Below are 270,000 nucleotides of genomic sequence, written 5' to 3'. Positions count from 1 at the left end.
ACGAGCCTCTTGTAATTCCAGGACGAAACATGAGAGAACGTGAAGACGTTAAAATTGGGCGTTTTGAAAATAAACAACCATTAAATAATGTGATAAAAAAGCGAATAATTTCGAGTATATGTATAAATATTTAACTAAAGTTTAACGTGCTGGGAAATATTGAAATGGACCTTGAAAGTGACGTACAAGTGCTTTAATTCCACCTTGTTGGTGTATGAACCCTACAAACATGACTGTTCATTGCGCTGCGGCGCGCGCTAAGTTACAAAATTCTAGAGGTGCACGACCTCGCGAATTGACAGCGCGCGAGGCTACCGCGATTACATCATTTTCGCCGCGCGGACCCTCGCGCTGCTCGCGGCGCGTCAGGTATAAACCAGGCTTTAGCGCCCTTCGTTGAAATGTTCCGAAAGCACCAGCACCGCCTGCAAACTGGCTTGTTCATGTCCTTCGGTTTTCCATCTGTATCTGCTTCGAATCCAAAGTATTTCCACACAGCACTTCTGCTGCTTTCCTTGTTTAATTAAGACGAGCTGCGAACACACTGCGTTTGTTTTAGCTGCCATTTCAGCATTACCAACTGTTCTGTGCATTACGGCACCTTGGGTGGGTCAAACGAAAGCGCATTTTATGTAAAAAGAATCGATTGGCTCCTTTGGTTGGTACAGCTTTAAAGCACCGTTTGCAGACCGGTTTTGATGTGTCCACGGGGTTGCCATGACTGTCTGAAATGTATGCAAATAATTCCATATTTCGGTTCGTGTGTGTAGTTTTTCAACAAGCTGAGGACGGTCCGCAATATTGCTTGTATTATCAGCCATCGTACACGGTTTCTTCTTATTCTGCAGAGAGGAGGCAAGCGCTGCACTGCTGTATGCACACACTGCCCCCGTGTGGCACTCTTTGGAAATACTGCTCTTAAAAAGCACTTAGTCCTATAGCACCGATACTAAGCAAACTGGGTATAGTACCGTTTTTAATGACGAAGTATCGCGATACTACTCTAGTATCGGTATACCGTGCAACACTACGTGGCTGTGTTCGAAATAGCCTACTACATACTACTGGCATACTGATCGAGCCCCAAATCAGTATGCCGTATGCAGTATGTGACCAAAATGAAATTTTCCAGTATGCGAAACATACCCGGATGACCTACTACTTCCGCAAAATATTCCAGTACGCAAACAGAGCTATCTTCGTGGTGTACTGCATCCCATCATGCAACGCTACGATCACGTGACCCCGTAGTATGCTTTGCTTTTGTCACATACTGGAAACTGTACTGCATACTACTACGAGGACCAGTATACTAAATAAATAAAACTCTCAGACCTACCTTACATTAGCTCTAATATTAAGCGTCAGGACTGTTTTAAAAGCCTTAGTATAAATACTTCACTGACAGCCTGGTGGGAATTCCTTAAATTAACTCGGTCCCCACTCATCCCATGCAAACTAACACCCATTTGGAACAATCCAGACATCTGTCAGAACAAGAAAGTACTACATTTTTCATCATGGCATGACAGGGGAATAAAAAATTTAGAACATGTTATTAAAGATGGAAACTTTGTCACATTCCAGGAACTTGTATCAGAATATGGAATAAACAACAGTAGATTTCTGGAATATCAACAATTAAAATCCATCATTCAACAGAGATTCAACCGCAATCAACTGAATTTAGAAATATCAGCATGGATAACTGAATTTTTAAATCTATATACTCCTAAATTATTATCAAAACTGTATAAATTATTGTTAAAATTTGATGACTCAATCTCCCTTCCGATAGCCAAATGGGAACGAGATTTATTTATTAATCAAGATCAACATTTCTGGACCGACATATGTACAAATATCTTCAAAATATACAATACAAATACAATACTTATACAATACAAAGTCCTTCATAGAACACACTATACAGGACAAAGGATGTTCCAAATGGGCCTAGCACAATCAAACATATGCACCCACTGTACAGGCAATATAATTGATAACTATATGCATGCTATATGGGATTGTAGGCCTGTTAAGGAATTCTGGCAGAAGGTATGTGTAGAATTGTCCACGGGGCTGCATCCCAACTTCCCCCAGACTGTGCATCTTAGGAGACGTCAGTGAATTAGATACAGAGGCAAACATATCACACATAGTTCTCACTGCCCTATGCATCGCCAAGAAAACCATTCTTATCAATTGGAAAACGAAAAAGAACCTGCATATTACTCATTACAAAAATATATTACTTGATCACATCTGTCTGGAGAGAATGTCTGCTTCCTCTAAAGACCAGTTGGAGGAATTTAATTCTCTTTGGTTCCCACTGATCAGTTCCATTAGCTAGTCGGGGCGGTTGGCGGGGGCTTCAGCTCCCGGAGGGCCGGTTGGTGGCTGGGGGTCGACCCCGGGGAGACTGCTCGTGCCGGACATTTTTTGGGCGGGGGGGCCGGGGCTGCCGACCTGGGATGACATGTGCTTGCCCTGGAGGGCGGTGGTGGGGGGGGGCTTGGGTGGCGCTCCCTCTGGGCTCTGGGGTGTGGGGCCGGGGTGCGGGGGGAGCAGATGCTGGCCCTCGGCGGGGTGGCTGGCCTCCCCTGTGGGGCCAGGTGGCGGGACCCGGGGCCTGGTGCCCCCCGACCCCGAGCTGGGGCCCTGCCCGTGCGGGGGGACCTGCGCCGCTGCGGTTGCGCCGCTGGGTGGGGTGGGTCGGTCGGCCTGGGTCGGGGCGTTGGGTCTGGGCCTTGGGGCTCCGAGGTGCCTGGGTGGTGGGAGTGGGGCGGTGGATGATGGGGATGTCTGGGGTGGGCCGGGAGGTAGGGTTCCGGATTCCGACCGGCATGTCCTCAATACTGTTGATGTCTGTCATCGTTTGATCACTGTGCGATTGGTATGGTTGTGGGTGTATACACAGGGGTGTGGTGTATATGTATGTGTAGATATATATGTATGTATGTATGTGTATGTATATATTTATATATATGGATGTATGTATGTATGTATATGTGTATATATTTATGGGTTAAATGTGTGTGAGTGCATACGTGTATGAAGGAAATGTGTGTCTAGGTGTATGTGGATGTCCGGACTGGCTGCTCTCTGTGGTGGAGGTGGTGTGGATCCGGGCTTGGATGTGGTGGTGGGGAGGGTTGCCACCCTGGTCTCCCCGGGTCGACCGCTCCCTGCCTTGAGCTGGGGGGGCAGTGAAGTTCGGTGCTCAATGAGGCAGCTAGCAAGCTGGCTCTCCTCTTCCAGAGGACCCTTTCCTCTGGACCTAAGCATTCCCACCCACACACACACATCCTTGTTCATTTAGGATTCTGGGGGCAGGCATGTATCCAGAGGTTGACGAGGTGGGCCTGCTGCCATGGTTCACCCGTCTCCTCACCACTGTCTGTCCCTCAGTTTTTACTGCACTTTAGACATTGAGGGCCTTTGAGGGGACGGTGTGGACATACACCCACGTTTGTCCTAGCACCTGTCCCCTCAATTTTAACTGCACCATAGTATCACACACTACCACACATGCATATACACCAACACCTACACACAACACAGCACTGGGGGTGGAGGGGTGGGAAGGCCTTCCTTCACCCGCTTCCTGCTCCCTGCCGGGGCAGGGGAGGGGGGGTCGCTGGCGTGGGACTGGGCTGGTGGCTTCCTAGGACCACTGCCGGTCTTTGCTGGTCCAGCCATTTGCCCCCGCCGCAGAGGGTGTGCTAGTCTGGATAAGTGTGTGTCTTTGTCCTTGTTTTCTTCTTGTTTCTGAATAGGTGGATGAATGAGTACATGTTGGAGGGAGGGGATATATGGCCAGGTGTGGGTAAATTTGGAGGTGTGAGGGTGAATTTGAGTGTATGTATATGTGTATGGGGGTGGGTGTGTGCATGGTAGGGGTGTATAGGGGCGAATGTAATCTGAATTTGAGTGTATGGGTGAGGACAGCTGGTTCTGGGTCGGGGCTGGTCGTGCCCGGTTCACTCCCGGATGCTCCCCTGAGATTACTGCACCACTCCAGAGGGGGGGCGCCTTGGGGCTCCGGGGTCCGGCTTGGCCCCCCGGCGGGGGGGCGGTTGGCCCGCTCCCCTGGTCGGTGGTGGTTTGTGGTGGCCGGGTGCTCCTCGGCGGGAGGTGGGCCCTGCCGGGTGGTGGGTGGCTTTCCGGGCGCGTGGCGCCGTGGCTTTGCCGCTGGCCCACGATGGGGGGGGGGGGCATCCTGGGGGGGGGTGGGGGGGCTCTGTTCCCTCTGGACCTGCGCTCCTTGACTGGTGGGGCGGGCATGTGAGGGTTTCTGGGAAGTGCGGCTCTGGTACTCCACCACTCCTTGGGGGGCCGTGGGTGGGTGGGATTCCCGGGTCTCTCTCTGCCCGCCTCTGGCCTCAGGGGGAATGTTGTCGCAGCTACCCACCCTTGCTGGTAAGTACATTCCAAACATCTATCCTATGTTGCACTTTTAGGTTGCACATAAACACACACTCACACACACCCATACATCGCACTCATTTGTACTATATGTATTTGGTTTACTTTCTGTTCTTCTTTGCAGTGGTCATTTGAGCTGGTTGCGTGTTTTATTCTATTATTTTTTTTTCTTTTCTTTTTCTTCTTCTTTCTTTTCCTGCCTTTGTCTTTTCCCTTTTTATTACTTCTCTCCCCCTCTTTTCTTGGTCCACCTAACCCCAATAATTATCACTTTGCATATTATCACTATATATTATCACTATACTATATATTATACAGAATTGTTACAATTGCCATTTAATCTGTACATAAAAACAAAGTTGTCCTCCAAAGATGGGGGGGGTGGAGGTGGGCAAAAAAAAAAAAAAAAAAAAAAAAAAGATTTGTCTGGTAAACAACACCTGTTATATTCCAGTGCAATACCGCCCCACGCCAGTAGCTGGTGATCAAGATAATGCAGGACCTCCTCTCTAGAACCTCAATAGGCCCTTGTGTTAACGGGCCACCCAATAGAGGATGGGTTCCCTTTTGAGTCTTGGTCCTCCCAAGGTTTCTTCCTATTCCCCACCATCTAGGGAGTTTTTCCTTGCCACTGTCGCCTTTGGCTTGCACATTTGAGATTTGGACCCATAGTATTGTTAACCTTGTAAATCCTGTAAAGCGCTTTGTGACAACATATGTTGTGAAAAGCGCTATACAAATATATTTGATTTGATTTTCACAACAAAGCGGAAATACGTCACCTCCGTGTAAAACAAGTTCCTGTACTCGCAGAAGATAGTTCTTGTCAATTCACCTCAGCATGGAGCGTGTATATACTTCATCCCTGTCGTCTCTGCCAAGACGACATCTCACAAAGAGATTTTGCCATTAGACAATCTTTGGTTTAAGACCCGTGTGTGTCCATGTGTTGCAAACATGTAATCACTGTGACGTGACTGAACTATTACCTACAATAATCAAAACTATACATCAACATTGAAAAATAAATGTTTCACATTTTATTTTCAAACTACATAGAAACAACTCAAATTACATGACCAACATTTAATCCACAGTTCAAGCTGAAAAAATTGTTTTAGAAATGAACTTTTTAAATAAGGAGAAATGTGAAGTCATGCATCTTCATTTGACAGTAATCTCTGCCCATCATAGTAAGCATTAATTTTAAACATGTCATATCAGAATCTTCCATCTACAGTGAGAAGACTACTTTCCAAAAATGTTAACTATGTATTAAATTTAAATTAAACACACACCAAAGAGACAGGCTTCGTAGCAGCATTTAAGAGATCATGACCTAGACTGAATCTTTTATTAAACCACTCTATGACTAGCCAATCAAAATCCCCATTTTCATTCAACATCATCTTCAGCCAAGTTCTGGGCACTTGCTATCCGCTATGAAAGAAAAATGAGGGACACTTAGTGAGACAGTTGGTACAGACTGAATGGTCAAGAACCAGGAACTAATGTTAAATTAGATTAGTGTCCTAGAGGTGAAATAGTCACAGGTCACTGAACAAAGACCATTAACTTTGGATAATTCTAGGTATTGCTGTTGCATTCTTGCTTATCCCAAAAGTTAAAACAAACAATTGGGGGGTTTGAAGAATGCATAAAACAATTATCTTTTCAAGCATGTACTTGCCAATATTACCATTACGCCTGTTATAGTTCTCTAATTTAATGCATGCCCTCTATAAAACTGAAAAAAGAATGGATGTTTTGTGAAGTGAAAATGTGGTAAATGCACCTGGCTGATGGTGAGCACTTTGGTAATGAACACCTGGAAGACAGGAGGAGGTAAAGTCTGCTGGAGGACTTGTAGGAGCTGCTGGGGCTGTCCACACACAGCAATAGCATTAGTCAAATGGTCCACACTTTTCTCATAGTCTCCTGAGAGGGAAAAAAACATTCAAGCTTTCATCAGTATTCAATATATTAAACGTTTACATCTGAATAAGTAACATCAGTGTTCACTATTACTGCTGTTGCACTGATAGACCAGAGTTGCTAGATAATTCAGACTGTAAGTGATGTAAATGAATTCCATACACGGGAAAAGACATCTCACCCTGTGCCAACAGCTCCTCCCCAAGCTGAATCTCATCAAGAAAGAACTGTTGCACAGCTCCAGGATCTTTCAGATCTGGTAGCTTGACAGATAAAAAAAAAAGTAAACAATTGTATATTTAACAGATTGTGAATTTGGACATGATGTTTCAGCACAGCCTTGCATAAAAGAGAAAAATTACTGACATACCAGCTTAGACCATAAGCTCATAGTCATAAGCTCATTCGTGAAAATATTGAATTTCCATGAATGTCAAACAGATGTGTACATATATGTGCTGTAAGAGATGTACCATACCCTGGCTAATCCAGATTCTTCCTGAGAGATTTTCTGCTTCCTCCTACCTGGAAAGATAAATTAGACAATCTTTGGTTTAAGACCTGTGTGTGTCCATGTGTTGCAAACATGTAATCACTGTGACATGACTGAACTATTACCTACAATAATCAAAACTATACATCAACATTGAAAAAGAAACGTTTCACATTTTATTTTCAAACTACATAGAAACAACTCAAATGACATGACCAACATTTAATCCACAGTTCAAGCTGAAAAATTAGTTTTAGAAATACTCTTTAAATAAGGAGAAATGTGAAGTCATGCATTTTCCTTTGACAGTAGTGACAGCAATCTCTGCCCATCATAGTAAGCATTAATTTTAAACATGTCATATCAGAATCTTCCATCTACAGTGAGAAGGCCAACTACTCTCCTAAAATGTACAACTATGTATTAAATTTAAATTAAACACACACTAAAGAGACAGGCTTCGTAGCAGTATTTAAGAGATCATGACCTAGACTGAATCTTTTATTAAACCACTCTATGACTAATCAATCAAAATCCACATTCTCATTCAACATCATCTTCAGCCAAGTTCTGGGCATTTGCTATCCGCTACGAAAGAAAAATGAGAGACACTTAGTGAGAGTTGGTGCAAGCTGAATGGTCAAGAACCATGGACTAAAGTTAAATTAGATTAGTGTCCTAGAGGTGAAATAGTCACAGGTCACTGAACAAAGACCATTAACTTTGGATAATTCTAGGTATTGCTGTTGCATTCTTGCTTATCCCAAAAGTTAAAACAAACAATTGGGGTAGTTTGAAGAATGCATAAAACAATTATCTTTTCAAGCATGTACTTGCCAATATTACCATTACGCCTGTTATAGTTCTCTAATTTAATGCATGCCCTCTATAAAACTGAAAATAGAATGGATGTTTTGTGAAGTGAAAATGTGGTAAATGCACCTGGCTGATGGTGGGCACTTTGGTAATGAGCACCTGGAAGACAGGAGGAGGTAAAGTCTGCTGGAGGACTTGTAGGAGCTGCTGGGGCTGTCCACACACAGCAATAGCATTAGTCAAATGGTCCACACTTTTCTCATAATCTCCTGAGAGGGAAAAAAACATTCAAGCTTTCATCAGTATTCAATATATTAAACGTTTACATCTGAATAAGTAACATCAGTGTTCACTATTACTGCTGTTGCACTGATAGACCAGAGTTGCTAGATAATTCAGACTGTAAGTGATGTAAATGAATTCCATACATGGGAAAAGACATCTCACCCTGTGCCAACAGCTCCTCCCCAAGCTGAATCTCATCAAGAAAGAACTGTTGCACAGCTCCAGGATCTTTCAGATCTGGTAGCTTGACAGATAAAAAAGTAAACAATTGTATATTTAACAGATTGTGAATTTGGACATGATGTTTCAGCACAGCCTTGCATAAAACAGAAAAATTACTGACATACCAGTTTAGACCATGAGCTCATAGTCATAAGCTCATTCGTGAAAATATTGAATTTCCATGAATGTCAAACAGATGTGTACATATATATGCTGTAAGAGATGTACCATACCCTGGCTAATCCAGATTTTTCCTGAGATATTTTCTGCTTCCTCCTACCTGGAAAGATAAATGGTATGTAAAATGTAGACTGATCTAGTTACCAACTAGCCAGCAATGTTGGTAGGGTTAGTGTACGTCACGCTGTGTAAAAACACATCCGTCCTTTTCAAATAAGATCTGAGTCACTTTTTATGTGGTCAGAGCTTGGATTTGTAGCCATGTGACTTCAACGAGAACGGTCAGATCGGAATTACTGCGGATTTTGCCAATACAAATCAACCTATCATCAAAACAATTGAATAATAATAATTATGACAACAACAATTATAGAAAAACTTAAAGCATAAAAAAGGCTAAAATACACTAGTTAGTTTGCCAAAACTACTAAACGGACTAGCAAATCCTCTAAATGTTGGTATAAAGTAGCAAGCTAACCACAAACGTTTAGAGGTGGTGCATGCTGATGCAGGTTTGTCTAGCTGGCTAAACTCAAAAATAGGGGAGATCAGCTACTACCTAAAAGTAAAATAGCGAGGTAGGCCGCAACACGTGTTCTAAAGTGGCTAACAGTTTAGCTATTCTCGGCTCATTTACTGCAATCGTTTAATAACAATTTGGTCTTACTAGTACTACATATTAGGAAATAATATAATAATAATTTCCACAGTTGTAAGTTACTTTGCAGAGATTAACTCGTTTCCTATGATAGCTAAACTCAGCCATATGGTTTCGTAGCTACCTCACGTTATCTACCACTAGCTATCCGTAGTTACACGGTTTTCAGTACTCACGTTCACGCAGTATTTTTGAAGTTAGGGTCACTTCTTCGTTTGCTGTCCACGTAAACGCAATAACCGATGAACAAGGCCCCACCGATACCGGCTGCAATCGCGCCCATTTTACTGCCTATCATCTCTGCTGAGCAGAAGGTCGTTTGATCCGTTAGCCTCTTCGTTAACTAGAGGAAGGGCCTTCTCACACGTCACGGGCCAAATTCAGTATCTCTGAAAATTAGAATATTAATTAAAACCAATTAATTAATAATTAGAACTTTTAGAAATAATTTTAGTACAATATTTTAGTGCTAACAACACTTGTACATACCGGCAGGATGTGCTGCGTAGTCATGGTCCTTAGCGCAAATGCTCAAATCTTCCACAACCTCCGACTCTGGTGGACGAACGTCTAGCCGAGTTTGCTCTTTCAAACGCGGAAAGCATTTGAGCGGGAACATGGGAACTGTTCCACTGAAACCGGCTGGGAACAGTAACAGTACCGGGGACAGTAACAGGGAACAGCACCAACTTGTAGTGGCGAGCTTCCTGCTATGTAGTCTGCAGCAGTGAAATGCTGGCTACACACAAATGTACTTCCCCTCCGTATCACAAAGTTTTCCCCTTCATCTCTCCTAATTGCACAAACCCATTTTCTTTTCTGCTCGTCGTCAGTCGGAAAACCATGGAAACTGAGATACGGCTGTTTTTGCTTCAAGTTCGAACACCTTGGTACACTGCAAAAGCTCTTGTTCTTGGACCCCGTCATTGTTTAATGTGTAACGGAAGTAACTTTACTCAGTGACGAGAGCTTCCGGAGGAAAAAATGCGGACATGTGAAAAGGGCCTATAGGTCCCACAGATGAGCTAAGCGTCAGAGGTGAGATATACGGCCAGGTCAGAGACCGTATATATACCCTACTCCGTATATATACTCCGTATATAGACCCTACTCCGTTCACTGGTAACATTAGCACATTGGATGGACTGTGCCACGGCAACGGTACATCCATAGGAAAACCAAACCACCTTCTATGTGCTTTTAATATAGTTATCTGTATATAACCAGGATACACAATAGAGTTTGAGTATGTAAACATCAATTTAAATAGGCTACAGGAAAGTTTTTCATTTTTTGGGGGGGATCTGTTTCTTAACAGTGTATTCATAACCACACCACTAGGTGTCAGTAAAAAGCTTCAAGTGCTAAAAGTAGAGAAGTGAACAAGTAGATGTACGTGATGTGATGCTGCTGAATGCATTTATGAAATCTGTTCGACTTTACACCTGCTTCCTGTCCTTTATTATTTACAAATGGAACAAATTTAGTACAAGCACTAGTGCTAGTCCTGCTAGTTTAGTTTAGTCACACCTGTGTTTCCGTTCTTCACGTGTCTCTTTGTTTTGGTTTCAGTTGTCACACCTCCTTGTTTAGGTCTCTGCCCCTTGTTGTACTCGCCTGTTACTATTTCGTTTCTTTGTCAAAGCCTGCATACTTTGCCCCTCGTTTTCATTTCTATTTCACTGGTCATTGTTTTTACATCCTCCGTGTTGTGTTCATCATTCGTTTAATTCATATCGCTGTTGTTATCTTTAGCTTGTCGGCCTGTATTGTTATATTTTCTGTTCACTATGCCTCGGCCTGTTATACATATCGCTAAAGTGACTTTGGACCATTGTTATGGTGCTGATTATAATTGGCACTTAATAAATCCTGGGCATCTCAGCGAGTGAACTCCATCTCAGGAGCAAGTTTTAATTTACCTTATCCTTAACACAAAATACTAAACCTAGACTACATGGAACAAGAGTAACAAGTACCCAACTGAAAGAAACGTACACAAATCTGTAAGATCACAATAAGCAGATAAACAGCATATAACATACAGAGACAATGAACAATAACCGACAAGGTGAAACAGGACTAATCCAGACACAGGTGAAAGCATTATGTGAAGGTTATGTGGATGATGGCCAGCTTCTCTTAGCACTGTTATGTGGATGATGGCCAGCTCTACTTGTCTGTCCCTGCAGATGCTACATTAGTAGCAAGAACGTTAGTGTTTGCATGTTTTGTCTCCACTTGGACACAGCTGAAGAGACGCTGCTTCTTTTGCCCAGGCTGTGTACTGTGAACATGGAAGCCAGTACACTTAGCACATTGCCAATAATATCATGAATATATGACAAGATCATGAATAAAAAATAATGTTATATATAATGAAATAAAATAGAGGTGACAACTCTATTTCCAAACATAAAGACATTTTTAAATTGGATGTTTACATTCTACAGGCTCCCAAAGTCAACTCTAAATAATACATGTTTTGTCCTTTTGTTTCAAGACCTCCCCCTATCTGCATTTGGTCCAAATGTATTGCATGGATGGCACTGTCACAATTAGGAGGCTGTCCAACTTAAATTTCTGGTCCAATCATTTTCTCCTTCTACTGGGGAGGCGAAGCATTGGGTAAATGAAACAAAGAAAATCAAGTTCTAAAAATAGATATTTAAGACATTTATTTCTTATGCACAAGTTTATTCAATGAGCAGATAACATTCAAGCACTTAAATTCATGCAACACTTAATAGTGTGTAAATATAAGAGAAAGAGTAATAAAGAAAGGAATAGTTTAATCAAAGGCACTTTTACTTAATTATAGAATATGTTGGATGTACTGTATATGTTCGTTACCTGAATATAAAACAAATCATTCACTTTATTCAAAACACCTTCTTTGCATCTCAACTCACTGAGCACATTCTTAGATTGCCTACATTTATGTTACAGGTTCATTTATTTGGTAAAATTATAGACTATAGTCCAACAGTTACCATTCACTATTGTGAATTCACCCAGTTCCTCAGTATTTAGCTTCAGCCACAGAACCACTGCTGACCGAGTTGGCTTGGCAAACTTTTTTCAAAACAGCAGGGACCATGATATGGTGATGTTATATTGGTAGAGCAGTTTTGCTGGTATTTCCATGTGCACTGATATCACTGCTGAGTCACAAACTGACTATGGATAAAATTGTATAACTAAAACAGATTATGTATAACAATCTAAGCATTAACAAGCATTCTAAGCTTCAATTCAATAAATACTTTTAGCAATGTATGGTGAGTATGGTGAAAGTTTCAGTATTCCTATTGTGAATCATTGTACAACTATATTACATTCAGAGGTGGGTATTCCAGGTTCAGAAAGTAAAGGTCCTCACCAGGATTTTACTCAAGCTTGCTAGATTTTCTAATTAGTGCAATCCAGGTAAAATTAGTGGAATCCTGGTGAGGACTTTTACTTTCTGAACCTGGAAGGCCCACCTCTCATTATATTACATTACATTTTTGTAAAGGATAAGCCCTGATGAAGGTGTTTTATCAGCATGGTTTGCTGATTTTCTGATGGCTGATATTTACAACATGTCCTGTGAAACGCTTGTTTGTGGAAGCAATCTTCTTATCATGCCATCCTGCTTCATTCATGACAGAGGAGACCATCTCTGATTTGAAATTGACTTGTGATGATGAACAGACGTTTTCTCAGGTCTTGTAGAAACCCTTGCCCTGAGGACTAAGTCACATCAATATTGATCAATAATGAATACTGGGTTTTTGTAGTTATGGTCAGATTTGTGTTTCTGTGGCCGAGGAAGACACAAAACCTACTTCTTGCAACAGCAGAATCTTGTCTTTCGTTGTCTCCTTTTCATACACTGCCATAGAGGAGAGAGAAAGAACTGAATTAGACACTGAATTAGAAAGAACAAAAATAAAATTTATCTCTGGGTTAATTAGTCCACTGTGTGAAACTAAAAGCCACTTCAGTTGAGGTGGGTAGTTTTCTAAAACAAGTGTGTAGGAAAGCCCCTCTCACAGAGTGATTCTGTTTAAGGTTACAGAGCGATGTCTTCATATTCAGTTGGATACAGAGCACATTTGATCAGAGCTGGACAACTGGACAGTCATCACTTAATTCCTGGCACCTCCTTGTTTTATAGAGAGGTGGGGGCAGCTGTAACACCTTTGGTGTGATTATCTGAAAGAACAGTAAAATGCCCTTCTTTCCTGTCTGTGTCCACTGAGAATTATATATATGTGTATATATATATATATATATATATATATATATATATATATATATATATATATATATATATATATATATATATATATGTTCCCGAGTAGCTCAACAGTTTGTCCACTCAACGGAAGATTTTAGGTTCAATCCCTGATAATGTCACAGCAATCTACTGCCAGGAGCACCATTGGCTGGCCAGGTACTGAGGGGTAACATACTCTCTCCCCTGTCAATGATGGTAAACCAGGCCAATCATGGGGGTCTGTGAGCTCATGGATCAGAAGGGGCTGGATGATGCCCTGGTCCAGGGCCGGCGCCCTGGACCAGGGGGGGCGAATGGGGGCGTCGCCCCCTCAGGCGAGGTGTCCCGCCCCCTCAATGTAAAAAATAAGACCCATTTATTTTACAACAATCGCTACATGGTGCTCCCTCGGCCGCTCGACAATCGTTACACGCATTGTGTAACCCCCCCCGCTCAACAACTTACGTTCGCCCCCCCGAATTTTTCTGACGCCCCCTCACTGTATATGTTCTGGCGCCGGCCCTGCCCTGGTCTGAGTTTGTCATGAGCTTCAGCTCAAAAAGATGTAACGACTGGAGCCCTCTGGTGGTCAGCTAGGGAAATTACCTGATAGGTAGGAATTAGCTGTGACTAAAAAGAAAAAAAAAAAAGAAATAGACAACTGTGGACAACCTGAATATTTATTGAGATTACACAACCAATTGTTTGTCATCAGTATGTTTTTAATGAGATCATCTAATACTTTGGACCCATGTGAATACTAATATTGTATATTAAAGATGAATATAGTTAGAACTTTTATATTAAGAGAACAAAATGAACCTGTCTACGCCTACGAACAATGATGAAGGTGATGAGGGGGAGCAAGATGAAGATGAAAGCTGCACTGCTGAGGGCCACAATAAGCCAAGCATCCATGGGCCCTTTCTCTGCAAAATCAGAATACCACAGCAGCATTAGCAATGTGTTCATGACGCAGCTATCAGCAACTCTCTTTGAATATCTCAATTCTCACCAATTTTCAGAGCTATCACAGCAGAGGTAAGCAATGTCTGATTCTTCCTTAGTTCACATTTCCAGTCTCCACTGTCCTGGACTCTCACTGCAGGTATGGACAGAGGATTCTGATGGCCTTCAGGGAAGATCCGATGGGCATTTTGTGGGGCAATCCACTTCACTTCCAGATCAGAAGGCAGTGGGCTGCCCAAAGTACAGGTCAGGTTCACTGTGTTGCCCTCAGTCGTAGAGGAATTTGAGGAGAGAACTAAAGAAATGAAAGAAGCCCCAAATGAGAGGCATTTTGACACATTACTTTATACAGGTCTTTCAAGTTATGTGTCATTTGGTCTTGCTTGCATGACCTGCATTAGATCATGCCACAGCATTTCAATGGGATTGAGATGAGCACTCAGTGTCAGCCTTTCTAAAGTACAGCGTATTCCTGTGTTTCTGACTACAGGTTTATCCTGCTGTGCAAATGTGAAGATGATGAAAATACCTCTTTCATAGAGATCACATTCTCAGATGTGTACATGATTTTCTATCAATGACATCAACTATTAAATACATATTTTCAATAAAGATATGGCAGTTTTAAAGATATGACTGTCTTTATTATTGAGACTAGGAGAAAGATCAGCTCATGCAAAAAAGCAGGGAATTGAAAGAGATTACAAGTGTTTCTTGCATTTGTAACTGTAACTGGATAAACAGTACCCCATTATCTTATGAATCAGATGTGATCTATGGATCTGATGAATGATCTAACCCACCTTCCAGGACCTCCAGCTGCACTGTCCTGCTCAGCTTTTTGTCACCATTGAAATGCAAGCTGCATGTGTAGGTTCCCCTGTTTTTCACAGATGACTGTGAACTCTTCACAGACAGGTCACGATTATTTAGGGTCTTATGCTCAAGAAAACGGTCCTCATTCAAAACCTTCCAGGAAGGAGGCGTAAGGTTTAATATGAGGAGAGTATGAGGAGGGTCAGAGGAGTTGAACGGGGTGAACTTCCAGCTTCCTCCCTGCAAGCCACTGCCATTCAACACAGACCAGGAAATATCTGAGGACAAGGAACAAGGGATGGAGGGAGGAGAGGAGGTGATAGAGGTATAGATGGGGTCTGGTGGAGAGGTGGAGAGATCTGGACAAAGAGGAGATTAATTATATTAATGATTAATTCATTTGTATTATTAATATTATTATTGGTTTTAAATAGATTTAAATTTAGCAGTTGTCTATGTATAACCAAACTTACCTATGATAGTGACAACAGTTGTGGCATTCAGAGTATGGCCATCATGTCTTACTGAACATATCCAGAGTCCACTGTGCTTGTCAGAGACGTGGTTCGCCTTTACTGTATATTTGTTTTCATTTTCTTGACTGTCACAACTTATACCTTGGGGCACAATCCAATTTACAGTGGGGCGAAAGGTACTAGGTTTCACTTCACAGCTCAGAGAGAGAGAGTCACCCGCAATCAGAGTCAGCGTGTTGGGCATTATCACTGAGGGAGTGAGAGAGAGGAAGATTATCACTGAGGGAATGAGAGAGAAAGATTATCACTGAGGGAGTGAGAGAGAGGAAGATTATCACTGAGGGAGTGAGAGAGGAAGATTATCACTTAGGGAGTGAGAGAGGGGAAGATTATCACTGAGGGAGTGAGAGAGAGGAAGATTATCACTGAGGGAATGAGAGAGGAAGATTATCTCTGAAGGAGTGAGAGAGAGGAAGATTATCACTGAGGGAGTGAGAGAGGAAGATTATCACTGAACGAGTGAGAGAGAGGAAGATTATCACTGAAGGAGTGAGAGAGAGGAAGATTATCACTGAGGGAGTGAGAGAGGGGAAGATTATCACTGAGGGAGTGAGAGAGAGGAAGATTATCACTGAGGGAGTGAGAGAGGAAGATTATCACGAACGAGTGAGAGAGAGGAAGATTATCACTGAGGGAGTGAGAGAGGAAGATTATCACTGAACGAGTGAGAGAGAAAGATTATCACTGAAGGAGTGAGAGAGAGGAAGATCATCACTGAGGGAGTGAGAGAGGAAGAATATCACTGAGGGAGTGAGAGAGGGGAAGATTATCACTGAGGGAGTGAGAGAGGGGAAGATTATCACTGAGGGAGTGAGAGAGAGGAACAGCAGCAGTGTAGCAGTACTACACTGTCTCACAATGGTCATAACAGAAAACAAACACATGTAGTTTTTTTAGATGCAGCCCAAGATCAAAAACTCACATAAGTGAGGAGTCCCCAGTAGGCTGTTGTGTGTTCTAATGTGCTGTTATAGGGCACCAGGTGGCATGTACTGATCATTTCTGACTGTGCCTCCTTTTTCACACTCCTGAGAGTGCTTCAGACTTCCTCCTTGTCTTTGTTTCTCTATTACATGTCAATTTACTCTTTAACTTGGTTGGTATGTCTGTGTAACGTGTAATTGGTACTTTGTTGGTCTTTGTTGGTCTTTGTTGGCTAGTGTTAGACTTACCAGGGTACAACTTGTATATTGTCTCCTTCTTGTCTATGAAATTGTGTTGTTCACATCTGAAGATTTTAAAGTCATGTTCCAAAACAGGTGAAATAACAAGAGAAAGGTCTTTTGAAACAGACACTCTGTCTTTCCAATGTGGTTCTGTTCCTGAAAATAATAATAATAATTGTAGTAATAATAATGATGATAATGATAATAATAATAATAGTTATACTCATGTTACCTGTTTTGTGAGAAGCACCAGGGGTCTTCCATACTAATGGTTCAGTAACAGTACTGACGTACCAGTTGACATAAAGTTTGTCTGTTTCGGATTCCCAGACTTGTATCCTAGGAATCGTTACAGAGTTTCCTGGCTGTGCAAAAATCACCTTTTCCTGTTCTGCTTCTTTGAGAGTGAGAGAGACAGGAGTGAAAAGGAGTCATCAGAAGGAAAATAGGACTTAATTTGCTTCTTTAGTTTTAGCAACAAAATGAATATATATATATATATATATATATATATATATATATATATATATATATATATATATATATATAGAGAGAGAGAGAGAGAGAGAGAGAGAGAGATTCAGTTTGATTATATAAGCAGTTTCAAGGGAATTTGTGAAGTTTAAGTGTAGTACACAAAATTTGCAAAGAAATAGGCAGGACAGATTTTTGCTAGGCACTGCCCTGATATTGTCCAACTGCTGAACGAAAATCAGTTTTTGAAAACTATTTTTTAAATGACATTCCTATACTTTTTTGACTAATTTGTAGTCATATGTCCAGTCATGAATCTACAATTTTATATGGTACCTTTACTTGAGTGGGTTAGGCAGCATATGTGTGGTTGTGTAGAAACATACCAGTCATTGTGATGTTTTCCTTATTTCATAACCATGTCTATGATAAACTTATATGATCTATGATCTGCCTCACTAGTAATGGAGCTTTGACTTTATAAGTGCCCCTAACTCACAGATCTGTATCAGCAGACCAGTACTCTAACTGTTTCTGTTCTGGTTTTCAGACTCAGTTACAGTAGCTACTGCTGTTGAGAGGATAATTTTATTCTTTCTGAAGAAGTCCAATGGACAGACCCAGTTGTCCGTTTACACATACAGACAAGTGTGGACGTGGAGGGATTCTGATTCTCGTACCTGCGGGTGAGTATGGCAGAACTAGCAGAAGCAGCAGTGCTGATGAGAGGAGCATTCTTTCTCCCAACGAAAGCGAATCTTAAGAACAAACTGGGAAAAGATAAGTAAATCCATATAGTTATAAACACACAGACTGTTGCGTTTACATAATAAAGTGGGTCCAAAGGATGTGTACAGTGAGGTGGAAGGAAGGGGTTCGTGGAGGTTCTGATTTGCGTTGAGATTGAGGGGGGGGTGAAGCTGGGAGAGAAGAGACAGAAGAAGAGAGCGAATGTTGTGGTGGGCTATGGGGAACAGGCACAGAGGCCTGTCGTGGTGGGAACATCAAAGAGAAGCAGGAAGAGTGAGAAGGTAAGCAGTGTAGCGGTGCGGCGGTGGGGGGCTGAGATTGTGGCAGGAGTCAACACTCCTCCCTGACTTCTCAACCTCCCCACCTACTCCACCCTCCCACACAGCCCCCTCTTCCTCCCCTGTTCCACGAAAGACGGATCTCTCCACGCTTGTGAGCTGAGAAGAAAACCACCACACGGAGCTGTTAGCGGCAGGCTAAGCATGGAGTGTGGTATACGCGACAGTTGTGTGTCTGTAGAGAACCTTTTTATGTGTGTGTGAGATTTGAGCTAATCTCTGTTTTGTCTGTGTGGGAGCTCTCATTGTAAAATCTGTATTTGTATTAGGTTTATAAGATTGATATCTTATTTTGAAAGTGTTTTTTTTATTATGTTTGTTTTTAATACTGCCTATACAGTTTACCAGACCTATTTCTGATAATCTTGACCATAAGTCACCCTCTGCAAACACCCTCTTGATTTTCTTTTGTGTTCAGGACATTGTGCTGTTTGGAAATTAAGGCTCTTCGCTAACAAAGCTGTTGATGTTACATACGTGCTCATTCAATAAAAGTTGCAATTATGCATGCTTATTTTTTATTTTGAGTCTGATAGAAAAACATTCAGCAAATGTATAAATGTAAGCCTATTTGAAAAATAAAGTGGCATTCAAAGTTTATCAAATTCCAAAAATGAAGGTTCATGTTTTCTTGCTAACTTAAATGGTCATATCTATTGGGGCGCTAAAGAGTGATGTGTGTGGCACAGCGGGGTCTCACAGCCACACTTCTACATGAATCTGAATGTCTCCGATCATATTTATGGGTCCTAGCTACCCTTATGTTATCCCATGTATGAAATCCAGCAAAATAACCTTTGCTCTCTCTAGATCCTGCACATTCTGAGATCAGGGGTCTGGACCGATGTACTCTGCACTACAAATTATAGACTACACAGATGCTCCCACAAAAGAATAAATCATGAATATTGCAAGAGAAAATTTCTGTCATGGTTCTTTAACAAATATTTACATCAGTTGTCACTGCTTCTCATGTAGATTTTAGAAAATGTAAATGATCCAATACATTGAAGAGAAAAATGTGGTCCTTAAGGAAGAGTTCATGTTGTGTCAAATTCTTGATGTAATATGCTACCACAAATATCTTAAGCAATACTTTCAAATATAATCTTTAATATTATTTATTTTGCCAATTGTGATTTTTCACCGCAATCGAGTTAGAACACACACACACACACACACACACACACACACACACACACACACACGTGATTACTAGGGGGCTGTGGATCACTCGTGCCCAGAGCGGTGGGCAGCCCTAGCCCGGCGCCCGGGGAGCAATTGGGGTTAGGTGCCTTGCTCAAGGGCACCTCAGTCATGGCCTCAGGTCTGGGAATCGAACCCACAACCCTCCGGTCACAAGACCAGTTCCCTACCACCAGGCCATGACTGCCCACATAACAGGATTAATTTAAATACTTTATGAATGTTATTCATCATTTATCTATGCTTAGTATTTTCTCTTAATCTTTTGACTTGGCCGCAGTTGAACGCATACTTAACAACATGGGAAAGTTCTTCTCCATTTAATCATTATGCGTATGTCAATATTACTGCATTGTCAAGCAGCACTGAAAACTCTGGCTTCCCAAATTGTTCAACTCCATGCGGACCCACAGTAGTTCAAATATATGGGACATTCAGCTTCATGCGGACCCACAGTAGTTCAAATATATGGGACATTCTGCGTCATGTGCATCAGGATAACTTTCATCATCACAATTGTCTTGTGACATGCATACTGTATCATTAGGGGGAAAGAAATACACTGTTTTTAGAGAGAAATTCATTTGACATTATTTTCATTTCCTATTCTGAATATAAACATACAATATTTTCATAAAAAAGCATCAGCTAATTGGGTGTCAGCTGTTTGCCTTTATACTGCAAGAGAGGCACAGAACCAAAAGTGCGAAGAAAGAAGAAACAGCGGAGAAGAGGCGAGATGCAGAGATAGAGAACAGAGGCTGCACCTGAGGAGGCGACCCAGAAAGACAGATGATCAGGGCTGTGGTCAGAGTGGAGGTTCAACAGAAAACTAAGATGCAGGAGGAAAAGCAGGAAAAGTTGACAGAGGGTTTATACATTTCTAAATTACAAAATGTTTTTTCTTAAATGTTAACTTGCACTGACATATGATTCTTAGACATGATACTGAACAGGCAGGCAATGACAGATATTTTACTTATGTAATTGAATAATATAAGCAATAATATTCCACACTTTTAATATTGCAAACTTTTCTCGTGTCAAAGCCAAATTCCATTTAATATGTCAAAATGTTAAACATCTGTAAAAATTAAGATCAAATATTTCAATTAAATCTTTTTCTTAATTAAGTCTAAAATTAAGTCTAAAAAAGTAAATAATAAAAATATTTATAATTTAGTGGTGTGACTATTATTATAATGACCTACATTGACATTTTAGTGTTGTTATCCTGAAGGACACATATTTTTCACACAAAAAATGATTTTGCTTCAGATTCCGTGATGTTTACGTTTCAGTGTGTACCAAATTGCGATTTATCAAAATCAACTGCACAGATACATGTCTGCGTATTTCTGCCAACGGTGTCTTTCTGAGGCCATCTGTATAGGTTATAGGGCATTTTGTCTACCTTAAATCAATAAAACTTTAAAAAGTAAATGACATGTGGTTCACTTTGAACTTACAGACTCAACATTTTATAATGCATATGCAAGCTAATTACGTTTATTATGCATATGATGCATTACTATGGTAAATATAATACATGATTCAATTATACACTGAAGCTATTAAAAAAAGACTGTACCAGAGATTGGATACTCAGTACTTGATTGTCGGATGGTTGTTGCTTCTCTCAATCGTCCTCTCCGGATATACCGTCTTGCAGGGTGAAAGTTCTGATGTAAAGTCAATTGACCCCTCCCTTACAGCTCATTGGCCTAATAGGTAAAACAAAATGTCCAGTTATTGGTTTAGAGATTCAAGAATTATTAAAATCTGATATTTCTTTTTTGATTGGTTGAAGAAACAGAATGATGTTGATAATTATTGATGGCCATGCATAAAAAAATTACAGATTCTCCCATAAATGGGTCAATGTGTTGAATACAGTAATAATTAATGTATACATTCTCATAGGTTTTTATGATTATGCTGGTGTTCAAAACAATCAAAAGGATTTCTTAAAACTACAGACCATCAGGTCAGCACTGGATTTTAATGGGTTTTAATGAAACGTGTGTACAGCAATGACACCGATGGAACCTGGAAACATCTAAAGTTCAATTGCATATAAATAACTTGTATGCAACAATACACAACAATAAGAATGAGCACATGTCTGCATCTCCATGGCTTATAATTTTCTTTTCGATCACGTTTTTTTAAAATATATTTTTCTTTACAAATCATTAGAAGATTTTTTCCACACATTTTTTTCACACATTAACTGTAACCATCGCTGTAGCATAATAGTTACCTATAGTACATAATGATTACTTAATAGTCCTTTGACTGTTTTCTTTGTAACATAACACTGTAGGAATATATTTCACTAGTAGGTGAATATCTAAGAAGGACAGCGCCACTGTAGAGACTTTTTCCACATATAATGTTGAAATGGAATGATGTTAAAGTTACAGAAAGAGAACAATAAAATAAAAGTTACATTTTGTGTAAAGCCCGTCCCCAGCATATCACTGTACCGCATTGTAATTTAGATTACATTTACAGTAACAACCTGGATTTGAGCTATCATTTCTTTACATAAACGAATTCATAAGTGCAAATTAATCAAATTCTCCAAGGGAATTTCAAGCATGTCAATTACAAGGCTGTACATGATCATATATTAAAATATAGTATTTTCTATTTCTATATGTTGATACATTTGGATTTGTTTCATTGGTCATGATCATGTAACTATACTCCATTGAAACACACACGTACATACAGCATAGCGCATACATCACTGCCATGAAATTATCTTCGTACTGTCTGGGAGCCATAGTAAATAGAGTCTAAATAAATACAGATGTCAAAAAATCTGCTGTTGAATTGGTTATATCCTTTTAGTACACTTGCTTGCTTCTGGCATTTGTCTGCTTTTCCATTTTAGAATTGGTCAGAAAATGTACTTTTAAAATGCGCCTTCCTAAAATCCCCAATCAGGATTTTCCTGTACATAGAATAAACGATGCCATTGTAATCCATGTACATTCCATTGAAGATTGGATGAGACTAATGGATTAAAACTGTTTGGAATTAATAAGTTAAAATGGCCAATGCTGCCTGCACCAGGTCTCGGTAGATGACTGTGGAATGACCGGCCTGCAACTCGCAACATTTTGTATACTTTGAAGCTATGCCAGCTTCAAGACATTATAATCTAGAAAATATGCAGCATATAAAATAAAATAAATTAAAATCTCAATTCCAATTTTCTTTTCAGATGAGACTTTGGATTCTCCTCAAGTTTCAACAGATCATGTCAAACATCTATAATATCAATGAATTTTTAAGCACAGTATATCTGCAGACAAGCATTTTCAGACACTTTTAAGAACAAGGAATGAAAAGTTCCGGATCAGGCAAAGAATAAGGAACAGAAATTTCTCAATCAGTGAAGTTTTGCTGTTTCCAGTTCCACGTTCAAGTTTCATGTTTCCCATGAAATTGTGGAAAGTAAAGAAGAAATATTGATTTTAATGTACATTATGTAATGTTAATTGTTCAAATCTCATGATGTTTGTAATATATTGCAAATCATTTTGTCCCATAAGCAATGTCCATGTGAGACATGCCAAACATACAGCATGTGGTAAGCCACATACACACTTCACTGGTTAGCAAACAAATTCTTAATTAGTATAAATGAGTTTGTTTTGTCCATCTTTTTCAACAAATATGTCACTCCCAGTATAGACTTCCAGTATTACAAATGCAATCCTGGACCCCCTGTGTATAGATATACAGGAGTACAGACAAGTGGATAGAGTCAAAGAGAGCGAGAGAAAGAAAGAGAGAGACAATCTACAGTGGAAGAGCAGTGTGCTTCTGTAGGACATGGGTGGTTTACTAAGGGGAACCACATGAAGGTTGAAACAAACATGTCTGCTGCCTCACATCTGTCTCTGAGGTTTCACCCTTCTTTCATTCTCTCTTCCTGCCTCATGCAGTTCATCTTCAAGATGGTGAAATCTTCCTCACACTGCTCACACCTACTTCGACGTGCATATGTGAACGATTATACTGATGTGTATAATAAAATATAGATTATATGTGAAATGTTTCCAACCAGAAAGCAGTTCTCGGGGGAGCTACAGAATGAATGTCTGATTCATCATTGCAGGATATGTCACGGGGTTGTTTTGAGAGGACAGACCCATTTGTGAGGGATTCCTCATTAGTCATCTAGACTGAGAGGGCGAGAAAGCACAACCATTACTGAAAGACTAAAAGAGACAGAGGAATGGAGGAAGGAGTAGGCAATGATTTTTCGAGTCATTTTTGTTTCAAGATTTTTTTCTCTCACTCTCTTCCAGACCACATATGTAAAAATAACCTTCAACAATTGTATATGTTTAAGTAAAGCACACATTTTAGAATATTTGCTTTGTGGTCAGCCATTTTGTTTAATCCAGGTAGATTCTCTTAATACTAAAATTAGCTCAACAGGCATATGCAAGAGAGAACAGTCATCACCCACTCTTCACCACCTATGTAATGACTGTTTAACCTGTACTCTCTCTCAGTAAGGGGATCCCTCACAGATACAAGGATGTTTGTTTTCTTATCACAAACTCTCAAATATTCCCAGAGAATGCTTATTTAGGGCCTGCACATAACTGACAACTAGACCACAGAAGATCTAAAATAACCTAATAGATAGCCAGAGACTCAGCAAAACTGTTCTTAGGCCAGACACATTTACAGTCAGTGCTATGGCAGAAACTTTGGAGTGCAAATTCTGGTAAAATGCTTATTGTGTGTTATTTGTGGTTCTTTGATTTTAAATCACATCCACTCAGTGATGTAAACCTGTAGGCTTAAAACGTAAATACCATTAAATGTCAATGGAAATAAGAAAGCTGAGCTATGTGACACTTGTTTCCATGATTGTGTGTATCTTCCGCTACTGCTTTCAGTCTGAACTTAATAGCATTGGGGCATTGGGGGTTATTTCTAAGATAAGGATTATTATGCAAGATGTACACTCCTGAAAGAGACAAAATGCTGTAAACGCATCCTAGAAAGCTTTAAACAGGTGCCAAATCAAGACAAAAGCAGAAGAACAAAGAAAAGAAGAACACAATATTTAGGCTTCCACAGCTTGCAAGATACTTTCTCATTTAATTTTTTTTGTCTATCAGAACTCTCAAACATACGAATGTTTGAATTGTTGTGTCTGCTTGAGCTGTTAAACTGCTTTAAACTTTTGCAGGATGCCAGGGTGCATTTGCCTAATTTGATAACAGCGTTGTAAGTCAGAAACATTCAAACAATTTATGAACTACTGGCTGATGTTATGCTTTCCAGAAACATTGCAACATGTGATGTTTGCAAATTACTGACATAATATAATAATGTTCTGTAGTTTAGCAAGATCTTTTATAAATTAGATATTTTGCCATTATTAATGGAATCTGGTTTTATTTGATATCTATAAGAAGATACATTAGGATCCAGTTCGGTTCAATCACTGAAATGACCCAAATGTGTTTATCGCATCGCACCATATCACAGTTGTCCTCAACCCTTTAACTACACACTGTAAACTATTTTAAACATGATTCAGCTAAGGGCTGTTAGGAAGTTGATGGTGTTCTCAGGACTGGACATGACAGCTACTGCTATAAGAACTTGGCAGACATTCAGATTTCTCTCTTTCCATTCCAGGAACAGCCTTAAAGAGATTCAGATTTCTCTCTTTCCATTCCAGGAACAGCCTTAAAGAGATTCAGATTTCTCTCTTTCCATTCCAGGAACAGCCATAAAGCTTCTGCTTCTGTACTTCTCATTTCTAATGCCACACTAATGAGTCTTGGTTCCTCTCAAGGTTTCTTCCTCATGCCCTTAGGGAGTTTTTCCTTGCCACTGTCGTCCTTGGCTTGCTCACTGGGGGCTTGGACTCGGACACTTGTAAAGCTGCTTTGTGACAACAACTGTTGAAAAAAGCGCTATACAAATAAAGTTTGATTGATTGATAATGTAATCACTCAGGTATCCATGTTATCTGGAACTGTGGACTGGTCAGTCATGAATCATATAGTTGCCACTTTATTAGGTACACCTTGCTAGTACCGGGTTGGACCCCATTTTGCCTTCAGAACTGCCTTAATCCTTTGTGGCATAGATTCGATAAAGTACTGGAAACATTCCTCAGAGTGTCTGGTCCATATTGACATGTATCACACAGTTGCTGCAGATTTGTCGGCTGCACATCCATGATGTGAATCTCTCGTTCCATCACATCCCAAAGGTGTTCTATTGGATTGAGATCTGGTGAATGTGGAGGCCATTCAAGTACAGTGAACTCATTGTCGTGTTCAAGAAAACAGTCTGAGATGATTAGTGCTTTATGACATGGCGTTATCCTGCTGGAAGTAGCCATCAGAAGATGGGTACACTGTGGCCATAAAGGAATGGACATGGTCAGCAACAACACTCAGGTAGGCTGTGGCATGGACACGATGCTCAATTGGTACTAATGGGCCCAAAGTTTGCCTGGAAAATATCCCTGACACCATTGCACCACCACCACCAGCCTGAACCTTTGATACAAGGCAAGATGGATCCATGTTGTTGACAAAAAATTCCGAACCTACCATCCGAATGTTGCAGCAGAAATCGAGAAATTCCCAATCTTCTATTGTTCAATTTTGGTGAGCCTGTATGAATTGTACAGTTTCCTGTTCCTCAGTTTCCTGTTCTTAGATGACAGGAGTGGCACCCGGTGTGGTCTTCTGCTGCTGTAACCCCTCTGCCTCAAGGTTCGACATGTTGTGCGTTCAGAGATGCTCTTCTGCATGCCTTTATTGTAACTAGTTACTGTTATCATTCTATCAGTTCAAACCAGTCTGGCCATTCTCCTCTGACCTTTGGCATCAACAAGGCATTTGTGCTCACAGAACTGCCGCTCACTGGATATTTTCTCTTTTTTGGACCATTCTCTGTAAACCCTAGAGATGGTTGTGTGTGAAAAACTCAGCAGTTTCTGTCATACTCAGACCAGCCCGACTGGCACCAACAACCATGCCACGTTCAAAGTCACTTAAATCACCGTTCTTCCCCAGTCTGATGCTCGGTTTGAACTGCAGCAGATTGTCTTAGTCATGTCTACATGCCTAAATGCATTGAGTTGCTGCCATGTGATTGGCTGATTCAACATTTGCATTAATAAGCAGTTGGACAGGTGTACCTAATAAAGTGACCGATGAGTGTAGCACCAACACACAAATTTCATTCTACAAGAGACAAATCTTGTAGCATAAAGGAGTCCTAAAAATCCCCTAATAATTTTGCTTGGCACTTCATCAGAATTTCAGCATGTTTGTGAATTCCTCTTACTGTATGCCTGTGGAATTTACATATTTGGCCATCATGAAACGTACCTTAACCCTGCCAAATCAAAAGGAGACATCCTTGAAAAGTGTTTTGTTTAAAATAAGCTTGTGTAGGAGGACCATCATGTTCTGATGTTCCCTTCTGTGATGTTGCACGTCACTCTGAAGTTCTATTCACGTCTTTTTTCATTTCGTTCTGCAGGGGTTCGGACAGAAATGTTAAAAATGTTAGAATATTTATAGATTTCTCTTTGTGTAAATAAATGCAAATGGACCAACGACGTTCCATTTGGCCAGAGTGGAGCACAACTGTGAGCCCCAGAGACTGCATCAATACTGAGCATCGGCTGATGAGGAATCGCTTCTTTGCACTAGGCCGAACATTCTGACACTATTTTCTCTTCCAAGACTTCAAAGTTAGAAGCAGGTGTCACTTTTTTAGCATGCAGGGGAACTTTTAATGGGCATTCAGTCATCAGGAGTAATTTAATAAATGCTTTTGAAGCATGAGAAAAACACATTCAAGTTAGGCAGTTGATGTAGTTTAGTAAACACTCAAGTCTGATTCACAACAAAAAAATCTGGAAGGTCGAAAATCTTGGACATGCTCTTCTCCGATGCAAGGAGAACTCATACATGCTCTTCTCCGATGCAAGGAGAACTCATACATGCTCTTCTCCGATGCAAGGAGAACTCATACATGCTCTTCTCAGATGACTTTAAAGCTCAGGAGAACACTAATAGTTCACCTCTCTCACTATATCACAATGCCACGAATAAAGTCAAAATCAAAGTCAAAGTCAAATTTTATTTATATAGCACTTTTTACAACATATTGTCACAAAGCAGCTTTACAATAGTATGGGTCCAGATCCCTAATGAGCATGCCAGATGCGACTCCCTAAGATGGCAGGGAGTAGAAAGAATACAGAATATAGAACTTTCCAAGGTCAAAGAAACTAAAGATTCTGATTCTCCACCAAACTCTTCTAAGTTCAGATCTTAAGTTCAGTGAAAACCTAACAGATGAACAAAGATGTAACTGGAAGCACCAGGACTGTATTATATCTATACTGCGCGTAACAGCTAGTTCACAACATAAAATCAAGCAAGATAAATAGCTGGGACTGGTTAATACAGTCTGAGGTCATAATCATGTGAAACTTTACATGTAAAACTATTCATAGCTGTTCAAGAAAATTGTAGCCAAAACTGAGAACCACCATGATCAATTTTATCTTTACCTTATTATCAAGTTTATGCTCAGAACTCAACAAAATATTTATTCAGTGTCAAACAGATCAGGAATCAGGAACACATCAAGAATCATTTGTGAAGGTGAGTACATTAACCTTGGCACCGGTTAGTGACCAAAGCTTTCACTTATTTATATGACTATTGTTACTGGCTTTCTTCCTTCACCCTACATAGAACACATGGATGGTGAAACCTCTATATAGACCAAATACAAGACCTTCAAACTTTTTACGGCCTCTTCCTCTATTAACAGACACAAACACATTCAAACACATGGTGTGACTTTAATGCTTTTGTAAAGCTGCTTTGTGACAACATAATTTGTAAAAAGTGCTACAAAAATACAACTGTTGACTTGACATTCTAGTCTACCTTGACTGAAACAAATGCCCTTTTCTGAAAGAAAATGTGAAGGTGTAGGAACACATGTAAACAAAACGTGTGGTATATGTGTGGGATAGTGTTGGAGTGAAAAGGAAAGAAATATGTCTATGACACACTTTGTGAAAGAGGGAATCCTAGTCTCAGTATGAAAAGCATTTATACATGTATGTAAGACAGGTAAGGAAATGTCGGTTACACATGATGGTAAGGTTTTGACCCTGCGGTGTCTGTGAATGATTAGTGAACACTACTGCCAATTAAAGTTTCACCTTGTTACAAATGCTTTTTGTAACCATATCACTGAAATATTACCTTTATCACTGTTACACTAATTCCACCAGTTAGTTTACAAAAAGAAAAAGAAAATTACAAAGAATTACACACGCTTATATCATCTCGTTATTTCAGTATAAGTATGTATATATAATGTATGCTTATGGATGCTTTAAGCACAGTTGCTGTGACTTACAAATATATATCTGTACTCACTATAAATTATTTGATGTCTTACAAATAAATATATAAATGTGTGTGTGTGTGTGTGTGTGTAATCACTATAAAGTACTTGAGGCACGGACGTAATTTGGGGGGGGGGACGGGGGGGACATGTCACCCCCACTTTTTCAAAAGCCGGTTTTGGTCCCCCCCAGTTTTTACAGTTTAAACCAAATATTTAAATAGCGACGAATCCATGTCCCCCCCCCCCCCCCCCCCCCCACTTTTTATTACAAAATTACGTCCATGACTTGAGGTCTTTCATGTTTCCTAAATGCAGCAATAAAAATATGATGTGTGTTAGCCCGTCATTTATGTCATGCACACACACAATGCTGCCATGTCTTTTGCAAGTAGACATTACAGACAATTTGTTAGTTCCTCACTGAACTAAAGATGTGGCTCAATAAAAAATACAGGTAAACACTTACATGGTTACCATTTTAAAACTGTACTAGGTGGAGGCCAACATGCAGTCATTGATATTATAGGTGTAGTTTTAGGGGGAGTGCAGCGCACAAGTCCCCTCAATAACTGCTCACACTACTCATTTAATATGTTAGGTCAGTTGTTTGAACAGTGTCCCCTTCAAAGTTAAAATGAAACCTATGTCACTGTCAGCTTCCTTGGGTATTAATCTATGCAGGGTATTATTAATTGATTAGTTGACTGAGGACTCATAATTATATTTCATGATACAAAGCTATAGGCTATATTATGCATCTGGGAATCAAATAATCAAAACATCAGTTTTTAAAATTAGCTGACATATAAAAGTACTGCATAGTAGAGTAACTATTGTTATACCCTTTAAGAAAACATTCCAAATTATAATTTTTTTTTCTTTTTTGGCTATTTGATCAGTTAAGCAAACAAGTGCATATTACGGACATATTAGTACATTTTTCAAACGTATTCTAAATTTAATGTAATGTTCCCCACATTAGAACATTTCACTTTTTATGCTATAATTTCCTAAGAGCAAGGTCACATAATCAGGAGGAACTTTAGTCAAGTAAAACAGTAAAGAACAATTAAGCGTATCATCTTTCTCATTTATGTCAGTGACATAAATACGTGGACGCTGTCACCTCCCTGAGGCCCAGCATCCACGTTGGAGGGACTGCTCTGCCTATATATAGAACTATAAATATGGACTGCTACTACATGGGCTGTCCAGTGGAGGATGGGTTCCCTTTTAAGTTTTGGTCCTCCTGAGGTTTTTTCCTCATCCCTGCTTAGGGAGACGACACAATCTTTCCTAAACTGTTTCCCCAGAAGGACACTCTGGACTCCCTAACGTCAGTATACTGAGATATTCTATATTTTACAAGGTATATTAAAAGATTAATTTATCAGTAAAATGTCAAACTTTTTTCAAATCATGTGTGGGATACCGGTGAAACCTTTTAGTCAATCCAACTGCATTTTAGTACACCCTTCACACTCAACCATCATTGGCCACCGATGTACCTAGCATGCTGTAGGTGGTTTTTGGCCTGCACTTTTTATGGCACTGAGAGGTTTCTTTGTATTTCAACATAACGATATTCAACAGCAACGGCCTTACACAAAAGTACATATCTCAAGTTGCATGATGAGAATGTTATTTGTAGGTGTATGTTGCCACAGTACCTTCAAATAAACATATTAAAGGATGTGTGTTTCCCTTATGTAAATAGTCCATAATCCATGAATTATTCAGAACGTCTGTAACTACACATTTTGTTTTATGCATAAAAATGTAAACATATTAGTACATTTTGTATTATTTAGAATTACCTAATTAATAACAGAAAAGAAACGTAAGATTACAAATGACAGAGTAATTCAGGTGTCATCATGATGAAGCTGAAGTGGGGAATAATTATTTGATGCTTGAACCATGCAATGCCAAATGACTCCTTCAGTCTCAGCTCCCTTTGTGTGGAATGTACCCAATAAACTTTGAGATCGGGACATGTACAGGTATTTTTAAGGGTCACTGTGAACTATGTAAACATCAGTCTCAACTTACAGATACAACTACACTACTCGTTTACTACAGTATCAGCTTTCCATTGTATTTAGATGTACAACTGTATGTCAATAATATTTTCACGTCAATTCAATAAGCAATTCATTGACTTCCAGTGGTATGCTCCTAAAATATGGAATACCTAAAATAATTCTCATTTTGAAATATCATTGTCAACTAATAAATATACACACAACATTCCAGGACTGAATCAGGGTGGATTATTCATTCATACAAGAATCATTTTTGTATCAGAGTGGTACATGTTCATATTCTACTAACCATGTTCAGGCCTACACACATTAACAGTATGCAAAAATGATCATGTTGTGTGACATATGTTAAAATGTATACTACCTACATAATTACATGCAATTGTAATATTCATTGAATGATTAATCTTTATTCATCATTTATTCATTATTATTCATCTAATTATTTTTATTATCTCACTAATGAATATAGCCCTTCACAATTGCCAATACAAACATCAGAACCAAACAAGATTCTATATATGCTATCAAGTAGCTTTTTCTATAGTAATACAGGCAGCTTAACTATGCCTTATAGACAACAGCAACTTTAAAAAGTTAGTCTCTTAATCTAACTGATGGACATCGCTTCCTTTCAGCAGTTGTTTTGGATAACCAGCAACAAAATCATCAAAATTAATTAAAACCTTGACCCACACAATGTTGATATATATTATGAAGAGAAGCATGCTAAAATATTGTCTAGCATAAAACGTTGTACTTACAGTAGTGAGGACACAAGGTGTTTCCTCCAGTAGAAGCTCAGTGACCTACACTCACATTAACATCCTCCGATGTCACTGCAGCACACACAGGAAACAGTGTCATCTGCTTCTCTCTGCCTCACTGCCTCTGTCAATATTTTGTCTTTGCTGCTTTCTCTACACTTTTCTACCAAAGTCTCCACCCCGCCAGACCACCCCTAGCATTTTAACCTCTAACACTATAAAGACCTGCTCCTGGGTCCTGCTATAAAATACTCTCATTTACTCTCTCTGTATGTCTTTCAGTTTAGTTTGGGTAGTCACTAAATGACCCTTAATTGATACAAAATAATGTCACTTATTGGTAATAGCTACACAAGCCTAAACATTTTTAGAGGTTAACCTTACACTCTACGGGTGCACACCGTAGAACATCCATACAGTATTTTTACAGTGTCTTTACAATGTATTTCTCATTCTTAGCCTCCACCACACTCAGGTCACCTTCAGTATGCCCCTATACACCTAGTGTACGTGCAGTGGAACATGGCGTATACAGTAAGTTAGGCTGATCTGTTATTGATGTGACTTTTTCACCTCTACTCCATGCTGTCCTGTAGCCCATGTGTGCTCGATGCACTATGTACTGTGATAATCCACTTCACAGCTGTACATGTGAGTGCATGGACAGTAGTGTGGATCTATCAGTCCCCATACAGCTATGCAATGTGATATAAAATGGGCTAGTGAAAATGTGGAGAAACACACATGCACATTCACTCACAAATTATCTATTTTAGTGGTTTAATTGTAACAGAAGACATAAACTGTAACATGTTCATTAGATCAGTCAGTATCAAATTAAAATATGCATAGTCAAGATTAAACATTTCTTACACAACACAACAGTAGAATTCTAAAAATTCACATTTTTCTAATAATATGTAAATATATGCAAATCTATCATTATGTTACCTTTGGTTCATACAATTTCAGAAAAAAATATTATTTACATTGCAATGTTTGAAAGATTGAACAATTTTGGCAAAGCTCTCTAGCAATCTGTACTGTGATGTATGCTTTGTACTGTGATGTACGCTTTGTATTGTAAGCGCATAGATATGATTGCTGCTATCACACTAAGCTATCAAAGATTATTCACAGAAAGATGAATTGATAAATCTGCTCATCAACATGTTTTCCTAGTGACTATACAAACACAACCCCACTCTACATCTTACTGTTCCTCCATTCTCTGACCCTGTCTCACTAAAGTGATTAAGTGTCAACACGATAGTACTGTGTCCTTGGAAGAGGAGGTGGCTTCTCTCTCCTGCCTGCACAGGGTTGTCTCTCAGTCCTTTGGGGAGAAAGCAGTACATGGTTCAAGCTACCCAAATTAATTAATATTTATAGTAAGAAAAAATATATATATATATATATATATATATATATATATATATATATATATATATATATATATATATATATATAAATATAGGAATATTTAAAATAAAAAAAAATAGAGGAAAAATAAAAAAAAAAGGAAAAAGAGGAAACTGAAACTTACCTATTACACTGGCAGTAATTCCTGGGTGTAAGAGGCTCCCGCATAGATTTTAGTTTTCTTACCTTCCTCTGAAAAAGAAAAAAGATTTCATGAACCTCTGTCTTTTTTGTTCCCTCATTCTCTCTCTCTCACACACACACTCAATCTCTCTCTCTCTGTCGCTGTTTCACTCAGTCTCTCTCACTCACTCACTCTCACATTCAAGCTCCCTCTCTCTCTCTCTCTCTCTCTCTCTCTCTCTATCTCACTCTCTCACTCTCTCACTCTCTGTTTCTAATTTTCTTTGACCTTTTCTTACCTTCATTCGTTTATTCCTGCGGTGAATAATCACAATGATGACAATCAGCATGATCAGAAGGACAGAGGCTGTTACTATGCCAACCCAGACCTGTAAACTCACCCCCATTACAGACATCTCCCAAAATGTTTTGCCTTGTGGAATTACTTGTTGAATTGCCATGGGCAGAAAATTAATGGGAGATAAAGTCCATACACAAACACATACACACAAAAACACACAAACACAGATTATTGTTAGAATTTCATGTATTATGTTGGTGACTCTGAATATAATAAGTAATACTTTGCTTACTGCATACCAGAGACAGCCTTTCCCACAACCTTCAGTGTCAAGCTTACACTCAGAGTTTTTTTACCCTCAAACATCAGAGTGCACATATACACACCAGCATCAGCAGACTGCACCTGAGAGAAGCAGAGAGCAGACAGGTGGAACACACACAACTAGAGCACAGCTGGAAAACAAGAACCCAAAACACTCTGTAATAGCAAACCATGGATCTCACATTTGTCAGCCTCACACTGAAGTTGGTGCTGAGGGTCTGAGTTTGGAATTTGAACCTAGATGTTTTAGCCTGGGTGCTATTCCAGCGAAGGCCGGTCATTGTGTCTAAGGTGAGGAGGTAGTTAGTGGGGGGGTCTCGCGCCCAACCCCCTTCTACTACACGAAGGCTGCTTTGACTGGAGAGGCAACATGGTAGCTCTACATCGCCCCCTAGATTAACCGACAGTTCCTTTGACGACTCCAGAAAACCTGAAGATCAGAATAGCATTTTAAAATCATTTATTAAATTCAATATAAACTTTGCTTTTATTGTTGTCTTTGTTCAGTTATAACGAGGTAGATAGTGTAAATGTGGCTTTCTTAGAAAATGCAGGTAAAACTTAAAACTATATATATTGTTATATATTATTTATATATAAAACTATATATATATATATATATATATATATATATATATATATATATATATATATATATATATATATATATATATCATCTACATGTTTGAAAGAGCAATAGAAATGCATATCAATAAACAAACCAACAACGGTGATGTCCACTTCTATCTTTTTTTTCTCCTGCTCTTTATCTTTGATCTGACAGGTCCACTTTCCAGCATCATCCAGGGAGACAGATTTTATGTTAAGTTCTTTTCCAGGTGCAAATAGTTTAGAATCTGGTCGCAGCCACTGAACGACTGCTTGAGAGTCCCCAGCAATGTCACACGTCAGGGTTAACTCGGAGTGGACCACAGCTGCAGTGCCTCCCGTGACTGGGGGAAAGAACAGGCAGAAAGTTTAAATTGCCATACAGAGTAAAATGTAATTACAGTTGCAGGATGAAATTTACAGGATGAAAATTCATTTTCTATCATGACTCTCTAGCTGCCACATCCCTCTGTTTCTTTCTGTCCTCCAAAAAGATCTTTTTGTTTTCTCTCACCTGACACAATACTTAGTGAATATTGCTTTGTGATTTTGCTGTTCTTGTTGTCATATCCAGTACAGCTGTAGAGCCCACTGTTTTGGGGGTCCAATGAGGAAATCTGCAGGTTTGGTGCAATTAATTTTGCCTTTGAAGTAACAGCAGCACTACCTTTAAAATGAAAATCATGCAGGTAGGGTTACTACTTTTATACTGTGCCTTCACTTAAATTCATATGTTATTTGGCCGTTGTTACTCTGCATTAGTACCAAATGTTTCATGTCACAGCAAATAAGAAGTAATAAAGATAATGCCTGAAACCTTTGGAAATTCTTCCACTTTTGCTGTAATATTTTGTGATGACTTGATCATTGTGTTTCCAGTCTATATCCTTATTCGATAATGCATCGCCACAGTCCAAGGTCACAGCATTTCCACTTTTCTCATAGATGTTCTCAGATCCCCCTGTAGCTAGACAAAGAGCTGAAAAAAGAGAAACGTATAGCTAGTTGGAGTCACCATAAAGACTTTATATTTTGGAAGAATCGTCCAGCGATCATTGGCTCTATTCTGTTTGAAGCATCATTTTTGTACTCACCCAAACTTATCCAAAAATGTGTTTGAGTCACGGACATTTCTGTCCATTCAAGCTCTGTTACATTTTGTAGATAAGAAAAGAAGACTTTAAATTATAAAGCATTACAAAAGACATTTGATAATTGGTAAATAGATAAACTATTTAATTATTAATTATTTTGATTTACAAAAATAAACACAAATTGTGTTTTCTCTGTAAACACCACAAAACCCATTTTAAAATTTCAATATATAATTTTCATATTGCTCTAAAGGGAAATACAAAAGCAAAAAAAAAATGCTACAAAAGCATTTTCTATTCATATCTCTCATCTCTCTTATGGGAGCATGAGCAATTATATTTGACAGAATAGTACAACAAATCATGATTTGAAAAAAAGTAAACCATGCAGCATGTGATGCTCAAGCACTTTATTACTAAATAATTTCACAAGAGTACTAAATGATTCCAAACAATGAATTATAGGAGCATATCAGATTTTCAGATGTATTGGCATGTTCCTGTCTGAACAAACTGCCAAGTCAAAGTAATTTTTTATTCAGGATCCAAATATTCCATATACAATCATAACACATTAAACAATCGGATATCAAATGTATAGTTGTATCAATATGTACACTTTTCCATAGCCGGAGTGGCTAATCGGGAGATTCGGGAGGATTCCCGATGGGCCGGCTCATGTCAGTCTCTAGTTTGGGCCGATTGGAAGGGGAAAATAATTTTGGGCCGGATTTGGGCATGAAACTCCCGGGCTGAAAAAGTGTCCCACTCCGGCCCTGCACTTTTCTGTAGAAATAAATTACAAATCCAACCAAAAACTAGTTACTAACACCCTAATTTTTAAAAAGCCGTTACCTCCTCTTATCTTTTAACTTGATAAAAACTACTATTTGATAAAAAAAAAAAAAACTAACAATGTGCAAATGTCATAACTTTCTTTCAAACCGTTGAAATATGGAATACTTTACCTTTTCCGTATTAAAATGAGATCTTCGCTATTATTATTATTATTATTATTATTATAGGCAAATAGAGTTACACTTAATCTTTCTTCGACCATTTTTGTAGCATAGGTTGCGTTTAGGGAAACTAAGAGTAACCCAGAAGAAAAAATGCCAAAATGGCCCGCATGAACATTTAAGAGAAAAGGTTATGTATTTAAATAATTTAATTCAATATATATTCAATTTTGAATATTCAACATTATGTTTTTTTAATATTTAAATTAAGTCGTGGAATCAAAACTGAAGGGGATATATTTTGTTTCAATTTATTATAGGCTACCATTGTTGCAGTCGTTGAACATGCAACACAATATTAAATCTTAATATAACTTCCCGTAAAACGATTGTCATATTTTGATACTTACAAACGAGCTCAGCTGAACGGGTCGCGTTTACAAGCTCCTTCGCACTGGAGGAGAACTGTGACTCTCAGAGCCGATGTAGTTGTCTACAAAACTAGAGCGTATGAGAAAGAGAAAACTAAAGGCGGAAGTCAGAAAAAACTTCGACCCGTGAAGCGCAAGAACATTACGATAAACACGTTTTAATGAAAGATAAAAAAAATTACAGTAACGAACCATTAACACACGAAACAATCTGAACATTTATTGAACCTACAGACATCTAGCTTTCTGTTGAAGCCGGCATCCCTTGTGGATTCTCAATTTTTTAAAACATTTGCCCGCCTCCTCCCCGTTACGAGCTAGATGAACGAAAGAATTGGACAGCCCGTCGGCTTCCACAAACATAAAGAACATTTACCACACGTGTAGGACATTCATATTTGCTAAATTAAGCCATGCTTTGTTTGCATTGTGTGTCCTTTCAAATAAGCATGTAGACACATTGCCATGTCTTGCTATATATGTGGCAATAGCAGTTGTTTGCCTGTGCACTTAATATTGGATCCATTGTTATTAGTTACTCTAACATATAGATTATCTATTCTGATTTTCTCATATATATATATATAAAATGTAATGCCTTTAAATAATTGTATAATACAGTTGTTGAAAGCAGCTTTACTAGTGTCCGTGTCCAAGGCCCCAATGAGCAAGCCAAGGGTGACAGTGGCAAGGTAAAACTCCCTAAGAGCATGACAACAATAATACATAAACAAAGTGATGGAAATGATAAGTAATACTCATTGTTTTGTGTACTTATATACATGTGTTCTCTATGTAATTCTTAAGAGTCCTAGACTTCTTGATGGTCAGTAATAGTCCAGGGCCATGGAGATACAGTCATAGCAGGGGAGAATCTGGTGAGAGGGGCCAGGGCAGTGGATTGATCCTATATGCCTTTAAGTAGTAAAGTTGAAGATAATCTCTCTGATAAAAGGTGGAGTACCTGCAGTGGGTTTACTGAATCCACATGAATTACAGACAGAATCCAGATTATTTACAATGTATTCATCTCTTTGGCTTATAGTCCACAATACATGAGTAAACTGGAAAACACAGTTTTTGTGATTTGATTACACTAGAGTTTTCTGACCATTTTCGAGAAGCTGTCGACAAAAAAGCACAGAAATTATGGAAAAAGTAACCGGTGAGAATGTGCAGACATCTGAGCTGTGACTCCCACGTGGTCCTGCAGTGCCTTAGTGTCGTACTGTCATGCTGAATAGCACCAACAGAGAAAATGGTGAGGAAAAAAAAAAGAAAGGCAGCTTCTTTGCTTGAACAGGCAAGGAAGTCAAGCAGCTACAAAAGAATTAAAAGACCAGAATTAAAACGTCATCAGCGTTGTGATACAAGAGCAGAACAGTTGACAGTGTAGTGGGCTTTAGCGAGTGGAGTTTCTCAGACCTGCAAATTTAGAGAGGGTGAAGACGTCAACCGAGATGGATAAAACAGAGACAAGGCAATAATGGTGATTGGAGATCCTCAACTAGTTGAAGGAATAATTGTCTTCCAAGACATTTGGTAAGAATGACAGAAGTGTTAAGAATTTTTTAATTAAATAATTAAAAAAGAAATAACTACAGTGAAGTATTATGACTGATGTTCTGCAGACAGCATCCTTGTCTTGTGAAGAGGCAGGAAGTTAAGGAGCATCTGCTATGAAGTATGAATCAGAATCTAACCACATTACCATTATATCATATCAGGCAAGTTAGACAGAAATGTATTAATCACCACCTTAGTTAATTGCAGAACTTGGAAATAGTGCACTACAGATTTGGAAATCTATTCAAGTCTAACTGCACTGACATTTTGGGTTATACATTTTCAGAGCAGATGATCACCAAGATGAAAGTCGATCTCCAATTAGTATAGACAGTTGAGTCCGTCTCAAATGCACTCAGGACAAATCCATAAAACATATTGTAACGGGTTCACAGAAGTAGCAGACGGAATGAATATTCCCGTGTGTTCTTTAATGTCAGGTTCCGTAAAGACAACCAAGCACAGCTCACACTCACTAAAGGAGCGTAGCACGCCCGAGGTTTTTAGCAAAATATACGCAAAAGGCGTAAGAGTCACTTAGCCCTGGCGTACGAAGAGAAGGCAGCGGATGACGTCACACGCAGGTCTCACTCCCGAACCGCGCCGGTCGGACGCACAGCACGGACTGCCGTGACCTGCGGCCGTATAAGGTGTAAGTGAAATGAGGGACAGGTGCGTGATAATCAGTAAGTGGGTGATTGTGATCGAGGGAGTGAACCAGAGGCGGAGTGATGTAAGGTGGGCGGCTCCCCTGTGGAACGGACCCGGCCTACCGTGACACATATTACTACACTAGTACACTACACATTATCAGCAAACAGTGACGAGGTAACATATTTCCTTATTCAAAAATGCGGATGGATTTCTGGTGGAATATTGTGCCATATATGATGCTACTAAATGTTGTCCTTGGTTGCATGATGTTACGGATTCATAAAAGAACAACAAAAAAACAGCAGCAAGAATGTGATGTGAAGTCGATGCTCTCATACCCTCATGTCGGACACTCCCCGGTCCCAATCACCTTCGTATTGACACACCCACTCATTATCACTCACACCTGTTCTCTATTCCCTCTGCCATCTAGTGCTGTGCATTATTTGCTACTAAGACGGCCAGAGAGGAGACGCGCTGTTTGAGCAGCGACGCCTTCCTCACTATTTCATAGACTGCCTGCGCTTTTAGCGCTTGTCTGTACATTTCTGCTTGTGCACTGCGCTACCGGTTCTGTTTGTTTATCGCTACGTGCCTTTACTAGGCTCACTTCCTTCTCCTTCATTCATTCTGCGACAGTCATCTTTTATATAAAATCAGTCTCTTTGCTTATTATAGTGTGTCAGAGACATCGTACATTGATATATTTGTGAGGTTAAGTTTATATTTACAGCATAAGTGGTGACATAAGTATCTACATTTGTAGTAAGAAAGGGATTTAAAAAATAAACAATAGACAATCTAAGGGAGGAAAGATACGTGTTGTAACCTTTAAACAGAATAGCTCTTTGAACACCCTCATCTAGTGCAAAGACTTGGGAGTACAGTTAGGAGAGGCAAATCATCGCTGTTATACAACCAGAAAATTCAGAGAATTCATATTTTCCTAATAATATGTAGATTGGTTCAAATCAAATTTTTATTTTTGTCTATAAAATTTCAGAAAAATACATTAACAAAATCACGCTGTTGCTAATCTCGCAAAGATTCATCAAAGAAAGATGCTGAAAAATCTCATCAATGTGTTTTCCTAGTGACTCACTTTCTCTCACGTTTTATTTTTCTCTCTCATACATACACACACACACTCTCCCACTCACTCACTGTGTCTTTAGAATACACTTTACCCTTGCCCTTAGCCACATTTGCTTATTCCTGCGATGAACAATTATGATGATGACAAACAGCATGATCAGAAGGGCAGAGGATGCAATGGCAACACAGTTTTACCCCCATATAGGACATTCACCAAATGTTTAAATCTTTTGAATTGTCATGTGCAGAATTGTAATGGGAGATAAAGTCCATATACAAACACACAAGACACATACACAAACACATTACACTGTTAGACAGTTTCAGTATTTGGGGCTAGAGTCAGAGCCGGAGTGGCTGATCGGGAGATTCGGGAGGATTCCCGATGGGCCGGCTCATGTCAGTCTCTAGTTTGGGCCGATTGGGAGGGGAAAATAATTTTGGGCCGGATTTGGGCATGAAACTCCCGGGCTGAAAAAGTGTCCCACTCCGGCCCTGGCTAGAGTATATTGTTGATTACTCAGTGAGTTAGGGGCAAAGGTCATAAAGTACTAGTTACTACTCATTCAAACTAAAATGTAGTTTTCACCAATAAAGACTCATCTTCTCACATCCACTGTCCAAAATGCATCATATTGAGTGTTATAGTGAAAATAATGGAAAATGTAGACTTTAGAAAACATTGACAAATTCATGTGACCTCCACATTTCCAAAATGGCAGGAATCTGATAAAAGTATCTGTGTCATGGTACGGAGGCCGCCTTGCTGGCTGCCTCCGTGTTGTCTTGCTGTTGAATCATGTTTGTCCCCCAGGTGGCCGGGGCCCATTAGGATACCCGACACCAGACGATTGTTTGTCTGTCTGTATATGCTGTCTGTATATGTTGAGACAAAGGACACAAAAATGTTATTGGGAACCCCATGTTAGTATGATAATGTATTGGGTTTCAGTCTGCTATTCATTCTTTTTTACTGTTTTTCTCAGTTGATTTGGTTCATTTCTCAGATCAGAATTGAAATTCTCAAAACTGTTCATTCAATCTCCACATATCCTTGTCACTTGTGCACATCATAATTGTATTTCTCATTGTGTTTAACATTTTGCAAATGCTTTTGTACATTTTGCAAATGTACATGGACGATTGTCTGTTGTTTTTTACATTATCAATTGCCATCTGACTAAAAGAGTAAGAGTGTAAAATTCAGGCTTTTACTTACCTGGGTAGACACCTCAACAAGGAGGTTGTATGTGCTCAGGTTGTTGAATGTGTAGAGTAAGTTTTTAATTTTGCAGTTTTTCCAGTCAGCTGTCTGTCTTTTTCTGAATTTCAATCAGATTTGTTTTTGTCAACAAATTGCAGTGTGAACAATACAGTCACAAAATATTGCTGTACAAATTCGATTCCATTCCAATTTCTATCTATCAGTCACCCACATACAGTGATGTGTAACTTTGTGTTCTGTGTAAGTTTGTATTTCTCACATTAACCCATGACGTGAGAGATGTACCAAATCGACTGAGAAAAACTGTATTACAAGTTTTCTTTTAGTAGCCCTAGTAAGTCAAAGATAAAATCAAAGTTAAAGATGGTCACTAAATATAGGAAAAAGATATCTGGAACCCTCAATGGTACATGACAACATAAAGACTAAAGAAAAACTCAAGAAAAATACTTTATTTATATGCCAGATGCACACATCCCTATATCCCTTGCTATCTGGTCAAAAATCAACAATCCAAATATAGGGTAATCACAAAGACTGATAAATGACTTATTACACAGGTCAACAGCATTTTTGGGGCCAAAGATATTTCAACGAATTTAGGGTAACTTTGGGGTGCTGATTCTGAATATGTCATCAGTTTTGCCAGATTGGCTCAAGTTTTTGAGATTTTTCGTGAAATGTGTAAAAAAAAAAGACGTAATTTGCTACACGCGCATTAACTTTATTTTATTTTATTTTATTTAAAATAGGCCAAATACACTTTTTTTATGAAGTCTGTTATGTTTCTTCTATGTTTTTGCAGTGTATATTCACCACAAATGTAACAGAATGTGTCTGGATCGTTAAGACAACTTCTTCTTGATGAGTTCATGCTTTTCACTGGAAAACAGACAACAACATAAAGTTTGTGCAAAAATCAAGCTATGAACAAACTTTTAGAACACTAATTAACAAAAAACTATATTGAGAACTGCTCAGTTCAAGTACTAATCCCAAGAAATTAATGAGATGATGCGTCGCATTTACCAACAAGTGCTATAAATAAGATACCAAAAATCTCAAAAACTTGAGCCAATCTGGCAAAACTGATAGCATATTCAGAATCAGCACACCAAAAATACCCCAAATTCATTAAAATATTTTGGACACCAGTAATTTTTTTATTTTTTTTGTTGACCTGTGTTATTAATAAGACTTATTAGCATTAATATATAGCCAAAATATGAACTGATATCAAAACTAGAAGCTTTTAAATTTCATTGAGATTGTTACTCATGTTATTTTCTGTTTCACTTTTTCTTCTGTTATTTTCTAACCAGTTCCAACGAGCTGGGCCCGCCTAATCACAAGCTCAGAGTACAGTTTTCCGTATGAAAACTTGCTACATCAGTGTCTATCACACGGTGAACCTGAGGGGTTAAAGTAATTCAGTGACCAGCATCTCAGTAATAAGGCAAAACATCAGGACTTTCCAGACTACAAATCAAGAATAACAAGAATACAAAGCTACAGCAAATACATAAAACAAAATGCATTCCCTTTTCTCTTAGATCAAGACATGCAGTCATTTTAAAAAAGTTTAATTTTAACAGATCTTTTCCCTTTTGCACATTGGGTCCGTAACCAGAAGACCACAAGAACACTTAACAAAAGTGCTGGTGCTCTAACGTTAAACATGTTTTTAAAACTAAACTTACAGTGTACAGAAGGCATCGTTAACAAATGTTTTTGTGTTGTAAATATTTGTGATGTGTTCGCTTGTCTAGTTCTGAAAAAAGTGGAACTTTTTTTTACTTGCTGTTTTTTTTCCTTTTCAGTGTACAAATTTATGCTCTTCTTAACAATTATTAGTTCTCTGACCCTGTCTTACATTATGGTATTGTGTCCTGGGAGGAGGAGCTGGCCTCTGTCTTCGTCCTGGGCGTGGCTGCCTCTCAGTCTTTTAGGGAGAAAACATTTGGAAGAAAATGGTCAAAGTACATACTGGTACACAATGGGACCATTGTATAGGGCACTTGTTGAAGGCATAATGAAACAGTATGCTGCAAATGAAATGTAGTGTTTTACAGAAATTATTATGAAATCAAACAAAACACATTAGGGTTATTTTCCAGTTACATTACCATTAAGCGTAAATCACATACCATAGACTGGGAGGACATATATGATGTATATGTGGGTCTAACACCATTAAATATATATAATCGTTATAGTTAGAAAAACATTGTGATTAAAGATAAGAGAATGGTACCTCATGTATTCATGATAACAGATAAGAGAATGGTACCTCATGTATTCATAATAACAGATAAGAGAATGGTACCTCATGTATTCATAATAACAGATAAGAGAATGGTACCTCATGTATTCATGATAACAGATAAGAGAATGGTACCTCATGTATTCATGATAACAGATAAGAGAATGGTACCTCATGTATTCATGATAACAGATAAGAGAATGGTACCTCATGTATTCATAATAACAGATAAGAGAATGGTACCTCATGTATTCATGATAACAGATAAGAGAATGGTACCTCATGTATTCATGATAACAGATAAGAGAATGGTACCTCATGTATTCATGATAACAGATAAGAGAATGGTACCTCATGTATTCATGATAACAGATAAGAGAATGGTACCTCATGTATTCATAATAACAGATAAGAGAATGGTACCTCATGTATTCATGATAACAGATAAGAGAATGGTACCTCATGTATTCATGATAACAGATAAGAGAATGGTACCTCATGTATTCATGATAACAGATAAGAGAATGGTACCTCATGTATTCATGATAACAGATAAGAGAATGGTACCTCATGTATTCATGATAACAGATAAGAGAATGGTACCTCATGTATTCATGATAACAGATAAGAGAATGGTACCTCATGTATTCATAATAACAGATAAGAGAATGGTACCTCATGTATTCATGATAACAGATAAGAGAATGGTACCTCATGTATTCATGATAACAGATAAGAGAATGGTACCTCATGTATTCATGATAACAGATAAGAGAATGGTACCTCATGTATTCATGATAACAGATAAGAGAATGGTACCTCATGTATTCATGATAACAGATAAGAGAATGGTACCTCATGTATTCATAATAACAGATAAGAGAATGGTACCTCATGTATTCATGATAACAGATAAGAGAATGGTACCTCATGTATTCATGATAACAGATAAGAGAATGGTACCTCATGTATTCATGATAACAGATAAGAGAATGGTACCTCATGTATTCATGATAACAGATAAGAGAATGGTACCTCATGTATTCATGATAACAGATAAGAGAATGGTACCTCATGTATTCATGATAACAGATAAGAGAATGGTACCTCATGTATTCATGATAACAGATAAGAGAATGGTACCTCATGTATTCATGATAACAGATAAGAGAATGGTACCTCATGTATTCATGATAACAGATAAGAGAATGGTACCTCATGTATTCATGATAACAGATAAGAGAATGGTACCTCATGTATTCATGATAACAGATAAGAGAATGGTACCTCATGTATTCATGATAACAGATAAGAGAATGGTACCTCATGTATTCATAATAACAGATAAGAGAATGGTACCTCATGTATTCATAATAACAGATAAGAGAATGGTACCTCATGTATTCATAATAACAGATAAGAGAATGGTACCTCATGTATTGTGATAACAGATATGAAATGGTACCTCATGTTGCATCCGCAGTAATTGCTGGGTGTTGGTAGTTGTTGAATGGACTTTAGTTGTTTCCCTTTTTTGCTGAGGAAGAAAAGGCTCAATTACCTTTTATTTCACATGCAATCTTTAGCAAAAATGAAGACAGATACAAGAAAAAATGCACTATTTAGTCATTCTGATATTTAGGTGATGTTTATGCAATCACATTAATGTCACAAATAGAGGACACAAAAACACAGTGTGAAAACTGTAAATGTGTGTATAAATCCCTCTCACGAGAACCAAAAGCAGAACAAAAAGCAGAACTGTGCTGTATGTCATCATATGTACTCAAGCTATGTTTGGCATTCTTTGTATTTTTCTCTGGTGATGTGAGCTGTTCTCACTGGCCAACTGCAATACTTTGAGCTGCTCTGTGCTCTGTGTTAACAGTTTGAGGGCGGGCTCATGGCCATGTCTGTCAATGAATGCTATTGGCTGATGGCTCCTAGTTTTGTGATTGACTGTGATTGAAAAGCTTTCTCCAGAAGAGTAACATATCAGTAATTGTTGGTTTTATCTAACTTACAATAATTTAATAGTCAATTTTAACACTTTTATGAGCATGTATTCATTGATTCCCATTGCCCTCCTGATGAGCATAACTAACATTGTTAAAGGCTTTTGTAACGAGGTTTTTGGTGGTTATTTGAACACTGCAGTTTAGTAAGATAATCAAGTTAGCCTGTAGTCTCTGCTATATGGCTTAAACATGCAATGTAATGAGTTTTGATCAGGTATTATGTGGTTAGTGACAGGTAATATTTACACATTCAAGCTGCAGGCGTTAGTGTCATGTTGGAATATTGAAAAATAACAAATGATGTTTAAAATGCTGTGTTGAGAGTGGCCGGCTGCCTGCATGTTCAGTCAGCACTGGTCATTTGCATAGAAACTGAAGCCAGTGATGAGGGTGCACTACTATTAAGAAAGATGTGTCTAATATAGAGCTTCAGTGTGTGTGTGTGTGTGTGTGTGTGTGTGTGTGTGTGTACATTCACTCACCCTCATGAGTTTGTTCTTGCTCTTCTTCCTTTTCTTCTGAATCAGCACAATGACAATGACTACAGCACTCAGAAGGATGATGCCTCCAGCTGCTGCAGCCCACACCCACATTGATACACCCAGCAAAGGCCTCTGCCAAAATTCCATGAGGAATGAAGTTTGCCTTACATCTGATGAGTAGCATCAGCACACACACGCACACAGAGTACAAGGTTAAATGAAAATTAAACGACAACATATTCTTTATTAAACTGCGTGATATTGCTTAATATTCACTGGCAAGCAACTCAGAGCAATGTTTGAAGGACCTAGCTGCTTACCAGGAGCAACCTGAACATCCTCCTCAACCACGTTCAGATTCAGTTTAGTATTCAGAATCTTTCCATCCTCAAACATCAGACTGCACACATACACACCAGTGTCAGCAGATCCCACCTGAGAGAGACCCAGAGAGAGACCAAGCAGCTGACTCACAAACCTGGAAAGGAAGAATCCCATATGTTCTGAAGATATACACCACGCTGACAATGGACCAAGACTGATTCTCACGTTATGCAGGGTCACGTTAAAGTTGGTGTTAAGTTGCTTGTCGGTGAACGTGACTTTCGACATAAGGACGCCTGTGCCATTCCAGTGTAAACCTTTGGATTGTGTGCTCATTAAGACAGGGAACTGAAAACGATCCTGATGTTTGTGAGTCCACCTCCCTCCTACTACACGTGGATGACCAGCACCAGGGTGTGAACATGGAAGTTCTGCAGTGCCCCCAGAAGAAGCTGTAATCACCAGAGGATCTGAAGAGTAGAGCAGAAATATTACTTCATTATGTATGAAATAAATTGTTGGGGATTATTATTGTTATTAAGGGTGTTATTTGTGTTTAAAATGTGGTAGGTTGTGTGAATAAATCTAATTGAAGAGAAAATTGGGATAGCAATAAAAATGGTGTAGTATTTACAGACATAAACAGATAGGCACAACACAACAGGTGATGTTGTTTCCTGTGCTACATTCAACAATGCATTAAAAAAACATATCAAAAGGAAACGAGCAACAAGGTTTGAATCGGCATGGGAAATTTCAGTCACGATTTGGAGGCTGATGTTTTGAGGTTTTCATGTTTCCTGTTACAAAAATCACTACTGACATTTGCAAATTAATAAAATCCAAAACATACTTGGTAGTAGCAGATGGATGGCTTATGGAGTATGTAATCTTCCAAATCTGCCTAGAAGCCCAGCATTTGATATCAAGGTGATTCCTAGACCTCTGTCTTTGCTATCACCTTACAGCACAAGAGTAGGTTTTCCCTATTTGGTCACAGATTTGGTAACATCAACCACTGCTTAACAGGCATGTTGGAGTTGTAGATATTGTCTGCACTTTGCAGTCATTCTAGGTGGCTGCATACACTTCCTGCAACTTGAATCTCTTTCTGCAGCAACCTGGATGCCTGAGAGGTCTGCATTCAGCTATAGCACAGTATGGTGATAGGTCTGTCTGAAGAAACTCATTAACAAGCAATCAACCTTGAGAAGACAATGGATCTGCAAGGCTTTCTCAAATGTTTTCTGCTAGCATGAACGGCATTATTCTCTTGAAGAACCTCTTGTTATACATTTTTCTGGTACAGGTTGCTCCATCCATATTTTTCATGTCAAGTTTTGCCTACCTCTTCTCTCTGGTACCTCCCCACTAATCTTCAACACTTGTACTTTAATAAGGGCCGGTTCTGACCGTGAGAATATACCCCTTTCATTAACAATGGTGGTTCTAAAGTCTTGCTTTACTCACATTTCTAAGATGGTTTTCTTTAACCATAATCTATTTAAACTGCCAGTATTGACCACTCATATTAACTTGGATAATCCATATAAAAACTGCTTACTAGGAGAGGGAGCTCCAGTGCATGACATGGTGATACTGTTGTCAACAAAGGACCACAGAAGATTTAGGTACTCAAAGGTGAACTGTAAGTCTAGTGTGGGAACATAGTCTGAGAACATAGGAGGGTTGGCTGAATATGCTGTTGACTAGAAGGTATCCTTGTGTAACTTTGGCCCATATATATGATACTGATGAAGATTCATTGACAGTCAGCTGGTCTAAAAGTCACCAGCTATTGTGCTTACCAGGAACATCAGCATTGCTTTCATCCTCGACCTTCAGATTCAACCTTGCACTCAGATTATTTCCACCCTCAAACGTCAGAGTGCACATATACACACCAGCATCAGCAGACTGCACCTGAGAGAAGCAGACAGCAGGCAGGTGGAACACACACAACTGAAGCCCAAGGATGAAATTCATTTTACAGTGCAAAACCAAACAGACAGCAAATCAAATATGAACAAGCCTCACTGGTTCTCACATTTGTCAGCATCACACCAAAGTTTGTGCTGGGATGTTGTTCACTCAGCATGATTCTAGACATGTTGCTAATCCAGTGTAGGTTCTTTCCGTGTGTTCCTAAATTTAGAAGCTCAGTGCCATTAGGGGGATCACGAACCCAACCTCCTCCAATTATAGGTAGACGGCTTGCGTTAGGCAGGGAACATGGCAGCTGTGCTGTATCGCCTGGAAGAACTACAATGTCTTCAGACTTAAGAGGACCTGAAATGTGCAATGGAATGACCAAAACATTCATAGTTCAAAACAAAAGATATTAAAATATTAGTAATAGTAATATTAAGTACTATTATTACACAATGTCATTATTGTTGTCTTTGGTTATAAAGGAATAAATACCAAAAATACTTTTTACAAGAAGAAAAGAATCAGTGTCATAAAAGTAAGCATTAGTTGTACTACTATGGAAACAAACCGACAACAGTGATGTCCACTGATATCTTTAATTCCACCCCCATTTCATCTTTGATCTGACAGGCCCAGTGTCCAGCATCAGTCACGTTCACAGAATTCAGTGTCACAGTCTTGCCACGGTGTCTGAAAGGTTTAAGCTCTGGTGGCCTCAACCACTGAACTTCTACCGCTGAGTCTTCAGGAATGTCACATGTCAGGGTTACCTCAGTGGAATAGAGTACAACATCTGCAGGGCTAGTAATCACTAGTGAGGAGGGAGAGGAAGAGAGGGGGGGAGGAAGGGAGGGAGAGAGAGAGCGAGAGAAGACCATACATATACTACCTTGCCTTGTTCACAGATGATGACAAAATGGTAGCTTTCTATGTTTTCTATCTGGATGAAAATTAAACATTGGCTTAGACACAAGTCTAGTCTGTTGACATTAAAAAAGGAACGTTTAATGCAAAATAACTAGCACATTAGCACCACCCAATCGTTTCAAACTGTAACACATTCTGACACATTGCTCTCGGCCTTTCCTCCCATTTCGGGAACGTGTTTTTTTTTAGGTCCTATGAAATGACTCTTCGTTTCACCTGACACAATATGCAGTGTATGTTGCATCGTGGTTTTTTCCCCTTTTTTGTTGTATCCAGTACAGCTGTAGACACCAGCGTCCTCAGTGCCCAATGAGGGAATCTCCATGACGGTTCCTGTTATCTTTGCTTTCTTAGTAACACCAGACATCCCTTACCAATCAAAAGCAGATCACAAAAGTGAACTTTACAAATCTAAATAGAAAAGTTAGCACATTGTTTAATTAAGTCCCATCATGGAAACAAAGGTTGAGAAGTAATCGAACAGCACAGTTGATACCTTTTATCCTTCGTCCAGATTTGCCCAGAATACGTAAAATTAGCCTCTCGTTATGTTTCCACTCCACATCGTAGTTCTGGACTGCATCTCCACAGCTCATGATCACATTCTGTCCTCTTTTCTTGTAGAACACTTCACATCCACCTTTGGCTGCACAAAGAGCTAAATAGACAAAAGTTAGCTAGCCACACCCAGACCATGGAGGTATACAGATTTGCACTTTCCATTGATTTGCATTGCACACTTACATTTATTGGCTTTAAACTAAATTTCAAATATGGCAAAAAGCTGTTGCATGTTGTTCTACACAAATAAAATTAAAAACTCTTACTAAGGATTTACTTGATTTTAAGATGCGAAACAAAGCCAAAAAAAATCATTGTTGACTAGCCATGCATGGGCTGTTTCAAGACACATTATCCTGCAATTTCCCACTGACTCCCTTGCAAATGTTGCTGTTTTAGTCCCCGAAGGGCGTGGCTTTCCTTCCGATGAAGCAATCGCTCTATCAGTGTCATCAGTATTTACCATAGCATGTTTGTTTCTGCATGTTGAATGATGACATTTTGATAACTAATACATAGAGATATATAGAGGGAACAAGTTTAGCAAGGACAAGATGTGTATGCACTCTTTCAAAAAAGCAACACATCTTGAATGGAATTAAACCTCAGAAATAATAACAACAACAACATAATAATAATAATAGTATCTATAATAAAACTTTTTAATATCTAATAAAAGTTAGAGGCATAAATGCATTCACATTTGCACAATCGTATGTTTAAAAACAAATTTACTTTATAATCACTTTGTCATTTTACTCACCCAAAATAAGCCATATATAGATTTTTGATGTAGACATGTTTTGCCATTCAGGCTTTGGCCAACATCTGAAATAATAAAAACAATATTGTACTCATAGCATCAAATATGATGTGAAATTTTCCTGCTTTCTTATATTGAAAATGTCTTGTCTTTCCTTGTAGATTTTTTTTCATTACAGTTCTTTTCATGTTTATGCCTTTTATTTCATCTTGCACATTCTGATCACCACGGACGTAATTTTGGGGGGGGGACGGGGGGGGACATGTCCCCCCCACTTTTTCAAAAGCCGGCTTTGGTCCCCCCCAGTTTTTACGGTTAAAACCAAATATATTTAAATAACGACAAATCCATGTCCCCCCCACTTTTGAAATCAAAATTACGTCCATGCTGATCACATCACAGTGTATACACGGTTATATATACACTTTATATATAAGTTTATATAAGTTATACTTTTATATATATATATATATATATATATATATATATATATATATATATATATATATATATATATATATATATATATATATATATATATATAAGCCCTTAGGCCTTTCTGATACTTACAAATGAGTTAAGTTAAAGAGTCTGTGCGCCCACAAATCCTTCAGTACGGTAGCGCGTGATCCTCTTTCATAGCACAGCTGCGGTCTTCTGCAAAGCCATAAAGGATGAGATGGAGCACGAAACGAGAAAAATAAGGTCGAGAAAACGGAAGACAGCAAAATGACGCGCAAACTGGCAGTGTTAAACTTTTTTTTAACAATTAGCGACGGCGATTTTCATCAATAACGACGTGCTTCTGCGGAGTAAATCTGCAAAATACGACTTGCATGACACCAGTGAAAGAAATTCAAATCACATTTATTGTCCAACATTTCATTTTTGTAATCAAAATGAATCATGTTCATTTTGAAACCCTAATCACCAAGTATTCTAATGAGCATGAAGGAGTCACTTGCCAGCACAGGCTAAGCAGTTATGGTATGCTACCAACTGTGAAGATAACTATCTGACCATTTTGTGTGTTCAGATTATAATGCCATGTCAACAACATTTCTGATTTGTTTTCTTTATTTATGAGATAATTGCAGAAGTAACTAAATCCTGTAACTAACTAGAATTTCATAACTGAGGATAAAACTAGAGGTTCAAAAGTATGAAATCTCCAGTGTTGAACCCCCCATGGACAGTTATCTTGAGGTATATCAAAACATCCCACCTATCAACATTCCTTTTTTGAGTCTGCCTTGATAAAATACTACATCTAGTACAACTCATTGTGCTTCCTGTTTGATGTATGACTTGCATTCCAAAGTTTGTCAAAAGCACATCTAACTTGTGCAAAGCTTAAAGTTTGTTGACAAAGATAAGCAAAAGTGGCTTATATCTCCATTTACATCCACTCACCGGCCACTTTATTAGATGCACCCAGAGCCGGAGTGGCTAATCGGGAGATTCGGGAGGATTCCCGATGGGCCGGCTCATGTCAGTCTCTAGTTTGGGCCGATTGGGAGGGAAAAATAATTTTGGGCCGGATTTGGGCATGAAACTCCCGGGCTGAAAAAGTGTCCCACTCCGGCCCTGGATGCACCTATCCAACTGTTCATTGCCGCAAATGTCGAATCAGCCAATCACATGGCAGCAACTCAATGTATTTAGACATGTAGACATGGCCAAGAAAATCTGCTGCAGTTCAGAGTATCAGACTGAGGAAGAAAGGCGATTTAAGGGACTTTGAATGTGGCATGGTTGTTGGTGCCAGACAGGCTGGTCTGTGTATTTCAGAAACTGTTGATCTACTGGGATTTTCACGCACAACCATCTCTAGGGTTTACAGAGAATGGTCAGAAAATGAGAAAATATCCAGTGAGCGGCAGTTCTGTGAGCACAAATGTCGTGTTGATGCAAGAGGTCAGTGGCCAGACTGGTTCGAGCCGATAGAATGACAATAGTAACTCAAATAACCAGTTGTTACAACTGAGGCAGGCCAAAGAGCATCTCTGAACACGGGCTACAGCAGCTGAAGATTACACCGGGTGCCACTCCTGTCAGGTAAGAACAGGAAACTGAGGCTACAATTCACACAGGCTCAATATTGATCAATACAAGATTTGACATGTGTTGTGAATAGCACTATACAAATAAACTTTATTATTTTTATTTATAAAGTTTTATTATTAAACATTATTACCAATTGAGCATCGTGTTAACACCACAGCCTACCCGAGTATTGTTGCTGACCTTGTCCATCCTTTTATGACCAGTGTATCTTCGGATGTCTACTTCCAGCAGGATAACGTGCCATGTCATAAAGCGTGAATCATCTCAGACTGGTTTCTTGAACACAATGAGTTCACTGTACTCAAATGGACTCCAGTCACCAGATCTCAATTCATTAGAACACCTTTGGGATGTGGTGGAACGGGAGACTCACATCATGGATGTGCAGCCGACAAATCTGCAGCAACTGCATGATGCTATCATATCAACATGGACCGAACTCTCTGAGGAATGTTTCCTGTACCTTGTTGAATCTATGCCACGAAGGATAAAAGCAGTTCTGAAGGCAAAAGGGGGTCCAACCCGGAACTAGCAAGGAGTACCTAATAAAGTGGCCGATGAGTGTATATCTCCATTTAATGACAAACCAATAGACTCGAGGTTAAAGAGATGCATTTTTTTTATTTAAGCAGAAAGAACAAAATAAATTCCCCCAAAAAGGAGAAACCCCCCCCCTCCACTGACACTCTTGCAACACCTGACAGGGACGTCAGGCTCACGGTGCTTCGACTTCCTCTCACCCTCCTTGCAATATACAATGTTTGTTTATTTTTGTGACATAGTAATATCAATCGCCAACCCTAGTTTTGGAACACATGGGGGAGCCAGAGACTAGAGCGTGGCTCTAGAAGCGATGGCCTCACGGTAGCACCACAGAGCCAGGGAGGAGAGAGGGGTGGCGTGAGACCTGGGCCATCCACGGGCAGTTCAGCGGGGCTGATTCCACTCCTCCTGCATAACTTAACCTGCCATCCTCTCCTCTGCATGGTTGTGGGCATTACGCAAGGAAGAAGTGCCAAGACTCCTTAAACAAAATAAAAACCAAAAACAAACAACTTAAAAAAACAAACAAAAAAAAACCTTGTGTGTCAGTTGAGAGGCTTGATGGCCCCTCCCACACACCCCTCAGCAGCTAAGACAGGTGTGTGTGTGTGTATGTGCGCACACGTGCACACATGTGTATGGGTGTGAGATGTCTTCTACTCTGGCACTCTTCTGTAAAAGTACAGGTATCCCAGGTCCTTAGGTGGTTTCTCAGAGGCACAAACTTTCTGATCATTAAAGATTACCCACCTACAACAGAAAAAAGACAAACCGTCAGACTTCATTGCCTGAAATGAACACACTTTGATCACTGCTCATGAACAATGTGAAACTGAAGCAGACAGAGGGCCAGACTCACTGTTGGTCCTTTTTGATGTGGCAGACATAGTGACCACACATTGTGCTCGTGCCCATGTGACTGATGAAAGCAAACAGCTCGTACTCTGCGGGACACAGAACCAGAGGTTCAGAGGCGTCCAAGGCGAGAGGCCCAGGCAAAGCTCCTGTATCACCTCCATCCAGCCGCAGAAGCACAATAATGAAACACACTCACTCCCTGGTCCGTCCCGAACACGTGGGCCAGGCGGGGGCTCCCTGCTGCCTTCGCTGCCCGCCTCCGAGCGCCCGCCTTCCGACACCTCCATAGATTCCAGGTCGTCTAGATGAGAGAAGATCCAGTCCACTGCTCGCTCCAGAACATTATTCTGCACAGAAGAGGTCCGCTCCAAATGAAGAGGAAGTGGAACACGCAGACAGAAGACGGAGCTCACTGTGAGAGAAGAGCCTAAAGTGGAACAGTGGGTTTACATCCTTCAACACCAGAGCTTACAAACGCTTATGTGACAAGGAGCGCTGGCCCACCGTAGCTCTGAGAGCACGCGTAGCTTGATCTCGGCTGAATCCCATCGAAACTATGGTTGCCAGATGCTCCTCGGGCACGCTCTCTGTAGGAGTAGATCCAGGGGCGGAGCTCGAGCCGGGCAGCACCAGGGGGGCGGAGAAGTCTGCGGCCAATCACAGGCATGTCGTCGGCGAAATCTGACAGGGTCATCCAAACCAATCATGAGGCTGTGCTGGTTTCCACTGCGTAAGGCGCATGCTTACCTGCATCGTCCATGTGTCCCATCACCCAGTTCATGGCGGCGTCGATGCCCGTGTTGCCCGTGTAGTACACCGCCTTCCTGCAGGCCTCCAGGGGAAAGCCCATCTCACACAACTGAGACACGGTGGAGTCGTCCAGCACCGGCGCTGAGAGGCAGACAGGAAGATGTCTCTTAGATAGTCACTTCTAGACATGCTCAAAGAGAAACCAATTATACAGATCACGTCACTATGAGTCATAACCACAAGTTCAGTGACAAAATAATAATAATGTATAAATGATTAAATTATACGATTAAACTAAAAACTGAACTTATGGAGAAAATATAGAAGACTGCATTCTCAAAAGAGAAGATCACTTACTAATATCGTTAAGATTGTTATCCAGCTATTATCATATTAGTCACACACAATCATCAGGTGGAATATGTAACCACTCTACAACAGATATGAAAAGTATACAGCATGAAGCGGTGTATGCAAGTCTGCAACCACGTTCATCTTGGGGTTTTCTTAGAGCAACAGAAAGCGGAGTGCTGTGACGTGGGCATCAGCGAAGCTTCCTGGCTGACACGTGCAGCACCCGGAGGCTGTACAGTGAACTAGAGCCAGACACCACGCAGCCGCCTAAAGATCCGACGCTAATGCTGGAGCTTATTTTGTCAGGACTAGACGGACACCGTGATCCCTGACGAGAATTTCAGAACGATATTTTTTGGCCAGCACTAAATCAACCATAACCTTGCAAATCGGGCAACATAAAATAAGAGGAAAAGGAAAAGCAAGATGTGAAGGTGACAGACAGGTGGATGGCTGGATAAGGGAGTAAGAGAAAGACAGACAGACTGACACAGCAGTGGGGAGTAGAGAGAGTCGTCCTCCTCGTTGCCGTGGGAGCCCAGGATACCTTTGACCTCCACGTCAGGGGTCATGAGAGGGGGCGGTGCCACCTCTGGCAGAAGCTCCTCCCCTGGCTGCTGTCCTGTCCCCCGCAGTGCACTCAGATCCAGTGTATCAGGAACGTTGATGCTGACATCTGGTTGATAATTACACAGACAATAATCAATAACTATATAAACTATTTACTATATATAAAAACAATACACTTAATTGGACTACTCAACATGCCTTCATGTTCTCTCTCGACATTTACAAATACAAGTTCATTAAAAAAAAAACAATTAGAAACTAACAATGACAACTCAATCACAACATTTTTCTGAAATATACAAAATGGTAAAAGTTACAAAGCAATTTTCAAAGATTTAAAACACAGTGTAGAATTTACAAATATTTACCTAGTTTTTTAGGAACCCAGTCAAGGCCAAAAGTAAATTTCTTAATTTGGATTACAAGGTAGTCAGGGAACGAGGCGAAACGTGTGGTCCTGGAACAAAGGCAAAAATAAAAGAGGCGCTTGAGTTACTGCTCTTTATCCCCCCGGGATGTGAATGCCAGAGCAGCTCAGAGGGGCAAACGCCTGCTTACTTGGTGGCACTAGTCTTCCCCTGCACTGCAGAGCTCCAGAAGTCCGTGAGAGTCTCTGGTTCACTGAGAGCGTCCAAGCAGGCGGAGAATGGGATCCGAGCTCGGGGAGCAGCGGGGGGCGGGGTTCCGGATGACTCCGCCTCCTCACGGAGACGCTCTGCCTCCTGCAACTCCTCTGATATAGAAAGAACAGAGGGCAAAGGATGAGGTCCAAGAGACACCAGCAAAGAGCAGACACGTCGTCTATGAGAATTAAATAAAAATGTTAATAAAAATCACACGCGCACACAACTATAGTACTCATTGATTTTGATTCAAATTTGTCTTTAAATTGCTCAATTAGAAGCTAAAACTAAACAGCTCTGACCTTTAACCCTGCACCTCAGAAAAACATGAACATTCTCTCAGGACCTACATACTACATCTCCCCGGAGCACATTACCTGTGTTAGTGGTCTGGTCCATGGGAACAGGTAGCTGAACTATGTAGTCCACACGCTGGGTGTATTTGGCCTTCTGAGACTGCTGGCACACAATCCTTTCCTCCACCAGGAACCGGAAGGCTTCAGAGGGGTTGGTACCAGACCGGCAGTTGCGCTGTATGAGGGAGAGAGCAAGTAAGTCAGCAAGAGGCTAAGAAAGAAAGATGGGGTGGGGGGGTACAGTAAATGGAGGACATAATTACCTCCACCATGTTGATAAAGTGAAGAAGAAACTCTTGGGCATCTTGTTGCCGATTGGTGGAAAATTCAGGGTGGCCCCGCCCAACAAGGGCTTTGAACATGCGTGGAGCTATGCCAACCTGGTCCCCCTGCAAGTAAACATTAGAAACAACGAATTAACAGAAAACATGGCAACATGTCATGAGTTCTCGTCAGAATTCAGTAGCAACACATCACTGTAAATTAAATTCCTTATACCTCAAAGAATACTTTTTGCTAAAACACTGCAGTGGAGCACACAGCTGCACCCTACCCTAGGTTCAGAGGGTGCACTGGGGTCATCCCCTGGGTCCGGTGCAGGCTTTGAGTATTCACCCGAGAGTAAACCATGACCCAGCTTGGCTCTGCCAAAGAAAAAGCAGGAAACATGCTCTCAGAGAAAAGATTTTCATTCCCCCAATCATGAAGAAAAAATAGTTCATCATTGGCTTTAGTGTATAAGCCATAACAAGTAATTAGGACATTCAGTAGTTTTTAAATGTAGACCAAGGAGACAAATATTTGGCCTTCTGTTCACTCTGCTGGTGGTTTAACTAGTGCGGCAGAAACTCAATAGTATACTGCCCTCTGCTGGAGAATGAAAGTATCCCTGAAAACCCTCATTTGTTTTTTCTGTTATACTTAAAACATTATTTCACACAAGTATATAAAGTTTACCCGCAGCTGTGTTAATGTGGTTTCACACATGCAGCTATAAAGATACTCACACTTGCGTTTTGAAGTCCTGGGTAGGATCACTGGGAGCTTCATCAAGAATATTGTCAATGTTGGAAACATATCTATTCAGAAAAAAATACATTAACATACAGATATACAGAACAGAAATATTCAGAAGCCCAGTCTACCTTGAACACTCCAAATTCCACTTCACATAAAACATCCAAAACCATATATCCTGTGCTCACACAGGCACACTAAACATTTCATTCACAGTACAAATCGTAAGCCATCCTAAGTCCACAGTTGAGTTCACATCAGACATTCCATTAGTGAGTTCTGCCTTGCCCTCTTCTGGCATGAATGAAATTTAAACCATGAGTTTAAAGCTCAAAAATAAACAACCACAACTAAAAAACCCCCAACAAATGACAGTGCCCAAAGCTGATACATAAAACTACAATGGATCAGTCCTTGGTCAGAGGGGTTAGAGGAAAAGGGTGTACAGCTGAAATTGCTTAATGTGCTGGATTGAGTTATTTGCAGCTGTTACAGCGAAATAAAAGATGAACACGCACACAGAGACTGGAGAACACACACACACGCCCACACCCGCAGAGACACTCACTTTTCCTGGAAGTCCGGGATGGTGAAGAGCACTTGCATGACTGAGTTGAGGTAGCAGCTGTTGCCCAGGTTCTTCATGCCTGTGAGGCCGGGGCCCCACAAGGGCCTCAGAGTGGTGCCCGACTCCTGGATCACCTCCCACTCACCCACGCGCTGGTTCACCGCTATCTCCAACTCCGTCATGGTACGCTCCGTCTGACAGAGACCAAGCAGCACAGAGAAATCAGCAAGTGCCATGAAACTAAATTGCTCAACAAACTTCTCTCAACAAAGCGTCATGGATTGAGAGTCACAGGCCTCCACTAGAGAGAGCAGGCCGCTGAAACTGAACATCTGGCCCCGGCACCATCTCACCTTCTCCATGGTCATCATATCAATGCCGAAGTGGGAGAGATGATCCGCTAGCTTTAAGTCCAACACCATGTCATCTTCATCATATGAATAGACATCTGGAAGACATTTTTTACATCATCCTCAAAATGCAACACAATTATATTATATAATGCAGCATAAATTCTGTTTATAAATTGTTTATCCTTTATTTAGATTTTATAGATTTATCCGGAAGTTTTTTTGACTTTCATAACAGTTTCAAAACTCACCCTAAAAATGAAACTCAGTTTTAAAGTTTCTATTTTCTAATTGGAGTAGTGCATTCTTCAATTCAAATGTGCTTACAAATAATGTTACGAGAGATCAACAAGATTAATGGTTCGCAGGCTTGAACTGGGTGGTATTTTATGTGTTTATTTTGAAATGTTGACATATATAACATAAATTCAAACCAACCTTTACAAATAAGCAAGCGTTCACTAATGTGGTACTACTCCCAAGTTCTTCACTGGATGGCGTACAGCGATGACACACCCAAGTAGTGTGAATGCCTCTACTTATGTGAATGAATCTTGCAGTTCTTACCAGCTCCGTCTGGGGTAATGGTGCCCAGCTTGACGGCCAGTGGATAGCCAGTCTGCTGGAAGTGTTGAAGGGCATGGTTATTGCCCCCAGAGCCATCAAAATAGCGCCGCCCACACAGGACCTTGCCATCAGTCAAGTTCATCCACAAGTTCTCCTGGAGTTCGCAGACCTCACATTTCCATCCACTGACCGATCAGAGGGCATCCGGTAAAGAGTAACACACAGTCACAGCACTTTTACTCAAGACTTTCCAAACCGATTAATTGATATGAATTTTGGGATTAGCACCTGAAGAATTTTTTGTGAAAATGCATTTGATTAAATGAGCTAGGAGTGTGAGTGTCCTACTCCTATGCTTCGGTGGGTGTACCTGGGGGGTATTTTAAGTCCGTTGTCAAGCTGTTTGAGGTCAGCTGCATGTTTGGACTCCTGCCGTACTTCCCCATCCCACTGCTGCACCTGCAGAGTGTGAGACACCGAGTCTGCAGCCAGCAGCCCTGCCATCGAGAGCGACACCTACACACACACACACACACACACACACACACATATGGCACTTTTACTTATCTGCACAGAATAACAATTTTTTTTATAAAACTATTTAAAGAATCACTGCTGATACATAACATCATAATTATGCATATATTTAAGTAAAATTTCCATTGCATTTAAATTACAATTAAACATTGAAAATTCTGAATTAAGAACTATTACAATTTATATGTACAATCAAATAGCCCAATACTATGCAGCTTTTTACGGCATGTTTTTTTTTTATGGGACCTACTTGATATTGTATAAAATATATCTATGAGGCACCATCTTACTCGTTCTCTCACTACATCAGGCATAGTGGCCAAGTCCTCTGATGTCACTTCCTGTCTGTCTGGAAAAAGGACAACCTTGACTTCTTCCTCATACTGCTCCTGCTCAACATCGAACCCACCTTCGATCCCTGAGATATAACAGAATCCAGAATGTTAACACAGTACTGCTACAAAAAGTATCAAATTCCTAATTCAAAAAAATTATTAGAATGGAGTCAAATGTTTTTATAAAGCAAAAGTGACTTTTTTGTTATTTTGTTATCAGTTCGCCACACAGTGGTACAAGGTGTACATGTTCCCCTTCTGAGCCTAGATTAATCTTAAGATCTCTCTACATTTTGGATACTCAAACATATACCAGTAAACAAATAGAAAAAATTTTCAAAATGCTCTCCACAGACTTTTGGTATAGCCTTTACATAGCATCTATTTTGGTGGGTTCACATTGTTATTTGACAATAAATTACCAATTCTTATATTAAATTACATTTCTGCCAAACAGTATACCCCCGTACAATGGCAGCCTATGTAATTGTAAAATATAGTGCATGAGGGAAAGTAAACACACAATGTATTTCTTACAACGTCATGAAGCATTCATATTACATGGCTAAGACCAAAATTCAGACTTTGCAAAAATTATTAACTCATTTATAGACTGAGCCACAGAATTGGACAGAATATGCACATTTGATTTATAGACTGAGCCACAGAATTGTACAGGTTATGCACATGTCTTCATCTCTTTTTTGATAATTTCCAACGCATCTAATGGCATGTAGACACAGTTATTTTTCTATCACGTCATAATAAAAGGCTGAAAAAAGGTAATCAACTGACAACAAGTGATTTAACACATTAAAAAATGTTAACTCAATTAATAAGAGATAAGATAACACTTTATTGATTGATTGCAGTTAAATTGCAATAAATATAATATAAAAACACAGTGCTTTGGTCTTACCTATGGCCAGTCGAGTGGGTTTCTTCTTGGGTGGATCACCGGACCCAGAATTGCTGTCATCCTCTTTCTGAAAGAGAACGAATAATGTATTATCATATACAGTCACCGCATAAACCAACATAGATGTATGTACAGGTGACATATGTAAGGCTGCAGTAATAAACATGTAATATCTGTACCCTCTCAAAACAGTAAAAAGATCTGAACTAGCTATATACTGAATTAGGTTATATATATTTCCATGTATGACAATAATGATTCTTAATAAATCTTCAAAACTTCTAACAGTTGGACAGGCCTAGATAGCTGGGGGGGCACCTTAAAGATCATGACTGGAGGCTGGATCGTGGTTATTTCCAGAAGGTTTACCTGAGCCTTGCGTGTGCGGGTAATGTGCAGGTAGGCTCTCTGACCGGTTCGAGCGTGATGCCGCTCCACGAACTGACTTCCAAACCCAAGGAAACTGTTCATGCACACATACAAGCCACCCTCGCTCTCCTGAAACATCACACGCAACCACACAGGATAACATTCCGTTAATATTAGCCTCGCTTATACAAGTGCAGTCTACCGCGTATATTCATAAAACTAAATAGCTTGATAGTTACCCAGTATTAAAAACATATCTACGTGAGCTCTACCGTTACTATATAGTTAATGTTAGCAATACTTTGCCCAGTGGCGCCGACAGAACATTACTCAGCGAACTAGCTAGCTACACATGTAGCCGCTCGCTAGCTACCTAGCTAACGTCGACGGTACAGCAGTGGCGTTAGCTGTTTAGCTAGCTAGCCTAGTATTTCTGAAGCAGTATTTTCGGACATATATTCTCGCGGTGTGATAAGCAACGGGATAGATAGACAGGGTGAAATTAAATGCACACCAAGTATGTGACTAGCCACCTAGACAACATGGGTTAATTTTGTAGAAATCACCTCAAACTCCTGAATGAGACCAGCTAACGCTAGCTACAGAGATGCTAACTGTCGAAGCAGGGCATCATTAGCAAAAACGCGTCGCGTACGGGTTTAATTAACGTTGGGCGAATAACCGCTGTAACATATGTAGGTGGCTACTAGCTGATATTGTGGAGAACTGTTAGCTAGTTTACGTCGTTACCTTGCTAGATAGTATAGTATAGTATAGTGTAGTATAGTATAGTATAGCTAGTTAGCATAGCATAGCTATCAGAGCAAGGCGTGAAGTGCCACAGGACTCACCGGGGAGGCGAATGACAAGGCGCATTCGTCTTTATGGACACGATCCCCGGGCCTCGGAACCCTAATTGTGGACAGAACGGACATCAAAATCTCGCTAACCTCTGCCATTTTCCCCCCACTAAATAGATATTTCCCTTCGCACACTCGTCCGTCTCGCGTTTGCTCCCTAAGCACAATCCCCTGCCCAAAATGTCAGTTTGTCCGGGCCCGCGTCCGCTCGCCGTGCTCCAGTGAAGCGCTCAGCTGCTCCCACTGCGGCGCTCCGCCATTCCACGCGAGGCCGCAGCGGCGCTGCAGATCCGCCGCTCGGAGACCTGCAACGTAAAATACCACATATACGCGCAGGTACTTTTTTAGGTACTTGGAATGGCGGACAGTACATTTTAATATCGTAATATTTTAGATTGTACTTAATTTGAATTTGGTGTGTACGAATCCATCATTATTATACTAGAACAAAAAAAAAATTATTACATTCTGAAAAGTCATCGGGACGGGTGTGTTTTCATAAATCAACGTAATTTTTGCTTTAGTTTCATCCTGGCATAAACACAATTCGATAAAGAAATATATAGCACTCTTTTGTACTCCTGATATTAGCTTTAACATTTCCTCCGGATTTTCTTTTTATGTAATTGAACAACTATAGGAGCGTATTTTTGAAATATTACTGACGACGAGAACGCGGAAAACCTGACCACGCTTTATATATAAGACAGCAGAGCCCCCATGTGGGTAGGAGGACGTGTTGTACACGAATAACCGGGTTTGGGGTAGAGAAGCACGCAACACACCATTGGGCCCTGTAATGTGTGTTTTATTAAATTGTTGTTGCATCCACCCGAAATAATAACAGGTGGTGTGTTATTAGTAAGTGTATTGCATAGACATTACACTTGGGTGTGTCTTTCATTTCAGTGGTCTCTGTGTGATCTCTGAAACCCTTCCATCTCCACCCATCTCATTTCACTCCTCCCTTCTTACTGCTGAGGAACATTCTTGTTCTTCCTCAGACCCGTTTCTAACTGTGCTCCCTAAATCTCTGCGCTCTCTGTGGCGCTATGGCGATACACTCAAACATCGCTGCATACGTGGCGCTGAACGTCGCATTCTTATTCACTTTGGACTTTGTGGCCGTTACCGTGGGCAGCACAGGAGCGTCTCTGTCCAGTCTTCTGTCCCCATATGACGAGTTGTATTATTTGGGAGTTCGAGCGTATTTTACGGAGGAATGGGAGAAAGCTGCGGAGTACCTTGAAAAGTCGATCTCTACCAAGGAAACACTTCACAAGATTAGGCGAAAATGTCATGACGAGTGTTCAACAACGGGACACGAAATAGCTTCCAAACTAGGTATAAGATTTGTTAATAACGGGGATAAATGATGTTCTTTGCGTGACTACTTGCACGCCCCAAAACTATGTGCGTGTGTGTCTGTGCATGTTGACAAAATCTGCATTACTGTAGGCTATGTTATTCTTTTATTCCTTGTAAACTCATTTCAAATCAGCGACAGCAACAAATTACTGTCCAACTAAATATTTACTGCATTTTAAAGCGCTCATGCGTTTAATTTCACTGGGTCAGCCCACAGAACAGCATTAGTAGATAATTTCATTTACAGTATTTGGTACACCAACAAAACTATGGCGCATAAAAAAATCTTAGGACCAGAAATCAGGACCTGATTGTTGCTGTACTATCTTACAGTGTGTGCATGCAAACTTGTGTGTGTGTGTGTGTGTGTGTGTGTGTGTGTGTGTATGTGTCTAGACACAGAAAAAGGCAGTAGCTGGGATCTGTGGGCATTCGACTGGATCCAGCAGCAAGCCGAGTGCGTGAAGTTCTGCGTGGGCCGTGAGGTCACTCCTGCCGGTCAGCTCCCCGTGTCAACAGACATCGAGTATGAATTTGGCACTCGCAACCCTTACAACTTCCTGCAGCTCACCTACTATAAGGTAGAGTGATTCCCTGTGTTGCTAGTGTGGTCTGCATCCCAGATCATTACATGGACACCCTTTACTCACGCTCTCGTTTCGCACAGCTGGGCAAGCCACAGAAGGCCGCCTCGGCTGCGCACACCTTCTTCGTGGCCAACCCGAGTCACCTGGAGATGCGCAACAACATCGAGAAATACCGGCGCATGGATGGAGTTACTGAGGAGGCGTTTTGTGACAGGGAAGGAACTCTAGAGAAGCACTGGGTAAGATGGAAGAGGAGAGGTTTTGGTGAGGCAGGACATATACACATACAAACACACGTACATACACATACTTAAGGAATGAAGTAGAAGATAAATCATGGAGAGACGTGCTTCACTTCCCCGCTCTGTCATATGCATAATTATACGGTGTGTCTGAATTGTTTTTTTGTTTGTTTGTTTTCTTTGTAGTTTTATATTTTATTTCTGGTTATTTCTCTCATTCAGTCTCATTCATGTCCAATTCACGAGGGGCATTTGAATTTCTTTACAAACAGAAGAAAAAGTGACTGGACCAGTCCTTTACACCTTAGACAAAATAATAAGCCAATAATGTAATAATCAGCCATAATGTTTTCCTCTCTTAAATTCAATGAATCAGCCTTTTGTGTTTGATCCGCTTCCATCAGTTATTCTGTCATTCCTGATTCATCTGCCTCTATAGTTTCACATCTACAAACGTGATTCTTCTCAATTAAAAACAGGATAACTTATTTATATCCTTCACTCTCTCTCTAATTTTCTTTCATCTTGACCACTTTCCCATCTTCCGCCCACTCAGTTACTGTCAGGATACAGATACGCTGTTTTTCAGGAACATTACCCCCATCAGCAGGCCTAGTTCTCCATCCATAACCCCTCCATGTGCCTCAAGGAGGTGTACGATGCAGCTCTCCTGGCCGAAGGCTCCTCTGATTGGTCCAGGGCAGTGGAGAGGTGGCAGGAGTGCGTGAACGAGACGCTAAAGCAGACAGACGAGTGCAGGGCTCAGTGTGCGGTGGCGTCACAGCGCCTCCCAGAGGACAGGGAAAGCTTTCGTGGAATCTACGAAAACGCTGCAGGTGAGGGGAAAAGCAGTTAATATATAGGAGAGAGTAAATTAATATAAAACATAATGAACCCACACACATCACTGGTAAAATTTTGCTGTTTACATTTAATTTAAAAATCTCATTATACTACACACAAAGCTTCTATGTCTGTGGAGATTTGAAAGGAATCAGCACATTGATCAGTTCATATCTGGTGGTGATGGACAGAGGGACCTGACTTCTCTTTTCTTTTCCCAGCACTTTCTCTCTCACTATTGTCATGCAAACACATGTGTGTGTCTCTGGTGTCGACACGACCTGGAAGAATTTCTCCCCAGGAGGACTTCCTTCCAATGCAGCTGGAACATCTTCATATTGCCCAGTACAAAGGTCAGAGGTCATCGAGATATAACATACTCCAGTTGTCAAATGATGGACAAATGTGCACATATTACTCAATACTGGAGTACTAAAGTGGCTTTTTCACTAAAGATGTGATTAAGATCATGCTGTTTTTGTAACTTCAGTGATATAAACATACTTTCATAGCATAGAAATAGTCATTCGATCAGTCTGATAAAGATTATAAATTTTAGAATTGAATGTCTTTCTGTCCCAACTTTTGCAATGTCAGCGGGGGACCTGAAGGGGGCAGTACAGACTCTACGCTCCCTGTTGCTTTTCTATCCGAAGGATGCTGACTCACTCAATAACCTGCAGCTCTACTCCGAGTCTCTAGAGGGTGACGCTGAAGCTCAGGCCACAGGCCCGTCACAAGTAAGCTGACCTACTGTGCTGCACATACACATAACTCTGAGGTAGTTTTTACCCTGGCTGGGCACATGGTTGAGCGGATGGGGTGGCAGGATGACAGGTGGGGGTAGAAATGTTTTGATGTGCAGATGGTAAAGGCAGATCTACTATTGTGCCATAATGCTCATACTCTGACATTTTGGTGATGAGTGATTACTGGCAGTTTTACTAACTCTGCCAGTGTTCTGTGAGCAGGCAGCTTTGTAAAACCTTTCCACACAAAAAAGCAAATTAATTCACCAGAAAATGCATTAGACAAACACAACACCACGGTTCACTTAGCTGAATAAAATCTTGGCAGTCTGTAGAATGCGAGGCAGTTCAGCTCTTTGTAATGTCTGTCTCTGGGGCTGCACAATCATGAGTTTCAACAGATTTCAGGCTTGTCACGTCTGTCTTCTTAGGAGATTGTCAGCTATGTCACCAGAGCTCTAGCAGAGAAGAAATTGCTCTACTTTGGAATGGAAAATCTGGACTTCGAATTCAACGACCCGGTACAGCACTCCTCACAGCTTCACGTCTTTGCTGTTTGCTCTCTTTCCCCATGCTTAAACTAACCAATCAACATCTGCCACACTGTCTCTGACAGGATCTTTGGACGCCTGAGGAGGTTGTGCCCGACTCCTTAAGGGAGAACTGGAGGTGAGCGTATGTGTCTGGAGGTGCCTGACAGACAGCCAGACACGTACAGCTGCACTGAGGAAGAGCTGATCATGTGAGCTCTTCGCTTTCTCATTTTCAGAGAACAGAGAGAACAGCTCAATGAGAAACTGAAGGAAGGAGAGAAGGTGTTAGAGGTGGATGACAGTGGCTTCTATGCTGGTGAGTGCCTTCGAGGTGTCACCGAGAACACTGGTCAGATCATCCACTGCTTGTCTGCTTCAACTCTCTTCTCTTTTTTTATATCTCTCTATCTCTTCCTCTCCATTAGGAGGTCCAGTTCCCCAGGTCGGTGTTACAATAACAATGGATGACGAGGCCATGAACGGAACAAATCGCGTTGTGTTGGATGGCGTTTTGTTGCCGTCTGAATGTGACTCAATGATGCAGCTGGCCAGTGTAAGCGGATCAGTGTACAGTTACTCGCTGTAGCTACAGTGCCGTGGCTTATCAGCTGTGGCCACAGCGACACCCCACCAGTGACAGAAAGATCAACAGGGTCTTGCCTCACATCCTGCATCTACAGGTTGCTGCATCAGTTGGCGACGGCTACAAGGGAAGACGTTCTCCTCACACACCTCACGAGAAATTTGAAGGCCTGACTGTTCTAAAAGCTCTTAAGGTGAAGTACTACAACTTACGCCATAAAACCCATGACCATGAAATGATACCAGTTCAAATAATCAAGATGCTTTCAGCCATAATATTTGTAAATGCTTCTTAAAGTTTTTTTTTCTTCTTCCAGTTGGCCCAGGACGGAATGGTAAACCAATCAGATGCCAGGCTGTTGCATGAGATAGGAGAGAGAGTTAGAACATTAATGCACTCATATTTCAGGAGCCACTCCATTCTGTACTTCGCCTACACGCACCTAGTTTGTCGCTCAGCCATTCCAGGTACACACACACACACACACACACACACACACACACGTGTGCACTTGCCCACGTGGATACATTTCAGGAAAGTAATTCATGTATGCATGTACATGTGTGTGCAGGACATCAGGAGGGACGCTTGGACCTGTCTCACCCTGTTCATGTGGATAACTGCATCCTGGAGCCAGAGACTAGGCAGTGCTGGAGAGAGTTACCTGCATTCACCCACAGAGACTTAAGGTCTCACATACACATAAATACACATCCGTTACATAAGTACACCCCAAAGGAATGGCGTATATATGTGTACATCTTGCACGGTGACCTGAATGTGTGAGTGTGTTGTTGCAGTGCAGTGCTCTACCTGAATGATGGGTTTGAAGGAGGGGAGCTCTTCTTCACTGACAGAGATGCCAAAACACTCACAGTAAGACACTTTCTTTCATCTCTGTGTGGTGTCCAGAGATATGCAACTAACACCAATGAACGCTGTCAAACTTATATCCACATACTAAACATCCATAAATACTCCTGCTAAATGTATGTGTATACACTATATTGCCAAAAGTATTTGCTCACCCATCCAAATAATCGGAATCAGGTGTTCCAATCACTTCCATGGCCACAGCTGTATAAAATTAAGCACCTAGGCATGCAGACCGTTTTTACAAACATTTGTGAAAGAATGGGTCGCTCTCAGGAGCTCAGTGAATTCCAGTGTGGAACTGTGATAGGATGCCACCTGTGCAACAAATCCAGTCGTGAAATTTCCTCCCTCCTAAATATTCCAGTCAACTGTATTATAAGAAAATGGAAGTGTTTGGGAAGACAGCATCTCGGTCACGAAGTGGTGGGCCACGTAAACTGATTGAGCGGGGTCAGCGGATGCAGAAGCACATTGTGCGAAACGGTCGCCAATATTTGTGGTCAAAAATTCCAATAAACACACTCCTAAACCTTGTGGACAGTTGAAGCTGTTCTAGCTGCAAAGGGTGGACCAACGTTATATTGAACCCCATGGATTAGAAATGGGATGTCACTTAAGCTCATATGTGTGTCAAGGAAAGTGAGTGAATACTTTTGGCAATATAGTGTACATAAATATATGATGTCTGCTTACTGTCAATAGGCCAGCGTCAAGCCCACCTGTGGGCGACTTGTTGGTTTCACATCGGGACCCATCAACCCTCATGGTGTTACCGCAGTTACAGCTGGCCGCAGGTGCACGCTGGCACTTTGGTTTACAACGGAAAAGCATCACAGGGACATGGTGAGAGACTGTTCTGCATGTTAACGTGCGACCCATTCTAAAATCACAAATCCAAATTGGCAAGACAGCAAATTAGGGTTTAACTACCAGTGTCTGCTTTTGATGTAGGACTAAATGGTATAGGTCTAAGTGGCAATTTTACATTTAACCAGCGAAGATTATGATTCATTTGTTGTGTAAGTCTAAATGGTGATTTTACTCTGAAGCGGTGAGGTTTGATTTATTGCATTTCTTTCCCGCCCTATGATGGCTCACTCACAATGACATTTCTTTGGTCCTCATCATCTTTTTTAATTCTCTTGCACAAGAGCAATGAATAATTGATGCTATACAATGGAAGCATGGTGTATAAAGCATTGTATAATTCAAATTAAATGTTCTAGCCTACCAGCAAAAATAGCCAAACATGTGTCACTGTCCAATTTTGTACAGACTGAATTGCCAACAGATATCAGTATTAATCACCAATGATATTTATTTTAGAACAATGATACCAGTGGGGGTGCAAATGTAAGTGCTTATACGTTGTTCTTGGTTCCAGGAACGGGAGGAGGCAGAGGTCATGTGGGCAGCAGAAGGACTGGCCGTTGTAAAAGACGAAGCAGAAGATCCAGAGAGCAAACTTTCACCAGCACGGAGAGGGCGGAGCCAGGCCTCTAGGGGGAGGAGCAAAGAGAGGGAGAGAGTAACAAGTGGGAGGGATGAACTTTGAAAAAGATCAGAGACCCATTCCCATGCTGCAAGCACAAATTTGGATCTTCACTCTGTTTAGGAACATTGTGTATGCAGTCCTGACATACCTTGATGTCAATGTTTGTGTGTATATTTGTCTCATCCAGATTTGTGTCTGTGAAAGGCTGTTTAATACTGCTGTCTGGGGGTTTACTATGTGAAATCTCTTTCTCAGAATAAACAGACAATAATGGGATTAACTGATCAGCCCTTCAGTCAGCGCTTGAATATTTGTTGCTGTGGTTTAGTTTAAATGCACAAGAAGCCAGACAGCAATCTGTGTATTAGACGCATCAAAAGAAACAGAAAGAGAAAGAAGAGAGGGAGGGGAAGAGAGGGAGGGACCACATTCGTTAAGCTGATGGAAAGTGGCAGACAGAACGAGTGAGCAGAGAGATAGGGGTGCAGTGGGGAGGGCCTCGAGCGAGATTACAGATAATCCCTCACAAACGAGCGCATTTGTTTATGAAGCTCACAAAGCTCCCATTTAGAATATGGAATAATAATCCATGCAAGGATCATTTAATCATTCAGATCAATTCCTCCTCATAATAAACCACATTACGATTCCTTTGCCATTAAAACCAAGCCGTCTTAGGCCTTAGTCTAAAATCAGGATCGAGTGGTATGTGGCATTAACCCTTTCATAACTGCAGCGTATTAGAATCTAATGTATCTGTGAAGCAACAGCAGGAGCCCAAAGGAGGTTAACGGATGAGGACGTTCAACATTTCCTCCAGGCCATAAAGCAGTGTTAATCTGTGTTTAAGAGCATGGCAGATGCATGGAAACACCACTTAGATAAATGACAAAGATCCCCCTTGGCTGCCTTTACTGTATCGCTTCACACCAACCACAAACATAAACAGTCATCTCTGTTACTCCACCTGGCCTGTCATGAGAACAGAGCACGACAAAATGATGTAAGAGTCAGCGCAGAGCCGCAGAGTGGGCCCCTGTGGTACAGTGCCCGGGCTTTCACAGACGATACCAGTGAACAGGCCCGTTGACAGTCTTGCTGGGGCCCGGGACAAGAAAGTTTCATGTGTGTTGTCCCCTGGGGCCCGGGACAACAGACCCGGTTGTCCCCCCCTGTCGACGGGGCTGCCAGTGAATAATGAGTTACTATGCAGTGCAGCAATATGTAAGGCTCTTTTTAGGATATAATACAGTAGAAAATTCATAACTCAGACTTTATGAGCTTACTACAGCATAGAAAACAAGAAGAAAGGTTCACCTGATGCTCAAAAGGACAATCTTACTATGCTTTTGGACATAATATACCTTGGGCCATTCATATGTCTCCTCCATGTCTGTCATTCCATTGGGATTATTCCATCATTTTTTGTAGGAGACTAATAGCCAGGAGTGTATTTGTGTATATTTTGCCAAGTTAGTATGTATATGTGCAAGTGAAGACATACAACCATTGTATTCTTGGAACGACAAGTGTGTGCATAAGTAAACCAGGTGTAGTGTGTGTGTTAGGCCTGGATTGAACCCATTCTACTTGTTTTTGCTGTGTATGAACCTTCTTAAAGAGTTTGCAATAAAGAGTTCGTTCATCTAGCTGAAGTCCCTTTCAAACCTGACGGCGGTGGCAGGGACAGCACGCATCTTCAGTGAGACAACATCAAGGCCACCCAGCAAAACATTTTAGTAAAACCTCAATTGTTAAACCTCATTTTAGTTTAATGATCTACTAATTAGCCCCCTCTTCAAGGGATTCAGAATGACCGGTCTAGTCTTAATCATGATTAATCCTTAATCCAAAAAGATTCACTAACCAATCTCTTGGTAATTAGTATTCATTCGTGTTAAGATATTTTTAAAAATTATTATTAATAGGATAATTCTTACATAAGTTTAAAGTCTACAGCCAGCTGAAGTCAACTGTACTGTATGAAAACATTTACCAAATTAACAAATTTGTTAAACAGGTAGTTTCAAATGTCAAATGGACACATATTGAAGAGAATTGTCTTTTTGTTGTATTTTTAAGTGAATTAATCTGTTAAACATGTATTAAATTCCAATGCCCTAGCAAATGAACAAAACCCCCCCAAAGCCTCTTCTGACCCCATAGTTTCTGATCGTGACACCAAGACTCCATATTTCCTTCCCCCACTGCTCTCTCCTCTTCCAGTTCCCTCCCTCTCACTCCCTCCATCCTCTGTTTTATCCCTTCAACTCTCATCTCATTTCATGCCCTATCATTCTCATCTGTATTTCAGAGGCGCGTCACAGAGGTACATGGACAGAGGGAACCCCCGAGATCAGGAGGGTGAAGAGGAAGAGTTTGGTGTGAAGAGGAAGAGTTTGGGGAAAAGTGGAGCTCTGAGGTCAGCTGTGAAGGTGCCATCACATAAATAAAAACAACAAACAAATATACCAAGAGGACATAATCCAGGAGGACTGGGTAAGTGATAACTTTATAGGTCTATGCATTTTATGATTGTATTTTAAAAGCATCTACAAATACAATAAAACATCTATGGATATCTAGGGTTGTTTTCTATACTGTTATGTTCTTAGTTATCTCACTTACGTGCATGAATTAGTGCTTATTCTAGCACTGATTCTGACTGATATATAGTAATCAGTGCTATTTAGAATCAGTGCTAGCACTGATCATTGATTATAACTGATAATAACTGATATGCTCTAATAATAATGTAGTTATATGAGAAAAGATGGCATTTTGTTTTTATTCATAGTAAGGTAACTTTAATCTACATTTACTAAAATATGGTAAAGTGGTGTTATAATTACATTAGTGACCAGTTACCTCCCTGAATCTTTTTGTACAACACAAAAGCAAAAAAGAAAAAAGACAAAAGTGAAAGACAAAAGTGCAAAATCTGCACTTAAAACACTTCACTGTGCATCACTAGATTATTGATAGGATTCAAAATGATCATAATGCAGTTGTAATGCAATGAGAATAATGTAATCAAATTAAGATTTTAAAATACAGACTATAAGGGTTTGTATCATTTACAAGGGTGTAGCATTTGACCAGAATCCAGTAATATTCGATGGCTACAGTGATAAAACTCTCAAACAGTAACATTTTCATCAGTAAAGTCATCTGACGTGAGAACTGTGTCCAGCATTCAAAGGATGTCCAGGCCACACTCCCGCCACCCCCCCCAGGTGCCACCGCCTCTCTCCAGCCCCCGCCCTGCACCCCAGTGCTTATCCAGATGCAAAGAGCAGTCTGTAATCGGATAACAGCAGATTTGACTCCTTTAAAATGTTGGCAGCCTGGAATTAAGCTCACTCTCTCCTGCCTCTATCCATGTACCATTCCCGTTCTCTGATTGGTTCTGATTGGTCCAGCAACAATTTAGGGTCATTCTGTGTGCCTGTGGTACTCCGTGTATCTCCTAGACCTTTTCAAATCAGTGTTTTCCATCTCCCTAAAAAAGTCAACAAAGTGGCAGCATGAGGGAGTGCATTCCTGCTGAAAAATATAATATGAAAGCATTTCACTGGTTTCCATGACTCCCCCTCCCCCTCCCAGTTCTTTTTCAATTTCACCCTCCTTAAACAAATTTTAGGCAAATTTATCTGGTCATAAGAGACATGATGTTAGTCACTAACACAGATTTAATCAGCAATACAAGAACAATTGGTCATAAATCTGCCATCTTCACTGACTCCAGGTAAGACCTTTTATAATAATTAGGGTAGGATGACAAACTTTCATAATATACTCTGTTGGCAAAAATATGAAATGTTCTCAGATTGACAGGGGTAACTAAAGCAGAAAATAGATCATATGTTGGGGAGATGACTGAAGATGATTAGTGTAAATGATTGTGTTGTTGACGTAAACATCATCAGTCTCACACGGCTGAACATGTTGGACCACTTTGTATTAAGTCGTGTTACACAATAATGATAGCTTTCTTCACAAGTATGTGTGTGATTTGTAAGCTCAAACTCAGGAAGTCTCACACAGCTTTCTTACAGCCTCTAGATTGGTACCAATTAGGACAGTACACTTCTGTTTAAAAGTTTGGAATCACTTCTCATATTTTAATCAACACTCAGTCAATTTTATTCAGCAAGTTGTCTAGTTCTAGTATATTGTGGTCCTTTTAAATATGTATGTGGAACAAATGGATTTTAGATATTTGAAAGCATTGTTTTTAAACTTTTAGTTTAGAACAGACAACAAAACTCAAATGAGATGTATGAGTGTATGTAGATGTCTGAGTGCATGTGAGTTTATGTAGATGTTTGAGTGTATGTAGATGTTTGAGTCTATGTAGGCTTGCGTGTGCATATGGGATGTACAAACATGTGGTTATGTAATCATACGTTTGCGAGAGTCCTTATTTGTGAGCATTTGCAAATGCAGTTTGAATTGCAAATGCTCCTTGAAGGCAGGAAGCGCCCATTAAAATAAACACTGATCCTTCTATTGAATAATGAATTCAATTCAATAATAATTATTAGCTCAAAAGAGGGCTTATATATATATATGTAGATTATATATGTATATATTCTTACTTTACTCTATATATTCTTACAATTCTTACCCAGCATTGCTTCTGCTCACCTGACCTCAAACCTGCTTTGGTGACTGCACCTGACAACTGTGGCCATGGGTGAAATGGAGCAGCTTCGCAAGGAGGCGGAGAATCTGAAGGATGACATCACTGTTAGTGTCACCAGCTCTAACGAGTCATCTAGCACAATGACAGATTCAGATCTAAGATAAAAAGACACAGCATTTCAGTTTGTTTCTTTTTGTACACACAAACACACACATACACGCACAAGCACATGTCTCCCTCATGTAACACTAACTAACCTGAAGTCACTTTTTATAGAGCGCAACAAATAGATGTGTTTCATTTGGCAGTCTTGTCATTCAGCAGTAACTGTTGCCACCGTGATTGTGTCTGCAAACTGACCCCCTGACCCCCTGCCCTATGACCTCTTCAGGCAGCCCGCAAAGCAGTGCAGGACGCCACGCTCCAGGACACTGTCTCAGGGACCGCGATGGTGGGCAGAGTCCAGCTGAAAGCCAGGAAGACCCTCAGAGGCCATCTGGCCAAAATTTATGCCATGCACTGGTCCACAGACTCTAAGTAAACACACACACACACACACACACACACACACACACACACTAGTATTCACAGCTACAGACTGGGCTGGTCATAATACTGCTCCATACACGCCATGACACTGTGATATAAAGGTCACAGACCCCTGCCTCTAATCTTATGTGTCTACTGAATCTGAAAAGGCTTCATGAACAACCTGTGACTGAGGAACTGGCTCAAGACATCTCAAGACAAGAGATCTTGTTCCCTAAGATCTAAGATCAGCCATCAGACCAGCCGGATGGATATGTTTTGTAGAACAGGACATACAAATTTCCTCTTAGCAGTAATAGTTTCATCTGAGATTATGGTCCATGTACACACTATTCATTGTTATAATCTCTGTAGCCTATTTTGAAATGTCTGAATACACTTTCTTCTCACTTCTGCAGTCTCAGGGATTTTTTAATGATTTTTTTCTCTCTCTCTCTCTCTCTCTCTCTCTCTCTCTCTCTGTCAGACTCTGTGTGAGTGCATCTCAGGATGGAAAGCTGATTGTGTGGGACAGCTATTCCACCAACAAGGTACTGAGCCTCGACATCAAGCCACTTCATTGAGTGTCCATAAATATATAAGACTCATTTTGACAGTCAGTGCAATTTACTGGTCAAATGTGCAAGGACAATTTAACATGAGCACAAAGCCTGTTCCATATTAAATCTGCTTTTACACTTAAATTTACTGTTTTTTTTTTTTTAGTTCATGCTTGTTTCTCACACTGTAGTTTTCTTTTGTGGGCCCACAAGGTGGGTCTATCCCGTTTCCTGTTCATTACCCTGTCTACACTTTATAAATACATGACAGATCTGGAGACTCCATGTATTCAGAAACAGTCGCTTTGTAAATCTCAGTCTTTTGATCTGTCAGGTAGGTACACGTATTCTGGTACCCCGGAAGGCACAGAAATAGCTGTTTCACATAAGGCAGAACAGTTGTGTCTGAACCCATTTACAGGGATCCGTAACACTTTAGAAGAACCAAAATGCTGATTGCCCTCGTAACCTTGGCCCGCTCCTTCCAGGTAAATGCCATCCCGCTGAAGTCATCATGGGTGATGACATGTGCGTACGCGCCCTCGGGGAACCTGGTGGCGTGCGGCGGCCTGGACAACATGTGCTCCATCTACAACCTGAAGGGCAAGGACGGCAACGTGAAGGTCATGCGGGAGCTGGCTGCACACACAGGTTGGAGAAGCGCGCGCACACACACATGCGTCCGACACCTTAATCATACTAGAATATTAGGGCTTTATCAGGATATCAAAAAAATGTCTTGGTCTCTTGGTCCTAAAATGATTTGATTTGCCCAAAAGGAGGTAGGTAGTTCATTTCACAGGACATCAGTGTGGTCTGTGCTAAGGTTAGGGTCACACTTGGATTCGCTTTTCAAATGAAAGTTGGAGGAAGGGGGCACTTGGTCATCAGATTGCACAAATATAAAGGCAGATGCTCTCTTACATAGGCACGGTCACTGTTCTTTGCATTGCAGGCTACCTGTCATGCTGCCGGTTCTTGAGTGACAGTGAGATCATCACCAGCTCTGGAGACTGTACATGGTAAAGACTCAGTCACTCCCTCAGCTGCTCAGACCACGGCTGACCAGGAGAATTAAAACACGATTCAGTGACACCACCCAAATCAGCACTAGTGTAACCCCAACACAAAACCCCTCAAATTACTTCCCCAATGTGATATGACCTTTCATCTCTCTGTAGTGTTCTCTGGGACATCGAGACTGGCACACAGAAGACCGTGTTCAGTGGCCACATGGGAGACTGCATGTCCCTGGCTGTGTCTCCAGACTTTAACACTTTTATTTCAGGAGCATGTGACTACACAGCCAAGCTGTGGGATATACGAGAAGAACAGTGCAGACAGACATTTGGGGGCCATGAGAGTGATATAAATGCTATTGGAGTAAGTCACACACACACACACACACACACACACACACACACACACACACACACACACACACACACACACACACACACATACACACACACACTTACTTTAAAGGACTTCCACAGCTGTATGACCTTCAGTCACTGGCACAGTTACTATGCAGAAATCAGAGACTTTCAAATGACTTCATGATCCAGATTAGCCCCATCCTTCATCCAGGAGTCAGTTGTGTAGACAAAGTGTCCAACCAGCTACACTCACCTTTACACAACCAGTAAATACAGGTCCAGCAACAGATTTGAGGTCTGCATCTGAATACCTCGTATCAATTTGTTTCAGTACAAGGACTCAGATTAGGGTCAGGTGTAAAGTCTAAACTTCAGAGGTGGGGACTCGAGTCACATGACTTGGACTCGAGTCAGACTCGAGTCATTAATATTAAGACTTTTGACTTGACTTGAAAAAATATTCAGAGACTTAGACTTGACTTGGACTTTTACACCAATAACTTGGGACTTGAATTGGACTTGAACCTGTTTACTTGCAAAGACTTGATTTTTTTTACCCCAAATCTAAATTTTAAAACGCATATTAATATTTATAAAGTGCGCCCCATTAATTTAATTTCCGTCCTTCTGACGCAGACCGGCGTTACACCAGATTCTGAGACCGTCGAGTTTTGTGACCACAGGGGGAGCTATTTCACAGTTTCTGTCCAGAGGCACAAACGCTTTACGAATGCTACGTAAACTACGCTGATGCACTTTCTTTACTCGTTTTGTTGGTGTCCACGAGCCAAAATATGACAGATGTTTATATTTACATTTATCGTCTCTTAATTACATAAATGTACTTAAACAAGATTTACCATCCCCTCACCATTGCAGCCAACAAAGAAATCATGAATGGGATGTACAGGTGAGCCTTTTTAACTGGGGTCACCAATTCTGACGGCAGCCATCAGAATATGTGACCCCACTGAATCTCCAGGTAACAATAGTAGCCTACACCGTGACCCCACAATAACAGAAAACAATGAAAAAATAACCCTAACCTTTTATTAGTCTATATTTAAACATTTTATCCAAATGTTTAGAATAACCATTCGTAATGACAGCATCTTGCTTACGATGAAGCTTGCTATTTTCGTGTAAAATGATGTAACGAAACATTCTTGTTTAAGTACATTTATGTAATTAAGAGAAGATAAAATGTAAATGATCTGTCATCTTTTGGCTGGCGGACACCAACAAAACGAGTAAAGAAACGCATCAGCGTAGCATTCGTAAAGCGTTGGTGCCTGTAAAAAAAAAAGACTCAAAAGGACTTGAAATTCCAAGTTTCAGACTTGGGACTTGACTTGATGGTTGCTTGTCTTGACTCGAGACTTGACTTGAGTTGACTGTCTTTACTTGAGACTTGACTCGGGACTTGAGGATAAAGACTTGGACTTACTTGAGACTTGCAAAACACTGACTTGGTCCCACCTCTGCTAAACTTACATACAGAATATTCCGGAATACATTTGAGTTAGCATTCCCATGGTGCTCATCTTCCCCTTTCTGCCTCATGGCTTTCTCAGTTCTTCCCCAACGGTAACGCTGTGATCACGGGCTCGGACGACGCCACCTGCAAGCTGTATGACCTGCGTGCGGACCAGGAGCTGATCACATACCAGGACTCCAGCATCATGTGCGGGGTGACTTCTCTTGCCCCGTCCCTCTCCGGACGGCTGATCTTGGCTGGGTACGACGACTTCAGCTGCAACATCTGGGATTCACTGAAGGCTGAGAGAGTGGGTGAGTAAGGAGGTGGAGAGGTAGAGAGGGGAGAGGGTGGAGAAGAGATGGAATGAATCAGTACATTCGAGACAGCAAAGGTCCTGGTTTAGGTGGCCTCGTGTCGTAATTCTAACAGCCTTGGTTTTAGGTGCACAGATGTCTTTCAGATTACCACCAGGAAACTACTACATAAGTTCTCGTCCCCCTGGGTGATTAACTCTGCTATCTTCACAGGAGTGTTGGCAGGTCATGACAACCGCGTGAGCTGCATCGGGGTGACAGCTGACGGGATGGCGTGCTGCACGGGATCGTGGGATAGCTTCCTGAAGATCTGGAACTGATGCACCATCTGGAAGAGAGAGAGGGAAAGCGAACATAAAAAGACCGGACCGAGGAACACTTGTGTGGCTATGAAACTTGGGAGGGAGAGGGTATAGGAGAGAGGGGGAAGAGAAAAGGATGTTTTTGTGCCATGTCTGAGAAGGGAGTTGCCTCGAGACAGAATATCTTTCAAAAGCAAGCTAGCCAGTATAATTTTCTTCTAAAGGAAATAGTACATTAATGTACAGAAACAAGATGAACTGATAGTCTTTCAGGGCCCAGTGTGCGCTGAGTAACTGCATAAGAGCCAAGTCACTAATTAGCAACTTAGTGTTGGTTTGACAAAAGATGTTAGTGTAAAATGCAATTTATGGATTCATGCCAACAAAAGATAATTAAAAATTTGTAACATGTAAATAATTTAGGAATGGCCAAAATGTTTTGGCAGATGGATTTTCAAAATGCACAATGATTCAGATTCTTGACTTGACTTTTTGACATGGTTTGATATATTTATCATATATCTGATTTTACTTGAGGTTGAAGTATAAAAATGTTATGTATTTGCTACTTTTGATGGAGTTGGTCATTTTCTCCTCCCCATAGTATATTTAGACACTCTGACTCTACTTTCATTTTCCACTGCTCTGGCACAGGACCATTAAACAACTGTAGGTCGTGATTCTCCAATCTCATTTTTGTCTTTCTTTCTGATATTCATAAGTTTGGACAGTTTGTGAAGACTTTACTAGGAAAATTACACCTAGTACATTGGTGACCGGACAGTACTGATGACTCGAGTTCACTCACCACCATCCCAAATGATACAACCTTATTCCAAAAATATAATGTCTTAATATCTATTGCTAACATAAACTTGGGGAAGACTGGGGGGAGGGGTCACTTCCCTTAGCTCTGTTGTGTGGCTGCAATCAGGAACTAAATAGTTCAACAGGAACCCACTACATTAACCAATCAGGAATTGTGTAAAAGATATGAGCTCTGTGTACATGTTTAAAAGGAGAATATAGTGGGGTTTTAGGTTTATTCATTACTCTCTGCATTTTGCCAGCAGGGCAATTGATCATCACACCAACACTGAATTATTAGGGCACATCTAAAGCATTAAATATGCAATGGAAGTGAACTGAATGTGGACAACATGCCACTACAGCACAACTCCCAGACAGTGCTATAGGGAGAGGCTGTTCCCACAGGACTCCTAGAGAACATGGCCAATGTTGAGTAATTAACACCTTTAGGTTTAAATTCAACAGGAACAGCAAAACTAGACTTCCAATTGTTTTATTTTACCAAATAATTTAGACAGCACATTCATAAAATTCATGTTACAGACATAACTTCAGTTACAGTACACTGTACAATAACATCAATATGGTCAAACATCCTGATGCTCCCCCAAATCCCCACCACCTACATGTTCACCTCTAAAGTTCTCCAAAGTACAAACGTAACAAACAGAGCTGAATGATAAAAATAATTTTAATTTTATTTACAGTTAAAAAAAAAAAGAAAGATGGCAGGAAAAGGGACACACAAAGGATTAAATTACATTAAAGATGCTTCCTGAGAAACAAAATTAAAGCTGTATGTACATAGTGTTGGTAACAAACTCCAGTTCTCCTTTAATGATTCTCTTTATTGAGAGAGAGAACAAGTGCTCTTCTGTCAATCTGGCCAAACCTCTGCTTCTCTGGAGTAGAAACCTTGAGCTTCATCTGAATAAAGGGAAAACAATGGTTCATTAAGCCTTTTTGATCGCCACTAAATGGAAAAAATTGTTCAATCACAGAGCTGAAAACCAATCACTCCAAATGATTGGCAGGTTGCATGTAAGTTTCACTAACTGTTCTTTAAAATGTCCACCTCAAACATGAAATAGAATTTAAAATGCACATTTCATCTAGTCATTGGTTCGACACGGGGCATTTCTAGTTCATACCCAACAGGCACACAGACTACAGTACTAGTACACAGACTATGGTGCTAACACTATCTGGCAATATAAATGTGCAACGGACAGAGAACTGCCTTCATCTAGAAAGCAGTGACAGTATTTTGTGATTACAAGACAACTGCATCCTTTCATGTGTGAACTAGTAAACAAACAAAGAATGAGGGATCAAGAGCAAAACCTGTGCATTATGGGCTCTAGGAGAATTGGTTTCCTTAAGGATCTGCAAAGGAGATCTCCCTTCACTTATCAGAGCTTTGCCTGCAACAGAGGAAAAAGACAAATTGAAAGACAACTCAAGAACATTTAGATTGAACCAAATACATTTAAAACTCAAAATAAATACATGCCTCTATTCTGCAGACAAACAGCAGTGTCACAAAACCTTCCATACATCACCAAGGAAACTCACCTCTCTGTTTCTGCTTGGTGAGCACCACTTTATTCTCATTCTCGTCGATTGCTGGTTTCCGAGTGGACAGTGGGGAGGAGGATCCTCGAGTATGGACCCCTCTAGCCCTGACACCTGTCGCCCCAAATCCTACACCCAGCCACTGGGGCTTAAACACTGCCTGGCTTGGGCTGCACACATCAAACCTGGGGAACCTAATACCAGTCAGGGGGGATTCTTTCTGAACATTAAGGTTCAGGCTAGGCTTTGCAGAAGCAGCTGGTCCAGGAACAGCCGGTTCAAGTGTCTCCTGTTCTACAGGGCCCTCCTCTGGTACTATGGGGGCTTCAGCTGGGATATCCTGTGCACACAAGGCAAAAATGTTTCAAAATCCTATCTGTAGCACAAAATATGTTTTCCAGGAGGGTCAATTCTGAGAAAATAACCCACCTCTGACTCAGACGGCTGAGCAGTATCTGATGAACACACGACGGCTTCCTGGACAGGGGAAGAGGCCTGGATGGTGGAAGAGGACTGGACGGGCTCGTTGGAGACCTGAGGGCAGGCGTAGCTGTGATCGCTGTCCTGCGTGTCCTCCACTGGAGGAAGAGGAGTGGCGGGACGCTCCTCTTGCGAGGTGTAGAACTCGGGAGAGTACACACCCTCACGGCAGGCAAGCAGGCTGAGGCTGATCTCCCTATTGAGTGGAGACTCCTCCAGAAGCAGGGCTTCCTCTGCCTCCTCCAGCGACACCTCAGTGTCCACTTCCACCTCACCGACCAGCACGAACGGGCTGCTGGCAAAAGAGCCATATCCCATGGAGGAGACGCAGGGCGCTGGGGTGGACGGGGTGGGCGCAGTGTCCGCAGGCCCACCGAGACAGGCGGGAGGTGGGAGGAGGGGCTCTGTAGAGCAAAGCTCCTCCGGTTGCTGCTCCACACTAGGCAGACTGGGACATTTAGGTAAGGGGGCAGGCAGCAGTGGAGCAGAGGAGGAGTCCCGCGATGCAACGTCGCTAAGAAAAAACGTACTCAGGCGGCGAGCGAACGAGCTGACAGTCACTGCAAAGATGTGTAGAAATAGGTTTCAGGACCAACGAGTCCAAGTCAGGGAGGATAGTGTAGCCTAAATTCTATAATTGTAGAAATGATTTATAATGTGACAAGCATATCAATATGCTGGGATGGTACAGGAGTAACATCTGGCAAAATGGATTTACAAGAACGCACTGCTAATGACTCAGATCAAATGACACCCAAACATGCTTTTATTCAAGCTGAATTCCTGCAGCCTCACCCTTCATGCTGTCCTTCAGTGGGGTGCGGAGGATACCAGGTGATGGTGAACGTGGGTCAGCACACACTGGTCCAATGGTCTCCTGGACCACATGGACACAGGACACCGCACCACCGACCTACAGCAGTGACCAGAATAAACACATTCACTGCAACAAGGAGGCAGGCAAACACAGAGGAAAAGGAAAATGTTTCAGAGACAATCTCGATAGACTGAATTAGGAGTTACCTGTATAGGTGTGCGGTCGATACCACAGGATGGTGACCGTGGGTCAGAGAGCTCCGCTATACGCTGATTCGGAAGTCGATGGATTGGTTTAGGCGTTGATGCCACAGCCATCTTGCTCTCACTGGTACCCATGTTAAGAATCTGTTTATAAACACAAAACAGTTCAAAAAGTGATAAAATATAATGTAATGTGTTAAATGAAGCAGGAAAGTTACCAGCTCGCTGGGAGTGCCTATAAAAATATACAAGCTCATGAAAACTGGTTAACGTATTCTTTTGGCATTTTACACAAGAATAAATTAAGCAAAGCCAACTTACTAGGAAAAATAAACAAACAGACAACGAGACTATAGGAAAACAAAAGCTGAGACAAAATTTCAGCTTCTAACTTCATTAACATTGTTAGCTTTATATTGTTAAAGCGACTTATTTGTAGCTACCTAAAGTGCAAAACATGGAATTTCTCAATCTTCAGGGTATTTTGTATGTTCCTGTAATGCCAAGTTATTAATTAACAACACAGCGTTAATCTAACTAACAATGCTAGTTAACCAGTTAGCAACTACTTAAATACTTATACTAGTTAACAAACAAGTGCTACCTTCTAGTTAAACTATCAAACCTCACCCACCTTAGAACAAAAGTTGTTCACCAGCCGTACAAATACTTTATTTCTTCGGCGTCCTTTATGCAAACTCTGTTTTTCGTACTGTAAACTGTGAAGCGCCTACACGGATATATGTGGAGACACGCAGCCTGGTGGTCCAAACCTCAACACAGCTGCGTCTACGGGGGAATTTAAACTGTGTGCGGAACGTTTGCGGCAATTTTCAAACCAACCAATGAGCGGACGCGCAGGATCCCGCTTCCCCGCTGCTGATTGGCTGAGAGCGCACGCTGGCCGTGCGTTTAAAGGCGATTTAAAACGTAACAATTTGAAACGTGTTTGGGCAGTTAAACAAAACTGCGAAATTTAAGAATCAACGCTATACAAATTCATATGATTTTAATATGATGTCTTAAATATTGATACATATCATGTTATGGTATGCTAAATTATTCTATTCATTCATTTGTTGCTGCCCCCCACACACACGTACACGCACACACATATTTCAAATTATTTTATTGCTTGGATTACATACGTAATTACTGTTTGCTGGCTATATTCAAAACGCGTGTAATAATAATAATTATGGTACAATACACAATTAAGTTGATTCATTTACAGCATGAGCAGTATCATATTAGACAGCACACAAAGGAGTGCTATCATACGTCTCCCACTTCTCATTAATTTGTCACACAACCACAGTACCTTCAGTTCTTTAGCTGACAATTAGTGACCATTCTGGCTTGCAGAACATAGCTATTACTGGTTTATACAAAAAAACCAAACAAACAAACAAAAAACCAAAACAAAACAAAAAAGATCCCACACAACAACTCGGATGCAGCACAGATGACACGTCTCTTTAGTCTTCATTTCTTCTGAATCAAAAGCATCTCAGAAATGAAGGCAAACACAGTGTGAACGTGTATTAACCTCACTGTCCTCAAGTAGTTAAGACATAACTATGACAGGCCCTTTGCATGACAAAAATAAAACAAAACAGAGTGCCCAAGGACCTTGACTGGAGTTCAGTCACACTCCAAATAACCTAGGTCAGCTCCCGCAGTTCATTTGTTCTGCTGATGTACTGAAAGCCTGTACTGAATGCATCAACCACTTCTCAAAACCAGTCTCCAGTTATCACCTGTCTGTTGATACAGTGCTGTGCAAGTCTTTAAAGACCGGTTTGCTCTCTTCTGACTCATTCTTTTCTCTCCGTTTTCCCGTCTTGCCATCGACTCCTTCCACGCGTCTTGTATTTTCCGAGACATCTCTCCCCACATTCACACACCACCTCCCCGTCCCCCGTCCCCCTGTCCTCCCTTCAGTCCGTCTCTCCCTCTCTCTGACAGAAGTGCGCCATTAGCGTGTCCAGGTCGCGACGGTCAGCGGCCGCATACAGTGAGCTCTCCCCCATCATGCTCAGTGCCATGCGCAGGGTGGACCAGATGTTGTCCGACATCACTGTGGCCGGTCCACGGCCCGCGGCCCCCTCCGCGTCGCCAGCGGCCTGCCTCTGCAGAGAGAGCGCCTCTAAGAAATGCTCTACTGCTTCCCTGAAAGAGAGAGAGAGAGAGAGAGAGGGGGGGGGGGCAAAAAAGGAGGAGGGGCAGAAAGTGTATGTGTTGAGTGTGGGCAGATTTGTGGGACGTGCATTCATACAGTGCTCGGTAGGATGTGTCTTCTAACCTGTGAGCTCCAAGGTTAACACAGCTGATACCCAAGTTGTAGCGGCTGCGCACAAACCCTGGCTGCAGTTCCAGCGCTCGCCTGTAGGCGGCCACAGCCTCCTCAGAGCGACTCCCATTAGCTAGAGTAGCTCCCAATTTATTCCACAGCAAATAATCCTACCAAAGTGTGGGAAGAAACAGGGGAACTAAAAACTAAAAGCACTGATAAACCTTGTCTGGAAAAATAAAACATTACTTGTGCTGAGGATGTCTAAAACACTCAAAATGTTAAAAAATCTAATATCTGCAGAAGGTTTTTACCAGCAGTCAGTTATAAATTTGACTTATTTATACAGGTGGGCCATTTTATATGGATACACCTAAATAAAATGGGAATGGTTGGTGATATTAACTTCCTGTTTGTGGCACATTAGTATATGGGAGGGGGGGAAACTTTTCAAGATGGGTGGTGACCATGGCGGCCATTTTGAAGCTGGCCAATTTGAAGCCAATATTTGTTTTTTTAACGGGAAGAGGGTCATGTGACATATCAACCGTATTGAGAATTTCACAAGAAAAACAATGGTGTGCTTGGTTTTAACATAACTTTATTCCTTCATTAGTTACTTACAAGTTTCTGACCACTTATAAAATATGTTCAAAGTTCTGCCCATTTTGTTGAATTGTCGATGCAACCCTCTTTTGCCACAAAATGGCCACCATGGTCACCACCCATCTTGAAAAGTGTCCCCTCTCTCATATACTAATGTGCCACAAACAGGAAGTTAATATCACCAACCGTTCCCATTTTATTTATGTTTATCCATATAAATGGCCCACTCTGTATTTAAAAAAATCAACTAAAAGCACCCAAAAAGGTTTTTGTTGTGAAAAGTTTGCCATGAGGCTAAGGTCAACCTTAGATTTTATGTAAATGATATTGAAGTCTTCTGTGTGTGTGTGTGTGTGTGTGTGTGTGTGTGTGTGTGTACGTGGGTGTACCTGTGGAGTCACAGAGAGGGCAGCAGTAAAACAATCCACAGCCTTGTCATACTCTCCGCTCAGGTTGAACAGCACTCCGAGGCCGCACTGCAGCTGGGGGTCGACCCGCGTGGGGTCGGCGGCCGCCGCACTCAGGAACAGCGCCTGCACCTCGCTGAACAGAGCCCTGAGAAGTGCCGTGGAAACAGGACAGAGAGAGAAACAAGGTTTTCACTCCATATCTTGCTCGATGTGCTAGACTCAATTTTTTTTTCCATAAGAACATTCGAGCCTCTGTACTCTGGTAACAGGGATCCGAATCGCTCCCTCTCCTTCTCCCTTTCTCGGACTCCCTCTCTCTCCTTCTCTCTCTCCCTCTGCTCAAGGATGTGCCGGTACTTTGGGTTGTGCCTCAGCCAATCGCGAAGCGTCTCACAGGCTTGCCGGTGCAGTGATTCGTTGGTGAAGCTGACAGCCAGAGCCATGAGGGCTGTCAGGTTGTCCTTCTTCAGCTCAATACACCTGACAGGAACATAATGGGAGGTAAAGCATAGCATATAGCATCAAGCAAGCTGGTACAAAACTGTTTTATAATATGTTTTTCCTTTATTGACCTGCGGAGGGCGCTGATAGCGGCAAACTCCTGCTCATTCTCTGCTTGGCAAGTCCCCAGATACTGCCAGGCCTGTAGGAACAATCGAAATGAAGACCACAACAGCTCACGGTCAAATCAGGCAGAAAGAATATATATGGCCAGTAAAGTAAACAACAAACAGGGCCATCATTTAATACGCATTAGTGTGTGCTAATGCCTTAATACTGTGTATTACAGATGCGTTAGTGGGTGGTGGGGAAGCAGCTAAAGGACTCATACCAGCTGGTTGTCTGGTTCTCTCTGCACAGCGCTCTCAAAGAGACGCACAGCTCCTGGTATGTCCCCCGCCTCCATTCTCCTCACCCCCTCGGCCAGAGGGTCCTCGTGGGACAGGTACGGGTTCTCCTCCTCAAACTGGTAGCCCTGAGAACCAGACCAGCAGCAATCAGAACACAACAGCTTGCAGCATGGAATCCAAATATTATGTTCTGAGCAAATCAGCCAGACGTAGAACAGCAAGGTCAACACTTTTATGGCATTATAAAATCAAACGTCTTTCAGCACAGTCTCACTAGGATTTATATTAAGAACAATAAAATGGTTTATTTTTTCATGTGTACTTAGATATTATTTGTTATAGGGCACACAGAGGTTAAACCTACTTGTAGTTAAGTTGCCATATTTTGCTTACACACACACACAACTAATAAATATTACATATTTATATATATTAGAGGTGTCTTCAACTAAGGATTTCCATAGTCGAATCTGATTCGTCAGATTTTCCCTTTAGTTGACTAATAGTCGAATCGGGCATTTTTTTTTATCTAGAGCACCTTAAACGGGATCCCGTTCTCATTCAGGACTTTTTTCCACTTCAAAGTAAAAACCTAAAACTTTCAGATAAATGAATAAATATGGTAGGTTGGTTTTATTCAGCTTTTATTTATTTATTAATTTACTTATTTATTTTTTAAGTAAACGTTAGAGAACATTAACAAAACAAATCACAGACAGTGCACAGTATCGAACTGTCAAACAGGCACTGTGCAAAATGACAAAAAATATTTTAAATAAAATATGCCTGCCTGAAAATATAAAAAAATTGCCACACAACAGCAAAAAAATGATAAGTAAAGGTTCAAGTAACAGGGTTTAAAAAGCAAACAACAACAAAAAATGTTTATAGGCCTACTTGCTGAGATGCACCACGACAAGAAGAGACGACACGACCGAAACGACAAACGGCTGAACTCTTTTTAAAAAATGCGTAAGGCGAAAAATGGTATGTCATGTTTGTTGTTGTCATGTGAAATGAAAGATGTTGATGACATAACTTGCACTTTACTTTGTTTGATTCATCTTTATCTTTTTCAAAATACTCCCACACTTTTGAAGTCTTTTTAGTAGCCATTATAATGTCAGCAGATGCTGACTATCCTGTAGCGTGTTCATCTCCGCTCGTTTGGATTGTGCAACTGCAGGGTGTGATGTATTAATGTGTATTAAGGAAGATGCCTATTGGTAATGCGCACCAGAGGTGGGGACTCGAGTCACATGACTTGGACTCGAGTCATTAATATTAAGACTTTTGACTTGACTTGAAAAAATATTCAGAGACTTAGACTTGACTTGGACTTTTACACCAATAACTTGGGACTTGAATTGGACTTGAACCTGTTTACTTGCAAAGACTTGATTTTTTTTTTACCCCAAATCTAAATTTTCATTTCCGTCCTTCTGACGCAGACCAGTCCTCTGCTTTTCCACACTCTGTACGTGTGTGTGCTTGAGCTGCAGCACAACCAATCAAATGGGGGGTTGGCGAACGTAAATTTTTACCGGGCGGGTGTAAAATGGACACAAATTAAGTATTATATCGCGATTGATTGATCGCCAGTGGTTGGTGCCAGAAGCGAACTAGTAACTCATTGAATCATAGATGTGGATCAGAGGTAAATAAACTAGATTTTTTTCCGGCGTGAGAAATCGGATGTGTGGCGTGAGAGCGTGTGAAGACGGTCAAATGCGTGTGTCTCACGCTCAATGCGTGAGAGTTGGCAACCCTGGGTTCTGTATCTGAACTCGGGGAAGAGAGCCTCTCTCTGTCACCATCATAATATCCAGTTCTATCTCAGCATGGATTGTGTATTTGAAGACATCTACGTCGAGAAAAAAATATATTGACAAAAGTGGAGTGAGTTTTCAGCTGTGGGGACATCATTCATCGTGCACAAATGACATACAGACTTTTGGCCAGCAAATGCAATGCAGAATAGTTTACTGAAATGTCTAAAGTTGCAGATTCCTGTTAATTGTTCAGTTCTTATATTTGTTTGTCTTGTGTCACTCACACATGTTCTCCAAGAAACCAGATAAGAGAAGAGAGGGAAAATGCTGTTATGGTTCTTTGTATTGTACTGTGAAAATATCAGCACTTTTTATTTGAACATGGAGTTCTACTTATGACTTTTTCACAGAATATTTATTTCTGGAAAATTGTAGTTTAAAGTATGAATATTTTTGCAGCTAAGTTTAACAAATTGAACTGTGCAATAAAGAGGTGTAATTTTTTTTTTTTTATACTTCGTGTTTTCAGTTGCACATGTTTTATCAAGATTTGAGGAGAATACAGATTTTAAAAAAGAATGCATGTCTGTTATTTACATTTAAAATATACCTGCAACATTGGTAAAAAAAAAAAAAAAAAAAGACTCGAAAGGACTTGAAATTCCAAGTTTCAGACTTGGGACTTGACTTGACTATTGCCTGTCTTGACTCGAGACTTGATTTGACTTGAGTGTCTTTGCTTGAGACTTGACTCGGGACTTGAGGTATAAAGACTTGGACTTACTTGAGACTTGCAAAACACTGACTTGGTCCCACCTCTGATGCGCACACATCATTTAAAAATATTTATTAACAGAAATTAGGATGATTTTATTTGACAAAGGCTATATATAACGAAAACATAGACATTTCATTAAAGGATGCTTAGCAGCATCCTTGGGTACCCCCATGCAGTTAGAATGGTACATTCGACTATTACGTTCATAGTCGACTATAGTCGAATCAGCAACTATTGCAGGTCACCCCTAATTTTATATATATAAAACTGACATACACACCTTGTCATAGGATGTGCTGAGAAGCTGATCAAAGTCAGAAAGCCATGGGTGAGCCTCAGCATCCCTCTTAGCCATCTCCTCCCACTCCTGCTGTAGCTTCTCCCAGAAATCTGTGTCACTCTACACACACACACACACACACACACACACACACACACACACACACACACACACACACACACACACACACACACACACACACACACACACACACACACACACACTGTTTACTTTTACTGTTGCCTTTCACAGAACCAAGACAGAGTTTCTGGGCGTGTCTGCTGTACCTCCACCGCAGCTTTGGCCTGCTGGAAGTCGGGGCCTGACGTGGCAAACTCATCCACCCAGGACTCTGCAGACTCCTCAGACACCTGACAAGGGGAACCAGCCTTCATGATGCAGAACCTGGGATGTACCAACACTGAATTTCTTCAGCCAATGCCATAACCGACAATAAGCACCTAATAGTGGCCAAGACCAATATCAAAACCTCATGATTTTACTTTTATGCAATTCTAAGAGAGCATTTCAAACTATAATCTGTATGTGCTGGGTGCAGGGAGGTAGTGAGAGGCAGGTGAACATTTGGAGTGTTTCTACTCTCCAGAGTGAATAAACAAAGCCGCATTGCAGAGAGCTATCTAAAAAGTAAACGCATAGCAAAAGCGCCGAGGGCAGCAGCCCTCCAGCCGCCCAGCCCTCCAGCCCTCCAGCCGCCCAGCCCTCCAGCCGCCCAGCCCTCCAGCCCTCCAGCCGCCCAGCCCTCCAGCCCTCCAGCCCTCCAGCCCTCCAGCCGCCCAGCCCTCCAGCCGCCCAGCCCTCCAGCCCTCCAGCCCTCCAGCCCTCCAGCCCTCCAGCCCTCCAGCCCTCCAGCCCTCCAGCCGCTCAGACGCAGCGGAAACCACTCAGCGCGTCTAGACACGGCAGCGAGGAGACGACGTGAAGCAGGTGAAGCACTGGGCGAGCGTTTCTGTGGGCTTCAATAACAGAGACAAAATGGCAAACAAGGGACAGATGAAGGCAATCAATAATCAGGGGACTGGGAACAGGGAAGGGGTAGTGTGCGTGTGTGCATTTGTGTGCGTGTGTGTGTGTGAGGGCGGGTCCCTTGGGTTGGGTGACACTATAAATGAAGGGCAGCAGGTGTAATACATGTTAACCTCTAAAAATTGATCATTTATTTATTTTATGCATCACAGGTAAATCAGGCATAAATATTGTAAACATACTTTGCAGTTCAAACAAAGGGGAACAAAAATAGCCTTCTTTTTTTTCCCTCCAACTTTGCTCAAATATTACATGTAATTTTCTGCCTTACTAATGCAATAAAAAACTCTATTCACCACAAAACACATAACTGCAAACCTCCATAGTCACAGACATCATATATTTAGCTTATTGTGTAAAGAGCAAAAACATTTTTTAAATAAAAATAATACTAAATTAAATTTGTGAAAATTATACCAAACACTTTACAGAAGGAAACTAAGCTTCTCTGATTTACAATAGTACTGTAGTAATATAAAACAGAAGCTTAATCTGGTGACCAGATGAAAATTCTGAGTTGTAATTATCAACTAAAATTCCAATATTGAACTGATGATACAAAAGAAAAAAAGTGTCCTTATCAGCAAATAATATACTGGCAAATATATATTGTGCACCTCTATTTTTAACACAGTGTCAACCTCCAGTTCTCGAGGGAAAGAGTCCAGCACAGCTTGGCCAGTTCAACTCCTCAGTTAATTAGCAGGCACGGTGGGTGTGCTAGAGCAGGCAAATCAACATACAGTACTGCGGGCTAGCACGCCCCCCCCCCAGGACTGGGGTTTAACCTCCCCCCCCATATAACTGCCATGTGACTTTTACACACACATGTACACACACACGTGCGCACACACACACACACAAAAGGCGAACAGACAAGATGAAGGACAGTGGAGGTAACACGAGCCAAACGAAGACGAGGGGTTTGGCAGTGTGAGGCCGAAGGAGAAAGCGTCTTACCCTCATTCACCCGCCTTTCAACCTAGCAAGCAGACTACTCATTTATACAGGCCCTTAAAGAAAAAACAGTGTTATTGTGCTTTCAGGAGCTGGCCGGATTTAATACAGTTATTCAACGTGGGTTTGTTATCACAAAACCCACGAATGTTACTATAATAAAATGCCTTTCATCTCGGTCTAGTAATCGAGGAAGCACAAACACTTTCGCTGCAACTACAGCAGAAATATTGATCAAATGATAGATTAAAGCAATGTAAACATGTTAAGGAGGGAAAGCCAGCATACTAAACAAAAAACAAATCAATATATAAATAAACAGTTACAGGACCACTTCATCTGTGTTGCCAAGCAACAGGGGTCCTACCTGCCTGACGGTTTTGGCCCACTGCTCTGCCTGTTTAGCTTTAGCTTGGTCAATCTTCTCTCTGCACTGGCGAGTTTCCACGTGCACAGTCCCTCCCCCCGACTCCTTCAGGAACTGGGAGGCCATTACGGGGTAAGCGGGACGGACAGGTGTTTACGCGCATGTTACGTTTGGTACTGGATTAATTGAGGAGTTATGTTTAGGCATGGATATAGGCAAACGGGTCAAGAAGAAGTCATTATAGCAGCATAGGATGACAGCGAGGAGGACATGTTACAGTAATGATGACAGTCTTGAAGACAGATAAAGCTCACGTCAAGCTCTCAAAGCAGTGGGGGAAATGCAGAACTCATTGTAAACCACATTAAGTCCAAACTGATTTGGTTTGTCAGTGACGACAATGCTGCCCAGTCCGGAGGCGCGTGGGCAAGGGCGTCTACTGGGTCGCCCAAAAGGGGCCGGGCAGCAGGGGCGCCACGGGTGGCAAGGGCCCCACGGGTGGCAGGGGCCCCACGGGTGGCTCTGCAGTTGCCCCGTTCTGTAGTGCTGCCCCACTGGGAGGGCGTGCGTACCTGGGTGAAGGTGGAAGCCCACTTATTCGCCTCCGTGGCCTGTGCTTTATCAGAGAGCTGCCTTCCTGCTCTGTCCTCCACAGTCACACTGCCCTCGCCAATTTGCCTAATGAATCGCAGGAACTACACAACAACAACAACAACATCGGCCATTACACACCCATGACAAATGGGAAGAGTTCAGAAGTGCGTTCATTCACAACAAGCTAAACACACACATTCTGATTTAGACTGCTGACCAGAGCAATCTCTCTCTCACAAACATGCACACAAGCGACACAAACACGACTCCACTGAACAGCAGAGATAAATAACAATGGAGCCCTCTAATAATGGACAACAGCAACAACAGGATGGAAAAAACTGACAAAAAGACAAAGTGTTTGAAATGAAAAGGCAAGGGCATCACAGCAAGCTGTGGCAGAGATCTCCAGTCCTGTGATCAAACCAGAGTCAGCTGGTTAATGTCTTTATAGCTCCTTAACAGGCTAAATCAGCCTGGGGCAGATGTGGTTCGGGGCTAAATTCCGAGGCAGCTCTCCAGGAGAATGGCTGGAGATCCCTGAGCTAGTTTCACCAATGTACAGTGCAACACTTCAATGGTCCCTAATCAGTTATGCAAAAAGTGGCCTGGCCAACAACATCAACAAAAAACCAAACCATGTCCTGTATCTCATGAGGTTTCACTTTGTTTTCTTCCACAGGCTGACACTGTGCTAACAGACCGACCTTTTCTCTGTTCAATCAGCACGTTCTGACCCACGGGAGTGATGCAGCTGTTTCAAAATAGATGGCAGAGGGAAACCACGTTCGGCACAAAGGACACCACAACAGAGGCTGACGCCCTGGATACACACAATGACGGTGCTACATTACTGGAACCCAACAGCATAACTGACTTAAAATGAGGGGTTCCAAGTTCGAGCTCAGAAACACTGAGGGTGGTATTCTACCAAGTTCTAACTCACGTGACTCTCAAGAAGTGCATTGATAATTTTTTTAACCATCTCACACTGAAGCTTTTCACTTGTATAATTACATAATCTACGAAGGTCATAGAGAGTATTTTCATAGATTTCTGTGTTCTCTCAGAAACTGCCGTCGAATAAAACGCAGTGTTGCCATGTACAGGAAAGATCCAGAAGAAGAACCACAGATGAGCAGCAGCAGAAAAAACTCACCTCTGTGTTCTGTAGTTTGGGGTCATCTACTTTAGCAAGAAGTTCATTGGCCGTTTGCCTCAGCTCCTCTCCTGGTTGGTATTCCTTTGTCCTTATGGGTTGAGATGTCAGCCTTAACCTCTTACACCGCAACAAACGTCCACACATGCCCTTCGTATTCATTTTAAACGTAATACTGAACATTCGACAGCTGAATAACGTACTTTATGGTCAGTAACTACATATGAAGCCTTGAGTTTAGAAAACATGGCAACATAAATGCAACTATCTTTAAAAAATTCTGTAGGTCATAAAGCCTTATATCCTCAAGTGAGTTCTAGAAGATCAATAAAGAACTGTGTGCCAGTTAATACTCAATACTCTCTTTGAAGCTCTCAATCCATTTTTAATCGCCAATGACCCCAACGTCCACCATTCTACAATCAAAATATTCTAAGCCTCAAGGGAAACATCTCACTGCTTTGAAAAACATCTATGGCTCAATGGATGTGCCTAGTAACTTCACCTATCTTGTGTGACCTTGTTGCGTCTATTAAACACTCTTCTTTTTTTCCAGGCAGTTTGCTATAATTCCAGACATGGCTGGCGCTAATTCTGTCCTTCATCTGCCCGCCTCCCACGCTCTCGCTCTTTCACTCCCTCACCATTCTTTGTCTTGCTCCTTTTCTCCCAGATCTCCCAACCAAAGTTTCTCCTCCGACTGCTCCAGATACTCTTCTGCCCATCTTCCAGGGTCTGAGACAGAGAAAGTGAGAGTGAAAAGGAAAGAGAGTCAAAGAAGGAGATAACACAGGAATATGAAGGGAACTTGGAGATAAAGAGAGAGAGAGCTGTAACTGACAATGTTTTATGTTTACTCAAGAACACAATTTGACTTTCTAGTGTGTTTTAGAGTTTAAGACGTATAGGGAAGATTTTACTCAATAATGCTGTTCATTAACTTTTTAACTGTATGAGAAGGACAGCAAAACGCTAGCGAATTAGACGCTAGTGGAAGTGTTCTCTCTAAATACTATGATAAACGTATTTTGGGAAGGACTCTGAACAAGCACACTGTGATAAAAAGAGAGAAGTCATGGAGAAACTAACCTGTAGCTTCATTTATGAATTCTCTGGTCCAATCGGCATCAGCAGTGTCAACTGCCGCTTGGCCAGAGGAGGAGGTGGGGTCAACTCCAGACAAGAACTCTGCTGCCCAATCACCGGACAGGGCTAAAGCAGCTACATCAGGAGCTGCAGGTAGAAAGTTTCAACATCTTACACCTCATAATAAATACCATCACATGCAGAGCATTACTGTAAAGCTCACTCATCCATCAGTGCCGGCTTATCCTCGACCTTACAGTGGCTAATACGATGCTGTTGATGATGCGTTGACTTTCCGTATCGGCAAGAACCTGATCTGAGGTCAGCTAAATATATAAATGTTTCCTCTGCACACTGTCAGATGAACCACACAAGCAAAGCACGCAAAACTCTATAAATACATCTTCTTAGCTGAGAAACAGCAATTATTTAAGCTTTTTAGCACTGGGCAAAACTTTTCTCTACTGTGAAGCAGCAAAAGGCCCTCTGCAGACTTTCATTAGAACAATGATATCACAGCTCCGTGCTGAAATTCTGCATCATTTGAATAAACAATGCAAAACACCAGCAGAGTTGCACCTACAATGGTACCTCTCTGTGGGGCTCTGAGTTTTGATGTTATGGGTTTTTTTGTGTGCATGGGCGTGTGTGTGAATGGGTGTGCATGAATGTTGCATCTTTGTGGGGCCGTTTTGTTTTTGTTTGCATGTCCGTGTGTGCGTATACACCACCTCTCTGTGGGGCCTGTCTGTAGCTCTGTTTTGTTGTTTACTTTTGATTCTGTGTACACGTCTATTGGTGTGTGTGTGTGTGTGTGTGTGTGTGTGTGTGTGTTTGTATACACCACCTCTCTGTGGGGCCTGTCTGTAGCTCTGCTGGTCAATCTGCTGCATTTCCTCCAGGAGCTGCCCCATATCGAAACTGTGAGGGGGGCGTGGGGGCGCCTGCAGAAACTCACTCACCAGCTGCAATTAAAATCTCCATCACTGTGTGTCAGGACAGCAGGGCTCAGTCGAGCTCTACCTCCAGTATTCTCACAAAACACCAACATCACCAGCAGACTCCTAATATGATATATAAACACTTAAAAATTATTAGAATTAGAATAGAAGCAAAGACCTGTGTACACATAAACAGTACCAACTGTCCCAAATTCACACTCAAACGGTCATTAAAATCCACTTTGGAGTACATACCTCCTCCTCAGTAGCTATTTCAATTGGTGTAGGGGGGATCTGAGTAAATAGAATCACAGAGGGAAAGAGGCATGTGGTGAAGAACATAAGAACATTCCACACACTGACCATGTAAATGACAAGCAGAGTAATACATTACTGTGGCTTTGAATCTCTAAAATGCCATAAAATATACCCTCACAAAAAACATTCTCCTTAAGTCCAGTAGTCCAATAATTCCAGTAGTTCCATTTTTCAGTCTAGTGTATGGTTTCTGAACTGGTAGAGTGTGACTATACTGGGCTAGGGTTTACAAAGCAATTCAGGGAAGGTAAAAATGTCTATTACCATGTTGTGTTAATAACACTATAACTATAAATGTGTAAGGAATCCCTATGAGATGTTAACAGTTCTGAAGACAATGTCATACGCTTAGAGAAAAAAAACAGGAAGCATACCCAATCTCAAATAGATTGTGTGTGAGGTCCAAAATCATATTTTAATATTTAAGGGGTGGATTACCATGGGGGGTTTCTTACACATTAACCAAATCAGTCACAAAGAAAGTTTATTCATATTACTACAGATCTCACTCAGTGACATACTCTTAATACCAGGTTGTAACAGAAGGACATTAATTAGCATGACAAATAAACAAATCACAAATTCATAAAGACAATTCAGAAAGACAAACAAATTAAGAAAGACTTACAGTGGGCGTTGACCTATGTCTCCAAGCACCACCTTCTTGAGTCATGTGACTTGTCAACTTCATTAGGGGATTCGCTCCCCCACATTCTGCCTCCACCAGCTCCCGCATCGCCATGACAACACAGGGTCTAGATGGCTTTTATAAGCTCCTTGGAGTTTCTAGACAAAACAAACAGGTAAAATATGAGTAGATATGAAGCATCACACCACACAATACAAACAATCAAGGGGGTGAGGACTTTAGACAGCATAAGGTCTGAGTGCAAACTTAGAATGGTCCTGGACTTAGTGACTTACTGACTGCAGAAATGATCCAGGAAAGGTGACAGGAACATTCAAATTAAATGTCATTATGTATTTGTTTTGTTATTTGCAAAAGCCATCACTGTTACTGATCTACTACTAACCACTATCTTGACGAAAACCCATATGAGCATTTTGAACTTGAATGCCACTAAAGAAATTAAGTGTCCACCAGTCACCCTTGGTCAAAGCGCAGAGCCTTAAGCACTGAGATCTGCATAGGACTGAACCCTTGTGAAGACAAGATAGTCCAAGAAAAGGTCAGATGAGAACTTTCTATTTCACTGGTCACTGGACACACAACTGATCACTTATCACATTCATTTTATTTTCAGTGCATACACTTGGGAGTGAAACATCATAGGAACATAATCTGAACATGGGAACTTCCTGACTATCCAGCTTATTTCTGTCTGGCCTAGTGGCACCACATGAACTACAGCTCCACGGTCAGATTAAAACGATTAGACACTAAGTATGATTATATACTAAGTTATACGTAAGCTGTATACACACTCGAATAAACATTCAACATTCAAGTGATGACAAGTGGCGATTTAACATTTCTTCTTATATAAGAAAGGTCTGGCCCATATCTGCAGCTCACCTGTTTCAACATATGATCATAAAAGAGGCATGAAAACGTGCAAGACTACCAAATAAAACATGCTAGTTAGCTAGCTAGCTAATGTCTCACAGGTTGTCTTCTCACTATGATCTCGTCAGCCCAAATCATCTGCTGAATAAACCACCGGCTGAATACACACAATTGGTCACAATGTAGTCTAGCTAGCCAGCTAGCTCACTTAATTCTCCATTTCACACTACGCATTTAGCATCGCAGATGTCAGCTTTATTAATCCTCCCTATTCAAAGGCATTATTTACAAAACGACTTGTACAATTTGTGTCCGAATAAAACAGCACACGGCTGTTGAGATGCAGGTTCAGTACAACAGCCCGCTAACGTGGCTAACCCAACACTGTTTACGTGGGCTAGCTGCCTCCACCACAGCTGATACCGGACGGTGTTGTCAAGTCCTGTCAGCTAGCTGCTCATCGACAGGCTGCGGTCACTACCACAATATCAAGGTTTGGGAAGAAAACATCCGTATCTAGTTGAAGTTATCTGCCTAAAGGTGTGTGAGGCACACAGGTAATGGTAATTGGATATATGTAGGTGGTCAGCTAACGGTAGTTTGTGAGCTAGTAAACTCACCGCTCGCCTCAGGTCCAGGCGATGTGGCTCCGTCTCTCCTCCGGATAATGCCGTTTGGACCAGGCGCTAGCCAGCCCGCTAGCTCCCTGACAGATTAGGACGCAGTGCTGGTCACTACTTACTAAACAAAACAGGTAAATGGTGAGCTGGTGTGGTGAGCTGAAGTTCGAGTCATGTGCTAGTTAGCTAGCGAGGGACCACAGCCTTCATCTATCCTCTACTCTGATGCCTGCAACTACAAAGCAAAGAAACTACATGGATCGAACGCTACGAATCTGATATTCACGAACATCATTTACGACAACCTTGCCACTAAAATTGTGCGTGGCTTACGGAGGCGGTTACGTAAAATTCCTAAGAGAACAGAGTAAACGAAGCAAAAAATTAAATGTCTGATCTATCCAAAACATAAATTATTGTTAAAACTGTAAGTTCACTGTGTTAAACCAGTTAATAATAAATCAGTAAATATATTAAGTATTTGCATGAGTTGTTTGAACCTCACGTTGCGCAAGGAGTGATGCAAAGTCCATTGTGTTACTCCTTTCTGTTTGATCTCTTTAAAAATTAACCAAAAACGTCGACATGGACGCGTTCACGTCTGTCGAAACTCACTATAAATGATGACATTTAATAAATCCTAATTTACCACCAACAACATTCTGACTTTATCAGTGTGTTTTTATTATGAACTTTTCAACATTTTTGTTCAGACGATTATCAATAACAATCAGTCAATAATTCATGTTATTGTATCAATAATGAGTACAATTAAATGTCCCAACAGTAACCATAGTAGTAATGTAAGATATTAATGCAATTTTATCCATTCTTAATATCACATTTAAAAACAACAGGCCTTTATTAACTGACAGGTTTCCACTGTACACTGACACAGACAAAGAGAGCAAGAGCAGACACGGGAGAGAAAGAGAATGTGAGTATCGGGGGTGAAGGAGAGGAGAGCTGTACATTCAAAAAACAAAAAGCAGCAGAGGCATTAAGAGCCTGGGAAAGAAGAAAGAACGTGGAGGGAAGGTGTGGAGTGTTGGATATAACAACAGTGTGCCTTCCGTCTCACCGTGATTCAGATATTAACAAACCTTAAATTACACATTTAAACACACAAATAAATAGACACTCATCGAGCCAATCATTATCATTATTATTATTACTAATACTATTATTATTATCATTATCACTATACTGTATGTTATAGAATTTATAATCATTAGAGAGATAATAGAAATAGAAAATAACTACCCCCATCTGAAAGTGCAAAGACTGAGTATGGATCAAAACAATGGAAATGACAAAAATATTGATGATAATAATAATAATAGTATTTTGTATTTACATACATTTAAATACAATCAAAACTGCCCAGGTTGAGCTAACATTCTGATGCAGCAGAGCAGGTTGTAACATGGTTTTGTGGGTGTGTGCTTGTGTGTGAGTGTGTGTGAGAGTGTGCGTGTGTGCATGTGTGTGTGTGTCTGTGTGTTAGGAACTGTTTCATCATTATTGTCACTGCTGAAGGGAAGAGACTGGTTATCTACATGTAGCTTATGTCATTAACCTCTACACACTAATAATTTTCTGAGACTCTGTGAATTTGACCAAGAGGATGTTGGTTTGAAAACTCAGGAGTGAGTGATCCACACTACTCTTATTTTACTGTCTCTCAAAAGCATTATTATCATATTATTTAAAATTTACTGCACTTTCAAATGGCTAATTTTTCTAATGTCAATCACTTCTTTCACATTCGTCTGTAATACCTGGTGTTTTCAGTGTTTGATACAGTGCAAATGATCACATTCACTGAATGGCCTAGATGACTGACAGGTGTTTACATAAAAGATTTACATCACTGTGCCATACATACACTGTAGAGTCTTGACTTCATTGTGACCTAGACATTGGCCGGGCATCAGCGTGAGACACTGTGCATTGTGCATTATGTGTGAATGCGTGTATATGTGTGTGTGAGCATACATTCCAGAGACAATGCATTCACAAAGGCTGATATCAAATACGTTTATGCTGTGCAGGTGTGTGTGCGCGTGTGTGCATGGCATTTATGTTTTGTGTGTGCAGCTTTTTATTGTGGTTTTCATATTTCACGTGTACGGTCCATGTTCTCGCCACATGTGCAAGTGGAGCAGACCGACTCAGTAGCGCCGGGGGGCGGAGTCTCTTCCCTCCTTCTTGATGATGATTCGCTGGTCATCGCCTGTGTCGTCAGGTGACTCCACAACCTCCTCTTCGTCATCACCTTCTCCCTCCGTATCTGCTGCGATGCCCATGCGATTCTCATATGACTTATGGGGGAAGAGAAAGAGATTTGAATTCAGTACACAAACATGCTTGTTTTTGCCAGTTTTTCACAAATTCACCCTTGCTCTTCTTCATTGTCTACCTCCATGGGGTTCACAATAATAGTGAGGGCTGAATCATCCCATTGGCCACTGCCCTCTTTGCCACTGCCCCTTGCTCCATCGCCGCGGCGATGGATGGAGCGGATGCGGAACACACCAAGGATCACCATGACAACCAAGAACCCAACGCACACCATGATGATGACTGTGGCAGCCCCAGGTACCACTACAAAACAAATGCATATTGGAACATTTTAAAGATACACAGTGAATGCACAACCTGACCATTGTGCATTGTAGCATATGTTAATCGGATGTTTTTGACGAGTCACTGTGTTTGTGTGTGCGTGTGTGTACCAGAGTTGCGATGTGGGTTGGGCAGTGTGTGTCCGCTAAGCTCTCCTGTGTGATGAGACGGGTGGAGGAACTGCTGCTGAGAAGCGAGGAGGTGTGACGGGTGATAGAGACTATCCAGAGAGTGCAGGAAATTCACCTGCATGAGAGAGGAAGAGAAGCAGACACACATAGAGGAAAACAGACAGACAGAGGGGAAGACAGACATACAGAGGGGAAGAGCGAGAGAGCAGGGGCAGGAGAATTTGAAAGTGGTCTTGGATCTGAATTCAACTGTGTCAGAACTGAGCTGAGCAAATGCTGGGTGTAGCTGTGGAATGGCTGGGTGTGGCTGTGGGTGTGGTTGTGAGTGTGGCTGTGTGCTTCTCTAGGTACCTCCAGGGTGAGCTCATTACTGGTGTATCGTCCGTTCATTTCTGAACAGGACAGTCGGAATCTCCTCTCAAAGCGGGCGGAGCCTTTAGCTAGTCTGTAACGAACTGAACGCAGGACGTCCTCATACACTGAAATAGACTCCGCCCCTGCAAATGACATCAAGGGGAGCAGGAAAGGAAGGTAAAGCTCTGCACATCAATATGTACTTTACCTGAAGATAAGTAAACCAGTAGCAATGCATCCTTTGCAGCTGTGTAGACCTGATTAGATATACCTTCACAGCAGATTATCAAGTCCTTCTCAAGTTGTATTTTAAGCACATTAGAGCACATTAAAACATGCACTGCTCTGGCCCCTTTGGTCTGGCAACCTTAAAAGACTTAACTGAGTAATTAAAGGCTTAACTGAGTAATTATAGGCATTAATTGAGTAATTGAACACATTAACTGAGTAATTAAAGGCTTAACTGAGTAATTAAAGGCATTAACTGAGTAATTGAAGTCATTAACTGAGTAATTAAAGGCCCTAACTGAGTAATTAAAGGCTTAACTGAGTAAGTGAATCCAGAGAAAACACAGGTTATGAATGAAATATATCACATAAGTAAATTACCAGTGATGGCAATGTAGGCTGTTGTGTTGATGATGTCCAGTCCCTTCTCTCTTAATGACTCCATATCAACCAAAAGCTCCTCCTTCTCTGGGTTTAGCTCCTCCCCAAGGGGCTGGACTTCACACCCATCCAGAGTGTGGGCCACTGCATCTGACATTAGAGCTAAATCAAACAGAGAGAGTGTGTGAGGATCAGTAATCTCAAATACTTAGTTCTCTTAACAAATAACTAATACTGTTAAACAAGCTTGAAATAAAAACAATTACAACCAATATATAACATTTAACATATAACAAAATGAAAAATACACCACCCATTGGAAAACATGCAAATATAAACAGAAAGCAAAATGCAGTGTTCTCTGGCCCAAGGCGCAGAGTGACAGATTATCTGATCACCCACAGTCACTGAGCATAGTCTGACCATAGAAATAGGTCAATATAAGAAATCATGACTCTTAAGAGGCAAGGTAGTTCCAGCAGTGCAACAACATGAATGAGATGAGATGCAGCTGGAATTCTTTGCAGTCTGAAAAATATTTACATGTAAAGTGCTTGAGACATTGCCATTAGAGGAATCATTATGTTGATTGTTTAAATTGTTATTCCTACTGGTGTTCTTTGATTATTTGGTAATCCATAATTATATCCATAAATGTTAGTTAGGATTAATGGTAATTAGGGTTGTAATTATCTTAATGTTCTTAATTTCAGTGATTCTTTGGCAATACTACAACTTCTCGCATCATCCATCTCACTGCCATGGCTCTATGATCAACAGGAGTCTGCCTATCACTCTATGACTCACTAAAGACATGAGTGGAGTAACCTAACCCACTCTCAAGCAAAAGTACCGTTACGCTGGTTAAATGGTGAGTCAGTAGATCCAGCCTACCAAAAAACAGAAGTAGGAGTGGGAGTTTTAAAAAGGATCAGTTCAAAAGATTACTCATGCATTTTATAGTGTGAAAAGGATCAGTTCGAAAGATTACTCATGTACTTGATAGTGAAAAAGCATTTATTCAGGTCTTGTGACACATTTGGTCTATATTCAAATCTTAAACTGTGAAAGTTCAACAGAAATGGAGAAAGGTGCTGTCACCAACAGAACATGACCAAATCACACGTCAAAAATAATTAGTTACTGAAAGTGAATGACAAAATGTAACCGTGGATGACAAAGATGTAATGCGTGCAAAGCAGATTGTTCACAATTATACTTCTAATTCTATAGTAAACGTACACAGGCAGTCAAAAAGATCTGTTGAAATTCAAAAACAACATACACTGAAGTTAAGTGAGTGAAGTGAGTACTCTCACATGATATACTTGGTGCAAGACACTAAAAGTGATGCGGTTGCTAGGGAATTTGTCTGGACTGCATAGAAACAATCTGCTCTGTGCCGTGCAGTGGGTGGGGCTCTAGTCACCTCTGTTTTGATTGGATTATCCTGACAAAGTCATCATTGGGCAGTGATTTGGGGTCATGCTCAGTGAGTCCACAACCTCTACTGAAGTCCATGACGAGAACAGCCATGAGCTGTTAGTGAATGCGCAGTGTTACTGTGCGAAACCTGATTCATGATTTAGTGGTAGAGCAAGAGAACTAGTGCCAAAATGGCTTCCAATCCTAAAACAAAAAATATAGCCGCAAGCGGCGATTGGCGGGTTCACACACAAATAGGCATATTTTGGCCTCAATAGGCAAAAGGAAGCCCAAAAGGTCCTTTAGACCTAAAAGTGAAAAGAAGCTGTTTGGGTTTGGCCAGTGTGTGCTCTACAGATAGTGTGTGATGACATCTGCGTGTGTCAGAAAGGGAGACACAGAAATAGCACATCTGGCTAGGGCTGCATCTATGTGAACAATATAGGAAGGCCTGCATGTGTCTATACATGATTGGGCCTGTATATTACAGACAGAGAGAGATTGAGGGTGCCAGAGACTATGCTTTGCTAATTCACTCCTTGCACGCCTAACATGACTGCCCGTGTATTCAAAGTATGAATGTAGTCTGCAAAGCCTGGCATTACATGACTGACATGACTGGCATGACTGGCATGACTGACATAACTGATATGACTGGCATGACTGAAATGACATCACTGGCATGATGAACAAAAGTAATATGACTGATATGACTGACATAACTGGAATGAGTGACATGACTGGCATGACTGTAATGACATGACTGATATGACTGACATGACTTATGTCTGACATGACTGGACTGACATGACTGATATGACTGGACTGAAATGACTGACATGACTGGACTGACATGACTGTTATGACTGGACAGATATGCATACAAACTATACATACATTTAGGTAGAAGTGTGTGTGTGTGTGTGTGGTAGTGTATGTACTCAAACTATGACAACATATACTAATACATACATACATAAGTATACATAGAAACTATACATACATATAGGTATAAAGGTGTGTGTGTCTGTGTGTTTGTGTGAGAGAGAGACAAAAAAGAAGCCAAATATCAGTTTGTATGAGCATGTGTTAGTCACTGAGATATGGGTGGGTATGGCTAGGGAAGTGTCATTGTGAATGCTATAGGAAGGCCTGCTTGCGCCTGTATGTGTGTGTGCCTGGTTAATAGACACAGAGAGATCTAGGTAGCCAGAGCAATGTTTACTTAGGGCACAGAGATGGGAGGGGGAATGTGGGTGAGAGTGTGAGAGAGACTGAGAGTGTGAGTTTCAGCTTGCGTGCGTGTGAGAAGGAGAAGGTGACAGAGGGACTTTACATGCATTTTTATGCATTGTATATAATACTGCACTGTAGAGCCATACGATAACCGATTTAGATGAAACTTGACAAATTTGTTCAGGATGGGATTCTGAATGGGCTTGTGCATTTTGGTCAGAATTGGGTAAAATATGAAAGAGCTTTAAGAATATGAATATTATATGTATCGATGCTGTCCATTAAAAAAATATTTAGCAGGTATAAGTGTCCTCAAATCCAAAATCTTTGGATTGTTTTTTGATTTCACACTCTGTAGAGTATTATAAGACTTTGCTTGACATGATAGTATGAAAATCCTAGGAGGAGTATGAAAAGTGATGATTTCAAACTATTATTAACTGTAAATAAATTGTGCATTTTTTAATAGGACATGTAATGGGAAAGTTGTTCGCACTACTGCAAGGAATCAAAAGAGTCCAATTGCATGTTCCCAAGTGGAATTATGTAGGGGATACACTTGCTTTTTTTGCAATAGCGCCCCCCAGTGGCCAATCGACACCCGGCTGGATTATGTCATAGGGGGCGTGCACTTGTCCACACCCAAGAGGTTTCGTGCAGATCGACCAATGGTAAGCCTGTCAAACGCGTGCCGATCACTGATTGGCCGATTACGTCAGCCATTTTGGAAGTATGGCATGTCTGCTTTAGGACCTGGTTCCCAGAGGCCCATAGATGATGTCTGCCAAGTTTCATGTGGATCGGCCAATCTGAGTGCATGGGGCAAATTTTTGCATGTTATAGCGCCCCCTAGCAGGTGAGGTATGGCAACCTCTGCGAGCTGCCCCAGACCCTCACACGGAAGCTGTCTGTGAAGTGCCATCTCATTACATGCAAGTTTTCTTAAGTTAGAGCTCCATATGCGCAAAATTTACTATTGAATTTACGCCCCCTCATTTGATTGGCTTATACTGACTAGGTAGTGAAGAAATTAGCATTTTTGTTGGATACATTTTAAAGTTCAGACTCTTCTGAACGTTTTGATACCACATATGTGCATGTATGTGAAAAATCCAGGGACTAGTTCGCGCTCAAAGATGTGTGCGATTTTGCACATTATGCAAATTAACTCGAAATCTAAGTGGGCGGAGCTAAAGGGTCCTAGAGGCTTTTTTGTTTGGTTTGAGCCAAGGAATCCATCAGAAGTGGAATTTCGTTTCTATGACCTACGGTGTAGGAGATATGGACCAAAACGCAAAATGCTGCGCTATAGCGCCACCATCAGGCCAATGTGGGTCATTGTCTGGGTTTCCCTCATTGCACCTCTGGTGCACCTGTCTGCCAAGTTTGGTGTTTCTGGGCCTTACGGTCTAGGCTGCAGTATGCGTTTTACAGCCTGAAAAATAATAATAATAAGAAGAAAAACTCGAGCAATTACAATAGGGTTCCCACACTATGTGTGTGAACCCTAATGACTGCGTTGGCAGGGGAAGAATATTTGGAAAGAGAAACTGCTTGTACAGCGGACTGCAGCAGACGAGTGAGAGGACTGTGAGCAGAAAAGAGAAAGAGAGGACCGGTGTGCAATGTGTGGAAAGGAATTGTGTTTGGATGATCTAAGAAAAACGTGTGAAGGTATAGAGTGAGGTCGTCACCCAGGATGGAAAAGGAGCTACAAAATAATGACACTTGTTGTCTGTTTTGATTGATTACATTTTGTGGTGTGGATCAGTGACACAGGGAAACAATATTTGAGCTGTTCGTTTTGAGTACCAGGGTATTACACTTTGAAAATCTATTGATATATTGCTTACTAAGAGTAAAGGATTCTACCCAGGTCTTCTTAATAGTGCTTAATAACATTAAAAGTCATTAGAACACAGTGTGTGTATATGTGTGTATGTATGAGCATATGTGTATGTGTATGTGTTTGTACATGTATGTGTGTGCTTGTGTGTGTGCTTAATACAGGACTCACCCCCTCCCTCCATACCCTGGGCGGCCGTGTTAACAGCGTGAGAGAGGGAACACACAATGCGAAGCTCAGGGAACAGAGGGACTCCATGCGGACTCTCAAACTCAGGGGCAGGTCGGGCCAGGTGGGGCCCTACGCCTGACAGTGAGATCTGAGGGGCATCAGGCTGAAGCACCACCAGATACCCCTCCAGCTGCCGGAGGGAAAGACAGCTCTCCTCATTGGAACACCTGCAGACAGAGGACGGGGGAGTGGTATGATGTTACTAAAATAAAAGACCCATAAAATCATTAAAGGCATTTTATTATTTTTTGGAGTTGCACTATGAAGTATTGAAGGCCCAGTCATCAAAGCATAAAATGTGGGCACTTTCTGTACTGTGGATACAGCCCTTCAGGATATGCTGTCTCGCCCACGCACTCGAGGGTACTGGCACCGGCTACCAGTCAGCACCACGGACAGCGGACACCCCCGCTCAGGCACTGCCAGAGCACACGTCACCGCGAAACAGACCTACGGGGGCGGGGCTTGGCACAATGACACGGCTCGGCCGCAGCACACGGGAATTGACCAGCGACAGTGTTGAGCCACAGCCCAGACAGAACAGAGCTGGCAACGGAAAGAGGGAAAGAGAGAGAGAGAGAGAGCACTGGGGGAGGTGGCTGTAGGCCTCTCAAAGAAGCATGATGACTCTCTACCTCTCCCTTCTCTAAATAAAGCCCCGTGACATTTTCCCTGCTGTTGTGCTTGTAAGCGCTGCGACAGCATGCGTGTCTCTCCTGTCACATTATCAGTGTGCGTGCATGGCATGTGTGACTGTGGCAGTGGCTTTAGCATGCATCTGTGTGTGTGTGTGTGTGTGTGTGTGTGTGTGTGTGTGTGTGTGTGTGTGTGCGTGTGCATGTGCGTGTTTGCGTGTATGACTCAGCAAGCATCTGGTTACATCTCTCTCAGTCTGATCACTGATGTATTACCAGCTGGGCACCGCGACCCGTTGCCCTTAAATCTGATTAAACTGAAGACGAGCCCTATAAAACACAATCACTAACAGGCCAGACAGTTCTTTTCTTGCCTGCCTAACATACACTTGCTTGCCTAACATACTCCTGCCTGCCTAACATACCCCATTGCTTGTTCCTTATAAGCACTTAATTGTGCTCTCCCTATTCATTCAAACGATTCATTTTTAACTAAGTTGTATCAGTATCCATTTGCAGTTGCTTCTCCACTGTGGTTCTACATGTACTTCCTCTAAATGGATTTGCTGTATCAGTTTTCTTCCCATCTTATCCTCTATTCATCTGGCTATTTGGGTGACTTCATTCGTTTCATGTTTCTCCACAGGGAGAATGACTGTTCAATTATCTCTGCCTTTCAGCTTCAGGAGGTGGACATCAATTGAAACCTCTCCGCTGTGGTGCTATTGATGTCACAAACTCAAATTAATTGAAATAATAAAGTTTCAAAAAGATATTGAATGTGAAATTATTCCAGAGGAAGTCACTATGAATAGAAAAACATCCAGTTAATATCAGACAGCATCTTATTTTACCATGAAATCAGCGATAAAGTGTTGAATGATCGTTAAACACTGACATGAATTCACACCCCCCCATTAGCGCAAATCATTCTCACAATAAGCAAAATTTGCTGCAATTTTGAGTGTGATTTCTGTCAGCAGGAAAAGGACAATGACGAGAGAAGAGAGTAAAGATGGCGCCTGCTGCGTCTCTTCGGGTCGTGGGCTGTGTACCTGAGTGAGGTGGAGAGTCGGAGCGGACGCACGCCGGGCGTGGCGAACCGTAGGGAGTTCCTGTACGTCACCTGCTGCACGGCGCGGTTGAAGCTCTCGATGTCATCCCCCTCCAGCACCAGGACCGACTGACTGGGGTTCACGTGGACCTAAGAGCACACGAGAACAGCTGGAGCTGTAGGGGGCGCCGTAGGGGGCCGTAGGGGGACGTAGGGGGCGGACGTGGCAGGACATGACGTTGGCGCGTCAGTACCTTCATGCCGGAACCCAGCGTCTCCAGGTCTCCGAAGTCCAAGCCCTCTCTGCAAGCGTACAAGCATTCCACAACGCTGTGGGGCTCAACGCTTCCAGGACGCACCGTCACTCCTGACAACAGGCCCCGGTAACCACCCACAAACTTCCCTGAGGGGTAGAACACAGGTTGCTTGAGAGATTAAAAAAAACGTTCACAGACCTTTACAAAGTAATACAAGCAACAGTACAATGGTACAAATGGGTGACATTTTGAATATGACAAGTAGTATATCTTCATGCTTTTCCATTTTCATTAACTGCAATGTTATACAGGCAGGAGCCGAAAATAAATCACAATACAAAACAACAAAGTACTTTGAATCAATATGACCTATTCAACATCTGTGAAAGAGAGTAAATTGCTGGGTTTCAAATCTGCCAGTCATGAAAAGAGCAAAGAACGAATTTCAAAAAAGCTCATTTCAAAAACACCAGCGGCGCCTTGGGTAGGTGGAACACAGGTGTGTGAAACCCAGAGGAATAAAGTCTCTCACTCTCACATCCACTGAAAGCACTAAAGGAAGCACAAGGTGCTTTCAACCTTCTCGGCCTGCCTCTAGCCTTTGTACCAGATTAAAAATATTAGTGGTTATTATTAATAATAATAATAATTTCTTATTTTTCACAAGTATTGTGGCCTATTTAACAAGTATTTAAAGCTTGCATCAGCTATGCTGGTTTATGGGTTCTGCTTTTGCCCAATGTGGTCCACAGTGATTCTCTGGAGTCCATCACTCACCTGTGTCCTTGGTAACGGGGATGCTGTTGTTTAGAATGTCTTTCTGCTTATCCTCTGGCTCTGCAGTAAATTAAGGGAGGTGCGCATCATTGAGCGGGGATGGGGTGGGTGTGTGGGTGTGGGTGTGGTTGGGGGGTTGAGTGTCGTCGGGGGGGGAGACAAAAGGAAGAATCCCGTTGAAATGAGACCGTGCAGAAGCACAATACTACACAATACTGTGGCAAAGTTAATGGAGGTGTTTTCAAAAGTGATTAACAAAGGTGCTGGAGATTCAAAGGCTGACTGGGCATCTGTTCTATACACACCTGTTCAATCACACACACACACACACACACACACACACACACACACACACACACACACACACACACACACACACACACACACACACACACACACACACACACACACACACACACACACATATGCACCCATGCTTGTCACAGACATACACACACAACAGTGTTTGTCTGATATGCTGAATAACAGTTGAGTCAGAGGGTATTAATTGCAGAGCCTAGCTCTATGCTTTGGTTGGGCCCTGTCTCAGATGCACTCGTGACTGCTCTTAAGACTGTAGCATGCGACCACTCAAGCGCACATACCCCAGCATGCTCCAATCACCAGCCGCTGCCGTGGCACTGGGTTAGGAATGGCTCCGTTGTCATGGATGAGGGCGGGGTCAAAGGTCACGCCATCAACATAGAGTGTAACAGAGGGAAACTGCACGCTGAGGGACAGGTGATGCCACTCACCATCACAAACCTATTAAGGTCAAGGGGCAAAGGTCAACAGGGATTTGAACATACCATACATAATTAGGCAGGAACACAATGGTAATCTAATCTAATAGGAAATTAGCTCAGAAAGTAGATGGACCACATGAAGATCCTTGAGGCACTCACACACATAGACATGCAGACACACACATTCACACATACAAACACCACCCAAGATATAATAACTCCTCTGTCTCCCTGATCACTCACTAGCTGTGACACAAACACAGTTACAGAAAATAAGTTCTTCCATATCCCTTTGTGTTCCTTCTAGGTGAAACTTTCCCATAAGCCCTGGCGTACCTGTTCCAGCTTCCAGAGAAATTTGACGGGCCGTGCAGCTGACACATCCGGCCAGTAGAAGAGAGAGAGACGGCAGCCGTGCACAGACAGCGAGTAGTGGGAATACGAGTCATCTGTCAATACGAACACACACACACCGCACACACAAATACACATACACATATGTCACAGTTACTCATTGATATCTGGTTTCACACATATTCCCCTAGCCGTTCTTTATTCAGTTCTTGCCAGTTTTCTTCCTAGTGTATGAACTACTAACTACCAGTCTGACAAGTCCTTCGTGACAGCAGCAAGCAAGGCTCTAGAAATGAGGTCGGCATATCTTCATGAACTACCAGAATCGCAGCAGTGTCGAGAGGCTTGGAGTGTGTGTGGGGGGGGGAATGCCTGACTGAGAAGTCCGGGGTGCCGCGGTGGTGGGAGATTCACCTGCTATTGACAGCACTGTACAACAGCACTTTCATCAGATCAGCCATGACACAGGCCTCATGTACATTAAATAGAGCAGAATCCTCAAAATATCCCTAAAACTGTTATGTGATAACACAGTCACCTTTATACAATATAATCCCCTCCTTTTTTTTTGCTTTAGATGGTGCTTAAGATGGTGAGACATCTGTATGCTAGCTGAATTATGTATGTACACAAATAATCAATGATTAAGTAAACACAGTCAGCCCAAGTGACAGGCAGCAGTAACCTACCATTCTTCACAGTGCTGCAGACAATAATTTCCTCTTCTTTCCGAGTCCCTCTCGCCTGATTGGCTGACTGCTGGGTGCTGGCCCCGCCTCTTCGCATCCAAAGCTGGAGGGTGAAGTGGTCTCCTGATACAGTTGCGGCAACCGAGTCCGGCACCACAGCAACATGGGAAGAACCATTGAAGGAAAAGACCAAGGATGAATCAGAAGATGGCAGGGTGGGCAGCGAAGCTGTCCAATTGGCTGCAGGGGATGGAGGCGGGAGCAGGTCGACCTCGCCCCTTACAGCACCTGAGGGAAACAGCAAATGCTTCTTATAGGAAATGCTTATTTAAGAAAAATATCAAACCTGTTTGCTTGGCTACCAACAGGTATTGTCCCACCTTAATTCATCCTAATTCATTGGTGCACAGGCCCATGTAATCACAATTTAGCTATGCAGGGTTTACAGTGACTGAGCATTCAGTGGATGTAGCACTTTCTCTGCATAACTAAGCAGTGAGAGCACTTACCACAGAGTCTTCTGACAGAGCGGTCAGAGTAGCTGTCGCGGTCACAGCCCTTCCCAATATGGCCTGTCTGAAGCTCTACGGTAGCCTGGATGTTCCACACGGTCTCCTCACATGTCTCCAGGTGCAGGTTGGGAAAGAGAGGAACACTGCCGGAACCAGGTGTGTACTCAACTCGCTTCGACCAGCCTGACACACACACAGCCCAAAGCGCACACACACACACACACACACACACACACACACACACAGCCCAAAGCACACACACACACACACACGCGCGCGCGCGCGCGCACACACACACACACACACACACACATACAAACACACACACACACCAATATGCATACATAGTAATAAAGCTAGTTTTAGACTGAAATGTTGTCAGAGAAATAATAGTTTGTAAAAGTTTGACAGAAATAGCTAATTGCAAGCTATTATTTAGATACAATCTTCAGCTCTAACCCTCAATCAAAACTATTTAAAATCCCATACAAAAATACAAAATACAAAAATACAAAAAATACAAAATTTTACATAGCGTGATAACATTTATCAAAATAAAATATTTCAAGAACTACATGCTCAAAAGTAGAATGCCTGTATACACACTGCAATAAAAGTGCTAACGCAAATGTGAAAATATACAGCGCTCCATACCGATCCATCCTGGCTTGCAGGAAGGTTTGACTGTGACGATAACCTGGGCGTCTGCCTGAGCACGATTCTTCCCACAGTCAAATGCCGTTACCCAGAAGGTATGCACACGCTGTTTCTTCGAGTCAAGAGGTTCAGTGTTCTTAATGTTTCCTGGAGACGTACATTCAATCACAGGTAAATCAGTAAATAAGTGACTCACAGGTAAATAAGAAAGAAAGAATGAAACATAATTTCCTAATTTCCAGTACATAATAATTTCCAGTACATTATTTCCTAATTTCCGGTTATAGAAGCAATGTTAAGAATCTGAGGAAGTCAGGCAGTTAGGGTTAAATAGATGGATGGAGAAACGCAGATATGGAAGGTGGCATTAAAAATGACTGGAATGTCTCCAGGGACACTTTGTCCACAAAAGCACAAAGAACCAAGGCTTCTCAAAAATGAAACAGTCAGGCAGAGTGTGAGAGACAGGGGAGGGAGGGGGGGTGAGTGAGAGGGAGAAAGGAGGAAGATGGAGAAAGACACCGTGGAGAAAGACACAAAAGAAGGGTATTCACTCACTGGTGCCTGGCCTTACCCAAATTAACAGTCCAATTCCACACATCCCAGGCAGGAAAAATATGCAAGGTCATGACTAAAACAACCCCTCTCTACTACCCTTCTCCACTGCCCCGCCCCATTACCCACTCCACTATCCTTCTCCACTACCTTTACCAACTACCCCTACCACTACCCTGCACCACTACTCTTCCTTATTACCCTTCCTAACTACCCCTCTCCACTACCCTGCACCACTACTCTTCATCATTACCCTTCCTAATTACCCCTCTCCACTACCCTGCACCACTACTCTTCCTCATTACCCTTCCTAACTACCCCTCTCCACTACCCTGCACTACTACTCTTCCTCATTACCCTTCCTAACTACCCCTCTCCACTACCCTGCACCACTACTCTTCCTCATTACCCTTCCTAACTACCCCTCTCCACTACCCTGCACCACTAATCTTCCTCATTACCCTTCCTAACTACCCCTCTCCACTACCCTGCACCACTACTCTTCCTCATTACCCTTCCTAACTACCCCTCTCCACTACCCTGCACCACTAATCTTCCCCATTACCCTTCACAACTACCCCTCTCCACTACCCTGCACCACTAATCTTCCCCATTACCCTTCACAACTACCCCTCTCCACTACCCTGCACCACTACTCTTCCTAACTACCCCTCTCCACTACCCTGCACCACTACTCTTCCTCATTACCCTTCCTAACTACCCCTCTCCACTACCCTGCACCACTACTCTTCCTCATTACCCTTCCTAACTACCCCTCTCCACTACCCTGCACCACTACTCTTCCTCATTACCCTTCCTAACTACCCCTCTCCACTACCCTGCCCCACTAATCTTCCTCATTACCCTTCCTAATTACCCCTCTCCACTACCCTGCACCACTACTCTTCCTCATTACCCTTCCTAACTACCCCTCCCCACTACCCTGCATCACTACTCTTCCTCATTACCCTTCCTAACTACCCCTCTCCACTACCCTGCACCACTACTCTTCCTCATTACCCTTCCTAATTACCCCTCTCTACTACCCTGCACCACTACTCTTCCTCATTACCCTTCACAACTACCCCTCTCCACTACCCTGCCCCACTAATCTTCCCCATTACCCTTCACAACTACCCCTCTCCACTACCCTGCACCACTACTCTTCCTAACTACCCCTCTCCACTACCCTGCACCACTACTCTTCCTCATTACCCTTCCTAATTACCCCTCTCCACTACCCTGCACCACTACTCTTCCTCATTACCCTTCCTAATTACCCCTCTCCACTACCCTGCACCACTACTCTTCCTCATTACCCTTCCTAACTACCCCTCTCCACTACCCTGCCCCACTAATCTTCCCCATTACCCTTCACAACTACCCCTCTCCACTACCCTGCACCACTACTCTTCCTCATTACCCTTCCTAACTACCCCTCTCCACTACCCTGCCCCACTACTCTTCCCCATTACCCTTCACAACTACCCCTCCCCACTACCCTGCCCCATTACCCTTCCCCACTAGCCATCTCCACTACATTTACCCACTACACTTCCCTACTGCCCTTCCCCATTACTCTTACCCACTACCCATATCCACTACCCTTGTGTCCCACTTCCTCCACTCTTGCTCTAGATCTTCACATCCTATGGATGAGGGAGATCATCATCATTCCTGCATGGCTTGAATTCCAATCAAGGTTTTTCAATCTCACACCAACTCACAGACCCCCCAAAAATCTTTCACTACCCCCTTTTTAAAAATGGTGTCCTCAGCTTTCTTGCTAAGTGTGATAGAGGAAGAATTAGATAACTAAAAAGAATTTAAATCTATTAAAAGATCTGGAAAGAAATGAAGAAAGAATAATAAAAATGAACAATGTACATTGCCTCATTCTATTCTGCAAATCTGCAAATTTTCTCAAATATAGTAGATAAAGCTACATATTTCATTAATAATAAAAATATTGTTATATTTTATATTTTAATAACAAGTTGTACTTCTCACCGTCATTGTCGATAGCAAAGGGGACGTTGGGGGTAATGATGTCATAGAAGCATATCTGGCTGTACTGGGGGGAGCAGTCGGCGTCTAGCGCCTCAACACGCACAATGCGGTCGAAGAGACGGCCCTCAGGGACGGACGCCTCATAGCGACGCTCCACGAACACCGGGGAGAACTCGTTCACGTCATTCACACGCACATGTACCGTCGCCCTGTGGGTGTGGCAGTGGTAGGGGTGAACATGTTTAAGAAAGGGACAGAGAGAAAGAAGGAGAGGAAAGGAGAAATTAGCAAATAAGAGAAGACAACAATACAATCTGTCATCAATTGAAATTTAAAAAGCAAACCATGGTCCATTAATGTCTGCTGTTAGGAGCCATTGGACCCTCTTACTTGTGGGATTTCTTGCTGTTGGTGCCGTCTGGGCCCTCCCCACAGTCATAGGCCTGGATGGTGAAACTGTGTTCTCTCTGGCTCTCACAGTCCAGGGGTTGTTTGGAGCGGACTAGGCCCTCACCTGTAGAGCGGTCCAGCACCACAGCCTCAAACTGGGTTGAACCAGAACCACCCGGCCCGTTGTGCACCCTGAACCCACAGATTTCACCTGGGGGGAGAGAGAAGGAGAGAGAAAGAGAGAGAGAGAGAGAGAGAGAGAGAGAGAGAGAGAGAGAGAGAGAACAACAGCAAAACATTGAAAGAAATCAATAAAGAAAAAACAGACAAAAGAAAGGAATAGCCAGCAATACAAACAACTGCATATTTCTCTGTAATTCATTACGCCTTGTTACACAAGAAACATCCTAACCTGCTACAAACATCCAGCCAGGTCCACAGTCCACAGCCCTACACAAAATGCCCCTGCAGGTGAATCCCCAGCCTGCAGGACGGCCCAGGCAGGCCTAATCCCCACGTAGTTCTGTGCAATTTGTGTAAACATTGGAGTGTAATTACTTGCCGCCACACTACACTAATCACTTGCTACTCCAAACTGACCTCAGCGTTAGCCTCCACGTTAATCTTGTTTTTAAACACTCATCCGGCTTGAGTACAGAAAACAGCTGTGAAACAGCGTGAGCTGCAGCACCGTGTGATTACTGAGGTGCGCCAGCCGAACTGAACGTGGACAGTTTTCACCACGTCACTCTTACACTCCAAATAAGCAGGTCGAAAGACACAGCAGCATTTTGCCTTTCTGTAGATAATCAGAGGTTTCGTTTCACTTTTTTTCTAAAAAAATGAAAGGCTTTTCTCAACAAAAGAAAGTGCATGTCTTTTCTCACGCATACACCCATGTATGCTTCGGCCATGCCCTCATCCTCGTTACCTGCATAGTGCAGAGGGGCATCCTTGTCCAGGGCAAACAGAGGGGGGTTCAGCAGGACCGTGTTGTCGTTCTCCATGACAATGCCCTGGTATTCTGTCTCGATCCATGGCTTGTGCTTATTGGCTGAGGAAGGGAAGGGGCAGGGATAAGAAAAGGACGTCCAGCCAATGAGAATGTTTTGCATTTTCAGAGTCAAAGGAGACATTTCCTTAACAAATCAATAAATAACAGGTGATTATGAGGGTCATTGAGTCCTCTTGCACTGTCACACACAACCATACACACCCACCCACAAATACAACCCACACACACTAATATATAACCATGGCACGGCTCAAGCAATATCTGAGATGCATGCGCTGCTAAGATCAAAAAGAACTAGTCACCATAACATAGCAAACACACATGCAAACGAGTTTCATGCAAACATTCTCAAACAAGACTACACACAAATACCAACCGAAGCACGCATGCACACACACACACACACACACACACACACACACACACACACACACACACACACACACACACACACACACGAACAGCACGGCAGGGTTCACTGCATGGCAGAGCAATTATGCAAAGAGAGCTTTGCCTCTTATCTCACAGAGTGAGGTATATTGCACCGATCACTAAAACACACCCTTGCTTGCTGCAAATTGCTCAGGAAAACCATGAATCCATGCAGATCTATATATTACACTCACACACACATTACACTTCTAACCCTGTATCTCAACTCAGCTCAACAAAGGCAAAATAGCCCCACTGGGCCTCTATGTGTATTCAATGCTTCTCTCTATATATATATATATATGTGTTGGGTGTGTGTATATACACACACCCAACATGATCGTGACTCTTTCACATTCCAGGAGGCTGAATAAGGTTTTCAACCACACTGGCAGTGCTGTAATACAGCACTCACACTCAACATGGCAGTGTCAGACATGTAATCTAAACCAGTGCTCTGGATATCGGCCACATAATGCGGCTCTCTGTCCTGCCTCTCCCTCATCCCTGCCTCAGCAACGTAGCCTTAATCTCACCACCGGCGTGCTGGATTACTCTCTGGATTGCAGATTGAGAGTCATTATTCTCCATCCGTCTGGCCTTTGCTGGCACGTGCACTCATTCCTTTACTACCCACCAGCTGCTCTCTCTTTCACCCGCTCTCTTTTCTCATTTCTCTGTCTGCAGTAGAAAAAATAACTTTTTTTCCCATGGTATCCCAATCTTTCGCTACTAAAGCCAACGTCTCTTTCCTTTTCAACAGATCTCCTTTTCCACCATTCTGTTTGCTCACATGCATCTCCAGTTATCTTAATTCTTCATCTTGCTATGGCTTGAAGTGTCGTGAACATCCAGTGTCACGAACATAACACTGTAGTGATATTTATAGCATTCGATCACATTTTAAGATAATATTCATAAAACTCATTGATAGACTTGACGTAAATAATATGCTATGCAATAGGCATGGGATAATTTCAGAGACTGAGGGTCACGAGCTGCGCGAGAAAGATGCTGTGGGTGCTTTTTTTTTCGCTCTGCTGCAGAAACCATCGCCAGTCGCGTTCTCATAAGATCTCGCAGCCGTCATTAACACTTCGCTCACTGTGTTCAGAAGGATGGAGACGACTGACCTTTGTTGCCATGAGCAACGGAAGTCAAGCAAAAGAGGAGAAAAGAGAGGAAACTCATTCTGGCCATCTGAAGAAGGAAGGGAGAGGGAAGAACACATGCATTAAAACTGACGGTAAGCAGTGAGAAATGTGCACGAGGATACAGAGACGGACAGAGGACAGCAAATACACAGACGGACAGATTCGCGCCAGCATCACGCACTGGGGCCTCATCCTCACTAAACGTGCATTTTATTAACATTCAAGCACTATCCCGGAAAAAAGTACGGACAATCAATGAATACCCCCCCCCCCCCCCCCCCACGACCTCCGTCCCCGTCCCCGTCTCCTCTTTCTGAGGCGTGGAGCTCGTTAAGTACCTCCATGATCTTTAGGTTGCAAGGCCCTGTGTGTCATTTTTTGACACACATCTTAAACGACACTGAGGTATCTTCAACATGCGGAACCTTTGATGCGTTGGAAAACTGAGGTGAAACTATATTTGATAAACCGGCCCTGTATTTACTAGTGCTCCGTCGAGCATGAAGACGCACGCAGGTGCGTGACCGTGTGCGGGTGGACGGACCAGTGTGTTCTGCACACTCAGGCCAGTGATTTGGGCTTTATTACACATTAAACGTGATTGCCTGGCGTTGGCGCTCACCATGAGTTATTCCCGAGGTCTACACTGACACACACCATTTTATGTCACATCCAAAATAAGGATTCTAAACGGAAAACTTAGATGTCACACAGAAACGACTGTACGTTGCGCGTATATAATGACCGTGTTAGGCCAGAGTCCGTTAAGGAAAATCTGAGTATTTAAGTAAACTGCAGACATACACATATGCGACATTTATTCATCGATTTTTAACTATATAGAAATCGACCGAACGCGCAGGAACGTCTCACATCCATGGTGCTGACGAATAAGTATGTAAGCAACACTTTCTATAAATACAGCAGTAATAAAACGAGATGTTATTTAACGACATCAAACGTTACCGTGAGGTGTGAGTTGGTACCCTGATCCTCCTCACCGCATCCGTCACACACTCACTAAACGCCTCAGCAGCCCGGGCTGCGCTCACACGCAGATGTATCGGGTGTGTCCTGGAGAAGATGAAGTGAAACTGGGATTTTTTTGTAATGACACTCGGGAACTGCTGTCCTTGTTTTCGGCATGCACCGTGCGGGAAAAAATCGCCGTGCGATAACGCCAGTCCCCTCCCTCTCGTCGTTTCTTAACCCGCCCACACTGCGTCTCTCTCTCTCTCTCTTTCTCTTTCTCCATCTCTCTCTCCCCCCTCCCCTCCACCTCTTTAGCGGAGCTGTGTACGCCAGTGCAGTGCCTGGATGCGTATTGCGTCGACTCACAAGAGTGAGACTGGAGGCGAATGCAAATGCTTATTCCGAAACCACCAAATTAATTTCCACTTGGACTCTGTCAGATGATTGACAGCTAAGGATGCTCTTAACTCCCCTCCCCTCCTCCTGTCTCCCGACCTCATAGTCCAGACTGCAACATGACGTCATAGCGGCTCCAACACCAGACAGATACAGTAGGTCAACCTGACTACAGCCACACACACACACACACACACACACACACAACAGCGACAGAGTAGTTTGATCAAGTCCAGTTTTTTAATGAACATTATAAAAGGAGTTTCATTTAAAATCATTTATACATTTGGTAACAATAAGGCAAAATTAGTTTCTTCAACACCAGTGAAATCGTGATCAAGTATAAATATTATTAAAATTTTCCTAACGCTACAGTGAGTCCCTGCTTCTTCAGATTGCGTGAAAAAGGGTGCCAGGAAAGCGTAATTTCATGTCATACAAAATAATCATTTTGGCAAGTGTTTTTGTAAGATTTCCATGATGTATCTGTTGTGTGGTTATGTGTGTTTTAGTTTAAGCAGAGAGCGAGACGTACGTCGGTAAGCGAAAAAGTCAAAAAGCATTAACCTCACATTTTTTGTTTGGGGCCTCTTATTGAAAAAACTACAAAATTACAAAATAAACCCATTTTAAAATTGCTAAAAAATGTTCACTGTGAAAATCTGTTAAAACAAAAATTGATAGAACATTCATTAACAATGGAAGGCATATATTTGTCTTTTTTCACTGGATGATGTTTGTTTTACATTATTGTGCCTTGTGTCCATTGGCTGCAGGGTGGAGAAAGCCAATAAAATTAAATACAGAAAAATTAAGAAAATAATATTAAATAAAAAACAAAACAAACAAAATATAATCCCAAGGCAGCAGACAGTCTCTAGACAACAGCGTGAGAACAACAGCATACCAAGACTACAGCAGCTCATTGAAAAGGGTTTTGTATGCACAGGCAATGCTGGCATATCCGGCTTGGGAGAGCTCCCTGACTGGCCGCTTGTTTTTTGCAGGAAATGAGATCATCAACACGTGCCACTGAGTTGCCGCAGACCAGAGTGATGAGTGCAGTTCTGCGACTGGAATTCTCCAGAACAATCCATGATCTTCTCAAAGTTCAAATGAAGAACGCCTCAAAAACAGCTCCCCGCTTGGTTCTGAAGCATCATGATTTCATCATCGTTTCTTTACCCCCTTCCCACAAAATAACCATCGCTCACCACACAAAAAAAATTACAATCAAAACAGACGTTTGTACAGATTTATGTTCGTATATATATATATTTATAATATATAATTAAAGGCCGTAAAATATTTTCCAACCAGTCGCTCTGTAATAGTCACAGTTTCCTTCAGAGAGCGTTAGGAGGCCCAGACAGATAAACCTGCAAGAGAGTGAAGGGGAGGGGCGTGAGAGAGGAAGGGGGGAGGGGCAAATAGGTCCCTCAGGGGCAGCAGAGTGCTACCACCATGACAACCTCAACCACAGCTAAACGCATCACAAACTATGACCACAGAGCTGACGGCAGCAGAGGGTACCTCCAATTAATTACACTACAAAGATTAGGAAGAATCCTTTAGGCACTTTTGTACATGAACATCTTGTAAAGTCTTTTTTATTCTTATTCAGCTATTGACCAAAGCTTTCATTGTGTCTGAAAACAAGAACTAAATCATGAGAGAGAGCTGAAGATTTATTTACCAGGACTCTAGTCCTCCTTGTTGTTACTCTTGGTTTTGCGAGGCACCAGGGCCTTACGGAGGTAAGGTAGTAGAAGATAGGCAGTGAAGAAAAAGATGTGGCCGCAGAAATACACCGATGAATAAACCTGAGGAAGAGAAAACATCCACCACATCAAGATACCACCTTTACGTGTGTGGGCAGGGTTCAACGTCCCTGCCCGCCCTCACCCCGCCAATATAGTTACGGCGCCGAGGTGAGAGAGAGCACCCACCTTCAGCCACTTGTCGTAGGTGAAGAGGCAGAAGGGTACCAGAGGGTAACCCATGAACAGCCAGTGGATGAACTGTTGTACCAGGTACACCAGGGGGTAAAAGGGGCTGTGGGCCACAGACATCAGCGTGGGGCTGTCCTTCACCAGGGCCTGGGCCTGAGGGAACACAGCGGCTCAGCGTCACACCAGCACCGTCCCACATTAAGACGCCCTGCTGAGCACAGCATGCAGGCTGGGACCATGATATTCAATCAAGATGGCCAAAGAGTCCCATTAGGGTTTTGTTTGATGTATGTGCACTCGCACTGCAATAGTTAAGTAAAGGAAAAAACCCACAACACCCAAATAAAGCATTTAACAGCTGGGCGAGTCCAGTCGCTTCTTAAAGCCATTGTTAACCACATTCCAATCTTCACACACCTATGACTTTTGACACACTTACATGAACAAGCGCGCGCACACACACACAGACTTCTTTCTCAAGTCAGGATAAGCCTTTTAACGTGCTGATGGCTGCAATTAGACACAGATCAAGGAGTAAGGAGGCGTGCGGGAGAAGATGGGAGGAGCTGCTGAAGGTGCAAGCTGGAGATAGATCAGTGCGGCGAGAAGTTCTCGGCCCTACGGACGTTCTCACCTGCTTCTCCACGTTGACGATGATGAACTCCATGGAGAAGCAGAGGAGGTAGCCGGAGTGCAGGCCATGCCAGATGGCCAGGAACAACAGCGTGGCAAACTGTGAAGCCATCTTGTTCCCCAGGAACTTCAGCCTCTTAAAAATGTGCCTGTAGAGAGGTGGAAGAGGAGAGAGAGGCAGAGAGAGAGAGAGTTGAACTCTCAGTCATTCTGGAAAATGCTCCCCGTATTGCAAGTGGACTGGAAAGAGCTTCCTACCTGGCCACCCAAGCGTTTGTGTTGATGTTGAAGGAGCTGATGGTGCCCGTGAAGAGGGGCGTGGTCTCGTACATCCACACCCTCATGTTCGCGCAGGCGTCCCACATCACCTCACCGTTCTCATTGCGCCCGTTGTAGCCCAGGCCGGAGAAGACGCACACGCCCTCCTGTGCAGTGCCACAGCGGTGCGAGCAGACCAGAGGCAACAAAGCAGAGGTCAGTCCGGTCGACGGCGTTATGCACTTCAGCCACACCACCCGGGACAAACCCCCGGGCCGGAGGAGGTCACCACACTTTACGTTTACACATTCCACACAAGGTGGTCAGTAGTGCAGCATGTCTAGGTAGACATGGGCACTATACAGGGAAGAGTTATTTAAACATATAACATAACATAAGAATGAATGAATGGGCTTTTAGTGACGTGCAGCCTGAATAAGAGTGTGTATAACCATGTGTGTCGTGCCTACTCACCGTTATTAGCCAGCAGCTAACATATTTGTAGAGGTTTACTTTAGCCCACAGAAGAATGTAAACACATCTGTACCAAAATGGCTGGGCCTGGACAACACAAACACAAACAAAAAAACAAAACACTCACTCAAACAAAATAATAATAAACAAGTCATCTTTATGATAAAGTGCACAATCAGGACCACATGTGTCATGGTGAGTCATCTGACCTCATACTCATCTGTAAGGTAGTAGCTGTCTGGATAGTATGGCCCAAATATCGTGAATATCAACAAACAGCCCAAGCCCAAACAGAAACGCTTCAGTGCAGGGATCCCACTGCAACACAAAGAGGGATTTTCCAGCCCTTCAGCCTATTCCACAGAGAACGCAGCCAATGCATCCGCTGGCCCTGTGGGCGTGGCCTGTTCCTGAGGGCGTGGCCTGTCCCGCAAGCGTACCTGTTAGGCACGTGGCCAGGTGAGTCGCTCATCTCTCGGTTGACCAGCCTCAGGTAGTTACAAAGGGTGAACTGGGGCCCCACCAGGAAGCCGCCGTAGAAGTAGGAGAAACCGCAAACCTCCAAGAGGGACGGCGTCTCCAACAGGGCAGCGTTCTTCTGCTCCGCGCTCAGCTGAGACTGTTCAAAGGGACAGGATTGAGTAAGACTTTAGTCCAACATCCGAGATGGTACATAAAAGCCCATTTTCTTGGCCCTAATACTAAGGAAGTCTACACGGGGACATTGTTACTGACATCATTTGTATTAGAGGAAGTACTGAACATGATCTGGGTTAAGGTTCTGCAGCCCCGCCTTGCACAGAGGGCAAAGGGTCACCAGCAATGCAGAATACAAGAGAGTGGATGAGTGGACAGACTCAAAAGGTTAGAGGTCAAGACGGAACAAATATCAAAAACACTGGAAGATTCCATCGACTCACTGGTTCTTTTCCACCATCGTAGTAATCAAATGACAGACCTGCAATCCATAAAAAAAGAGAGACCACTGTTAAAAACAGGGTACGATAAGATTAGATAGTCCTATGTTAGTCCCAAACTGGGAAAAACTGGTAGGAGCATGTGGATAATACAATTATAAATAATTTAGCACTGAATAATTAGGTGTGTTAAGGAATAAGGAGGGGCAGACCCTGCATACACAATAAAATGTAACATCATATAGCACAGGCAATATTACCTATAAACATCTAGCATATCATAACCAAATGCTCAAAAGTGCTTTTAAGAATGAATCTGAGAATAACTTGTGAACTTGGTGTAAACGATGTGGGAAAGAGAGAAGCACACCGATGAGTTTGAGGGTGAGCACGCAGTGCGGCATGGTCCACTTTATATCATACTCCTCTGTAGCGGTGTAGTAATACGCAGTTAGGAGATACATCTATCGGAGAGAGAGATAGACACAGCGAGAGAGACAGCGAATGAAATTAGAGTTTTGGTCACAGACATATTCAAATTCCCTTTTGTTTTAATCATACACACCCAGAATGTTAATAAGTCTCCCATTGTGTTAGCAAACAAGAGCCCAAATTGTACTAGCAAATAACATTTTAATGAGCCTCACAAATTTAACTTCCCTTTGTTTACTGGAAAGGTGCACAGGTAGTCCCTTTCACACTTTCTGTTCCTGGAAGGTTACTTTACTCTCAAGATAGTAAAGCTTCTTAAGAAAAGAATGGATGGTATTTTGCACACGTTTGACCATCAGCCGTACTAATATGCTAACAGTCCACCACAAAAGAGGCAGCCATACAGAAAGATCATTAGTTTTTGGGGCCTACATTAGCCTACACTGCGTTAGCCTACACTGCATTCAATTATATTACCCATGAGGTGATAAGGCCACCAACCCAATGTGTGGGTTATTCTCCATCTCAGCTTGTCTGTAGACGTTAGCTAGTCTGAGCATGTACGTCTTCATTTGAAACAATTTTTAATGAACAAGTGGATCAAACTAGAGCTATATAGCCACAGAGAAGTGAGAGTGTGAATGGTATAAATATCATCCTCACCATCTGAAAGATAAAGCTGCTCAACACCCCAGTCAGTGTCCTTCCCATGAGCCTCAGAAAGAGGAACTGCACCACTATACATAATGCGGAATGATACACCTGAGACCCTAGAAAAAACACAGTCAGACAGAGAGTGAGACCGTGCGAGAGAATGGAGGAATGTGTTGCTAAATAGTGACCACTCCATTTAACTTCTCATCCACACGCACAAAAACACAGACACAGGCAGAATGAGGAAGAACTACATTTGTTTCTACATTCTGTCCACAAAAAGCAGACTATTTAAAGAGAGCAGCATACACTGCACGTCACAGAAGTAACACAGCAAGACAAGCACACAGATATACAGGTAGAATCCAGACAGACCTGCTGTGTTATCCAAATGCAGCATTTAAAATAAATTGGGAAAGGCTAGTTAATACATTAGAATTGCAACAGTGTGTGTTTGCGTGCGCACACACACACAAAATATTTTGTCTGCGTCGTATGTTCTTATCAGATGTACAATATCATCGTGGGTTTCAGGGAGCCCTTCCTGATCTGTGTTTTTCATGTCAATGTCACAGCTCACACAAAACCGCTGTTACAAGGCCTTTCGGCTCATTAATTCCTTTACACTTGACTCCCAAGTTTTTTACAGAAATCGATTTTGTAATTAAAAAAAAATGGAAGCTGGATTTCTGTACTGACAAATAATGTTGGTTGGTAAACCAAAAAGAAAATTAAGTCAATCTGGCACTGAACCTCCATCTCATAGCTAACCAAGCTAACCCAGTTCCTGCTTGTACTCTGTCCCAGTTCCAAGCATTAGCCCCCCCACCCCCACCCCTTCTGTCTCACCAAAGTTAAACACGGCCAGGGAGAGCCCTGAGAGAGTGTGGAACAGATGAATGACAGATGCAGACTGATGAAACAGGAACCGCCGGTAGACCAGCGCTAAAGGATAACCTGTGATAGGGGGAGAGGGAGGGAGAGACATAGAGGGAGAGAGAGGGAAAGAGATTAATGCATGCGTATTTCATGTCAGGTGACCGATAATGACCCTGTTTAGAGGCTTGTGAGTCAGCAGATGACCTTGTGTTACTAGTCCCATTCAACTATGTAGGCCTAAATATTGTGTTTCTCATTTTACATACATGGTTATTGAATGAACTGTTACACAATACATACTTTAAGCATTTATGAATAAAATCAGATAGACTTCAAAAGAATGTAATCCAAATAATACATTTCAGAATTGTTCATACTCATTCACTTTGGTGTTTTAAATATGTGGGTTTCAAACGGCTGTAGAAAAACAGGTCTGGTTATTAAATGGCTAAATATAGTTGTCCAGAAAAACAACTGGAATACCACGGGACGCTACACGCAACACTGCAAGAGATAACTGGACACCCCAACCCCCCTCGTCGGGGGACAGCCAAGCCGGACCAACGAGTGTGTCAAGCTAAAAGTACAAGAGGAACTTTCTCTCATAGTATCTCTCTTCACGCATCTTCTGTCAGACATGTTGCTCTAAAGCCCGCATGTAGAGGGCTATCTGCTAGACCCAATGCTGGTCTAGTCTCATCCAAAGTTTGGAAACAAACGTCTTAAACTATTATTTATTTAACAGTTGTTACTATTTAGGCACAATGGAAAAATAGTCACAACTGTCAAACGAGCACTTGCAAACTCGACATTCAAAAAGGAAACTGTGAAAAGTGTCATAGCGAACAGGATGAAGTTGTAGTGAAGGGCGGCGTGTCCAGCGGTAAATCTGTGGTTATATGGACCGTGGCGAGGTGGTCAGTCCTGCTCCAGCTGAGAGGTGAAGCCTCATAGCTGCTAACGTGCCTTCAATTCAGCACACTAAGCTGCATTCAGCGTGTGGCTGCCCGAGTTTCAACTACCCCTTATAATAGTGCCTACGTTTCAAAATCCAGACTATCGCTAAGATATAATAACGTAAAAGTTCAACTACACTTACCTATTAAAATAGACAGAATCAATCGAACCGCCGGTTCAGGTGAACCTAAATATTCCGACAATTTCTCCATCAAGGGAGCCGCCATTTTTCGTTTGGGCGGAAGTAGCTCCGACGAGAGTTTCCGTGGTCGTGTGTACCTCGTGTACTTACCACCGTCTCCTTTATCTACCAGCTCTTTGACCGTGCTTTGCTAGCTAAGTTTTACTATCTCACCCTCCCCTTTCTCCTCCTCTCTTCGGCGCTCCGTTTCAGATGTATTGGCGTGTGCGAGTCAAACCAATGTCGCAACGATGTCGTTGCGATCGCAACCTTTAGCCGTATAGCTATAGGTTGCAACATTGCCGTCCACTCGGAAAACACACGCGTTAAGAGTTGTGTGTAGTAGACCAATGACAAAGCTACTCCTGATATAATAACTTACGACTTTAGTCTTGTTATATCTAGGAAAAATGTATAAAATGTGTGTTATGCAACTACACCTAAATGCTAGATATGAAATTATGGGGTGACCTTATATTTTTTATCAACAGCAGTGTTTTACTGCCCTCTCCTGGTTGAAGATGGTGGAGATACTCCGTGCAGAATACGTAAATATAAAACTGTCATGTAAACTAAAAAACTATTCACAAAATATTTTATATTCATTGATATTCTCATTTTCGGATAAATACGTTGGGTGATGGTAATAACTGTATTTTCATGGATCCAAATACCCCCACATCGAATTGAAAAACATAATGTATAATCGACGTAGATAGCAATTCAAGAAAACATACAATGAAACAAATCTTTTTTTAACCGTTTTGTGGGGGCTTCTTCTTTAAGAAGAAACCTTCTAGACAAATTCTAAAAGAGCAAATTTTCCGACTTGGTAGTCGTCTGATCACCCTCCCTGTCATTTTCGACAGGCATCAAATTTATGGTAGGTCGACAATAATAATATCTTAAGAAACGGTACGAATTCCAAATTTATTTTATAAAATGAAGATTCAATTGTATTCATAAAAATTGTAATTACACGTGGACGAAAACGTTACTATTAAGCGCGGACGTCACGCAAAGCCTTCTGGGTATGCAAATATTACCACGCCCCTCCAACGCTATAGGCTACCTACAATTAGACCGACAAATGTTTCCAGATATTTACTATGCATATGTTTTGAGACGTATATATTCGTGATAACTTTATATACTTTACAACTATAACAAAAGTCTAAATATATAATACGACGTGATTCCTCAAAACAATGTTTTCACGTCGTTGTCCTCCACGTGGAAGTGCTAATATTTATAACTGGTAGGCACTTCTCAGGACGTGTGGGAGTCGTGGTGAAAGCCTATAAGATTTCAGGAGGTGGAGCGGCCTCCACCTTCATATATAAACCTGCACCACGGCCTCCATCTCTGCTGTCTCTTCAAACGGGGCTGTCGCGGTTAGTCGCTTTTCTGACCATTGGATTAACGGTTCACCTTGTGCAATCATGAGTAGCAGGAAATTCTTTGTCGGTGGCAATTGGAAGATGAATGGAGACAAAAAGAGCCTTGGAGAGCTCATTAACACCCTGAATAGCGCCAAGATCAACGCTGACACTGGTGGGTAACGTTCCTCAAATCATTCATATTATTAGGCAGCTAACCTGGTTGACCAGCTAGCTTTACAGTTAATTTACAGTACTGTTGGATAGTGAATACATCAGCACAATTTATTATTTTTAACTAATGCCAAATCTCCCTCATTTTGAACCAAATGTTCAAAGTTAAAACTGGGTTCGCTCGTTATTAGAATTTAGCACAGCAAAGTGTATTTTAAGTCCATATTTGGTTACAAAAAAATCAAATTTGTCAATTGGAGTCAGGCTGGTAGAGACGGACTGCTCGTTGGTTTTCTAGCTAGCTGTGTTGGCTAGTTTTTCACGCTAGCGTACGACCCAAGGTCGAGTGTCCTCTAGTGTATTTGCCAATGATTGGCCTGTATAAAAGCAACCCACGTTTCATCGGTTAGATTAACCGCATTATTGTAATATTTTATATAAATATTCAGCATAACTATATGCTTTTCAGATCTCGTGTTCAAATGGCTCATTACTTTAAGCCTGAAGTGGGGGTGTGTTTGCTAGCACGTAGCCACCGTGTGCGATGTGCCTGTCAAATGAAGGAAATACCGTGTTGCCTTCCGGAAACACACACCGCTGTTCACACAGTTTTGCACTGCAGTTGAACAGTTAAAATGCACACAAACCGCTTATCATGTGTGCTGTTTGGTGCCTTTAATAATCTCAGGGTTCATTTTAAGTCATGGCTGCACATATTCGTGGAGAACTTCCTGACGGTACTTCGCGAACTATCGGTTCACAACGCATCACCTGCGGTTCAAGTCAACCATTTTAAACGCTTGAACCATCAGCAACCTCACAAGTTATTAATTCTCTCGCTGGTGATCTCTTGGCACATTTCAGATGGTCCGTACGGGGGCAAATCTGCGAGAAGTACTCAGAAATGCTGCTGCGGACTTCGAACCGCCAAAGTTCAACATGTTTTGTTATTTATCCCCAAGTTCATCTATATCTAGGTGGCTTAAATTGGCCTAGACTAGACTGAGCAGCATTTACTGAAAACTCAGATGGAGGATCCTGAGCTGTAGTTTATTTTAATCGTCTTTCTTCCAGCCCAGCCTCAGGCAGACCTTCACCCTCCAGTTCCTATTTGACCATGAATGCTGCATGACCTTTTTACTGATGACCTCTAACCTTTTGACAGCTAAGACTAGGATGCCTGACCTTTACAGCAGCGATCAACAGAGATTAAATTAGACTGGCTTCACCCAGGATAGTCTTGTGAATGCCATTCTCTGCCTCCAAACAGCAGAGTGCATTGAGTTGACTTCGAATGTGTCATCAATATATAGCCTCATGATTCATACCTAATGGCATGAATCTGAATTACGGAACAGTACTAAGCAGTACTAAAAAAACATCCACTTTGTCTAAGAAATATCTAAGATTAAACCGTACCTTGGAAAATGGGATGTACTTTGCAGATGTGGTCATTGTTTTGTTAAATGGTAATTCCATCTAAAAGCAAACTTGTATCTGGTATTCACATTCCCAGTTGATTCTTACATTATGAAAATGTGAATTATTTGCTTCTGTCAGCATTTCTTTCACTATTTATACACTAGGCGGCTGATTATTACTAATTTCTATGTCAAAAAACAATAATAACAATGTTTCAGTGGAGTCTACCATGCACATAGGTTGGTGTGCACGAAATCTAATGTTCTGAAAACCAAAAATTACAATGAATTAGCTATTCTATCTAGCTATCTCTACAAGTGTGCATATAAGATGTTTCCACTTTAACTAAGCATTGCTGTAGTTAATGGTACGGTGACGGTTGTATCATGGTTTAATCAAACTTCTCATTAATAACATGTCACTCTCTCTAGTGATTGCAGCATGAAAAAATGCAATAACCTGCCAATATGGATAGCAGTTATATCACTGATCTGGTTGAAGGTTCTTACTAAAGCTTGTTCTTGCAGAGGTGGTGTGTGGTGCCCCTACCATTTACCTTGACTTCACCAGATCGAAGCTTGAAGCTAAGATTGGTGTGGCTGCACAAAACTGTTACAAGGTTGCCAAGGGCGCCTTCACTGGAGAGATCAGGTACAGCTCCTTCAAACAGGCCATTTTTTAAAACACCATGCCTTGATGTGCCTTCCTCTACATGTCTCTGCCTGTCTCTCCAGCCCTGCGATGATTAAGGACTGTGGTGTGGAGTGGGTGATTTTGGGACACTCTGAACGACGCCATGTTTTTGGAGAGAGTGATGAGGTAAGGTGCAAGAAATGATTGGTATCTAATGCATAATGGCGAATTAACAATGTCTAGTAGGCATCCTTGCCATGCCTATTAATATTTCAGTCATTCTCTCTGCTTCTCTTCACACTGAACTTATCGATGATTACAGCTGATTGGACAGAAGGTGGCTCATGCACTTGAGAACGGTCTGGGTGTGATTGCCTGCATCGGTGAGAAGCTGGACGAGCGGGAGGCTGGCATCACTGAGAAGGTCGTCTTTGCACAGACCAAAGTCATCGCAGGCAAGTGACTTTAACATTTTTTGTTTTCCACTTCATACAAAAATAATCAACAGTAATTGTCTCATTCATGGAAACACCATCACTACACACATTTCCCATACTTGAATAACTCAAAACTCATAAAATGCTTAATAGAGATTAATTGATGCACGGGATCAAAATGGATATGCATTCAGTGTGATGATCGTTGATGTTTTGTTACAGACAATGTTAAGGACTGGAGTAAAGTGGTAATTGCTTACGAGCCTGTCTGGGCCATCGGCACAGGAAAAACCGCCTCACCACAACAGGTACGAGTTTAGGCACTGACACTGCCACAGGACTGCTCCCAATATTCCAGGACAATTCCTTAGTCATTATTTTCCTTTCTGTAGGCCCAGGAGGTGCATGATAAGCTCAGGCAGTGGATGAAGGCAAAAATCTCTGAAGATGTTGCTAACTCTGTTAGGATAATCTATGGAGGTAAGAAGAGGCTCATGATTCGTATTGTGCCGATTTGTTTTGACCCGGTCATTTAGAATGGTAGAACAGTGCTAAATCCCACTTCCACCCTTCTCTCAGGTTCTGTGACAGGGGGCACCTGCAAGGAGCTAGCGTCCCAGAAAGATGTTGATGGTTTCCTGGTGGGCGGAGCTTCACTGAAGCCTGAGTTTGTTGACATAATCAATGCAAAAGCTTAAAAGCAGTGTATGAAAACAGCAGAGGCCAACCCAGCCCGTTCCTCAACTATACAAGCCCAAACTCGATGTACTTAGCCCCATCTGAACTTTATCTTTATATTTCTGTGTTCTTGTAATTTTGGTCTCCTACTGCTTGTGTTTTGTGTTATCATTAACAGAAAGATGGAAGTGAACAGCACTTATTAGTATTACTGTACTGAAAGAAAATGGTTTTGTGACTAGCCCTCCACAGTTAACATTGTTTACCTGCAACAGTCAAACGAGCACTTGTCAGTCCATGCTTTTACTTGAAAATGTTTACCAACCTTTGTTTAGATTGTCAACAAGCCAATCACTATGAGGATCTTCTTAATACTGTAATTTTCCATTGTAATGTTTTGTGGATAACCAGATAATTTGACCGCGCATCAGTTTCTGGCTAAATGATCAATACATGTCAACCATGGTGTCTTGGGCAGTGGTATTTAATGGTAAATGTATTAAATGAGAGTGGAACAAAGCTTATTGTATTGTAGTCGTTCTACATTTGATCAAAGATTACAGCCTCTAACCTTAATGTAGTTACAGGAAATTCCCCTAATCCTAAAACAGCTTGGATTTGTGAACCTATAGACTTGTTTAGAGAGTGCAAAGCACAGATGGTCAGTGAGATGACATGAAGCACAAGAAATTAAGTTTAATCTAGACAGGAAACCATTATCTGGGAATACATTCGATTCAAAATATTCACACGCTATTTATTCATTTCTATTTATTTGCTCAAGAGCAGGTACAATATGTACAGATAAGAATATACACAAAGCAGAATTCCGCTTATCACAAATCCTAATGAACGTGACAAGACCTAATGTAGCTCCTTGAGGCTGACATTAGGACGTTAAGGTTTGAGCTGTAAGAAAAGGCAGAGAAGCAAGCAGTTCTTTTGGGAATACTTACTGCCAAGCACAGACACCATATACAGCCATCACAACTACTACATATTATTTATATAACATGGAGGGAGAGAAGAAAGGGAAGGAAGGAGTGAGAAAGGAAAAGGAGAAAAGACATGGAAACTAAGCAAGAAGACTTCCAACGACCATAATGACTGACTTGATGCATCCATGAAAAGGAAAGAGCTTCCAACTAAAGAGTGAAACAGTGCTGTGGTACAATAGAGCAACGAGGAAGTAGTCGACTGGAGGAAGAGAGCAAAACCACAAATTACTGGGAGGGATGGGATCAGTACTGAGGACATGCTGGGAAAATACAGTACATCAGTTACTGGCAGTACAATCACATTTCAGGAAAAGGAAAAAATAAAATTACCAACCAATGCAATTAGGAGAGTAAATGTTAATCGAAACGCTATGGGACAATGTAATTAAAACGTCGTACACTCGTTACACAACTGAAAAGTATCTAAACCTGAAGCATGAGAAGAGGAACAAGCAGTATGTTCAGATATTTCCTGTGCCCAGCAGAACACTGACAGTGCTGAAGACCCCACATTCTTGAACCATCATTGGAATCATGCACTGTAAATTCAGAGATGATTATGTAAACCAAGGGAACAAAACACATCTGAACATAGATTTGTCCAAAAATAACGTTAGTCGAGTAATAGCCAACCTAACAAAAACAAACAAACAAACAAAAAAAAAAAACAGATGTTTTACACTGAAGAATTTCAACCTCATCTAGACTCTAAACCAGTACTTTTATTAATATATTAAAAGAGAAACAAACAAACAAAAATAAACCCACACCACACTGCATTAGACTCTTAAGGCTTAGCTCAGGAAGTGGCTTCAGAGAAGACTGATACAACAATGCAACTCATTGAGCTTGTGTTGGGTCCCTCAGTGCCAACTTTGCAGCGTCCAGTTCATTTCATCTTTTCATCCCTCGTTTAGCTCCAATTATGATTGACTGCAAGGACAAAAGAGAATCTGGTAATGAGATAAAGAAAGTGGGAGGGGAGAAGAAAGGAAAGACTGAAGTTGAGGAGATGAGAGAATGGGGTCAGTGCTGCCACATTACACATTTCAAATAAAACAGGTGATTTCCAAATACAGCATCATTTTATGGATAAAAATGTAGTAAAAATTAGATTCTCTATTCTAAAGAATTAACCAGCACAAGCTAAACTAAAAAAAAAAAAAGAGTGCTCCAAAACCCTTATCCTGACAGGCCATTTTTTTATAATTTAGTGCAAAAGTGATCACATCAATTAGATTAGTTACCAAGACAAAGCACATCAGTTAATGTGATCAAATTGCTGTTGCTTTTGATATAGTTTTTTGCTATAAGGCCAAACGGGTTGAAGTGAGAATTTAGACAGGAGCCACAATAGTGTCGGCACATGCAACAAAAGACTTTCATTTTGCATAGGTATGACAAAATCAAGCAGACGTGGTCTTAACTGGCATGGTACCAGTACGTCAAAAAAAAAATTCTAAGGCTTTTATATCTATGACGGTGGAGTTCAAACAGACAGGGTTTTAGGCACGCTGAAGATGTGGAACTTAAGCAGAAGGAAACTAACCAGGTAAAGTCAGACTTTTGTCAACAGGTGAGGTGGAAAAACAAAATGAAATAAAAACTGAAATCTCTGATCCTGTGCACACAAGGAAAAAGTTCCGATGTAACAGTGCACAATACAAACCAAGGAAAAAGGAAAAATTTAAAGATTATATAGAAATGTGACAAATCATTAATCAATATTTATATTATTTGATCCTTAACAGAACAGTAAATTCATGGATATATTTAGCAACGTTGTATTATACAATTTTTACACATTCACATGAAATGTATGCAGCACTGCGCACATCCCGACTACCAAAAAGGAGTTTTATTGAAACTTTTTTTTTTAAATAAAAAAAAGTCTGGCCATCAATCAAAATTAGACTTACCATTGTAAACACGAAATTTTTATCTAATCCAACGGGGAAAATGTATTTTGTATAATATTTACATTACCACAGAAGTGAATGCTTCACTCAAGGATGATTTGGAAATACATCTACATGAAACATTGCCGCTTAATTTCTAATGTGGTCACTAAAAACACAAACATCTGTGTTATGCTTCTGTTATACTTTAGAGCAAGATCTATCAATACTGTTTTAATCATGTGAATTGGGTTAAAACAAAGTTAGGCATATTGTCAAATCAAGAATTATGAGACCAGCCTCGATTTCTGCCAATTCCAAGCCCAATATTGCGAACATCTCTGTGTTCACAGCTGAACTTCAAAAGATGTGGCAGCCAAGCACCACCAAATCCAGACTATGGCTGATCGAATACAACGTAAATAGCATCAGGGTGTCTTTTTGCCAAACTCTTCTTAAACTATATTTTCCCAAATTCGTATTCGGAGGAGAAATGGTTACTTCATAATCACATGTACTAAAACTTTCTAGTGGCATTACATCATCTAAAAATTTTCAGTGGTCAATTAGTGTTTGGTTTCAACAATCGCACGGCAGACATCAGAAGGTGGCAGTGAAACCTTTCAAATTTTCTTTCATTCAACAAATGAACAAAATCAGATGGATCAGGTCATGCTTTCATAAGACAAGATGCTGACTGATCTGTATGGCATCTGATCACGCGAGCCAACAGAAACCCAGAAGAACATGTGCTGTATGAATCATCTTGCTCCTTCCTGAAACAGCCAAGTCCCTTTATCCTTACCGGCCATACATACGTGCACAGGCTCAGAGGAGATTGATGACACAGAAGCCCACGCAAGAATACAAACCCTTACGCTCCCACCTCCAGAGAGGACCAGCAGGTGCCCGGCTGCAGAGGTCACCACTTGGAGAGAATACAAGGACACTGCCCTCTGGCTGTGGGTGGAAGAACTGCAGTTGACCTCTTCTCTGCAGGACCCAAACAGGTATGGTTGACCATCTCCTCTGGCATCCTAGCACAGTGTTGGAAACCATGCGTAGTGGTGTGGCAGATCTTCATGGAATGATCTTCCTACATGGCCCTACACATCCCTAGGTATAGCCTACAAAGACAGAGACAGATTCCCAACTACTTGACCCTGGACAACTGCGGTAGTGGTAGAGATGGCCATATCACAAGGTGAGAGTCAGTGCTGTGTTGCAGCAATTTCACAGAATTACTCTCTGGGTGCTGAGAGGGGCCAGAGAACTTGAGGAAAGCCTGATTTAGGTGCATGTGTAGATGGGGTTGATTGGTGGCTGACAAAGTGGAGGGCAGAGAGATTGTTGAAGGGGCTTTGATGTGTTTGCACAGCCAGAGCACGCGGACATCTTTGCAAGTCCATACCTTTGTGGCTAATGGGATCGCCAAGATGACATTCAGAGGATCCCACCTTCTAATGAAACTTCTCCAGGGATCCATAGACAATGGAGGGAGGGAGACTGGCATACAAACCATCTTCACTCTGGGCTCAGCATGACAACCTAAGCATGGCAAAGTTCACTGAAAGAGCTGACTGAAGGCACCATCTAGAACACCTGCAGCAGCCAACTTTATCTTCACTAGATGCTTGGATGGAGAAAGAGCACTTTGCAATAAACTTTTTTCTTCTTCTTTGGTTTTCAGGACTTTGTCTTCATGTGAGCTTTAAGGCTGTTAGCTTAAGGGGAGAAAAACATGAACACAGAAAACCGTTAGCTTCAAAATGATCAGCGAGTGCTAGGAAATGGGGAGACCCAGACACTTGCGCCCAACTACCTAAACCTCCCTGCCCAATAGCTGAAGGTGACCTAGACTCAGTGAGCTGATGTGTGTGACTGCTCATATTCTCTGGGGAGCTGTTATTCTAGTATGGATTCATACTGTACAGGCAGGATCTGAACATTTTAAAACCTGAGGTTCCAAGTGTGCGTGGATCAGCAAAAATCACTGTGGCATTTACAACTAAGTCACTACATGTGTGTACAGTCCATTTCTGTGTATAGGTCACACTCTATAAGAGTTATAAGAATATAGTTCAATCTATTCACTGCTTGACAGCATTATTTGACTCTAGACTGAGCTTGGTTGGCTGTGTTGTGCAGATATCTGGTCCCTCATCTCTCCCATCAACCAAGAACTGTTTCCTGCCCTGTCCCATCTAGAAAGTAGTTAGACAAGCTGAACTGGCTTTGCAATCTATCTTGCTGGGATCTGAAGGGGTGAATGTAACCCCGAGCCCCGTCAGGAAGGCCACACATGTATCTAAGCATGGAAACGCCAGACTGGACTGCACATACTCCACCGGCACAGAGGGCCTGAACCTGCGGGAGAGAACACATCAGGAGGGGGAAAAAAAAACAAAATAAATCAGTTTCAGACTTCGCATCGGTGCCACGTTTTGATTTCCAGCTGTCGGTCCAGCTATTAGACGCACTCACGTTTTGAGAATGGCCCCCAGCGCGAGCTTCCTCTCACGTTCTACAAACTTGTCGATGAGGTAGGCGGCCATGCGCGGCGCGCGCTTGTACAGCTGGAAGAAGCGGTGGAAGTTTCCGAGAGCCCAGGCAGCGCGGAGTGCAAGAGCGTGGGAGACGCAAGGGTCCTCGCGCAGCTCAGGAGTGAGGTACACCAACTCGGTGGTCAGGTCTGGGAGAGAACGGGAAGAGATACGAGAAGACCTTAGTGTGGTGCATCTACAGATTAGCTAGGTTACAGCCTGTCTAAACAAGGATAACTGCTGGGGCAGAGAGGTAGCCTACCTCCAGAGTTCCTCGTGAAGATGTAGTAGAGCAGTCTGTAAGCAGTGAATTCTCCAATGTTGCTTGATGGGCAGTCCTTGTACAATGCCTTCAGCTGTGTCTGGCACTGGTTGAACTCCTCATGGTCACCCTGGTGACACAGGGGCACAGAGCAAAAACATTAAAACACATCACTGACTAACGCCTGTCAAGCCATCGGTGAGAGAGGAAACTGTACCTTCTCCAAAGCAATCCGTGCGTGAGTCTCGTAGACCTCTACTGTGAAATCAGTTCGCACACCTTGAACCTGAAAGGAAGATTAAACATCTGAACACAACGGCGGCAGCAGCCCTCTGTTTCTCCAGCGGTGACCTCTAATTGGAGCTCTAAGGACCATTACTGGGCATTACTTACAGTGAGGTCCTGTCGTACCGACTTCATCTGTTCACAGGCATATTGATAGTCTTGATTGGTCTTCCAGTGAGCTTTCACTGCAGCCAGAGATTTTCGCAACACCTGTGGCAACAATAGCAAGGGTAAAAACATGGAGGGTGGGGATGGGGTGGTTCGGGTTCAATGCGGCATCAAATCAAAACTTAAGAGGCAGTGTGTACAGTCCTTCTGGACTTACAGGGACGGGTCTGACGGTAGCCGGGTCTGGGGCACAGGTGAGGCGCAGGTAGTTTTTGGTGATGTCCTGGCAGGTGCCCACAATGGGGCAGTCCTCCCAGCTGATGCCCTCCTGGGTTCCGTTCGGCAGGTCCACAGCGTTGATGTTCAGCACCAGCGGCTCCGTGCGCTTGTTGGTGTGGAATCGCGCTGCACGGCTCTGCTTCTTGGCCTCGCGGTTCGGGTCATGGAAGTCCATGCCAGCGTTGCCCCCCTTTCGCTTTTTGCCGACGCCACTACCCGGATCGTCCATGTTCCTGAGAAGGACAGTCCGGTTCCAGTTGGTTACTGGTGAATCTCTGAAAATGAATGCTGCTCTGCCAACTGGGATAACCTCTGTCATAACTGCACAAGAATATTGAATCTGAACACCAAAAGCCCATGGCTGTGTTGTAATTGCTCACCTCCGGCCTCGGTTTGCCTTGCCTCCTCTTCCTCTACCCCTCTCTCCTCTCCCTCGATCCTCTCCACGCCCTCGGCCGGCCCTCTGCTGCCGGCGGGAGAGGGGTCGGAGGTCGCTTGACATGCTGCTATCGGACTGGGAGCCAGAGTCACTGTACGAAGAGCAGATACTGAAATAAACCGCATGCCGCACACGGCTGAACGGGCACTGCTGTAACCAAGCGCTTGGCTTTCTATTCACCGTTGGGTGTTTGTTACCTGCGGCGGTGTCTGTTCCTGTCCCTGTGCCGGCTGTGAGGCGAAGGTGAACGCGATGAGGAGCGGGAGGAGCTGGAGGAGGGGCTTCTCTGAGAGAACACATTCCTATAGTTGCCCAGCCGAGCCCCGCCTCTGCCTCGGGTGGCACCACCCCGACCAATGGAATTCTCCTGAGAGCGCTGAGGAACCGCCTCCCAGCGAGACTGTCTGGGTTTCACTCTGAGGAGAAAGACCGAGCATTTAGTCATCAGAAAAAAGAAAAGTATACTTCTAACCAGAGAGAGACATTATAAACTACATAAAGCAGAAAAGAAAGCAAGACGGAGCTCACTCTGGCAGTGGTTCTCGAGTCCAGTCAATGGTGAAGGCAGAGCCATCTTGTAGTCTACTCTGCAGAATCTCTTTCAACACCTTCTCTGTCCGGTCTTTGTCTTCTTCTGTTTCGCAGGCCGTAAAACAACGCTGCACATATTCCTTCATGGCCTGAGGCCAGTCCTGAGGCCTGGAGAAGGACACAGCCCATGTGTTCAGTTCTTCACCACAGACTCACATCTATAGCTCACCAGAGTTCTTAACGCAATTCAGTTTTACGCTCATTTATTATCGATTATAATGGCACCATACTACAGTGATTAACAAACTGGACACAAAAACCAAGAGCTGCATCTGTGCGTATTCATTATAAGGTAAAGTGAAAGGCGATGTAGTGTTGTCTCACCCTGTCTGACTGCCTCCTGCAGTGGTAGCTGTTGTTACTGATGATACAGCGGTTGCAGTGGTGGTTGCTGCAGAGGCTGCCTGTTCGGCAGATGGAAAGCTCTGATTGGACAAGACGTATGGCCGTTTTGGGATGTTGAACTTCACACTCCCAGTTCCAGGAGCCTCTGCAAATTGAGAAAGATTTAATCAGCTACAAAAAACATCACATTACACAACTGCTGTAATAACTACGGGGCATCTCTCCTGCACCCAGACCCTGAAAATGCACACACTTACGTTTCATGCGATTCCACAGCTGTTGCCCTTTATTCATATTTGTGTTGTTAGGTTTCTTGTTGGGATCTCCCCTTCCTGCCCCTCCGTACAGACCCTGCCCCCCAGTCTGCTGTTGCAGTAGTGCGTAGTTCGGGGGCTGGTAACTCTGGTAGGCCGGCCTTGGCTGGCTGTGGTTGTAGCCCCTCATTGGACTACTCTCAGTGGGGTTGTAGGGGAGGGCTCCATTAGGGTTGTAGGAGGTTTGGGAGGGGGGTGGGGGGTACTGGGTGTTTGGTGGTGGTGGTATGGGTGGGGGAGGAGGGGGTGGGGGCTGGTCAGATGAGGTTGGGCTCTGTGGGGGAGGCTGAGGGACTGCTGGGGGCGGGGGTTGTGGTTCAGACGTGTAACTGGATTGTTCCTCCATCATGCTCATGGCTGTGGGCTAAGAAACGGAACAAACATTTGATGCATACCGAAGATAACCACATACACCATCACCCCACACTTTCACTCAAGCAAAGAAAAAGAGAAAGCTATCTACTTACGCTACACAACCACAGTAAAATCCAAGCTTAAAGAGCATACATGTTTTACACCTACTTGGCCTGTAGGGGTTGTGGGTGGCTGGTAAGCTCCTGGAACACCATACTGACTTGGGGGATATCCTGCACCATACTATAAAAAAAAATCAACAGTCAGACAAGAGGATACTCTGCCAGTATTTTGTAGAGTAATTGTGTGAGCTTTGAATGTGTATTTACCGGAGGCATTGGGTAGTAGTAGTTGTAAGGGTAAGCATAACTTGCATACTGTTGCTGGTTCTGTTGGTACCACTGATAGTACTGCTGCTGCTGTATCACAGAAGTGTCCGTCACTGCTGTCTGGTACTGGCCAGCCTAAAAAAAGAAAAGAAACTTCACTAATGAAACAAACTACAACACTACTGACCATTAATTCCTTCATTAATCCCACCGGACTGTTTCACCAATCTTTTTTAAAGTGTTAACCACAAAATATTTTTGAAAAACACCGTTCATATTTTATATTTATTTAGTAAAATTAACAGATCTCTGAACTTCTGAAGACAAATAACATGAAATGTATGGAGAGGTGACCTGAATCACCAGGCACTAGATATCATCTGTCCAAAGCTTTTTCCTTCAATGTCAAATTTACAAACATGCACACCTATAACCCACACACTATAGCTATTAGATCTAGTTAACCTTTCTCATAACTGAAAGCCTATTCTTGAGTCAGCCAATTGTGGTCTTCCATGACCAACCAGTCAGTTCAATACATATGAGATCATGCTAAAATGCATGTTGGAACATTTCTCTTAATGTATTAAAAAATGCTAGGTTTCCAAGAAGCATTATACCACAAATATTGTCAAACGGTTAAGCTCATAAACTTTTAACATTACGATGCTTTTGAGAAAGAAAAACCCAGACACATCTGAAGAATAAATACTTAACCTGGAAAATGTTAGTTGATCCTTTAAAATGGCAATTGTATGTATAAAAATGGCTGCAACTACTACCCTGTTCACCAAAACCCCCCACACTCACAAATAAAAGCAGTCAGGACTTTAATGGCCACTGTTTGTTTCATATTCAATGTGCTGGTGTACAACAAAAACTTGTATCATTGCCCATTGAATTATTGTAAGACATCCCTGTATGACTATGTACCTCAAAACAAAACTATTGCTTAAGTGAACTGTCCATGTTAAGGAGAAGTTGGGTTTCATTAATTTACCAGAAACTTCTGTAAATCTAAAATAACTGAGCAAGCATATTTCTTGCCATTACCCATTTATCAACTAGACTAAAATGTACTACTGATTTCACTGCGCATTATTAACTTTATTACTTAGCTCATCATTGGCATACAAGTACATTGGGATCTACTACAAAAGATACCAATGATTATACCAACGAAGGATATAAATGTACTTTCTGCACTGTAAAATGTATTTATACAAGAAATTTATACATTTCAACTTTGTGCCTGTTACCATATTATCTATCTCAGAGAGCTTGGTTGTCATTGTAACAGATTCTTAACAATTGTGCATTTCAAATGGAATTTTTCACAACTTTAAAAGGTAAAGTACACAAAACGTATTTTAAAATCAAAATTTGCTGTCACTTTTCAAAAAGGAACTGCAACACATCCTTATTCTTCACATAGCACATTTGTTATATAATGTAATTGTGTGAATAAAGACTAGTTATTTCATTTCTATAATTCAGTTAAATGTTTATAAAATAAAAAAAATCCAAGAATTTTCCAATGCAGCACAGCAATTTCCCCATGCTAAAGGTATAAAATACTACAAATTCACATAGAATATCAAATCTCAGAATGTTACAGAATCTCACTGTAGAGATAGCCAAGATATGCAACTTTTTGTACTTTGAGTACTCTCAAGACCCAGTGTTAAAATCTAACCTGGGAAGTGGTACGGTTGGCTGGAGAGGTCTTTGTGGAACTTTGGCTTTTGCTTATAGAGGCCAGAGCCTGCCTGGCCTTCTCCCACTCAGGGTTTTCATGAACAGGCGACTCTGTAGCAGAACTTCCCACATAAGACCTAGAGAACAGAGTCAGTACATTTGATAACATACCCTCACTGTATAATTAGGCCCTTCAAATACGTTTGGCTATCTGTACAGCAACTTAACCCTGGAGTTCAGATAGACATAGAAAATAAAACTTATTTCACAACAAATGGTTCTAACCTGAACAATTTACTGTTAAGACCAGTAAGGAATCCAACTAACAAGTTAATGTGTGTGTGTCTAACTGGACAATAACTGAGATCAGCGAAAGATCAAGTATTGACATGCCGTCAAAACTACTTAGGTAACCAAGGTTAGAACTAGTTCCCTTGATAGCTAAATAGCCATCTTCGGTGTTCGGTTGTGCCCACAGGCGCGTATTAGGTAGTTACAGAGAATGCTATTCGAATGAACTAGCTACCTAGATACATAAACATTGGTTACACATTTCTATGAAAGCTATAAGTGGGTATATTTGGGAAGCAGTTCCTGTCTTAATATAACTTTATTACATAACTAGCTATCCTATGAAAACTAACCTAGCTTAGCGAATGATGTAGCGTTAACTTCACAACATGGATATCCATCTCGCCGCTAGTGATCGCAAACTAACACGCTAAGATTGTTAGCAAAGGTGCCGTGAGAGCTGAACAAGCCTAAAGTTTAACGCGGTCTTCAAGTTAACCGAATTTTATAGCATAGACAACTAATTTCTTCATTCACATAAAAAAATATTAAGACTATCTTACCAGCTAGACGTTGGGGCCTGTGGCGCCGTATTAGTCGCCATTTTCCCACGAGTGAACAAATCCGTTAGCTAGCTAGCTGACAGGCTAAACAGGTAGCTAGCTTAGCTAAGCTAGCCAGCTTCCTGGCTAATGAGCGTTAATCGAAAAAGCTTCGTGGATTCAGCGACACGGTAGATATTTAAGCGAACGCCCGAAGTTGTTTGGATAATCAAACCCAAAAAAGACAAAAATGATGTTAAATGTGAACCTGATACAATTTCGTGACAGATGTAAATCTTTAAGTCAAATCAAAACACTCCGTCGCGTAACAAACCAACAGCTACTAAAACAAAATGGCGGACAGAGACTCAAATGACGTGCAGGAAGAAGAAAACTGGTTCTTTCCTTCTTTTCTCTAATTGGAGGAGAGTATATCCCACAGGCTCTGTGCATGCTGGCGTCGGACAGTTTCTTTATCTGAAACATTTAAACGTTTAAACCGTAACATTTTTGCCCATAGTTGCACTACTATTACAGTAGTCTGTACACCAGACTACTGTAATAGTCTGTAATGTACCTGTACATCAGACTATTTTAATAGTCTGTAATGTAGTGATAAAACCCTAGAACCTTAAATGACATTGTTATCAGCCAGAAAGAACAGCTGTCCCATCTACAGAGTTATGAAGTAGCCTGTAGTTATCGATTTGATTGGACTGAAACTAGTAAGAAAAGATGGTACTGTAATGGATGAGAAATATATAAAATACACAACATATATATCAGATGTAAGTTTGGATATAAACACCAAGAAAAGACGAATATATGTTTTCTTTGGTCCAATACTTCTTGCTGACTTAAGCCTAGGATGGGTAACAACTACTCACTGCTCATGGCTGATACAAACTACTCTTAGATGGGCTCCAGGCTCTAAGTGTCACAATTTAATTTGTTCTTAATAAAGTGACATGTAGCCTAAGTGTTTTTGATCAGATGACCATTGCAGCAATGAACCTTAATTATGGTTAAACTCTGAGCACAACTTGCATGTCTTATATTAGATTTTTAAATTATAGGACTCTGTAAAATAGACGATATACATCTGTGTGGCTCTCTGTCATTAGTAATTATATTTTTCATAGGAGATGGAGGTAAAGATGTGGGAGGTGCAGAGTACCAGATTGAGGATGTGCTAGTATTTGGGTGGCCAACATGTGCCTCGGCTCATGGCCAATAAGAATGTGGCTCTTCAACGTTTATAAAAAGTGTGTCTTCGCTATTATTTTTCTATTATTGTTATGCTTGTATGTATTGGGCTTATACTGTTTAAAAGAGCCACAAACATGCCACGTAACCAATTAACCAATTATCTTGGGGTGGAAGGGTGAAAAGTCAGACCAATAGTAAAAAAATTGGCTCTGAGTCTCTGACTGGTTGGCTCCCCTTGTGCTAGTGTGTCAATATGTTAGTTGTTAGTATGGACAAAATGGTCAAAAGATTAAAGTCTGGTTTAGATTTTACTCTTGCTCATGCAGAACATAAGGTGCTTCTAGACTTGTACCAAAAAAGACTCGTTGGTCACGTATCACATGATCGCTGAGCTGGCCAAACGTTCCCTTTTTTTGATTGGTCCAGTAGTGACAGACAGTCATTGAACGGCATTGTGTGTTCTCCAATGAAAGCAAAGTAAACAAACTAATACCCCGCCCAAGCCCTTTCTCACACTGGTCTGAGATCCTCTCTATCACAATGTGTTCTCTTATTGGTTGAAACATACATAAAGAGGCGGGACAGTTTTGTTGTTATTTTAGTAGGAGAAGTAAGTTAGTCGACATTTAAAAATAGATTAAGATCCATAAATTAATATCTTAAGGAAACTGATAATATTATTTCATCGACGCTATTATCAAATTGTAGGGAAAGAAAGGATTTCAAACACTACTAAATCCCCTCTTTTGGGTTTAAAGGTAGGTTTACACAACTATCCATAACTGCGCCTCTTGTAACGTTAGCTTACTTCACTATGGTGGTTACAGCTCTGCTACGGGCTACTATAGTTATAATAAAAGTTATGACAACTGTAGAAAATGTACATGTTTATATGTGTAACTAGCTTTATATGTAATGTACGAAATTCTGTAGTATTAGCGCAATATTAACTTATTTGTGTATATAGCAAGACAGTTGATTTCCTCTTTTATTATACTTACATTAGTTAAAAAAAACACTAGCATGTCACGCCACAAAAATATTTGTTAACTGAATCAGCTAGTGGTAGGTTACCGTGTATTCTGTTTTCGTCGTCAAATGTTAAACATCACCTTAAAATGCTATTCGTATGCAGTGTACCATTAGACTTCTTAGGCCATTTAGTTACATCAGATAGCCAAACGTGCATCGAAAGGAAACTACAGGTTGCACCAGAGGTCATAAGCAAAAAGTCTAAGAAAAGCAACAAACGCAATATGAAGTGTTTTGGCATTGCATTGATGGTGCTATTGCATGTGGCATCCGACTGGCACGCTGCGGCCATACGTTGGTGGTCCTATAAGATTGATGTCAGTGGTCCTGGCAGCAACAACAAAGTGCAAAGTGCTTTAATGTTTCTGATCCTTAGATGAGTAGCCAGTACCAGCGCTGTGTTCCGTTTGAGGTCAGAAGAATGGAGGGGGAGAGAGTTCGTGCGAAACATCCAGACAAAATTCCGGTCAGTTTCTCATTGGAAAATCACTTGGAGCTTCTGAAAAGCGTCAGTATTCACACTGATGCCGTTATGTTTCCCTGATGTTTGGTTCTAAATATTTTCATTAAATTAGATAATTGTAGAGAGAGCCACAAGATCACGCGTTCCTGAACTTGACAAAAAGAAATACCTCGTTCCCTCAGATCTCACAGGTGAGTTTGTGCTTCTTCTTTCTTGTCTTTTGTGTGTTACATAAAATACACAAGAATACTTTGTATGAATGGGTACTTTGTTTTTCTCAAATCTACTTTAACATTTGAATTTGTGTTGAGCAAACTATTACAGCAACATCTGTGTGAATGTATTGTTATAAACCCTGTATGAAGTGTCTTTTTTAAATAAAAAACTGCTTTTCTCTCTTTGGCCCCGTCCGTCCTTCTCTCACTCTCTCACAGTTGGCCAGCTGTGTTTCCTCATTAGACAGCGAGTGTCCATGAGGCCTGAAGAAGCACTCTTCTTTTTTGTGAAAAACTCTCTCCCACCCTCCAGTTCCCCTCTTGCTGCCGTGTATGAGGTAGTCCACACTGTAAACACACTTGCACATTCACACGAGTTTACAGTACATTTGACTCCCACACTCATAGGTGTCTTAAGAAAACTCAAGCTTTTTCAACAGTTGTCTAAATTTCTCGTACCACACTAGTAACTCTAGAAAATTTCCATATGTGCACAAACACATACACATATACTGTACATACACTCTACAACATAAGTCTGTTTAACAAAAATTGTTTCAAGTTAAAATCAATTGTATTATAAGTATAGATGATGTATATTGAAAACCAGTCAGATTTGACAGACCAAGGTGAAATTGCAGGCTCCATTGTAGAAACGATGTGAAACAGAAGTGATGGGATGAAGTTTTCAAATAAGTGTAATCACAAGCCAAAAGTATTTATGGATGCTTGACAGCCTGTCTGCTAGACCACTGTGTAAAATAACTGCCAGAAATTTTTCTTTTTCGTTCTCTTATATGCTGCGTTTAATCCATTTTGACACCACATGGCAAGATAGATTTCATAGCACATTTCATGCACAAAGACAATTGTGCTACACAGTGACATATTCTAATAAATTAATAATAACAAAGCTTATTGCATCCCTTGATTCAATATCTCAGTAAAAGTTAAAAATGCAAAAAAAAGTCCAGTTTCATGTCATCTCAAGACTGGAATACTGAAAGCCTCTCTTGGGAGGCCTGCCTGCACTTAACATTAGACCCTTCCAGCTGATTCAGAATGGAGACGCACAAGTTATATTCAGTCTTCCCAAGTTCACACACATCACTCCTATGCTGTGCTCCCTCCATTGCCTTCCTGTAGTCATGTGTATCAGATTTACAACCCTTGACATTTGCCTACAAACCCAAAAATAGTCTTGCTTCCTGTAACCTGCAAGTGCTTGTCTCCCCCTGCGTTGTACCTCACTGCCTTCGTGTCTTTAGCACAGCACAACTTCACTCACAGCCCATTTGGAGACAGTTAAACATGCCTCATGACATGTTTCTGTACCAGCACCTAGATCAGGGATGGGCAACTGGCGGCCCGCGGGCCGCACACGGCCCTTGTCCTCACTCAGTGCGGCCCGCAAATAGATCAATAATAATTTAATAATTAAAAGAAAAAAAACCGATAGAGTAGGACTTTTTTGTTCTTGTCACGTAGGGCTACGCCCCCCTCTCCCGTGTCGGTGTTGTTCCTTGCCCGGTTATCCCGCCCTGCGTGTCTGTTGTCCTGGTTTCCCTCTGTCTGCCACACCTGTGTCGTCATTGTGTTCAGTTGTGTCTAGTTTAGTCCTGTGTACTTGTATCTCTGTGTTTCACTCGTTGTCGGTTATTTGTGGTTTTTTGGTTTTGTGGATTATCTGTCATCGCTGTTCTGGTATTTTCCTTCTCCGTTGTGTTTCTCCGTTGTGAATGTCTCTCCTGTTACGACTCCTGCCTGTCCTGTTGACCATTTGGACAGCTCTCCCGTTTTGACCCGTGCCTGTACAAATGACTTCGCCTATGGAATTCCCTTTATTATATCTCGCTCTTCTCAGCGTTTGTGTCCGCCTCCTCGCTCCGCAGCGCACTACAGTTCTTTATGAAGGAGTTCAAATTCCTTTTTGCACTTTTTTATTAAGCAAATTTTTTGTCTTTATTGCTTATTAAGGACATGTTAATGCATTTATATGCAGAAAATAGATGTATGTTGGTGCAATAAACATACAGATCTGAATTCATTTAAAATGTGTTCTTATTGAGAATAATTTGTAGTGTCTTTCATATCCAATTATTTGAAGTGCGTGGTCATGTGGCCCTCCAATTATAGTGCTGAAAAAAATTTGGCCCTCTTTATCATGGAAGTTGCCCATCCCTGACCTAGAGGGTGAAATGAACTTCCACTGTTTTTCTGTACACCAGAGTCTCTTGGTGTCTTCAGACGTAAACTAAAAGCCCACCTCTTCGAGAAGCCAGATTCTGATGGGAAGGTGGAGCAATGTAGTTTTACTACAGGACTGTAAAATGTGTTACAGTTTCACTCAGGGGAGTAGCTACGTGATATGCACACTGCTGTCACTTCCAAAAAGATAAAATAAAAAATTAGAGGACGATAAATGGTCTTATAGTAATAATATAAATACAACACCAGACTTGAGTGACATGAGGTACAACAAAACTAAAAGCCGCCATGAGTGCCTCGATACTTGAGGAAATCCTTTTCCACAGGATATAATGGAATATTTACATTCATGTCGATTTGCACAGGATTAATATAATCCTGTGCAATATATATATTATATATATTATATATTTATATAATATATTTTAATGGCTCATTTTATAAAAATAACCCCAAGATAAGTTTGTAGGCATGTACCAAACATAGTGTAGAGATTTTTTTGGATGTTGAATGATTTCTTGAAAAGTCTAGCTGTCTCTGAAAAATAAAACTAACAATTGTAAAAATAACGAATAATAAAAAATAAATAAGCAAACATAAAAATTGGCTCAGAACAGTAAAGATTGAAAAAGACTGGCGATAATTACTCCACTTTTACCATGAAAGATAACGTAATAATTACGTTACTCCATTTTTCCATGTAAACTTAATCTCCCATCCTAATGGGGCTTTAGAGTATCACCTCACTGTAGAGCACATCTGGGGACTCTTACAGCTGGAAGCCCATGGGGAGCAGCCCTTCCAGTTAAGAGGAGCTGGAAGGAGACATTTCTGATGATTGACAGAATATTTCTCCAGGCATTTGTGCTGCGCTGGTATCATCCATGCTCAGGCTTGCACCTGTCATAATGCATAGAACTCGAAAAACAAACATGAAATTCCACCAGTGAATGCTGTACTAACTTTTAGTGTAGTTGCTTTTAACATACAAACCCTCACTTACAGCTCACTTGCCAACAAGTTAATTCCTTGTTCTTTAACTAAAAACAAGTAAAATGTTTTGTTCAACATTGTTCTGCAGCCGTAGTCTCTGTTTGGACTCTTATCTGCCTCTGTCCATATTTCTTTCAGGAACACCACGAGGAGGACCTGTTCCTGTATATGACCTACAGCAATGAGAGCGTGTATGGTGCCTGAGGGGTTGAATAAAGGGGGAGGGGGGGGGGGGGCAGAGGGTGAGAGAGAGGGAGGGATGAAGGGAGGGAGGGTGAAGATGGAAGCAACAGCAGATGAGAGTTCAGAGACTGTTTGACCATTATTATGCCATGTTGAATAACAGTAAGGTCAAAATGCATTATGTTGTAGTCTTTTTAAGGTTTTTTGTGTCTAAGAAGAAGGGTTTCTGGGGTGTTTTGACTATGCTCAGCTATGGTAGTAAAGTATTCTGACTTTGAAATAAGATGGATAAGACAGTAACAAAGAACAAAAAGGCAGAAAGGGGACCTTGTAAAAAGAAAGTATAATGTTTTCCCACATTTCCATGACTCTTTCCTCGGAGTGAGTCATCTGTATTTAATGCAAATAGTATTTTTTTTGTAAAAAAATCTATGATACATTTTGTGAAAAATAAAAAAGTTCAGAAAATACACAATGCTGAACTTCCTGAGTTCCGTGAGATATTTGTGGTGCCACTATTTTGTAGACTGGTGAAGGATCTTTTCTTGAAGGTTATCAGGTGAAAGATGTTTAGCAAGCAGACACAACATTGTAACAGCTCCTCTTCTGCGACTCCTCTCCCTTTTGTGTCTAATCAGTGTTTGTTTTGATTGTGTGTGTGTGTGTGTGTGGATCTGTTTGTGTTTTTGCCACACCCACTTGCTGTATACAATTAGTTTTCATCTTGGCTGTGTCTGTGTGTGCGTGTTGGTGTGTGTGTGTGTGTGTGTGTGTGTGTGTGTGTGTGTGTGTGTGTGTGTGTGTGTGTGTCTGCCACATCCCCACATTATGTGCCTCACCTGTGTCATTTCACCCTCGTGTTACTGTATGTATTTAAACATTTGTTTGTGTAGTAGTTTTTGTCAGTCTTTGATCTAGCGTAATTGCTGTATTGTGTGATTACTTTCGCTAAGTGTGTTTTTGCCGCACCTTGCCTCGGCATCCTGCCTTCGGCTCAAAACATGACAAACACTGTGCCTAGAAAACAAGTCAAAGACAGAGACGTTCTATTTGATATGTCAGTTATATGCTGCATATTGAAAATAATTTGACAGTGACATGTGTGCTTAGTTGAGGCATGTTGTCAGTTTGAGTAGGGTGGTTGTAATTCAAAAACAGCTTAACTGGGTGTTATAGTATACTGGGTCTTAGTAAAAGAGCCTCCAGTTTCTTGAGGAATGAAAGAGGTAGAAATTGGTTGTACACTCCGTTTTGTTTAACTGTGTCTACTTTAAAATATTTTGTATATGTTGTTTCTTGGTGCAGAGTTGTCAAGTGGTTATAGAGGCTGGTCCAGTGGATTGAAGAGTTTCTCCAAGATTTTGTAGCATACAACATTGGAACAAATGTGGGATATACAAATGAAAAGAAAAAACTAAAGTATTTACACATCTGGTGGTCAACCTATTGAGTAACAAGTCTACTCATAAGTGACTCTGAATAGCTTGACATCTCTAGCAGTCACTAGTAAGATGGTAAATCTGTTAGCCAGAAGGATACACAGATTAAACATTTTTCCCCGTACAGAGACATAACAATAAAACACACTTTTCTGAAAATAATTTCCCTACTGTGCTCACCTGGGTGCCTTTATACACATGACCCTGCACCTCTGGGTCTAGAATGTTCCATTATAGCTAAGAGGATCAAACGGATGAGCAATTTAAAATATATTTTCCAGAGATGTCTTACATGTGTACACAAATAAATGTAACATATAAACAGTAACCCATGGGTACTGATGCGACATTAAGGAATATACATTTTCATTATCAGGTCAAGCACATGAAGTCTTTTGTTTTTTGGAGACTCCCCTCCTAGGACAACTATGGTAGCACCCAACCACCTAAAGGTGAGTGCACCTGCTAGTGGCTCAGTTTTCCTGGGTGAACCTGGTAAGTGCATCACTCCCATTTACACCTCATACAGGGTGTCATTTCACAGATGTTTATTACCATGTCCTTTGCACCTGTCCCCATTAAACTCTGTAAATAAAAATGTTGCTGATAAGATCAAAAACTGTTCCTGGGGGCCATGGCTAGTTTAGTGAAGTCTTATCACCATCGGCTGTCCTGTTAGACTGTGTAGTTGCTTAGTGCACAAATGCAGCTACTAATTGGTTCTCACTAAATATCAATTTCTGCCATTTAGTTTGGTTGTTTCTTAGGGTTTACAAGTTACTCTTATAGGTTGTATAACAAGTAAAAGCAAAAGTAACATTATTTATAATGTGCTACTTTTCCATCTGGTGTTGACAAGAGGAATATGAGTTCCTCTTCTGAACATTACGGATTCAGCTTTAATCTCATTTTGCCCTGTACTCTCACTCAGTCTTTACCTTCGGATATTCAAATTCGGCCGCCGTATCTTTGTCTCCTGACTGACTACTCATCAATCATAACCTTGGTATTTTTTTATGAATTGCAACAGTGAAAAGAAGAGAGAAGTGGTGGGATGGTGAGGTGGTTTACAAATGTGATGAGGAAGTGTGGAGTGTGCAAAACTAGGGGATAAGTTAGCAGTGTTCATGTTGCTGGGAGTTCTTCTGAATGCTGCCTCTTGGACTTCAGTCAAGGAGAGCAAAACTGTGGTACTTGTGATATATACATGTGTGGTGCCTATTGCCATAGATTAGTTGTGCTGAAGTAGGTTGGTAAACAGGAGAAGAAGTGACGTTACATAAGTGTTTTTATGTCCAAGACTTGCGCACCATCAGGCACCGAAGGGAAAACGAAACATACAAAACACAAAGAGGCAGAGACATGGAGAAAGGCACAGAGGTGGAGATGGAGCAGATCAGCCTGACAGAACAGAGTGAAGATGAGGATGTAACGAAGGACACAGGGCAAAAGACTCAAGGTAAAACACGTCAAGACAGCAGCTTGCCTGCACAGTATAGTTAAAGAATAGTTTTCAATGGCAGTATTCCAGCTGGTAAAGAGGTACCTCAGGTTTTGTGAAACGTTTCAATAATTGAAGCTACTTTGTTTTGATGCAGTTTTGGCTTTGGCTTATCTGTCAATGATCATGATTATATATTTTTAATATTTGTATTTAAATGGAAAAAAGTCAATTTGCTCTTCTCTATTCCTTTTCTCAAAAGACAAGAAAGAGACAAATGAAAAAGAGAATGAGTATTCTACACTGAACTGTCCAACTGGAGATATCTATTATTCGACTGCAAATCCCACTTCCTATTCAAAGCAGCATGAAGGTAATGAATATTACAGATTTTATTTTAGTTTTTTGCCATCAACACAGCCAATTATTATATACAATCAACAATATAATCATTCTACAAGATTCCTGCTTGTAGAAAAACACAAAACAACTGAAACAATGATGAAAAATATACAATTTCTTATGCAGAAATATTTCAAAAGTGAGCTTCTCAAAATGAAAAGAGGAACAAAGACTGGAGTGAAAGAGAGAACCATTGAGACACAACATTGCATTCTATCTGAGAAGTAAAACTGATATGATCATTATGATCCTTCCTTTAACCATGACAAATTCACGTGAAAAATATGATTTATTTTAAAAGAGGGGGGAGGGGGTTGGGGGTGGAACAGTGGATACTCAGGGAAGGACGTATTCTGAAGGAACGTATTCTGACCTCCCACAGAATATCAGCAGTTTGTCCTGAGAGCGGTTTAACGATCTAACACCCTGCCATCTTCAGCATTCAACACTCCATCCTTGTGGTTGGAGTGCTAAGTAGTTATAATTTTGACACACACTTTTTCACACACTTTCACATTTTTAGACTGATTGCCTTCTTCCTACTGCAACACTTTCTAAAACGACCATGCAAAACGCAGTGTACAGAAAACAGAATTATTAATGCTATTTTTATAATAATTACTTTACTATATTATTACTGCTACCATTGCTACCGGTAGCCTAACAACCACAATTTTTAAAAGTCTGACTAAGAATGTTTCCCCGGAAGACAGGCGCATATCCTTTGCCTGGGCCATAGTCTACAGAATGTGTCCTCAGATTACCGCATGACACTCGTCCTTGAGAGACACAATCTACAGTAGCGACCCGCGCGCCACAGGGACAGAGCGCGCACTGTTATGCAGATAAATCGGGACAGGCCACCCCGTTGCTATAGAGACAGGGGGCAGTTCCGAGCTCCTACGCAGCATAAAACGCACAGAGAGCAGCTTGTGTACGGCAGGTTTTGTTGCCTTAGCGTGCTACTAGAGCATACTAAAAGGACATTACATCCACTGAGCTTAGAGTCATGTACGTTAAATTCTGTAATTTTGGAAACTATGTTGATACGAAAGAAGGAGTATCGGGTGAATCAAAGGACTTGAAGAGCTGTGTTGCACAGAAACAACAGTGCCCAGGTGAAGACTGTATCAACTCGCCCACAATAAATAACTTTAGTTTGATTCCAATAGCGTGATACCATTTGTGTTTCCTCACTTTCCTCAGCGACGTTATTTGTCTAATTTCGTTTCCCTTTTTGTTAAGATGTTAACGGGAGAGTCCGTTTGTACCGGAGAATGTCCGTCGCTCTTCTCCTTCTCTGTGTCCTGTTACTGGCTGTGGTTCTTGCGTTGGCCATTAAGTGTAAGTACCATTTTATTACCGACATGTTTTAGTTTACATATAAAGTAGGCCTACATCTGAATTAACTTGTAATAATGCTTCAATATGTTCAATAGCATCGCTAGTCCCCTGGTTTCTCCCCCAGCGTTAGCTATCAGGCTCGTCACGTCTTTACAATAGTAAGAATTGGATGCTAGAGTTATTAAAGCAACTAGATACCCAATCTAGAATCTAGGTGAAACTTCAAGAAAAAAACATCATAATGGTATTAAAGTGAATCTAGGGTCTTGTTTAGTGGAACAAATGCAAAGTACAGTTTTAAAAAGCTTGTGTGATCAAATAACTTAATGAGACGAGATGCATCATCAAATATATATTTTTTGTTGTAGCATCCAAATTAAGTGTAGAAAGAACATCTGGTAGTTTGGAAGTTTGGTGGATAAATAGAGATTTAATTGCGGATTTTTGATACCAGGGTAGTACCCTCCTGTATTACACACACCAGAAACACCAGAAAAGGCAACTGTAGTCTGAAACATATTGTAATTGGTAGCTGCCACTGCTATTATGATAAAATGTATCGTTTTTTCTTGGTGTCCATACCTCAGTGACTGAAGTGCAGACCAAGCAGGAGTGTCCAGATGTAGACAGGACAACTACGGTGGAGGGTTGGAGCCGTGAAAAATGTGATCTCATGTACCCAAGATTGGCCCAAGAAGACAACGGTGAGCCAGTCAAGTATTAACACAGTCTTCTATCAAATGTCTCTTTATCTACATTAAAATGCCTGCTGAGTCTTTAAATACCGCACTTGGTGTTCACTTCCGATGGCATATTTACGGTAATGCTTCATTGCCTTTGTTTAAGCTTTTACTCTTTGTTTGCATTATTTGTGGGCTTCATGATAAGTAATCTCTCTCCCTTGCAGGGCATCTGTGCTCTGAGTGTGGGAAGGGCTGGCTGAAGTTTGAGGACTCCTGCTACTTCCTGTCTAAGTATCGCCTTACCTGGCAGGAGAGTAGGGATCAATGTCAGAAGTGGGGCGGAGACTTGGCTGTCATCATCAATGACCGTGTTCAGGTCAGCCTGCCAGCCAATCAATGGGGGTGTAAAGATGCACAGTGACACAGTTAATCACAATTCAGAAATGTGCAAATGGTTTATTAATGCTATCTTGTGCAGTTGCATTGTTTGAACATCAGAGGTCATATTTGACCTTTAAAATAGCACATTTTGATACACTAGCATGTTATAAACCTGTATTTTTATACTGATTTCTGGTGAATGCTTATAAGAAAAATGTGCATATTTGTGTATTTCTGCACTTAAGAAAAAACATAGGTTTTGTTTCAAATGTCAAGAACTTGTGAGTCCAGTATTGTAAATGGAATTGAATTGTGAACACTTGCATTATTACACCCCTACCAATCAACCAATCAGTCAAACTCAAGTAGTCTTCACAACTGAACAACCTTTTTGTGTGCTGCTGGTGATTATATCTGATTATATTTTGCTTTAGACTTTTCTGACTGAAAAAGGACTCATGTTCTACTGGATTGGCCTCCATGATCTAGGAAGACAGCAGTGGACCTGGATCAACAACACTGCCCTAATCAAGAGGTAAGAGACATGTAGATCACAGGGAAGCCTGGTCTTTCATGTATTTTACAACTTCGGTGAACTTTACATGTTTATAAATTGCACCATGAAATTATATTTGCATATCTTTATACTAACATGTTATAAGGCATTTATACATGCTTACTGATAGTTTGCAAATGGTGAATAAAATACCAACGTCTGCTTGACTCGCTGGAGCATGCAAGCGTCAGGCTGGTGGGTAGCCTCCACCTCTGCATGTCTGCTTTGAAACCCCTTAGGTATTGACGGTGCAAGTCAGGGCGAAAAAACGTCACCGGCTGGAACTTTTTACAAAATTCACCATTGCGAAAGAAGTGCAGGTGTGGTTTAGAGTGGCAGGCACAAGTCTCTTGGGTGTAAAACAGTGGCCACGGTTGGTGGCAGGTATGCGTGCGAGAGTAATGTAATGTGATTTGAAAATAAGAAAGTGATGTGCTGTCTGTGCATTGCGGTTAAACCCTGGAAAATTTTAGTCATCTTGGGAAACCTAAATGTGCTTCTGACTCAACAGGTAATCTACTGCTGCATTGGCTTCAGCCCTGTGTTCAGAATGTCTGAGCAAAACGGATGTTCATTACATCAGCATGAAGGTTGCGCTTGTGCCAACAATAAACCTTTTTGGTTGGATAATAGATGTAAGAGACAGAGCTGAGCAAGCTTGTTTTTATAGAGCAGTTTTATTCTCGAGGGAAACAGTTTTGGGTTTCCTCCAAACAATCTATTCAGCTCATCAGTTAATAATCAGGCCCTTTGGAGGCTGAATGAATGTTGTCATGGCTGCCAAATCAATTGTTAAGTGCAGAGGTTTCCCAGTACCAGTACTGGTAAAATACTGGTATGGAGTAAAAATAGTCAAATAGAGCCATTCCTTCTTTATTGCAGCTACTGGGGCCGGCCCCCTGAAGATGGCCAGTGTGCTTTCCTGAGAGGACAGAAGTCACCCCAGAACAATTGGTACTCAAATCCATGTGCAGTAAACTCTCATTACGTCTGCCAGAAAGGTTAAAGATGGAAATTCATGAACCTTGACCACCTCACACATCAGTCACATCTGCCTAATCATCTAATCATTCAATCCTATTTTACATATGCAGATCAGCCGTAGCTCAGAATCAACGCATGAATTCACACTAGAAGCAAATCCTGTTCTGTGATAAACAAGAAATCAGTGTATTTTTAGAGTTGTTAGCTGTGTAGTGGCCTAGATCAAACAAGACGTACCAAGTGAATTCTTTTAAAGTGGCACTGTGCTTATTTTATTGGTCTATCATGTTTTTTAATTGCACTGATTTATATATATACTGTATTTCAAAATATAGCTGCCTTTTATATAAGACATCTTTGCCTTTTACAATTAAAAAATATTACTGTGTGGTCAGTGGTCTGTGATTCTTTTTTTTTTTTACCGTATGTATTTCCTATATGAGAATACCAAATATAGCGGTATTCAAAGAAGGAAATAATTCAAGATTTTAGACTTTACAGAATCAGCATCCCCTCAGTACATCTGATCAGATTTCAAACATATTTCATTTCAAGAGAATCCATGCACTCCTCTGTTTCTAGCTGTGTGCTAAGAAAGCTCTGACGAATGATGTCCCAGTGGAGCTCTGACTTCCTGTTGGGCTCAGATCTGGTGTGCACTTGTGGCTCCTCCGCAGCGCCCCTATCGCTGCTCTTCTCTGGCTCCTGCTTCTCATCTGCTTCATCGGGTTTGGAGAACATGTTTACATAGCGTCTCATCTTCTGTAGAAGCTGGTCGGTGCGCTCCTCCACTCTGGAATACATCTGCTGTTAAGTCTCGATTCACTAATAACGTGTGGGAAGTTCTTTCATGCTGGCAAATACAGTACCACATATATAACACTTTTAAAAATATTTAATAGTAGCATCTATAAAAAGAATTAATAGTAGCATCTATGTGTTTGTAATTCTGCTTGGTACATGTTTGATACTATGCCAATCACGAATAAACACTTGTAGCTGAACTAACAGAAAATAATTTTTAAAATTTCATATTTTTAAATTGTACTACTGATCAGAAAAATCATGATTGCCCAATCCCACCCAAAACATCCAGCCCTAATTCTTACCTGAGGTACCAGTGGTCTCCCAAGCCATAGAGCAAGCCGCATTCACCCAGCCGTGGCCAAAGGTACCGAGGTAGCCTCTGCTCCAACATGAGGGTGGTGGCCACCACCTACGGACAGCCCACAGGTAAATATCCCATGCAACCCATTACAGTCACACACATCCACTTCCATGGAGGCTCCCGCCGCCACCTCCACCACACCAATCCGTGGCTCGGCTGACCCACCTGGGTCCTCCAGAGCTCGTCACGCTCCTGCCCGACGCGCCACTGCGTGTCGCTCATCATGGCCGTGAGGAGGCTGATGAGGAGCAGGTGGGAGACCACGCTGAAGCAGCCGTGCACCACATGCACGACGGGATGGGTGTAAACGGTGTGGTCGACGGGCAGATCAATCAGGCCTATGGTCAGCTCGAACTCGCTGAAGAATGTGATGGGGAAGGAGCGATATTGCGGCACGGACAGCGGCTCCTGAGTCATGTACCATACCCAGAGAGCTGACGGGGGCACACGGGACACCTCGTGTCAGTCCATAGAATATACAGAGCGATTAGTACTTGAGATATTGGATCAGGGAGTTGAACTCACCTGTGGAGAATCCTGTGATGGCAATGAGACTCAACCACATGAACTTTGTTAGGTCTCCAAATATAATCTGCAAAACCGATGCAATAGAATTAGCTGCCGCAATGTATTCAGAAACAACCTCATTGCACTGTGTCAAGGACTCTGCTCGACTGAAACCAGTTGTCAGAAATTCTACCTGTGGAATTGTATGATAATGTCACATGATCAAAAACACCTAAAACCTACAGTTTTAGCTTGTTATTATTCAGAAGTTATAACTTTACAGTATGCTATGTGAAATTGCATCACATCAGCACATTTAATGCATTGTAACATGAGATGCCTTTGCAGATGACAACACTGGTCAATTTTGCTTCCTGCAAAAAATGTCCGTTTATGTATTTTTGTATGCTGAATCTAAATATCAACCATTGCTTGTTCAGGTGTGCTCACATATCATTATGTATAGTATGGAAAAGCAGTACCAAGGAAAGTGAATCCCCTCTGTGTTTACAGTTTGAGACACTGAATACAAAAATCATACACTGTACATTTCAGAAGTCTTCTTCTTCTTCTTCTTTCGCCAATTCCCGTTTAGGGGTCGCCACAGCGGATCAAACTCCTCCATCTGGCCCTGTCCTGAGTGTCCTCCACTGACACACCAGCCACTCTCATATCCTCTACCACTGCATCCATAAACCTCCTCTTAGGTCTACTTCTCCCCCTCTTGCCCAGAAGTTCCATCCTCAAGACCCTCCTACCAATATACCTTTCCTCCCTCCTTTGTACATGACCAAACCATCTCAATCTCGCTTCTCTGACTTTATCTCTAAAACATGCTACATGTGCTGAACCTCTAATAAACTCAATTCTGATCCTATCCTTCCTCGTCAAATCTCGTTCCTCCAAATGAGAATCTCATACAACATAGCAGGTCTCACTACTGTGTTATAGATCTTTCCTTTCATTCTAGCCAACACCCTTCTATCACAGATCACCCCAGACACTTTATGCCATCCACACCACCCTGCCTGCACTCTCTTCTTTACCTCTCTTTCACTTCCTCCATTACTCTGTACCCTCGACCCTAAGTAGGTAAACTCGTCAGCCTTCACCAAATCAACTCCTTGTAACTGGACCTGTCCACCGTCTGCCCTCTCATTCACACACATACTCTGTTTTACTCCTGCTCACTTTCATTCCCCTGCTCTCCAAAGCATATCTCCATCTTTCCAAGCTCACCTCCATCTGCTCCCTAGCCTCACTACAGATCACAATGTCATCAGCAAACATCATAGTCCAAAGGGACTCCTACCTAACCTCGTCCGTCAGTCTGTCCATGACAATTGCGAACAGGAAGGGACTTAGAGCTGATCCCTGATGTAGTCCTACCCCCACTTTAAACCCTGTCATTCCTACCACACATCTCACTGCTGAAAAACTGTTCACATACATATCCTGCACTACCCTCACATACTTTTCTGCTACTCCTGACTTCCTCATACAATACCACAGCTCCTGTCTCAGTACTCTATCATAAGATTTCTCTAAGTCAACAAACACACAATGTAACTCCTTCTGTCCTTCCCTATACTTCTCCATTAACACTCTCAAAGCAAACATAGCATCTGTGGTGCACTTAGCTGGCATGAAACCATACTGCTGCTCACAGATCTCTACCTCTCCTCTAAGCCTAGCTTCCACTACTCTTTCCCAGATTTTCAGGCTGTGACTGATCAACTTTATTCCCCTGTAATTACTACAGCTCTGACCGTCGCCCTTATTCTTGGAAAATCGGCACCATTATGCTTTGTCTCCACTCCTCAGGCATCTTCTGACCTTCCAAGATTCTGTTAAATAACCCAGTCAAAAACACCACTGCTTTCTCTCCCAAACATTTCCATGTCTCCACTGGAATATCATCTGGTCCAACTGCTTTACCACACTTCATTCTCCGAATTGCAGCCCTAACTTCCTCCTTGCTCACCTGGGGCACTTCCTGATTCACAACCTCTACCTCTTCTAACCTTCTTTCCCTTTCATTCTCTTGATTCATCAGTTCCTCAAAATACTCCTTCCACCTTCCCAAGACACTCTCCTCACCAGACAACACATCTCCATCTTAGGATGATATCCTTTATCATCCTAACCTGCTGCACATCCTGCCCATCACGGTTTCTCTGTCTGGCCAATCTGTACAGATCCTTTCCCCCTTCCTTAGTGTCCAACTTCTCATACAGCTTGCTATATGCCTTCTCTTTAGCTTCTGCCACTGCTCTCTGTGCCTTATGACACATCTCCTTGTACCTCTGTGTACTTTCTTCATTTAGCTGAAAATCCCAATTCTTTTTAGCCAACCGCTTTCCTCTCAAACTTTCCTGAACTTCCTCATTCCACCATCACGACTCCTTGTCTATCTTCCTCTGTCCTGGGGTCACACCAAGTACCTTCCTGATCACATCCCTCACTGCATTTGAAGTCTCATCCCAGGTATCCAGAACACCACCACCATTACCCAGTACCTGCCTCACCTCACCCCTGAATATTACACCACAGTCCTTTAACTTCCACCACCTGATCTTAGGTTCTGCTCTCACTCTCTTCCTCTTCTTCACCTCCAAAACCATCTTACATATCACCATCTACATCCTACATATCACCATCTACATCCTACATATCACCATCTACATCCTACATATCACCATCTACATCCTACATATCACCATCTACATCCTACATATCACCATCTACATCCTACATATCACCATCTACATCCTACATATCACCATCTACATCCTACATATCACCATCTACATCCTACATATCACCATCTACATCCTACACATCACCATCTACATCCTACATATCACCATCTACATCCTACATATCACCATCTACATCCTACATATCACCATCTACATCCTACATATCACCATCTACATCCTACATATCACCATCTACATCCTACATATCACCATCTACATCCTACATATCACCATCTACATCCTACATATCACCATCTACATCCTACATATCACCATCTACATCCTACACATCACCATCTACATCCTACATATCACCATCTACATCCTACACATCACCATCTACATCCTACATATCACCATCTACATCCTACATATCACCATCTACATCCTACATATCACCATCTACATCCTACATATCACCATCTACATCCTACATATCACCATCTACATCCTACATATCACCATCTACATCCTACATATCACCATCTACATCCTACATATCACCATCTACATCCTACACATCACCATCTACATCCTACATATCACCATCTACATCCTACATATCACCATCTACATCCTACATATCACCATCTACATCCTACATATCACCATCTACATCCTACACGTCACCATCTACATCCTACATATCACCATCTACATCCTACATGTCACCATCTACATCCTACATGTCACCATCTACATCCTACATATCACCATCTACATCCTACATATCACCATCTACATCCTACATATCACCATCTACATCCTACATATCACCATCTACATCCTACATATCACCATCTACATCCTACATATCACCATCTACATCCTACATATCACCATCTACATCCTACATATCACCATCTACATCCTACATATCACCATCTACATCCTACATATCACCATCTACATCCTACATATCACCATCCTATGCTGTTTAGCTACACTCTCCCCTGGTAACAACTTACAATCACTAACCTCTTTCAGGTTTCGTCTCCTACAGAGGATATAGTTGACCTGTGTGCATCTTCCCCCACTATTATACGTTACCCTGTGCTCTTCCTTTTTCTTAAAGTAAGTGTTAACTACAGCCATCTTTATCCTTTTAGCAAAATCTACCACCATTTGTCCTTCTGTATTCCTTTCTTTAACACAATATCTACCCAACACCTCCTCATCACCACTGTTCCCTCCACCAACATGTCCATTTAGATCTGCTCCAATAACCACTCTCTCTTCTTTAGGAACCTGCAGAACAACTTCATCTAACTCTCTCCAGAATTCTTCTTTCTCCTCCACATCACATACCTGAGGAGCATAAGCACTGATGACATTCATCATCACCCCATCAATCTCTAACTTTACACAGAACACCCTGTCACTTACTCTCTTTACCTCCACTACACTCTTACTAAACTCATCCTTCAGGATTACCCCTACTCCATTTATCTTCCTGTCTACACCATGATAGAAGAGTTTGAAGCCATCACCAATGCTCCTGGCCTTGCTCCCCTTCCACTTGGTCTCCTGTACACACAGTATATCTATCTTCCTCCTCTCCATCGCATCAGCTGGCTCTCTCTCTTTACCTGTCATAGAGCCCACATTCAACGTACCAACTCTAACCTCCACCCTCCTGCTCTGCTTCCTCTCCTTCAGCTTCAGAACCCTCTTCCCCCCTCTCCCCCTCCTTGTCCCAACAGTAGTCCAATTTCCACTAATGCCCTGTTGGACAACAGCACCAGTGGCGGTCGTTGTTAACATGGGCCTCGACCGATCCAGTATGGAATTTCTGTTTTTGATCTGCATCATTTGATTTGGCGCAGTTTTTACACCGGATGCCCTTCCTGACGCAACCCTCCCTATTTATCCGGGCTTGGGACTGTGTCACGTTGTGGGGGGGGGGCCTGCAGGTCGCCCCCGTTTACAGCGGCAGCTGTCCTGTTTTGGTCACGTGATGTTCGTCCCTCAGGTGGGCGGGACCCGTGATCCGTCTCACCTGAGGGTTGTTTGTTCGTCTATATATGTCTTGTCTTTGTACCAGTTGACTGCTGGTTATTATTTCCTTAATCTGGATCTATGTCACGGGTTTTTGGTTTGCGCACTTTCAATTAAACCATCCTCTTTCCCTGAGACTTGGCGTGATCGCTTCCTTTTTAGTTGCTCACCCTGCCCGTCACAGACTGGCACTAAAATAGACTGGTGTGTGCACCCTAGTGGCTAGGTTACTGTACATTTCAGAAGTAAATCTGGATAAATTTAGGTGTAATCATATTGATAATTATGTAATATAAAACATTCTAAAAGGAGATTTACGTTCAGCAAAACAAATGCTTCTATTCTACATCTTTGTATTTCATTTTGGGAAGCAAAATAATAATAAGACAGAAGCAGAAAGTGGGACATAGCTAAAAAATCACCTTTTGAATCACGATGACAAATGGCCCAAGCATTTCAAAACCTCGGGCGAAGTACAAGACGTTGCACCACCCGAGAACCAGGCACAGAGACATCAGCACGGTCTCCCCTACCGTCTCAGTGGTCCTCAGCACACACAGCGCCACCACCAGCACTGCATAAATGATCCTGTGGACATCAGGGGGACAGTGGGACAGGGAGTTATATGTTCCTATGGTCTGATACAGGCAGGAACCCTCACATGGGGGGTTCTGCACAATGTTTTTTTTTGGGGGGGGGGGGGGGGGGGGACCATAGGAGAGGACAGCACTGCAGTAGCCTGGATGTATTGGGTGAATGAGAATTTCAGTGTGACATTCAGTTACTGAGTATGCAAGAGACGGATGCGATCTAGAAATGTTATTAAGATAGACTAAAATTCCAAGGCATTTCAGAAAAAAAACTTTAGTTCCTCATTTCTTGTTTTTGTGAGACTTTTGTAAGACTCTTAAATCTGTCTGTTCTTTAACAGTGTCATCCATGCTGCTGCAGAGTATCTCTAGTTATAATATTCTAATGGCTTGTAGAAAATTTTTTTTCTTTACATACTTTACATTTACATAGATTTGTTTCTTTACATATAATTCAATGGTGAATACAAGTTTAGCTATTTTCGGTGTTTACATAGCACACCCAGCTCCTTTACAATCACACACACAAGGAAATTTCCGCAATAAGACTTACAGAGTGGCATGAAAAGGACCTCCAAGAGCTGATTGGCCAAAATAGCGCTTTACTCCTACTCTCAGGATGTCTGGGATCTAAGGCATAGAATGAAAAAAGATTATGTGCTTTTGAATTCAGACTTCACTAATATCACGTGACATCACTAAAGCAATGTCTGAACGAGAGTAGCTGTGATCCAACTGTAAGTGTGAAGCTATTTGTTGTTAAGATTGTGCTGACCTCCAGCAGCAGAATGATGAAGGCTCCTACCACACTGATGATCTCACCTGCCAGGCGCAGGTGATCTGAATAGGTATTGTAACTTTCCTGCACACACACACACACACACACACACACACACACACACACACACACACACACACACACACACACACACACACACACACACACACACACACACACAATTATCACTGTGCAGGAAGGAGATCAACTATCAATTTGCAGGATAATTCATATCACACATATTTAAGAACATTTGGTGATTTATCTCTCTGAAAATGCACACTTGCACACCTGGAGAGTTTTCTGTATCATGATGGTATAGTCATTGTCAGCTTTCGTGTAGTTCACAGGAATGTCCTTTAGGGGGCGGTTCATACAACACAAAGTGAAGGTCCCGATGTACAGTAAGTACACCAGCAGCAACAACCTGGCAGCACGTCAGCAGAGCATTGTGTCAGGATTTTCCGATTGTCCAGCATAAAAACGACACAGCAAGAGACCAGCGCATTAACCCTGGTTATGAACACTTTGTTTACAAAATACACTTCTGGTTTGATAAGATAAATTAAATGAATTTTTCCAAAACAGTTTTTCCCTCAAAAGGCAGATGATCTCTGGTATAGTCTAAGAAATATTAGACATGTGGAAAAGCTGAGCGCTGCATTATCTCGATTCTAATGCTCTGCGTGCAACGGAAGAACCTTGTCCTCAACACAGATTCCTGTACTGCTGACCCATGTCATGCGACCTGACCATGACACATCTGCAGACTGCCTGTGTATGATTGGTCACCTGAAGTAATATTTCCCATACAGATTCCACTTCAGGTTAATGAGCTGCTGCACTGGCGTCACCTCTAGGATCCTCCTCGCCTGTGAGCAAGACGAAGACAGCACATATAGCACGTAGGACTTGTGAAAAAATGCGCCCAACTGAAATGCTTTAAAGGCGCTAGCTCAGGAGAGGCTGCAGTGGCGCACCCTGGCCTGTAGGTGTCAGTGCTCGCTTTGCCGCGCACCTCTCTTTTCTTGCTGCAGGCGATAAGCTGGAGCACCGATACATCGTCCGCCCGGGAGTCAATTTCAGTGAGGTCATAGAGGTAAGAGGTCAAAGGTCCCAGCTTCCACTGGACTATGCGTCGGCGGTTCACCAGGTGCTGAAAAACCTGTTCGTGTGTAAGAAACGCGAGAGAAATGTCATCAGTCCTCTCACACAACATTTTGCCTGTAATTTCATTTGTGAGCCACTTACTCTCTTGTATTACCAGCTTGTGGTTTAAAGAAGATGCATCTTAGCCTGTTGTGTAAGTTCCACATTTATGTATCACAATTCTGCATTTAGTACTAATTCGATTTACAGACAGTTGCTCACCACAACATTGCCTTTCTTGGCAGCGAGTTTGAAAGGTGTGAGGCCTCTATAGTTGGGCACCATGTCCAATGGGACAGTGGTGTTCTTCTCCGCCTCATGCTTCAGCAGGAATTCCATTATGTCACACGCAATAATTTTGTTGGGCTGCAGAACCAGGATGTGGAGAAGAGTATTGCCTGGTTGAGAGAGAGATGAAATGAGAAAGGTTAAAAGTGTATAGTAGGCCTATAGTATATATATATGTGTTAACACACACACAGACTCACTGACTCACTGGCCACTTTATTAGATACACCTGTCCAACTGCTCATTAATGCAAATGTCGAATCAGCCAATCACATGGCAGCTACTCAATGCATTTAGACATGTAGACATGGCCAAGACGAACTGCTGCAGTTCAAACCGAGCATCAAAATGGGGAAGAAAGGTGATTTAAGTGACTTTAAGTGAACGTGGCATGGTTCTTGGTCTGTGTATTTCAGAAACTGTTGATCTACTGGGATTTTCACGCACAACCATCTCTATGGTTTACAGAGAATGGCCTGAGAAAGAGAAAATATCCAGTGAGTGGCAGTTCTGTGGGCGAAAAATGTCTTGTTGATGCCAGAGGTCAGAAGAGAATGGCCAGTCTGGTTTGAGCTGATAGAATGGCAACAGTAACTCAAATAACCAGTTGTTACAACCGAGGCATGCAGAAGAGCATCTCTGAATGCACAACACGTCGAACCTTGAGGCAGATGGGCTACAGTTGCAGAAGACCAGACCGGGTGCCACTCCTGTCAGCTAAGAACAGGAAACCGAGGCTACAATTTGCACAGGCTGAATAGAAACCTGATCTATCTGGTTGAGTCTTGAGTTCTGCTGCCACATTTGGATGGTACGGTCAGAATTTGGCATCAACAAACTGAAAGCATGGATCCATCCTGTGGTGGTGGTGCAATGGTGTGGGAGATATTTTCCTGGCACACTTTGGGCCCATTAGTACCAACTCAGCATCGTGTCAACACCACAGCCTACCTGAGTATTGTTGCTGACCATGTCCATCCCTTTATGACCACAGTGTACCCATCTTCTGATGGCTACACCCAGCAGGATAACGTGCCATGTCATAAAGCGCGAATCATCTCAGACTGGTTTCTTGAACACAACAATGAGTTCACTGTACTCGCCTGGCCTCCACAGTCACCAGATCTCAATCCAATAGAACACCTTTGGGATGTGGTGGAACGGGAGACTCACATCATGGATGTGCAGCTGACAAATCTGCAGCAACTGCACGATGCTATCATATCAACATGGACCGAACTCTCTGATTATTTCCAGTACCTTATTGAATCTATGCCACGAAGGATTAAGGCAGTTCTGAAGGAAAAAGGGTGTCCAACCCGGTACTAGTAAGGTGTTCCTAATAAAGTGGCCGGAAATGTGCTTCACAATAATCTGAAGTAGATCTTGGTCTTACCGAATGTGTCCTGAGCCCGGATGTTGGCTCCAGCCTTTATCAACATGGACATAATGCTTTTATTGCCTGTGCAGCTTGCGAATGCCAGGATGTGCTCACCTAAATACAATATCAAACACATTTTAGCCCAGTTACTTTGAAAAGTCTTTGAGTTTTACACTCTGTTTGACCCTGTTTGTAAAGCTGACTGATACTGAAACCACAGTCTAGTTCCAAGACCAGACCAGAATTCTCTTAACATCAACTAAAAAGGAAGAACTTAAGATTCACAGACATGAGTTAATTCAAGCAAGACCAGAGTCCTCATTTTCCCTCTGATGCTGATTGGTATATGCTCATCTTTTTGATGTAGCACAAAGAGGCTAATCCTTTATCCCGGGGTTACGGGCACGGCTCATTTGACAGCTTCCACAGTTATTTACATACACTTCTAATCATTGCTATTTTTTCCAAAGAACATGAAGAAAGCCTTCATAAGGCACAAATTTTCTATCTAAATGGATTTATAACTGTAGAAGTGCATTAATAAACATACAGTAATCCCACTTTTTAAAATAGATTTTGACTGAGAGCAGCTAAAAAAAATCGAAGTCAGTCGGTCTCAGTCAGCTCTGTGTTAACACTCATGTCTAAATTGTATCTCCCTGCATATACCTGTGAAAACATGCCTCCCAAAAACAGATAAAGCCCAAAAGGCAAAAAGGTAGAAGTTGGTAATCCTCCCCAGTGAACACGGGCACGTATTGGACCTGATTTAAGTGATAAACAATCCTGGATTTGTTGAAAGGCGACATGTCTTAGAGTAATTATTTTTGAGTACTGATCTATGCATTCTGAGCATTTACGTCTGAGCATTTACTTCTGAGCGTTTTTCGTCATGGGCGGTTCCCTTGGAACCACATACGTGTGAATTAGATGGGCCTAAGACACAGTAAATGACCCACTCCCATTAATGCTATAAAATGGACTCTGTAAAATCTTTCTTTTCTTAAGTTATTCAAGTCTAATATAATGGAATTTACCGTAATAGATTAGCCCTTTTGGCCGTTTGCGGAAGTACAGGCCTGTTGCCCTGGGTGTAGACACATCAGCCCCTCTCTGGATGAGCTGCTCCACAAGATTAAAGTTCTGGTTCAGGACAGCGATGTGAAGGGCTGTTATACCTGCAAGAAAAGCACAAAATGTTCCTCACACCTCACCAAAAAAAACAATATAATGAGCGTTATTCACAGGCTCTTTAGATCTAAGTCAGAGGTTTTACATTTATATGTCCATATTTTTATTTTATCTCATCTCCTTATACACCTGAAAAACTCAAAATATGGTGTGTCTGTGTACAAATGTGTGTGTGTGTGTACCTTGATACAGGTCAGTGGTCATGGGCTCATTGATAAGTTCCGGCGCTCCCTCCATTAGTTCCACTGCCGCTTCCAAATTTTCATGCATTATAGCCACATGTAGAGCTGTCTCACCCAGCGCACCTGAAACACACACACACACACACACACACACATGCACATCACTCAGGCTTTTAACTCACACCTGCTTTGCAAATGTACCATCAGCACAGTGCTGTGAGCTGAAAGGGCAGGGCCCATCACCTCTCTCAAAGATGTTGGTGGTGGCACAGTCCAATAGTTTCTTAACACACCCGACATTATTTGTTTTTGTTGCGTAAAATAAGGGGATGTCACTTTCTCTGAAAGACAAAAAGGGCAAAGGGTGAAATTCAGCTGTGATCCGGATGATGGATCCTGGGTTTAGCATGTTTTATTTGTAAAATTGCTAATAATTACTCACATACATGCTAATTATTAAGTATTTCAGTTTGTTTCATGAACAGGGAATCTTGTTTGTGTTAAATCACAATTTTGATGGAGATTTGCTTTTTAACATCACAAACTACATAGTATAATCTTCCTCCTAATACAGATACAGCTGCAACTTCAGCAGTACGTGTGCGTATAAAAATACCTTTTGGACTGAAGAAGAAAAATTTCATCCAACATTTCTTGCCATCCTTTTTTGTTATGGCAGCGAAACCTAAGCTGACTCCACCAGTGGTTGAACCGAGACAAAGGCGGAGTCATGGTGACAGCGCTGCACCAATTGAAATGACTAACAGGATGGGCAATAGAAAAGATGGACAGTATGTAAGATTAGAGTGGCAAATATCCTACAAACATTTACCTGAAAAGCATAAAATAATGTTAATTCTCACTCATAAAAATGCACTTAAAAGAGTCTGGTAATTTTTTAATGCAGCAAATTATAATAAAAAAAAAGTTATTATTATTATTATCCTATTTTGCTTAATGCACTCTTTAGTACATTTGGTACATTTCGTACTACATTTGTTTAATTCTTAATATTAGAGGTAAAAATATATGCAGCAACACAAAAGTAAACTACAGCGTGAAAGATACACACCTGACACACCTATCACACTTCCATTATCTCATTACATGTCAATTTGGTCAGGAAAAATATAATAAATGCATGATAAATACATGTGTGTGTGTATATATATATATATATATATATATATATATATACACACACACACACAATATATATAACACCACATTACTTTACTTTAATGTCTTACCTTCTGGAAAGTTTTTAGGTTCCACAAAATTAGCAATTATAAAAGAAAAAAGAGCATCAAATGTTTTTGAGAGCCTTTGTCAACACACAACAGTAACTGCTTGAGTTATGTGTCAGCTGTATTTATGTGGTGGTGGTGTTTCACGTGCAGATGAAGGGCAGTGTCACAGAGGGGGAGGGGGAAGAGATGGTAATATGCAAATCAGGATAGGTGAGGGTCTAATAATTGGACAGTAATGGATAGAGACGGTAATGAGGCTGTCATTATCAAAAGCTGTTAGATAAATCAAAGGGGGGAGTGCTAGGGGAATGTTCCCATTTCTAAACTAGCCCCCTAGAATGTGACAGAATGTGGTCACCACCCAGGTACTTTCTAGGATTACTAAACTTATTTTTATGAATGAATAAATCATTTTTTTTGACAATCTAGACAAGGCTGCATAGCTGCAGACTACTTGAAAAATGAAATGGTCGCCTTTGTAGCCGACCTCCCAAAAGGTTTCTAGACGATTAGAAATCTAGCAGCCTAGCAACCACCATAGAGACATTACCAAAAAGTAGCTTGGTCGACACTTTACAAAATGATCTGATTAAATGCCAACAAACCCGTCTGAAAGATGCTGATTGGCACCATGATGACCACTCACTCAGATTAACTTCAGGATCTGGCACGTTAACTTTGTTGTGGAATTCTGGTTATAGGAAAGACTTGTCCCACTGTGGTCTCTGGAAGGGCAAAGCCAGAAAACCTGACAGGTCTGAAGTGTCAATGCTAAATATAGTTTCACACCACTCAGCACCACACAGCCAATTAACTCCAAAGCCCTAACAAATATGTTTGATCTATCTATCTATCTATCTATCTATCTATCTATCTATCTATCTATCTATCTATCTATCTATCTATCTATCTATCTATCTATCTATCTATCTATCTATCTATCTATCTATCTACTCTGTTTGCTCATGGTGTTTTCTGTGGGCACACTGAGTAGCTGAGGTGCATTTGAAAATTTTTAAGCCGTCAATAGTGGGTTTGTTAAAGGATAACAATAAAGCAAACAGGTCTTAGGCCTAATTATATGTTTAGATCCTAAAGAAAATTTTGCTGCTGTTTGAGGAAAGTGTTTTGGAACCAATGGTGTAAGGTCTCAGTTACAATCGAAGCCTACATAATGTCCACATATGACAATGAGTGTCAATCAGTCATTTCTTCACATGATTGATTTGTGTTTTGTCAGTTTGTGGGGAGTGAAATATGTGAGGTTGAGGTGGAGGTTTGGAAGGTCAGCTGCGCTACTGCTATTGCCAAATGATGAGTAACAGTGGTCAACCAACAGCTTTTGAGGGATGAACGAATGTCTTAGGAAGGCACAGCTGTGACACTATCTTTAGCAAAAGGAGTTAAAGCCAGCTTAAGTACTTGTTTAGGCCAAATAACATATTCAAGGTTTAGTTCTGTAATATTTTGTTTTCAATTACAAAACTGCAAGTACTCTGTATCATTATGGGTCTTTGGCATTGGCATCTTTTGACCTTGTTTTTGTAATGCAGCCATCCCCACAAGTGTTAATGTATTGGGATCTTGTTCTGAGGTGGCTGAGAGGTGAATAATTTAATGGTAGTGTATGTATATCTACAATGTAGAGTTATCAGATTTTTCTATAAAGGTCTGATAATTTAATCATGTAATATAAAGCAGTTACAGTGATGTTTTTTACCACTGATTTACTGAAGGCAAAAACGTGTATGATATTATTAGTATTGAATTTTTATGTATTTGTTTTGCCAGTCTACCAAACAGGCAACATTTCATTAATCATTTTTCGATCCACAACTTTTAAGAAACAACAACAACAACAACAACAACAACAAAATCTAGCTATTTCCTATCTTGAAACTGCACATGCATAAGTAATAACTTGTAGACTGTAACGGTAACAACAACAACAATAATAATAATAATAATAATAATAATAAGAAGAAGAAGAAGAAGCAGAATAAGATCAACATCAACAATAAACATAATGTAAAAAATCCCTATAAATGACTGCAGTAACTTAGTCTTAAAGAAAAACATCTCTGTCCAATAAATTGTTTTGATATCCTGCAGCCACAGTCAACTGATCTGAAAAGAATGTGACACAAACTCCATAAAATTCCAATCCTTTGATAGACTAAACCCTGACATTTGTACCATGAATAACAGCACACATTTTTACATTAGCCATGCTCAAAACATGTTCAAGACGATGCTGAAGGTGATGAGGATGACGTGTTTCTGCTTTGACCAGTATGACAATATTGGTTTTTTACTTCTCAGTACATTCAAACATGAGCTAGAAACTCAGAGAGCTACAATTAGCAGTCTCATCAGTGCAGTCACTCTGTCAATGATTTCTTAGACATTGCACTTACAGAAAACTTTTTTTAAAATATATTTTATTCTATGTTCTTTCATATGGGTGACTATGTAAGAGATGCAAAGGTTAGCTGTAGCTAAAACTAACAGTTGCAATGAATAACATGAACCTGTGCATGTTCTGACCCTCTGCAGAGCAGAGCAGAGCAGAAGGTAGCAGGACTATGGTAGCAAAGCCCATTTGGCACAGTGCTCTTAACTAGCTAACCAGTTAGAGAATAGCAGTGTAGACAGCATTAAACACCATTTTTATTATTTTCACAATATTAACTAGAGTTTTGTAGATAGCCTAAGTATATTCTAAATAAAGAAACAAATTTTAAACAAATGTTATGCTCTCTTTGGAGTGTCAGTTTGGTCAAAAATGCCATAGAGGTCAAATCTAATGGTAAAACTAGGCTGGCAAAGTTGTTTTTTTTTTTTTAGATTATTCCAGCTAGAGGGTAAAATGTGGGTATAATAAACAGCACCACTACACTACAACATGCTGTTTCAAATGAAAAGCACATTCTTTCCAGAATTCTCATCCATATGTAATAAATGTGAATCAGCAGAAACAACTACACAGCTACATTGTATGTCCAAACCAGACAATTATTGGAATTATATTTAAAATATTGTCTAAAATTCTGGAAGTGCAGCTGTCCATGCTAATCGCTATGGGACTCTGTGTGAGACTAAACTTTATGGAAAACTGTATGTGTCTCAGTCACACGTGCTGTAAGTGCATGGGCAGATTAAACATAAAATATCATCTGCATTTTTTTATCTTTGCACTGCATCCTAAAATACTCGCATAAACACCAATGTGCTCATATTCTGGAACTCAGCAAACGGAATATCAAAGCAAGAAGACATTTCTGGGCACAAATGATTACATAGTTACATTGTGTGTGTGTATGTGTGCGTGAGTGTGTGTGTGTGTGTGTGGGAGTAGGGGTTGCGTGGGTTTGGTTGTTTATAGTGTCTGACTGAACTCTGATCCCGTCTCCCTATTTAGCAGAGCGTGGTGTTTTACCCCTATAGTAGATACGGATCTAATGCTGTGCAGACAGCCATCTCTACATGAAGCTGACTAACACTGATGTGTGTGATTACACAGGAGCTATCTGCTGACCTGTAGTGTTTTGTGGGAAAAAAGAGAAGAGAGCGCTTCAATATCACAAGGGTAGCTGCAGAAGGGCACAGGAGAGAGTAAAAGAGCAAGTGAGAGAACATGTTTGACATAGTTTAGGATATGAAAATATATTATATTTTGTTTTGACTGCTTTGACCATTAACAAAAAACATCAATGCAACGTACAAAACTGAAACACCTTTAAAAGTTAGTAGTGGAAGTCAAGAGGAAACACATAATAGCACATAATATTTACAGATAACTTTCTAAAATTATCTTATTTCTCCACATTGCACTACATTTCCCTGACTTATAAATTGATGTCTACTTTTGGAACTTCAAATCAGGATTCAGGACCTCTAACTCCTCCCAGTGATGTGATGTTAGTGACTGCAGATTTGGAAAGATTTCTCATTCTCTTTTGCGTCATTCAAGATACTAAATTTGCAAGATACTAAATCGAGTATAGAGAGTAATAAAGTTCCATTATACATGTTCATGTGATCCCAATATAGATTCATTCATTAATATAGATTAATTCATTAATATCAGAATTCAGGAGGATTTTTTACACAACAGAGAATTCCAGTCTTGCTTCAATAGACCATATCCTTTGTGGAAGTCTAGATGTTGCTTTAGATATCCAGGACATACTGCAGGTCCCTAAAATAAAATCATAAGATTCCTTTCCTTTTATTTATTTAGATAATTTATACCATTTTACAAATTTTCACAATAGTGTAATACTAATAAACAGTAACAAATAATACAAAGTCAAGTGCTCCTGTACACACACCCACACCTACACAAAGTCCACATAAAGCATCCATATCTTTAAAATCTAAACCAGTCTTACTCAAACACCCATACCGATGAAATTCACCTGCAATACATCACAGTGTGACTTTATGCTACATAGTGAATCAAGGGGCTGTGAGCTGTGAGACACATTTATTATCTGTAGATGTACTGATCTGAAGAGCTGTGGACAGTGGCTGGGCAAGAGGAGCTAATGTCTTCCTCCCAAGGACTCACAGAAGAAGTCAATTTTGTACAGTACTGGGGGGGGGGGGGGGGGGGGGGGGGCACAAGTGTGTGGCTTGTGGCCTGAATGAGCGCTAAAACAGGTGGTCTTGCAGGACTCCCACATCTTATGCTTCCCCCCCACTTCTTTATGGCATCAAATGCACAAATAGATTTCAAGACATTCCAGAAGCAGAATGCAGGTCTTTGATAGAATATTCCAGAAGCAGATATTTGATAGAACCTCTCAGAAGCAGATATTTGATAAACTCTTCTAGAAGCAGGTATTTAATAGAATGTTCCAGAAGCAGATATTTGATAAAAATCCACTAAATATGCACCCTCGATTATGCCCTTCTAATTTTAGCAATTTACTGCATTACTTATTCATATTGCATAATTTCTGTTAATAAACAGGAAAGCTTTTGCGGTGAATCTTTCTGTTTTGGAATGCATTGCAGACATCAGATGATATGTTAACTGCTTTCCAATTATGAAATCTTGAGTAGGCCTTCATAATGTTTAAAAATATGAATATGAATATTAATAAATATGAATATTAATTAATTTAATTTAATTATTGCATTTCTGCCAGTGTAGAATTAGTTCTAGAGAGATCAACAAAACAAATCTATCTTGAAAGGTATGTAAATTGAAGGAAATTGAAGGAATGAAAAATGTTTAATTAACATTTTTTATTCTCTTTAAAATTATTTATTGTCTCATAATTTATTTTTTCATTTTCTCAATTCTCTTTACATTATTTTACCCTTATTTAAAAACAATACATAAAAACACTAATATGTTTCTGTATATGTTCCAGCTGCACTTCCACGTTTGTCCTTCTGAGTCTTTACATTTGCGTGCATTGGCATATCGTGTCTACTGCTGTATCAAGGCAACTGGCTCTGTGTTAAAGAACGGTAAAGTAGTCTATGTCATTGGTTTTGAATGGTTACCTTTCTCTGTCAGACCATATGTAGGTCCATATATGTATTATCCTATTCTTCTGTTGCATGATCGAACAGCTTCTGACACTGCAGTATTGAAATGCAGAGCCTTTTTAAGAACCGATGCTTTCTTTATTGTTTAGCTTTTGATTATGGTCCCTCAAGAAAGGTTTATGGGATTAGATACCCTGTAGAACAGGGCCCTGCATTACATAGTTTGTGCTTACAAAGGCACCACTTGAGCACTTCTTGAGATTTCATTATTTTTTCTTGTGTTTGTTCCTGAGAAAGTCAGAGTGATACTAACTATTTTATAAATCTCTGTATGTAGTATTATATATTTTGTTTTAGATGATCTAATATTCATTATGTTGAGGGTAGACCTCAAAGTGTTAGTTATGAATCAACATCTCAGAAAGTGCACACCTAGATGGATTGTGGAATATTACCCGCTGAAGTCTAATAAAATATTTAGATGGAGAAGAACAAAACTGACACTTCCTGTTCTGAACACTGAGGCCCTTATCAGCCTGCATTTCCTGGCAATGTCAATATGGCCTAAAGATATTTTAAAAATGGCAAACTCCTCCTCTACAAAGGGTTAAGATTTTTTTCTGAACTCCAGAGTGTTCAAGCATTTCCTGCTTTCTACAGCTGAAACCAGAACCTTGCATCCTTGTGAGGTATGTAGACCCCTATGTCCGACAGTGACATATATAAACCCTCATGTATAACAAAGCATCAAAAATTGTGTGTGCAAAAAAAGTGTGTGCAAAAAAGAGGCATTCTTCTTGCTCTGGCTGCACATAATCATATTACTGTATTAAAATTACAATTTTATGTGATATAACAATTGACGTTGACTTGGTCAAAAACAGAATAGAGAAGTGGGTAGAACTGAAATAACTCAGTGGTTTCTACATGAAGAATGCAGGTTAATTACATTTTAAAGTCTAAATAAATTATCTTCAAAGGCCATGGTGGCCTTTCTCTCTGTGTGATAAATAAAGTAATTTATCATTGGACACACAGTGATGGATGGACCCAAAGTAGCGAAACAGTATAGTGATTGGAAGAGCAGCAAAATATGTCAGTGACCATGTCAATCCAGAGCAGGCCAATAAATCATACCATCATACTTATAGACTTTCAGACTATACACACAGCAGCCAATATCTGTCCTTAAAAATATCTGATTGTCTTTGTTTTTGAACATGGCTGGAGCTCCTATTGTTTCCTGAGGAGCGATTTCACAGCTAATTTGTAGTGAGTCAAGCAACAACGTGACAAGTGTTCATGTGTGAATGTGTGTGTGTGTGTGTGTGTGGAACGAGGTGGTGAGAGTAACAATGAAGGAATAAAAGACGGAGAGAGGAGTACAGAGCGATAGATGTGCAAACTGGTGAAATCCTCCCAGCAGGCTCCCTAGTCCTCTGTGCGCGCCTGCACTCATGCACGCCTGCTCCAGCGTGGATGCACTTGGGCTCAGGTGTACAGTAGTGTTCCTAGGGCAGGTGGAGGTGGGCAGAGTCCTCTAGACCTCCGCCTGTCCTTGCATGAGGTGAGTCCTGAGCTGCTGTGCTGAGTTCACAAGCTTCCTCTGATGACCCACCAGGTTCACGCCCAAAACCCGCATGTCCCTGATGAGACAAGGAGGGACACATCGCAATCTAAATAAAATGGAAGTTAATATGATACAACCCCCACTCCGTCCTGCATGTGCATACCGAGTATTGTATATTAATAGCCATGGGTGTAAATGAATGTTTATTACTCTATAGCGTGTTACTTACTCTATAGTGAGCAAGCTCACTCTTTCTAGGCTGTGCAGCTGTGCTCTGTCAAACTCATCCTTGTAGCGGTCCATTCTCAGTGCCATCAGCCACTCATGGACCGTCGTCACTGACGACAGGTCTGTTGGCGTGGGGCTAAGTAGGGGCTGGGTGGGTCTAAAAAATGTAAACATGTTTATCTATTTATTATAAGCATTTTGCATTATTTTGTGTTTAGCAGTTTGATTTGACAATGGAAGAGTTAAACCCCAGTTGGTTTTCACCAGTGGAACAGTACACACGGTATCAGAAATGAGTCATTTTGGCTTTGGTACTAAGGCAAATGTGTTGGGATTTTGGGATAATCAATGTGTGATCATAGGATGAAGATCATATGATAAGAATCCTATCCTGAAAAAGCATATCTAAAAATAGATAATACATGTTGTTCGCCACAGTCTGACATTTAATTTGTACTAATGTCACCAAATGCAAGCTTTGAAGTGCTCCCAAGCTTCTGGTGCAGTGTAAACTGGGGCTGATGGTAGTTGTAGTCCACCGCATTTCACTCTGCTTACCGAGCCTGCTCCGCTTTCAGAGAGGCAGGGTGTCGTATGAGGCGGTCCAGGGAGGAGAGGAGGGAGTCGAACCCCGGGCGGTCCTGTCTGTCAGCCTGCCAGCACTGCAGCATCAGAGCGTGAAGAGTAGAGGGGCAACCGCTCGGAGCGGGCAGCCGGTACTGATCCACCACTGCCTTCATTACCTAGAGGGGGTGGGCAGAGAGAGGGAGCCAAGGAGCAAATAAGAGAGGGAATGACAGAGAGAGGGGATGGGGGAGAGAGAGCAAGGAAGGGAGACGGATAGAAGAAGGGAGAGAGAAGGAGGAAAAAGGAGGGGTAAGAGGGAATGAGACAGATGTTACAGCTGACGACAGCTGTCAGAGCTCTTGCCATATGGCGGTCTCTCTGCTTTAAGGTTCTTTGCATAGTTACAGGGAGGCTGTTGTGGGACTATAATTTATCCAGTTAGTGCAGAGGGTCAGAAAACGTGTCTCTGATTCTAGTCAGCTGCTTCTACACGACTATACATGAATGATCAAATTCATGCATGGAAGCCAACACAGAAACATAAGCCCACAGCTATTAATAAAACAGATGGACGCTACATGAAATGTGCAGTGAATTTTAAGAGGTCTAGTTAAGCTTTACATTATCATACTACAATACTTAATTATAATTCTTAATTAAGGGAGAGACCTCCAAAGCTTGCAGTTGATTTTATAGTGGTTAGTACAGATATGGTAATTTTAAATGAAATAACACTGGAAAGCTGTCATAGCTCTTGGAATAAGATCACCTCACATATGTGAACACCTGCAGGCCCGGAGGTCTGAGTCCTGACTGGAGCCATCTACACTATATTAGCTTGGTTTGAGCTCTATTTGGAACATAAAAATATGCTAATCAGAACCTGAGTCAGATCTGCGCAGTGATATTGTGAAATTCTGTGTCAAACTATAAACCTGCTTTTTTTTTATTGGAAAACATACACTAACCTAACTACCATACATTATCTGAGGGATCTATATATGATTGCTGAATAATAATTTATATTGTAATAAAAATTATGAATGAATGAAAGGGAGTTTGTTCTAGCTTTAAGTAATGTGAAGGCATATATATGTCTGTGGATATTTCTGTGTGTGGGTATTTTACACACACACACACACACACACACACACACACACACACACACACACACACACACACACACACACACACACACACACACACACAAGCCTTACTTCCTGATTGCTCATGTCCCAGTATGGCCGTTCTCCGTATGACATCACCTCCCACATTAGGATCCCAAAGCTCCAGACATCACTAGCCGAGCTGAACTTGCGATGCTGGAAAGCTTCAGGAGCTGTCCACCTTAAAGGGATCTTACTGCCCTGAGACAAAAAAGAGAGACAGAGAGGACAAGACCTGAAGACAAGTTGACACAGGTGGGAAAACTCAAGAAGTTTTAAGAATAAATGCAGTCATTAATTTTTCCAGCATGATATGGTTCACCTTTTTGAAAAACCCTAAACCTTAAAACATTCAGTCTCAGTGTAATTGAGGTGTGTAAATGAGGACGACGCACCAGTGAGGCGGTGTATGTGGGTATGCGGTGGTCCAGGCCTTTCATCAGCCTTGAGAGGCCGAAGTCCGAGATCTTGCACACCAGGTTTGAGTTCACCAGGACATTTCGGGCTGCTAGGTCCCGATGCACGAAGTTCCGCTCTGAAAGGTAACGCATCCCTGCTCCAACACCTCTCAGCATGCCTACCAACTGCAGCACACTGAACTGATCATCATTTTCCTGAAAGATAAGATGAGAGAGAGAGAAATAGACAGATAGACAGACAGACAGGATAAGGAAGAGAAAGGGAAAGAAGAAAAATCAACAAAGTATGCAAATGTGATTCAAATGTGATTCAATCAGATGGGTTTTGGATTTCAGGTAAAATATTCCAGGCAGGGAACAAAAAATTCATGACTGCCTGTCAAAAAGTAACTTGATTCAGTGAACTGTCAAAGTTTGCAAATCCTTTGAGTGAAGTACTGTATAATGAAGTATTAAGTATTATGGGAAATGTAGTCTTTTAGCCTTCTTACCCTGAGAAATGCATCCAGGGGGCCATTCTCCATAAATTCAGTAATGATCCGCTCAGGGGGAGTGTGTGTGATTACACCCTCAATCTTCAGCACGTTGGGGTGGTCAAACTGACCCAGGACACCTGCCTCTCTGAGGAACACTCCTCTCTCACGGTCTGTCACCCCCCAGCGTAGAGTCTTCACAGCTACCAGCAACTCTCTGCGGCCCAGGGGGCGATATCGCCCACGAGACACCTCACCAAACTGAGCTGCAGAAGAAGAGAGAGAAATTGCAAGAAAGGGAGAGACAGAAAAATAGAGAAGAGAAAAAAAGAAAGACAGCAAATTTAATAACAAAAGTATAAATGCATACCACATTACCATTATCAAAAATAAATTATGAAGACCAGGATGCATGGGTTGGGTATCAGTGCCAAGACAATAGGAAGAGGAGAAGAAATAAGAAATTGGGTCAGTAGTATAAATATCAAGCATGATGTCAATGGTGAATTATACAAAACAGTTCTGTGGCATCTCTCCCCTGCCTATTTTCCTTATATTTATTCTTGACCTACTTCTGTTTGAACAATCTTTTTAGATGTGTAGGAGACGTCCTACACTCATTTAAAATGTCAGTTTTGTTTTCCTCTTTGTCTGTGTTTACTTTCCTTATTATATTTTTGGCCTTTAGGGCTTCTTCCATTTTCCTATTTTTAATGGTCACCAGCAGAAAGGCCTGATGGGTAACTGAGTCAACTTTCAGGCCCATTTCATATTAGCTAATCAAAAAGTCGATCACTGTCAGTAATACATCACATCAAAATCCACACTCACATGAGATTAGTTAGTATGTTAGGCAGCAGTGATGGCTTTGAATGGTGCCCAGCTATAAATAAATGGCTGGAGCCTAGGAAATCTAAGTGTACAGCCTTGAAGGCAGCTCTAAAACATAATCTGTATTCAGCTGCACAGGGTCTCTAAGCAGTGGCCTTGTATTCCCTGCTTGCTAATCCAGTGTTGTGGGTCAAGGGAACTGCAGTTAAACCCCTTCATCCAGAATGCCCTGCAATGTCAACACAGACAACATTATACATGTCGCTTTTGTTTCTCTTGACAAACAACTAGGCCTAGACCGTTCCTCTGTGTGCTAATGTGGCTAGGAAACCACTCAACTGTGTAATGATGTTGTTAGCAAGCTACTGATTTGCATCTAGGTAACGCTAACCCTATGTTTTGCATGTAAAACTACCATGTAGTTGGCATTGGCTAAACAGCTTGAACATTAGGATGACTAACATTAGCTAAGTACATCAAAGCTAAGAAGTTAAATTTGTTTATTGGAATTCATGGGAATACATCTACTGTCTAATTCTTTTCGAGTCTGAAGGTTTGACCTATGAATATGAAGACTTTTCACTTTACTTTCTCTTTCTCACACTCACCATCCCTGACACACACACACACACACACACACACACACACACACACACACACACACACACACACACACATTTTAAAATGATAATGAGCTAAGTTGGTGGTCCAGTGTACTCACCAGCACCTATGACTTCCTCAATCTTCAGGTGAGCGGGTTCAATTTCTCGGGCAAATTCTCTGACTGCCTCACTTGGGTCTTCATACATGGAGGGGTCCACATAATACTTGGCCCCAGCTAAATCGACACAGAGTGCATGTTAATAACAGGACATTCGCAAGAGTACATGTAAATAGTGTCATGGCCAGAAAGAGTGCCTCATGGTGGTTTCTGTGGAACATGAACAGCATAACTGCCCTAATTTTTTTGCACCCTTGGGTCATGAAAAATTATATGACCCTGGAAAACAGACACAAACACCACACAGAGGCAGCAGGGGGCACTTTGTAAATAGTAGCTTGCACTTGAAGTACTGGAAGACTCAAAATCATCCGCTCCGAAAAAATCACATCACCTTTGACCTTGGTAGACGTGACCATGAAGAAGAAGAGTCCTTTACCAGCTATTTCAGCCTCTCATCAGAATAAATTATTCTGTAGTCTCTTTGATATGTTGATATGCAAAACGTTTAAAGCAGCACAGAGGAGTGTGCAGTACGCAGCAGGCAGGCTGCACCTTGTCTCCGTCCTCTGCCTAAAAGGGCAGCCTGTAAAGACCTCTATAGACCACTCTCGGAGCCTGTTCTTCCCCATGGCAACACTTTCTGTAGTCATAGTGACTGATGCACATATTAGCTAGGATGTACAACAAATGCCATAGCAATAGACACATACATCTCACCTCGGTTGCTAATATATCTTTGCAGCCTGTCACTGTAAGGGCTCTCCCTTCTCTTGCTAATGGAAAAAGAATTTTTGACATTATTATTATTATTATTATAGTACATATTTACACTATTTCAACATTAAAATGGTCTAACATTATTTTAATTGTGCATTTAGCATTTTATACCCAGATCATACCATTTATAGGATTAATGATTGAGAACAATAAGCATTAAAAACTAGATTTACCTTCTGAAGACAAATACAACAACAACTGCAGCAACCACCAATAGGAACGCAGCTCCCCCCATCACAGACCCAACCATCAGTGGGAGGCGGTTCTGAATTTGCCTTGAATTCTCCTCTGTGGGGACAGAAAGATCAAAGGGAACACCTTGGCGTACAGCCCTCAACTACAGCTCTCAGCCACAGTCCTCAACCACATCATTCAGCCACAGCCTCTGAGCAAAACTGCCTCAGTGGCCATTGCTTTGAATATGAGAACTTGCTTTCAGGATCTAGCAATTATACAGCTGGAGCTCGAGACGCAAAGCATGCAGCAAACCCACTGCACTGCCGATACCACAGTAAAAATGCATTGGTGATATTAAAATATGTAAACTATGGCATATTAAAAGCTATGCAGAATTACAGACTACAGTTCTTAGTGATAGACTCTTAGCACAGCAGTGGGAGATGTTCTGTACCCCTGGCCGTGGTGCTGAAGTAGATGGTGTGGCCATAGGGGCCGAAGCCCCTCTCGTTGCGTGCGCGGATCTGGAAGGCGTAGATAGAGCCCGGGAGCAGTGAGGTCACGCTCACAGTGTTGGTCTCACTGAACACGCTTACTGCACTGTTCTCTTCAGAGCCCTGCACAGGGACACAGCAGGCCAGATTCATTGTGCTTAATTAGCTTAGTTTAACCAGTTATGCATAAAGGACAAAACACACCATGAATGTGATCGGCTCTTTAGGGTTTTTTGACGTGGCGGAAAGGTTGCATCACATGTTTTTGCAGTGATGTCTGGAAGTACTGAATTAACTTAATGAAAGAGAGCTTGGTTCCTTTTTTAAGGAATAGTGTGTTAAATGATTGATTGACAGCTTAAATCTGGCCCACTTGTGTCGGGGGGCAGACACTCCATTCATATGCACAAAGAGGAGGTTGGGTGATGCAGCGATACTGCTGCCTTTAAATCAAGGCTGCATGGCGGAGGCATTCGGGTACCAGCCGTGTAATTGCAGGGTAGTGATTCATACTCGACGAGCTGCATATGGAAAAATCAGACGCAGAGAAATGCCTTGGCTGTCATCAGCATCTATTTTGGTTTGGCATTCTGATTTTGTTTAGTGTAACATAATGACGGTCCACTGTGCTCCTGCAAATCTGCTGCCCAGCGATTTGGTCTTGACCACGATCGAGCACACCTGGGCTAAGCCTCGTGTGTCGGCTTGGTGTAAAATGATTTGTAGTTCTGTTTGTTTGCAGTGCTGAAGACCTTATCATAGTAGCGGAGCTGGTACTCCAGGATGTCTCCGTTGGGCCTGGTAGGCTGAGGCCAGGACAGGGTGATGGAGTCTGAGGAACTGCTTAGCTGATGCAGCATGGGAACCTCAGAAGGTACTGCGAGAGTCAGTGAATGACAGAGATAGACGTAGAAAGTCATAGATAGGCAGAGAGGGAGAGAGACAGAAAAACATCTGTCCAGATATGTAGATAGATAAATAGAGATAGAGAGGACTGTCATTATAACAATAACCACATGAGGGCATCAACATAACTCAATTAACTCAAGTATACCCTGTACTTAAAGTACAGCACATATCATTTCTGCCTTCAGATTATACTTGTTTTCATAACACTGACAGATAAACAGTTTTAACAGAATCCAGGGCAGCCGGATACAGCAATCTATGGACATTCAGATCAGACTACCTGTAGCAGTGGATTCTGGAAGAACTTTGATTTCAAATTAGGGTTTTTAAATCTGAATTTCCCCTCTGATCACCACAAGCTATGCATGTCATGTGGAACACGTATGCTGTAGGTGGATTAATGTCAGATGTGGATGTAGGGCAGGAGTAATATTGTTGGAGGTGGAGGAAGGGCAGGGGGATTAATGTTTGAGGTGGAGGTTGGGTGGGGGGATTAATGTTTGAGGTGGAGGTTGGGTGGGGGGATTAATGTTTGAGGTGGAGGTTGGGTGGGGGGATTAATGTTTGAGGTGGAGGTTGGGTGGGGGGATTAATGTTTGAGGTGGAGGTTGGGTGGGGGGATTAATGTTTGAGGTGGAGGTTGGGTGGGGGGATTAATGTTTGAGGTGGAGGTTGGGTGGGGGGATTAATGTTTGAGGTGGAGGTTGGGTGGGGGGATTAATGTTTGAGGTGGAGGTTGGGTGGGTGGAATATTGTTGGAGGTGGAGGTTGGGTGGGGGCATTAATGTTTGAGGTGGAGGTTGGGTGGGGGGATTAATGTTTGAGGTGGAGGTTGGGTGGGGGGATTAATGTTTGAGGTGGAGGTTGGGTGGGTGGACTATTGTTGGAGGTGGAGGTTGGGTGGGGGGATTAATGTTTGAGGTGGAGGTTGGGTGGGGGGATTAATGTTGGAGGTGGAGGTTGGGTGGGGGGATTAATGTTTGAGGTGGAGGTTTGGTGGGGGGATTAATGTTTGAGGTGGAGGTTGGGTGGGGGGATTAATGTTTGAGGTGGAGGTTGGGTGGGTGGAATATTGTTGGAGGTGGAGGTTTGGTGGGGGGATTAATGTTTGAGGTGGAGGTTGGGTGGGGGGATTAATGTTTGAGGTGGAGGAAGGGCAGGGGGATTAATGTTTGAGGTGGAGGTTGGGTGGGGGGATTAATGTTTGAGGTGGAGGTTTGGTGGGGGGATTAATGTTTGAGGTGGAGGTTGGGTGGGGGGATTATTGTTTGAGGTGGAGGTTGGGTGGGGGGATTAATGTTTGAGGTGGAGGTTGGGTGGGTGGAATATTGTTGGAGGTGGAGGTTTGGTGGGGGGATTAATGTTTGAGGTGGAGGTTGGGTGGGGGGATTAATGTTTGAGGTGGAGGTTGGGTGGGTGGAATATTGTTGGAGGTGGAGGTTGGGTGGGGGGATTAATGTTTGAGGTGGAGGTTGGGTGGGGGGATTAATGTTGGAGGTGGAGGTTGGGTGGGGGGATTAATGTTTGAGGTGGAGGTTTGGTGGGGGGATTAATGTTTGAGGTGGAGGTTGGGTGGGGGGATTAATGTTGGAGGTGGAGGTTGGGTGGGGGGATTAATGTTGGAGGTGGAGGTTTGGTGGGGGGAATATTGTTGGAGGTGGAGGTTGGGTGGGGGGATTAATGTTTGAGGTGGAGGTTTGGTGGGGGGATTAATGTTTGAGGTGGAGGTTGGGTGGGGGGATTAATGTTGGAGGTGGAGGTTTGGTGGGGGGAATATTGTTGGAGGTGGAGGAAGGACGGGGCGGGGGGATTAATATTGGAGGTGGCAGTAGGGTGCCGGGGATTAATGGTTCCTTTTTTCCCCCAAAGATTCTGCAGCCACACTAATTACCATCTCTCCCTTTATCTCCCTCAGCCTTCTTCTGCTTCATTGACCCTTATGTGAGTTAACAGGAAATCGTGACCCAAAGCCACCTGAGACTAAAAGGGTGGGATTTGGGGGGGATGAGAGAGAGAAAGAGAGCAAGAGAGCAAGAGAGAGAGAGAGAGAGAGAGAGAGAGAGAGTCTATGCAAAAGAGTTAAGAGTCTATGCAAAAAGTCACTGATAGCAGGTGACTGGCAGCCAGACACTGATAACCAGAAATACAGATACCCATAAGATTCTATGCTATAAACACATGTGCGCACAGTAAACCAACATCCAGACACATCCATCTTCACAGGCATATCCAAACAAACACACCCACCCTCACGTATACGTGCAAACACACCTACTTTGATAACACAGATCTGTGAGATGAGATAAGTTCCCTCACCTGACTGGCTGGTGGTGAAGTTGATGGCGGCAAACTGAGGTGGAAACGGACTGAGGGCAGACACGTCATTCATTGCTTGAACCTGCCAATCAAAACCATTCACCAATCACACATCTTTCATGAAACGCTCCCCTGTGCACCATGGCTTATTTCTGGCCTTTGTTCAGAATCATACAGGATTTTCTGCCTTTATTTAATTAAGCTTGAGTAATTCAGGATTAAAATTTTCAGCTAAAACCAATGAAGAACAAAACCTTAACTTCAGTGCAACTAATTTTACAAATTACAAAAATAAAAATCTAACAAAAACACAATATACGTATGCTATACGCAAGAATGAAAAAGCCTTTCAATGCAGAACTGATGGCACCTGAAAATCACATCACAGCTGGGTTTGTTTAATAACACAGCAATCTTCTGAGGCCTCAATTAAAACAGACTTTGTAGAACTTTGTCTTATATTGAAATGGAATTACCACTATAATAACTACCTGTCCAAAGATGTGACATATAGCAGGGCAATTTCTGCAAATGGACCTTGCAAATAAATATCCCACTGATGTGTTTTCTCCTCACACACTGAGACGGCAAGCATACTTTCAGGTCCAGCTTACGGTTGTGAGTGGGAAAAGGGGTCAGACCTGAACACAATGGCACAGGAGGACGAGATGCACCAAAGCTGAGAGAACACCATCTATCCTCCTTATATAACCTTTCGGCTTTTGGTAAATGGAAACCAGGTGCATTTATAATCTAAGTGCTGACGGGTAACATGGTCACCTGACATTGTGTGGATGCTCATGGATAATTTAGTCTCTTGTGGTCACTGCTAACAGGTGACAGAGGGCCAGTGTGCGCTAGTTGTATATAGACTTGTAGCACAGCCTAGCATTGTGGCATTGAAACCACCATCCCTACTAGAAACATGCCCCCTAACCCCATGTTTAAACATAACACTAATTTTGTACCAAATATAACTTGTAAACATAAAACACTGAGCTCTAATGTTCTGTGCATTGTGGTGAGATGGATGATGCTGGGTATTGTAGTCTATTTAAAAGCATTCCGAGATTTTGAGAGTTTTTGTATTTATCTTAACACCCTGAGATTCACATGGCGTGTGTAGCATTTTATATAAGCTTGTTGCTAATGGGTAAAGGTGAGGTGATACAAAAAATAGATGTCTACGAGCACCTGAAGTGTTCTGTGTAGCTGTTGGTAAAACCATTGGGTACCTGCTGAGCAGCACTTAAACTAATAAAGAAAACTACTGTTGCATAATATTCACCACATAGGGGTCACACCTCATTAACATGGCACTCTGATTGTATCCCAGTCCTTGGGCTTTTGGACTAGTGTTAGCTATTGTATCTGATTTTGTTGGTCAGTCAGAAAACCATAGCAAAGACAATGATCAGGTGATCCACGGACAATCGACAGATGTTTCCAAACACAGCCATGACATTATTAACCGAATCTGAGGTGGAAGACGGAAGTACTTAACTCCTGAATGAAATCCACAAGCTATGATATTATGATTATATCATGGAGGCTCATGATATGTCCAAATGATTATACTCTGTAAACCTCTGTAAGGCTAGATAAAAAATTACAGATTAGGTTCAATCCGACCAGTTTGACAGTGTCAATTGAAAAACTAAACACAAATATATTACACAACAAAGTTCTGAGAACTCTGCATGCAGAAGTAGAGGACCTCATGAGCTCAGTGAGGTGAGGTCATTATGTTTTTGGATCCTTTGCTTAAATTGTAAAATAGCTATTTTAGAATCCTATAGGGACCTCGTAAAAGTAAATGATGGCTGCCCTTTTTGTAGGTATTCCTTCTCAGTTCTGTAGCTTGGGAACACAGCCAGCTTCATTGTGTATTATGTGCTTAGACCTAAAAGTATTTGGCAAGAGAAGTGGCTGTCTTGCTGGAGACTGTCTCCTACACAACATCAAATGTTTCATATTTAGGTCAGTAGAAAAAAGAAAATTAATACACTTATTAGAGAGTGTTTTTTTCTCTGTTCATGAGCAATGTGGGTTTTGTTAGTCAGGTACTTATGGGTAATGTAGTCCACATACCTGTATTAGATAGGTGACTCTGGTGAGCAGGTTGGAGAGAGTGACTTTGGTGTGTCTCAGGCCGGTCTGAGAGGGCACGTATGTGACTGTCTCGCCGCACCACGAGCAGACACTGGGGGTGCTGGTGGTGGCGGTGGGGCAGATGCGGCACACCACGCTGTACCACACCTCACTCCTCCCGCCCAGGTCCAGCGGGGCCTTCCAGCGCAGAGACACCCCTCCCTCAGAGCTCTCGTACTCCCATGACAGAGAGACCGGGGCAGAGGGGGGTCCTGGAGGGTCAGGACACATTCCAGTACACGTAACCCTTCCACCCTGTATATCGGTTCCAACTTAAGGCACTAACCACAAAAAACAGTACATTTATCTAGAGCATTTTTAGCCTTGTTACTTGCCCAATTATTGACATCAAAATGCCACTTCTAAGCCTGATTAGCCATGATTGATAGTCAGCTGTCACATTGTTTATTTAGTGAAGGTATATCCTTTCCATGCCATTGGGACCTGCATATTTGCCCTGTGGATGCACCGTGCGTGTCCTGTAGGTGTCCTGTGTGTGTCCTGTAGGTGTCCTGTGTGTGTCTTGTGTGTGTCCTGTAGGTGTCCTGTAGGTGTCCCGTGTGTGTCCTGTAGGTGTCCTGTGTGTGTCCTGTAGATGTCCTGTGTGTGTGTCCCGTGTGCTCCTCACCTGTGCAGGTGGAGGTGTTAGCATCGCTAGGTGAGCGGTAGAACCCACTGCGGCATTCACAAACTTCAGAGGCTTCCAGTCCCGTCCTGCTGTTGGTGGGGCACTCTGTGCAGGGAGCCGAACCCGCAGAGGCCTTGTAGAAACCAACTTGACAGGCTGGGGGTGGAGGGCGGGTGGGGATGAGTTGGTGGAGCAGCACAGGAGAGAGACAAAAAGTGAAAGGAGTCAGGAGGAGGAGTGATATAATGACTTTAAAACATCCAACGCTCATGTTGCCCTTAACAGTGCAAAATCAGTGAATGAACCATCACGTCCTGACAGAGAAGATCTTATGTATGTCTTCAGGTCAGAGACAGATAATTAATTTTTACTGAATGTGTACAATAATGTCATATTAGCAGAATGAATGTTATAAAAACCTTTGCAGTTATTTTGCTGTAGAGTTGTTTGGAACAGCAAACCTATAACATTCAATAGTTTTTGTTCCTTTTTTGAACAATCAATTGTGAACAAGCAACCAGCTTTTAACAAGAGATCAACAGTGATCCAGCTCTGACAGTATTTTAGGTTTCCTGTCAGAAGGTCAATTGATCTTGTGGGGCAAATAATACTCACAGGACATGATCTACATTTACAAAACTAAGCAATAATGCCGATAGGTATGTTAAAACTACCAGATTATACCTCTGCAGTTCTGAGGTGCAAAAACAACCAAAACAGGGCAGACACTGCGTTGGTAAAGGTTCACACTGCAACTGAGAGCTTTAACACTCACAACGAGACATAGTGACATAGTAGGAGGGGCCAGGAGTGAGTAAGTGTTTTAAGGCGTGGAGGTCCGTATGGCTGTTAGAGTGCTGGGGCCTAACCTCCTCAAACACCTTGCACATCGTTCGTGTAGTGCTGTCTAACAACCAACACCATTTCAAGTCTAGCCTTGGCATTGTGTGTCTCAGCATTGGTATGTGTGTGTGTGTGTGTGTGTTTGTGTGTGTGGGTGTGTGTCTTTGAGCGCAATGCTGGAGGCCAAGGAGACAGAGAGAGAGAGCGAGGGAGAGAGAGAGGGTTAAAACAGTGAAGAGAAAGACCGTCAGGATACTCCAGATGATAAAAGGCTTTTCGTGTTCTCACTTGTCTATCAAATCTGTGACTCGCTCTCTAACACTATCATTAGAGGTGAGACTGAGACAGACAGGAGCAGCAAGAGAGAAACACGGGGAGGCATTTTCTATCTATCTTTCATGTGGTTTGATCACATTATCCAGCATGTTCTCCCACAGCCGTGACAGTGAAGCCTCGCTTCAGGTACAAAACTTCCTCACCTTCCACATCTTAGCACAGCCCTCTCTCGTTTGCTGGCACTATTCACTGACACCCATCATTACCCACTCTTTCTCCTTTCCTGTAATTCCGTTCTACTGTGGACACAATACAGCTACGGCAGAGGTGGCAAGGACAACTCCACCTTCCTCTTCTCATCTCTTTGTTTATATGAGACATCACTCAGAGGAGCAGATGAGAAAATGTGAAAACAAGTAGATGAAAGGAGAGTTTTTTGTTCTGTTTCCTGTTTTCTCCAACATTATTTCATGCATGTGATTGTCTCTGATGGATTAGGTCAGCAAATTCCTTACTTGAGTTAAAGTATAAATAACGATGTAATATTGCGCTGTTCAAAGTGGCAGCATTTCAGAGCAAATTAGAGTAGATTAAAGAGCACTGGGCATAGCCTGAGTATAGCCTGAGTATAGTCTGACTATAGCAGTTTTAAAGCAGTCTAAGGTTTGTGTTTGTGGAAGAGGCACACAGAGAAACAGAGAGGAAGCTATTGACAAGGAAAGACTGGTTTTACATGGGAAATAAACAGAAATGGGAGAAAAGTTGACATTTCAAAGAGATAAAAAGTATAATTCTTAGAGACTGAAAAGGAGTAATTCATAGATGCAGATCTAGAGGAACAAAGAGGTAAACAGGCTGAGAGGGAGAGAGAGAAAGAGAGAGCAATAGAGAAACAGACACACAGGGAAAGAGGGAGAGAGAGGCACAGAGAGAGAGGTAGACAGAGAGAAAAAGAGACAGAGAGATGCCAGTGGAGTGTATAATTTGCCGATGACATCGTACGTGGTATTTAGATCGCTGACCCAGTTTCTTCCTCTCCCTCTTCCTAGCTTATTCACATGGCTTTTTCACTTGTTTCTTTTTTGCTAGCAGCACTACACTCTGATCACAACACACAAACACACTAACACACACATTCGCTTATACACAATAGCTCAGATGTCTCTCTCTCTCTCTCTCTCTCTCTCTCTCTCTCTCTCACACACACACACACACACACACACACACACACGAACATACACACATGATGGCTCAGATGGCACAAACACACTAACATACGCACTCACACACTGAGGCTCAGACAGAGCCTCCAGAAATAAGCAGTACAGAGAAACACAAACTGACACTTGAGTGCACTTGCACAGACAATGAAAATAAAAGCACATTCTTTGTATTCTCCTGCTCTCGCTATAGTGTAAGTATATTTCTAACCCATTCCACTGGCATTGAGTATAAACATTCTGTGTGACTGGATTCTCTCACACTGACAGAACAGGAAGGTGCTGGAGAGATTCCCTTCCTGTGGCAAATAGTGACTCTCCAGTAACAACAAAACCTCAAAAAGCAGTTGGGGGGGGGGGGGGGGGGGGGGGTTGTATCACTCATCCCAATCTAAACAACATATCGTCTTTGTTTTGAAGTTAATACAAACATCCGAAGGTCCAAATTAAACTTTAAAGATCTTTGGGTTATACAGTAACCTTGTTTGAGTACACTGACTATGCTAAAGACTGTTGCATACAGGTATACAAGTGTCCTTTGAGAACTCCCTGGCAAACATCAGACCTCTACTACTGATCAAGACCACAGCAGTATGACTAGTCTGCATTAGATTTAAAACCCAGATGCTCACCAACAAAGACAAAAATGGACAGTCCCAACATTGCAGAGTTGAAAAACTTTTAAACTAATTCAATCAAAAACTTTTCACAAGTGTCAGTTCTTTTGTAAGATGATTTTAGATTTCCAAAACTTGCAGTTTGAAGAATGCTATTTCTAAACTTTGTTCTTCATAAACTATATATCAAAGCTTATGAAAATTAATAATTTAATCAAAGCATTCAAGAAATTGTTCTCAAAGCCACAAATGTTAATTAAATATAAACAATGACATTTGGATCTTCAACACAATTCTTGATCTTTTGATTAGGGTTCAGCAGATATAATTGCTTCATACACTCATGCTATGGGCTCTTTAAGGCCACAAAGGACAGACAGAGATGGCTGGCCTCCAGGCTGATCACGATTCTGTACTGCTTCAGGATATAGAACCACAGCTTTAGAACACTCCATAGAACAACATCTCGAACCACAGCTTTAGAACACTCCATAGAACAACATCTCGAACCACAGCTTTAGAACACTCCATAGAACAACATCTAGAACCACAGCTTTAGAACATTCCATAGAACAACATCTAGAACCACAGCTTTAGAACATTCCATAGAACAACATCTAGAACCACAGCTTTAGAACATTCCATAGAACAACATCTAGAACCACAGCTTTAGAACACTCCATAGAACAACATCTCGAACCACAGCTTTAGAACACTCCATAGAACAACATCTCGAACCACAGCTTTAGAACACTCCATAGAACAACATCTCGAACCACAGCTTTAGAACACTCCATAGAACAACATCTAGAACCACAGCTTTAGAACATTCCATAGAACAACATCTAGAACCACAGCTTTAGAACACTCCAAAGAACAACATCTAGAACCACAGCTTTAGAACACTCCATAGAACAACATCTAGAACCACAGCTTTAGAATGTTCCATAGCACAACATCTAGAACCACATCTTCAGAACACTCCATAGCAGAATATCTAGAACCATAGCTTTAGAACATTTCATAGCAGAGTCAAGTCAACACTTTCTCTGTTAGTGTACAATGAACATCCAAATCTACAAATCTACTGCAAATTTTGGATTAAAAGTAAATGTCTTCATTTGTTTCTAATCCAAACAGAATCATTTGCTGTGCACTGACTACTCTTTCATTAACAAATTGACAATTTTTGGTGAGCACTGTTTGTATTTTTGTAAATGACAGTTTTCTCAGATGTTTTGTTATTACAATTTGCAAAATAAGAAGTGCATTTCTGGAAATAATTACACACATTATCTCCATACACACACTCTCAATACACATATTCTATTCATACACACATTCTATTCATACACACATTATCTCCATACACACATTCTATTCATACACACATTCCCTTTCATACACACATTCTACTCATACACACATTCCCCTTCATAAGTGAAAGTCAAGTTTCACCTGAGAGCAGTTAATCAGTTCAGGAGACATTGACCAAAAATCTCAAATAGTATGAAATATATTTTACAGATTCTGAGAACATATAAATATAATAACTTAAACAACAAACAAATACATAAATGTTTTGGAAAGTACAGCTTTTCAACTAGACTGTATAAATGTGCCAAAGCATTTTAAATTAATCAAAGGATGATGTGTACAAATGGATGACAGTGAGGTTGAACAGATAGTTTTCAGAAATGTTCCAAAAATATGAAAAACGATATAGGCCAAAATAAGGTAAAAGCAGACAAATCTTCTGCAGGAATTACCTGTGTACTTATTTGAGTTAGACTTTTTTGTGACCAGCTGTTTCCAAAATGGGGAAAGTCTATGCTGGTGAGGTGAAGTTTACCCTTAGGCCGCATGACACCTGCGCCCACATCCCATCTGTATCAAGTCTTCCAGCTCTCTAGATTAATAACATCAACCCACGTTTTACAATTTACCCTGTCAGTGTAAAGACAATTGTTAGCAGCACCCTTTGCTAAGTCTTGTTTGCGACTGTTCTGTGTGGTTAAGCCAGCTCTATTTGGCTTTGATATTCGCTGACAGAGACTGTGGTTTCCCTAACCTGCCCCTCTGTTTTTGACCACTGTGATTTGTGGACTAGCCGTGTTTATGGCATGCATCTGTTTTTGTACTATACCTTCGCTAGCTTCCTGTAGTTTGGTTGGTATGTTAATGTACCACTCACTATTTCACCATCCTGTGTTTGAGTTTGTTGCCATGGAGAAGTATGACAGACAAGTCTGTTGATCTTAGTCCAAATGCTGCTCAATAAAGGAAAGACTTTAGCTGTGATTCTAGTACTTCTTACACCACTGTGGAAAAAGTGGCTACGACAACAGGATGCAGCTTAAAACATCAAATTAATATGCTTAGTCAGACAATACTATTTTATATATTAGTAAGAATAACAAATAATAAATATAGACCATTTAGAGCAATGATTTAAATTCACTGGGTTGGGTTATGGAAGGAAATTTCAGTTTAGGTTTCCAACATACACTCACCTTACATAATCAGCACAATGGATTACTACCTCATTGTGAATGTGTTCCTGTATGCAGGGAAAAGCAGGCCGAAGGAGAGGGAGTGGGAGCTCTCCAGTTCTGTCCATCTGTGCAAAACGTGCATGTGTGGTGTGTGTGTGTGTGTGTGTGTGTGTGTGTGTGTGTGTGTTTTTTGCCTACATGTCTTTGAGGCAGCATCTGATCCACTGTGTGTTTCTGTGCCAGGGCGCTTCGCTGCAAGAATGTTCATGTCTGCGGTTTCATGTTTTTTTGCGCGTTTAAAAATGTGTCTTATATGTCAGAGCCTAGGACTGCAAAAATAACAGGTAGAATGAGCACCCAGATAAGTGGGTCATAGAGAACTTTGTTAAGACAAAGAGTGCCCGTCAGGCTCACCACTACCCCACTACCCCCGCTGCTCTAACGCCCCCCATATTTTCCCCTTCCTAAGAATTTGTGCTAGCTCAATCTGTGTGTCATTAACTTGTGTCCACTCACTGTATGCCAGGCCCCTCCCCCTCCCCTGTTTCTGTCACTTCTTCACGCTCGAGCGGCATTTACATCACCATGACCTAAATGTGTCACATCGCTCTCCTGCCCGCCACTCCTACTCTTTCTCCTTCACCTCCTCTCTTTCTGTTCTTCCCTGGGGTGTCCGCTGACGCCTTTGCCACGTTTGCCCCTGTCACCCTGGGACTATAACCCTGCCGTGTCCCTTGCCTTCCACTGGCATGTCGCAGACGTTCATTCCAACACTGCCCTTCAGGTGGGGGACACTTGTTGATGCCTTCTCTCCCTCTCCTCCCTCTCCTCCACCTCCACCTCCACCCTCTCCTCCTCCTCCTCCCTCTGTTTCTCCTCCAGATGAAAGTGTCCACTCGTGCCTCTGTTTACACAGACACAGATGTGTGTGCAGCTGCTGACATAAAAGCAACACACACACACACACACACACACACGATGCACAACAATCCCCCCCCCCCCCACATACATGTACCTCTGATGCTCATGTGTCCATTTGTGCTGTGACACACATGCTATGACGGACTATGAAAAAAACGGTGCGTGCTGCAGATGGTCTCTTTGTCAGTCAACAAATCTGTACTCCCCCCCCCCCCCCCCCCCCCCACCCCACCCAAACCTCCTCTCCTCACCCCCCCAGTAGTAACTCACACACTGTGTCTCAGCCATCAAACACAGATTAGAATGACAGCGACAAAGGGACCATGGACTATTGACTCACAGCCACAATAACACAAGCCACATCCTCACAAACATGTGCATGGACTCTACAGACACAGACCAACAATGACACAGCAAAGAGCTGCAGGGAAGGAGGTTAGAGGTTACAATAAATTCCAGTCTCGTAATTGTCAGAGCTGTGTCCCTTTCTCGCATTCAGTGCCTGTTTGTGTGTGTGTGTGCACATTTGTGTGTGTGCGTACATTTGTGTGTGTCAGGAGCATGACAGTGGTGACAGAAAGTAGATATCTGCTATGACAGAAAAAAATAATCCTATTAAAAGCTCCAAATAATCATGACTGCTTGTTACCTCAGTGTAGCAGCACACAACTTACCAAGACAGGTGGAGCCATTTTGATGTGGTTCATATCCTGGATCACACGTGCACACTCCTACAGGCACCATCCATTCGCCCTCAGCATTACAGTGCATCCTGGGCGCTGCTCCGCCTTGTGATTGGCTGTGAGGTACACACGTCCCGGTCACTGGCACCAGAGCTGTAGGTTCCGCCCCTGAGGGTGTAGCTGGATAGGAGGCCAGATTACGACTCATGGCTGGACAACGGCGGTAAAATACAGACACACCCATGAGTGACACGCATGCTCCACTGTCCACTATAGCCAGAACAAACCTGTGGGAGAGAAAGAGAGAGAGAGAGAGAGAGAGAGAGAGAGAGAGAGAGAGAGAGAGAGAGAGAGAGAGAGAGAGAGAGAGAGAGAGACAGACAGACAGACAGACAGACCACACAAATATATTATGGAGATATAATTATACTGTGTGATTTCTCAACCCTCTCTGGTTTATTCTATTTTTATTATGTTTACCTCTACATTGCATACTCAGTGCTTGTCATGCATGTTTTCTAACACTAATTTTTGCCTTTGGGGAATAATAAAATGTTTTTCTTATCTTATGTTATCCGGAAGAAAGCCAAGCTAATGGGAAGACTAATTCCTGCTGTCTGGTCATATTCCTGTTACCCTGTTTCGGCAAGCATTAGCATAGCATGTCACTGATATTTACTCAGTTCGATTGCTCTGGGTCTGCAGAGGCCCACGGCAGCTGTAGGCAGCTGTGACAAACTGAGTTCACCTCGGAAAAGCAACCCATCGCATGATCACCACTGCGCCAAGCGGCCATACTCGGGAGACTGAGGGAAAGGCCAAACGCCCGTCGCCATAGTACCCGAGGCGCGTGAGGGGTGCGAAGCTGCGTGTCTTGACGTTGACACGGCGCGCCCTGTCTGGGTTGTACTGGTGAGGAAGGCTGGGCTCCACACGGCTGAAGCTCTTGTCAGCTGCGATGGTGTCTATCTTCACCCAGCCCTCTCTGGTCTCCCCACTGGAAGGCTAGGGAAAGAGAGAGGGGAAAGAAAGAGAGAGAAATAGACAGACTGTGACCTTTACAAATGCTATAGAAATGTGTACACATCATTCAAAAAGCACTAGATTTGGTAGAACACCTCCACAGAGAACACATCAGGCTTACATTGAGGTGGCCTGCAATTTAGTGTGGAAGTCATCATCCTTGGCCAGTGGTCATTTGCATATTTTAAGGGAAACTTAAAACTTAGACTTCCTGCCTACAAACATCTAACATGAATTGTAACTGCAGGGGCAATCATAAGGGTTAAAATTCTGCTCAAATTTTTTGGAAAATTATAGGTTTGATTTGATCCTATGCTTGAAAAGAGTGAACATTCCACTGATATTTTCATCAGCCTTCTTCACGTACGGTTGAATAAAAGTATTGAGTTAGTAGAGAGACTAAGAAGAGAAAACACGTAATCATGGCTTCTGTACTTCTACAAAATGGGGCTCTGAGATGTGGTCAACTAAAATTTAGAGCATTGTGGGGAGTGCTGGAGTTTACAGCCTACTGAATAACACAGTCTTCTCTGATAGAACTATCCTGTGCATGGCATCAAAGCACTTAAAACAAAAAACTAGCTTAAAGGAACTACAAATTCCACAGGGAGCCTCTGGCTGTAGTATGATGGCAGTTGAAGGTCCGCTTCAGTGATCTGCATTAATAGCATTTAAATGCCAAATCACGGACAAGTATTGCTGGTGATGGCATTAATAGCATTTAAATGCCAAATCACGGACAAGTATTGCTGGTGATGGCAATGACAGTAGCGGCCTCTCATCTTGACAACGACCTTCAAGCGGTATAGAGCTCTATAGAACTAGATTTACGTTTGAAATAGACAGTCTGAATTAGGAGTTTGGCACATTTAGAAGGTCTACTTTAGTAAATTGCCCCTGGTTTTCGTAATGGTGCATATGGGCACCTTTTCTCCAGGATCCCTGCGGCCTCATGGCCACTACATTACTAGGTCTTAAATTTGTGACATCAGTGTAGCAAATGCTGAAGAATTGGAGTGGCACTTAAAAAATGAGTGTTGGGCAAATGTTGGGCCAGTGCTTTCTTAGCTTCTTCACAAATGCAAAGGACCCCTTGTAGTATATAGAATATGTTCTCATACCACTACTTCCTGCAGTCTTTATACTGTATATTTGATGTATGTGACGAGGCTGCCAAAAACTGCGAACATCTTCTAATACAGTGAGGTATTTGAATTTGAATACAAATTTTGAAAGTATTTGAATGCCCTGCGACTTTGCAAGTTCACCCACTTACAAATCATGGAGGTGTCTGAAATTTTCATCTTAGGTGCATGTCCACTGTGACAGACATAATGTAAAAAAAAAATCCTATATGTATGATTTTTTAATAACTTATTTGTGTGTTACTGCTGCAAATAAGTATTTGAACACCTGCCAATCAGCAAAAATTCTGGCCCTCAAAGACCTGTTAGTCCGCCTCTAAAAAGTCCACCTCCACTCCACTTATTTTTCTAATTAGAAGCACCTGTTTGAGGTCGTTAGCTGCATAAAGACACACGTCCACCCCACACAATCAGTAAGACTCCAACTACTAACATGGCCAAGACCAAAGAGCTGTCCAAAGACACCATAGACAAAATTGTAGATCTCCACAAGTCTGGAAAGGGCTACGGGGCAACTGCCAAACAGCTTGGTGAAAAAAGATCAACTGTTGGAGCAATGATTAGAAAATAGAATCTGAACATGACTGTCAATCTCCCTCAGACTGGGGCTCCATGCAAGATCTCACCTCATGGTGTAGCAATGATCCTAAGAAAGGTGAGGAATCAGCCCAGAACTACACAGGAGGAGCTGGTCAATGACCTTAAAAGAGCTGGTACCACTGTTTCCAAGGTTATTGTGGGTAATACACTAAGACATCATGGTTTAAAGTCATGCATGGCACAGAAGGTTCTCCTGCTGAAATCAGCACACGTCCAGGCCCGTCTTCAGTTTGCCCATGATCATTTGAGTGATCCAGAGGAGTCATGGGAGAAAGTTCTGTGTTCAGATCATGCTTTGGGGTGTTTTCCTGCACATGGTACAGGACAACTTCACTGTTTTAAGGAGAGGATGATCGGGCCGTCTATTATAAGATTTTGGGAAACAACCTCCTTCCCTCAGTTAGAGCACTGAAGATCATGGTTGGTCATGGCTGGGTCTTTAAACATGACAATGACCCAAATCACACAGCCAGGATAACCAAGGAGTAGCCAGTCTCCAGACCTAAACCCTTTAGAAAACCTTTGGAGGGAGCTCAAACTCCATGTTTCTCAGCAGCCCTGGTTGATCTGGAGAAGATCTGTGTGGAGGAATGAGCCAAAATCCCTGCTGCAGTGTGTGCAAACCTGGTTAATAACTATAGGAAAAGTTTGACCTATGTAATTGCAAACAAAGGCTACTGTACCAAATATTAACATTGATTTTCACAGGTGTTTAAATACTTATTTGCAGCAGTAACACACAAACAAATCACTAAAAAAATCCTACACTGTGATTTCCGGATTTCTGTTTAGTAGGACTTACGATGGCTTACACCACAGTGATGTAAGTAAAACCTGAAATGTGCCAGTGTGTACACGTAAGACGAGAGAGACATGAAGCTGAGCTGGAACGAAGAGGCTGCAGGATCTTCACATTATTCCTGTCACAACTTAGGCATTTTAGGCATTTTCTCAGGAGTAAATATAATATCCGATTACCCAAGCTGTGAATGGCCAGCTCTCATACTGTGAACCTGATAAATGTATTATTCCATATTTTTATGGAATATATATATATATATATATATATATTCTCACACCATCCCAGCACAACACATACAAAAATGATTTTTATCATGCGTCTTTTTTTTTGTCAACCATTTTCGGGCCAGGAACAATCTGACCATCTGAACTAGCCAGCCTATAGATTAAAGTGTAAAGGGAAATGCAGTCCATGCGATTTGCATTATCAAAAACTCACTGAGGTGAAACTTTCCAAGACAACAACTCCTGGATCACTTAGTCTTGGCAGTAACTCTGTGGTGACACAGAACATTGCCAGGATGGTAGTGTATCAGTGTGTGGGTGTGTAGTAACCTACAGGCTGCCAAAAACACAAAGTGTTTTAACAGGCTAACAAGGTGGCAGTTTTGCATATATATCAGCTGCCAATTTTGAATATTGCTGTAGGATAACTACAAATGAATGTGGTTAGGAAACCTCTGCTATAAGTGCATAAAAGGTTCAATGCCTGTAGACTGCTCTGTGGCAGCAACCAGTAAAATCTTCTGTCAGGTGAGGTTCTCTCTGTCAGGTGAGGTTTTAAGTGGATGTCCACTTTGTGTTTAAATGTGATTTGCTGGGTAGCCTCACCTCTGCAGCCCAGGTCCGTTCCAGCTCCCTCTGGGAGTCCGCTTGCTTGTAGTAGAGCGTCAGAGTCTCCCGACAGGTGGGGGAGGGAGAGCGCAGACTGGCGCAGTCGCGGACAGAGAAGCGCAACGTGACAAAGATCCGCGGCGCCGACTGGCGGTACAGGAAGGGCGTGGCCAGCCAGTTGTCCTGGAGACGGGGGTTCTGGTTGACGTTGCACACCTCGAAGGTGCGGATGAGCTTGCCCTTGTCATCAAGCACACTCACTTCATCCCACTACAGACGGGGAAGGGAGGGACGGATGCGATAAAGGACAAGGACGCCGATCAAATCGATTTGTCATGTCTCTGACTCTGATGTCTCCCTCAGAACAATGCCACCATAGTAGGAAATCAGCAAGCCGGAGTGAAGGGGTGCCTTCATCTTAGCCAGCTCACTGATGCAATTTATTCTGAGCTGAAAATGCCAGAAATATACCAAATCTCCTCAGAAAGGCACACACATCCACAAACACAAACATACGTATACACACACACGTATGAACACACACACACACACACACATCCACAAACACAAACATATGTACACACACACACACACGTATGAACAAACACACACATACGTACACACACATACGTACACACACATACATAGACACACACAAGTATGAACACACACATATGAACACAAGCACAAACATGCATACACGCAGAGCGGAGCTGGAAGAGATGCCAACACAGGAGTGTGACGGAGATTAGCAATAATCGAGTGCTGAGGGGAAGAGGGGAAGCAAACCAACAAATAAATGTGAGCAGTGGCTTTCATGTACAAGCAGGAAGACTGAGAGAGGGGTTGAGAAGGGCCTTATATAAACACACAGATGGAGAGATTAGCAGATTTGCAGAACAAACAAAAAAATAGACAGGAAAGAAAGTAGATAGATAGATAGATAGATAGATAGATAGATAGATAGATAGATAGATAGATAGATAGATAGATAGATAGATAGATAGATAGATAGATAGATAGATAGATAGATAGATAGATAGATAGATAGATAGATAGATAGATAGATAGATAGATAGATAGATAGATAGATAGATAGATGAGTAAAGCAAGTAATTGGATGAGTGCTGTGCTCTTCTGAAGGTTAGAGGCAAGATGGCCCAGGGCCATGATGTAACAGATCTCCCTGGTCTGCTGGCTTCAACAGCCAAAAAGAGAAAAAGAAGAGAAAGAGAGAGAGGGGGGCAGTGTGTGTGTATCTCTTGGAGATGAATGGCTATAGAGATTGTGAGAAATAAGGAATAATAATGAACTCATGACTCCTTCTCTCATTTTCTATTTCTTTATTCCTCCACTGCCCTCTCTAAACCCAGTTCACTTATGCAGTTCTCACAGTGTGAAGCTTCACCCGCCAACATCTGAATCTGCTTTTAACAGGTGGAAGAACACATGATGACACTTGATGCATGCTCAGAAATTCAAGTAGAAGAATCCGAGAAAGTTTATTCAGCTCATATCGACAGTTTGTTTATTTACTTAGATACGTTTCATCACCCATCCGAGTAACTTCTTCAGACCACTTTAGTCTAGTTTAAACAACTAGATGTAAACAATTCAGCTAGTTTACAACTAGATGATACTGAAGAGGTCACTTGGATGGGTGATAAATCCTATCTAAATAAATAAACCTGTGTTCAGATGAACTGAGGCAACTTTCTTAGAACAAATAAGGGATCTACAATTATCCCTACATACACAGATCCTTCCACCAGCATTAACACCAGCACGTTGGTGTTAAGATCTGCATTACGTTTGTTTTGCATGACTTTGACTCTAACATCAAACTCAGACAGTTTGTAGCACTATTTATTGTAGAATTATTACCATTGTTGAGGAAATGGTAATTTTCAGATATGAGTTTTTAACAAACACTGCCTAAGTCATAAAGGTCAAGAAAGTTTAGTCTCATTTCAGATGTGTGTATTCAGTTGTGTGAGTAAAGAGTGTGTTCGCATGTGAAAACAGAAATCAAGACACTAAAAAGACACTTAAGGCTGAGGCATTCAAATGACAGTCCTCAAAGTCCAGGTCCAAATACCAATTACCAACCAGATAAAGTAATAATTTAATAACTGCAAGGAATTACAATAATCAGAACCAAGTTTGGATTTGAGGTCCATATCTGAGAACCTCTGCTCAGGCCTGCCTAAAAAAACATCAAATACACACTGCATAGGAAATTTTGGAGATGCTAATAACTGAAAATATTTTGGGAGAAATTTTTAAGGCACCCCCTACTTGGCTGAACCTTTCTCTTAAGATCACAACCTTATTGCATCAGTGCTTTATGGGGATGAGTTCTTAGGCTCTTTGGCACTGATCATACAGAGAAATTGTGAAATGCCCTCATCCTTTAAGTGGATAACACTGATGATAGAGTTGAACTCACTCCAGTATTAGGATAAGTTGTCCAGCCAAGTTCAGAGGTGGATTCAGTTGTGTCCAGAAGCATCACTGAGAGAGAGAGAGAGAGAGAGAGAGAGAGAGAGAGAGAGAGAGAGAAAGAAAACAAAACACATGTCAAATTTATGAGCAAGAGGTGATACAGGTCCTCAAGTACATCATACTGTCAAACTTCCCACTTCTATCAGAAAAGACTCAAGGGGAAAAGGCAGCTTATCATAATATTATGCATATGTAACATGTCAGCACACATAAATTATTTCCTTGGCAAAATTGCTACAGCTTTATTTATTGTAAATTATTACACAGGATCTGGAGTTTTGTAGTCACCTCTCTGAAGCAGGCCAGATTGAGCTAGGTTTTCACTTCTACTGAAAACAGCCTGGGAAAGAGCAGTGCTATGCATACACTCACCTACACACAATACTTAAAGAGGCAGAGTTAGCCAAAAATGGGCCTGGTTAACCAATAGTTGGCAAGACCAGGGCCCTGCTGCCTTCTGCTCATCATTAGCCAGGATAACCTCTTAGGTCCATTAAAATGCATCTACTGTGTTTATATGTAAACATTCCACTTCATATATTTGACAGAATGAAGGTTTATACATATATAAAACAATTAATTCTTCTTACATAAGACCACATGGCTTAAGACTAAGCCTTAACCCCCTTGCATCCATCATGCCATAAACATTTTTTTTTAATTATGTGTACAAATGGGGTTCAAACACATCTCTCCACCAATTACTTTCTTTCTCTTTGTACCCCTGTGTCTCCCAATCTCTGTCTTGTTCTTTCTCTCTTTCTCTTTTCATGCATGTGTGTGCTTGCAGCTGTGTCTATAGCTCTCTGTTTCCCCTAAAGTGTAAATGTAAGCCAGGAGTTGATTTTGGAGAATTTCTGGACCCGTTTTAAAACCTAAATAGGTTTTGGGAATTAAAGCTGTTAAAAGAGAATCCATTTATAACGCAGTGCTTGCCAGTGTTTGGATTTAGATCCTTGACAAAAGGAATCACCAAATATAACACATACAGTCAGGACAATCATATCACTCACGGTCCCACAGAGTATTAGTACCAAAATCTTGCAATCCCATTTTTCAATATTAGGAAAGAATTTTCAGAATTGTAAACTCAAAAACAGACACGAGCACGTTTCATAATCTGAAACCTATGTTGCAGTCTAACAAAGTTGAGATTTTGGGCCTGACAGGAAGGCGAGGTGTCTGGTGGAAACCCAGCACAGACGCACAACCAGGCCGCACCATGTTCTCAGGTGTCTGCTCTGAAGGAGGAAACAGCGCTCACTGCCATGAACAGCAACCTAGCCAAATACATCCTGGAGGAGAATCTGCTCAAGTAACATAGATCCATTTTCCTGCAGTACAGTTTCACAATGTCCCAAAGCACACAGTAAATGTTAGTAAGGAATAGCTTGCAGCCCACACTCAAATCAAAAAGTCATGACCTGTAGATGACTGACATAATTTAGGAGAGTTGCAGCAAATTTGCACTGAAGAATGGACAAGAATGCCACAGACATAACTAAGGAGACTCAGTGTTATTGCTGTTGTCATGGCCCCTCCTCCTGCCATTAGTCACCTGCATGCAATGGCGTTTCAGCACATGGACTTGTGTTCATGTTCTTACATATATTGTCACTTATCTTGTTGGTTAGTCCACGTTTCCTTCAGGTGTGTGTTGTTAGTCCATGCCTACATTTAGTGGCCATATATGATTAGCCTTATCATATTATGCCTTTTTTAAACCCTGTTTAGTTTCATGACTGTTGTCAGTCATTTTATGTTACATTGGCTTCTTTAATTGGAGTTAGTGCACTTTTATGATCTGTTTCATTTTCATTACACACTTCCCTTGGAGACTCCTGTTTGCTTCCATCCTGTCAAGGTGCGCTGGTCCCAGCCTAAAAATGGACACAAACTCTCTTCCACCCACTCTCTCTCACAGACAATGCCCCATTCCTCCTCTTCAAATTATTACTTTGTGTGATTCTCATGATTCACATTGTGCTTCCCTATTTAGACAAACTATCTAGACACACAGGTTCCTGCTGTTGTCGATGCGCATTGCAAATCCATGTGTGATTTGATGCCAGTCCCTGAGTCTCCTAAGTGACTGCCTGAATCTGTTTGCAAAGATTGCTTAGAGCCTGGTCTGCAGCACTGCCAGCCTTTTGCTTTTGCTGTGTTCTGAAAGTCTTAATAGATAATAAAGACTTTTTACCAGCTACCTTGTGTCTCGCTCCCTCATTGCCACCACCATTACAGAGCGATGCGAGCGGTCAGGAATGGGACGCCCTGCTGGCTGGTCAAATGGCAGCACTTGGACGGCAAGGTCAGGAGATTGATAAACAATCCTAGCCCACTGTGCCCAGAGCCTCTCCTTGAGATTGGAGGCCAGACAGGTGGCCACCAAGTGAGCTACAGGTCCAGAGGTGGCTTTGTTTAGTATTGCCTCTATGGAACCCTACCCCAATTGATCCTGAAGACTGCAAAGGGTTCATGGTCCAGTGGGAACAGTGTTTTCATTTCCAACCCCGCCTGTCTGACCAAGCCAAAGTAGCCAATGTAATCTCAAGGCTCACACAAAGGACCCATACTTGGTGAACTGCGCTGGTGTCCAGGTCCTCTCTGATGTTGACGGACTACTCTGAGTCAATTAAAGAACTCATGTCTTTAACCACCCTGTAGAGGAAGGGTGTGTTGTCAAGCCCTGCTGCGTCTGCACCAGGGTGTCTATGCAGTGGCAGAATACGCCATTGAGTTCCAGACACTACCCAGAGAAACCCGCTGCAACCAAATTGAGTGGGCTACCAATTCCAACACCATATATCAGTTTGGCAGACAGCACAGTTCTCCTGACCCCTCATTGTGAGTGATGAGGGTGAGCTGTCCCGTCCTGTTGCAGAGTGTATCACTAGGCCAGTACATCAATCAATCAATCAATCAATCAATCAATCAATCAATCAAATTTTATTTATATGGCGCTTTTTATAACAGTTGTGTCACAAAGCAGCTTTACAAGTGTCCGAGTCCAAGCCCCCAGTGAGCAAGCCAAGGACGACAGTGGCAAGGAAAAACTCCCTAAGGGTATGAGGAAGAAACTTTGAGAGGAACCAAGACTCAGGGGGGAACCCATCCTCTTCTGGCTGACGCCGGTCACCATGACAACAATTTAAAAAGAGACATCAGGTCATAGGCCAGTACATCACAGAGGCTCTGGCCCAGGGCCTCAGCCAGCGTTTTCTTTGTTAAAAAGGATGATGTTTTGAGGCCATGCATAGATTATAGAGGCTTCATCATCCTATTACTTAAATACCCCTAACCGCTCCCACTAGTCAACGCCACTCTAGGGCAGTTTAGGGGAGTGCAACATTTTGCTGAACTATGGTAGATCTACTGTATGCCGTGCTGAAACCTGATTTGCATCAAGGAAGGGAATGGATAGAAAATGGCGTTTAGAACTAGTACAGTACAATGTAACTAGGCTGAGTCCCTCCAGTGTGGATGTTGAGCCTCAGGAAGGACAGAGTCGGCACATCCGCTGGCATCATCAGCATGTCCGCTGGTGGCATCAGCACATCCATTCATGGTATCAGCACATCCTCTGGCAAGCTGGACCATTTTCTAGGTGTTATTATGGAACTGTCTTTGTAGAAGTATTTAACCAGGATGCAAAATATAGGTTAAATATGTAAACATCAAATTAAACATTCATTTATTTAACACACATGCCAGTGATTAGCATGTGTCTCTGGCAGGCTTATAACTAAAGCATCATAACTAAAGTGAGGGGTCTGCAGGTGACCACAGTCATGACGGGTCACTGAGCCATTGCTTTCCACCCAAGTCATTATCACAACTGTGAGTGAACATGACATGGCTGGATGACAGCATCAACATGTCAGATTATCAGAAGGCTCAATGACTGGAGACCACAAGCCCCACACCTTCATTGTAATGCCCAGTAGACATGGAACTAGGTAGGTGGGAGAACCGTCGACATCAAGGGGTGGAGGGGGTGGAGAGGGCGGAGGGGGTGGAGGGGGCGGAGCCTGGGCAGAAGGTGACGTGCTGGAGGAGGCCACAGGTTTGAGCAGAGAAACATGAAATGAGAAATGAGATAATGTGGGGGGAGCTGCATCTTGTAGGACGCCATGTTGAAGCGGCACAGTACCTTAAGTGGGCCAATATAATGTGTTCTTAAGACAGAGGTCACGGGTGGAGAGCCACTTTAATTGACCAGGGATGTACACAGGTCCACACCTACGTCTCCGTTTTTTCCCCACCACCACCCCCTTTCTTCGGAAGACTATTGATACTTTATTGTTTATTGTTTTATTCAATTATTCAATCCTATAAACATATATACATTTAAATGCGGGGGGTGGGGTCTTCTGATGTGTGACTGCTCTTGGAATATGTACACATGTCAGTTTGAGAGTGACTAAAGTAGGATCTTAGGAATCTTCCCACTTCTTGGTTTAACCGTTCTGCCCGTTAGACCAGGGATGATAGCCTTACCATTACGTTCAGAAATTTACGAAACAATTTCCAAACACGTCCTTTGATTAGTGGCCTTTGATACGATATCCTCAGGGATGCCAAAAAATGAAATATGTTATGAAAAATAGCTTCTGAAGTTTCCATCGCTGAGGGGAGTTTAGGTAAGGGCAAGCTTTGGAGAATCGATCTATAGCCACTAATATGCAGGTGTTACTTTGGGATGACGGCAAATCCATGACAAAATCCACTGCAACATAAGACTAGGTTTGTTTGAGTACCGGGAGGGGTTCCAGGAGACCAGCTGGCAGTTGTGGTGGGGTCCTGCTATGTCTAACATACCCCGAAATGTCACTAGACATGTTTGGCCACCGGTATTATACCTGTGTTAACACTAGGGTGCGTTGGATACTGGGATGACCAGGGCTAGGCAAAGAGTGAATTTCGTGAAGCAACTCTTGCTGAATTTCTTGGGGCACGTATAGGTGAAGGATAATGGTGATGTGCTTGCGGAATACGAGTATCTACAAGTGGGGGTGGGGGATACCAGCCAACTTCTACACACTCTTCCACACATCTTCACTGACAGGCTTCCTCCTCTCACTATTAGTTCACATGATTCACGTGCAGCTCATTGTTTTTTTTATCTCAGTCATTATTGAGACATGTTCCTGCTGTCGTTGCTGTGTTGCAAGGCATGATACCTTTGCTGCACTATTATTGCTCATTCTGCTGCCCTGCCAGCCTTTTCCTTTTCTGTGTTTTAAAGACTTGCCTCTTGCTCTGAGTATGTGTATGTACTGGGAGAGTGAGAGTGCAATTTAATTTGACTGTTCTGTATAAACCCATTTGGTGACATTACTAGACTTAGCAAGTAGGAAAATTTGACTCGATGATGCAAAACTAGAACGCTTGTATGGATTTACCAACTACAGAGAAATTGTTGCAATGATCTGAGGTATTCTTTAAGACCAATACTGAGTCATGTTCTCAGAACTCCTCCTTAGCTGTCATGATGCCTAGATCCACTGCAGAACAGAGTGAATCTGTATCTATTTCCATACCTTGAAGATCATGTTTACCAGTCATACGCTGAGTCACCCCTGGTTATATCACTCTCTGAGAAGATACAACACTCTTTTTTGAAACAACTTCTCCCCTGAAGGGAAGGTGATACACTACAGTACTATAAATCTCTCCCAGGAAATCATAACTATTTCAGGCTCTAATGTTACTTTTACTGCCATGTTACTCTTGAGCACTAAAGCATCACACCTAAAATTGGGGCAAGATGTTAGCAAAGCAGAGAATGAAACTATGGTGGAACATGGTGAGTGTGGTGGAGCATATTGGAGCATGATGGATCATGGTGGAATATGGTGGAGCATGATGGAGTACAGTGGAGTGTGATTGAGTATGGTGGAGTATGGTGGAGCATGGTTGAGTATGGTGGAGTATGGTGGTCAACTCATGGATCTGCATGAGTAAAGTTCTTTCCGCTAAACTATTTCAGTCCATCTGCAGGGATCTGAACTCTCCCAGTGTGCTCATCTTAGACACCTTAGTGATAAACTTTTTCCTGTCTGGCTTCATGAATCTGGAAGCTATAGGCCTTCCAGATTCATGAAGCCAAACACAGGATGCTCTCATGACTTAATGAGCTGGATCCGACCTAAAATCGTATAACCTTGTCTAGAGCAAACACAGATAATCGATGGTCCTTAAGAAAGAACCTCCATGTCCCTACATGACATGGAGTCCCTACATGGCTGAAATAACTCCATGTAAATAAGTCTAAAAGTCTCTCAAGAGTTTAAAACAGAGTATGATATCATTATATTTGCAGATGCTCCAATACCAATTCCAGCACCGTACCAGTACTGACATCCCACCTTTCATGATGCAAACCTGTGTACATCAGAGATGGGCACTCGAGTGAGCGACTCGAGTCGAAGTCGCACTTAAGTCGTTTTCAAGAAGACTTCAGACTTGACATGAACCTACTCTCTAATGACTCTCGTCTCGCTTTCGTCCAAAATAACTCATGAACAATAAGACTCCATTATCCAGACGCTGTGAGCGAGTTATAGAAAAAATACTTTCTTTGTATGTTAATTTTGATATTATTCCTTACTTTTGTTGCAGTGGTTTGGGACGCAATACCTTTTTCTCATGACGTATCGCAACATCGTTTATCATGAGCGGCAAATCAGAGAGAAGCGTCAAATATAAACAAACGTTGACATGGCTGAAGTTGCCGAAAATTATTGCCAAGGTAATATAGTTAATATAATGTAATATAATAGAATATACATAATACATATACCGTTGTGTATATATATAAATAATATAGGTAATATAGTTATTTTCCATTTCCTGTCCCTAAGCTTATCCTGGTATTGACTTGAGACTTAGTCTCTAGCCTAAAGACCCGTGACTTGACTTGTATTTTGCGACTTGAACATCTCTGGTGTGCATATGGGTGAATTCCTGTCAAATGCTGTCAATTGCTGTTTGATTTCCTTACATATAGTGTTACATTATAGATGAAGTTGAGTAATAACACAAAGGGTGTTGATAACTGAGAAATCATGTCCATTTACTGTGATAACTAATGTTTGTTGAGCACATGCTTCCACTACCTGCTGTAATTATATTTCTGGCATGTCTTCTTTGCAGCTAATGCTGTCGTGAAAAAATGACATTGTGCTGCGCTTTGAAAGTAGTACTGAAAATAGACACGGCACCTCACCTACCACTGCGTCGTTTACATCGAACTCCCTAAATTACCCAAAAGCCCTTTGGTTTTTCATGAAAATGCCAGCTCATGACAGCGCTATGTGTAAGATGCAATGATGTCTTTGTGCATGCTTTAAAAGCAAAGCAACTTTACTCGAAGCCACTTTACAAAAAAACAGCACTTTGACAGCACATCCCAGCTGCAAGTCAGGCGTGTCTACAAACATCAGATCACCAGCATACAAAGGCTGATATCAGTATTCAGTATAAGTGGACACTTGAAATGCAGTGTTTAGATTTGGGAAAGAAACACATTGGTGTATTCCTAAGATACCGCTCTTCTAGACACAGATGCTCTGCAGATGTCCTGGCAGTCTAATTCCCTTGGACCCCAAATAAATGCACTTGACTGAAGACATGTAACCTACACCGTGTATCTAGAGCAAATACCAAGGATCTTATGAACAGGCAGAGCAGTCATGTTGATGAAAAGGCTCCATACCCACCCCACCCTTAGTCAGGGAGAGTGGAGGGCAGTTTAAGCACCCACCCCATGCTCACTTAGGGGGAGTGGAGGAAAGTTTAAGCACCCACCCCATGCTCACTTAGGGGGAGTAGAGGGAACTTTCAGCACTGATAGAGGCAAAAATGCTGTCCAGGCAGAAAGTCCACCTAAGTGCAACAGTAATGCATTGCACCGACAGGTCATTCTTATGCATCTGAGACACACACACACACACACACACACACACACACACACACACACACACACACACACACACACACACACACACCTCTGTCCCCTCGCTTTGTGTGTGTGTGTGTGTGTGTGTGTGTGTGTGTGTGTGTGTGTGTGTGTGTGTGTGTGTGTGTATTATTAAACAGAATAGTGACAGAGGGCACTGTCAGATCTTAAACACAGAACTACACTGACTTCTATTATTGATGTGCAGGAAAGTAAGGCACTGTTTGTTTAGAAAGCAGTGACACTTGGGAGAGAGACTGGGGAGGGATGGAGGGAAACTGAGCCAGAGTAAGAGGGGAGTTAGTCATGTTCAGTAGTCAGTAGTGTCCTTTTGTCCTGTGTCTGAGTGTGTTTCTCTCACTTCAGCATCCATCACCATGTTGATGGTGCTAAAAAAAGTGTGAATTACAATGAATAAGCTGTTTATCATCTAATCTCTTCCTGCTTCGCTCTCTCTCAACCCCCCAATCCCCCCTCTCTCCCAGTCCCTCTCTTTCTCTCTCAATCCCTGTCTCTCCCTCAATCCCTCTCTTTCTCTCAACCTCTCTGTCTCTCTCTGCTGGCAGTTGATAGACTGAAGGGGTGTCCTACATTAGTGGTTCTCTGTCTCTCTTGGTGTCAGAACTGCGTTCACTTGAGTGCTCACACTTGCACTCATTCTCTCTCAAGTGCAGGCGTCTTTACAAAAGACTAATATTTTCTGTCTCCTAAAAGTGTATGTGTGTGTCCGAGTCCTGTTCTTCTTGCTTCTGGAAAATGTTGGCCAGAGACATCCTGCTCTAGACAAGGCGACAAGGCTAATAATGCATTTCAGTCTAACACCTTCAACTAGCTGTGTCATGTTATACACACACACACACACACACACACACACACACACACACATGCTCACACACACATTCACTGACATACATGACAGGGTGGCCTGCTCAGTATGAATAAGCTCAGTGTAGTGTATGTGTATGTCTGTGTGTGTGTGTGTGTGTGTGTGTGTGTGTGTGAGAGAGAGAGAGAGGGAGATATCATTACAGTCCTGATGTCAATTCCTGAAATCAACTACACCCACACCCACATCCATACCCACACACACACACACAGAGTTCCTTATTACATGTACAGCTCGTAATGGTTAGCATTATCCCAGAAAAAATGTGGTCATCCTAAAATGTTATCAAAACTCCTAATACTGAATTTGACCTGAACCTGTAATGTAACTGTTAGCCCCAGCATAATCAGTAGTCTCCCTAAACAAGCAGACTGGTCCTATGGACTGGGCTGACTACATTAGACCACATGACTACAAAACATTCAAATATGTCCTGCTGACTACCCAGAAGCGAGGAGAGAGCAGACGCATGAGTGCAAGTTACACGCTCTCGCACGCTCTTATAGGCTTTTGTCTCTGTGTGGAGTGGCAGCCACAAAGCTGCGACGTTTGAAACGTTCCATCGTAAAGCACAAGGGCCACTCGTCTCCAAAGTGTAGTGGAGTGCAAGCTTGTCCCTCCAGCACACACACAGGACACACGCAGCACACACAATACACACAGGGCACACGCAGCACACACAGAGCACACACAGCACACACAGGGCACATGCAGCACACACAGGGCACACGCAACACACACAGAGCACACGTAGCACACACAGGACACAGGGCACACACAGGACACAGGGCACACACAGAGCACACAAAGGGCACACACGGTACACACAGAGCACACGTAGCATGTGCAGGGCGCATGCAGAGAATACATAGCGCACACGCAGGGGCCTGTGGTGCAGGGACAGGACACATGCAGTGAATCACACGCAGGACACATGCAGTGAATCACACGCAGGACACATGCAGTGAATCACACGCAGGACACATGCAATGAATCGCACGTAGGACACATGCAGTGAATCGCACGCAGGACACATGCAGTGAATCGCACGCAGGACACATGCAGTGAATCGCACGCAGAACACATGCAGTGAATCGCACGCAGGACACATGCTGGAGCTGCACAAAAATAAAGATGAACTCGGATCTGCTCAATGGCTGCTGCACTTGTTGCTGATGAGAAGAGCAGTGAGACGTGAGACGCACCAAAATACCGATTCCTGTGTGATTGCCCTGGTCTGATACTAGTAACATGGGCATATGTGTGCACACAAACACACACACACACACACACACACACACACACACAACACACACACACACACACACACACACACACACACACACACACACACACACACACACACACACACACACACACACACACACACACACGCACAAGGGTGACCATGCATGCAGAGCATCCTGCAAGGCACCGTGCACACTAAGCTGAAAAGCAGAGACAGAAAGCCAGAGCTCCACACCATGAGAGCGAGCGTTGCCTGGCACTGCTCCCTGCTCTTTTCTCCTCTCCTCCTCCCTCTCTCCTCTCCTCCTCCTGCACTCTCCTCCTTTCCTGCTCTCCAGAACGGCAGGTGCTGCTGCTCCATCGTAGCCGTGGGCGACGGAACCTCTTGTGCCAGCCGGGCTTTTAAAAATGCCCTGCCGTTTCTCAGCAAGAAAACACCCCACCGTGTGCAATCACACGCCCAGCGCCAAACACACATCTCCCAGACACCTTTACACACACAAACACACACACACACACACACACACACACACACACACACACACACACACACACACACACACACACACACACACACACACACACACACACACACACACACACACACACACTCCCCTTTCACTCATGCCTCACAGCTCTGAAGTGTGTGTCAATTGGCTGACTAATTAAAAGTGAGATAGAACAGTGGTACTGACCCCGAGGTCGTGACCTTCTGGCGCTGATCTGATCCTACATAGGAGCATTAAACTGGGCTTTACCCAGGGCATGGAGTGCCTTTTCCGAACAAACCCCTGCTGCCTCAGAGAGGCACAGCAGTGCTGTGAGACTGAGCGTCAGGTAGACCAGGAAGGAGTCATCTTGAAACAGACAAGGTTCCCTTCACTTCTCCCATGAATGACAAAGCAGCGATTGTGCGTTTCAAATCCTGTCCTGTGTGCACGCAATCGTATAGGTGTAGGAGACAATAGCCAGTAAAAAAATATAAGAAAATATTGCATAATGGGATGTAATGAATAAAACATGCTTTGAGCACATAGCATTCAAATGTACTCACAAGCCTGCCTTAGTGCAGAAAACATGTGAAATTAATTCTCTTTTTAACAGGCTGGTTTTCTGCTTCACAGTTTGTATGATGGGGGCTCAGTAGCAGTTTCTCTGAGATCCTGAATGATGAATGAAAACCAGGCAGCCACACCTCAGGGCAGTGGGGAATAGAGGATGATGAAACTCCTGAAACTGTTACTCTGAAACCAGTTAACAGTACTGACGTCTGTGGAAAACCTGAAGCTGTACTACAACTAACATCAGCAGAAACTAGAACCAAATCTCTGAGCAAGAGAGAAAGACAGAAACAGACACTAAACTTTGCTGGGCCAAAGACCTTACCAGACTCTGTGTAGATGATACTGTTACTGGTATGATAGACAGATCTGGGGGATGCTTACTTAACAGACACTGTAGGAATCCCAAAAACGTTGACATCTCAAGCTTGCTAATATGATCACATTTACACTAGACATTTATATAATGTACACTGTTAGCTTCTTCTTAATTGAAAAAAAATTGGCTACCTCAAAACTTGGTGAAAAAGAAACAAAGTTCTTATGAATTAGACCAAAAAGGTGAAAACACTAAAAGCTATAGGACCTAATGTGCTGTTTCTCAGAGGGAATGTTAACTGAAGTGGGAGGATTTGCTGTGTGCTCGCTGTGAGACTGGAACTGTGTTCGCTACAGTGACAATGGTTTGTTGGTGCTAACAGAAAGATGTGTATTAGTGCGCTATTGGGTTAATACATCATTAGTGCAATAACATTCCACAGAGCACTATCACTGGGTCATGTTTTTCTTTCTCTCTCTTTCATTTCTTTATTTCTCTTGCTTTCTCTGTTCCCTCTTACTCCAATCCCTCGCTCCTCCCTTATTTCTCTCATTCTCTGTGATTTAATAAAGATCAGTCAGTGTGTATATTATGCTAATGTGTGTAAATCAGCAGCATGCTCTGGGTATTTCAAACACACACACACACATATCGCAAGCCATTAACACACAAGAGTACACATACACCCTGAATGAGGGATGTTTCTCATGTTTTTCGCAGTAACCTACAACAACATGCCATTCCATTTCCCATCTATGTTTTCCTATCCTATTCATAACTGCACCTATAATCATAAACCCTAAAATCACCAGTGATCAGTAGCTGACGTTACCACTGACCACACTCACCAGACCCAGCAGGACTTCACACAGCAACACAGAAATGCAGAAGGATACAGAGAGAGAGGCAGAAAGACAGAAAGACATTCACAGAGGAAGAGAGAGAGAGACACACACAGAAAGACACAAAGAAAGAGAGAGAGAGAGAGATGAAAACATGATGGGGTAGAGAGCTATACAGTAGCGCTGAATGGAGTGGCTGAGGGGGTCACTTTTTAATATTCATAATATCCTAATAAGGGACATAAAGGAGAGGAGACAGAAGGGGGTCATGAGGGTTAGACTGAGACAAAGGTTACACAACTTATTATGCAGCCCTGCTCTGGCCCCTCCCACTTATATTGTGATGAGTGACGCTTGGCAGAGGAGATGCCCAACACAGTGACCAACTCAAACACAGCAGCTAAGCCAGAGGAATGTACAGTGGCCATCACTAATAAGTACATGTGCACAACAAAGTTTTAGCGCATGTATCTGGAGGGTAACCTAGTCAGACAAACACACACATACACCCACACACTTATCTTATTAACACACTTATTTAAAAGTTTAATTGCACTTATCTCCAGGCAAACCAAATTCATATTTCTATAGTAAAATCTACACATTAAGTTAATGTACTGGCAGCATTTACAAAACCAGCAGCCATTGCATTTTATACACATGCAACTATGTACACTTAACATAAATGATACACACACACACACGCATACTCATGCATGCCTACTGCACATGCACAGGCAGGTGTGAAAGCTTCTTACCTTCTTCAGCGGAGCTGGACTGGAGCAAGAGGAAGAGAGGGAGGAAGATTCTGCACATTTCTGTCACTGTGATCCACTAGAGATGTAATGAGAGGAAGGAACCATAGAGCGGAGCAGGGAAAGAGAGAGAGAGAGAAAGAGGGAGAGGAGGGGAATGGGAGGAGGAGTCTGCTTTTTATTCCAGATTAGAGAGAGAGGGAGAGAGGAAGATAGAGAGAGCAAGAGAAAGATGAGGAGGGGGAGTGGATGTGATTATGATCTCCTAATTATGACTGAGAAGTAAATGTGTGTGAGAGAGGCAGAGAGACAGAGAGAGATTAAGTAGGCAACCGCCGCGTTATTATAAAAACAGGTTTCGCTGGCCTGGACCAGAACTGCCTGGACATGTAGAAGGCTACATTTGTCTTGCATTCACAATTACACTCCGAGCACAACCAGTGAAACAGTTGTATGGCATGTGCCATACAAGGCATGTCAATGAAAAATGACAATGTATCACATTTTAAATATATTTACAGTGGTTGCTTCTAGTTTATCTTTTGTTTTGTGAGAATAAGATCTTCTGGAAGTCCTCATTTAACTGCGATGCTCCCCAGTGCACACCAATTTACGCACAGGTTTACCAATCCTACTTGGTGTACTGCATTGTGCCGTACTAAACCTCTGTCTGAAAAACAATGCCCTCTGCTGGACGTTACCTGATAATACAACCACCACAGCAAAGTAAAAACACCGATGGATTTCGGAAACCTGCTGAATAAAGCACAAAAATATGGAAGCCCATTCCCGCCACCTAAAATTAAAAAAAATCAGCACATATATATATTTTTCTCATTATTAAGTAAATTGATCTCATTATTTCGAGATACCAAGTCATTATTTTGAGATACTAAGTCATTATTTTGAGATATTAAGTCATTATTTCGAGATAGTATCTCGAAATAACGACTTAGTATCTCAAAATAATGACTTAGTATCTCGAAATAATGACTTAGTATCTCGAAATAATGAGATAGCAATTTACTTAATAATGAGAAAAAAATATATATGCTGTTTTTTTTTTATTTTAGGTGGCAGGAATTGGCTTCCATACAAAAATATATGACAAACACAGAAATTTAATTTGTAAACAAGGAAAGTTAAATACATTTATTAATTCATAATAAGATATTTAAAAACATAAAAAAGTGCACAATTGTGAAAAAATATCAAGAAATGTTCAGCAAAACACTAACCAACCCAGATATACAGATATGACAAAGAATTATTTTACATTCACATCTGACTTAGTTATAAGACTATAGGAAGTGAAACCATTGTACAATGTAAATGGGTGTAAACACATTATGGTCACATATGACCTCAACACATAAGACAAACAAGTTTAAGTTTATAGTTTCCAGTTATAGAAACCAGTTATAGTTTCTCATTGCAGATAAAACTATTTTATGATTTAAAAAATTATTCTGAACATGTTAGGCAGTAGCTTTGGAGGAATTCTAACAAAAACCATCTACAGCACCAGTCTACAGAACCTTGTAGGATGTACGTCTGTTTATCCCATAGTCATGTCTTGTGGCAATAATTGTTAAAATGACCAAAAATGAATTCCAGTGTGCAGTCATTACAGTAAAAACCTCCTCCAAGAAATAAATCATAATTGATCTGATATGTTAGGTGAATGGTATCCAGAGTAGATTAGAAAGGCACTCAAATTCAGTGCAAAGTTCCAGTAAAGCCGGGTCAGGCAGCAGGACTGTGAGGAGGGTAAAGCCTGCCTCTACAGCATACCACCAGCAGACTCATCAAATAAATACAATCTTAATAATAAATATAACAACCAATTCATTTGTATGATGTAAAATACTTTTGGTATGGTGTAAAAAAATTTATTTGAACATAATTTATAAACCCTGTAGAATTACAGTTCTGCTTTTAATGGTGAGATGTTTGTATTTACATTATATTTGTAATTAAGTTCTCTTGGGCTGGACCAAAACAGAAAATTATACATTCATCATTTTTTGTACTGGGGAGAAATCCTGAAAACTGAGTTAAGAGTTGGCAAAATACATCAATGCGTGGGCATTTTGTGCATGTCTTGGGTATAAAACACAGAGTAAACATGGAGTAATGAGGAGGTAAAATGTCTCATTAAAATTCGATTCAACAAACATATCTGTACTGCAGGTGTACTGAAGACATGCAGAAGATGCCCACATATGCTAAACGCAACCTCTGTAATGGAGTAATCCCTCGCTTACGCCCTTGATGCATTCTGCCAGCTCAAACTCAGTTTACCACCAGCACATTAACATCATTGACATATATAATTGACATATATTATATTAATAGAGGATTGAACACTGCATATTACTCCAAACACATAATAAATAATGACGTGGTGCATATCTTTAAACATGGTTCTTACTCTCCTTACTATCCAAGTTAACACACTTGAGACTGGTTATGATGTATTCAGTAAGGTTTTATACTATTAATAATAGTGTTCCTTATCATAATGGGTGAAATTTTTGTTTATCATCTCACCTCATTGTTTATGATCCTTCCTAACTTATAGTATATATGCCTATTCCAGTCTTCTCACACTGAATCTCCTTGTTGGTTTATGGGTAGTCTAGTTGAACCCCTGTGCATGTTTACAGAGCTCCCATCTACTGGTTACTCTATTTACTGGCAGCCTCCTGCCCAGTAAACTCTACCATGGGAATCTTCTCTGTTGGTGAGAGTGGCAGAGGGCCCACTCCCTCTGGCTGAGAGGGCTGGATGGGACCCGATGCAACTGCATTTGCGAATCCACTGGCAATGTCCTCAAAGGTTCGCCCCTTGGTCTCAGGAACCCAGAAGTAAGTGAACAGGAAGAAGACCACAAGGAGTACGAAGAAAATGATGAAGACGTATGGCCCACACAAGCCCTGAATAAAGAGATGAATGTGAGTTGAAGTAATCTCTATTTACATCTATATTTATAATCCCTGTCAATCCATAATCCATGTCCTTGCACCTACACTTTTCCATTCAAATATAAAAAGGCCAGATTAAAAAAGCTCGCCCTGTGGTACACAAAACAAAATAATAGCACATAAATTAGAGCAGAAATGGTGATCTACTAAGCTGGAAGTATTCCACTATGCCTGGAAGGATAGTATTATTGAGTACAAAATGACACTTTCTAAAGCATGCTCACTTAGCCTCATTGATTGACAATTATAAAAACAGACCCTAGATTTCTTTTTAGTACTATTTCTAAACTTACAAAAAATCAAGCAGGCGCTGAATAAAATTGAGAATATTACACTAAATATAAAACCTTTTATAAGTAATCCATCTGGGGTGGGTTTTCCGAAACGTTCGTAGCGCCAAGTACTTCGTAACCTCGTATGAAACGTACGAGGTTAAGAAGTACTTAGCGCTACGAACGTTTCGGGAAACCCACCCCTGGTCTGTCATCTGGTTTGGTTGATACTGAACAAAACTTTGCATTAGAAGAAACGCTTGAAGCTTTTCATCCACTCCCACAACCAGAATTGGAGAAAACAATTTCATCGTTAAATTGTACTACTTGCATGTTAGACTCAATTCCCTCAAAGTTGCTCAAAGAGGTATTACCAGTTGTGATTGAACCTCTTTTTATGGTAGTTAACTCATCCATTACAATAGGTCACATTCCCAAAACCTGTAAACTAGCAGTCACCCCTGATCGAGAAACCAAAACTTGATCCAAATATACTATTTAGTTATAGACCAATTTTGAACTGTCACGGTACGGCGGGCCCCCTACTGGTTGCCTCCATCTACAGTTGTCCTGTTGTTGTGTTGTTGTGTTCGTCCCTCAGGTGGGTGGGGCCCGCGATCCGTCTTTGTCTTTGTACCAGTTGACCACTGGTCATTGTATCTAATTTGGAGCATGTCATTATCATCATGTATTAGTGCTTCTCTTAGTGCATCTTTCGACACAATAGATCACAGAATCCTGCTGGAAAGGCTAGAAAACTGGGTTGGAATCTCAGATACTGCCCTCTCATGGTTCAGTCCTTACTCACTATCAGTATGCTCAAATAAAAATCAAAATAAACTTCAAGTTTACATTGTCCATCACAATGTAAAATGATCATGGAAATGCCCCAATTTAGTGCTGTTACCAATGAATTCTTAATTGAGAAAGCGAGGGACATGATCCAAATTAAGCATACAATAACCAGCAGTCAACTGGTACAAAAACAAGACATATATAGTCAAACAAACGACCCTCAGGTGGTGGCCTGATAAGCCCCGCCCACATGAGGGACAAACACAACGCAACAATAACAGGACAACTGCCGCTGTGGACGGGGGGGGGGGGACCGGTAGGGGAGGCCCCCCGTATTGTGACACCACGGTGACCTCAAGTCGTAATAAGCTTCTTCTTGCTACTGATCCTAGTGCTAGTGATTCACCCGCCGTTTTCTGTACAAGTGTTTCATTTAAATAAAAGCGGTATTCTTCTGCATTTGGATTCCTCTCCGCCTGGTCAACACGTTACAGGTTCTTACCAGTAGTGGTCGGAAGAACTGCGCCAACAGGAAGTTGGCTGTCCAATTGGTGCAGCCACCAACAGCAACAGCAGCTGGCCGGGCTCCCTGCGCAAAGAGCTCTGTTGCAATGAACCATGGAATAGGGCCCGGTCCAATTTCAAAGCTGGCCACAAACCCAAAAACAGCCACGATAGCCAGGTAGCTTAACACTGGAGTTTGGCTCTGTACAAACATGAAAAAAGGGTGAAGATCAGGATAAGATTTCATACTTCTGGGAACATAAAAGCCTTTTTTTTTTTGTTGCTGGGTAGCAATAACTAACCACGTTGGATGTTGCATCTGTGGTACTGTTGCAGGTGTCCACCACCATATTCACCACAGTAGCTCCACAGGGGTTCTCTCTTTGTTGTCTATAAAGGTCCTTAAGGTAATGAGGAAAAATCAGTAATGTGTGCAGGTTCTGAATTAGCCCCTTGGTTTTTCAATATCTTCTAGTACATTACAGTCTGCAGCTATACACTTACTTCAAACTGAGACGTTATTCCATAGAACAATATACAAATTATGTGTTTTAATTAGGAAAATGATAATTATTTAAGACAGAGTTGGACATCTAGTTTAAGCATGGCCGCCTCCCTGTGGGGGACTTGGTCATCTATAAAGAGTCTGAAGACCACAAAATATATCACATCATGCACTTTAAAGCAAATAATTATAAAAGAATAAATAATAACTTTCATAAATATTGTTTGCTATTTTATTGTGTTTAAATGTTAAAAATCTCTTTAAAACTGAGAAATATTAAATATTTAAGTTACACAATTGCATGCATCAAGATAATTGTTCAAAAGCAGTATTAGTGACACCACACCACAAATGACACTCACCATTACCAACTTCAGAGAGACAGTGATGATGAGAGCACAAATGGCCATCCCACCCAATCCGATCATCTGAAGCGTCCTTCTTCCTGCCCTCTCCACTAGAAAAAGCTGTTACCCAAAGACAGGGAAAGAACCAGACAGATTCATGGTGGGGTGTTTCACCACATTGTGTTCAACTGTGGTGAATACTGGCAGATTTCAATACTTGCAATGAAACTGGTAAACATATATAAATAATAGCAGACAACATTCAGGTATGTTCTACAGCATTCAGATAAACTATAGCTTAAGGGATGTAGAAGTGTAGTATACTCACAGAGACCACTGTAAATATAGTGTTGACTACGCCTGTACCGATAGTGGCAATGATCGGATCAGTAACTCCAGCAATAAGGAAGATTTCCGTTGAATAATAAAATACCTAGATACATCCAGATAAACAAGCACATTAAGTAATTAGCATTAGCACTAAACTAAACAGATAGAGAGATGAGGAGGGAAAGTGAGGATGCAATAAGCTTGGTAACAGTGTGGCTGAACGCAGGGCAAGGTCCAAAACACTCACAGCATTGATGCCAGACAACTGCTGCGAGAGGTTCATGACGATAACGATGATGATGGGCTGCCGGTAGGCGGAGTTGCGGAACAGATCCAGGACGGACACCTTGGTCACCTTCGACAACTTCGCTGCTTCCTCCTTCATCTCCTGGATATCATCCTCAACATCACTGTGACCACGGAGGCGGACCAAAACTGAGACACAGAGATATGTTATCAAACAAAAGCATCAATGTTGTTCCCCCTCCCCCACACGAACAGCCTTGCAGAACCTGCTAGTGGGTTCAGATACTCATTCCTCATGCTTGTAATTACATATGTTTCATATTGGTTTCAGCATCGTTACTGAAAAATTCAAAGCAGGTATGGAATTATACAGTATGCCTTAACCTAAGTAGCTTTTGCCAGCTGAAGATTTTGAAGGGCGGTTGCCTTTTTGGGTGGGGTGAGGTATCTTTGCTTACCCTGACGGGCCTTGTCCTCCTGCTGCTGGTTGATGAGCAGGTATCTGGGGCTCTCTGAGCAGAACAGCAGCAGGATGCTCTGGAGCATGGCGGGCAGTACCGTCAAGCCCAGCAGCAGAGGCCACAGGTCCTGTGACCCCAGCAAGAACTCCAAACCTAAGATCTGTCGTGACGACATAGCGAAAGTTCATCGAACAGTTTGACGACACAGCGAAGCTGTTGAGTCAAAACAACAATGTGACAGTGACTTGTGCATGACAACAGTATATTATCATGATATGTGCATTGTGTGAAATATCCACTGTAAGAAAACTATAGAACCTTAGGATATAAAGTCATTGCAGATATTGACGAACAGGATGCAGAGATTCCACGCTCCAGAGGGAATGTGGGTAAAGCTTTGTTGAATGTGAGTCCATCTCACCTGGGCTATGAGGATGCCGATGACTGTTCCTAACTGGTGGAGGGTGCCAAATGCTCCACGCAGTGCCGTGGGGGCCAGTTCGCCCACGTACATGGGAATTAGGCCCGTGAAGAGGCCGCAGAAGACACCGATGACCAGGCGGCCCAGGACCACCATCTCATACGAGCGGCACGCGCTGGACAGGCCCATCAGCCCGCCTCCGATCAGAGCCAGGACATTACACAGGATCATAGACTTGCATCTGCATGGGCGTAAGGTACAGAGGCGGCGTAAGATGAGACAGGGAGGGCAGGACAATTGGGGCACAGACGGATCTGAGTGTACAACTGCTAGTGCAAACAAGGTAAGCATCTTGTTCCAAGCATTAAACGGTTGTTTTACTAAACTTGCAAAAATTGTGCTCTGGAATAATTATGCAGTGTGGGATGTGTGAAATGAATGTTTTAGTCCTGTGAATAACTCTTAACCCATTACCACAGTTATCTTTAATGCTAAATTAAATGTCTTCTACTGGGTACCCAATAGATGCTGTCTTCAACCGTCAAGTTCAGCTTTTAGCAGCTCACCTCCCAAACCTGTTGACTAGAACACCAACACTGAGTGCTCCAATCATGCCACCAGCACTGATTATGGACACGGTGAAATCCCACAGCCATTGGACTTTGCGGGGATCCATGTCCTTCCCATAGCGCTCCAAAGAGACGTTCTTGAAAAAATCCTGCACTTTCTACTCACCACCAGAGAGAAAATGAGATCAAGAGAGATAGAGAGGTAGAGAGATAGAGGGAGAATGAGAATAAGAGAAACAGAGGGAGAAGTCAGCTACAGTCTCTAAATGTCTTTTTATAATGCGTTATGCAGGAGAACACATGTGCAAACATATACCTCATAGGGTGCATTGATGACTCCACTGTTGTAACCAAACTGCAGGGAGCCAATGACTGCCGTGCACACACAAAATAGCAAGTGACATGTTATCTGCTTCCTCTGTGAAAGAGACGGGGGAATACAAATGTCATTTGTGTAAAACAAACGCAGGAAGATGAGAGAAGAAGAGAAATGTAATGAGATGAGAAATGTAATTAATGACAATGAGAATGAAGGAAAAATATAATTAGTTAAATTTGATTAAATTATCCTGAAAAAACAGGATATGCAGCTGGGTGCACACAGAACATTTTGGTGCACATAACTGATGAAAAAAGAATGAAGCGGAATGCGGTCCTCACCACAAAGCTGTACACACACACACACACACACACACACACACACACACACACACACTGCTTCTCTCTTTTTGATTAATGTTAATGTAATGTGATTAGTCACTGCACAGAAGTTACTAAATATTATTATAAATATTATTATTATATATTATTCATTTATACAAAATGAAAAGCTAAGCTAATGTCATACCACATATCAGGTTGACATCCATTAAAACCCTTGCTATGCAGTCATTAGTCTGATCTGTACTTGGACATGAGTGTGAATACAAACACAGCAAAACATGTACCAACAAGAGCAGAAAAATGTACCCAATGCGACTAATGCTTCCTCACTCTAAAGAAATCTAAAGGAGGAAGGACCACCTCCATGTTATGGTGTTTTGGTTCATTCTGCTGAACCGTGCTTAGACTTTTAATTTGCTTATTAGGAAACAACAGTTACGAAGATGTTTTGTTCGTTTGTTTCAAATTCGCTATTTGCTTTTATAGCGAATGTGATGTAGACCTTAGCCAGAGTTCTGAAAATTACTTATTTAAGGGCTTTTCTAAAAATTTTAGAAGGGGCAGCCAATGTTGATACCTTACCCAAAAACACTTAACAACTAATATGTATAAAGTAAACTAAAATATTACAACTCAAAGCATTTAGGCAGTTGTGTGGTAGAGCTCTTTTCGCAACTCATATGCGCAATATCGGGTCTTCCTTTCATGAACGCTAACATTGCGAAACAGATTGCGGTGTAGCAAATTCATAGAAATGTCCCTATAACCGAGTTACAAAGGATGATGAATATGTGTAGGTCAATCTAAGATATTTATAGATGGCGCGCCAGTACACACACTGCATCAATTCAGATAGTTTAGATAGTTAGCCAGATAGTCTAGTCTTAATTTTGTACACACTTTTTCATTTTCTAAGACTTCTCCCTTCTGATATCTCTCTTTATGTTTTTCGAATCCTAATCTGTAAGCAAATAATGGACGAGGTAAAACAGTCAAGTTAAAACATGCTGAAACCCCTCAGAATGTATGGGGGAAATCATTGCTCTCATATCCAGTCCCCAGAACACGTGTTTAAATGTGTCTCATTTATATTTTCGGTCATCTTCTGCCAATTGTAATTATCTCTTCCTTCACATACCTTCAGCTAACTAAAATTAAAAAATAACATAATTTTGTGCATGTTAAGTTAGCATTAGGTTAGTAGCCTAACTGACGCCGAGTTAAGCTGCATGTCTAAACCACGTTTTTCTACAATATTTAACAAAGAACATGATAATTGGCTGTAGTCTAGCTTCTGTGCTTTCTCTCATAAGATTACATATAACCTATATCTGTTCATTCTTTTACGTTTAGTTGAACAGATATAGTTCTGCTCAAGTGAAAATCAAGGGGGAAAACATGCAATGCTAAACCACATTTACTACGTTAATTGGTACTTTAAACATTTCACATCCGTGGACATCAGGCACTAAACAAGTAGATATAGTGAATATACTGAATTCATCACAAGTTTAATTTATATGTGCACGATGTTTACACTTGCAGCTAGAAGAACTCGACAATATAGCCTACAGTAAAGCTGTGGTCAAGGCCACATGTCTGCTGCATGTCTTTTCAAAACTAAAAGTACTAAAAAAATGCTCGTGGAGACTCACTGTTAGTAATATAATCGGTAAATGTCATTTGCAGTGAAATGGCCTAATCGCAATACATAGTAATAACAAAACTTTGTTGTACCTTTTTGCCATCCTCCAATTTCTCCATCTTGGCCACGGATCTCCAAGTGATGAGACTTCTTATGTTTTATCTTGATTTGCTGTCAAAACCAGGGAGTATTTTAAATAATCTAAAGTTCTGCATTTTAGACCATATCAGCGTCAAGTATCTTTATGATAATAAACTACCATGAACTTGGTGGCGTGCATTAGTCTGTCAGTGCTCTAGGCTGTTTATTCTGAGACCGCATTTACCGGATGTCTGTTGGAGTACGATGAACATATTGAATGTTGTAAATATTCGCTCTTATCCTAGTTCAGTTTGCGACTAGGGAGTTAGAGGATACAAAACAGCTTCCCTTCCTGCTTCATTTCTTCAAAGCATGAATCATTTTTTTCGAATAAAGTATGAAAAGCCAATTCATACTTTACAAGAAAGGAAAATGACATGACAACTCATTTAAGGCAGTAGATGTTTGCTTTAGAAACCATGATTAAAAGTCCAGAAATTTTATTCATATATCTGAAGTAGCTTCAATATAAAGACATTTTGAAAGAGCGCTTTTTACTGTTACAATTATTATCAAGTCATATTTAGAAGACGCTACTTAAAAATCTATTTGTTTTAGTTTAATATTAATTAAGGTTGATTTATTCCTATAAATCAATATAATAAAACATTGATCAATTAATCATAAAATTTTAGACAAGCATACCTGTCTCTAGATTAGTCCTTTGAGATTGAGTAGATCTGGTCCACTTCGTCCTTTTTATAGCCTAAGTAAGACTGTTCCACGTCTCGGCACGTCGATCTGTCGAAGAAGACTGGTTCTGTGTATTTTGTACCGTTACACAAGCATATAGATGGCTACGCTACGATTTGAGAATTGTATCTCTGTTCATCCCACATTGCATCCCACCGGAATCTGATGAATACAAAGCTTTTAGTATCTGTTTCATTACAACGAAACAATTATATCTACGGTCATGCGGATGTGTTGGTAGATGTAAACAACCACTGCTCTATTCCAAAACGGACATGAGTTTATATTCACTATTGGTTGTACAGATAAACTGACACTTATACGCAAATGTACACAAATGAATGCGTACGCACTCTTACTGACGTGCTATATATTTATATTGTTCTGGACTGCCAAAGGAAGTAAGTTGAATTTAATATTGGATTGAATCGCTGCATTTATCACTGATCCCTATAATGTTGTAAATGTAACTCCATCCCATGTTTTGTATTTTGTATCAGTGTCTATGTGCTGGTCCTTGTTTTACATATATGACGACAATAACTTTTTTATGAAGCAAGAACGCTGCTCCTGTAAGTTCCGCGAAAGTATTAACAGTACTGAGTCTGGCTGTAAGGGCCAACACTAGAGGGAGCCGATCCGCTAAACCAGCCTAATTAGTTGGAATGAGCTACACCTGCCTTGAAGGCTTTATATAGGCTGACTTAGCTTACTCTTTGTTAATTCTTTTCACGAGTTTTCTCGCGGCTCTGTTCAGCCAGTAATGGTATATTTATTATTGAGAAGTTTCCTGGGATACTTTTCCATTTTATTTGTTTTTTTTATCTGTGCAATTCTCAGGTCTTGTAACTTTTACTTACCTGATTTTGTAGTCTTTGGCTTTAGGAAAGTTATTTTTATTGTTTCTTTCACTCCTTGAGATAGCCAACTCTTCTCCTGGGGTTTGGTTTTAATGTTGCCAGAATGTTTTTACCCGAATTGTATCAGCTGAGCTATTTGTTTGCATCTCAGACACTTAGCACTTGGGTTCTTGCATCTTAAAAAAACCCATGGTGGTCGGACGGTTTCCCCGCTGTTGGCAACTCCCCATGTTACACTGGTTCTGCGTTATTGAATTCAGAGAAATGGATAGATTCATTGCGATTAATTCCTGGCTTCCTAAAGTTTGCTAATGACTACCAGGATGGTACACCGTGCTGCTACAATATCCAGTGAATGATGCTCTATTCTTTACTGCATTACACAGCTAAAGTTTTTTATCAAGAACTTGCTCAATTCCCCATTTCATTTGAAATCCATGTCATGCGGTCTCCACTTACTGGCTTTATCTTACACATCATATACGCATGCTAGTGTAACCAACAGGAAGTGGCTGTCACCTTTTTTCGGGGAAATGAGATTTGAGAATTGCGTGTCATGACAGCAGTCCTCCACTTCCAGAGACAGCCCCGTCGACAGGGGGGGACAACCGGGTCTGTTGTCCCGGGCCCCAGGGCCAGGGGGACCCATCAAAGAGCCCAGCAATTTATTTTTTATTTAAAGTCTATAATTTTTAAATAATCTTGAAATCTTTCATTAATATAAAATTCTGTACTCAAAATAAATTCAATGGCTAAAATATATGTTTTTTAACCAATTTGCATATTTTCCATTAAGTGCATACACCCCCGCATCCCACTGGAAAATGGTTTGATCCAGCACCGACCGTAACTGGCTGGTACCCGCACAACAGCGGGAAATACAGTGGTGGATAGTTAAAGTAAATACAGAAATCTGGAGCGCAGAAAAGAAAGGAAAACATTTACCTGACGAATTTTAATGTTGCATTGTGTTCCAGGTTTGAAAAGTGCTGGAATTTAGGCTAAAGTACTTGAAAATGCTTGAAAGTAACTACTTTGTTTCACAACAAATAGCTGTCTGACTGAACAGTTCTCGTGAAGACGTTAAGATTGGGCGTTTTGAAAATAAACAACCATTAAATAATGTGATAAAAAGCGAATTATTTCGAGTAAATGTATAAATATTTAACTCAATTAAGTTTAACGTGTTGGAAAATATTGAAATTGACCTTTAAAGTGAAGTACAAGTGCTTTAATTCCACATTATAAAGGTGTATGAACCCTGCAAACATGACTTTGTTCATTGCGCTGAAGCGCGTCGCGCGCGAAGTTACAAAAGTCAAGAGGTGCACGACCTCGCATGGACAGCGCGCGAGGCCCTCGCACACGGTCGGTGCCACTGCGATTACGTCATTTTCGCGCGAACCCTCGCACCGCTCGCGACGCGTCAAGTATATAACCAGTCAGCTGTCAGAAACAGCTTTGATGTGTGGCTATATTGTCAAATGACGAAATTCAAATGACGTGCGCCGGGGGGGGGGTGCACATTAGTCTTTCTTGTCCCGGGCCCTAGCAAGACTGTCAACGGGCCTGTCCAGAGATGTGCCTTTATGATAATGTCTGTCACGCTGTAAACATGTAAATGACTGAAAACAACATGCACATCATGCATCACTACTTTTAAATGGATATTTTAAAACCTTTTTGCATATTTTGGATTGTACGTTGTATCTAGGTAACTCCATCAGTTTGTTGGGTGTGCAGACATCCCAAGTCTCCCGGAAGCTGCGGGACTCTCCCGCATTTCGGTAGTGTTTCCCTGATACAGCAGGACAATTTTGAATTGTTCTGTGTTTTTTTTAAAGTTATTTTAAAAATAACTTTATTTTGAATTGTCCTGCTGTGTTTTTTTTTTAAGTTATTCAAGAGAGACAAAGGCTGGTAAATGTTAAAACCATTATAGTTGGAGAAAATGATGCATCATATCAAAACAAGCACTATAAAATATCCGTGAAGTACAGTGAAAAAAGTTGAAGGTAGTGTGGGACTGCTTGGCTGCTTCTGGACGGCAGCAGCCTGCCTTCACTTTCATGTTGGATTTCAACAGCTGAAGGCTAAACTTTAAAACAAAACAACAATAAAAAAAAACCCTGATGCCTAGTCAGCCCTTGACCAGTTCATGTGGGACGGTTCATAAGCATTGTGGTAACCGTTGCTGTGTGTACAACAGTGAGAATGACAGAAGAAATTGCAGAACATTTCAAAATGTCTTAATGTCATCAGTGCAACATGCACAGCACTAGTTTTGAAATCGAGATTGATACTTGATCTTGTTCTTACAACCACAGAATAAGAAGGTTAGGGTTAGATAAAGTGTAAGAATGCTCTAAGCAGATAAACAATGACAACAGCACATGGTGCATATGGAATAGATCAGAAGTGTGTTTCCTGATAGGGTATGATCTTGGGCTGTGTTCGAAGTAGCATACTACATACTACTGGCGTATTGCTTGGGCCCCAAATCAGTATGCAGTATGCAAATAAAAATAATTTCTCCAGTATGCAAAACATCCCCGGATTACATACTACTTCGGCAAAATATTCCAGTACGCAAACAGAGCTATCTTCATGGTGTACTGCATCCCATCATGCAATGCTACGTTCACGTGACCCTGTAGTATGCTTTGCTTTTGTCACATACTGCAAACTGTACCGCATACTACTACGAGGACCAGTATGCAGTATATACTGAGAGCAGTATGCAATATCCAGTATGTAGTACGCTATTTCGAACACAGAATTGTCGATTTAACAACATAACTTTAAGAACTATGGTGGCCCTGAAAGTCCATTGCGCTGTGAAGGAAAAATGCGCTATACGCAAAGCAACACATGTGCTACATTTCAGAAACACTCTGCAAATTCAGAAACGCTGCAAATCCAGCCACAACACAACATAACTGTTTCTGGATGAATTATTTTATGCAGGGATTCTATAGGTTCTTAGCCATAAACAACAGTTGCATTATAGTTTCTCATAATGTTGAACAGAACTTAGTAATAGTAAGAAATAATAGTCAATCTCTTTAAACGTAGTTAGCTAGCTACATTTTAAGAGTGTTTTTAATTAAATACCCTAGCTAGCTATTTAGATAGAAACTAAGTTGTGTTAAATGGGATTTTTTATCAAGGTTTTAAGCCTTAGTTTCTGTCTAAATACTTAGCTAGCTAGCTAGTTACATTTAAAGAGCATTTAGCTGTTTACCTGTGATATAGCAACGACTATAGTGATAAGTGATTTTATGACAGGTGAGCTAAATGATGTCTCAAACGATTCACCAAAATAGACTAAACATAACCTGGTAAGACATGAATGAAATAATGCTGTAGTTTTTTTTGCTAGAAATGAGAGAGACAGTATCATATTAAGTCCAATGGGATTAAATTAGAAAAGCTCTTTAAATGTAGCTAGCTAGGTAAATAAGCCTGAAAGGGCTTTTATGTTTTCTCTTAGTTTTTGTTAAAATAGCCAGCTAGCAATTTTAAAGCGCTTCACTCAGAGCTTTACTCAGTCCCATTCAAACTAATGAGATGCTGTATAACAACTCTTGCTTCTGGCTAAAATCCTGTAAATTGTTATTCATAAGAGTTGTTATACAGGTTATACAAAAGGTTTTGGGAAACACACCCCTGAAAATAATTTTTCATTCTACACAAAGGGTTAACATTCTTTTAGAACCAAATCGAAAATACAACAAACTGATAATTTATATGGTCTAAACAAAAAGTCAATGGCTTGCTACTCATTACCCTAATACAGCCATGCAATTTACTACAACATGAATTTAATTTTGTAATATATTCAAACCTTAGTTCACGAGCATGAAGTCTCCATAGCAATGGCAACGACAATGATTCTGAATGTCCAAGTCTGTTTTGAACATGGAGACACATGCAAAACTAGGGTAGAAAAGAAAGGTATCTGTTTGGCATGGCAAATGTGTCTTGATAATGTGATATTCATGCTGTAGTAAAGGTATATTGTTATTTTAATTAATTATTACTAGGAGATGAAAGTATGTAAACCATGGCTTACGTGCCGAGGCACATCACTCACTCTCTCTCTCTCTCTCTCTCTCTCTCTCTCTCTCTCTCTCTCTCTCTCTCTCTCTCTCTTTCTCTCTCTCTCTCCCTCTGTCGTTTTCACTTCCTTTCATGATTGTGCAATATGACGCTTTCAGACAGTGTGCAAGAGCATGAGCTAGTCTTTCCACTAGCTCTGGTCTGAAGGAAGGTAAGCTCATGTTCATTTCAAGCAGTTACCTGCATACGTATCACAAAGATGAAAAATATGTGAAAGGCAATTCTAAAAGCATCTAGTAAAAGGAACAAGAGGTATAACAATTGTTCTGTATTTTTCTTTTGGTAGGTTCTTGAGCACAGACATGTAGCATTCGCCGTCAAAGGACAAAGTGCTCCGCGGGAATACCAGGATTTATGCATGTCGAGTGTCAAGCACAGAGTATGGGGTTCACCAGACCAAGAGTACAGAATACCTCCTTTAAGTTAATTAGTGTTCAATTTATTAATAAACAAAGTGAAACTTAAAAGAAAAGAATCCAGGCATAAAATAATTGGGCAAGCTCGAATGTCTCCTAGACACAAATCAGCAGTCTTTTAGCTCATAACCCCACTGGACTAAACTTCAGTCAGCAGGTCACTTTACATTCTCTTACCTTTTCCCTTTCTTCTGGCCCACACCACCCTTAAATACGCTGAGCTCCGCCCTGTGCTAAACATCAAGGTCAAACGTCATCAGCAGATTCATAGTTGTCATTCCTTTGCAGGGTTGGGAGGGATAACTTAAAATGCATCCTATTACAGATTATTGATTACCTATATGTAACATGTATGCCATATGTAACTTGATCCAAAGGATTACTATATTAATATAATGTAATCTGATTACTCTCAAATACTTTAACTTTTTTACTCAGACAAGATTCGCTGGTATTGGGCTTCATATCTTATCCCTTTGTTTGTCAAAATGTTACATGACACTGCTTACATATTGGCTTTTGGATGTCAATAAAGTGTTCCTGATCACCCTACTCAAATGCAAAATATCTTCATATGCTTTTGGGAGTTACAGTGGATCTATTGCTCCACCTGCCCTTGCCAATGACATTTCACGAAACCTTCCTTCTTCTTCTGCTCTTTGCTTCTGATGTCAGACATGTGGAGGATGTTGCCATCGTCAGTTCTAGAGAAATCACAATCTCCAGTGTCAATGCTGGCTGCTCTCCTTTTAGCACAAGGACCATCACATTTTGGTATCAACTTGGTACTGATGTATTGGATCTCACGACATCCAGCTGTGTGTAGATGCTGTCTGTCACCTATTACCATTCAGACTCAGTTATTTCAGTGTCAACACATTCAAGAGAATATTTAAGAATTTAATACATATTCCTACGTTCTCATGCCTTTAATGGAAGCAATAAAACTGACTCCATGTCATTTTCAGACTTCATTTTATGCGATCAGTTTATCAAACACATGCAGCATTACCTTTTGAGCAGAGAGTCAGGCCCATCTAAATCCTGCACTTAAGTAATTTGCTGAGAAGGAGGCAAGTCTTCTGGTCGCACCAGGTATCTTGGTCACTAAAAGTCTCAGTGGCACTAACACTCCGCTATCTATGAATACCATTCCATGTCTGGTAGGAATGAATTTCATCAGTCGATGCTATACATATATTATTTTATACAGTATTGGTGTGCTCTCTCCCAGTCCAACCTGAACATGCAGGTGTCTTGAGCAGACTCACATGGGCACACACAGACACATATACACATACATCTTAAGCCACTTTTTGGCTTTCATGGCAACCCCCACAGGTACCTGTTGACAATATAGATTTTATCTCATGGGAACCACACTTGTTGAATAAAAAATGCAACTCTGTTTCAATCATTGCAGCCCATGTATATAGGGCTTACTGAGGTTACTGAGGCCTTGCTCACAGTTCAGTATGTGGCAGCACAATGGCCTATAGACATACTGCAGCTGAAGCTCTGGACTTCATATTTGGCCATGGCAGTGATCAGGAGGAAAGGAAGAAAGAAGCCAGGTGGACAGGTGGTCAGAAGTTGACAGAGTACAACCCAGAGGAACAGCATATGCTCTGCTAATACTACAAATCCCAGAATGATCTGCAGGTGCAAATTCCAGAATGCTCAGTTGGATCCACAAGCACCGTTGCCATCATTAGCAACCTCAGGTTACCAGTCACTTTGTGCCAGGGCCGGAGTAGGCTGCTTTTTCAGCCCGGGAGTTTCATGCCCAAATCCGGCCCATAATTATTTTTCCCTCCCAATCGGCCCAAACTAGAGATTGACGTGAGCCGGCCCATTGGGAATCCTCCCGAATCTCCCGATTAGCCACTCCGGCTCTACTTTGGGCCAACCTTCCCAAAATGGTGGAAAGAAGCAGCTTTCTAGAAAAGTTGGAAGCAGAATATCTGTCTTGTTTTGTGTGTGGAGCCCACATAGCTGTAACCAAATAACATAACATAAGAAGACAGTATGAAATTAAACTCCATGATCAGTACAAGGACCTGGACATAGCGCAAAAGCACCAGAAAGCACTTCAGAGATAATCTGTGTAATCACAGAGAAGTACTCTGCTGTGAGGGCTTTTATAACAAAAGTGTGCCTGTGGGAGTCTCAGATGCTGCAAGGGAATCTGGGCAATTTTCCTTGATGCCAAACGATAAAATCGCAGCTCTCTACTACCATGTTCCCAAGTGCACAGTTTGCTGAAAAACTCAGCGTACTCAGCACAGAGTTTACCTGGCAATTTGCCAACTTTTATTCCCAGAAATGTAGGTTAGAACTGCTTAGTAATCTGTTTGCAATTTATGAGCAACAACTAAACTTCAAATGGAGCTGGTTGAACTCAGTGTAGTGAAATGCTGAAATCAGACTATGACGCCATCGTGGCCATTTCATATCTGACATGCCCCAGCTTCGTACTCAAGTTGCTCAAGTGCTCTGTATGTTTGGCAGCACATATGTGTGCGCAACTCTCCTTGATGAAAATGAACAAAACATCACACAAGGGTCATCTCACTGACCAATACATTCATTCAATCCTAAGGATTTTCTCAGCTAAGAGCCTGACCCCAAACATTGATGAACTAGCATCCAAGAAGAGATGCCAGGTCTCTGGATTTGACTAGTGTGCATCAGAATAGATTAGAGTGTAGCAAACTGAGCTTGAATTAATGTTTCCATTATACACGTTTCCTTGTATCTCCAAGGCTTGAACTTGAATGGTTGGATTTTCATTGAAGGAAATTATTGTTAGCCCGTGAAAAATGTTACCATTGAAATTTAGCTCAGAACGTCACAAATAAAGAAAGATTTTATTTTTAAATTTGTTTAAGAAATTAATGATGTCTTTTAGTTGACATTTGATTTCACTTGTGTTTATAGTATTAAGCCTTGCTTCTTCCAGATTCAATATTTAAGCAAAGCTTAATATTTAAGCAAAGACTGTGATATTTGAAACAGGGTGAAATGGGATTGGTTTTATTTCTACCACTAACCCTTAGTCTCCATCTGGCAGAGTGGAAGCTTATTGCAAGCTTCAAGTTAACTCTATGAAGAACTCTCTTCATAGAACTCTCTTCATTAAAAAAAATACATGCTTAATTGCTTTTTAGAAGATGTTTTCACCCATTTATATGAGTTTTTCTTAAGTTTGCAATTGGCATAGCATTAATGGCTGTGGAAGATAAATGTTAAATCAGTATAGATTTCATTTCCACCTTTGAGTGCAGGTAGTGAGTCACATATGACTTTCTAATAAGATAAACAGTACTCAAATGACTTGAGACCTTGTTCTAGCTCCTCCAGCAAGATTTTCAGTTTTGAAGTCAAGGAAATGCTTTTCTCTTTGTCTAGCTTCTTAGTCTGACATTCTGTAATCTCTGCTCTATCAGGTGTCCAATTATGAAGTCAGACCTGTTCTTCACGTGGTTTGCCCTTTTTTCCTCCAGATGTGGGCTGGCCATTTTCCCAAATTTTTCCTTGTTTCACCAAGCAGCTCCAATTTCTTTGGATTCTTCAGTATGTGATTTACCACTAGTTGTAACATGCCATCAGCACAGCAGCGTGAAGATATTCCATACATCCTTTCCAACACCTTGAGGACAACTACTACATTAGATGCAGTCATGCACCACTGACTTGATTTTAGGAATTCCAAATGTCTCAATTGCTGTTTCAATCCAAGGTGTTATATTGTGGTGCTGAAACAGTGAGGTAAGTCCCTCCATGAGATGATGGCGTAGATAGGGATGTAACACCATCAGATTCATTGTTGACGACCACACAAACTAGAAATATTAAATGGACAACACTTTCAGTGGTTATGCTTTTTAGGAGTGCGGTGCTCGTACATCATGGTAGAGATGCTCCCTTTCTGGTTGTCATGATTCTAGACTGAAACACAAGAGGTCTGATGCATGTGCAGATAGGATTTATGTGATACAACGAAACAGACGTAAACAAAGTGAAACCAAACTTGAAATACTAAGGAGACAATGAGGAATTTAACTAAGCAAAGCAAGAGTGACATACACAAAGTAAAACAAAACTAAACGCGGAAGCAGAAACAAGACATAAAGTGAGCCAGACACAAACATCTATAACCTACCAGCAATGAAACATAAACCAAGCAGAAGACAAGAACCATGAATACACTGTAGTCTGCTCTCTAGAGAGATTGACGACCTCCCCCAGGTGGACATTTCGAGAACTGTAGATGTTTGACTCATATACACTCACCAGCCACGAGTCAGCCAATCGCATGGCAGCAATTCAATGCATTTAGGCATGTAGACATGGCCAAGATGATGTGCTGCAGATCAAACCGAGCATCAGAATGGGAAAGGAAGATGATTTTGAACGTGTTGGTTCTAGCCAGATGTCAGAGGAGAAAGGCCAGAATGGTTCAAGCTGATAGAACAGCAACAGTAGAACTGAGGCATGCAGAAGAGCATCTCCGAACGCACAACACATTGAACCTTGAGGCGGATGGGCTACAGTAGAAGAAGACCACACAGGGTGCCACTCCTGTCAGCTAAGAACAGGAAACTGAGGCTACAATTCACACAGGCTCACCAAAATTGGACAATACAAGATTGGAAAAATATTGCCTGGTTCTGATGAGTCTTGATTTCTGCTGTGGCATTCGGAAGGTAAGGTCAGAATTTGGCATCAACAACATGAAAGCATGGATCCATCCTGTCTTGTATCAACGATTCAGGCTAGAGGTGGTGGTGCAATGATGTGGGGTTATATTCCTGGCACACTTTGGGCCCATTAGTACCAATTGAGCATTGTGTCAATGCCACAGACTACCTGAGTATTTTTGCTGGTCATATCCATCCCATTATGACCAGTGTACCCATCTCCTGATGGTTACTTCCAGCAGGATAACGAGCCATATCATAAAGCGCAAATCATCTCAGACTGGTTTCTTGAACACCACAATGAGTTCACTGTACTTGAATGGCCTCCACAGTTACCAGATCTCAATCCAATAGAGCACCTTTGGGATGTAGTTGAACAGGAGACTCGCATCATGGATGTGCAGCCGACAAATCTGCAGCAACTGCGTGATGCTATCATGTCAATATGGACCAGATTCTCTGAGGAATGTTTCCAGTACCTTGTTGAATCTATGCCACGAAGGATTACAGCAGTTCTGAAGGCAAAAGGGGGTCCAACCCGGTACTAGCAAGGTGTACCTAATAAAGGGGCTGGTGAGTGTATATATTTAGCAAGTTTTCCATTTTTCTGTCAGTCCTAGTACTGGCAAGCTGCACAGAGTGTGTGGATTGTTGAGATGTCCTCCACGTTGTAGCCTGGAAAATATATGTCTGTAAATATGTTAACTGTTAAGCCTCACATAATGTTTGCAGTTAGATCAGTACACAATTCATGTACATTCCAGTACACATAGCTGTAATCTTGCCATTTCATATGTTCACTCTAGTTGTGACAAAGTTTGGGTGGAAAGCAATAGCTCAGTGACTTCAATGTGGCTTGCCTCAGATCAAATCCTTTAGGTCTTGAACCATTTTAACCTAATGAAACTCCTGGGCAATCGATTTAAAGCTGCATTTGCTATTTCAATCTTTCATCTTTTCCAAGGAAACAAAGAACATTCAGTAAAACCTTCAGACCATGGGAATCATCATCAGCAGGGTCAAAAAGATATTTATACAGTGAATTCCTTATGCAACAACTACCTGTCATCATTGTGCTAATCTTTGTCATTACGCAGATAGCAAGGAGGCATTTATTCAACATTGAAATATGGCCAGAACAGCTGCTACAGGGAGAGCAGGGTAGGAATAGGAGAGAAAAAGTGGATCACTCCATTTATGAGGCAATTATTTTGTTGTTGTTGTTAAATTTAATATTTTATCATATTTTCTATGGTGTTAACATTTATCAGCTTATTATAGACAAATATTACTTAGAGACAAACGGTTTACTGTTATTTTTAGGATTATTTGGATCCCTATAATATATAAATAATTTTTTTTTCTTCTTCCGGCTTTCGCAAGAGGTGGTCACATCTCTTGCTCCTCCACTCCCTGGTTGATCTCGTCTCAGTAGCCTGACACTGATCTTCGAATTTCTAACAATGGAATTGATTAAGTTGTCTCTCAATGCAATCGATACTATTTTTTCCACAAGGAGTCATGGGTCGGCAGAACCCACATGTCCGGATGGATCATTCTCAGCTGGATATGTGCTTGACTCGTGGTTGATGTGGCGTGTTTTGTGTCTCGCACCTCTCCCTGGAAGTCATTGAGGATGTATATGTAATTGGAACTTTGATCATTGGGTTTCTGCTGATTGGATTAAGCATTGCACAGGTATATCGGGAAATTAAAAGAGTGGCGTCAGTTATTGAACTGCCTCAGAAATTACCCAACATGTTTGATGTGATGGGCAGAGCTGTCAGAACACAAAATTTGACTATTGGTAAAAACATGGATTCGATCATGGAGAGGCTCACAGCTCCACAGATGAAGTTGGATCAGTTGGGTTACCGCTGACTTCAGAGGAGTTTCTCATTGTGCCAGAGTGGGATTTTCGAGCAATCCCACTAATTCACCCTAATTGCAAATTGTGGTGGAGCCGGGTGAGTTGCTGGGCAAGTTTATTCTGGGATTATAAATAACGGGAGTGTGGTTACTGGGGCAGACTCCCTTCAATGGTCCTGTTTTTCCCAGCACACGGTAGCAAGTTTGAACGTTGTTGGGCCTGGCTTTCTTTGGTGGACTAGCTTAACCCATCTGTGTAGTTAGAACACACACACACACACACACACTAGTGATTACTAGGGGGCTGTGGATCACATGTGCCCAGAGCAGTGGGCAGCCTTAGCCCAGCGCCCAGGGAGCAGTTGGAGTTAGGTGCCTTGCTCAAGGGCACCTCAGTCATGGCCTCAGGTATGGGAATCGAACCCATGACCCTCCAGTCACAAGACCAGTTCCCTACCACCAGGTCATGACTGCCCCATACCTTGGGGTATAATTCCTTGGGGTGAAATTGGGGTGGCGTAGTCGTGCATTTCTTTCTTTTTTTGTTAGTCCTGTTTGCCACATTTTGGCGTAGTCGGCAGGATCCACTGAGTACCAGAGATGTAGACTTTTTAGAGTGCATTAGTTTGTATGTTGTGGGGATTGATTTATTAGTTTTTTTTCTATTTGATACAAAACAGCAGCATTTGCTTGAGGGACTGATAGTTTGACAGGGTTGTTTTTGCGCTATAGCACACCTGTTATTAAAATGGAGGAAAAGATACAGCAGCTTCAAGACCTAGTGATGCAGCTTAAAGCTGATAATGAGTGATTACTCCAGGAAAGTATCAACTGGTGTTAAGGTAGTTACCCCAGCTGTTGGTGTAAGTAATGCTCCTTCAATGGGTGCTAGTGTTACAGAGTGTTTTGTGGTCGTCCCTTGCGATCGTAAATGTTAATTTTTTAATGGTAAGACTGGGATCGGTATAGTGGAATGGATAGAAGTGCAAGCCTGCATGCGAGCCCATCACCTTTCGGTATCCAATCAGGCTTTCTTTATTTTTGACCATTTGGAAGGGGAGGCAAGGGAAGAAATAAAGTATCGCTCTAATACAGAGAGGGCATCCAGCTAACATTTTTCCCATTTTAAAAGACCTTTATGATTGCTCACAATATATGTAACATTACAGCAGGCCTTTTTCTCAAGAAAACAGCATGAAGGGGAAACCTTGCAGGAGTTCTCATTAGCAATAATGGCGTTGATGGGACCGGTAAAGCAACAGGCCCCGGAGGTAATGTTAAATGCTGAGGTTTTACTTCGGGATCAGTTTGTAGAGCATGTTTTAGACGGTGCTCTCCGCAGAGAGTTGAAGCAGTTCATTCGGCAGCAGCCCACTGCCACATTGTTAGAGGTGCGTGGAGAGGCCATCCGATGGGAGAGGGAGGGATTGCCAGGGGGTATTGGGGGACGTTGTCTCTCCCTACCATCTGCATATGGCTTACAGTATGGTGTGCAGTATGGTGTGCAGACTTACTCAGAACGTAATCGTCCCTTCAAACTAGGGTGTGTCATTTGTCGACAATGCCAATGGCCTGGTCATTTCGCAAGGGAGTGCGATGGGAAACGTGTGTTACTTTCCAACCGTGGCCCACCCTCAAGGGTGACAGAGTCAGCTCATCCTCAGCAGATGGAAAACTAAAGCCCACTGAGCTGCAGAGCCACAGTTCAGAAGGGGTATCTTTAGGCTCTGAGGCAGGTACTGTTTCTAGGCTAATATCATCTTGCCCAGTTATTGATTTTAATATTGGGAGCGTTTCAGTCTCTTGTCTGTTGGACACGGGTTCTATGGTGTCTACCATAACCGAGTGTTTCTTTCTGCAGTAGTTTGAACCCTGGGGTCAGGACCGTCCCCAGTCCTGTCATTGGCTACAACTACGAGCTGCTAATGGGCTTGATATCCCATATATCGGTTATCTGGAGTTGGATGTGGCACTGTGCGGTAAAGTGATTCCCGGTTGTGGCATCCTGGTAGTGAAGGATCCTTCTGGTGTTTCCTCAGTAGCCCCTGGAGTTTTGGGATTGAATGTTATCAGTAAGTGTTATCAGGAGTTGTTTGGCTTACATGGTCCAGCTTTTTTCAATTTGACTGTAGTGGCGCAAGCTCCTAGCCCAGTTATTGAGGCCTTGCAGCAGTGTCATCAGTCTGAATTGCAGGTGCTTAGAGGCTTTAGGGGTATTGTGAGAGCCCGAGGTGGTCAAGCATTGCGAATCCCTTGTGGTATGATGAAATTAGTGGCCAGCTCTTGTGCTGAGTTACCTTTTGGTTGCTCTGCTCTCTTTGAGCCTCCTGAGGCTGGTTTGCCAGCCGGGCTGTTGGCCTCTCCCTGTCTAGTTCAGGTGGATAAAGGTACAGTGTATGTTCCTGTGGTCAATGTAGGGACCACTGAAGTTGTTCTTTATCCACACACACACCTTAGGATCTTAAGCAGTGTTCAGGTTGTTAGTCTTTCTACTGGGGTAATCGAGATTAGGTCCACCACTGCTACAATGTGAACCTCCGTAGCAGCTACTTCTGTGCAGACTGGAATAGAGGCTGTGGACTTGTTGGCACTGACAGACCAGGAACAGAGTGAAGAGAGCTCTCTTCTACAGAATTACAAATCAGTTTTTTTGGCCCATGATGGTGATCTGGGTTGCACCAACCTTATAGCACATGCAATTCCTTTGTTGGATATTGCACCAGTGCGGCAGAGGTATAGACGCATTCCTCCATGTGAGTATGAGGTCGTAAAGGCTCACATCGATCAGCTTCTCGAGTCTCAGGTAGTGAGAGAGAGTAGTAGTCCATATGCTTCTCCCATTGTGTTGGTGAAAAAGAAGGATGAGAGTTTGCGCATGTGTGTAGATTATCGGTTGCTTAATAGCAAGACACGTAAGGATGCTTTCCCTTTGCCTCGCATTGAGGAGAGTTTGGATGTACTCTCCAGGGCTCGCTGGTTTTCTACATTAGACCAGTGGTTATAATCAGGTCCCTGTTGCACAGCAAAACAAGGCTAAAACTGCTTTTTGCACACCTTTCTGCCTTTTTGAATGGAATCAGATGCTGTTTGGGCTTTGTAACGCCCCAAGTACATTCCAGCGGTTGATGTTCGGGGTATTCGGGGACCAACAGTTTCAATCGTTGCTCCTTTATTTGGATGGCGTTATTGTGTTCTCTTCCTCTGTGTCCCAGCATCTATAGCAATTGGAGGCTTGAGGCGTTCGCAGAGTGGCGGCGTCCTGGTAATGTGTCTGAACTGCGGTCCTTTTTAGGATTTGCTAGTTACTATAGACGTTTCGTAGAAGGATTTGCTCAATTGGCCAGCTCTCTGCTTAAGCTTGTTCCTCTTGTAACAGAGATTTGACTATTGACCAGACTCTCTTCTTCAGAGTTACTGGGAAGGCTGAGCAGTGTGGTCTCCTGATAGTTGGAGCACACCCTCTGGTCCCTTTTCTTAAAAAGGGGAACCACCATTCTGGTTTGCCAGTCCAGAGGCAGTGCCTCTAGCTCTGCATCCTGTATGGAAAGTGTGACGGTGGGATTGAGAATTGAGAAGATCCACGACAGGCACTGACAACCTTAGGGCCACAGCTCCGGTCTGCTGCATGGAGGCATGGAACAAAGCCCACTTGGACTCAATGTCTCCATTCTCCCTCGAGATGTGGTCAAAGCTCTGCCGGATGTGGGAATTAAAGACCTTTCTAACAGGTTCCTCTGTCAGACATTCCCAGCAAACCCTCACGATACGTTTGTGTCTGCCAGGTCTGTCTGGCATCCTCGCCCACCATCTGATCCAACTCACCACTAGGTGGTGATCGGTTGCCAGCTCAGCTCCTCTCTTTACCCGAGTGCCCAAGACACATGGTCGCAAGTCCGACGACACGATTGCAAAATCGATCATCAAACTGCGACTTAAGGTGTCCTGGTGCCATGTGCACTTATGAAAACCTCTGTGCTCGAACATGGTGTTTGTTATGGACAGACTGTGACAAGCACATAAGTCCAATACCAGAACACCTCTCTGGTTCAGATTGGAGAGGCAATTGCCCACGTGAGCATTGAAGTCCCCTAGCAGAACAATGGAATCGCCAGAAGGGGCTCCAGGGTATCTGGGTCCTGTTATTTTTAAATTCCATAGGGGTTTTTGGATCACTCTTTGTCTGGCCCATCACCTAGGACCGTTTTGCCTTGGGAAACCCTACCAGGGGCATTGCCCCTGACAATCTAGCTCCTAGTGAAATAAACTCAGACAGCCAATTGCAAAGACTTAACAACTACAGCCGGCATTTTTTTCAACAATCACACATCAGAAGGACAACACTCTTCTCACACAAATCACCCTATTCGGCTCAAGCATTCAGTGCCTCAGTCCTTGGCATGACTGGCAGAAGAAAAAAAATACCACAGAGATCAAAATGAAAAAGGGATCTCTGTACAACTACCTGGGTAGTAAGGTTTGTGTACTCTAAAGCTTATCTGTCCTGAAGCAGCAAGGAAGCGTTCACTGTGGAGGCGTGTTAGGGCGGTCAGCACGTTGTTAGCATGAGGCCTCGACAGCAACTCAATGTGCAGTCGACCTAGCTTTGTTGGGTTTACAAAAAATAAAACCTACACAAACAGGGGAACATCAGAGATATTTCTATAAATAAAATAAGATCAACAGATATTGTATCTATAATCCACAACATTCAACAGCTCTGGGGCCTTTACACAGTGCTACATCACCTGGAGCACTAGCATACCACAAGCTAGCACTAGCACATTAAATGCACGTTCATAACCGCATCCTGTTCCTGTCCCAAATCCTACTAGTGTAACATTTTCTTCCAATTAGTTTTAAAGAACAACTCTAGGTGGTGCAAACAATTATTATTCTTTGTGAATGTACAATTTAGCATAACCACCTCTTACACCATTCAGATACCACATTAAACACTCACCGGAATACAATTGAAAAGGGACTCGACAATTTTCCAATTCCCAATGCTTCTTGCAATTCCTATGTGCCAATAAGGTAACAAATTAGGTCACTGTGACAGTGTTCCCATTAACTTTTCCCTTCCCTTTTTGTTCACAGTATCAGTGGCAACAATGTGCTTTCTACTTCTTCTCCAATCTATATCTGCGGAGAATATATCAGCAGTGAACCTATAAAAAACCTTCTGGTTGAAACATGTACTGCACCATGAATAAATGAAAACAAGGAAAAATCAGTGTGTTACATTCTGTTAATGACAGCTAAGAGTACCTACTTTAGGGCTTTTGTATAAGCCATAAATAGATTGTGATACACTGTGTATTGTAAAAATATTCTTCTGTAGCAATTTGTTAAAATTATGAATAATCAATGAAGATACAGGAAAATGGAAATCCTGCTAAGCATTGCTGCCAATCGCACCTCCTCCGGTGCCCACGTGAACCTTCACTGCAGGGTCATCAGCCACGAACCACCATTCATTAACGTTTCACTCCTTTAATCCTGGAACGTCTCCTGGTGGCGGAGCAGTGACAGGGATGTCTCCCTGCCACCCCCTGCAGCTGATAGGTGTTAACCTCTGCGCATATTCTCTTGATATTTCTCTTGATGTGATGTGTTTTCCCCCACCTCTGATGAAGTTGTGCCCCCTTGCTGCTGCTGCTCCTGCCTGCACTCTGCCAACAATTTCTTGATGTTGCAGGCGACTGATGGCTTGGTCAACCTCATTTTGTGCGTTCCACCTCCGGCCTGTCAGAACCTGGGCTTTCACATTCCCATACAGTTTGGTCAGTTGATTCTCTCAACTCAAGAATGAGCCTTGTTTTTTCCTGCATGAAGCCCAAACTGATAGTTTGGAGTGGAAGCTGATGGATAGTCCTTCTGAAGAGGCCCATCTTGGAGAGGCACCATGGCAGCCCTAACCACTTTCGGATGAATGAGTTGGCTTTTCCATCCATCTTACTGATGGTGGATGGGGAGATCTCACTCATTTTTAGTGGCCACATCACCCCTGGTAGTTTACTTTGATCTATTTTGGCTAGTCCTTCTAAGAGCTGCTTCATCACAACTTTCCCCATGTGCTTATCTATAAACTCTGCCATGTACTGCTTCCCAAGATTTTAATGTTCAGATAGGAGTGGGATTTTCTTTTCCCCTGGTAAAGCTGGTGTTGAAATTTTTTTCTTTAAATAAATAAAACTTTTTTAAAAATCACTTAAGCCTTTGAGTATTACTGCCTACTATAGCGTCATGTGTTCTTTATTTTGACGTATTTACCTATTCTTGTGTTGTTAAATCAACCCCTACCAATGAAATCACTGTAATCATTGATTCCAAATCAGCCATATAGATGCCACATGACTGCATTTCCCAAAATGCCATCTAAACTCATGGAATTAAAATTAAAATGAATAATTGTCTACATTTGGGATTACACTTTAGTATTCTAAATCATGTTCAACCCTAAGAGCAGCCATTATGACTGATGCATGATTAGTCCTTCTTTGATACATAATTGTTATATTTCACTCAGGATTTATTTATCTTACCTTCTGGACTGTGAAGGTGCTTAGTTACAGATTTATACAGCTGATCAGCAGTTTGAAGAAAAGCTGTAGTGACAATGTCCTTTTATGGTTAAGGTTCCTCATTTCTGATTCACACCATAGTCTTGTAATTGATATGCTTAAGGTTATATTAGTGGTTTGCCAACCACAGCTTTATTTTCAGAAGATGATGAAAACCACACCCATGTAATCATTTTAAATCAACACTGGCTAGTCTTTAAACATGGCTCTGACCACATCCAGTAACTCAATAAATCCTTGTAGTTTGTTTCTTCAATTGACAATCAGGTTCACAAAAACACAAACTGTTAAAGAGAGGTGCATAGTTTTGGGCTAACAACAAAGAGATTGTTCCTCAATTTAAGAAAAATTCAGACACTCCCATGTAGTTATTCAGTTAGATCTAGTTTACCCTGGCTGGATAGAAAACTACCAAACCAGGCATGGCAAACCCTTCAAAACCCATTTAGCAGCAGTTGGAAAAGACAGTGTTAATGAACAATATAGATTGTCAAAAATAAATAGTAGCCTCACTTTTTGCTTGACTTGCTTATCATGCTTTCTGCTAGTATGTCTAAAAAGCACGCCCTATTCAGTGAGGCCACAACTTGAAATTTGTATGTCTTTCTGAAAGTGCCAATAAGTGTTATGCCCGGAGTCCCCTTTGCTGAATGTTTTGCCTTCATATACTGTAGATGAGATAAAGTCCCACATGGTTCACATATATTGAAATACTGTCCCAGGCTAAACTAGCAGATAACCATGCTTCAGTCCAAGTGCCAATATCAATTGTGCCCCCTCTTACATATGAAACTGATCCTGCTCATTTGATTCTATAGACAAGTGCTCACTTATCTTACCTGCTGCCCCTGCCTTGAAGTGTTGACCTCACACTATTCTGGGTCAAGTATTTTTCCACCTTTTTATATATTGTACCCATTGTCAAATACTACAGTATGTACAAAAGCACAAATCAAGTGGGTTACCAAGATATCCAACTTCCGCAGATGTGTGATGAATGTGATTAACATTGGAACCTAACCATAAGGAGTCAGAAGAATCAGGTCAGTTCTAACTTGGATGCTTCCACATGAGCAGCTTGTATGTGTACTTCAAGTTGACTTTCCTTTTGTTCAGCTATACACACCCATTTAGCAACTATAAACATTGCTGGTACATACTGTGCTAGTGTTGCAAGTGACCCTTTCAAAATCAATACAAATTAAATGAAGTACATCATGTAATTAAATTTGTGCATTTATTTTGTAAGTTTCAGGACATGGCTGACAATGTTGGCCTCCAACAGTAACAGGATGTCATTTTCAGGTCATTCCAATCTGACACAAAGTAACATGCATTTCAAATACGAGGTAATCTGCAAAACATGCAGAGTTGTTAGTAAATAAAGGACTGCAGCTTCTTTAGATCTTTCCTGCAAAAGAACCTTCCTGTACTTGTCCATCCCAGTTCTCGACCTATAGATAGAAAGAAGAAAACCATGTTGAAAACACTAAACTTATTTAATCATAAACTTGCTCCTCATTTTGCATTAGTGCTGACAATACTATCTATAACTTAATTACAGCTCAGCTTTAACCTGCTACCAGCTACTGCTCTACAAAGCCAAAATGCAGTTTGCCACCTCTAGAAGATGAGTACTCTTCAAGACTGCCCTAGTATGATATATTGAATATGGGGAGACCTCTACTGTCTGAGATAGAGTGGTACAAGACTCCCCCCCCCCCAAAAAAAAAAAAAAACCCACACAAATTTGAGTACCCATTAATTACATTTTTTCTTTAAAAAGAAGCAAGCATTTAGATTTTACTTAAATTGTTTTTTTCTTGAAATACACGGCCACAATTTTGTCAGATGTGTCTGTCAGTACACATACATATCTGTATATCAGAGGGACATCTGCCTGGACAAGTGTGTGTTGTGTAATATCACAGTTTTGCTTTGACAATAGGAATTGCTTACAAGTTTGGCTCCACTTTGTGAGAGAAAGCTAAAAACCAAAGTGCAATATGTATGGGAAGTTGATCTGTTGAAAAGGAGGATGGACCTCCAACATGGCAAAACACCTTCGGCACCAGTGCATCAGGTTTGATTGACTGCAGCCTCTTAGCATAAATGATGCTTCAGCCACCTCCACAGAGAGTGATAGTGCCTCGCAAGCATATTCAGTACAGCCGTTTATTAGCAACGGGGAGAAAACTAAATACCAAACGTCACAAGTTGTGACAGCATTTGTAGTGAAAGCCTCACAGTTGTGAAGTCACCATCCTTTAGGTAAGCAAGCAAATAAATAAATAAAGTTTAGCATTAGTGTTCTGTATGGTAGTACTAAGTTGTATCTCCAGAGAGTTGATTTTTTCAGGTAGATGACAGACAGGAGAATAAAGATACATGCCCCCCCCTCTAAAGAATAGGCAGATATGCTAACTTTTCTAAACATTAATTGTCAGAAACTTTTGCTTGATTTCAAATGATTATAGTGTTCTTTACCAGGAAAAGGTAAATTGTGGCATATTTCTAGAATGAAATATCGATGAATGTATGATTGAAAAGGCTAAAAGTTAGGAACTACACAGTTCAAAGATAAAAAAAATGTTCTTTATCTCTGAACATTAAACACCTTTTTTCACCAAGCAGAATCGGAATCAATAAAGTGCACACTACCCATCAGTAACAAAAAGATGACTTGTTACCCATGTTTTATTTTCCCCTTTGACTAAACATAGGGCCTCCAGATGAATAAACCTGTGCTGGTCCAAAGAGGAGTCTTACCCAGCTGATGGGGCACAGGCTCTTGTACACTTTCTGATACCATTCACAAGGAGATGTGTCCTGTCCTTTTGCAGATAATGCCTTATTACATCTGTGAAAGTCTGTGAAAGAGAAGTTAACTTGTATTAGGCCCCATGTCAAAAAACAAACATTAAAACTGCAACAGTTGCACCAGTGGCATGAACCTTCAGGTCACTTATAGTCTGAAGGCAGGTTATTAGTAGACCTTCTACAACAAGGCTGCGTTACTGGATTTGATCAGTCCCTTTAGTTTTGAAAAATTTATGTCTCAAAGAATAAAAAAAAAACTAACCTTAACAACCTTAACCTATGGAATGCAACTATGCTGTCACAAAACTAAATTAAAACAAGATTACTGAGCAAAGTGCCACAGTGCCTTTTAAATTCACAAATAAGCAAAGCTAAAGATTCTCTAAAGCAAGAATGTGTGCAGGTCTTATCACCTCAAATACATTCAAGTCACTTTCTTTTGTCATATCAGTATGTCACAAAAATATGATGCAGCTGAAAAAAATAATAAGACAGCTAGAATCAATCCTATGTTGATATTATGCCAAAACATTCATCTGTCACCAGCGTGAGAATTTTAGTAACCCGATGGGTTTCAAAAGACAGAAACCTTAAACAAAATAACCATATTAACATTAGTAATATTTCACCTAAATACAAATCACTTACCAACGTAGTTTTGATAACAGTTTCGTGTCTGGTTGGTATTGGGGAAACGGGCGTCAAATGGAGCCGTTTTGTAATTCTTAATCTTCTCTTCAATGACGCCTGACATCCTTATACGATATTCGCCGTTAGATGAAGCCTGGAGATCACACACATACTCCAAGTGAAAACATGAAAACAGTACAGAATAGTACAAAATACTGTGTTCGTGGTTCCGAATAACTTAACCTTAGCTTAACCTAACAGACAAGCTCCAGTCAGGCGAGAGGACGGCAGCCAGACTGTAACGGTGGAATGCAGCTAGGCGAAGTTACATTAGCGGTCACGCTGCTCTCTCGGCGCGGGCTGTTCGGCCTGAATGAAGGGCTTGCACAGAGGGCGACGGTCTAGCTCTACCATTTCGTACTTATTCGATGTTTTGTTAATTAAACTTAGGATGGTCCTTATGCTTTTACCGCGTAAATAGAAAATATGACAGCTTAGAATCACATCTACTCCAGGCAGCCTTTATAACCTTGATAGCCAACGTAGCTAACTAGCTAGCAAAGCAGTTACGGACCGCCAGCTGCCATAGACTCAACCAGCTTGCTAAGTGTTAGCTAGATAGCCAAAGGTAACAATGTGAAATAGGTCGGCTACTAATTTTACTACTGTTTAATGTTACCGTTAATATTTGAAAACTGTACACGCTACAACACAATATTAAGATATTATACTGTCTGGATACATAAACAAAGCAGTTTAGAGGCCCACCTGAAACGTCCTTACTGATGTGTCCTAGTGAAAGACTAAAGGAGCGCAAAGAATTGTGGGATAGCTAAGATATGTGACACATCTGATGGGAAAGTGGGCGGGGTTACTTTGATTCACTGTGTAAAATGAAGACCCAGACGCACGTGTTAATATTTGCATTATTATGCTGAAGTTTGGTGGTAATCGTGGTGTCAGTTCTCTAAAGCAAAGGTAGGTGGATTTTTTCTAAGATCCGCCCCCGCCTCTGCGCTTGACAATAGGCTTCCTTTCAGTTACATTACCTTCCATTGCTATTTAAAACCAGTTAATAGTTTAACACGTTTTCCCTACACAAATTATTCTGTATTCATGTGTAAATATGGAACATCATACGATCATATAATCAGAATTAGGAATGCATCAATTGTTTTGATTAGCTATCATTTCGTTTGATTTCGCATTAGGCTACAAGAGGAGGGGAAAGCTGATCAAATAGAGTTTTGAAAAATAAACTTTCAACGGTTTCAAAAAACGGCATGCACATATAGAGATCCCAATCCAACTCTAACTCTTCCTGAATCCTTCAGAACAAACGTGGCTATGAAATGATTGATTAAACTTGAACCGATCTTGCAACTTAGACTTTATTAGCCTCAGAAACAAAAAAAGTAAAACCTAAGATAAAGGATGAGTTGTGATGCACTGTGTAGTAACTCTTGTCTGCCTTTGCAGGGCACTGTTAGCTTCAGAAAGAACGTTGGGCCTGGACAGTAGGAAACGAACATACAGTAATGCATGAGAACAGTCTGAGTCTACCAGTGGACAGAACACACTACTGTACTGTACTCACTCATTCCATGCACATTCTCTTCTCCAGTCAGGAAAAGCTTTTCACTCACTTGCCAAAAACAAACATGGAGGGACGAGTAGGAATGACGCACTGGAGCCTTCACAGCCTGCTGTCAGAGCTTCCTGTCTGAGAATCCTGCAGCACTCAGTGTCTCGGGGCTGCTAGTGTGTGTTAGTGTGTATCTGTGTATGTTTCAGAGACTCCTTGTATGTGATCCCAAATTATACCTTGCTTTTATGCTGTTTGGAGTAAATACTAAATCCATCTGCTCGCAAAATTAATAAAATGGACAGTGAAAATAAAAGGGAACAATTTAGTGAAAAAAAAGCTTTTATTGAATAAAAACTGTATGCCCAAAAAATTACTGCTCTCTCTTTCTCTCCGTCAGACACACACACACACACACACACACACACACACACACACACACACACACACACACACACACACACACACACACTCTTTCCTGTCACTGTTATCCTGTTGTTGTCAAAGGTCATAGGTGCCCTGCTCTCACAAGCTTCCTGTCAGACAAGGTCTCCTACTTCCTTCAGAAAGGACCCCTACTCAAATGTTTTGTATGAAACATGCTGAAGTAAGCATACATGTCTGGCCTTGCTCTGCAATATGTGTGATAATATATAGTTTTACCATCTGTAAATATGTGAGTTTGAAGACAATATAATGCAACACTTTCTTGCTGATGTACTACTGGTGACTGCGTAACTGAACCAACAATTATGAATTTAGTCATTATCCCTTCATCTTGATAATGTAAACGAACCTAAAGACTCATCACTGATAATTGTATGTAACTGATAATTCACTCAGTGTTGATGACCACGTTTTATAACTACTCAAATTCCATGTTAGACTGATTGAGATTCTAACTAAATTCAGGGTACATCTGAACAGGATGTAGCCTGATGCCTATTTATTGGATAAACAGCAAATGCCCTTACTCTGGCTTCAAATTATCACAATCTCTTTCTATAAGCATAAACGTTTGGCTGTGTTTTTGGCCTGACATCGTGTGCGCTCTCTACATCCTAACATCTCTCTCTCTCTCTCTCTCTCTCTCTCTCTCTCAGGATATAGGTGTTGTCCTGCCATGGGGAAGGAAATTCTGTCACTAAGAACAATGGGCTTGCTTCTCTATCTATAGACCCAGATCAGGAGTGAAAGAAAGAAAAAGAGGGAGACAGAGAAAGCAAAAGCAAGGACTATTAGAGGTGTAGGGGAGGACAAGTGGAGAAATACAGGGGTTCCAAATGAACAAGAAATGCTTTGAGAAGCAAGACTCTGATTAGGTCAGAAAGGAAAGCAGCGTCAAACAGTGTGAGGATACCTCCCAGTGCCAGACAATGGACTTTTCAAACTTCATTTCTCGGGAATAAGGCGAGGTAACAGTGAAACAACAATTTCGAGGTAGCACAATTTTCATGACAATAGGATCCTCGAAAGAGATTTAATCCGATACGAGAGCATCGCAGTGGGTGAGTCACACTGAACATCATCTGCTGGTGAGAGGAATCACTTTACTATGTCTTCAAGAATACAAATGTGTGAACTATAGTTAGGGTGTATCTTCCACAAAAGATACCACGAAATGAACTGAAATCGGTTTAGGCCATTATCAAAAGGTAGTTCTGGAGTTTGATGTGTGAAAGGTGAAATATGGTCAGCAGTCCAAACTAATATCAGGAAAGTTGTCATTTGCGCCATGAAAATCACTGAAATCGGATTTGGCCTATATTAGAATGTGGGTTGAGGGTCTGACATTGCTCCTGCTGCCAGAGAGGACGCTTAGCTCCACAAACAATGGGAATTATTACACAAATTATTACAATGATACACATTTAAGCCCTGTAGCAGTACTTTAAACTTTAAGGGTTTCTTTTGATTAGACAGCCTTGCTCAACAGAGCGTTTACAGGACCAGTATCATTGGTTCGTCAGAACCATCCATGTGGGCTGACTCTTACCTGACTCTACCTCAACCCCAATAAATAACTTAGTTCAGAGTCATTTTCCTGAAGGCCTGAATATTCCCTGTGCAATAGTGTGGCCTTCCCCCCTTACCCCTACATTAACATTGTGGTTTTGCTCATAGCTGAACCAAGCAGGAAAAATGCTCAACCTTGCATGTCCTCATTACTCGAAAGGATATTTCAGGATTTCCTGTCATCTATCAACTGATGTCATAAACTGTAAGCTGATTTGGATGAGGACAATAGGGCAAAAGATTAACCACACAAACAAGAGAAATTCCTAATAGTGTTAGCCTCTAAAGATGACTCATGTTATTAGCCACATGAACCTAACTCGCACTCTTTTGTCCTTGTGTCCTTCTTTCTTTTGACCTATTTTCATTCATTTCATTTCCACCCTTTTGTTTCCATTCTTTCTCCTATGAATATTCTTTCGGTTATTTATCCATCTTTGATCATTTGTTCCTTTCCGCTCCATTTCTGTGAATTATTTCTGTGTACCTCTTCATCCCTCCTTTGACTGCCAAGATGGAGGAGTCTGGTAGTCCTCGTTTCAGGAAGCTCCATTTCCCGGTGGGCCTGTGGATAAATTCTCCACGGAAGCACTTTGCCAAGCTGGGAGCACGCTGGCCCAGTGCAGTGTCAGTCAAGTCAGTAGACGTTTTTATAGTTTCATGTTATAGAAAGAAAAGCCAATGTTATTATCCTTTTTTCCCTGTCTGTAACACTTAAGTATTTCTTTATGCGCTGGTATTAAAGGCACAGTGCCAGACTAGACAGTGTTTGTGTTTGTCCATTCCAGCACCAGGACTCACCACTACTCACCAGGTTCAAAGCCTTGAAGGGGGCCTAAGAATCATTACACCATGTCCATTAGAGGCTCAGATTTCCGACCCCCCAAACACAAACCTCAAAGCTATGGCCAGTCTGCCCACAAAGCTCTAATTGCTGTCACATTCCAAATAATACACATAGATAAAGAGCAAAATAGACCTTTCCAAATTCTATTGTAGACACCGTATAAGGACATTATAGGTTAATAATGAATTCTCTATTTACAGGTTTAAAAGCAATTGTGTATTTACTCTATGTCAAAGGATTTTTGTACCTGAGGTTCAGGTTTTAGTTTTTTTAATATGTAATTTAAGTTTTTTAATTTGTGTAATTAAAGAATTAAAGAAATATGTTAAAAATGGTGAAAGTGGTGTGTGGAGTGGAGTGGTGAAAATGGCTCATAGTGGTTAAAACAGGTTTACTTTGCAAACATTATGTGCATCTTGTTTATTTTTGAAAATCACTTTCTCCTTCACTTCTTCAGATCTACCAATAGCTCAGATGCAGCCTCCGTGCATGAAGCCCCACCCCCAGCCCCTCCCTCTTCCCTTTCACTCTCTAGCCCCTCTCTAGCACCACCCTCCCCCTCACCCACCCCGGCCTTCCTTCGCCCTCGTCCAGCCAATCAACAGTCTCGTGCCAAGCGCCTGTCCCATCTCTTCCTGAGAGGGAGGTCCAACAGCGATCGTGACCGTGCCATCGGAGAACGAGAGAGGGAATTGTGGGCACACTCGGCTACTCCATCGTCGCATCACTACCTGCCCCCTGCGTCATCTTCAGCCCCGGGCCTGGTGAAGATCTACGGCGATGCTCTCTCGAGTGGAGCAAACTACCGTAGCCTACTGGCTAACATCCACTCTACCGCCCGACAGCTCATCCAGCAGGTCATCACCCGCTACACTGAAAGAGAGCGAGAGAACGAGAGCGATGATATAGGTGACTAAAGGAGCGATATTCTCTGGAGTGTGTGGGACACTGGATGGTCTATAAGTCCTGGAGCACCACAGCACAGCACAAGGTTATCTTGTGTCTTCTTAGTAACACAACTGATTCAAGTCATGAAAGGCTTGAGTCAGGGGTGTCATGCTACCTTGTGAGTCAGGAGTGAGTTAGGTGTGTCACACTAGACTGTGTTAGACATGTCACACTACACTGTGCTTGGCAGTGCTACTCCAGGGCTGTATTTGAGAAGAAACACTTAAAAACCACTTAAGTGGTTTAATATACTGTATAAGTGTTGAATTGTGTGTTTCTGCATGGAAAAACTACCATTGCAGGTCTATGGACCAATATATTGTTGAGTGTACGAACGATAAATCACTTACAAGGGCACTGGGTCTATATTTGGAGATGACTAAACCTACCGAATGTCCCAACATCCTGTGCACCTGCTCAGCTCCACAGAAGCATTCCCCGGAGGACTTCCTGCTGTGCGATGTCATCGGAAAGCCCATCCAGCAGGCAGACGGAGCCGTACAATGGCAGACGGAGTGTCGGAGGGGCGTGGCTCCCTGGGAATGTCCCCTGCTCCTGGTGGACATGTGGAGGCCCAAGGATGGCTTCGAGCGGCGCTTTGAGATCCAGCGGCGAGACGATTACGAGAGGGAGGAGAAGGAGAAGGAGAAGGAAAGAGAGAGGGACGGAGAGAACTGCCAAGGTGAGACAGCAGGGCTCCTGGGTTGGAAATGAGCTGTGGCACTGTGGTAGTTGTCCTTGCCTCCCTACCAATAGCAGGTCTTTAGATATACTATATAGGTAATACAAGATGCTATGTCAGTGCAATGTAGACACTGATATGTGGCACGCTGTTCTTTAAAAAAATAGTGACTACTGAGTTTGAAAGGACAATACACCACTTCACAGAAGCAGCATGGTTCAGCACCCAGATATCAGCTTAGAAGCTCACCAGTGATAAAGAAGCATGATTGGCTGACCAGTGATGAATAAGCATGATTGGCTGACCAGTGATAAATAAGCTACTGATTGGCTGACCAGTTCTTGATGCCACCAGATGAACTTTAGTATGTGACTGTATAAAATGCACTTATAAGACAGATGACCCATATAAAATAGCCAGTGAGTATACACCTATATAAGCTCAGATACATATTTTATATTTATACAGTTGAGGTGAAATGTGCTATTGTATAACACTTTTATTTATAGATTTATAAATGGCCATATGTAGTATTGCTTCAAAATACAGAAATGAGCGTTACGCAGCAGAAATCATCAGTTCCCTTTTAGTAATTCATAAACATATAAATGGTTAAGAATGATTGAGTGTGTAGAGCAATTTGATGGTTTGATTGCTGCAACTGCAGTGCGCTGGAGGCGGAGCCGGATGTCATCAGGGGGCGGTCCTGATGAGGAGAGAGGTCACCGGGGTCGCAACACGGAGCTCAGAAGGAGTATCAGCGATATGAACCTGAGCTTGAGGCGTCGCCAGGGCAACCAGGCCACCAACGACCCCAGACGTGTTGGCAACACCCCGACCAATGGTGGACCACAGGACAGGAAGAACATTGTGAGCATGATAGCAACGGATGCGGGAGAGGTGAGAGCTCGGCACGAGAGACAGAGAGAGAAGAAACCAAGAAAAGTGTGGCCGAGGCATGATATACATCACACATATGTGGAACGGATCTAGACACTGTGTACTTTTTACAGTGCGAGTTTCTTGTGAAAATCACAATTGACAAATATTTACATTTACTTATTTCTCACAACTTTTATCGTCTGCACTTTAGGTTACCACATCAAGGATTTCGAGTGATGTGGAGAGACGCCCACGAGGGTCGGAAGAAGAGAAAGATACCTGTGACCTGGAAGTGATGTCCCAAAGCCTGATCCTCCCGCCCACAGACCGTCCCTACTTCCTGCTGCTGCAGGGCTTTGACCAAAGCAAGGCTAGACATGCAGTACCACACTATCACAGCGCTGTCTCATGACATCATACCTGCATCCCCCCCTTATCGCAACATACCATCTCCTCTTTTATACCTTCAAGTTTATCTGCCATAGACCATGCAGCACAGAAGAGCTATACACGGTCATACAATGACCTAGCGGGCCACACAGTGCCCCCACACACTCGCTGTGTCTACATCTGGCCCCGCTGCACAATGACCTCACACAAGAGCACATTGTTGAAAACTGTAACACACTTCATCCCTTATCAGCTTGCCATTTTTTGAAGACGGTAAACTTAAGATCGCGCCGATTTTCATAACAGGCGAAAATGACAACAAGCTTTTTTTATCCACTTTGGCCGTCTCTCCCTTTCAGCTTCTTCCTCGCTCCCTGACTCTCTGACACAGCCTCTTCTGTCTTATCCGCCCAGGACTTTGTGCTGTACATCATGGCGGGCCACACACACGTGTTCGGGCGGAAGCCGAGCATCCGCGAGAGGGAGAAGGACAGGGAGAGGGAGAGGAAGGGGAAGAGGCCCCTCAGAGTGGACTCCTTCCTCTCAGCTCCCGACCTGCTCACCCGCCACCTCCTCGTGAGGAGGGACTCCGCTGTCCCTGAGCAGCCCCGCGGTCAAGGTAGCTCACACACACACACACACACACACACACACACACACTGAGATAAATGGCAGGAAAAGGCCAGTTTGTTTGGTATTTGGTGCACCAGTAATAATCATATACTCATACACACAGTGGATAGCCCACTATGTAGACCAAGATGTTGCCTGTAACAGAGTCCTCTTGGGCCCTTGCTATTAATGCTTTTGATTTACAATAGTCATTGTCATTCTGTATAAAATCAACTAAGAAAAAATGAGTTAGCAACACCAATCACTGTATTTTTAACTACCTCTCAGGATCATACAAAATAACTTTAAAATGTCTTTAGGGATGAATACTTATGACATGTCATTGTAAGCCCAAACAAAGACCTGATAACCTGCATTGTTAAAATCTCTTTGTAACCATCAAAGTTTTCAACATCAACCACATGTTTATAGATGCACACAGAGAAGAGAACTGAAATGAAAAACACCTCAGCAGAGCTTATATATATATATATATATATATATATATATATATATATATATATATATATATATATATATATATATAATCCAATATCATAACACAAAGCACATAATGTGACTCTTCAGCTACATATTTACACTCTATGTTAATCTTTGGCTTTAGTTACTGCACACTGTGTGATTTAGAGATCAATAGTACCAATAGTACTAAAAATAAGATTTGGAGCCACAGTTATGAAAATATTCAGAACTGACTGAAAATCATTATTACCCCATTTTGTTGTTAAAAAAAACTGCCTTTGACATCATTTGGTGTTCATGCTGTCACAAGTGTCTTCTGAAACAAGGTCATCTCACAGACGACCTCAAGTCAATGATTGTAGTAAAAGCTCTGCTTGTTCACAGCCATTCTTTTAACTGCTAGTGCTAGAACATTTACTCAGTCTGTATGATCATACTCTGTACTCTTATTGTTTCCATAGCTTTGATGCGTCCATTCAGAGGAGCAGCTGTGACCCATAACGGGGTTGTACTGTACAGAGAGACGGTACTTAAGCCCGGAGACCTGATAGGGCTCGGCAGTCACTTCCTCTTCCTGTACCGTGATCCCCGAGTGACCCCTGCCCCGCCCCTTGCGCTGGCCCCACCCTGGCAGGCTGACATGACAACTTCCTTTGGCGCCGGAAACATGGTGGACAGGCAGGAGGCTCTCAGGCACTATCTAGGATCCACTGAGGCAATGTTGAAATTCCAGGCTAAGCATGCAGACGACCTCCTTCAGGTACAGCGCACCACCTGTGTACTTGCCAGTGCGTTCAGATATTCCATAGCATTGTCATTGTAAAAGCTAAATAACCTCTACAGATGAACAGAGACACATTGCATGGGCTCCTACAGGTGGGTTAGCTGCTAGATGCTGTATACAACTGGCAAAAAGAGAACAGGTAATGGGGTTAAATATGGATGCAGATGAATGAATTTCCATGGCTGAAAACTGCTGCTGTTTAGAGTTGTATACAAGCTACAATACTGCGAATTCAGTTACTCTGTTATTAACTTTCTATTTTTGTTTTAGGAAATTATCTCGAAGAATTCGACTCCAGATTCAGGAGGCGGACCCCTAGCGCCAGCTTATCTGCTGTCACTCATGATTGAACACGCCTCCAAACATCTGGACCCTGCATTAACACCCCAACTATTGTTAAAGGCAGCAAATCAGATAAAAGCAATTGTGTGGGTGAGCATCAGTCCCCACTTCTATTCATTAAAAAAATATGAATTTAGAAAAAATTGATTGGTCAAAAATATCTACATTGTCGCCATGTGTTTTTAAAGTCTGCACTGATACCTGTAGGGTCATATATTTAGAATGTGTTATCGGGTCATCTCGCGCCGTCTGAATGCAGAAGGACAATATAGTCCAGTTATAGCCACAGATAGAGAAGTTTAGAGCAGGGGGAACTCATGATTAAAGTAAAGCAGAACTGCTGAAAAAAGATTTTGAGATGGTGGTGTGTGTTTGTGTGTTTGTGTGTTTGTGTGGTTGTGTGTGTGTGTATGTGTGTTTGTGTGGTTGTGTGTGTGTGTATGTGTGTATGTGTGTTTGTGTGTTTGTGTGTGGTTGTGTGTGTGTGTACTTTGAGGACCTGGGGCCAGGGTAGGCTGTGGTGTGAGGAGACACAGCTGCACACACATGGGCTTTCACTGGTATTTCACTGGAGTTTGTAAACAGAGGTTGACTGATGTCATTTCCACCCGTTTGGAAAATGTGCTGTCATTGTCCGGACACATTGGCCAAACACACCCGCCCAAGCATTCATCCGAGTCTGCTCTAATCTCTCTCTCTCTCCCTCTCTCTCTCTCTCTCTCTCTCTCTCTGTCTCTCCCCCCTCCACCCCCGTTCCATTATTCATGTTCCAGGACAACATTAAAGAATTTGGAGACAAACATCCCACACAAACGTAAGACACAGGATTTCTGGATTGAACACATGTCATATAGGATGTGTTTTGTGCCCTTGTGGCTACAACAGGACCATGTGCTAAGTACCGATCAGAAGTCACATGGTGCTCAGACTTGTTGTTAAGAATTGAAAGCCCATACATCTAAACATGAAAAAAGAATGGAACTCCTGGATAGAAATTAAATTATGACCTCTACAACCCCAATGTAATTCTAAAACCATTAATTTATAATTAGTAGTGTAAGAAGCTGCAGACCTCCTCCAGTCCATTCAGACAGTAGACATACTGAAGACACGAGGGATTAGTTTTGGGTCTGCTAGGAGATTTTATCTTGATCGTAGTGAATTAACAATATCAGAGCAAGAGTCTGATGATAAAGTGCAATCTCATTCATTTAATCTATATAGAACCCCAATGACTGAATTTTTTAACTTTTGTGTTTGATTTAATTGATGGTGGTGAATATGTGTGTGTGTGTGTGTGTGTGTGTGTGTGTGTGTGTGTGTGTGTGTGTGTGTGTGTGTGTGTGTGTGTGTGTGTGTGTGTGTGTGTGTGTGCGCAGTTCTCCAGACTCCGAAGCTGACCTTCCTCCTCCTAGCGTGCAGAAGCTCTCCTCTGACCTCAGACCCCTCATGTTCTGGATGTCCAATGCCACTGAGCTCCTCAACTTCTTCCAGGTCAAAACCGAAGCCATGGAGAAGGAGTGGGAATTTGAAGGTGAGAAAACAAAAAGTAAAGCTAAATTTTACTAGCTGAATTTCCAGGTAAAAGGATATATATACTAACGTATACAAAAAATACATACTAAATGTATATTTTAAAACATACTAAAATTATATACAATGGCCATCTAATTCTTGACAACCATGCTTTTTTTTTACATTTGATCAGCCAATCTAGCTGTGAGCTCCTTCACAAATCAGATTAATGTACACTGTTCTTAATTCAGCTGCTTTTGTAAATATATCTCTGATTTATGAATATGGTTCATGTATGTTCATGTATTGCCATTCTCGCTGCCTTTAGTGCCCGGAGACCCTGTTCTATCAGCTGACATGGACACTTGTTCTGAGGCGCTGGCGCAGCTGGATGATGTCATCATGCACACCTTCCAGCAGTGTGTGTATCACCTGACAAAGGTGGGAGGTGCTAGACACCACTACATAGATTTTAAAGACATGCCCTGAGGTACTGCTGAAAGAAAGTTAACCGAAAGCTCACTCTATCCATGGTTGTGTCACTTTTGCACCATCAGACGCTGTACTCTCTCCTCCCCACCCTCCTGGACACCAACCCTTTCTCGAGCGAGGACAAAGAGAAGGAGAAGGCTGGTGCAAAGGATGGCACGGGCCACGCGGGAGGAGGCGAGGGGGAGGAGGAGGGGGACGTGTCCGCCCTGCCCCCCACGGTGGCCGGCCTGGTGGAGGTGTACCGCTGCTCGCTACAGCTGTCACGTGACGCCTGCCTCTCGCCGCCCCTCACCTCACAGACTTTTGGCTACCTCTTCTTCTTCACCAACACCTCACTCCTCAACACCCTGCTGGAGAGAGGTAACTTCTCCAGAATGCTCTGGAGGGGGGCCTCCAGAGACATCCACACTAGATCAATAAAACATTATCGTTATTCATGCACAAAAAACACCTGTGTCGTTCTTGGGTTTATATTCTGGGTTTATTTTTGGGTTTATATTATGTGACAGAACTTAATTTGGTAATGAAGTAATTTGGTACACTTTGGTCTAGATTCGTGATTTGATTATGTGTATTTATGTTTTCTAGATGGTTTGTTTTCCTGGTCTCGTGCAGTGCAGATTCGCACTAATCTAGACCTGGTCCTAGACTGGCTGCAAGGGGCTGGCCTAGGAGATATTGCCTCAGAATTCCTCAAGAAGCTGTCAGTCACGGTGAACTTCCTGTGCATCCCTAAGACCCGGCTCATCCAGGTAAGGCCGTTTGGGAGCGGAAGAAAGTTTCCTGATGAGTAGCAGTATGATAAAAAGAGTATGGATGTATTGCCAGTCCCTGTTGCTACGTCTGGTGTATGTTAGCAAGAACTGTGAAATCAATCAAAGCAGCATTAATTATGTTCAACAGAGAACTACACCATTTGCTATGTTCAGCTCAACATGTCCATTCATTGTACGTCCTGAAAAGATCAGCCATTTTAAGATTACACAGGCAATTACCAATTTTCTAAACAAATGTGTCTTTAAAAGCGTATAGGGACATACAAGGGGTTTCTTTAAACACTTATATATAATCCAGATGCCTTAAGGCTTATTGGCCTAGAAGCTGAAAGTATATCAGCTATATACATACAGAATTATAGGCCAAGTTCAAACCATTTTTATCCTCTCAGTGCTCCTGGTACTGTGAAAAGCCTATAAAGCCTATAAAAAGCCACTGAAAGTAAGGCTCTCAGTCAGTTCTTTCCTTTATATAAATCCAGTCTCTTTCTTGTGTCAGTCATCTTGGGCCAGCCTACAGGAAGACCATGCCTTGCTAAGCCCTGCCCAGCTTCACCATCTTCTTACTCATTATAAGTTGGGACCAGCTAGAGCTCCGCCTTCCTGCTGGGCTCCACCCCCAGGCACAGAACTTGGAGGTGGTAAGTAGTTTGCCAGTGTGGGACTAATAAAGGATCATTTTAATCATGCTCAGTGAACCCACACACATCATATCTATTTTGCTTAGAGCAAACATCCAACGCTTTTAATAACACTATATGGACTTACAAGTCACATAAAAAAACTTGTCACATTATTTGTTTTCCTTTTTTACTCAGATATTTTTGAGAGTTTCCTGGACCACCCACCTCTCATCCTACCCAATGAGACTCCAAGTTTGGACCTCTCTCAGCCAATTCCAACACCTGAGCTCCAGAAGGAAGTGACACGTTTGCGAACATTCCTGTGGGGGCTGGACCAGGATGAACTTCCTGCCAATCAGCGGACTAGGCTGTAGGCTGTAGAACTTGCCTAGTCCACAAGTCGAAAATATGCCAGTTATTATGGAGCTTTGGTCTTATGCAGTTCCCTCATATGTCTGACTTCCACAAGGGTAAATTTATACAGAGTTCACACCCATAGCCTTGACCTACACAGCTCATATATGAGGATTTAATGTGTATTACTTTCTTTAAAGGAAATCATAAAATTCTAGACTTTGCCTTTAAGTATTGCAGACATAGGCTATGAACCTTTTTTATCATTTATTAGAGAAAAAAATAACTGAAAAGTTGTGCAGGTTGGGTTTGAATAAAGCCAGCACTACATTGTTAAAATCAAAAGACACAAATTGTACTGCTTAAACTGCACAATTTAGGACAAAGCAATACAATGAAGATAATATTATGTAATTGTATGGTTTAGAAAACTCATTGCCTGGTTGCAATGATTACATTTCATTGATTGTCTTACTTCTAGGCTAATTAAGAATTGAGTGTGTTTTCATTCATTTTTACTTCTTATAAATGTAAAAGGTTTATGGTGGTGACCTATTATAAGTACATTACTGCACACTAATAATAAGAATATAACATTACAATGTGTAATAAACACTTGCTTTAAAGTTTGTATGGCACATATTTCAAACTACATAAGATGTTCCATTTTACGGTCCTTTGCTATAAACTTATTTTAGTCAATACACTTAATTTTTTAAAGTTAAAGTTTTTGTTTGTTTGTTTGCATTCAGAGTGAAAAGGGCAGCAGCTGCATCGCCAGCCCCACGTCAGCTCTCCACTTTACTATAACATTCATGATCTAGATGTAATCCATAAATACACACTGTTAAAGTCTGGAGCCAACACTAACATCTGCTTCCTGCTGTAATATATCAATTCCCACATTGTTATATTGGTCATCTATATGCATCGTGTCTTTCCAATAAACTTAATTAATTAATGGAATGCGACCGGTTCCGTTTAAATCAGTCAATTGTTTTTGTTGTGTATTGAATCAGCGGAGTTCAGCTCATGTCATTCCATTAATCAACACTGGGTGGCGTGATCGCAATACACAAAGACCTAATAAATTATCACACTAAGACCCCATGACAACTGGGCTACCGTGACAGGTAGGCCGCTCACCAAAGGCGTAAATACCTTATTCGTCTCTCTCAAGGTAGCATATTATAGTAGTGTATATGTTTCAACCGTATCTTCTATAATTAGTCAGTTAGGTAGAAATGTAAGTATGGGACACACGGACCATTTGTCTCTGTTTTACACTCACAGCCATTTCTAAAAGCTAGAGAAGATTGATGGTAGAACGAGATTCAGTTACATCCACAATTACATACATATACATAGACATCTCATTTCTTCAGGCAGTGATACTTCACAAGATAAAGGTGAGAAGCAGGTCAATGTCAAGGCAGACCTGTCAGGGATGCTATCACGTGTGTTGTGGCAAGAGAACGTGTCGTCTTTCACGCTGACTTGTAGTTATATTTCGCTGTTATTCTTTCACTTTGGACCGCACGAACATTCTCATCTTCACTCTAAATAAAAACAGCAATCTCAGCAAGCTCAGCGTGGAGAATAATTTTAATGGTGCATCTACATCACAACTGGCTTTATTGAATAAGTACCACCACTGTCGTCATCTATTTTGTGGAAGCTGCTGTTAATATGAGACTTTTTCCGTCTGTTGTTTTGGTTGAGAGCCAGTCTCTGTCTTCCTGTCAATGGCTCGACTCTCACGCGCTTTACGGTAAGCAGATGGCGATTCCGTGAGAGTCAATTACATCATTCCGGACTTTGATTGGGTAAGACGTCCCCAATCTTCATATTGAAAAAACCCATGCACGAAGTCATCGAAGAAAATCAGTGGTAGATTCGTGATTCATCGTTTAGAGTCCCTGTGGTAGAACTTTAATCAATTAAGTGACTATGCCATTTCTGATTTTGAATTCCGTGTGGTTTGTGAGTGAGACTCGCCGACGGCTATTTGGAGCATGTCATCCACTCATTATGGAAAGGATCTTTGATTTGGTATTGGGTGAAAACAGTAAAGATGTTTTTGAGGGCCTAAGTCAAACAGTAGCAATGCTGTAGTGCCGAAGTGATGTGTTCTCCGCTCTTTATCGTTAAACTTGTGTCTCATAGTCTGATCCCTCTGTGCAGAAGCATCATGTCTGTGTGTACCATGAGGGCCCTCCAACCCTAACTAATAAAACACCCAACCCACGTCCACACAGAGTGATTCAAGTAGGCCTATATACAGTGTGTATAGCCATACAACAAACACAAAACTACACCCTTTTAATGTAGCAATCACCAACCAACTACACACACATATTAACACGTGGCACACTTGTTAATATTGTGCCGCAATGTTTGATAACCATTTTAAAAAGGAATATTACGTTCTGAGTGGACAAAGGTGAGGAACACACAGCTAGTTATCTTGATTGCAATTAGCAGCACTGAATGTGCAGATAAATAACTTTTTTGCTCTCATTCAGAACTGCTTGATAATCTGTTCAACAATGTAGTTTCTATTTAAAACTCTACTTACCAAACAATTGTGCTCAATTCATGAAAACTTAACGCTTTCTACATTCTAAACTACATGAGCTTTATTTGCGGTCAACTACACAAGCCTCTCTCAAATTTTATATCTGCTTGGTTAAAAACACTAATGTTTGTGCCAAAACTCCAGGCAATCAGATATTTCCTGTTGTTCTAACCTTTTGCAAAATAGTTCACCAATACAAGCCATAATTGGTGCAAATAGTCTACTACATACTGTATACTGCACTCATTACATGCTGTATACTAAATACTTGTTTCCATCAAGGAATGCAGTATGGTATCCAGTATGCGACAAACATAAACGATCCCATGAGGTCATGTGAATGTATGAAGGTTCCGACTACTTGTCGAACCTACATCCAACTACATCTAATTGCATGCTAATTACTAATACTAACTATTGAGTATTTAGCACAGTTAAAAATGTCAAAATTTAACACTCAAAAATCCACTATGCACACTTAGTAATTTTTTGAGTATTGTTTAGATGGATACTACTGTCCCATAATGCAATGTAAAACAGAAATGGAGAAGCTACTTCCATCTGGCTGTTAGACTAGTTAGAGGCAGTCTTCAAAATAGCGTACTACATACTATGAATGTACTAATTGGGATCCCAATCAGTATGCCATATGCAGTTTGCAACTAAATACATTTTTACAGTATATGAAAGATACGAGGTGATGTATTACTTTACAATATTTCAGTATGTACCCAGAGCTATCTTCATGGTGTACTTCATCCCACCCTGCAACAATATTTACATGTTTCTGATGCTAGAAAGCAAGCGTGCTATATAGCTAGCTAGTTAGCCAATGTCAAGCAGACAGACAGCAACAAACATTCAAGAAGCCATGTCGTAAATGCTGCAATAATTGGATCTGCCAGTAGATACCTGATTGGCTCGAGTTTTGGGACAAGCATTCCAATGTTTTACATTGAGCAAATTAAAAACTTTAGAGGTTTGTGGGACTGTGTGCAAACAAACGCTCACTAGCACATAAAAATGTTGAATGTGGAGAGCATTGTTGAGTAGGTTTTCAAGTTTTGAATGGAGCCAGAATGTTTTTTTAGCAAATAAGAAGGTATGTACCTGCACATTCAGTGCTGATATGGGCATTCAAGTTTATTAGCTGTGCGCTCTGAGCACCGTTATCCTCTCAAAGTGTAATATTTCTTTTTAAAACATAATTAGCTTCTCTCAAACATTTTGGCACAAAATTCACCCCATACACACACACACATGCACGCACACCTCCAGGTGCAGCTCCCCACACCTGTTGGAAGTATCTCTCTGTAATTAGGACAACACAATTATTTTTCGGATATGGGGGCGAGAGGGAGGGTGTCGGCGTAGACAATAGAAGGCTTATTCTCCCTGTCCTTCCCCTTCTTTCTATCTCTCAAGTAATGATAGATTCTTCCCCTCTTCAAAGGCCATTGCTTCCCTACAAAACAGCTGAGTCAGGTAACTGGGGAGGTGGGTGGGAATGCATGTTTGTCGGGCTGGACGTCTTTGCCCTGCTGTTTGGTCTCTGGAGCAAGTGCATTTTTCTCTACAGCTACATTCAAATGTGTGTGTGCACGCATGAATATGTGCATGAATGTGTGTGTGTGTGTGCATGAGTGTGTGAGTATATGCACTTGTGTGTGTGTGTGTGTCTACGCACGTGTTCATGTGTTCATGTTCAATCTGCTCTTCTGGCTGAGAAACCCTGATTAGGTAACAGTGGGAATTCCAGGTCTGGCCCTGAAACCCCAGCGCTCATGTGACAGTCTGCACCAAAGCAGAGTGGAATCCACTACAATATCTAAGGCCTGATGCTGTGGTAGCCTTAAGCTGTCAGGAATTGTGTTCAGTATTAGGCACAGGCTGTTGGATAATAAGCAGTGGAAAAAGTGAAATATTCCTCAACTAAAAATATTTATATTTCTACATCAGATAAAGTACTAAAGTCATTTTAAATGTAAATGTATGGTGAGCTATTGCAATTTTTACCAACAGATCCTGCAGAGAATACTCAACTGAAAAGAAAGGTACTCTGGAATGGAAGGACAGCTACTTACGAGTAAAGGACTTAAGTCCAGTAAGGAAGTTCATGTACTTCCGTACTATATTTAACCACACCTGTCAGTAACAGACAGATAACAAATCACATCATGTTTAATAAAAGGATGTGGCTGAAACACAAATTCGCAAATGTATGTGGCACTGTTAAAGCAATCAGCTTGTGTGAAACCAGACTACCCAATTCATCAGAGTATTGACTGAATTCAATTCCATTTTTTCCCCTGTTTGACCCCATGTCCCTGTGGGTCAAGGCTGATCAGAGGAGGAACACGCACACACACTGTGAAAAAATAAGGGTTGTTTTTGTCTGCTGTGTTAATTTACAGTGTTTTACTGTTAAGATGAGGTGAGGGTTACCCAGTAGCACTCAGAATAAGTTTTACATTAGGAGGGAATTTCTACAAATACACTTTTTTGGTAAATAAAATCAGTTTTCCATAAAACATATTTCTAGATCAAAAATGTTTGGGTTGGAAATCATACTTTACTAGTGTGTGTATGTTTTTGTGTGTGTGTGTGTGTGTGTGTGTGTGTGTGTTTGTGTGTGTGTGTGTGTGTGTGTGTGTGTGTGTGTGTGTGTGTGTGTGTGTGTGTGTGTGTGTGTGTGTGTGTGTGTGTATGTGTATGTGTGTGTGTGTGTGTGTGTGTGTGTGTGTGTGTGTGTGTATGTGTATGTGTGTGTGTGTGCATGCATTGGTTTGCAGTTGCACCCACTGTGGTCAGTGCAGTCTAGCCTCCTAGAGTTTCCTTCACTTCTTTGAGCTTGTGTGTAAATGTGTGTGTATGCATGAGACGGTGTGCCCGTGCACGTGTGTGTGTGCATGAGACGGTGTGCCCATGCATGTGTGTGTGTGCATGAGACGGTGTGCCCTTGCATGTGTGTGTGTGCATGAGACGATGTGCCCTTGCATGTGTGTGTGCTCATTTGCATCTGTGTAATAATTTCATCCATGCATAATTCTGTGGAGGTGTGGAATTGGGTGGGTCGTGGACTGTAATGTGGCGCGTGTGTATGTGGACACGTGTGTGTCTGTGTGTGTGTTTGGGGTTAGATTCGGGGCGAGTGAAACACCCAGGCTCACTCCAGGGACAGATTCACTTTCTCCTGCTGCCAGGTTGATTACGTCATCACAGCTCACCATATAAAAGAGCCCTGTGATGTCATGCTGTCAGAGAGAGGCTGCCCAGTGTTAGAGAGTTGACTGGGGTTACCCTCAAAACCTCAACACACACACACACACACACACACACACACCTCTATCATTACTTTCTCTAGTCACTTGGTCCCTGTCTGTGTCTCCCTCTCTGTTTCCTTTCACCTCTCCCCTACCTTTTCCCCCACTCCCTCCATCTCTCATCTTGTCTCTCTCACTCCACCCTAACCCTTACTCCCCATTTCCCTCTCCACCTTTCCCTGGCCCTGCCTCTCTGGGTTTCAGGCTGACCCCTCTGACACTCCCTCCTCACAGCACATTCGTGCCCTGCTCTCCACTCAATCCTATACCGCTCCTCTCTTCTCCTCCCCTCTCCTCTCTTCTCCTCCCCTCTCCTCTCTTCTCCTTCCCCCAGTTCTGGGCAGCAGGACCACGCAGCTCTGTGGGCTGGGCCCGTGTTCTGACACACTCGCTTTTTCTGTCGCACTTTTGTTCCGTCCTGCGTCATCGCTGTTGACCGAGCGGACCCCACACTTGTGGGGCGGGCGGGCGCGCGCCCGGCCCCGGTACGGCGCTAGCCCGAGTTAGCGCCTGTAATCTGATGGCCATGTTTATTTTATGTAAGCTCCCTTTGAAGGTGCTGAGAAAGTCTTTGGGCTTTTTGTCCACAGCTCGCTTTGGCCGGCCGCGTCGAGGTGCTCGCAGTGGTAATACCCAGGAAGAATAATATTTGCATTCGTATTCACTCCAAACAAGGTTTTTTCCATATTAGTGTCAGAAAGGGGAGCTTGCTCTCTCTCTCTCTTCCTTTCCCTCTCTCCCTCTTTCTCTCTCTCCCCTTGCTCCTTTTCTCTCTCGGGTTCTCCCACTCTAAAGTATGATCTCTGGGTCCTGGCTAAGGCTGTTGGCCCAGCTCTGCTCTATCAAGACTCATTACGCCTCCACCGTCTGTTAATAGGTACTTAAACCCTTCAGCCTGCCGGACGCTGCCCGAGGGTCACCGGAGGAGGAGGTTCGGAGGAGGTTCTCCTCTGCCACCTGGGCACTCCCTGCCCATTTGAGTCCCCACACGCTAGTCACAGGGTTGCCAACTTTTCAAGTTCGCGTGGAGTGAGAGTTGAACCTGGAGGGGGTGGCGAACGTAAATTGTTACCGGGCGGGGTGTAAAATGGACACAAATTAAGTATTATATCGTGATAAATCGATCGCCAGTGGTTGGCGCCAGAGCGAACTAGTAACTCATTGAATCATAGATGTGGATCAGAGGTAAATAAACTAGATTTTTTTTTCGGCGTGAGAAATCGGATGTGTGGCGTGAGAGCGTGTGAAGACGGTCAAATGCGTGTGTCTCACGCTCAATGCGTGAGAGTTGGCAACCCTGTAGTCACAAAACCTCCCTGTCTGTCCAACCTGAATACACTGCAGTATCCCACCTGGGGAGAAATCTTCTTCTCTGAAAGAGCCGTTGTGCGTCGCCGAGATCAGCTGTGGCGGAGGCCGTAACCGGAGGCTTGATTCTGCACGGTGAAGTAGTCGTGTTATAGCATTGTTTTATGAGCAATCACCTTTGTTTTATTGCCGGCTATTGAAAAGGAGTCTTTGTGTGCACTTGTGTATGCGCGCCCGCACACGTGCGTTGCAGCCTATCTGCGGAAAGCCCTCTGACATCATGCGCCTAACTCCAGCGGCTCTGTACTCATTCAAGTAAATTACAGTGTGTCATTTGTACATCACTGAGGGGGCGGGGCTTGACACCAGGCCAAAAGACAGCCCCTTCTCCACATCAGTGACTATGGGAGAAAGAAAACATTAAGCCACCCTTTCGTTCTTCCTTTCATCCTGATGTGCAGATGACGCAGCCATTTCTCCCTCTCTATGTGTTCTGCAATGTTTCATTACCCAGCAGCCCTCTCTGTCCATTCTGCTCGGGGTCTCTCTCCGTCTCCCTAGCTCCCTGTGCGCCTCTCTTGTGCCCTGCCAAGACGTTCCGGATCATTCTTCACTGTCACCGCCTCACACCACTCCCAAAAACCCATCTCACTCCTCTGTTCCAAATGGGCCGGGCCCGAGCCCCGGCGCCGGCTGTGGGATCGGAGCCTGGCGTTTGTGATGTCAGACGTGTGTGTGTTCTGGGCCTCGGTGTCGGGTGGGAGGGGTGTGTCATGCACTTTCCTTATGGCCCATCGCATCGCACAAGCAGTGATGTAACGCGGTGAAACACCGGGGAAAACAGCTCCGGTGCTCGCGTGATCCGACCTCCCAGCCCTCCCCACTCCTCTCTCCTCTCCGTTTCTCTCCCTTTCTTTCCCTCATGTTCCTGGCTCTGAGCCACTCAGGCTGAGGCTGATTGGAGGGAGAAAGTCTGGAGCCAGGTCGATGGTGGGTAGAAGGTGAGGTGTAAGGCGTGTCACCTGACCCCGGGATCAGCTCGGGCTGAGTCACCAGCGGCCTCCGCGCCCTTTGACCTCCGTGTCCCGCCACGCTGCTGCTGGATCTCGAGTCACTTTGCCCAAGAGAGCCGCTCGGCCGACCGAGCCAGTCCTCCCGGCGTTCCCTCCCTCTCACCCCCTCATTCCCTCCCTCTCACCCCCTCGTTCCCTCCCTCTCACCCCCTCATTCCCTC

At 41.8% G+C, this 270,000-nt stretch overlaps 18 protein-coding genes, 1 long non-coding RNA gene, 3 other non-coding genes and 1 pseudogene across 39 annotated transcripts; 7 read left to right on the top strand and 16 right to left on the bottom strand.

Annotated features, from left to right (window-relative positions):
• Nucleotides 1-5,954: 5,954 nt before the first annotated feature.
• Nucleotides 5,955-6,087, bottom strand: LOC143474436 (small nucleolar RNA SNORA14). The gene has a single exon (XR_013120772.1). It is a non-coding gene; the product is annotated as a small nucleolar RNA SNORA14 (small nucleolar RNA).
• Nucleotides 6,088-6,346: 259 nt separating this feature from the next.
• On the bottom strand, nucleotides 6,347-9,969 carry LOC143473792 (mitochondrial import receptor subunit TOM20 homolog; annotated as a pseudogene). Its single transcript, XR_013120633.1, has 8 exons — nucleotides 9,507-9,969; nucleotides 9,194-9,406; nucleotides 8,413-8,459; nucleotides 8,120-8,201; nucleotides 7,799-7,941; nucleotides 6,842-7,444; nucleotides 6,545-6,626; nucleotides 6,347-6,366 (listed from the first exon to the last, which is right to left on the bottom strand). The product of XR_013120633.1 is annotated as a mitochondrial import receptor subunit TOM20 homolog (transcript).
• On the bottom strand, nucleotides 7,529-7,662 carry LOC143474437 (small nucleolar RNA SNORA14). The gene has a single exon (XR_013120773.1). It is a non-coding gene; the product is annotated as a small nucleolar RNA SNORA14 (small nucleolar RNA).
• Nucleotides 9,970-11,686: 1,717 nt separating the features above from the next.
• Nucleotides 11,687-31,927, bottom strand: cd4-1 (CD4-1 molecule). Of its 6 annotated transcripts, none has more exons than XM_076971093.1 (13): nucleotides 31,796-31,927; nucleotides 21,128-21,260; nucleotides 20,748-20,921; nucleotides 17,923-18,012; nucleotides 17,001-17,162; nucleotides 16,775-16,924; nucleotides 15,540-15,791; nucleotides 15,054-15,425; nucleotides 14,297-14,545; nucleotides 14,122-14,210; nucleotides 13,888-13,911; nucleotides 12,848-12,894; nucleotides 11,687-12,752 (listed from the first exon to the last, which is right to left on the bottom strand). In XM_076971093.1, the coding sequence occupies exons 4-13, from the start codon at nucleotides 17,975-17,977 to the stop codon at nucleotides 12,722-12,724; spliced, it is 1,431 nt and encodes a 476-aa protein (XP_076827208.1). In that variant the 5' UTR covers nucleotides 17,978-18,012; nucleotides 20,748-20,921; nucleotides 21,128-21,260; nucleotides 31,796-31,927; the 3' UTR covers nucleotides 11,687-12,721. The 6 variants fall into 6 exon arrangements, with proteins under 6 accessions (XP_076827208.1, XP_076827206.1, XP_076827205.1 ...); XM_076971091.1 differs by having other exon boundaries at nucleotides 11,688-12,752; nucleotides 17,001-17,165; XM_076971090.1 differs by lacking the exon at nucleotides 20,748-20,921 and having other exon boundaries at nucleotides 11,688-12,752; nucleotides 17,001-17,165.
• A 1,413-nt stretch (nucleotides 31,928-33,340) lies between these two features.
• On the bottom strand, nucleotides 33,341-51,558 carry cd4-2.2 (CD4-2 molecule, tandem duplicate 2). The gene is made up of 20 exons (XM_076971389.1): nucleotides 51,442-51,558; nucleotides 50,872-50,936; nucleotides 50,044-50,205; nucleotides 49,764-49,916; nucleotides 49,189-49,431; nucleotides 48,736-48,977; nucleotides 48,497-48,611; nucleotides 46,914-47,158; nucleotides 46,685-46,799; nucleotides 46,365-46,534; nucleotides 45,330-45,401; nucleotides 43,465-43,543; nucleotides 35,672-35,725; nucleotides 35,395-35,556; nucleotides 35,092-35,244; nucleotides 34,691-34,921; nucleotides 34,151-34,398; nucleotides 33,944-34,049; nucleotides 33,643-33,788; nucleotides 33,341-33,412 (listed from the first exon to the last, which is right to left on the bottom strand). Exons 2-20 carry the CDS (start codon nucleotides 50,906-50,908, stop codon nucleotides 33,341-33,343), a joined length of 2,805 nt encoding a protein of 934 aa, XP_076827504.1. The 5' UTR covers nucleotides 50,909-50,936; nucleotides 51,442-51,558.
• Nucleotides 51,559-53,598: 2,040 nt separating this feature from the next.
• Nucleotides 53,599-62,807, bottom strand: usp5 (ubiquitin specific peptidase 5 (isopeptidase T)). Of its 2 annotated transcripts, none has more exons than XM_076970923.1 (20): nucleotides 62,506-62,807; nucleotides 61,655-61,783; nucleotides 61,286-61,352; nucleotides 60,322-60,449; nucleotides 59,865-60,010; nucleotides 59,495-59,679; nucleotides 58,931-59,025; nucleotides 58,578-58,771; nucleotides 58,000-58,071; nucleotides 57,546-57,636; nucleotides 57,256-57,381; nucleotides 57,014-57,167; nucleotides 56,572-56,746; nucleotides 56,382-56,470; nucleotides 55,934-56,119; nucleotides 55,087-55,230; nucleotides 54,844-54,986; nucleotides 54,536-54,686; nucleotides 54,341-54,425; nucleotides 53,599-54,231 (listed from the first exon to the last, which is right to left on the bottom strand). In XM_076970923.1, the coding sequence occupies exons 1-20, from the start codon at nucleotides 62,611-62,613 to the stop codon at nucleotides 54,138-54,140; spliced, it is 2,562 nt and encodes an 853-aa protein (XP_076827038.1). In that variant the 5' UTR covers nucleotides 62,614-62,807; the 3' UTR covers nucleotides 53,599-54,137. The 2 variants fall into 2 exon arrangements, with proteins under 2 accessions (XP_076827038.1, XP_076827039.1); XM_076970924.1 differs by having other exon boundaries at nucleotides 55,991-56,119; nucleotides 62,506-62,806.
• A 673-nt stretch (nucleotides 62,808-63,480) lies between these two features.
• On the top strand, nucleotides 63,481-70,173 carry p3h3 (prolyl 3-hydroxylase 3). The gene is made up of 16 exons (XM_076970985.1): nucleotides 63,481-63,858; nucleotides 64,279-64,463; nucleotides 64,550-64,708; nucleotides 65,361-65,547; nucleotides 65,776-65,907; nucleotides 66,152-66,294; nucleotides 66,735-66,824; nucleotides 66,920-66,972; nucleotides 67,073-67,152; nucleotides 67,262-67,389; nucleotides 67,517-67,612; nucleotides 67,736-67,886; nucleotides 67,991-68,108; nucleotides 68,220-68,295; nucleotides 68,998-69,138; nucleotides 69,680-70,173. The coding sequence occupies exons 1-16, from the start codon at nucleotides 63,567-63,569 to the stop codon at nucleotides 69,848-69,850; spliced, it is 2,202 nt and encodes a 733-aa protein (XP_076827100.1). The 5' UTR covers nucleotides 63,481-63,566; the 3' UTR covers nucleotides 69,851-70,173.
• A 2,032-nt stretch (nucleotides 70,174-72,205) lies between these two features.
• gnb3a (guanine nucleotide binding protein (G protein), beta polypeptide 3a) lies at nucleotides 72,206-79,614 on the top strand. 2 transcript variants are annotated; one of them, XM_076970443.1, is made up of 9 exons: nucleotides 72,206-72,289; nucleotides 74,425-74,542; nucleotides 74,830-74,975; nucleotides 75,454-75,517; nucleotides 76,015-76,177; nucleotides 76,482-76,548; nucleotides 76,708-76,909; nucleotides 78,480-78,696; nucleotides 78,913-79,614. In XM_076970443.1, the coding sequence occupies exons 2-9, from the start codon at nucleotides 74,486-74,488 to the stop codon at nucleotides 79,017-79,019; spliced, it is 1,023 nt and encodes a 340-aa protein (XP_076826558.1). In that variant the 5' UTR covers nucleotides 72,206-72,289; nucleotides 74,425-74,485; the 3' UTR covers nucleotides 79,020-79,614. The 2 variants fall into 2 exon arrangements, with proteins under 2 accessions (XP_076826558.1, XP_076826557.1); XM_076970442.1 differs by lacking the exon at nucleotides 72,206-72,289 and adding an exon at nucleotides 73,499-73,538.
• Nucleotides 79,615-80,288: 674 nt separating this feature from the next.
• cdca3 (cell division cycle associated 3) lies at nucleotides 80,289-83,699 on the bottom strand. The gene is made up of 7 exons (XM_076971248.1): nucleotides 83,521-83,699; nucleotides 82,890-83,030; nucleotides 82,662-82,779; nucleotides 81,816-82,426; nucleotides 81,387-81,726; nucleotides 81,156-81,235; nucleotides 80,289-80,738 (listed from the first exon to the last, which is right to left on the bottom strand). Exons 2-7 carry the CDS (start codon nucleotides 83,019-83,021, stop codon nucleotides 80,646-80,648), a joined length of 1,374 nt encoding a protein of 457 aa, XP_076827363.1. The 5' UTR covers nucleotides 83,022-83,030; nucleotides 83,521-83,699; the 3' UTR covers nucleotides 80,289-80,645.
• Nucleotides 83,700-83,880: 181 nt separating this feature from the next.
• pex5 (peroxisomal biogenesis factor 5) lies at nucleotides 83,881-98,770 on the bottom strand. Of its 4 annotated transcripts, XM_076970919.1 has the most exons (17): nucleotides 98,494-98,769; nucleotides 96,974-97,131; nucleotides 96,283-96,321; nucleotides 95,934-96,051; nucleotides 95,090-95,233; nucleotides 94,645-94,735; nucleotides 94,001-94,091; nucleotides 92,820-92,942; nucleotides 92,248-92,361; nucleotides 90,164-90,247; nucleotides 89,877-89,996; nucleotides 87,028-87,171; nucleotides 86,768-86,838; nucleotides 86,454-86,675; nucleotides 86,175-86,340; nucleotides 85,192-85,349; nucleotides 83,881-85,058 (listed from the first exon to the last, which is right to left on the bottom strand). In XM_076970919.1, the coding sequence occupies exons 2-17, from the start codon at nucleotides 97,085-97,087 to the stop codon at nucleotides 84,827-84,829; spliced, it is 2,031 nt and encodes a 676-aa protein (XP_076827034.1). In that variant the 5' UTR covers nucleotides 97,088-97,131; nucleotides 98,494-98,769; the 3' UTR covers nucleotides 83,881-84,826. The 4 variants fall into 4 exon arrangements, with proteins under 4 accessions (XP_076827034.1, XP_076827036.1, XP_076827035.1 ...); XM_076970921.1 differs by lacking the exon at nucleotides 85,192-85,349 and having other exon boundaries at nucleotides 98,494-98,770; XM_076970920.1 differs by lacking the exon at nucleotides 92,248-92,361 and having other exon boundaries at nucleotides 98,494-98,768.
• Nucleotides 98,771-99,153: 383 nt separating this feature from the next.
• On the bottom strand, nucleotides 99,154-119,390 carry clstn3 (calsyntenin 3). 2 transcript variants are annotated; one of them, XM_076970914.1, is made up of 19 exons: nucleotides 119,157-119,390; nucleotides 118,170-118,236; nucleotides 116,521-116,643; nucleotides 115,590-115,800; nucleotides 115,200-115,408; nucleotides 112,632-112,781; nucleotides 111,975-112,160; nucleotides 111,466-111,753; nucleotides 110,759-110,871; nucleotides 110,282-110,441; nucleotides 109,677-109,736; nucleotides 108,897-109,045; nucleotides 108,644-108,792; nucleotides 106,894-107,120; nucleotides 102,216-102,377; nucleotides 101,604-101,749; nucleotides 101,232-101,367; nucleotides 100,916-101,100; nucleotides 99,154-100,817 (listed from the first exon to the last, which is right to left on the bottom strand). In XM_076970914.1, exons 2-19 carry the CDS (start codon nucleotides 118,234-118,236, stop codon nucleotides 100,668-100,670), a joined length of 2,871 nt encoding a protein of 956 aa, XP_076827029.1. In that variant the 5' UTR covers nucleotides 119,157-119,390; the 3' UTR covers nucleotides 99,154-100,667. The 2 variants fall into 2 exon arrangements, with proteins under 2 accessions (XP_076827029.1, XP_076827030.1); XM_076970915.1 differs by lacking the exon at nucleotides 118,170-118,236.
• Nucleotides 119,391-120,571: 1,181 nt separating this feature from the next.
• Nucleotides 120,572-127,337, bottom strand: lpcat3 (lysophosphatidylcholine acyltransferase 3). Its single transcript, XM_076970917.1, has 13 exons — nucleotides 126,857-127,337; nucleotides 125,728-125,835; nucleotides 124,888-124,994; nucleotides 124,163-124,256; nucleotides 123,796-123,833; nucleotides 123,316-123,494; nucleotides 123,085-123,193; nucleotides 122,876-122,962; nucleotides 122,402-122,568; nucleotides 122,145-122,292; nucleotides 121,508-121,663; nucleotides 121,255-121,381; nucleotides 120,572-120,937 (listed from the first exon to the last, which is right to left on the bottom strand). Exons 1-12 carry the CDS (start codon nucleotides 126,939-126,941, stop codon nucleotides 121,262-121,264), a joined length of 1,398 nt encoding a protein of 465 aa, XP_076827032.1. The 5' UTR covers nucleotides 126,942-127,337; the 3' UTR covers nucleotides 120,572-120,937; nucleotides 121,255-121,261.
• Nucleotides 127,338-127,663: 326 nt separating this feature from the next.
• On the bottom strand, nucleotides 127,664-127,720 carry LOC143474442 (U7 small nuclear RNA). The gene has a single exon (XR_013120778.1). It is a non-coding gene; the product is annotated as a U7 small nuclear RNA (small nuclear RNA).
• Nucleotides 127,721-128,237: 517 nt separating this feature from the next.
• On the top strand, nucleotides 128,238-132,137 carry tpi1b (triosephosphate isomerase 1b). Its single transcript, XM_076970918.1, has 7 exons — nucleotides 128,238-128,449; nucleotides 130,398-130,521; nucleotides 130,605-130,689; nucleotides 130,826-130,958; nucleotides 131,163-131,248; nucleotides 131,333-131,420; nucleotides 131,520-132,137. Exons 1-7 carry the CDS (start codon nucleotides 128,338-128,340, stop codon nucleotides 131,636-131,638), a joined length of 747 nt encoding a protein of 248 aa, XP_076827033.1. The 5' UTR covers nucleotides 128,238-128,337; the 3' UTR covers nucleotides 131,639-132,137.
• A 237-nt stretch (nucleotides 132,138-132,374) lies between these two features.
• Nucleotides 132,375-143,259, bottom strand: leng8 (leukocyte receptor cluster (LRC) member 8). Its single transcript, XM_076970916.1, has 15 exons — nucleotides 142,916-143,259; nucleotides 142,060-142,198; nucleotides 140,364-140,498; nucleotides 140,203-140,277; nucleotides 139,624-140,044; nucleotides 139,346-139,511; nucleotides 138,959-139,129; nucleotides 138,628-138,846; nucleotides 138,372-138,521; nucleotides 137,930-138,224; nucleotides 137,713-137,814; nucleotides 137,537-137,605; nucleotides 137,320-137,449; nucleotides 136,999-137,206; nucleotides 132,375-136,881 (listed from the first exon to the last, which is right to left on the bottom strand). Exons 1-15 carry the CDS (start codon nucleotides 142,954-142,956, stop codon nucleotides 136,719-136,721), a joined length of 2,484 nt encoding a protein of 827 aa, XP_076827031.1. The 5' UTR covers nucleotides 142,957-143,259; the 3' UTR covers nucleotides 132,375-136,718.
• Nucleotides 143,260-144,667: 1,408 nt separating this feature from the next.
• On the top strand, nucleotides 144,668-149,696 carry LOC143473783 (gamma-aminobutyric acid receptor-associated protein-like 1). Its single transcript, XM_076970913.1, has 5 exons — nucleotides 144,668-144,861; nucleotides 145,512-145,601; nucleotides 145,711-145,789; nucleotides 146,033-146,151; nucleotides 149,153-149,696. Exons 2-5 carry the CDS (start codon nucleotides 145,512-145,514, stop codon nucleotides 149,216-149,218), a joined length of 354 nt encoding a protein of 117 aa, XP_076827028.1. The 5' UTR covers nucleotides 144,668-144,861; the 3' UTR covers nucleotides 149,219-149,696.
• A 1,888-nt stretch (nucleotides 149,697-151,584) lies between these two features.
• LOC143473782 (CD209 antigen-like protein C) lies at nucleotides 151,585-156,817 on the top strand. 2 transcript variants are annotated; one of them, XM_076970911.1, is made up of 7 exons: nucleotides 151,585-152,095; nucleotides 152,340-152,450; nucleotides 153,725-153,823; nucleotides 154,411-154,527; nucleotides 154,731-154,882; nucleotides 155,322-155,422; nucleotides 156,326-156,817. In XM_076970911.1, exons 1-7 carry the CDS (start codon nucleotides 151,999-152,001, stop codon nucleotides 156,447-156,449), a joined length of 801 nt encoding a protein of 266 aa, XP_076827026.1. In that variant the 5' UTR covers nucleotides 151,585-151,998; the 3' UTR covers nucleotides 156,450-156,817. The 2 variants fall into 2 exon arrangements, with proteins under 2 accessions (XP_076827026.1, XP_076827027.1); XM_076970912.1 differs by lacking the exons at nucleotides 151,585-152,095; nucleotides 152,340-152,450 and adding an exon at nucleotides 153,344-153,597.
• Nucleotides 156,102-169,750, bottom strand: trpv6 (transient receptor potential cation channel, subfamily V, member 6). Its single transcript, XM_076970910.1, has 17 exons — nucleotides 169,672-169,750; nucleotides 169,038-169,181; nucleotides 168,665-168,762; nucleotides 168,422-168,544; nucleotides 168,086-168,226; nucleotides 167,064-167,162; nucleotides 165,602-165,777; nucleotides 165,249-165,395; nucleotides 165,023-165,102; nucleotides 164,522-164,657; nucleotides 164,228-164,314; nucleotides 164,006-164,082; nucleotides 163,285-163,450; nucleotides 158,121-158,187; nucleotides 157,761-158,029; nucleotides 157,537-157,643; nucleotides 156,102-157,220 (listed from the first exon to the last, which is right to left on the bottom strand). Exons 2-17 carry the CDS (start codon nucleotides 169,151-169,153, stop codon nucleotides 156,962-156,964), a joined length of 2,148 nt encoding a protein of 715 aa, XP_076827025.1. The 5' UTR covers nucleotides 169,154-169,181; nucleotides 169,672-169,750; the 3' UTR covers nucleotides 156,102-156,961.
• Nucleotides 169,751-172,892: 3,142 nt separating this feature from the next.
• On the bottom strand, nucleotides 172,893-215,915 carry ephb6 (eph receptor B6). Of its 2 annotated transcripts, XM_076970905.1 has the most exons (19): nucleotides 215,647-215,910; nucleotides 202,514-202,578; nucleotides 200,062-200,334; nucleotides 196,503-196,666; nucleotides 195,653-195,948; nucleotides 188,607-188,762; nucleotides 187,919-188,190; nucleotides 185,828-185,909; nucleotides 183,355-183,479; nucleotides 182,563-182,725; nucleotides 182,105-182,219; nucleotides 181,872-181,927; nucleotides 181,152-181,268; nucleotides 179,618-179,865; nucleotides 179,103-179,321; nucleotides 178,759-178,908; nucleotides 177,533-177,717; nucleotides 176,976-177,131; nucleotides 172,893-176,822 (listed from the first exon to the last, which is right to left on the bottom strand). In XM_076970905.1, exons 1-19 carry the CDS (start codon nucleotides 215,702-215,704, stop codon nucleotides 176,717-176,719), a joined length of 3,006 nt encoding a protein of 1,001 aa, XP_076827020.1. In that variant the 5' UTR covers nucleotides 215,705-215,910; the 3' UTR covers nucleotides 172,893-176,716. The 2 variants fall into 2 exon arrangements, with proteins under 2 accessions (XP_076827020.1, XP_076827021.1); XM_076970906.1 differs by lacking the exons at nucleotides 172,893-176,822; nucleotides 176,976-177,131; nucleotides 177,533-177,717 and having other exon boundaries at nucleotides 178,774-178,903; nucleotides 215,647-215,915.
• Nucleotides 215,916-216,763: 848 nt separating this feature from the next.
• Nucleotides 216,764-227,436, bottom strand: slc2a3b (solute carrier family 2 member 3b). Of its 3 annotated transcripts, XM_076970908.1 has the most exons (13): nucleotides 227,083-227,436; nucleotides 226,175-226,270; nucleotides 225,481-225,559; nucleotides 223,397-223,498; nucleotides 223,078-223,238; nucleotides 222,512-222,752; nucleotides 222,088-222,250; nucleotides 221,631-221,818; nucleotides 221,382-221,486; nucleotides 221,069-221,173; nucleotides 220,504-220,602; nucleotides 220,200-220,403; nucleotides 216,764-218,582 (listed from the first exon to the last, which is right to left on the bottom strand). In XM_076970908.1, exons 3-13 carry the CDS (start codon nucleotides 225,505-225,507, stop codon nucleotides 218,334-218,336), a joined length of 1,644 nt encoding a protein of 547 aa, XP_076827023.1. In that variant the 5' UTR covers nucleotides 225,508-225,559; nucleotides 226,175-226,270; nucleotides 227,083-227,436; the 3' UTR covers nucleotides 216,764-218,333. The 3 variants fall into 3 exon arrangements, with proteins under 3 accessions (XP_076827023.1, XP_076827022.1, XP_076827024.1); XM_076970907.1 differs by lacking the exon at nucleotides 227,083-227,436 and having other exon boundaries at nucleotides 226,175-226,857; XM_076970909.1 differs by lacking the exons at nucleotides 216,764-218,582; nucleotides 227,083-227,436 and having other exon boundaries at nucleotides 220,206-220,403; nucleotides 220,504-220,591; nucleotides 226,175-226,870.
• On the top strand, nucleotides 222,745-232,155 carry LOC143473780 (uncharacterized). Its single transcript, XR_013120632.1, has 3 exons — nucleotides 222,745-222,854; nucleotides 231,303-231,355; nucleotides 231,491-232,155. It is a non-coding gene; the product is annotated as an uncharacterized LOC143473780 (long non-coding RNA).
• Nucleotides 232,156-245,996: 13,841 nt separating this feature from the next.
• cox6b2 (cytochrome c oxidase subunit 6B2) lies at nucleotides 245,997-248,374 on the bottom strand. Its single transcript, XM_076970904.1, has 3 exons — nucleotides 248,245-248,374; nucleotides 247,546-247,646; nucleotides 245,997-246,230 (listed from the first exon to the last, which is right to left on the bottom strand). The coding sequence occupies exons 1-3, from the start codon at nucleotides 248,348-248,350 to the stop codon at nucleotides 246,177-246,179; spliced, it is 261 nt and encodes an 86-aa protein (XP_076827019.1). The 5' UTR covers nucleotides 248,351-248,374; the 3' UTR covers nucleotides 245,997-246,176.
• Nucleotides 248,375-250,934: 2,560 nt separating this feature from the next.
• On the top strand, nucleotides 250,935-262,523 carry rasip1 (Ras interacting protein 1). Of its 2 annotated transcripts, none has more exons than XM_076970903.1 (16): nucleotides 250,935-251,319; nucleotides 252,342-252,463; nucleotides 253,132-253,583; nucleotides 254,044-254,304; nucleotides 254,972-255,204; nucleotides 255,398-255,556; nucleotides 255,991-256,195; nucleotides 257,133-257,431; nucleotides 257,726-257,887; nucleotides 258,571-258,611; nucleotides 259,177-259,331; nucleotides 259,641-259,753; nucleotides 259,870-260,164; nucleotides 260,393-260,556; nucleotides 261,080-261,221; nucleotides 261,399-262,523. In XM_076970903.1, exons 2-16 carry the CDS (start codon nucleotides 252,342-252,344, stop codon nucleotides 261,575-261,577), a joined length of 2,982 nt encoding a protein of 993 aa, XP_076827018.1. In that variant the 5' UTR covers nucleotides 250,935-251,319; the 3' UTR covers nucleotides 261,578-262,523. The 2 variants fall into 2 exon arrangements, with proteins under 2 accessions (XP_076827018.1, XP_076827017.1); XM_076970902.1 differs by having other exon boundaries at nucleotides 250,935-251,346.
• Nucleotides 262,524-270,000: the final 7,477 nt, after the last annotated feature.

Source organism: Brachyhypopomus gauderio, chromosome 13, assembly GCF_052324685.1.
Source record: "Brachyhypopomus gauderio isolate BG-103 chromosome 13, BGAUD_0.2, whole genome shotgun sequence".
Classification (NCBI taxonomy): domain Eukaryota; kingdom Metazoa; phylum Chordata; class Actinopteri; order Gymnotiformes; family Hypopomidae; genus Brachyhypopomus; species Brachyhypopomus gauderio.
Note: the sequence above shows the minus strand (reverse complement) of the source record. Positions and strands in the feature narration are given on the sequence as shown.

Excerpts from the sequence above, each read along its gene's own strand:
- gnb3a (XM_076970443.1), top strand. The coding sequence starts at position 74,486 with ATGGGTGAAATGGAGCAGCTTCGCAAGGAGGCGGAGAATCTGAAGGAT. Across the intron at positions 75,518-76,014 it reads ACAGCTATTCCACCAACAAG|GTAAATGCCATCCCGCTGAA; the intron begins GTACTGAGCCTC and ends CGCTCCTTCCAG. Across the intron at positions 76,549-76,707 it reads AGCTCTGGAGACTGTACATG|TGTTCTCTGGGACATCGAGA; the intron begins GTAAAGACTCAG and ends ATCTCTCTGTAG.
- p3h3 (XM_076970985.1), top strand. The coding sequence starts at position 63,567 with ATGGCGATACACTCAAACATCGCTGCATACGTGGCGCTGAACGTCGCA. Across the intron at positions 66,825-66,919 it reads ACTTCGAATTCAACGACCCG|GATCTTTGGACGCCTGAGGA; the intron begins GTACAGCACTCC and ends TGTCTCTGACAG. Across the intron at positions 67,390-67,516 it reads CAATGATGCAGCTGGCCAGT|GTTGCTGCATCAGTTGGCGA; the intron begins GTAAGCGGATCA and ends CTGCATCTACAG.
- pex5 (XM_076970919.1), bottom strand. The coding sequence starts at position 97,087 with ATGGCGATGCGGGAGCTGGTGGAGGCAGAATGTGGGGGAGCGAATCCC. Across the intron at positions 96,322-96,973 it reads GACATAGGTCAACGCCCACT|ATCCCCCCTACACCAATTGA; the intron begins GTAAGTCTTTCT and ends CTATTTACTCAG. Across the intron at positions 95,234-95,933 it reads CAGACAGGCCCCACAGAGAG|CTCCTGATGTAGCTGCTTTA; the intron begins GTGGTGTATACA and ends TTCTACCTGCAG.
- cdca3 (XM_076971248.1), bottom strand. The coding sequence starts at position 83,021 with ATGGGTACCAGTGAGAGCAAGATGGCTGTGGCATCAACGCCTAAACCA. Across the intron at positions 81,727-81,815 it reads CTCAGCCGTCTGAGTCAGAG|GATATCCCAGCTGAAGCCCC; the intron begins GTGGGTTATTTT and ends TTGTGTGCACAG. Across the intron at positions 81,236-81,386 it reads CACCAAGCAGAAACAGAGAG|GCAAAGCTCTGATAAGTGAA; the intron begins GTGAGTTTCCTT and ends CCTCTGTTGCAG.
- cd4-2.2 (XM_076971389.1), bottom strand. The coding sequence starts at position 50,908 with ATGTCTACATCAAAAATCTATATATGGCTTATTTTGG. Across the intron at positions 47,159-48,496 it reads AAGCAATGCTGATGTTCCTG|ATCCTCTGGTGATTACAGCT; the intron begins GTAAGCACAATA and ends TCTACTCTTCAG. Across the intron at positions 35,245-35,394 it reads AAGTGGAAGAATTTCCAAAG|GTAGTGCTGCTGTTACTTCA; the intron begins GTTTCAGGCATT and ends TTCATTTTAAAG.
- leng8 (XM_076970916.1), bottom strand. The coding sequence starts at position 142,956 with ATGGCGACTAATACGGCGCCACAGGCCCCAACGTCTAGCTG. Across the intron at positions 140,499-142,059 it reads CCAACCGTACCACTTCCCAG|GCTGGCCAGTACCAGACAGC; the intron begins GTTAGATTTTAA and ends TTCTTTTTTTAG. Across the intron at positions 137,815-137,929 it reads CTACCGTCAGACCCGTCCCT|GTGTTGCGAAAATCTCTGGC; the intron begins GTAAGTCCAGAA and ends TTGTTGCCACAG.
- usp5 (XM_076970923.1), bottom strand. The coding sequence starts at position 62,613 with ATGGCAGAGGTTAGCGAGATTTTGATGTCCGTTCTGTCCACAATTAGG. Across the intron at positions 60,011-60,321 it reads CTGATGTAGTGAGAGAACGA|GTGTCGCTCTCGATGGCAGG; the intron begins GTAAGATGGTGC and ends GTGTGTGTGTAG. Across the intron at positions 54,687-54,843 it reads CGCGTGCTCTCAGAGCTACG|AATAATGTTCTGGAGCGAGC; the intron begins GTGGGCCAGCGC and ends TCTTCTGTGCAG.
- lpcat3 (XM_076970917.1), bottom strand. The coding sequence starts at position 126,941 with ATGGCGGCTCCCTTGATGGAGAAATTGTCGGAATATTTAGGTTCACCT. Across the intron at positions 123,834-124,162 it reads GCTCACCCTCAAACTCATCG|GTCTGTCATTTGATTACTAC; the intron begins GTGTGCTTCTCT and ends TATGGATTGCAG. Across the intron at positions 122,293-122,401 it reads ACAAACGCTTGGGTGGCCAG|GCACATTTTTAAGAGGCTGA; the intron begins GTAGGAAGCTCT and ends ACCTCTCTACAG.
- ephb6 (XM_076970905.1), bottom strand. The coding sequence starts at position 215,704 with ATGTGCAGAATCTTCCTCCCTCTCTTCCTCTTGCTCCAGTCCAGCTCC. Across the intron at positions 195,949-196,502 it reads GCACCCCTCACGCGCCTCGG|GTTTGTTCTGGCTATAGTGG; the intron begins GTACTATGGCGA and ends TCTCTCCCACAG. Across the intron at positions 188,191-188,606 it reads TAACACCTCCACCTGCACAG|GACCCCCCTCTGCCCCGGTC; the intron begins GTGAGGAGCACA and ends CTGACCCTCCAG.
- rasip1 (XM_076970903.1), top strand. The coding sequence starts at position 252,342 with ATGGAGGAGTCTGGTAGTCCTCGTTTCAGGAAGCTCCATTTCCCGGTG. Across the intron at positions 259,754-259,869 it reads GTGTGTATCACCTGACAAAG|ACGCTGTACTCTCTCCTCCC; the intron begins GTGGGAGGTGCT and ends TTGCACCATCAG. Across the intron at positions 261,222-261,398 it reads AGGCACAGAACTTGGAGGTG|ATATTTTTGAGAGTTTCCTG; the intron begins GTAAGTAGTTTG and ends TTTTTTACTCAG.
- trpv6 (XM_076970910.1), bottom strand. The coding sequence starts at position 169,153 with ATGACTCCGCCTTTGTCTCGGTTCAACCACTGGTGGAGTCAGCTTAGG. Across the intron at positions 168,545-168,664 it reads CACCAACATCTTTGAGAGAG|GTGCGCTGGGTGAGACAGCT; the intron begins GTGATGGGCCCT and ends TGTGTGTTTCAG. Across the intron at positions 165,103-165,248 it reads CCTGCAGCAAGAAAAGAGAG|GCGAGGAGGATCCTAGAGGT; the intron begins GTGCGCGGCAAA and ends TCTTGCTCACAG.
- LOC143473783 (XM_076970913.1), top strand. The coding sequence starts at position 145,512 with ATGAGTAGCCAGTACCAGCGCTGTGTTCCGTTTGAGGTCAGAAGAATG. Across the intron at positions 145,602-145,710 it reads AACATCCAGACAAAATTCCG|ATAATTGTAGAGAGAGCCAC; the intron begins GTCAGTTTCTCA and ends TCATTAAATTAG. Across the intron at positions 146,152-149,152 it reads CTCTTGCTGCCGTGTATGAG|GAACACCACGAGGAGGACCT; the intron begins GTAGTCCACACT and ends TATTTCTTTCAG.
- cd4-1 (XM_076971091.1), bottom strand. The coding sequence starts at position 17,977 with ATGCTCCTCTCATCAGCACTGCTGCTTCTGCTAGTTCTGCCATACTCA. Across the intron at positions 17,166-17,922 it reads TCTGCCATACTCACCCGCAG|AAGCAGAACAGGAAAAGGTG; the intron begins GTACGAGAATCA and ends TCACTCTCAAAG. Across the intron at positions 15,792-16,774 it reads AATATACAAGTTGTACCCTG|TGATAATGCCCAACACGCTG; the intron begins GTAAGTCTAACA and ends TCACTCCCTCAG.
- clstn3 (XM_076970914.1), bottom strand. The coding sequence starts at position 118,236 with ATGGCCAGAATGAGTTTCCTCTCTTTTCTCCTCTTTTGCTTGACTTCC. Across the intron at positions 115,801-116,520 it reads TGCCCCTCTGCACTATGCAG|GTGAAATCTGTGGGTTCAGG; the intron begins GTAACGAGGATG and ends CTCTCCCCCCAG. Across the intron at positions 101,101-101,231 it reads CAACCCACATCGCAACTCTG|TGGTACCTGGGGCTGCCACA; the intron begins GTACACACACGC and ends TTTGTTTTGTAG.
- slc2a3b (XM_076970908.1), bottom strand. The coding sequence starts at position 225,507 with ATGGAGAAATTGGAGGATGGCAAAAAG. Across the intron at positions 221,819-222,087 it reads GGAGGACAAGGCCCGTCAGG|TTTTGGTCCGCCTCCGTGGT; the intron begins GTAAGCAAAGAT and ends TCTGTGTCTCAG. Across the intron at positions 218,583-220,199 it reads AGTTCTTCCGACCACTACTG|GGCTTGTGTGGGCCATACGT; the intron begins GTAAGAACCTGT and ends CTCTTTATTCAG.
- tpi1b (XM_076970918.1), top strand. The coding sequence starts at position 128,338 with ATGAGTAGCAGGAAATTCTTTGTCGGTGGCAATTGGAAGATGAATGGA. Across the intron at positions 128,450-130,397 it reads CAAGATCAACGCTGACACTG|AGGTGGTGTGTGGTGCCCCT; the intron begins GTGGGTAACGTT and ends TTGTTCTTGCAG. Across the intron at positions 131,249-131,332 it reads AAACCGCCTCACCACAACAG|GCCCAGGAGGTGCATGATAA; the intron begins GTACGAGTTTAG and ends TCCTTTCTGTAG.
- cox6b2 (XM_076970904.1), bottom strand. The coding sequence starts at position 248,350 with ATGTCAGGCGTCATTGAAGAGAAGATTAAGAATTACAAAACGGCTCCA. Across the intron at positions 247,647-248,244 it reads CTGTTATCAAAACTACGTTG|ACTTTCACAGATGTAATAAG; the intron begins GTAAGTGATTTG and ends TCTCTTTCACAG. Across the intron at positions 246,231-247,545 it reads GCCTGTGCCCCATCAGCTGG|GTCGAGAACTGGGATGGACA; the intron begins GTAAGACTCCTC and ends TTCTATCTATAG.
- LOC143473782 (XM_076970911.1), top strand. The coding sequence starts at position 151,999 with ATGGAGAAAGGCACAGAGGTGGAGATGGAGCAGATCAGCCTGACAGAA. Across the intron at positions 152,096-152,339 it reads CACAGGGCAAAAGACTCAAG|ACAAGAAAGAGACAAATGAA; the intron begins GTAAAACACGTC and ends TTTTCTCAAAAG. Across the intron at positions 152,451-153,724 it reads CTATTCAAAGCAGCATGAAG|ATGTTAACGGGAGAGTCCGT; the intron begins GTAATGAATATT and ends CTTTTTGTTAAG.